The sequence below is a fragment of the Centropristis striata genome, chromosome 5, assembly GCF_030273125.1.
Source record: "Centropristis striata isolate RG_2023a ecotype Rhode Island chromosome 5, C.striata_1.0, whole genome shotgun sequence".
Classification (NCBI taxonomy): domain Eukaryota; kingdom Metazoa; phylum Chordata; class Actinopteri; order Perciformes; family Serranidae; genus Centropristis; species Centropristis striata.
This window is the reverse complement of record NC_081521.1, coordinates 11594597-11852489: the sequence shown is the minus strand read 5'-3', so window position 1 is coordinate 11852489 and position 257893 is coordinate 11594597. Positions and strand designations below refer to the sequence as shown.

Genomic DNA, 257893 nt, shown 5'->3' with positions numbered 1-257893 from the left:
ATACTTTGAAAGGTGTTGCTCTAACTTCACCGTGCACTGTTTACATTGTCCAATGTGCTACAAACAGTGTTGCCAACTTAGCGACTTTTCAGACCCCCCTAGCGACTCTTCTCTCTTCTTAACGAGCCGCGGGGGCTGGCAGTGGCCCCTCCCCTGTCCCAAAGCACTCACAAGCGGCACAGTCCTCCCACAGCAGTCCCTCCCAGCTGCAGTCAGCAGAACATGTTAACCCCTCGGCATCCAGTCTGTAAATGAATCGTGCGAAGTCGCCTCTGGCTGGTTTACAGTCAGTGTCTCTTTTGGGTCACTTTAGTCGGTCCCGAGGCCGGATAAAGGAGGAGGGTTGAAATTGTGACAGAAGACAGAGCACTTGCAGTTCTAAACATATTTAGGGTGTTTTAACTCACTTTTTGTCTTCCCCACAACGTTATTCCTCTCTCCTACAGCGTCCATTACAATTATATGCAGATGGTAAATTATGCAAATTAGGGGATGACGTCATTTAGCGACTTCTAGGACAGCCAATAGCTACTTTCCTTACTGAGGAGTAGGCAACACTGGCTGCAAATATCTCATGTGTAATAAGAGTCCAGTACTGTACACAGCCACATACATGGTCATAGCGCACAGGAAGTAACACGTTTTAAACATTGATGTCCTGCTGATATATCTTGAACCGTTTAATTGGTCATCAACCATTTTCATGGACTCTTTTGGAAGGCATCAACACACTCAGCAGAGAGTTCCCTTATCATAGGTGACCATTTACCCTGCAACTCAATTTCAGAACTTTTTGCTGAATAAAATATCTTTTTTTGTTACGAATTGGACATAAAAAATACTTGAATAAAACACTGAATGAAGTCCTTCTGTTTATTTGGCATGCTGGGTCAGCTGACAGTTTCCTCAGTCTGTGGGCTCAGACTGTTCGAGGAGCCAACATAAAAAAGAGCACCAGCTGTACACAGAGTTTTTGTCACTGCTTCGTGTTTTGTCAAGTTCAAAGCAAAATAATGTTTTCAGTATTTCAGAGCTTTCAGTGCACTGTTCAATTTCTGTTTGTCCCCACGAGTCCACTTACTGCTGTTAAGTGAACCAAGTGAGCATGAACATTAGTTTATTAACCTGCTGTACTTGTACTTCACATTGCAGTTAGCCTCCAGCTTCACTGTTTACGGGCAAACGTGTGCACGGACAGTGACTTCATGGTGCATTCAGACACACGCTGTAAATACAGGAGAACACAGAATGAAACTGTGACCTGGAGCCTGAATTAAGTTATTAAGACATTTTTACAGAAGTTAACAACACCGCTGACTTTATATATCCAATTCTACAGATACAGACTCTATGTGACACAGAAAAAAATTTCCTGTCAAAAACCGTTTCTGTCTCTGACAGACAGACAGGAAGACACAGAGAGAGAGAGACAGTGTGTACCAGCAGAGGAAATGGTGCACGGAGAGAAGCTCATTGTGCCACACAGGAGGAACTTCCTCTGTCACACACACACGCATAAACAGTATCAACAGAAATATCACAGTAATTTATTATAACTTAAAATGATTAACAACAATTAATTATATGTGTGTGTGTGTGTGTGTGTGTGTGTGTGTGTGTGTGTGTGTGTGTGTGTGTGTGTATAAAGTATATAGAGTAGTATTTGAGTGTGTATGGACTGTAAACACTGTTATCTGTGTTCTCTGTGTTGACGATAAAGCTCTGAATGAGCTGAATGAAGCGTTTTGTGTCTTTGTTCGGAGCTTCTGTTTAAATAAAGACTGTTCATTAACACTGTTCACCCCATGCCTTTCAATATAGTTAATTTAAATTCACTCTTTTGTTCACAGAGTTTGTTAGAATAAAGAAACAGAGTCAAAGTCTGGACCATCTTAACACTCAGCAGGCAGTGAACGCACCACAGCAAGCCCTGAACGCCCATCAGCGGGCCCTGAACAGATCACATCCCCGAACACACCCAAACGCCCCCACAGTGGTTACCGAAAGCCACATAGCAGGTCTTGAACTCACCACAGCGGCCTCAAAAACATTAGAGTGAGCACTGAACCCGCAGCAGTGACAGACTAGTCTAACTGGTCTGTAGACTGGTCTAACTGGGTTGTAGATTGGTCTGACTGGTCTGTAGAGTGGTCTAACTGGTTAGTTAGACTGGTCTAACTGGGTTGTAGATTGATCTAACTGGTTAGTTAGACTGGTCTAACTGGGTTGTAGATTGATCTAACTGAGTTGCAGACTGGTCTAACTGGTCTGTAGACTGGTCTAAATGGTCAGTAAACTGGTCTAACTGGTCTGTAGACTGATCTAACTTAGTTGTTGATTGGTCTAGCTGGTCTGTGGACTAGTCTAACGGGTCTGTAGACTGGTCTAACAGGTCTGTAGACTGTCTAACTGGTCTGTAGACTGGTCTTACTGATCTGTAGACTGTCTAACTGGTCTATAGACTAGTCTAACTGGTCTGTACATTGGTCTAACTGGTTTGTAGACTGTCTAACTGGTCTATAGACTAGTCTAACTGGTCTGTACATTGGTCTAACTGGTCTGTAGACTGTCTAACTGGTCTATAGACTAGTCTAACTGGTCTGTACATTGGTCTAACTGGTCTGTACATTGGTCTAACTGGTCTGTAGACTGTCTAACTGGTCTATAGACTAGTTTAACTGGTCTGTACATTGGTCTAACTGGTCTGTAGACTGTAACTGGTCTATAGACTAGTCTAACTGGTCTGTAGACTAGTCTAACGGGTCTGTAGACTGTCTAACTTGTCTATAGACTAGTCTAACTGGTCTGTAAACTGGTCTGTAGACTGGTCTAACTTAGTTGTTGATTGGTCTAACTGGTCTGTAGACCGGTATAACTGTCTAATTCGCAGTATTATTTCTTATTGGTGAGAAAGTTCACGGAGGAACACAAAGCAACATGGGGTCATACGTTTTCTTTTTACCTTTGTTCTGCACTGATCTAGCATGAGCACAAATCCTTTCTCCTCCAGCTGATCTCCTCATTGTTTTTGTAGGCTTTTCTCAGCATCTCCTGTATATTTTCTTTGGCCAAGATGTCAAACAAACATCAGACATCAGCAGAAGTTTAAGTCAATCCTGACCCAGCATGTTGCATCCTTCGTTCTGTGTAGATCTCACAAAATGCCCACAATCCACTGCACTTTGGTACATTTTCTGGAATTGGGTCTGATTATATTCACAGTGCAATCGAAACACTATAGGGTTCGTTGGAAAACAGACCAAGACCCCCCTCACAAGTGGTCTCTGACCAGTTGTTTTAGTACAACTGGAGCATTCACAAGCGACCAAACAAAGATTTAACCGCACCAGATTTAGATTGAAATTGACTAAACTTTGGTTATGAAAGTGCCCTTACTGGTCTCTTACTCGACTAACTGGTCTCTAACTTGTCTAACTGGTCTCTAATTTGTCTAACTGGTCTCTAACTGGTCTAACTGTTCTAACTTGTCTAACTGGTGTGCAGCAGCCGTTCTCGGGGTTTCAGGCGTTTCACTTCACTTTAAACATCAAAGGGAATTTTTCATCTCAGCCAATTATAAACACACACACACAAGCTGGTTTTACTATCATTCTGAGGTTTGTCTCTCCCCGCCGTCAGCCATACGCCTCGTCTCCATGGTTACCCCAACCATTACCATGGAAACCTCGACCATCAGAAGGACACGCCTGACTCCAACACACACACACACACACACACACACACACACACACACACACACACACACACACACACACAAAGAGCAGCCAAACCACCAGGGGGCAAAATCACCCTGCAGCCATGTTGGAGCATTCACCAAAGAAGAAGAAGATGATGTCACACTGACCTGTCAATCACCCTGTAGCCCCGCCCTAACCCCTCGCCTGGTTCATGGTCCGTGTAACTCTAAATGGACCATAGTTAATTAAATGAACATCATGGTGTACTGAAGAAGACTTGAAACATTATGAAAATGTTTACTGAGGTCACAAATAATTTTCTCATAGACTTTGTTACAATCAGACTCCTTTCCACAGGTGGTGTAGTCGCCCCCTGATGGACAGCAGACAGAGTGCATTTTTAAGAGTTATCTTATTTTAGTGTCTCACTGCTCCTGCTGTGTTTGTAAGAATATCTAATGTCACGACACATAATGTGGAATATAAATAAATAAAATAGGTATCAAATATATAATATACAATATCATGTTTGGGTACATAAGATCTTCAGACAGATCTTTCTCTGCTGATCCTGTAAAAGTTCCTGTGAGGAAAACTAGAACAACACACATATCTGAAGACAGAAAGTGATGACTGCACTGCCTGTCTGTCTGCAGGCAGTGAGACAGCTAGTTAGCAGTGTGTGTGTGTGTGTTTGTGTGTGTGTGTGTGTGTTCGTTGACTCCACAGGGAGCGATCGAGAGAAACCAGCTTCTTTATGGATTATTAATATCACCTCCAGCTACACACACAGCCGGTGTGTGTGTGATCTGACACACACACACACGGGGGAGGGGGGAGGTGTGTGTGGGGGATGATGGTTTGGGGGTGTATGTGGAGGGGGGCTCAGCAGTTGGTGTGATCAAGGCCGCTTCATTCACACTTCACTCGACAGCGTGCATGTGTGTGTGTAAGCTGTTCGGAGGCCACGCCCTAATCTGGATCAACAATAGACCCTCCCTCCTCCTTGTCTTTGTGAGTTTCTTGTTTATTTCAGCTCGTCCTCCGGTCGTCCTCTAAGCCCCCCCCCCCCCGCCCGTCAGTTCAGGTTCAGGGCGTCAAAGAAACATCAACAAACATCAAACACACCGTAAAGACAGGAAGAGTGTGTGTGTGTGTGTGTGTGTGTGTGTGTGTGTGTGTGTGTGTGTTATAAAGTGGACTCTCTGATCACTGAACTTAGAAGCATCGTTCCTTTTCTCCTCGTAAAAAAACTCTTCAGAAGTTCTTCATATGATTATACTCGTGCTGACTGAGTTTATGACCTTCTTCATCACATGAACTCAGAATAATGCACATTAAAGATATATTTTTTAGATTTATACAACACTGGAACCATCTGCTAATCACTGACATTTATTCAACTGACAAATTATTTAATGTTCAAACTGATAAACTTTATTGTTTGTTGTCAATATAAACTAATTTTGTTGGGACTTTTCAACTGTGTTCAGGAGCTGCAAGGGTACAGGACTGGGCTGCAGGGGCACAGATTTGGACTGTAGGGGGACAGGTCTGGGCTGTGTAATCATTGTTTAATGTGTTGCTGACTACAGTTTCACTGACCATTTCCAGGAAGGAAACTCAAAGGCATGAAGTCTTTTTTTATTTTCATGATTCATGATGTGAATCTGTTGGTGAATGTTCTCCACTGTTGGACTAAATCATGAGGAAAGTAAAAAAACATGTCAAATTTATCATTTTCTTTTCAGATTTGAGGCTGAAATGTTGCTGCTTAGCAGGACTAAAATGCAAGTCAATCGACAGGAATCTATTTACTATTTTTGTAATCATTATTATGTTAAGTTCTGTGAAAAGTCTCATCTATGTTCTGCTGCACAGTCGCTCATTCTACTGCTCCAGTTTTCCAGTTGGGGCGGCTGTGGCTCAGTTGACGGTTGTTGGCGGTCTCCCACTGATCGGTAGGTGGGTGATTTGATCCATGACCATGACAGCCTACATGTCGAAGTACTGAAGATACTGAACCCCAAATTGCTCCCGATACTTCGTTCATCGTTGTGTGAATGAATTCCCAATGGTGGCAGGTGGCACCGTTTAGGGTAGCCTCTGCCATCAGCATGAATGTGTGTGTGAAAGGGTGAATGAGCGCAGTCTGAGCGGTCGCAAAGCAACTAGAAAAGCGCTATATAAGTGCAGGTCCATTTACCATTTCATCAATGTGAACCAGGGCACCCCAAAGACCCAACCAGAACCATGGTACCCAAAAGACTAAATCATTACTAGGGTACTCGAAAGATCAAATCAGAACCAGGGAATCCAAAAAACAAATTCAGAAACAGGGTACTCCAAAGACCAAATCATCACCAGGGTACCCCTAAGACCAAATCATAACTAGGGTACCCCAAAGACCCAGTTATAACCAGGGCACCCCAAAACCCAGTCATAACCAGGGTACCCCAAAACCCAGTCATAACCAGGATACCCCCAAAGACCCAACTAAAACCAAGGTACTCCAAATGCCAGATCATAACCAGGGTACCCCCCAAAACCCAGTCACAACAAGGGAACTCCAAAGACCCAACCAGAACCAAGGTACTCAAAAGATCCAATCATAACCATGGTACCCCAAAGACCCAGTCATAACCAGTGTACTCCAAAGACCAAATCAGAACCAGGGTACTGGAAAGACCAAATCAGAACCAGGGTACCCCATGGACCCAGTCATAACCAGGGTACTCCAAAGACCAAATCAGAACCAGGGAATCCAAAAAACAAAATCACAACCAGGTTACTCCAAAGACCAAATCATAACCGGGGTACTCAAAAGCTCCAATCATAACCAGGGTACCCCAAAGACCCAAACAGAACCAGGGTACACCAAAGACCCAACCAGAACCAGCGTACTCAAACAACCAAATCATAACTAGGGTACCCCAAAGACCCAGCCACCATCATGGTACCCAAAAGACCCAACCAGAACCACGGTACTCAAACGATCCAATCATAATCAGGGTACCCTAAAGACCCAACCAGAACCAGGGTACTCTAAAGACCAAATCATAACCAGGGTACCAGAAAGACCAAATTAGAATCAGGGTACCCCAAAAACCCAGTCACAACCAGGGAACTCCAAAGACCCAACCAGAATCAGGGTACTCCAAAGACCAAATCAGAACCAGGGAATCCAAAAAACAAAATCAGAACCAGGGTACTCCAAAGACCCAGTTATAACCAGGGTACTCCAAAGACCAAATAAGAACAAGGGTACCCCAAAGACCAAATCAGAACCAGGGTACACCAGAGACCCAATCATAACAGGGTACCCCAAAGACCAAATCAGAACCAGGGTACACCAGAGACCCAATCATAACCTGGTCAGAACCAGGTCTCTTAGAAAGGTCTCTTAGAAATGTCCCGACTACAAAGTCGGGACATTTCTACCAAAAAGTTCAAAGACCAGATTCAGAACTTGTTTATGTTAACACATTTATTTATATTCATCTAACATGAAACAGTTCTGAGAGAAATTATGTAAAACAAGAAAAATCTGATGAAATCTGATGCAGGTGGAGGTATACACACACACACACACACACACACCCTCAGGGAGCGTGGTTCAGATCAGCTGCTGAGTCCCCGAGGAATTAAACCAGCAACCCTTTCATCTGATATGCAGGAACAAATGAACCACACACACCCACAGTAACACATAAACACAATAACACACACAAACACACTTGTGTTTTGAAGGATCAGTTCTTTCGTAGAGAGTTTGTAGGAAACTGTCCTCAGATTATTAAAGGAATTTTAAAATTTGATATATAACCTTTGAAGCTGTTTGAACAGAAGAATCTGGAGTGGCTGACAGCTCTGAAATCAGACGACAGCGCGTCGGGATTCTCCCACAGACAACTGTTTCTTTATGGTTATCACTTTTAAAATGAGTTTGTAAACAAATAGAAAAAATGTTGTCTTACAAATGATTATGATGTTTTATGATATTAAATGATAATAATGTGCATTAACATGCTAACATACATACCCCCAAAGACTCAACCAGAACCAAGGTACTCCAAAGACCACAAAACTCATCAGTTTCCCCAAACTGCTCTGACTTCCTGTTTATAACACAATAAAACTGAATCAGTTTCACTGAAACACAGACTGAATGTCACAGACTGCTGGTTAGAAAACATTCTGCTAATTTTATTAATAAAGAAGTGACAACAAAGTTGACAGCTTTACAACAGATATTGTTTCCATGGTGACATCGACATTGAAATGAGAGAAACAGATAATATATAAAGCCTGGAAACAATCAGCCTGCTGCATAAAAACTACAAATTGCTGTTATGGGATGTCAAGGGTTCAAACTATTTCTTGGTCGAGACTCCAGGAAGTTTCTGGTCCCAAGCAGTGAGCAGCAGCACCTGTGCTGGTATGTTCACATACATAATACATGTGACTACATACTCCCAGGAGCGAGCACGCACGCACACGCGCACACACACACACACACACACAGGGAACACAGAGTGTGTAAAGTTGAGTTAAACAGATGGTTGAGCAGATTGTATCAGAAACTAAGTGCTAATTACACACACACACACACACACACACACGCATATACGCATACACACACAAATACACACACTCTCTTGTCTTGTTCAGGGTTAAAGGAAACTTCCACTGAAACAAAGTCTCCGTCTGTTTCTATTTTTCAGCTGAAAACAAACTGATCACAGAACAGTTTGATGTTTTCTGAACTGTGAGAATCTCTGAATCAGCTGATTCACAGCTGATCGTAAGTTACTGCAGCACTCTGCAACACCACACCAACAGCTTCATCAGGAACTCACTGCATAACTAAAACACAACTCGAAGACCATCACACAGGTGACCAGCATACAGGTTAACAGAGAAAGAATGACGCAGTAACCTTTAGGGTGTGAGTAAACAGAGAAAATGTGACGCAATAACCTTTAGGGTGTCCATAAATAGAGAAAGCGTTACGCAATAACCTTAAGGGTGTCCGTAAGTGGAGAAAACGTGACTCAGTAACCTTTAGGGTGTCCGTCAATAGAGAAAGCATGACGCAGTAATGTACATCAATAGAGAAAGCATGACGCAGTAACCTTTATGGTGTCCGTAAACGGAGAAAGCATGATGCAGTAACCTTTAGGGTGTCCGTAAACGGAGAAAGCGTGACGCAGTAACCTTAAGGGTGTCCGTAAACGGAGAAAAGCATGATGCAGTAAACTTTAGGGTGTCCGTAAACGGAGAAAGCGTGACGAAGTAACCTTTAGGGTGTCCGTAAACGGAGAAAAGCATGATGCAGTAAACTTCAGAGAGTAAGTAAACGGAGAAAGCGTGACGAAGTAACCTTTAGGGTGTCCGTAAACGGAGAAAAGCATGATGCAGTAAACTTCAGAGTGTGAGTAAACGGAAAAAGCGTGACAAAGTAAGCTTTATGGTGCCCATAAATGTAGAAAGCATGAAGCAATTTGCTGGTGTTACTGTGTTACTGGTGCAGGTCCAGTTTATTCTGACTTTGTGAAGACGTTGAACTAAATCTTCAGATTACAGCACATTAACACTGTGTGTGTGTGTGTGTGTTTGTGTGTAGATTAGAGGTGATTAAACAGTAATCTGAATCTGGACTCAGACTAAATCCTTCAGATTAGTCAAATGGACGTTTCAGTTAAATAATCTTCATCACATGGATCATGATGATGACGATGATGATGTCACTGATGCTGCTCACACAGGTCACATGATCTGAGTGTCAGTGTGTGACACACTGGACCAGTTTGCTCTCGTCTCACAGTGGTTAACCAACAAGTCCAACAAACAACCAGAGAGATCCAACAGAATGTACGCCAGTTCGGTTCGTTCTGGGCTGGGTTTGTGTTGACTGTTTTCAAAGCGGTGGCAGAGTCACAAACTTACAGGTAAACAGTCAATAAAATGTATTTCTGAAAACACCTGAGAAGAGAAAAAAGACACACCGTAACAGAAACTGGGTCCATGTTTGATCAGTGCAGTTAGACAGTTTGATCTGAGTTTGGCGAGCCAGCTTTGATACAACGACCTCACTGCGTGGAGCTCAGGTCGAGTTTATGTTGATTCAGACATGGCAATCGTGTCGTGTCCATCATGTGACACCAGGCCAGATCTCCTGATCTTCATAGAAAATGAACAGGACCCCAATAGATCCAGTCTTAATATCGTCACCCTGTTAAAATAATCGCCTAACTCATTTTTTCAAGTTTTGCAGGAAACACAAAAAACAAACAATCATTTTACTCAAAAAGGATGTAACAAAGAATGGCTATTGGCATAGTAATAACACTGTGTGTAAATTATGTAACTTAAGAGAAATAAATGACCTAGGCATTTTTTTGAACATGCCTTTGTTCATGACACATCCCATGTCATGTTTATGACACGCTTATGTCACTCTTATGTAGACAGCTTCAAAATAAAGTGTTACCATATCTTGCTTAAGTCACAAAGGCATGTTTAAAAAATTGCCTAAGTCACATTTTATTTTGACTTAGGCATAGTAAATCTGCTTAAGTCACACATTTGACATAGGCCATTATCTTAAAGGGGTAAAATCACATGATCTGATCAACTGAGGGTGTAGGTGATTTTACCATAGGTGGCCGGCGTCATGACGAGATGATTTAGGCAAAAAAAAAAAACAATTTTGGGGCGTCCCGGTGGCTTACACCGGTAGAGCGCTAACCATGTATGCCGTGTGCTGCGGCGGAGCCGGGTTCGAATCCGGCCTGAGCTCCCTTTGCCGCATGTCTTCCCCTCTATCACCCCCTTTCTATCTCTCACTATCAATAAAGCGCCAAAAAAATAAATAAAAAAAAAAAAAAAACAATTTTGACAAAAAATGACCTCTGCGATTATTCTAACAGTGTGATGATATGCCACAGATGATCTCCGCTAGCTTTTATATTCACAAAACTAAGTTCATCAGCAAAAAGTCAAACTTTTCAGATATTCTAATCTAGCTTTGAGTGTCTCTCCTCGCCTTCTCGAGATGCATTTTAGGAATTTTTCTTCCCCTCCAATGGCGGATGGCATGACCCGCCCTCTGCTGCTCTTATTGGCTGGGAGTGAAAGTTGTTCATCCAATCATAGCGAACATTTGTGTTTCTGTCTTTCTTTGTACAGAAAATAACTGACAGCTGATTAGTAATAAATAAAGATAATAAAGACTTTATAAGATAATATTTTCCTTCAGCACACAGAGGTGATCTTTATTCATTTTTATCAGGTTTGTGAAAGTGTTTCTAATTTTACGTTTTTCACTGATTTGTCAGTTTGTGATGATCGATGGATGAACTGAAGATAAACATTATTATTATTAAATATGTCCCCAGAAGACGGCTGTTCCTGTCCTTTTGTCTCTCATACCGTCTGTCCAGAAGACACAATTTCACAGTTTCACTTTCAGCCAATCAGAGGCAGCGCAGGACAAGGAGACACAAATGGACGGATGGGTTTCAGCCTCTGTCCTGTTTTCACCAGATCACATCAGAAAACAACTGTTAGTTTTATCTGTGTGACCCTGAACACATCGCTGAGAGCAGAGAACAGAAACTTCTGTATTAATAAAAAGATTACAAATTAGAATCATTCAAACTGTACTCCCTCTGAAGTCTCACACACAAAACTCCTTTCACTTTTTAATCAGATTTTCAAATACTCTGAAACCAATTTAATTACACTGAACATCGGCAACCAAACAATCAACCAATCAGCTGCCAGTCCAGAACCCGGAGCTGATCAATAACTGATCGGAATTGCATCAGATCTGAGAGATTATTTATTTAATTGAATTGAATTTATTTAATTAACTAAACAGATGTTTGAAGAAAATAACTACACAATACTCTGTGTGTGTGTGTGTGTGTATGTGTGTGTGTGTGTGTGTATCTTTTGTTTGTGTTCCCAAGAAGTGAAGTCATGTGATGCAGACTTCCTCCAGTAAAGGTGACTCTGAATTCACTTCTTCCATAAAAACTGACTACAGTGTGTGTGTGTGTGTGTGTGTGTGTGTGTGTGCGTGTGTGTGTTGGAATGTCAGCTATTCAGTATGCTGCTGCGGGCTGAGCCGTGCCGTGCCAGGACAGGCTGGAAACACCCGACACACACACTGTGTCACACTCACACACACACTCACATACACAGCGTATTAAACTGGGACATAAAGGACTAAACTGGTTTAAACATTGAGCTCCACTCGGCTCTCTCACCACCAAACACCAGACACCGTTACAGAAAGCTCAACTTTTAAACTCGCCTCGGTGGCGGCTTGTTTAACGGCTGTGTCAACTCAAACCGCAGAACCGCCTCTAAAAAACTGACAGGGAGTCAAACAGTCGGAGCCGAATTAAAGTCCGACTCATTCTGCTCCTGACAACATGTTCAGTTTTTGTCTCCGTGGCCAGGACACAAAGATAAACGCGAATATCTAAAAGCGAAACATTTTTTAAGGGAACCCGGCGCGCCGCTGTCAGACACGCCTGACTCACACGCTCCTTCCTTCCTGCAGCAGCTGCAGCTCGGGACAAGTTGGAGCCGTGAAAAGGGGGACAGCTCGGACCGGGACTCACTCACCTGAGCTTGGCGGGCTGCGCTGCGGTCCGCCGGGGTCCGACCGGCCCGGTTAGACTTCCAGAAACCCGCAGAGTCCAGCAGAGACGTAAACCTGCACGATCCGCACCGAGAGCCGCACAACAGGTCCGACAGAGACCCCGCCCCGCTTTGCTCCTCTCCGTGCGGCGCCGGGAGGCTTTCCCGACGCTCCACAACTGCTGCCTGGCTCCAGGGAAGGGAACCCGCAACCTGCTGCACCACCGGGATTGGGTTCACAGGGTCCGGGACCGGGTTCACAGGGTCCGGGACCTAGTTCACAGGGACCGGGACCGGGTTCACATATTTTTTTAATGTATTCATATTACTTCATATGTAGCCTATATGAATTTACTGCATGAATATTTATATTCATAAATATACATGGATGTATATGATGACTTTATGAATATTTATGGGGAGTGGGGGGTTCGATTTCGATTCTAAATCTAAAATCGATCTAAATGAGCTTTGATCAAAATCAAAATGTGACCAAACTGTGGAACGTTACAAAAAATGATATTTTATTTAACAGCATTATTAAATGTGAACCAACAATCTGTTGTTGTTGATGTTTATGAATAAAGTTGAAATTTTGTTTACCTTTAAGATTTAATTACAATCTTAAGTCTGAAGAAATTGTGATTATTTATACACTTTCATATAGAAACACATTAAAACAGCAATACTCAACTTACAGCCCAGGGGTCAGTCGTGGCCCTCAGACCATTTAAAATTCACAATAAAGTAGAATTGATAATAATAATAATAATAATAATTATTATTATTATTATTATTATTCATAATAATAATAATAATAATGAATGCATCAATTACTATTATTAGCTTTTTGTTTTGAATGTTAATAAAGAAACAGAAATAATTACAAAAAGCATCAAAATAAAGAAACATCCCAATTCACTCACAGATTTTTAACTTTGAATAATATTTAATGCTGATACTTAAGGCTGTTAGATTTCTATTAATAGTGCAGCAATCTATTAAATACTAAATAAGCAGCCTGAGGCCTAGAGGTTAGAGATTCAGGCTTGTAACTGAAGGGTTGCTGGTTTGAATCCAAGTACTGACAGATTGCCCAGCGAGGTATATGTGTACTGAAAACACCTGATAAGGACAAACTTTAAGTATCATCGCATTACAAGCAAGTAACGGAGAGAGAATATGGAACAACTGCAGTGATGAAATGAAATCATGCACAACAATTGTTAATTTCAAAAGGCTGATGAAAGATTATATGCTAAATAAGTAAAGGTTACAAACTGGATGAGGACGTTCTTGTAACTGCCTTCAGTGTTTTGCTTTGTTTTGTTGTTATTTGTTTTCTTTGCAGGAGTAATATAAATTCTCATATCTAAACTGTTTGATATACTATGGTTGCCTGATAAGAAAATAAGTAAATAAGTAAATAAATAAATAAATAAAATATTTTTATTTGACATTAGGTGGTTACATATAGAGAAACTATCTTATTTGAAAGTGTGGAGTACCAGGGGAGAGGCCTAGATAAGTATTTTTTACTTCAGCCGACTCCCTTTTTTCAGCCAAAATGATACAAGGAAATGCATATTGAATACTAGAAAATTTCCTCTGGGGAAATTTTGAAAGGGCCACGGGGGCTACTACTGTGTGTACACTATGATGAGATTCTTCAGAGATTTCAAACTATGCCCTTTAACCTCAAAATGTGTGTGTGTGTGTGTGTGTGTGTAATTAAAATCACATGACGTGTGTGTGTTTGTGTGTTTGAAGCATGTGTATGCATGTGTGAGGAGTGTGCGTGATTATGCGCATGTGTGTGTGTGTGTGTGTGTGTGTGTGTGTGTATCTGTAACTGTAATCACATCAAAGATCAAAGGCAATCAGATTAAAGCAATCAACAGAATTAACTGACACCTGTTAATGAAAGAGTGACAGCAGCCAGAGGTGGACTGGAATTTCTGGCTTTGAACAGAAAGCATTTTTGGCAAAACCATAATACCTATCATTGATCCGACTTCACTTTGAGCGTCCCGAGTTCTTCCTGAACGTCTACATATGGTTTTTTTAAGAAAAATGAAAAAATAGCTTTGTTAGAGCGATCTAAAAAAACTGTTACATCTCCCTTCTTTTAGAAATCTCCCTGAGTTTTTAATATGAGAGCCAATGAGGCTGTTGGTGCATGTTGGTGGTGCATCTGTGCTTCCTACGCCCAAACTATAACTCTGACAGCTTTACCAGAGGATTGTGAGTGAGAAGACAAATTTTCCTACGTTTCTATGTACAATTATTTCTGTAGAGTGGAATTTGCGGCCTGGAGCGCAGTTTTCAAATTTATTTTTTGACTGTTTTTTCTCTCCCTCTACACTCTGGCGATGATGTCACACACTGTGGCACGAACATTCCGTGCAATACACACCCATTATAATCTCAGAATTTCTCCAAAAATGATCATGGTCATTGAACAGGGATTGATAAAAAACTATATGACCTATCGAAACGTGGATTAATACACCGATACACAAGACTTGTGTCTACTGTTTAAAGTTTAAATGGAGTCTCTAGGTGAAATTATGCCGGAGATGTAGACGTTTAACAATCTCCAATTATTGTTCTTTTTCGCTCATTTTTTGTCGCCCGTCCCATTCATTTCAATGCAAAATTTTGGGCAGTTTCTTGCGACTTACATCGCGAAAAATTCGTATTCTGTAGAGAAAAGTAATAGCACACCGATCCCGATCAAACCGCATGTTTTGATATATAATTTGTCCTGCAACTCTTCAAGTTGTAGGACTAGTAGCGGGACGAAATTGCGTCCGGAAGAGGAGGAAGAAGAAATCCACAGTATAACAGCTATTGCTGTATGGGACCAGTGCTCGGTGCGATTGCCCCCGAGGCCCTAATTAAGTCGACTGGTTCTTATATATTAATCTTATTATGTAGACGGGGCAGATGCAGGTATATGTATAAGGCTATATACTGTATGTGTGTAAATGTTTATATGTACATCTGTATAACGGTGTGTATGTGAGTATGTGTATGTATACGTATATGCATCTAGCCAACGTTGTTGTTTATTTTTCGAAAATAATTAATAAACGAAATTAAATAAATTTCGCTGCTCGCTGGTTCTGTGTGTGTATGCAAAAACACCGTAATGTTTTAAATTTCTAATAAAAACTTGCATGAAGTTGTTAGTCAGTAAAATTACATAATATTAAAGCTATTATTCATATTAGTTATTACTGATGAACATGTGAGTTTTCTTTTAATCCTCTGAATCCAAAACATTAATTTTATACATATAGAATTATTGCTCCTTCTTGGTCTGATTTAAAAAATAAAGTATAATATATATATATATATATATATATACACACACACACACACACACACACACATATATACACATATATATGTATATATATATATACATACATATGTATATATACCTACATATATATATATATATATTTATTTATTCTTTTTTTTATGTTACAAATGTCACTTTCACTACCAGTCCACAGATTAATAGTTATAATTGGTGATTCAATACATTTAATGTATGTAACTATAAAATCAATTGCATTGACAAAATGTTTGACACAGTACATTAAATTAACTACATGTATTTAAAGTAGAATCACCTCGAAACTCAACTCAAACAGCTGATTTATTATAAAAACATTTCAAATATTCTCATTAATAATTCAAATAAAAAACATGTGAGACTAAAACCTTTTGTTTTCCGTTCCTCCTTTATTTAAAGAAACAAACAAACAAAGTTTATCATTATTAACTTTTTATTTTAACTGAATAAACTTCATCTTCATTCGACGTTTAAACTGTTCAGCAGCAGATTTATTGATTCATTGATCAGCTGATTATAACAATTATTCATATATAAGAAAACAACCAATAGAAGATTAAAATTGGCATAATGTAAAAAGTGTCAATGTGACCTCTGACCTTCCTGTTTGCACTGTTACCAAGGAAACAGGCAGCGTTTCACTGAATTATGGGATAAAAATCAGTTTTAATACTGTCGACAATAACAAACAGATCAATGAGTCAGAACACATAACTGATTGTTCAGCACTTATTCTGTTTCACTGAAGAGATCTTGTTTCTTTTTTCTAAAAATACAGTACTGTAAAGTCTACAGTAAATATATATTTATTTTAAACATATATTTATTCTAAACACAGTGAAATCATAAATATATATTCATATTTCATTTAAACGCTGTGAATATAGAAATATATTTGTATATTTATTCTAAACACGGTGAATACATAAATATATATTCATATCTAATTTAAAGGCTGTGAATATAGGAATATATTTGTATATTTATTCTAATCATTGCAAATACTTAAATATTTATTTATATTTATTGTAATCACTGTGAATATAGAAATACATTTGTATATTCATTCTAATCATTGCGAATACATAAATATTTATATTTATTGTAATCACTGTGAATATAGAAATATATTTGTATATTTATTCCAATAATTGCAAATACATAAATATTTATTTATATTTATTGTAATCACTGTGAATATAGAAATATATTTGTATATTTATTCTAGTCATTGCGATTATATAAATATATATTTATATTGTTTGTAATCACTGTGAATATATAAATCTATATTTATTATAATCATTGTGAATATATAAATCTATATTTATTCTAAATATTGTAACTATATCTATATTTAGTCCAAATATTGTGAATATATAAATATATATTTAGTCTAAACACTATGAATATATAAATACATATCTATACTTAGTCTAAACGCTGTGAATATGTTAGAAAAATAAACATTTATTTTCATGAGATTAAAATCAGTTATTGATCATGTTGATAGATTTTTTAAAAATTTGAACCTAAAGTCTCCGACATCACACAGGTCAGACTAGTAAACTAGTAAAAACAGCACATTTGCCTCAGGAGAGAGACTCCTCCTCCTCCCTGTCCCCCTGTCTGTCCCCCAGCAGGCCACACAGCTCTGCCAGTCTCTGTTGCATCTTGGGAATCCCCGACAGCTGATTCTCCAGACGCAGCTTCTCCTCCTGAAACAAGAGAGCACGTTAAGAACAAGTTCAACCAAAGACCAAATGGATCAACTCCATCCCCCTGCTCCTTCATGTGAACATCAGACCTTCAAGCTCTCTGCCACCAGCCACCTAGTCACAGCTGTTGTTTTGCTCTCTCCCAAACCTAACCCATCATTTCTCTTTGATTTTCCAACTTCCTGACTCAGCTCTGCTCTCTCTCTCTCCATCCTCCTCCTCGGGGACCTCAACATCCATCTCCACTCCACAGACTGCAGCAACCACTGACTTCATTGAACTACTAAACTGCTTTAACCTCACTCAGCATGTCAACTTCCCCACCCACAATTGTGGACACGTACTAGATCTGGACTGTTCCTCTGGCCCCACAATAGATTAAGATTAATTACTTTATTAATCCCACAATGGGGAAATTCAACCTCTGCATTTAACCCATCCTTGTTTTTACACACAAGTGAACACACCATGCAAGGAGCAGTGAGCAGCACATTACTTGCTCAAGGACACTTCAGTGACTCTCCAGTTACAAGCCCGATTCCTAACCCCAAGGCCACCGACGCCCAATACTCCATGTGACTGGCTCTCACCATCTCCTTTCACAATGACATAACCACCCCCCCCGCCTAAACATAAACACTAATGAACTTCTGCAACCTCCACTCCCACTTCAAGCCCCATACTACATCTGTCCTCACCAACTACTACAACCTCATCCTCTCCACCTGTCTTGACCAGCTTGCACCCACCAAAACCTCTCCTGGACGGCCAACACCATGGTGACTACCAAAAAGGCAAAGCAGCGCCTCCACTTCTTGAGACTGTTGAAGCGCCACAAGCTGGAGAAGGAGCTCCTGGTGGTCTTTAACCGCTCCACAATGGAAAGTCTCTTACCATACTGTGTCACAGTGTGTATGCAGGCTGCTCAGCAGCAGACAAAAAAGGCAACGTAGTGAGTAATGGGCTCTGCAGAGAAGATCATCGGCTGCTCTGTGGACAACATCCAGGCGGCAACCTCCGGGTCTGAGCAGGGAGGCAAACCAGGAAGTGCCTTAAGCTGCATTCTACCGAAAATTCCAGCAGGGGGGCGCTGACAGCAGTTGCAAAAGCATTTCGGTCCATTCATTTCAATACAAAATGAGAATCGTAAGATTTGGGGCGTGGCTACCTTTGATTGACAGCTCACTAACAAGTCGAGTCATCATCAGGAGAGAAACAGAACAATGCGTATCCACGGCAAGTTTTTTTTTTAAAAGCGTTTACCGTTTTCGTCTCATAACTTTGACCCTTTCACTGTATTCTTTGAACATTTGTTAATTAAAAATGTCTTGTTCAGCGTTTGGTTGGACTAACAGACACTCCAAGGAGTCGCTGTTCATTTTTCTGAGGTAAGTAACGAACATTTTGTTTTTGTTTTTTTGCTAAACAAGCCTTTTTCCACCTCAGAATCATTGCCCATCTCCGTCCATCCCTCTTTGTTTTGTTGTCGATGCTGTGAGCATTTTTGAGTGTCTAGAAAAGCGCTATATAAATTAAATGTATTATTATTAATATTTGACCTGAACCCCATCCTAGTCCTTCACCGTGTCTCCTGTCCCTGTCCTCAGCCCCTCTTCATACAGAGACCTGTACAAGGTGCAGGACTCTGGTTTTGCTGAAGGTTATTATGGGAAGTTTAAATAAACTGAGGCTGCAGCGTTACATGACCCAAACTGAGACAGCTGATGGGCTGATGTTCACACACAAACACACACACACACACACTGTGTGCCGGAGGCAAGTTGTTGTGCTGTGGTAGTTACCGTGGTTACCAGCAGTAGGGTTGGAAGGTCAGCTGAGGAGGATTTAATATCAAGAGAGAGACAGAGACAGACGGGGGGACAGAAACAGACCTGCAGAGACAGATGGGGGGCAGAGACAGACCTGTAGGGACAGACAGGGGGGCAGAGACAGACCTGTAGAGACAGACAGGGGGGCAGAGACAGACCTGTAGGGACAGAGACAGACCTGTAGGGACAGACAGGGGGGCAGAGACAGACCTGTAGGGACAGACAGGGGGCAGAGACAGACCTGTAGAGACAGACAGGGGGGCAGAGACAGACCTGTAGGGACAGACGTGTGGATGCGTCCAGAGGTTCGAACCTCCATCCACCCTCTCCGTCAAACTGCAGCAGGTGAGAGTGGTACTTCCTGTTGGATTAGAACCAATCAGGGCACAGCAATTGACATCAGTATATAAGTTTACGAGTGTGTATGTGTGTGTGTGTGTGTGTGTGTGTGTGTGTGTATATGTACCACAGGGAGGGTCTGTGTGTGATTGACAGCAGAGATATCCCAGCATCCTTTGCAGCCTGGAAGATATTTCCCTCCACGTCGATGCTAACGGCACTCGTACACTCGTCCAGCAGGGCGTAACGAGGACTGGGCGAGAGACACCCACAGAGAGAGAGAGAGAGAGAGAGAGAGAGAGAGAGAGAGAGAGAGAGAGAGAGAAAGAGAGAGAAAGAGAAAGAGAGAGAAAGAGAGAGAGAGAAAGAGAGAGAGAGAAAGTGAAAGTGAAAGAGAGAGAGAGAGAAAGAGAAAGAGAGAGAGAGAGACACACACACACACACATAGAGAGAGAGGTCAGAGGTCAGCAGACTAACAGCAGCGTTATAAAACAGTCTGATGATGTCTTACAACAATCAGTGCCAGAAAGTAAAAGTTTAAACAAAAATCAAATTGATCATTAGCCGAAAATCAGAAGTCAGGTCACACAGAATTGATGTCACAGAACGTGTCACGAAGAATAAAATCAGACTGAATCTCTACTCTACTGTGATATACTACAATATCATATTAATATACTACAGTATAATATAGTGTAATAACATACTACAGAAGATTACAGTATAATCATATTTGCAGTATTACTAGTATACAGTATAGAATTGAATGCGTACCAGTGGTAGAACATGCGGGCCATGCCCATCCTCTGCTTCTCTCCTCCTGACAGAACGTCCTTCCAGTCGCTGATGGACTCCCAACCTGACACACAGGAGCACACGCAGTATTACATCAAGTAATCAGCAGGAATGCAGTATTAGTACTCGTACTAGACACTGACCTCCCTCTCTGTCCAGGATGTAGAGCAGGTGGACAGTCCGAAGGATCTGCTCCAGATCTGAATCTGTGGTTCCTCTCTGAACCATCTCCTCCACCGAGTCTGGATAGATCACCTGGTCCCTGAGGGTCCCCTCGGACATGTAGGGCCTGTACACAGAGTACTGCATCAGGACTACACACAGTACAGCATCATGCATCGGTAGGGGGGGCTGATGTCAGAGTGAATTTACCTCTGTGGGATGTAGAACATGTGCTGTGGTTCTGGACGGTACAGGACTCCTCCATAAACAGGCCACAGCCCACTCAGGATCCTGAACAGAGAACTCTTCCCACAGCCGTTTGGACCCGTGATCAGGACGTCCATCTTCTCGTCCACCTGACAGAGACAATCCATCACATGATTAAATATTCAGAGAAATCTCTGAAAACCGAGGTGACTGAATAAAGGACATCACTGCATCAGGAAGACAGGAGACAGAAACACAGTTCAGCTTCTACTACATCTTCTCTGAGATGAACTGACAAGCCCGCATTTCACTGTTTGTAAATTCTGGACGCCTTGTCCTCCGGGCTGAAGAGGCTGAAAAGTTTTCTTTTTTTTTTTTAAAGATTATTTTTTTGGGCATTTTACTGCTTTATTAGATAGTGACAGATAGAAAGGGGGAGGCAGAGGGGAAGACATGCAGAAAAGGGACCTCAGGCCGGATTCGAACCCGGAACCGGCTGAAAAGTTTTCTGTCCACTTTTCAGTTGAATATATGAAGGAAGGATGAACACAGATCGCTCTGTTTCAGACTGACTCTCAGCCAATCAGCTTGCTGTACTAACATTAGCACATGTTGCTAACGGCTTGTCTCCTAAAGGAGCATTCATAAACTTTGATCAGTTCTGTGTATAAACACTAACAAACATGTAACACATGTAAACTGATTCGACTGCAGAACCTGGAATCTTCCTCATAACCAGCCTTAGAGAACGGACCAATCACAGAGCGCCTGTCAGAGCAGAGAGGTCAAAGGTCGACATCAGACAGCAGAGAGGAGTTTCTGTTTCCATCAATGTTCTGCTTCTTCTCCTTGCTCTTCCTCTCCGCTTCAGTCGGAGCCACAAAAATTCACTTTCTATAATCCCTCTATTGTGTGTCTGCACACGCACGCACACACACACACACACACAGAGTAAATGCTAATGAGCTGTGACCCTTGACCTTAGTCAGAGATGTTAAACGGATGGAAAGAATGAGAGAAGAGATTAAAGGGCAGCGGGGGGGCTACAGCACAGAGCATGCTCAGTAACGCTGACATCATCACCACATAGGATCAATAAAATGTTTATTAATCTCATTATTGTTTAATCGTGCTAAATATTAATTTGTAGTTTATCAAAAACAACTGGGGAAGTATTCACATCCTTTACTGCAGTTAAAGTACTGACACCACACTGTACAAATACTCTGTTAAAGTACTGATATCACACAAATAGTTTGTTGTATGCGAGTATACAGTACGAGTGAAATTAAAGTTTGAATGTATAAAACATTGCTGTGACTGATATATTATTATAACTGATCTTATCAGATTAGTATTAACCATGTATTAATGTAAAACCGGGATTTTACTGTTGGAGCCCTTTTATTAACTGATAATTATTTTAATTAAGATTAAACAGTGAAACTCACTGTTTGTTCTGTTCAAACCTAAAAATGATGACTGACACATTCACATTATTCACATTTACACATCAACATTAAAAAAGTACTTATAACAATTAATTTTCTGTCACTGATGGGTTTATTGTTCAGCTGTACTTTTGCAAACTTTTGGGGAACATCAGATTTGATAAACTGAACCTATAGAGTAAATAAAGCTGTCAGATAAATATAGCGTAGATATACAACTCTTAATAGTGGGGCGGATTAGCTGAACAATCGTTCACTTTGTGATAAAAGCATGAAATTTGGTAGATGTGTTGGTGAATATGTTTCAAACAAATCTGGATATTGGGCCACCTCAAAAGCGCCCCCTAGTGGCCGTGGCAGGCATTTGTTATACAAATAAATCAATGATGAATAAAAACTGCCCTTTTAATAATACCAACTGGTGATGAATTGTATATTGTTGGAAAGCCTGATTAGTCACCTTTACAACGAGGTACAGCTTGTAAGGATCGTGCATTCATGGAATGAGCAACGGGGCTAAACGTGTGGGTAGCAACCCCCAAAAATGTGCATCCCCTGTGGGGCGGATTAGCTCAATAAATCACAAGAATTGTTTACTTTGTGATAGAAGCACACAATTTGGTGGATGTGTTGGTGGATATGTTTCAAACAAATCTGTATATTAGGCCATCGTAAAATTCGCCCCCTAGTGGCCATAGCAGTCATTTTCTTCGTTAAAATTACAAAAAATATTTAAATTATTTCTTAAAATATTTAAAAAATTTAAACTAAATATACAAACGTAAATTAAAAAATGTAAATACACATATTAAATTAACAAAAATCCAGTTAGACACTCTTTCAGTTATTTTTCCTGCCCCACCACAATCGGGCTAGCCATCGAGCTAGCTAGCAAATGAGCTAGCTAGTAAATGAGCTAGCTAGCATTTGCTTCCTGGGACAAGCAGTGCAGTGGACTGTCCATCAAGGTATGTCTAAATATTTTATTTCACCTGTTATAATTATGAATAAAATATGTTATGAACATCATAAAGGCTAAAGAGAAAAACAATCATCATGGGCCTTGGCGGAAAAGTAAATTAGCAAGATAGCAAAAATAGGTACTTAAGCTAGCTAGTTAGCTTGGAACATGTATCAGTGGCTGTTGGGTGTGAAAGCTTAATAAGACACTGTTAAATTATGTCCTGTGGAATGTGGACATCCCTCTCTGCACACACACACACACACACACACACACACAGGCACACACACACACTATATGTAATGTCTCCTTTGCCCATGTGGTTCTTTTTTTCTTTTTTTAAATGTATTTTATAACTCCATCACAGTTAATCAGGCGGCTTAGGACCAGATTTGAGAAGAAAGGGACACGCCGGACAAAAGCACCAACATTTTTCCACATGCTCTCTATCACCAAAGGTTTCAACTTTTGGTAGGAGCCACTTCATCAAGATTTCAGATAGGAGATGGCAGCCATATAAGCCATAAGTCTATGAGAACCAATATATCTTCCACACCACTTAGAAGGTCAATCTTGGTGTCAAAATATACATTTTCTGGGTCAAAGAAAAAACTGTAAATAATTTGTTGATCAAGATCTGACATGAGATGAAAGCGTTCCCTCCAATTTTTTGAGCAGTGTACATGGCAGCTAATCCACACTCTCCCGTGAACATTGATTCCAAACAGTTTCAACTCAGGATACCCTGCTGCAGCACTTGAAGCGAGTTGCCCAGTCTGAGTGAAAATGAACATATCTATTTGATCAAATAATCATCTAGTGATATTCTCAATAGCTTTAAATGATTCCTGGACCCAGAAAATGTATATTTTGACACCAAGATTGACCTTCTAAGTGGCTTGGAAGATATAGCATTTCTCATAGACTTTATATGGCTGCCATCACCGCAATCTTGATGAAGTGGCTCCTACTAAAAATTGAAACCTATAATGATAGAGAGTATGTGGAAAAAATGTGTTGCTTTTGTCCGGCGTGTCCCCTTTATTTGGCTAAGCCGCCTGACTAAGTCACACACCTCAGTACAAGGATTTTGCCAGAAAGAGTAACCTGCTACAAGTAACCCTAGTAGAATTTTTAAAATGTATGATTTTTTTCTCTGTCTAAATGTGTTTTATTTTTATTGTTGCAGGTCATACAATATTGAAAATTATTTTTTATTTTTAAGGAGCAACAGAAGAATACAAGCTAAAGAGGAGGCCGTAGCCTGTGAATGGGAATATCAAGACCTAATAAAATGTTATACAAAGTTAATGTTCTTTTCTATTAGACTGTAATAAAGCTTTTGTCACTTTAACATGTCTCTAAATTATATTTGTGGTGCTGAAAACACGAAACAGCAGCTGTAGGGTAGGCAAAGCATTCCACGCCAGTAACCACCGGCGGCCATTTTTAAAAATGGCCGCTTTTAAATGGCCATTTTTAAAAATGGCCGCCACAGCCATCAGAATTTTTTTCGCGATGGCCCAATATCCAGATTCATTAAACATGTATTCAGCAATGAGTGTACCAAATTTGATGCTTTTATCACAAAATGAACGATTGTTCAGCTAATCTGCCCCACTACACAGGGGATGCACATTTTTGGGGGGTGCTACCCACACGTTTAGCCCCGTTGCTCATTCCATGAATGCACGATCATTACAAGCTGTACCTCGTTGTAAAGGTGACTAATCAGGCTTTCCAACAATATACAATTCATCACCAGTTGGTATTATTAAAAGGGCAGTTTTTATTCATCATTGATTTATTTGTATAACAAATGCCTGCCATGGCCACTAGGGGGCGCTTTTGAGGTGGCCCAATATCCAGATTTGTTCGAAACATATTCACCAACACATCTACCAAATTTCATGCTTTTATCACAAAGTGAACGATTGTTGTAAAATATTGAGCTAATCCGCCCCACTATAAGGTATTTTTCCTATACGCAAAAATACCTTACAATTGTCCTCAAGTGCTGTAATAATGCTTCACCGTTATGTAGTGAGTTCCCCTCCAGCACTGGAAATCAGTTCAACACTGACACCATGTGGTCACACACACACACTGCAGCACAGAGAGAGAGAGAGAGAGAGAGAGTGTGTGTGTGTGTGTGTGTGTGTGTGTGTGTGTGTGTGTGTGTGTGTGTGTGTGTGAGAGTGTGTGTGTGTGAGTGTGAGTGTGAGTGTGTGTGTGTGTGTGTGTGTGTTCTTGTACATCCTACATAGTGAGGACCGGAACACGTTTTCAACCAACAGAGTTAGAACATTTTTGCAAAGTGAGGACATTTCGGCCAGTCCTCACTTCTTTAAAGGCTTTTTTGAGATTTCAGACTTTGTTTTAAGGGTTAAAGGTTACAAGATAATGATAATTAACTGAAACTGTATTGTGTGGTTACAAAACTAACTAAAATTACAGTGAAAATGTCCTTGATTTTCGTCTTTGTCAACTTTTTTCATACATAATGAAGATGGATGAGGCAAATGAATAAAGGCAAAATTTACTGTGACCTCTTTTAATCTCCCACCCAACAAATACTTCATTACAAAAAACTAAAACTAATAAAAACTAAATTAAAACTAAAGCATTTCAAAAAATAAATCCTAAACTAAAACTATGGAAGAATTATCCTATCTTTATTCAAGAGCGTAGATTTTCAGTTTGAGAGCATAATTTGTCTTTCTCGTGCTCAGATTTGTTCTCCTCATGCTCACATTTTGCGCTCGCACTCAGATTTCTGCTGCTTTCTTTCAAAATGTATGCGTGCACTTAAAAATCACATGCTTGTGCTCACATTTCTTCTGCTTGGACACAAACATTTCGCTCGCACTCAAATATGTCCTGTGCTCGCTCAAATCTAAAGTCTACGCGCTCAGATCTCAACTCTGCGCTCTCAAAACTTTTGTGCTCGCACCCAGAACACGCACGTCCTCTCAGGTTGAGGTGTCTGCTCAGACTGAACGATGTCCCGCCCTGCGCTTAAAATAGTGTGTTTCACCAGCCAATAGGGAGACAGCTAGATTGTGACCCCATCTTAGGTGCGTTGCCTCGCCTTTTTGAGCGCTCCGTCGGGGCGGGTAGCCTATATGGTCTGTTTGTAAAACTGCTTCTCTCTTAAAATACACCAATTGACCATATTAGCCAGCTATTTGAATCATCACCTATTTAAGACGCAGCATATTTATGTAGAATTAATCTTAAGTAGTCCTAAAAAGAGTTATCGTAGTTTAGATTATATATATATATATATATATATATATATATATATATATATATATATATATATATATTTTTTTTTTTTTTTTTTTATTGTTTTTTATTTTTCACCTGTTTGGTGGTGTCACGATAGTCCAGTGGTGAAGGACGCTACCATCTGTTGCATTTTAAACCATGGGACGCCGGTTCGCATCCCGTCCGCTGCACTCTTGCTACATGTCTTATTATGATTTACATTTTTGATTGATAAATTAATGTAACAGTAATACAATCCGTGTAACCAGCTGCTTCTCTTATTGAAACGTTTAACAAGAGATGATGGGTAAATAGACTTGGCTACGTGATTTAAAAAAGTATAATGAAAAATACGCTATGATGATGATAATGATTTGAGGATAACATTGGTGCGTGTAATGCAGTGTATCACCGTCCTATTTACGCGGTCAAAGCCAGGGAGCGCGTAATTAAGCTAATGTTGGTAATGCTTTCACAAGAAGGAGACTTTGAGCAGGATTCGGAGCGCGGCAGCAAATGAATGGGAGACGAGATGTATGGCCAAAGACCTTAAGTAAGTTCATTGCTAAATGTTGCTACAACTCAAAACACATTGACCATATACAGTAGTTTCAATAACAGTACCGTAATCATTTTGACACTCGTACTTATCAACATATATAGCGGGCCTTCATTGTAACATGTACAACGAAAGTACAATAATTGGCAACGTATGATCGTACCAGAGGCAGGTCGGCACACATAATGATGCGCGAGCTGAAGGGAATCCCCGCTGAAGTCACTTCATTCATAATGAGTTGCTGTCCCTAGTGCCGACAAAGGCCCGCTATATATGTTGATAAGTACGAGTGTTTTGAGTTGTAGCAACATTTAGCAATGAACTTACTTGAGGTCTTTGGCCATCCATCTGGTCTCCCATTCATTTGCTGCCGCGCTCCGAATCCTGCTCAAAGTCTTCTTCTTGTGAAAGTGAAAGTATTACCAACATTAGCCTAATTACGCGCTCCCTGGCTTTGACCCCTTAAATAGGACGGTGATACACTGCATTACACGCACCAATGTTATCCTCAAATCATTATCATCATCATAGCGTATTTTTCATTATACCTTCTTAATCACGTAGCCAAGTCTATTTACCCATCATCTCTTGTTAAACGTTTCAATAAGAGAAGCAGCTGGTTACACGGATTGTATTACTGTTACATTAATTTATCAATTAAAAATGTAAATCATAATAAGACATGTAGCAAGAGTGCAGCGGACGGGATGCGAACCGGCGTCCCATGGTTTAAAATGCAACAGATGGCAGCGTCCTTCACCACTGGACTATCGTGACACTACTGAGCAGGTAAAAAATAAAAAACAATAAGTATATATATATAAATAATAATAAAAAAAAAATATATATATATATATATAATCTAAACTACGATGACTCTTTTAGGACTACTTAAGATTATTTCTACATAAATATGCTGCGTCTTAAATAGGTGACGATTCAAATAGCTGGCTAATATGGTCAATTGGTGCATTTTAAGAGAGAAGCAGTTTTACAAACAGACCATATACCCGCCCCGACGGAGCGCTCAAAAAGGCGAGGCAACGCACCTAAGACGGGGTCACAATCTAGCTGTCTCCCTATTGGCTGGTGAAACACACTATTTTAAGCGCAGGGCGGGACATCGTTCAGTCTGAGCAGACACCTCAACCTGAGAGGACGTGCGTGTTCTGGGTGCGAGCACAAAAGTTTTGAGAGCGCAGAGTTGAGATCTGAGCGCGTAGACTTTAGATTTGAGCGAGCACAGGACATATTTGAGTGCGAGCGAAATGTTTGTGTCCAAGCAGAAGAAATGTGAGCACAAGCATGTGATTTTTAAGTGCACGCATACATTTTGAAAGAAAGCAGCAGAAATCTGAGTGCGAGCGCAAAATGTGAGCATGAGGAGAACAAATCTGAGCATGAGAAAGACAAATTATGCTCTCAAACTGAAAATCTACGCTCTTGAATAAAGATAGGATATTTCTTCCATATAAAACTAGCAAACTCACTCTAAAAACTAACAACAAAAACAACAAAATTAAAACTAAAACTAATGAAAAATCCCAAACTATTATAACCTTGCAAGGGAATTCACTGTTCCAATGAGGGCCCTCACAAAGATAGAAGTACAAGAATGTGTGTGTGTGTGTGTGTGTGTGTGTGTTACCTGGATGTTGAGGCTGGAGACCACCACGTCTCCGTTCGGTGTGATGATTGGCAGGTTCTCACAGCGAATCCCCTTCTCCACACTGATCACCTGACCTGCATAGGTGTATTTTATAAATATATAACTCTACATATACAAATAACTTGGACCATGTTCTGCTGCTGACATAATAAGAGCAATTGTTAACATTCAATTCTTAATATTCAAACATTTGAACTGGAATGTGAAAAATCATGAAAAATACCTTAAATAGATTAAAGATAAATTAACCCACAGCACCAAAACAATGAATAAATACTATATTTCTGCAGAAATTTTGACAGCGTTACCTCTCAGGATTTGATTCCAGAGTAGGATGTCTGTAACCAGCACAAATTTTCTACAATCTGCCCTAAAAAGTATTTATGAAGAGTGAAAGTTGTAGGAACCAGCACAGGTTTTTCAGAAAAATGTCAGAAAATTTCCCAGCCACTATTGCTGTGATGTCATCCACTCTAGCTCTTAACACTCCATCCAATAGGGCGCCACAGAAATGAGTTCTTAAACCTGGAAGTTAGCAATTTAGCGCCCTGGGGTTTATCCTCTCAAACTCAATAAGGACTCTGAATGTGTTGGTGGTTAGATGCCTGAAATTAGGTCTGTGGTTATCACAAGCTGAAGAGATGTTCATGTTTTGACATAAAATACGCTTGTAAATACCCCCACTTGTGAATTTTTAAGATTTAAAGTGTCCGTAAAAGGACGGTTGCTAACAAGTGGCTAAATGAGGCTACAGTGGTTGTCTGGGACATTAAACGTCATTATGCCGGACACTAGTCCACCTCACAGCCTCTAGTCGTGTTTTTCTCGCTCATGCTCTCGTAAACTTGTAGATTAGGTTAATTAACACTTTATACAGCTACGCTACGCTAGCTTGTCAAAACGGCTGGTTAGGCTTGTCGGAGACAGACAAGCATAATGGTAGTGTTACATATTTGGATAATTATAATAAGGCTGATAGCTCATATGGCTAATGTGTTTTGCTAATTTTGCGCACCAGAGTAGCTTTCCACTGCTCTAGTAATTTTCCATTGAACTCATATAACCTCTTGCATAAGCCTGTGTCAGCACAGTTTGTTCTCAAGGACCGAAACAAGATGTCACTGCACACTGTTTCTTTTCCTAGTTAGGTATGTGACTTTTAGATACAAGCGTAGAGACAACTCTCCCACATGCTTCAGAATACATCCTGTGTATGGGACGTGGAGTAGTGGTTGGCCTACCCATGCCAACGATAACTGGCCAATAGAACTTGGTTGTGTGTAAATCCAAGCTCTTTACGGGCCAGGCCCAGCCCGACAAGATATTGGGGGGCCATTTACTGAAATCGGGGCTCTCTCTGACAGAGATCCTGCGAGAGCTCTTTCATTCTATATGTGACCAAGAATAAAAGGCTTGCATTGAGACCTGACTTCTCTTCGTTTTTTATTCTCGGGCTTCCAATCAAACACCTTAACAGTATTGACGTTCAAGTCATGTGACCGTGGAGTGGTTCACTCCATCATAACGTTAGCTTTTTACTTTCTTCAGCTGCATTAATGCTTTAAACATCATAAAAGTGGTGTTCATTGTGAAGATTATCCTGCTCAACAAAACGCTTAACATCAGAAACATGTGTTTGCCACAGAGCTTATTTTCCGCAATGATCCAAAATTCAATGCAAAAATCCCATAGCCTAATCCTCAATAGACCCCATGGTGATGCTACTTCCAGGTTGGCCTACAAAAATACATCATTTCGTATGCTGTCTATACACACCCACTATAAACTCTGAAACGCTCTGAAAAAGCACTAAATGGAAAATGTGAGTTGATGAAAAGCGTGCTAGTGATCAAAATTCCCATTTGGCCCAATAAAGTCCCAAGCCACATGACCCCTTTAAACTTTAAATATTTTTTCTGCATTAAAATATAGCGAATTGGCACAGCTTCAAAGTGAGTTGTTTCTGAGCTCTTTTCACATTGATTTCAATTGAGTTATTTTCAATGGGAAATTTAAACACAATTTTTTTGCAATCCATACAAAAACTGTGAAAAATTAAAAATATATATATAAAAAATCCCAGATCATTCCGCATGTTTTCATGTATCTCTTGGCCATAAGTAGAAGAACGAGTACTGAATTAAACATCCAGCAGAAGATGAAGAATAATAAAAACTATGACGTGGATTAAACAGTTTGCCTTCCACCTATGGTGCACATAGCCACACCAAATTAAACATCAGGAGTACAGAGAGTTTTTTATTCAGCCGAAGTTCACAGTCCTACCTCTGATCTCCAGAGGACCACAGACCCTTTGTCCATGCTGGACCACTGCTCCTGCTCCTGCTCCTGCTCCTGCTCCTGCTCCTGCTTCCTCATCTCTGTCTGCAGAGCGTCGGTATGTCCCTTCATTCACCTCTTCAAACACATCGAGCATCTCAGAGACCCGAGAGGTGTAACCTGCCAGCTCCGTCACCTGCACACACACACACAAACACACGCACAGGTGAGCTGTTATACACCTGCATACACAAACACGCACACACACGCAAACACATGCAAACACACACACACACACACACAAACACAGGTGAGCCGTTATACACCTGCATACACAAACACACACACGCGAACACACACACACACACACACACACACACACACAGACATACACACACACCTGTGTGCCCAACTCTCTTTGAACCGTTCTGTTTCATCAGTAACGTTTTGCAGCAGCTGGGACTCTAAGGCTGCGTTCAGACTGCAGGCGAATCGTATTCAAATCAGATTCCTATTCAAATCCGATTTTTAGGGCTGACTGTCCACACTGTTTTTAGCAAGTGTCCAAATCGGATATGGCTCTGTTCAGACAGATTACCAAATTATCGACTGATCTGACAAGTTGCTGTAGTAAAGGCGTCAGAGTGTCTGATACGCGTGCCGCGTAGAGTGATGTCAGGGACAGTCAAAACCGATCTGGGTGTTTCGAGGTTCAGACTGAGACGCATCTGTCCAAATGCGATCTGAAACTACCTCCAGAAGGTGGTTTCGATCCGGTTTGCAAAAATCGGATTTCATGTGATTTGTGACTGTTCAGACTTCAAAAGAGCCATCCAGTTCCAATCTGGATGATGGGCTAAAAATCGGATTTTGGCTGGCAGTCTGAACAAGACCTAAAACCCTCATTAAAATCACTTGACATGCTGCAAAAAGCCAATATACCCCAGGTACAGTGACATTCAGCCAGGGGCTTGTCAGTGAGGGACGTCCCCCGAGCCGGACTGCAAGCATCGGCAGGAAAATGATTTTGTAATACCTGTTTCATGCAGAGTCTGTGACGATCAGCCGATAATCACGCCGAAATTAAACTTAGAAAGTAACCTGAGACTGAAGCACACAGCACGAGGCATTCAGGGACTGTGAGGAGAGACAGAGAACAGGAGGAGGAGTAACAGGACATACCTCCTTGTACGAGCTCATGATTCGCTCCACAGCGTCCGCTGCGGCGTTCAGCAGGTTTCTGGCCGTCGTGAACGCCTGTGTCCGCTCACTCACAAGCTCCTCCTCCTTCATCACCAGCGCCGCCTGCTTCACCTCCTCAGAGTCTGAGGATCAGAGGTCAGAGCACGGGTAAGGGGTCAAAGGTCACATTGTGGGTCAGAGGTCACAGTAAGTATGTGTGTGTTTACCATATTTGGAGTATCCTGTGGCAGTGATGATCGGCACGGCGACCATGACTAGGCCAGAAGCACTCCATACGTACTTCATGAGGAACTGTTCCAACATGACGTACCAGAGACGCTTCAGCAGGATCTGATGGATCTGAGAGGACAGAGACGTGTAGCTGCGCTGCAGCTGGGCCCTCTCCACCTGTGAATCAAACGCACACACATCATTAACACCAGACACAGGGCCATCTTTGGTATGTTTGATCTGTCCACGGAGGACACTCACCTTGTGACCGCCGTAGAAGGCTATCTCCTCGGAGTTGGCGATGATGCGAGAGTGCATGTACCTCAGGTCTCCTTTCCTCCTCGCCTCCTCCGCCACCAGCTTTCCAAACCGAGGTGAGCATGAGCGCAGGACTTTGGCGGTGATCGCCACCACCAGGCCGGCGATGACAGACGGCCACGTGGTGTTTGCACCTGCAGGGAGGAAGAGGACGGTCATCACACCTTCATCGGGTGTTTAAACATGCAGATGTAACATGCGTAATAGGTAAGTGGTGTAGCAGGTGTGAGAGGTGTAGCATGTGTAGCAGGTATAACAGGTGTAGAAGGTGTAACTGGTGTAGCATGAGTAGCAGATGTAACAGGTGTAGCAGGTGTAAGTTGTGCAGCAGTAGTGAGAGGTGTAGCATGTGTAACTGGTGTAGCAGGTGTGAGAGGTGTAGTATGTGTTGCAGGTTTAACTGGTGTAGCAGGTGTGAGAGATGTATTATGTGTAGTAGGTGTAACAGGTATAACTGGTGTAGCAGGTGTGAGGTGTAGTATGTGTAGTAGGTGTAACAGGTATAACTAGTGTAGCAGTTGTGAGAGGTGTAGTATGTGTAGTAGGTGTAACAGGTATAACTGGTGTAGCAGGTGTGAGAGATGTAGTATGTGTAGTAGGTGTAACAGATGTTGCAGGTGTGAGAGGTCTAGCATGTGTTGCAGGTTTAACTGGTGTAGCAGGTGTGAGAGATGTAGTATGTGTAGTAGGTGTAACAGGTGTTGCAAGTGTGAGAGGTGTAGCATGTGTTGCAGGTATAGCAGATGTGGGAGGTGTAACAGGTGTGAGAGGTGTAGCAGGTGTAGAAGGTGTTAGAGGTGTAGCAGGTGTAGCAGGTGAGCAGGCGTACCTTTGGAGTGGGCGGTGCGCAGCAGGGTGTAGCAGGTCACCACCACGTCCAGGATGGGTTTGGTCAGGTTGGAGTACAGGTGAGCGACAGACGCTGAAAACATGACGATGTCCTCAGTTAGAGACTGATCCGGATTGGAGAGACGTCCATCCATGTTACTGACACGGTAATATGTCTGCAAAGATGGAGGACACCAGAGACGTTCAGGAACTACAGTGAATGTGCACAGTGATGGAGACAGATGGTTAGCTGTCCTTACCTGGTTGGAGAAGTACAGCTGATAGGCGTGGTCAACTAATCGGCTCCTGAAGCTGAGGCTCAGCTGACCTTCCAGGAACCTGATGGCGCTGTTGATGAAAGTCGCAGGAACGGCAACGAGGAGCCACTTAGCGAGCTGCAGCACGAAGGCCTGAGGGTCCTTCTGAACGATGCACTTCACTATCATACCTAAATGATCAATACAGGTGATTAATCACACCTGAACGATCAATATCTAAGGCATAATGCCCTTCGAGGTGAGGTGTCAATTAATTCCTGGTAATGGACACCTCAAAGGGCATTATCCTGCTTATGCCGCCATCATCACTTACACTGTAGTCACATGTACCAGTGTCACTCATACCATGACCAACAGCTGAAACAATCATTACAGTGACATAGGTTCTTATGTAATGGAAACGGTGCTCACGACTCCAGTAACTAGGATGGGCCACAGACATAGCACTGGGAGATAAACTCTGCTCTGATTGAATTAGCTGTTTGAACCCTTCAGTTCAGCTGTTAGCCACAATGCTAATGTTATGCTCGCAAGATTCACAGTTGATAACACTGCTTACGGTGAACAAACAGTAAATGTTGTTTACACAAAGTCTAGCCATTCAGCCATGTCTCTGTTACCAAATCAATAAAAACATGTTCAGGAAGAAAATGACCGATGATTTGTCCTATTGGGCACAGCCTGAAGTCCTGAACAGAGATAATTGCTGTCTCATGGCTAGTAAACTCATCTAAACTCAGGTAGAGAGTAGAGGGAAGGACAGACGGATGGACAGACGGACTGACAGACAGACTGGTAGAGAGACAGACAGACCATCCAGAGAAGCCACGTAGATGGACAGGAAGGTTCTGGACATCAGGGTGAGAGAATGTAGGATGAGCAGGCCAATCTCTGGACACAGTAACCGTGGAAACAAGAGCTTCAACAGACGAGACAGCCTGAGGACAAAGTCCCTGTTCACTGACGGAGACCTGAGGACAGACAGGGGGACAGACCGGGGGACCAGGACTCTGAATCAGCAGGGTTCATAAGACGAACATCAAAGCACTTTACAGACTGAAATCATAACCAACTTAGATTTAACTTGGGTTTAACTCTGATTTATCTCCGGTTATACTATTGGTTCATCTCAGATTTAATTCTGAAATTCAGACTGTACTATCCTCTCAACATAAAGATTCAGTGACCTGTGTGAAGTTATTCACACACACACACACACACACACACACACACACACACACACACACACACACACCTGCTGTCTTTCTTCTTCTTCTTCTTCTCTCTGATGTCGCCTGCAGAATTTGAGGTTGTGCTGACCACGCCCACAGGTAGATTAGCTCCGCCCAGCGGTTTGCCACCTGCACTCCTCTGAAAACAAAGCAAACACACCCAGAGTCACCTGCAGCATTTGTGTGTGTGTGTGTGTGTGTTCGTGTGTGTGTTACTCTGTGTGTGTGTGTTACTCTGTGTGTGTGTGTGTGTGTGTGTGTGTGTCTTTGTGTGTCTCACCTGGATCCTCCTCCAGACATATCGTGTCAGTTTTTTGGCAGCATAGGCCGCTAGCAGCACGGCTGCCAGCTTCTTGAGCCTGGAGCTCCGCCTAAGCTCCTGATAGGTCAGCTGCATGCTGACAGCTGACAGGCGACCAATCAGAGCGCAGGAACAGTCAGGTGGTACAGGAGTTCTGCAGCCTCGTCATCATGGAGACAGCATGATGACCTCACAACGACACTCCACCTGTCATCATTAATCAAGTGATCAATAGTTATTAATCAGTTATTGACTTTCACTTGACAGGAAGTTCATCTGAAACGATTGTTATTGATTTTAAATCAGAAAAACATATTGTCTCATTTCAGATTCAAATGAATCCACGACATACTGAGGTCTACACTCTTGCCGGAGAATACAGACATCCTGAAATTATAATCTAAATTCAGCTTTGCATTTTTTCATTTTCTTTTGTTTTTACTGTATTTTAAAATGATGTACACTGGCTTATTTTTATCTACTGTCCATGCACTTTAATTTGTTTTTATATAGTTTAATTAAACATTGGATGGGCATATTGAGTTTGTTTAAGTTTTGTCAATTTATTCACTTGTTCTTCTTAACCGCTTATCTGCACTCGGGTCGTGGGGGGCTGGAGCCAATCACAGCTCACCGGTTCGACTCCGGCCTGCGGCTTTTCTGTGTGAAATTTGCATGTTCTCCCCATGTCAGCGTGGATTCTCTCTGGGGCCTCTGTCTTCCTCCCACAGTCCAAAAATATTCACTCCTACGGACAATTTAGAGTCACCAATTAAACCTAAGCTGCATGTCTTTTGCTGATCCAAAAAATCATCCGATCTGTGAATCAAAACTGTGACACTGATCCGAACCGTGAGTTTTGTGGTATGTTGCACCCAAATCAAATTATTGTTTTATACAAAAATGGCCCAGAAGAAGAAGAAGAAGACTCTGGCCTGAGGCTCTTCTCTGTGGAGTTTGCATGTTCTCTCCATGTGGGTACTCTCCGGGTTCCTCCCACAGTCCAAAAACATGCTACTTAGGTTTAACTGGTGACTCTAACTTGCCCGTAGGAGTGAATGAGAACATGAATGGTTGTCTGTCTGTATGTCAGCCCTGTGATAGTCTGGAGACCTGTCCCGGGTGTACCCCGCCTCTCGCCCAATGTCATAGTGTCAGCTTGGATCGGCTCCAGCCCCAGAGACCAGAGTTTAGATAAGCAGTTAAGGATAATGGATGGATATCACACCACATATCATTATCTGCAAAATGATGCAAGCTATGGCCTATCAAAGGTCGCTGACATATAAATATAAAACTGTAAAAAGACAAAATATTGAATGTTCACACTGATAAACTTTAGTGCTTATTGTAAATATATGATTTCTGCAACTCGTTTTAAAAAAAAATATTTATTTCTCTGCCGGTACTTTAAACATCTACAGGATCAAAAACTAGCCATTATATCTGAGCTATAAATCTACAATGAGGTCACTGTGTGTGTTGTATAATATATATATCTATATACTGATAAATAATTTATAAGTGATTTCTGCCAGAGGAGTTAATCTTCAATCTGTGTGTGATAACAAAGTGAAACGCTCACAGTGACCCAGGAGACTTTGGATTAAAGTGTATGATTAAAAGGAGAATGATTTTATCATAACAATTTTAAAATGTGAACAAAAACATTGGACACATAAAGTGTTAAGGTTTCAGAGAATCGTGAAGGGAATTTATAAGAACACAAATTATTTATTAAATCAGTTTAATACAAATGGCAGAGAGTTAGAAACATTTAGAGAAGTAGCCTTTAGAGAATCAGAGACTGAATATTAATAAATATGTGTATCTTTATACAGTCTATACTGCCCTACAGTCTAACTGCAGTAACTACATTTTTGGTTGAACTTGAGTTCAAACTAACTGGCCAGTTAAAAAACGTTAAAGCAGTTTTTCTCAGTTTTACTCTTTGTGTAGTTACTGCACTTTGTAGGGCCGAATAGTACAGAAGTATTTACAGCAGAAACTCTACAGAATAAATAAAGGCTTTTATCAAAATATATTTAGTTCAAGAAAAAGTACAAATAGAGATTTTTTGTGTTAGCTCTTGATTCTTTTTTCTCATGTCATGTACATATAAGTTCCTATTGTCTTTCTATTGATTTACTTATCGTCACACTGTTAAAATAATCGCCTACGTAATTTTTTTTCAAAATTGTTTTTTTTGCCTAAATATTCTCCTCATGACGCCGGCCACCTATGGTAAAATCACCTACACCTTCAGTTGATCAGATCATGTGATTTTACCCCTTTAAGATAATGGCCTATGTCAAGTGTGTGACTTAAGTGGATTTCTTATGCCTAAGTCAAAAAAATGTGACTTAGGCAATTTTTTTAACATGCCTTTGTTACTAAAGCAAGACATGATAACACTTTATTTTGAAGGTGTCTACATAAGAGTGACATGAGCGTGTCATAAACATGACATGGGATGTGTCATGAACATTAATGACACTTTGAAGTAACATTAATGCTCAAGATACTTGTCATGTCATGTTTCTGACAGGCTTGTGTCACTCTTATGTAGACACCCTCAAAATAAAAGTGTTACCATATCTTGCTTAAGCCACAAAGGCATGTTCAAAAAATTGCCTAAGTCTGAGGCATTTCTCTTAAGTTACATAATTTACACACAGTGTTATTACTATGCCAATAGCCATCCTTTGTTACATCCTTTTTGAGTGAAATGATCAATAAATGTCATATATTACACTTTTGGTGAAGTTTTTTGTGTTTCCTGCAAAACTTGAAAAATGAGTTAGGCGATTATTTTAACAGGGAGACGAAATGTAACTAACGTGATATAAATGAGTAAGAGTGAACAAACTCACAGAGCTGCGTCCTTAAATGCACTGAATACGACTCTGGTTCAGCCGGGGACCGTGAACACACCGACAGCCCGGTGACACTGAACACACCAGCAGGACAGTCTCCGGTTATCCCCGGTTACCGTCAGCTCCGGTGTGTTAGCTGTTAGCTCCGTTCGCTTCTATGTTCACTATAAACACGGAGTGTAGCAGCCGGCTAATACTGTGCTAACCTACTTTTAATAACTGTTTCTAGATAAAAAAACATATGTTTTAAATACGTGGCTTATATGTCCCGGTACCATTAGTCCTGGTACTGTTAAAGCCGGAGCCGTTAGTCCCGGTAGAGGTGGTCCCAGGTCCGTCTCCTCGGAGCTGAAACCGAACTGAACTAAAAGTTTAACCGGGTCGGTTTCTAACGGGCAGCTAACCGCTTCGAGCTAACTGAAGCTAACTGCTAACAGGAACTTTGTTTCATGTCAACATGAGAAGAGTTCAAAGTTAAACGGTTTAATCCGCCTCATATGATCCCGGATATGTTTGGATTAGATCCTGGTACAGGTATCAACCCGGGTCACATTACCGCTCCACCTATAACTCGGATTATCTCATTAATAAACCGTTTTCAGTGTTAAATGTCGCCGCGGACAAAGTTCTGTTTACCTGAGGACCGGCAGCATCCAAATACTGAGCTCACCCTCCTTCTCTCCTCTCCTACACACTTATCCATCCTCCTTCCTTCCCTCCTTCCGGTGTGTTTTAATGCTCCAAAGCTGTTTAGATTTGATATTTTAATATTACGTATTGAACATGTAGCATATTATAACTTTCTGACAATGAGACACATTCAAACATGCAGAAGTTGAGAAATATAGATAAAGTAAATAATACATTTAAAGGTAATAAAAAGGAAAAAGGCACACTTTGTAATTGTAAACATACTTTACTTATACTGTCCTACAACGTCTAACTGCAGTAACTGTGCAAAAGGTAAAACTGAGGAAAAACTGCTTTAAAGTGTTTTAACTGGCCAGCCAAATGGATTATATGTAGATACGTGATATAACACTTATTTCTACATGTATTTATGATGCAATTTTTATGCATAAAAATCATGATTTATTTGACCTTTGTTTTTTTATAGTTATTTCTCTGAAATAAAGGAAAATTTAAATCTAAAACTTTGTCACAAGATAAAATAGACATCAAGGAGTTTATTTAGGAGTTATAACTCAATTTTGACCAAAAATGTAGTTACTGCAGTTAGGCTTTGTAGGGCAGTATAGTATAATAAGATATTTAATGAGACTTAACAGTTGTCAAATTTTTGGTGTATTTTCCTCAAACTTTTGTCAGAGATAAATTATTTAAACAATAATGGCAATTCTCTTTGACAAGATGTCAATAATAAATGAGGAAACATCTTTATATCATGTTTACTGCATGCTTATAATAACAGAAAACAGTTTATAATAAGAATATTTCTATTGAGATTATTTATATTATGCATATTTATATTTATATTTATATTCTTTATTATTTTTATTAAGAATATTTTTATTCAGATTATTACTGGAGAAAATGCTCTGCAGGTAACATAAAACATTTCATTTTACTCACTGAACAATAGACTCGACTGGAAATATTGTATCATATTGAATAGGTGCTGTTCTTTTCTATTTCTATAATAGAAACATGTTTCATCAAAGTTTTCATCTCCTTATTAGCTGCATGGATTCACACTAAATGTATTTATTTTTAAAATATATAAAATCAGTAAACATCCTCGGTCTTCATTCAAACTAACAGAGTTCACTCACTGTCTGACTGTTTTTCTACACATGTACAGCAGAAACCCTTTTATCAACATGTTAAAGTTTAAAAACTATCATGTGTTTGTCTCAGCCTGTGAGCAGTTGGGACATGGTGTCTTATCAGAGGAACAGAGGTCACAGGGTGAAATACCACAGAGGAGTGACAGTGACCTTTTGCCTGTGTGTGGCTGTTAAACAGTTAATAACAATGCAGAAAGTATTTGTTTAACTCCAGGAAATGTTTGTAAAGCAGTGAAGAGAAATCTTTATTTAAAAACATCGTCTTTACAGCGTGTCCATCACTTATTTACACGAAGCTTTTTGACATCAAACAGCAGAAAGAGTGAAAAAAGTAGAAATGACCGAAAAGTCCAAAAAGATAGAAAATGATTTTTACACAAAGTTTGAAAAGCAAAGAAACAGTGACTGTACAGAGTGCACCTGAACGCATCACGGCCCCCCTGAAGGGGGACACAGAGCTGCATCACCAGGGACAACAGAGTACTACTACACAGTACTCTGAATACTGGCAGAGAACACTGAGGGCATGTAGTACTCTTCTCCAGCACAAATACTTTAAACTGAAACATCAGGAGAGTTACACAAATAAATAGACTTTCTTAAATACTCAGAAATCTGTACAGAGTTTGGTTGGTGGCTGGTGACGTTCTGCTGCAGGATCCTAACATCTGAATACTGTTACTGCACAATACTACCGCAGAGTACCACAGTACTGCAGATCTGAGTATGGCAGTATTAAATAGTAGTACAAGTAGTACTTTAGCCTGACAGTAGTACTTTATGTATGGTATTTACACATTTCTGCTTTGGTGTGAATTAGAAGAGGTGCATGCTGGGACTCTTTCTGCTCCTCTGAAACCGTGGTAACATGACAGCTGGTGCAATCAGACGTCACATGATGTTCATATTTAATGACATAATTTCAGTAATTTAGCATCTAATCCTGCGGTGCGGGTTCAGGGTGAAAAGTTTGTTCTTCATGTATTTGAAAGTGACCCTGTCATGTGACCACAGCTTCAGGTGGAGGTTACTGGAGGTCAGACTGGTTTCTGTGAAGCTGAAGACAATAAAAACCACAGACGTACATCACAACATAGAGACATGTTATTGATCAATAATCAATATTCAATAATAAACATGTTGCTGGATCAATAAACTCTCTACACCATCAGTCGTTTTAAAGAAGTTGCATTTCTTTCATGTTGAGTTTACGGACATCCGTATAAAAGAGTTTCACTGAAGCTTGGTACAAAAACCGTTCAGTCAATCAATAAACCAATCGATCAACACTGTGACATCATCGTCTGATTGTCGCCGCTGGTTTTCATCCTGAACACGACCTGGACTCCCCGTCCCCTTATTGCTCTCAGACTAGGTCAGATCTGATCTGGACCAGAGTTCAGAGACTGAAGACTCTGGCAGGAAGTTCCTCTCAGGAAGGCGAGCGCGCCAAAAACATGCTGAATCAAGTTTCATCTGAGACAAAATTAATCTGTCACAGAAAATAAATTATTCATTTAAAATAACCTGCTAAAATAAAGCTAACCCGTTAACAGACAGCTAGCCTGCTAACATAAAGCTAACCTGTTAACTGAAGGCTAACCCGTTAACAGACAGCTAACTTGCTAAAATAAAGCTAACCCGTTAACAATCAGCTAACCTGTTAACAGACAGCTAGTTCGCTAACATAAAGCTAACCTGTTAACAGACAGCCAAGTTGCTAACATAAAGTTAACCCGTTAACAGACAGCTAGCCTGCTAACATAAAGCTAACCTGTTAACTGAAGGCTAACCCGTTAACAGACAGCTAACCTGTTTACAGACAGCTAGCCTGCTAACATAAAGCTAACCCGTTAACGGACAGCTAACAGAACGCTAACCTGCTGACTGACAGGTAACCTAACAGAGAGCTAACCTGCTAACAGAGAGCTAACATGCTTACAGGAAGCTCATCTGGCAAATCCTTTAGATTTTGTTTTTCTGTGTGATTTGTTGAATAAACATGAAAAACAAATTATCGCTGACATAAATCTGTAAACACAAACAGGTGAACTATGTGATAATTTGACAGGTGCATCAATAATAATAATAATAATAATAAAAACCAGATTAAGTTCATATCAAATTAATTCATTGTCTTAAATATAAATCAGTTTTATAATGTGTTTATGTTTGACAGCAGTTATTCAACCTGGCCCCAGTTCATAAACAGTCTGTTAATAACATTATGAACTAAAAACATTTTATTAAGTAGTAATAACATACATCATGTTTTACACATCACATTATATTTTGGTGTTCAACATTTTCGACAGGAAGTCCAGTTACGGTGGTTGCTGCAGTTATTGGTTTTATCGCAGTTACTGGTTTTACTGCAGTCAATGCAGTTTAACTGCAGTTATTGGCTATACTGTAGTCACTGGTTTTACAGCAGTTACTGGTTTACTGCAGTTACTGGTTTTACTGATGTCCCTGGGTAGACTGCAGACACTGGTTTTACTGCAAATACTGGTTTTACTGCAGTTATTGGCTTTACTGTAGTCACTGGTTTCACTGCAGACACTAGTTCTACTGCAAATACTGGTTTTACTGCAGTTACTGGCTATACTGTAGTCACTGGTTTTACTAGTTACTGGTTTTACTGCAGTCACTGGTTTTACTACAGTTACTGGTTTTACTGCAGTTACTGGCTATACTGTAGTCAATGGTTTTACTACAGTTACTGGTTTTACTGTAGTTTCTGGTTTTACTGCAGGTAATGGTTTTACTGCAGTTACTGGTTTTACTGCAATTACTGGCTATGGTGCAGTCACTGATTTTACTGCAGTTACTGGCTTTACTGCCGTTATTGGTTTTACTGCAGTTATTGGTTTTACTGCAGTTACTGGTTTTTACTGGAGTTACAAGTTTCACTGCAGTTACTGTGGTTACTGGTGGTTCACAGGGTGCAGGACGGAGTGACGGACCCGTCTGTCCTCTTGTTCATGTTTAACGTAGTGCAGAGACGTTAAGTCCAAACTGTAAGAATACCTGAAGAGTCTCACCTGCTGGTTTGAGTCTGGACTCACCTGAGGGATCAAACAGGTCACCTGATCTTTAAAAGCTGCTGGTCTGTTGGACGGAGCTGGTGATTACCTGTCCTCAGGGACAGAGTGCAACAGTTCATATAAAACTCGTCCTGATTGTCTGAGCGGAGTCAGATTACAGATTAAACATGACGGCGTACAAAACATAAAAAACAGTCCCACTGTAAAAAACCTGCAGTTTAGTTTAAATGGTCCACAGGACAGCTGTGTTACCCACAATCCATCTGGGGCAGTCAGTCCATTAGAGCTGCAACACCTGGGACAGGTGAGACTGCAGCCGCCAACAGGACGGTGACATCATCATCGTCCCTGTGACATCACGGTGGGCGCAGAGGAGCAGGTGAAGAGCTGCTGTAACCTGAAGAGACCACACACCGTCCAGGTGCTGATCCCAGGAAGCCAGCCTGGGATGGGTCCGTGCATCTGTCTGTCAGCGTCCTGATAGGTCGGTGAGTCAAACCAGAGTTCCAGGAGATGGCTGGTCGTCCTGTTTCTGAGGTGGGAACGAGTCCTGGTAGAGTGAGCTGTCCATCGACCTGAGAGAGAGTCAGTTGGTCAGGTACAGGTGTTCTCAAAGAGGATCTGAACCTGTACAGGTGTTCTAACAGAGGATCTGTACCTGTAAATGTGTTCTAACAGAGGATCTGTACCTGTACAGGTGTTCTAACAGGGGATCTGTACCTGTACAGGTTTTGTAACAGAAGATCTGTACCTGTAAAGGTGATCTAACAGAGGATCTGTACCTGTAAAGGTGTTCTAACAGAGGATCTGTACCTGTAAATGTGTTCTAACAGAGGATATGTACCTGTAAAGGTGTTCTAACAGAGGATATGTACCTGTACAGGTGTTCCAACAGAGGATCTGTACCTGTAAAGGTGTTCTAACAGAGGATCTGTACCTGTACAGGTGTTCTAACAAAGGATCTGTACCTGTACAGGTGTTCTAACAGAGGATCTGTACCTGTACAGGTGTTCTAACAGAGGATATGTACCTGTACAGGTGTTCTAACAAAGGATCTGTACCTGTACAGGTGTTCTAACAGAGGATCTGAACCTGTACAGGTGTTCTAACAAAGTATCTGTACCTGTACAGGTGTTCTAACAGAGGATCTGAACCTGTACATGTGTTCTAACAAAGTATCTGTACCTGTACAGGTGTTCTAACAGAGGATCTGTACCTGTACAGGTGTTCTAACAAAGGATCTCTACCTGTACATGTGTTCTAACAGAGGATCTGTACCTGTACAGGTGTTCTAACAGAGGATATGTACCTGTACAGGTGTTCTAACAGAGGATCTGTACCTGTACAGGTGTTCTAACAGAGGATCTGAACCTGTACAGGTGTTCTAACAAAGTATCTGTACCTGTACAGGTGTTCTAACAAAGTATCTATACCTGTACAGGTGTTCTAACAGAGGATCTGAACCTGTACAGGTGTTCTAACAGAGGATATGTACCTGTACAGGTGTTCTAACAAAGGATCTGTACCTGTACAGGTGTTCTAACAGAGGATCTGAACCTGTACAGGTGTTCTAACAAAGTATCTGTACCTGTACAGGTGTTCTAACAGAGGATATGTACCTGTACAGGTGTTCTAACAAAGTATCTGTACCTGTACAGGTGTTCTAACAGAGGATCTGTACCTGTACAGGTGTTCTAACAAAGGATCTGTACCTGTACATGTGTTCTAACAGAGGATCTGTACCTGTACAGGCGTTCTAACAGAGGATATGTACCTGTACAGGTGTTCTAACAGAGGATCTGTACCTGTACAGGTGTTCTAACAAAGTATCTGAACCTGTACAGGGGTTCTAACAGAGGATCTGTACCTGTACAGGTGTTCTAACAAAGGATCTGTACCTGTACATGTGTTCTAACAGAGGATCTGTACCTGTACAGGTGTTCTAACAGAGGATATGTACCTGTACAGGTGTTCTAACAAAGGATCTGTACCTGTACAGGTGTTCTAACAGAGGATCTGAACCTGTACAGGTGTTCTAACAAAGTATATGTACCTGTACAGGTGTTCTAACAAAGTATCTGTACCTGTACAGGTGTTCTAACAGAGGATCTGAACCTGTACAGGTGTTCTAACAAAGTATCTGTACCTGTACAGGTGTTCTAACAGAGGATATGTACCTGTACAGGTGTTCTAACAAAGTATCTGTACCTGTACAGGTGTTCTAACAGAGGATCTGTACCTGTACAGGTGTTCTAACAAAGGATCTGTACCTGTACATGTGTTCTAACAGAGGATCTGTACCTGTACAGGCGTTCTAACAGAGGATATGTACCTGTACAGGTGTTCTAACAGAGGATCTGTACCTGTACAGGTGTTCTAACAAAGTATCTGAACCTGTACAGGGGTTCTAACAGAGGATCTGTACCTGTACAGGTGTTCTAACAAAGGATCTGTACCTGTACATGTGTTCTAACAGAGGATCTGTACCTGTACAGGTGTTCTAACAGAGGATATGTACCTGTACAGGTGTTCTAACAAAGGATCTGTACCTGTACAGGTGTTCTAACAGAGGATCTGAACCTGTACAGGTGTTCTAACAAAGTATATGTACCTGTACAGGTGTTCTAACAAAGTATCTGTACCTGTACAGGTGTTCTAACAGAGTATCTGAACCTGTACAGGTGTTCTAACAAAGTATCTGTACCTGTACAGGGGTTCTAACAGAGGATCTGTACCTGTACAGGTGTTCTAACAAAGGATCTATACCTGTACATGTGTTCTAACAGAGGATCTGTACCTGTACAGGTGTTCTAACAGAGGATATGTACCTGTACAGGTGTTCTAACAAAGTATATGTACCTGTACAGGTGTTCTAACAAAGTATCTGTACCTGTACAGGTGTTCTAACAGAGGATCTGAACCTGTACAGGTGTTCTAACAAAGTATCTGTACCTGTACAGGGGTTCTAACAGAGGATCTGTACCTGTACAGGTGTTCTAACAAAGGATCTGTACCTGTACATGTGTTCTAACAGAGGATCTGTACCTGTACAGGTGTTCTAACAGAGGATATGTACCTGTACAGGTGTTCTAACAAAGGATCTGTACCTGTACAGGTGTTCTAACAGAGGATCTGAACCTGTACAAGTGTTCTAACAAAGTATCTGTACCTGTACAGGTGTTCTAACAGAGGATCTGTACCTGTACAGGTGTTCTAACAGAGGATCTGTACCTGTGTGTTAGCTGACTCCTACCTGCCATGCAGCGGGTGTCCATGGAATGTGGCGGAGTGTGGCAGCGTCTTTTTGTGATGCGGCGCTGCAGGATGATGACTCGTCTCCGTCTGATAGGTCGGCTGCTGGATGACACCATGAGTCCTCCGCCTTTCTTGCAGAGCTCCTCCTCCTCTGGCCTGACCTTTGACCCCGCTGTTCACCTTTGCGTTGAGACCTGCATTGACCTTTCCGTTGGCCTGGTTCTGGTGGGTGGAACCGATGGTGTTCCTAAGGTACCAGTCCCTCAGACCTGTCAGTCAGAGACACCAAACAGGAAGTGAGTATTTTCGCCGAACATGGCTTGTTGAGTTCGACAGCTGAATCGGTTTTAACCTCTGTTCCAGCTAGGAGACAAAACACAAATCTCTCTCTAATATTGTTAAATTGATATTAAATTGAATTAATTTGATCAGTTGTGGACGGTGTACAGAAGATGATGCAGCTGCTTTAACTTTCAGTGTCGACTTTGTCATGTTTTGGAAAGTTAAAATGCTGTTACATTTAGATGAGATACTGAGGCACAAAGACTCAGGGACTTCTGATTCATATTCAGCATCTGACTGAGACATTAAAAATTAAACTCTGACAACTTCTGCTGAGAATTAATGTTTAGAACGGCTCTTTGATGTTTGAGTCTGATCAAGGAAAACCTTGTTATTAACTCTGGCATCATGTTGATGAATGAATGTGACATTCTTATATAAAGGTGGACGTGACCTTGATAAACTGATATTGTAATTATTGCGACAACCTGATTAAATAAAGTTACTATAACAACTAAAGGTCTGTCGTTTAGTTTGTGTGATGTTGTCAGTGACATAATTGTGTTATAGATTGGCTCCTGGACAAATGGACTCAATCAGCAGGTGGTATTATAGTACCATTTTAATTTTGTCCGATGAGAAATCTGAAGCTGGTCTACAGGAAATATATAAACAGAGTGAAAACAGCAGAGCTCTTCTGGTGTTCAAAAAGCTCCAAACCATCAGCTTCTAATAAAAAAAAGTGTCCTGGTTTCATCTCCCACAGAAAGACTTCTGTTCTTTGTTGTTCAGCTCCGTGTGATTGTCCCTGACTCCACCAGGTGGCGTCACATCCTCTGACAGCAGCTCAGACTGTTTCTGCTGCAGTGACCCAGATTCATCTCATCATTAAACATTCAGCAGGTTTTATCTTCACATTCTGATTTAAAAACCTGCTGAAGATAAAATCTGTTCACTTACAGAGCCACAAGGGGTCTGCAGGACCAGGTCTGGGACCTGGGGTGGGGTCTGGCGGACCGGATCTGAGACCTGAGGGAGATCTGCAGGAACCAGTCTGAGACCTGAGGGAGATCTGCAGGACCCGGTCTGACAACCTACCACATGTTATTGCGGAGGTTAATATAAACTCAGCCAACATGTTCCATAAGAGTTGGGACTGTAGCAGCTTACAGCATCATGATCAGCAGGGGTTACCACCTGGTCACCAAGAATCAATAGTTGAACAGTTTGAACAGTTTGCGGCCTGCTGATGATAGCGGCCTGCGGTGGTTCTTACCTTCCAGGGCGAGTGCCTTGTGCAGGCTCCTGGTGGCGTCCTCCAGCTGTGCGTCCTGGGTGGGGGGCAGCTGTGGCGGACGGGGTGGCAGCAGGTGGGGATGGGGGTCCGGCTGGATGGCAGGCAGGAGGGGGTTTTGGGTATCGGTCTGCACTGGCAGGAAGGGGCCGCAGGATTTGGTGCGGGTCACTTTGACTCTGCGCTGATCGCCATGGTGACCGCGGTAGGTAGGCGGGGCTCCCGGGGGCTGCTGGGAAGAGAAGCCATTGTAGAGCAGCTGGTGGTGCGACGTGATTGGCTGCCTGCTGTTGGACTGCTGGCGCTGCAGCTGCTGCTGTTTCCCCCAAACGTAGTCCAGCAGGACCTCACTGTATCCGCCTCCTCGCCCCCGCCCTGCCCCTCCCCCCTCTGTCAACCCGTTATTTGTCCTTGCCCTCGTCTGTGTGTCCATCAGCGGCCCGGCTGCATTCGTTCCTCTGGACCCCGGCAGGCCGTTTACCCACAAGCCCCCCTGCTGAGCCCCCCCCTCCTCCTCTGGGGGAGCGATGCGGTCCAGCAGGCCATCAGAGCTGTTACTGTGGCGAGCCATGTTCACCCTGACCCCGCCCTCCACCGCTGGATCAGAGGGGCCGGAGGAGGAGGAGGAGTCCTGAGAGCGGGGGGGGGGAGGGGGAGGATGGAGGTGGAGGGGAGGAGGATGGGAGGGAGGCAGGGGGAGGGGCTTATGGATCTGAAGAGTCTCTGGATGGTCGGTCCTGAAAGACGAGACGGACATACAGTAAGCTAACTGCTAACTGTTGGCTAACTCCAACTGCTAGCTAACTGTTGGCCAACTGCTAACAGGAGAGAGGACAGACTGTGGACAGACAAGCTAACGGCTAACTGTTGGCTAACTGTTGGTAAACCGCTACCTGTTGGCTAACGGATAAGAAGGAGGAGAGGTATTTCGTCAGACCTTCAGTCTCTCAATGTGTGTACCTGTTGTGCAGTGAGTTCCTTCTTGTTTTGTTTTGGTAGAAAATTTCCACAGGAGAACCAGCAGAGACCAGACTGACCAACTGAGACACTCCGTCATCTGACACACACAGGACAGGAGGAGAGACATATTGGTGCTCTGATAAATGATTATTAATATGATGTGATGACATGATGTGATCTGAAGGTTATAATCATCACGTCACATAAAATTTTTAAATATGACATTCACTGTTTGTTTGTTTGTTTTGGTAATGTCACTGTGTATATTACAGATAGGAAGTGAGGGATGAAACTACCAAAATAAGAGCACAAGAAACTGCAGTGTTTGTTATATAATGTATTATACAGTGTGACCAGCAGGGGGAGTTGTGTTGTGTTTGTTACCGTTATCCAGTCCTGTGGAGTCTGATGTGGAGCTGCTCTCTGACCTAACAGTGTCATCTGCACGCACGCACGCACACACACACACACACACACACACACACACACACACACACACACACACACACACACACACACACACACACACACACACACACACACACACACACACACACACACACACACACACACACACACACACACACACACAGACCAAGTCAGAATAAGGGCAGGAACAAACAGGTTTCCTCGTTTTCCTGAAACAATGGCCTTTCATCTGCTGCCAGCTGAGTGTGTGTGCGTGTGTATGTGGGTCTGTGTGTGTGTGTGTGTGTGTGTGTGTGTGTGTGTGTGTGTGTCTGTTGATGAATGAATGGAAAGTTTTCAGGCTGTTTCTGTCTAGAACAGAGAAGACGTGTCCACACACAGTTTTTAGAAACTTTTTTATATCCATCCAAATAAGATTCCATTGTATAAAAAGGGTCAATCCCCACTGAGGAGAGCCCCACCATTGTTTTCGCGTCAAGTCTATTTTTGTCACATTTTGTGCTTTTTGCATAGATAGCTGTTTAAATCACACAAATAACCCGCTGTATATGTGTTTTGAACTTTTTAACTGCATCTACATTCACAGTGCTGCCAGTCTGCTTGTGTTCGTGTTACCTGACATGCTGATTCCCCTGACTTGCAACAGTGGATGGAGAAATAAAAATCAGTCAATCACTGTATACAAACATTTTCTTTTTTAAACTATAAAGTAAATCAGTAAATTTCTGCTGTCAGTCAGCCTGCTGAAGACAGTTTAAGTAAATAAGTTCAAAACACACATACAGCGGAATATTGGTGTGATTTAAACAATTTAAACAAAAAACAGCTACGCAGAAAACGCTTCACTTAGCATATATACGTGCCGCTCACGTCTTGATAAAATCTTGCTCCCTGTGGGGATTCCCAGTCAGTTGAATAAAAACAGAACTGCAGAACTTCATCTCCCACAATGCACTACAACATTTGTGACATGTTACTGTGTGTGTGTGGTACCTGTGTGGCAGCCTCGGTGTACGGTCCTCTTGCCGTGGTGTGTGTGTGTCTGTGTGTTGTGTTCAGAGTCGCTGTGTTTCCTCAGAGCACCGCTGAATAAAGTTTTTTTCGGCTTCAAACGCTGAGAGTCTTCCTCCTGAACACACACAGACACACACATTTTGTAAATAAACCTAAAGATAAAGGGCATATTTTTGCCGCCAGCAGGTTTTGGGGCTCAGAGAATTCTTTTATAAAAAATGTAACATCAGATGAGCGACAGCAGGAAGGTGACATGTCTCACCTCTGCTCGACACTTTCTGTTTCCCTGGTGAGACGACCCTCCACGCCGTCGGACACACGGCGGTTTCTCTCCGGCCTCAAGCGGAAAGTCACTGGGCACCGCGCCCGTCAGCTCCTGACCAATCACAACACAGGATCACACAGCTGTAATGACTCTCAGCTCTGATTGGACGATCACTGCTCCAGTGACATCACTCACCGCCTCCTGCAGACAGATGCGTCTGAGCTCAGCCAATCGTGTGCTCAGCAATGCCTGCAAGCCCCGCCTCCTCTCCTGCAGCTCTGCCATTCGCTCCCTCTGCTTCCTGTCGGGACAGGTGAGGTCTGCACACACACACACACACACACACACACACACACATACATACACACACACACACACACACTGTAACAGCTGTCTTCATGCAGCACAATATTGTTTGTTATTTTATTGCTCTGTTGTTTGTTGTTGTTTTTTGTTTGTTCTCACCAGGTGCTGAGATGAGTTGACCTTTGACCTCCATGGCTCGTGTGTCCCATGTGACCCCGCCCCCTCCGTCCTCGCTGCTCGACTCGTGTTCGCCACCCCACACACACTCGCTCACCTGCAGAGCACATTCAATCAAACTTTATCGTCATCAATCAATCAATCAATCAATTAGTTAATCAATCAATCAGCCAAAGAATCAATCAAATAATTTATCAGTCAGTGACTCACCTTGTACGTGGGTTCATAAGCGCTCCAGTAGTTCACTCCTGTGGCCATCAACAGCCTGAACACCAGCTGTTAGCTGTAAGCTGTTAGGTGTTAGCTGCAGTTCCAAGGCTGGCCTGTAGAGGGAGTTAAACAGTCTTCAGTTCCTCTGACCTGATGACACAACAGAAGAAGAAGAGGACAGGATGAGAACCAATCAGCAGAACAACTGGGTTTGAACTGATCTCATTGGTTCCTGCTGACAAGATATACATTCAGCGGCCAATGCATTGTGTACCTGTTCAACTGCTTGTTAACGCAAATATCTAATCAGCCAATCACATGGCAGCAACTCAATGCATTTAGATATGTAGACAGTAGGCCCTTTCATAGTGCAAAAGTTGCCGTAAAGATCTGTGCCAGATTTGCACCTTAGGGCGTTCATGGTGATCCCGCATGCGCAGGCGGAGGCGTTATTTTTGTGCCCTTTCACAGTGCAGTCCGGCATCGCGGAACAAGGTGGGAGGAGACGATAGTGACGTGCAACAGAGCAGCAGCAGTGCTGCACAGTAGCACAGTGCTAATGGGCTGCACAGTTAGCTCTGTAGCAGTACAGTGTGTCTGTGCTGCAGCAGGATGTGAACAGTTAGCGATGTTGTTTACAGAAAGCGGACACTTTGTGTACAATAAGCGATGCCAGTTTATTTACAATAAGCGACGGACACTCTGTGCACAGTGTTTACAGAAAGCGGACACTTTGTGTACAATAAGCAATGCCGGTTTGTTTACAATAAGCAACGGACACTATGCACAGTTAGCGGCGACGACTGCAGTCATTGTGCATGTTGCTGAACATGATTTGATGACTGTCGGACTCAGTGGGAGGCGCGTTTCTGATTATACGTCAGATATTTTACACCTTGCCGGCTTGGCCAATTCATAGTGATCCCGCCCCCAACAGTCAACAAATTTTACGCCTCTGTTACTACCTCTGAAGCACTTAGTGCAGGCAAGATGTTAAAGCGGTGCAAATATCATGGCATGAAACAGCAGTATGAAAGGGCCCATGGGGACTTTAAGTGATTTTGAAAGTGACATGATTGTTGGTGTCAGACGGGCTGGCCTGAGAATTTCAGAAACTGCTGATCTGACAGCCATCTCTAGGGTTTACAGAGAATGGTCCCAAAAAGAGAAATATCTAGTGAGAGGCAGTTATCTGGGCCAAAATGCCTTGTTGATGCCAGAGGTCAGAGGCTAGACTGGTTCCAGTTGATAGAAAGGCAACAGTAACTCAAATAACCACTTGTTACAACCAAGGTATGCAGAGGACCATCTCTGAACGCACAACACGTTGAACAGCTGCAAAACACATTTAAGACAGCTAAATAAATAAAAAAACCCACATCAGTTTAAGTGTACACTATATTTATAATGTCTTTGTTGTCATACACCTTTCTGGCGGGGAACTGAAGCCGTTTTCTGAACTCTCTTTAAACCTACCAGACTCCACTGACAAAAACACTAATTTACCTCTCAGAACACACGAGTTGCTGGTTTATCTCTGCCTCCGTCAGTTAAATTGTATTTTTTACTTTTTCCAACCTGTTTTAAATCACCAAAGACTCACAGTAACAAAAACACACTAAGTGGTGGATGCAGCAGTAAATCAACCACTTGCATGTCCTGTGAGGTAAAAATACTGTTTCTGACAAAGGAGTCTGGAGGGTTTGAGGTGAGAATCGATGCATATAATGGCTTCAGTTTCCTGTCATTAAGGACTGTCACACCGCAAAACAATGCAGAGGAAATATTCAATATATAGCATACACTTAATCTGATCAATTAGTTGGTCCTTTTCCCCAGACGTTTGCTTCTCCAGCAGGCAACACACTGACTGTGATAATAAAAAACCTCATGCAACCTCAACTATCCCTCAGTTTGTCTGTTTTAATTACCAAAACTGAATGTGAATGACTTTCTCTGTAAGCAGTTAGCCACCATGGTTAGCCACTGGAGCTAACTAAGATTAAGATTAAGATAAAAAATTTGATTAAGATTAAGATTAATTACTTTATTAATCCCACAATGGGGATATTCAACCTCTGCATTTAACCCATCCTTTTTTACACACAAGTGAGCACACCATGCAAGGAGCATTTACAGCAGAGAATCAAAGATAAGGAGGATAAAAAACACAAGTTTACAGTAAAGTTTACAGCTGCTCACTGTCTGGGACTATTTTCAGTGGCGGATAAATCCACATGTGATGCAGCAGTGTGTTGTTGTTTTTTACAACCACAGAAGAAGAGCTTAAGCCACAGACAGACAGGTCAGGTTCTCTCTCAAACACACACTCTGCAGGTTTATAGACAAAACAAAGTGTTATCTGCAGACAGGAAGTGATTTTTCAGACAGTAAACACAGAGGTGAGGTGCAGACAGAGGTGAGATGCTGCGCTGTGATTGGCTCGTTATCGTCTCTGAAACCATGGAAACAATAACTGACCTGAATGACTCTTTGGATTCAGATTTAGATTCTTTTTGCACACACACTGAAAGAGCAAGCAGTGATTCTGTCCTCTATTTAACCAGTGAACACACACCATACTAGCAGCACCTCAGCCCCTGACCTGTCCGTCCTGGGATTCGTACCGGCGATCCTCGGTTTACAATCCTGATTATAATCTTGAGGCGACGACCTGAAGCATTAACTGCTGTTGCAAAGTGTCATCCAGAGTTCATACTCTTGAAATAAAAAGTCTCTGCTCTGCATTATTTCAGGAGGAAAGTCAGAGTTTATATTTTTTGAATGAAACTTTCACATCCTCTCCGGCCTTTCCCAAAAATCCCTTTCTCTCCTCCAACTGGTTCAGAACGCAGCAGCTCTGCTTCTTATCGGTTTTAACAGACGTTGATTTTAAGATTTTACTGATCACTTTTAAAGCTCTTCACTGCAAAAAAGGTGTGTCTAAAAACAAGATAAAAACACTAAATCTGAGGGAAATGATCTTGCTGCATGGACAGATAATTTCACTTTTACATTACATTACATTACATGTCATTTAGCAGACGCTTTTGTCCAAAGCGACTTACAATAAGTGCATTCAACCTGATGGTACTAGACATAGACCACAGGAATCAAGTAAGTACATAACTTTAAGAGCTAACTGTCATTGCTACAGGAGTGCTATATGTTAAAGAAGAAAAGAATAGAAAAGAAGAAGAAGAAGAAGAGCAATTTTTTTTTTTTTTTTTTATATATATATGTGTTAGGTGACCATGGCTTAACCGAGGTATTGTTGGAAGAGATAGGTCTTCAGCCTGCGGCGGAAGATGTACAGGCTGTCTGAGGTCCTGATGTCGGTGGGGAGCTCGTTCCACCATTTGGGAGCCAAGACAGAGAAAAGTCTGGAAGAGGTTTTGAGGCGAGTTGACCCACGGAGGGTGGGAGTCGCCAGCTGTTTGGCTGATGCAGAGCGGAGAGGACGGGCAGGGGTGTAGAGTTTGACAAGGTCCTGGATGTAAGTAGGACCTGAACCATTAGCAGCAGAGTACGCCAGAGCTAGAGTCTTGAAGCGTATCCGAGCAGCCACAGGTAGCCAGTGCAGGGAGCGGAGGAGGGGTGTTGTGTGTGAAAATTTGGGAAGATTGAAGACCAATCGAGCAGCTGCATTCTGGATGAGTTGCAGAGGTCGGATGGCTTTGGCAGGCAGACCTGCCATGAGGGAGTTGCAGTAGTCCAGGCGTGAGATGACCAGTGCCTGGACCAGGACCTGAGCTGCCTTCTGAGTGAGAAGCGGACGGATTCTCCTGATGTTATGCAGCAAGAATCTGCAAGATCTGGTGGTAGCGGTGATGTTTGTGTTGAGGGACAGTTGGTTGTCAAGAGTCACGCCAAGGTTCTTGGCGGTTTCTGTGGAGACAACCACTGTGTTCTGGACAGTGATGTGGAGGTCAGTGGTGGGGGAGCCCTTCCCTGGGAGGTAGAGTAGCTCAGTCTTGCCCAGGTTGAGTTTGAGGTGGTGCGAGGACATCCACTGGGAGATGTCGGCCAGACATGCAGAGAAACGTGCTGCTGCCTGTGTTTCAGACTGGGGAAATAAGAAGATTAGCTGGGTGTCGTCGGCATAGCTATGGTAGGAGAAGCCATGCGAGTGGATGAGGGAGCCAAAGGAGTTGGTGTAAATCGAGAAGAGGAGCGGACCAAGGACCGAGCCTTGAGGGACCCCGGTGGTGAGTAGACAGGGTTCTGAAACAGAACCCCTCCAAGTTACACGGAAGGTGCGGTCCTTGAGGTAGGATTTGAGCAGAGACAGGGCAGAGCCAGATACTCCCAGGTGGTGAAGGGTGGAGATGAGGATCTGGTGATCCACAGTGTCAAAAGCTGCAGAAAGGTCCAGTAGAACCACCACAGATGAGAGAGAGGCTGCCTTCGCCTTGTGAAGCTGTTCAGTCACAGCGAGAAGGGCAGTCTCTGTTGAGTGGCCCTTCTTAAAACCAGACTGGTGAGGGTCAAGGAGGTTGTGCCCATGCAGATAGCAGGATAGTTGGTTGAAGATAGCCCGTTCCAGAGTTTTGGAGAGGAACGGCAGGAGAGAGACGGGTCTGTAGTTGTCCACTAAGGATGGGTGGAGGGTGGATTTCTTTAGGAGAGGATTCACCCTTGCTTCCTTCCCACTTGACAAGATTTCTTAAATTAAGATTATTAAATCCTGAAATAAGCATGTTGTACGCTTAATATAAGAAATTAACTCTTAAAACAAGATAAATTAAAGCTGCAAGCAGCGATGAACTGGCCTGAGCAGAGTGACCTGACTATTATTTGTTTCTTATCAAGATAAAAAAAAACATTAGATTTAGAAGTGTTAGATAATTTATCTTGTTTTAAGAGTTAATGTCTTATTTTAAGCGTTCAACATGCTTATTTCTAGATTTAACAAACTTAATTTAAGAAATATGTCAAGTGAAATTATCTGTCCATGCAGCAAGATCATTTCCCTCAGATTTAGTGTTTTTATCTTGTTTATCTTGCAGTGTTTTAGATCTGGCTCCTAGCTAATTAACAGAATATTAACTCCATATAAGCCGACCCTCGTCCTCAGATCCTCGGGTCTTTCTGATCGTTCCAAAGTCAAAACTAAAAACCATAGGTGAGCAGGCTTTCTCCACCAGAGACCAGGCTCTGGAAGGAGCTGCCTGAGGAGATAAGGAGCTCAGAGTCACTAACTTCTTCTAAATCACTTTTTAAAACCCACTTTTATAGACTTGCTTTTATGTAATGCTTTCTATCTCACCAGTCCTTTTACTTCTTCACTTTTTACTTTTTTACTCCTTTTATTTTATGTGTATGTGAGAATGTCTTGTGATTGTTCCTGCTCTGTGTCTTATTGTTTTTCTTTTAATGTAAGAATTGTTTTTAGCCTTATAGCATCATTCTCCTTGTGATTAACTGCTCTCTGTCCAAGCACTTTGTAAACTGCTGTTTTTAAAAGGTGCTATATCAATAAAGTTATTATTATTATTATTTTGTAGTCCGTCTGCTGGACGCTGTGGTCAGTGAACTCCACCCACCAAGTGTAACTACAGTGAGACTGAATGCCGCGGCATGTCGTCCTGTTGGACTCTCCGAGGACACAACGTCCCTGAGAACAGGAAGTGCAGCCCAACAGGAAAAAGGAAGCAGGAAGTGAACGATAAAAAGAGGAAACCAGGGAGACACACAAACACAAAGACACACACACACACAGCTGCAGGTCAGACAGGTGATCGCATGATAGTTATGTAACAGAGTCACGAAGTGTTGTGATGATGTCACTGATGACCACCAGCTGTGTGTGTGTGTGTGTGTGTGTTCTTGTACTTCCTACAAAGTGAGGACCACAACACGTTTTTAACCAACAGAGTGAGGACATTTTTGCAAAGTGAGGACATTTCACTCACTTCTTTAAAGGCTTTTTGGAGATTTCAGACTTTGTTTTAAGGGTTAAAGGTTACATGATAATGATAACTAACTTAAACTGTATTGTGTGGGTACAAAACTAACTAAAATTATAGTGAAAATGTCCTTCGTTTTCGTCTTTGTCAACTTTTTTCATACATAATAAAGATGGATAAGGCAAAGGAAATAAAGGCAAAATTTACTGTGACCTCTTTTAATCTCCCACTCAACAAATACCACATTACAAAAAACTAAAACTAATAAAAAACTAAACTAAAACTAAAGCATTTAAAAACAAAACAAAATTAAAACTACTGAAAAATCCAAAACCATTATAACCTTGCTAGGGAATTCACTGTTCCAATGAGGGTCCTCACAAAGATAGAAGTACAAGAATGTGTGTGTGTGTGTGTGTGTGTGTGTGTGTGTGTGTGTGTGTGTGTGTAGCTTGGTGCGGTCTGTTATTACTATATATATTGTAGTTATTATAATATATGATTCTGTCAGGTTTTACCCTGAAACAGGAGAAATGAATATAAGATTCTGTTGCTCTTTAATTTGAAAACCTGGTGCTTGTGTCAGTCTGACCTCAGATCAGATCTGACGTCATCAGTTCCTTCACAGCTGGTTTTAAACTTATTAAATATTCTCAAATTAAAAAACAGTGATTTGTCGGTTTCTGTCCTCCGGTTGTTTGTTCTTTTGTTTCTGTCTCAGATGGAGGTGAGTTTGTTTCTGTGACCTTGCTGTCTGAGTGTTGCTGTGAGGGGGGAGGGGTGTTAGCCCCCCGCCCCGGTGGGGTGATGTAGCTCTCTGCCTGAACAGCTGATAAAACAAACACAGTAAGTCAGATACAAACCTGCAGCTTTGTAAAATACAAATAAATACAAATAAATTACATTTATGTTAATATGATTTCAAAATCTTCACATTCTGTTTATTGAGACAGCGTCCCAACTTTTATGGAATCAGGTTATAAAAGCATCACTGAGCTGCGATAAGTGATTGATTACTGATTACTGACTGTATAAAGTGAGAAGTGAAAATATTAAATTTCCCGTTAAACTGTAACTGCAGCTATGTTACATACAGTAACTCTACTGTAACTGTTACTATGTTACATACAGTAACTCTACTGTAACTGCAGCTATGTTACATACAGTAACTCTACTGTAACTGCAGCTATGTTACATACAGTAACTCTACTGTAACTGTTACTATGTTACATACAGTAACTCTACTGTAACTGCAGCTATGTTACATACAGTAACTCTACTGTAACTGTTACTATGTTACATACAGTAACTCTACTGTAACTGCAGCTATGTTACATACAGTAACTCTACTGTAACTGTTACTATGTTACATACAGTAACTCTACTGTAACTGCAGCTATGTTACACACAGTAACTCTACTGTAACTGTTACTATGTTACATACAGTAACTCTACTGTAACTGCAGCTATGTTACATACAGTAACTCTACTGTAACTGTTACTATGTTACATACAGTAACTCTACTGTAACTGCAGCTATGTTACATACAGTAACTCTACTGTAACTGTTACTATGTTACATACAGTAACTCTACTGTAACTGCAGCTATGTTACATACAGTAACTCTACTGTAACTGTTACTATGTTACATACAGTAACTCTACTGTAACTGCAGCTATGTTACACACAGTAACTCTACTGTAACTGCAGCTATGTTACATACAGTAACTCTACTGTAACTGCAGCTATGTTACATACAGTAACTCTACTGTAACTGTTACTATGTTACATACAGTAACTCTACTGTAACTGCAGCTATGTTACATACAGTAACTCTACTGTAACTGTTACTATGTTACATACAGTAACTCTACTGTAACTGCAGCTATGTTACACACAGTAACTCTACTGTAACTGTTACTATGTTACATACAGTAACTCTACTGTAACTGCAGCTATGTTACATACAGTAACTCTACTGTAACTGTTACTATGTTACATACAGTAACTCTACTGTAACTGCAGCTATGTTACATACAGTAACTCTACTGTAACTGTTACTATGTTACATACAGTAACTCTACTGTAACTGCAGCTATGTTACATACAGTAACTCTACTGTAACTGTTACTATGTTACATACAGTAACTCTACTGTAACTGTTACTATGTTACATACAGTAACTCTACTGTAACTGCAGCTATGTTACATACAGTAACTCTACTGTAACTGTTACTATGTTACATACAGTAACTCTACTTTAACTGTAACTAAGTAACTCTACTGTAACTATGTTACATACAGTAACTCTACTGTAACTGTTACTATGTTACATACAGTAACTCTACTGTAACTGTTACTATGTTACACACAGTAACTCTACTGTAACTGTAACTATGTTACATATAGTAACTCTACTGTAACTGTTACTATGTTACACACAGTAACTCTACTGTAAATGCACCAAGGTCTACAGAATCTTCCCAAAAAAAAAGCCATTTTCCAAGGGAGTTGATTGGTTAGTAGGCGTGCTTTTATAGATATTTATCTCTTATCTAGAACATAACCTGGTCTCGATGCGGGTTAGCTTTTCAGCATTAGTTGCCATGGTGATCTAGCCAGATTAAAAGAGAACCATTTTCGCGATACTAAAAACCCAGAGTTAGAGCTGAAGTTACCTCGCTAACCCTCAAATCCAGCTTGGTAGTGCAGGGCTCTGGTTCAGGAGGATGGATGAAGGTTTTGTTCAATCGGATGGCATCCTGCAGGTCACGTGATCATGATGATGTAAACAGGTTGTAAACAAACAAACAAAGAAACAGAAACTGAAACACTTCAAACATTAAAACATGAGACGCTGAACATCAAACACACACACACACACACACACACACACACACACACACGATGAAGAGCAGCTGCAGCTGCAGATAAAAATATGCAAATACACAATTTAAATATTCAACAGTTACTGTGTGCATGTGTGTGCATGTGTGTGCATGTGTGTGCGTGTGTGTGTGTGTGTGTGTGTGTGTGTGTGTGTGTGTGTGTCTCTTCCATCTGTAAAAAAAAAACGTCTGTAAATCAGGATGTCACAACCTGCCAAATGACTTGTTATCTGACTAAAATGAACAGAGCCCGCCTCCAACATTACATCACTCTTCTTTATACACCCATGAGGTTCTGTTTATTGTTATTTTCATAATTATTATCAACAACTTTGGGCTGTTCTTGTCTCCTTCATGTCTCTGATATGTCTCCTACATGTCTCCTTCATGTCTCCTGTCTTTCTCCTTCATGTCTCTGATATGTCTCCTTCATGTCTCTGATATGTCTCCTACATGTCTTCTGTCTTTCTCCTACATGTCTCTGATATGTGTCCTACATGTCTCCTTCATGTCTCTTGTCTCTCTCCTACATGTCTCCTACATGTCTTCTGTCTTTCTCCTACATGTCTCTGATATGTGTCCTACATGTCTCCTTCATGTCTCTTGTCTCTCTCCTACATGTCTCTGATATGTCTCCTGTCTTTCTCCTTCATGTCTCTGATATGTCTCCTACATGTCTCCTGTCTTTCTCCTACATGTCTCTGATAAGTCTCCTACATGTCTCCTGTCTTTCTCCTTCATGTCTCTGATATGTCTCCTTCATGTCTCTGATATGTCTCCTTCATGTCTCCTGTCTTTCTCCTACATGTCTCTGATATGTCTCCTTCATGTCTCCTGTCTTTCTCCTACATGTCTCTGATATGTCTCCTACATGTCTCCTGTCTTTCTCCTTCATGTCTCTGATATGTCTCCTTCATGTCTCCTGTCTTTCTCCTACATGTCTCTGATATGTCTCCTTCATGTCTCCTGTCTTTCTCCTACATGTCTCTGATATGTGTCCTACATGTCTCTGATATGTCTCTGATATGTCTCCTTCATGTCTCCTGTCTTTCTCCTACATGTCTCTGATATGTCTCCTTCATGTCTCCTGTCTCTGTCCTACATGTCTCTGATACGTGTCCTACATGTGTCCTACACGTCTCGTGTCAGTCTGCTGCAGAGGACGTGTCCTCTTCCACGAGACAGAGACACTCTTTCAAAACAAAAATATCTTCTTCACCAACTCCCCCACACTGTTAGTATCTCTGAGTTTATAATTGAATCCTTTTGTCCTCAACACGTCCACATCATGCAGCTCTCGTTCAGCAGCAAAAAAACATTTAACAAGATTTAACATCAGCCACGAGATATTTATTAAGGTCCAATTTAAATGTGATTAAAATGTTTTAATGCAAAAACGATTACTATTTAAACATAACAAACATTATCATCAATATCTAAGTGAGATCAGGAGCTGATATGAGATTAATGTTTTATATCCGTTTATGTTTGAGTTTCTATCTGCAGCTGCGGTTTCTCTCCGGATCAATAAAGTTTGATTTGATCAACAGATCAACAAAGAAAAAATAATATTATATAGCATCAAAAGATACAAATATTTAAATCAAACTTTCCGAGGTTAAACAGAGAGTAAATACCTGCAGCATCCTGTTCTCTGCAGCTCCGAACGGACAAACCCGAAGAAAACCCGAACAGACCCGAACAGAATCGAACGGAACAGAGCCAACGAGGATCAAACCCGGATCAGAGATCGTTAATCTATAAACACTTTAAACTTCTTGTTCTTCGTTTCAGGTAACTGATCAGCTCTCTACTCTCACGCGCTCAGCCTGTAGTCAAGTTACCTGAGCTCACATGTCACTTCCGCTCTGAGATTTCAAAGTAAAAGTGGACAGGAAGCCAAAGCCAAGCCTTGAAGGAACAACAACAAACTTTAAACTGTATTTAAACCAGACTAGACGTTAGCCCTGGGGCCAGTTTCAGAAAGTGGGTTAAGTGAAAATTCCGAGTTTGTTAACCCTGAAATTAGGGAAAATCTGAGTTTCCTGTTCCAGAAAGGGAGGGGTTTTTTTTTTTATTAAATTTTTTTACAATATATACAGTTTTTTGCCAGGGGGTTAAGAAAAATAACACAAACAAAATCAAATAAACAGCTATTCCAAAATAAGGGTAAGAAACAGACAAAACAAAGAATAAATAAATACATAATAAAGAAAGAAAGAAAGAAAGAAAGAAAGAAAGAAAGAACATAATGCATGATTCTTCAATCAATAAAGTATCGGTCCAAAACAAAGTCAGTTTTCAGAGCCTTCTTGCTCTTAAACCAGAAAGGGAGGTAACATCAGCTCTGGCTATGATGCCTCTGTCACTGACTCTGAGAACCTAAAGTGATCACGAGTAGGTTTTCTTCATCAAACATTGAGTTTCTCTCTGTGTCCTCCTCTTTCATTTCCTCATTGATTCAACGCGCCGAAACACATTAATCAGCAGGGGCCGGATTCACAAAAGTGTTCTTAAGATAAAACTTAAGGAAAATTCTTAAAATAGGATGTTCCTAACAATGTTGTTAAATGCTTTTCACCATTTTTTTCTTAAGAATTGTCTTATTTCTTAGGAACTTCTTAGTTTTCTCACTTAGGAACTTCTTAGACGATATTGTCTAATTAAGACGTGATCAGGGAGTGTGAGTGTGATCCATTCTGTCTCTCTACCACCCAAAGAACTTACATCTAAAAGTTATAATAGTATCCTTACTATTATTACTTTTGGTATTAATAACTTGGCCGACTTAAATAATATGTTCATAGTGATTAATGAAGTAGTATCAAATAAAACAACTGCCTTCGTGATTTACTAAGAGTACATTGTAGTGTAATCTAGGAACAGGACTATATGTAACAGACTGGAAGGACATTTCAATTATATGTCAACTGCCAAAATAACACATTTGTTAACAAATTAGTCTAAGGCTAAACTAAATATGAAAGTAATCAAATACATTTCATAAAAATCCATATCAAGACTTATCTTTTCACTGTAGCTGTTTTAAGACTGCTGAGGGCTTCTCTTAAAGTTGTGAAGAAATATAAGAAGAAATATAAGTAATACTAATCTAAACTTTGTTTTCAAGAATCTCATTTGTTCTCAAGTTCTATCTTAGGAAAAAATCTTAGGAAGAAAGTTAAGAAAATAACTAAAGAAAAGATAAGAATTTCTTCATGAATACCAAATCCTCTTAAATTTTGTCTAAAGAGCAATGTTAAGAAAAAAGTGCCACTTAAGAAGCATTTTTTTCTTAAGAAAGGTTTGTGAATCCGGCCCCTGGTTACTGTATGTCAGAATCACAATCCTGTTTGGATATTAGTTTGTTACTATTTGTTTATTTTTTTTTATTTAACCTTTATTTAACCAGGGAATATCCCAGTGAGATTAAGAACCTCTTTTTCAAGGGAGCCATGGCCAAGAGGCAGCAAACACAGAATACAGTTACATATTTACATAACATACAGACCTTAAACACGTCATGAGAAACAAGTGCATGTTGTGGAATTGGCCTCAATAACTCTTAGTTTGGATTTAAAAGTGCTCAAAGAAACAAATTCAGTTAATTTCCATTCTTTCTGGCGCATATTCCAGCATAAGGTGCAGAGTAAACAAATGCCCTTTTACCCAACTCCGTACAAAAAGGGACAGAAAGCAACAATTGATCTTGTGAACGAAGACAATAAGATCCTGCATTTCTCACAGTAATTAAGCTGCAAATGTACTAACCTGTGTAAGGTTTCCATTTTTATGCACGTGTCATGTCTTTCAACCATCCACTCTGACTTGAGTCTTTTTCACACTGCAAATTCTTTAGCCGGTTTTCTATAAAAACCCTCATCTTTCCCGTCTCCTAACTCTAACTGATCCTGAAGCAGCTCGCTACAGTTATGTGGTGTCTCTTTCTCTGGTCCTGTTGATAAGGAGCTGAGGTTACATCACAGCCTTACATCTGGAGAGGATCTGAGACATTACCTTTTTTCCTCACAATCAATTATTTATCTCTTCAACATTCTCCGGCCGGACATCTGCAAAATAACACACCGAGGACGTGCTCTCACGTCACAACAAAACTGAGTTTTCTTTATAATATCGGCGATGCAGAGCAGATCAGAAAACTCTAGTTTGCAGAAATAAAAGGAAAGTGACTCTGGCACTGAAACACCTACCGCACATTGAAATAGCTCCTGAATTATATTAACTTAAATCAGTCAAATTTGAATCAAATGAAATAAGCCATTAGCCTATTACACCTCAGTCCTACCTGTTTGACCTGTGCTCTTATATTTCATTTTCAGCTGTTTCCACAGCAGGATTACAACTAAATGAAATAAAGTTTAGGTTCAATGCCGTTTTAACAGTTTTCACCTGTAATTTTAAAAACCTCCTGAAGACCCAGCTCTTCAGAGAGCATTGTCTTTCATAGCACCACACAATAATTCTACTCCTTAAAGAATTGTCACTAGCACTTATTGATGCATTAATAGCTCTTACTGCACTATACCTTGATAGTTTGCTTTTTTTTTTTTTTTCTTCCTGTGAGTCGCTTTGGATAAAAGCGCCTGCTAAATGACTAAATGTAATATTATGCTTGTGATTGAATCTTATTCTTCTCCCTCCTTTGCAGCTGCAACCGTGTTGCTTTTCCACCTAACAATGTGTTCTAACTCACTGCATCATCACATGAGGATATCCAATTAAATTAATTGTTTCAGCTGTTAAAAAACAGGAACAGGAATAAACATTAAAATAAAATAGATTCATTGCTTTTTTAAAAAAAAATAAATAAAAAAAAAATTAATTATTTTATTGTCTCTTGTCTCTTGTTCTGTTTATGTACAGCACTTTGTTGCGGCTGTGGTTGTTTTAAAGTGCTTTACAAATAAAGTTGAGTTGAGTTGAGCTGTTGTCACGGTGAATCGTAATATTGCAGCTCCTTTGATGCTTTCTTTTTATAGTAATGGTTCACATGCTTAACTCAGAGTGTTTCTCCTCTGAGTTGATTGAACTAACTCAGATCAGCTGTTCTCATCTGAGGCTAAATCTACTCAGAGTTTGTTGAACCTTCTACCTGAAACAGGCCTCTGTACTACCAAGCTGGATTTGAGGGTTAGTGAGGTAACTTCAGGTTTAACTCTGGGTTTTCTGTGTCACGTATGTCTGGCTAGATCACCATGGTAACCCATGCTGCAAAGCTAACCTTATCGGGACCAGGTTTTGTTCTGAGTTTCGACTTGAAATCGTCTAGAACAGTAGTTCTCAACCTTTTTGAGTCGCGACCCCCAATTTAACGTGCATGTTGTCCACGACCCCCGCTCACTGAACAGAATCTCACAAGCACAGTTCAGATCACCCAAAAAAGAAACAAAATGACCAAATAAGACACAAATTGACCACAAAATGACCAGAAAAGACATAAAATGACCAAAAAAGACACAAAATGACCAGAAAAGACACAAAATGACCAAAAAAAGAAACAAAATGACCAAAAAATGACACAAAATGACCAAAAAATTTAAAAAAAGACCAAAAATAGGAAACAAAATGACCAAAAAAGACACTAATTGACCACAAAATTATCAAAAAAGACACAAAATGACCAAAAAAGACACAAATTGTTCACAAAATTATCAAAAAAAGACACAAAATGACCAAAAAAAGACACTAAGACTAAAACACATGAACACTTAACACAGTGGAGACAGAGCTGACCCCCAGAAATCATCTCGCGACCCCAATTAGGGTCCCGACCCCAAGGTTGAGAATAGCTGGTCTAGAAAGCCTCTAACTCATTTAGAAACAGCGTCACACCTGGTGAAAGTACTATTGGTGGCTAGCAGGAAGGTAATCACAAGGGCCTGGTAGAAGGTGGATCCCCTACTAGAGAACAGAGGCTGACAGAGTGTTGTGGAGGAGATTTATGATGTGGAGAAGTTCACACATATCTTGAGAATGAGGGAGGAAGAGTTTGAAGGGAAATGGGAGAAATGGAATTACTACAAAAAGGGTGAGGGTTATACCACTGGTAACTATACACTATAATAAATTATTCCGTCACGCTTTATAGATAGATAGATAGATAGATAGATAGATAGATAGATAGATAGATAGATAGATAGATAGATAGATAGATAGATAGATAGATAGATAGATAGATAGATAGATAGATAGATAGATAGATAGATAGATAGATAGATAGATAGATAGATAGATAGATAGATAGATAGATAGACAGACAGACAGACAGACAGACAGACAGACAGACAGACAGACAGACAGACAGACAGACAGACAGACAGACAGACAGACAGATAGATAGATAGATAGATAGATAGATTACTTTATTCATCCCCGAAGGGAAATTCGGTTGTCACAGCAGTCCGGTATTCAAGTACAATAAAATACAATAGAATAAGATACTGAGGTAGCATAAATAAAAACAACAATAGAAAAAAACACAGAATAGAACAAGGACTTAAAAAAAGCAGATCAGTTGGTAGGATGGCAAGATGATGGTAATGATACTGATGATATGATGGCAACAATGCTATGGTGACTAGACGGTATATAATTGTAATAATAGTACAGTATATAGTATATAATATGTAATAATAAATAAATAGTAACAATATAAAATAAAATAAAATCATTATAAATCATTATAAATAAAGTAATATGATATATAATATATACAGGTCCTTATTATATTAAGGTCCTTGTAATAACCATTAATTAACAAGTAATAAGGCCCTTGTAAGTCCTTACAAGATGCTTATTAACATTACTGTGTGTTTATAAGCCTATATAAGTGTTAATAATGGCATTATAATACAGTTAGTAGCAGGATATAAGAGATTTATAATAAGAACATTAATAAAAGCCTCATGAGTATCTTATAATTCTTCATCATGGCATTACAAACACCCATAACCCACCCATTATGTCTTTGCCATGCCTTTATTAATCTTTTGTTTGCTTATTGATATTAAAATATACTTTATTGCTCATCTATTATAAGTTAACTATGCACTTGTTAACAGTTAACTATGCTTTTTCCAGCTAAAGGGATCTAAAGAGAGAACAATGCCTTATTACTTGTTAATTAATGGTTATTACAAGGACCTTAATACAAAGCATTACCAATGATCCTGTAGTCATTTAATTTTACTTAATATATTTGATAAAATGTATTAAATATAAATGCGTCCTTGATTTTGAGGCAGTTGCTTAAGTAACTTTAATATAAAATGTTTGAGAAAGAATCTACTTATTTTGATCACATTAAATATAATCTTTATGTGTATGTAATTCTAAATCAAGAGACTTTTGAATGAATCCAACACAATAGAATTAGTCCGTTTTTAACTGACAGGAACTTCCTGTTAAGTTGTTATAAACTCAACTTCTAACATAGTTAGATTTAATGAATAATATTGCGTGCATTCGGTTTCCTCAATTTCATTGAGTAGCTATTGTTTATCTTTTTTTACAGTGTAGTAATAATAACTGAACAGGACAGAATTGTTGCATTGTGACTGAATGAAAGGACCTATAAGCTGCTACTGGATGTTTTTTTGTGTTGTTGTTGCTGTTGTTGTTTTTTTTGTGTGTGTATTATTGTATTTAAATGGAAAAAACTAAAATAAAAATTAAAGTTTAAAAAAGGAAAAGAAACAGCGTCACACTAGTCAATAGTCCATCTGTGATCTATACAGATTCTCAGCAGGGAGAACAATATATAAATGTAAACGTATTGAGTCGTAGCGTTACATTAATTTCACTGAATGGAGCCGTGCAGGTACAGTAGAGTTACTGTGTATCTCTGTAGCAGTCAGCTGATGTGTGAGGTTGTTTCTCACTGAACTACTGAGTGCAGTTTGTAGTTCTCTGGATATTTAACCACACAGTCTCTAAAATCACTCTCCATACAATAATACTGCACTATATTATTAATCAGTATGACGTTTACTTGCATATGAAATACTATATAATTCCTTTAACCCATAAGAACCCATGGTGACGCCCGTGTAACAAACACTTTAAGTCTTCTAGAATCTCCCATATTCAGCTTTATGCTTCACCTTAACTAATTAAATCCTAAAGCGACACATACGCAACACCCTGGCGTGGTGGTCATGTGACTTTGACTAGAAGTGACTTCTCCACAATGTGTGTGTGACTGGAAACAGAAATGTGAAAAAGTAGCTAATTTCAAAAGCTTATTTTTTGTTACGAGGCTAAGTGTAAATCCATTTAACAATTCTAATCTGTTAATAGGGAACTGAACGAATTAAAGTCACATTTTTGATATATGCTATGGAGATGCAAACAAAAAAGGAAAATGGTTATTTGTTTTTATTCATTTTTGATTTATTCTTATTTTGTTACAAATCTGAAAAATAATTTATTGTTAAACAGCACTAATAATGTCACAATTTTGAAATATGTTGTGGAGATGCAAAGAAAAAGGCAAATTTGTGTTTCTGTAAGCAGAAATAGTGTCTATTTTTTATTTTAAAATAAGAAATATCATAAACATAAATACAATAAACGCCCAATATATCGTATATGTCGCATCACAGATCTTTGACATTTAGGGGTAGAATTTTTTTTTAAACATCATAAATGTGTTTTATGTGGTCAACTTGGTCAGTGGTATATCCCCCATAATTTTCCTTTAGGATTACTGGGTCTGGGTTCTTATGGGTTAAAACATAACATTATCACATTATGCTTTCTATTGATTTGCTGATGTTCGTTTAAACTGCCAGTATTTCAGCTAATAAAATACTGATTGCAAAATGTCTATTTTTAGCCTGTTTATCCAAGATAACAGGAATTTACTTGTGAGCAAAAATGAAATATATTTGATGTATCCTTCATTATGGGACAGTTTCAGATGTAAATCCATTTCATTAGTAGAATGTTTAAATGTGCTGCATGAGTTTTCAGTGTAGCAGTGTGTGCAGCTGTCAGGTTAGAAATCAACAGTAGTCACTGAGAGAGCATGGAGTGGTTAAATAAATATAGTAATTCATTAATTCTGAACAAATAGATAATAAAGACGGTCAAAAATGTGATCAGATTAGAAAAAATAAACAACAACAAAATCATGACCTATAACAATAAAATACTTTAAAAAATTCCGTCCGTGTTTGTTTATATTTGATATCCTACTTGTTTCTCTGCTCTTATTTTGAAAGAGGACACATCCTGTTAAACTGCTGCAGCTTGATGAAGTTTCTCTACTTAATAGAAATACTAAAAATACTCCTGCTATTACTTTTACTACTAATAAGAAGAAGTATAAAAGTTCTAGAAACACTACTTCTGCTACTTCTAGTACTACTACTAATACGAATACGAATAATAATGATAATAATCCTGTACAGATTTTATTATCTTTTTTCTTCTTCTCTTCTTCTCTCTTCCTCTCATGTTGAGGGGAAGCCTACCACCCACCCCCGGGTAATATTAGCAAAACAAAAGACCCCAACACACACACCCACAAGTCATTCACATTTAAACGTCTCCTGTCTTTTTGTCTGTTTTCACATTCAGCAGCTCAGCAGGAGGATAAAGCAAAGAACTCTGGGAAATAATCCTGCAGAACTTTGTGTGGTTTCATTTCGGTTTCTAATCGTTCGGAACAAACAAACAAACAACCAGACAGATAGATAGAAGCAGATCCTGAGTTCTGTCAGGTTAAATCACTGATATTTTGCAGGTGTGATCCCATGACGAGACACTCAGGTTCAGTGACACATGACATCACGATTTTTGCAAGGAATCATGGGAAATTTACACACAGCACCGAACAGAGTCCTTCTGCCCAAATTCCAAGGATGCATGTGTGTATCCTCCATGCCCCCCCCCCCCCCCCCCCCCCCCCCCCCGACTACCCATAATGCCTTGCACACACCAAACAGCGACGCCGGCGGCACAATATAAGTTTAAATATTTAAGTATTTTCAGTGTACACTGAATGTTATCACATAACTTTCAAAATTTGTGTTCAAAGTCAAGCAAAAACATATTCACAAACAAATGCCAGAATATTTAGCTAAAAGATAATAAACCTCATCTTGATACATTGCCAGTTAAGTTAATTAATGCGTCTCAGTCACTAAAGTTCTAGCTATGCCATTCAGAAAGTTATACATTTGTTTATTGTGTTAAAAGGGACAGACAGTCCGCTATTATCTGTTATTGTTATTTATAAATAACTGTTATTGTACTGTACTGTCATAAAAATAAAAAATAAAAAATCACAGAACACATCTCCATGGTGAGTTATGCGTCGCTGCTTTTATGAAACTAAGTAGCAGCCAAATTCAGCCAGGATCAGTGAAACATTCAGGTTTAATCCAGTTTGTGGTTTTTTACTTGCTAAATCGTTGAGATTCAACCTTAAAGCATCTTCTTCCATTTCCACTAATATGTGTCAGAGTGCTGATGCCAAAGACACATCATGTTGTGAACTGGTTTTGAAATTGCAGCGCTGAATTAAACCAGGACGTCCAATTACACAATGACGCACAGCTGCACACTGAAGGCTCCATTTGTCTGTTATCACAGTGAAGGGAAGACCTCCGACCTCGTCTCTGGAGGACCCGACTCTGGAGGAAGGATCCTACCAAGGAAGGATCCTTGACTTTGGGATACAGCCTAAGATTCCCTTAATAGTCCCACAACAGGGAAGGTTAACCTCTGGATTTAACCCTTTACACACCAGTGAACACACCATGTTCAGGAGCAGTGGGGAACACATTACTTCGAATTCCTCTAAGCCATTGGTTCTCAATCTTTTTGAGTCGCGGCCCCCAATTTAACATGCATGTTTCTGCTGGTTGACCTTTGACCCCTGCTGCTGCTGCTGCTGCTGACCCAGTCTGGAGCTTTTCTTTGCAGCCATCACTCCATTTTTCCAGCATCAGTTATAGCTGCTACACTGTAAAAAAAAACCCTGTATTTTAACGGTAAAAAAACGGAAGCTGTGGTTGCCAGAACTTTACCATAATAAATACGGTAGAACTTTTTTCAATTTTACGGTAAAAAGATATTAGCACTGTTGATTTCACGTTTAAGATTGCCATTTTATTCAATTTTTTACCATATAGATAAATGTTTTTCCATCAAAAGAAACGCTGTTCTGCCATATAATTGACAAGAAAATACTGCATACATTTTTACCATTTTTACCATTAAATATTACAGTATATTTTGTTAGAGATATGGTGTTTAGTACATTTAACAGTTAGAAAAAAGTGTTTTGCAAAAGATAAATGCAAAATTGACAGTCATGCTTATATATATTACAGTATATTTTTGCTACAAACACCTAGTCAGTGTATGAACTGTGAAAAATACTGTTTTGGCTGATATATACATTTACGGTGTTTCATTGTTACTTTAACTGAATTAACCCATTCATCATTTACCGTCATTTACTGTCATGGTTTAGCAGTTTTTCACCATAAAATCTACAGGATTTTTTTACAGTGTAGCAAACTGCTGCTGCGGTAAAGCAACAACGCGTCAGTTTCTTTTCTTTTTGTTTGTTTATTTTTTCCGCTGTGTTCACTGAACAGAATCTCACAGTTCAGATCATGCAAACTCAGTTGATACGACGAATTTTGGACACATAATGAAGCAGACAGCAACTAAAACATCTCCCTGTCTGAAATTATGTAATTTAATATTCATTTTGTGCATTTATATTTTTTCCAAAATGATTTGGCGACCCCCAGAAATCATCTCACGACCCCAGTTGGGGTCGGGACCCCAATGTTGAGAATGGCTGCTCCAGGCCACAGACTGCCCGAGAGAGAGAGACTGTACGTACACACACACACACACACACGTTACTATTTATCATAAATATTGCATCATAATGTTATTCATCATGTTAATGTGATAATTAATAAAAAAATATAATAACTGTACCCTGATTGGCTCTCAGGATGCTCTTTTTGCCAATAAAAAAATTCAAATGAAAAGAATAAAATATAATAACTGGAGGATTACAGGATTAGGGGGAGGAGGAGGAGGGGGGGGGGGGGGGGGGGGGGGGGGGGGCGATTAAATCTGATAAATTTAGAATTTCTTCTTTTCAACATCTGATGTCCAACTGAGCCTGTCCTCAGAGGACAGACACAACCTCGTCATGTCCTCGTGAGACCAGGACTGAGGAGGACAGACATGTCCTCAGAGGGTCACCTGATCGTCAGCTGACGATCAGTTACTGATGATGTTATGTTCAGTCTTTTAACATCTCTGTCTCATGTCCCTGTCTCATGTCATGTCATTTCTATCCTTTTAATCTGGATTTAATTAAAACTTTCTGTAACTGTATAACTATTCATAAACTGATGCTTGAAACACTGATTTTAAAAATAATTAAAACACACATACATACAAACACACACACACACACACAACTGCATGTGTGTGTGTGTGTGTGTGTGTGTGTGTGGAGGATGAATGTAGGTCAGGCAGCAGATTCTCCGCATGGCAACAATGTAGAAAATCCCAACTCTGAACACTTGCTTCTGATTGGCTGATAGCTTCAGCCAGGCAGCCAATAACCTTTCAACCCCCGGGGCGGTTTGTATGTGTGTGTGTGTGTGTGTTACAGTCGACTCTCTCACAGACTGAAACACAACGTGGCGTCCAGGTGACATCACCGTGACATCACAGACACTACAGGAGGCAAACTACGAGTCCCAGAGTGCACTGCTGCACAACCCAGCCAATCAGGGAGCTTCAGACTCAGTTGCCGGGCAGCTGACGGAGAAATTCACTTCAGTTCTGAATATGATGTCACTGTGATGTCACTACTCTGGATGGTGGTGTCTCCATAGCAACAGCTGCTGAGGCCCATGGGTACTGTAGTGTTTGAAAACACATTGAAAACATAAACCTTTACCAAGCATATATTTTAACATGAAGTATGTGTACTTTAACATGAAGTGACTCTACCAGCAATGAAAACAGCCTGAATGAAGAATATCTGGGTACCAACATGTCGTCCAAAAATAATACCCACAGAAGTCGTCTATTCCCGGCCTCTGACCAGACCCACAGTAATTCATTTCTTCACTTCCTCCTGTGCTTTTACGTTGTCCACCTCAACGAGTTACTGTGACCACAAGAGGGCGCTGCCGGCTAAAAACAGCTGCTGTACAAACGATATGACTAATTGTTATTATTAATGTGTTTAAACCTAAATTTCAGACTTTAAATTATTGAGAAATAATCTGTTTTTATCTGAAGCTGCTGAATAAAGAGTTTCTAGATTCCAACATTTTGACAGCTGATGATTTTTAAACACGTTTCTGTTAAAACAACAGATTACTGAATATAACGTGGAATTTATTCCATCAGATTACTCTCAGTAAAGTAATCTGAAGATTTAGGATTTCTCGACTGCCTGATTACTTCCCTTAAAAGCTGCTCTGTTCACACATAATGATAATAATAATAATACAAATAATAATCTGTTTATAAGAAGTGCTTCAGTTTAGTTTTAGAGCAGAGAGTAAAGACCTTCGCCCAGACCAGGACCAGTTCTCATAAACTGAGTAAAAGTAATAATCGATGTGCTCAGATTTAGATTTAGAAACAAATCATTTTGTGATTTATCACCCCTTTTTTCAGCTGCTGATTTATTTCTAGAACGTGAATTTAAATTTCCACACAAATAAAGTGTCGACATGATTTATCTCAAAGTTTTCAGAAACCTGTCAGAATGTGTTCGGGTCACACTGACACACTGAACTGTGTTTATAAAGTTATTTAAAGAATAAAACTTGTAAATAAAGCTGTTTTGTTCCTTCAGACATCAGAGAAGTTTATTATTTTTAAAATATTTTTTTAATAAAATGCAGATCAGAAACTTATTTTGTTCTTTATTTTACAGGATAAAATTAAATAAATTTAGGAAACTTCTAATTCAGAAACTTTTTGGCAGAAAAACATCTGAAACTTCAGGTTCTTCTTCTCTGTTAGGAACATGTTAAGAAGAAATAGTTTTTAAAGAATAATTATATGTCCTGTCAGTTTGTTTTTCTTCCTAAATGAAACTAAATGTTTGATCTTCTTCTCTAACATATAATATTGTTTCATAACGTCTGTAATCTGACAGGAGGGGTTCACCTGGATGCATCAGGGCATCACTCAGAAGTATTTCAAATAAAGTTATTAATATTATTATTATTCCTGTGAAAACAGTCAAACAGTTGATAAATCTGATTGTTTTATAACCAAACAGTGATTGACAGGTCTGAGTACAAATCAGGAATATTAGTCCATGAAACAACAACATCTGATTGGCTGATAATATTTTAACTGACTTCACTAAAAATATTTATATTTATCACTTTATATTTATTCAACTTTTACCTCTAAATATGAATTCACTGTGTTTTTATAATATAAATAAAGCACAAATATTGTTTGAAACTAAATGACATAAACACTGAATTTTAAGAGTAATATATTCTATTTTTAACAAAATATGCAAAATCATTTTACTTTCCAAAAACAAAAATAATAATATTCTGTCCTTTGAGTTCACATTAATTACAAAACCAGTGAACTAATAACGTTTTGAAAGAAAATATATTTGCTCTGATGTTTGTCTCCATCTCTCTCACACTTACACACACACAGACACACACACACAGGCACGTGGCGCTGGGTGGGGACATCCCATAATAACAACACCGCTGACGAACAGAAACATTTTCTTTTCTTCTTCATCCCAAATTAAAGTCAGTGACGTCAGGAACTAAGTTGAGGTGAACTGTTGATCAAATTAAAACAAAGTAAAATCCACCAGACTTCAGTCACATTTCACCTTTTTTCTGCCGACTCGCGCATCGCGATTCACCGCAGAGGAGCGTCACAACAACAACAATTAAACCGGAAATTATTACGACTGATCATTCTGATATTTATAACCTGTGAGCCGAATTAAAGAGCGGCTCGTCTCAGTCCAGAACCCCGTTTATCTGAGTCCTCCTCGGGCTAAACCGCCGCTACCAGCCCATCAACCTTAAAACCACAGCTTTTTAAACGGAGTCTGGTCTGCGGTTCCCTCCATGTGTGCGGGACCAGTGTTTGTCCTACCTGATCACCTGCGGGCCCCCCTCCTCCTGCAGCCCGGTCACATGATCCAGAACCGGATCCAGAGTCCAGAACCCGGTCCAGAGTCCAGAGTCCGGTCCCGCTGCACCGGTCAGCTGATTGTCTCCGCCGCGGCTCGCGCTGCGTCTCACATCAGGTGTGATCGGTTCATTGATTGATTGACGGCGCTGATTGTCGCCTTTTGCAGGATCAGCTGATCAGTTGCGGGCGGATCGATCATCGCGGATCGATGATGTGATCAGATCTTCATCATCGATCAGCAGCTCCTCTTCCTCTGTGCGTGCACACTGACTGAAGCTCCATCACAGCCCGGAGGCGCGCTCACGAGGCCGCGGACACGCGCACTTTCACGCGCGCACAGACACACGAGGAGACAAATGTATTGAAAATATTGATCACCTCGGTTCTTTATTAAGAACAATTTGTTTTTATCTGATCATAATAAATGTATCTACAAACCGTCACCTAGCTCTTTATCAATAAGGGTGTAATAAACTCAGAAAATCGTATTTCATAAATGTTTGTCACTTGAATTAATAAAATTTAAATAAAGTTCTTATGATCTGATGTTTGTGACAATAAAACTAAAGTCAACAAAAAAAGATAAGATATTAAAAATAAAGTCTGAAATATTACAATAATTCAGAAAAAAACAACATTGAATATATTTGAACTTAAAGTTCAGTTTGTTCTATTAAAAACAGTTTGTGTCAAATATGATTTTATTTGAGTTTAGTTATTAACAGAAAGTAAAGTTAAGATTTTAAACTGACAGAAAGATTGAAAGAGTTAAATTGAGAAATAATCTGCTTACACACAGCCACCCACACACACTCATGTTTCTGTTGATTGAATTTAAATGAGATTTAAAGCTGCTCAGTCTGATTTCTGCTCACTGAAGTATAAATACTGCCTGTACTGTGTTTATTACATACTATAGCATGCTCTGTACTGTACAATACACACAGTACATCATCTGGAGAAAACTGGTGCTTATATGAGAATCATGTTCTTTGATTTTTCAGGCGCATTCAACACCATCCAACCCAACATACTTAAAAACAAGCTCACAGAGATGGGAGTGGATCTTTCCTTCATCTCCTGGATCACAGATTACCTGACAGGAAGACCACAGTGTGTCAGGTTGGGGAACTGTGTTTCTGGGACATTAATGAGCAGCACAGGGGCTCCACAAGGCACTGTTCTGGCTCCATTCCTGTTCACACTGTACACAGCAGACTTCAAATACAACTCTGAGTCCTGTCACGTCCAGAAATACTCGGACGACACTGCTATTGTCGCGTGTATCAGGAATGGACAGGAATCTGAATATAGGGATCTGATAAAAGCCTTCAGTGACTGGAGTCACAAGAACTATCTCCTACTGAACACCTCAAAGACTCAGGAAATGATTAGAGATTTCTGCAGGTTCAAGCCCCCTCTTCAGCCAGTGAATACCTGTAGGGTGGACATGGAGGTGGTGCCAAGTTCTAAGTGTCTAGGTGTATACCTGGATAATAAGTTGGACTGGTCCCTAATCACAGACGCTCTCTACAAAAAGGGGCAGAGCCGCCTCTTTTTCTTCTTGAAGCTCAGATCTCTGGACATGTGTAGTAAGATGCTGCAGATGTTTTATCAGTCTGTGGTGGTAGTGTGTTGTTTTATGCTGCAGTCTGCTGGGGAGGCAGCATCACACACAGAGATGAAGGCGGTTGGACAGACTGGTCTAAAGAGCTGGTTCTGTGGTTGGAGCCAGGTTGGACACACTGGAGGAGGTGGTGGAGAGATGACCTGTCAACATGTTCCAGGACATCCTGAAATACCAGATCATCTGCTACACAAAACCTTTATGGACCAAAAGAACAGCAGTGGACGGCTCCTCTCTCTCTGTTACAGGACGGAGAGATACAAAAGATCCTTCTCTCATACAGCCAACAGCCATAATTCTTCAATAATTTACAGAAGAGCTAACAGACTAACTGAATTTCCCCTCGGGGATAAATAGTCATTTTGAATTTGAATTCTTTTGAATTTGTATATAAGCTCACATGGGAAATGAACAGGGACACATTTTCATAGAAACAGTCTAAAAACGTTTCCTCTCATACTCAGAGTGGCTGTCTGCTGTTTATCAAACATTCAGGGCTGAACACAGCTGCCTCCTCTGGAGAGTTACTGGACGTTAGCAGGCTGAGGAGCAGCGCTGTGTCCGACACGTCGTCACCGACGTTCACGGTCGTCATGACGACACTTAACGCTGACCAACATAACATAAAAAATAACCGATGTGATTGAATGAAATCTGCAGAAGTTAAAGAAATGCTCTAAAAATCTTTATTAATCCAGAGAATATTCACAAACACTTCCTGTTTAGACAAACCGAATAGCCGAGCTCCTTCATTGTGGGCAACAAGCACGAAAAGGAAAAAAAACCCAGAAGAAGAAAAAACATTCATAAAAAAGTAAACTAAATATTATTTACAGCTGGTTTAAACCCCGCCCCCGCCCCTCATCATGACGTCACATGGGGCGGGGCCTGATACATTTTAATGAACTCAAACTATTATTTTCACTGGACTGTTGCCCTCGCTGTCTCCATGACAACCAGTAGAAGAAGTGACGACAGATTGGTCTGATAATGTACAAATAATCTACAAGTCTTTTATTTTGTCGGTTTCCACTGGCCACTGCCACGGTCCTGCCTCCTTCTTGTTGACATGGCAACCAGATGCAGGGCGGAGCTTAAGACAACAATAACAAATCACAGTCCTTAGCAGGATGTCGGCTCCTCCTATTGGTCGGTTCTGAACTTCTTTGGCCCGACAGGTTTTCTGAAGACAGGAAGTGAAAATAACTTTAAAAAAACCCTGCTTACTTTTACATTTTTTCAGAAGTGTATTTTTGCCTATTTTTCTGCAGGTTCGAATGCTGAATAAAAAGGAATAAAACTTCAAATTATAAAAACAGTTCTCTGATCGGTTCATTTTAGTTGAAGGAACTGCAGTTTAAGTTGGAACTTTAATATATTTAAATCTAAATCTAATAAAGATGAATTGTGAGGTTTTATTTTATTTCAAACACTGCATTTTTATTAATGAAGTTTTCTTTAGTCCAGATTTCTTTCTTCACATTTAGTTTGAGCTGTGATAAATCTGATACATTTTTGTATACACAAAAATATTTGTGTGTATTTGTACTGTGCAGTATTTCTTCTTCATGCAAGTAAATGTTGGCGTCTCTTACATGTCAGGAGCTGCTGGTCGTTTCACTGCCGCCGTTGGCGTCGCTTTACTGTGTTCTACGCACAAACATCAATCAATAATCAGTGATAAATAATCAGTAATCATTAATCAATAACCTGTGCCGTTGCTCAACTCACCTTGCAGCCAGCGGACCTGTGTGGCGGGCCCGTAGCCCTTCTGGTTGCGGGCAGCAATGCGAAAGATGATGGCAGGCTTGGTGGTGAGGTCGATGTGGGCGTTGGCGATGCTGGCGGCGGGGACGAGGCATGACGCTGTCGTGCCGCAGTAAACCCTCATGAAAGCCAGCTGGGCGGGGCCAGGACCTGGGGTGGCGGCGGCGGTCGAGCTGGACTGGATGGCGAGGTACACGGAGTACTCTGTGATCCTCCCTGATGTTACGGCGGGCGGCTCCCAGGTGAGCTGGGCCCCGCCCACATTCTACAGACACACAGAAACACGTTTCCATGACGATCACAGGAAGTTATTGAGTGTGTGTGTTTGTGTGGTTTCATGGTAGAAAACAGGACTCACCTTGCTGATCTTGATGGCGCACGGCGCTCCGGGGAAACCAGGAAGACATGTTTTAAAGGCGGATACCTCGGAGAACGCCCCCCGGCCACAGATGTTGATCCCCGCCACACGGAACTTGTACGCCGTTCCCGGCTGAAGCTCCACCCTCTTCATCCGACTGTAGTCCGGAACGTCACCTGAATCATCATCCTGCAGTTCAATCAATACCTCGTCAATCACCTGATCGATCGGCTGGTCCTGTCAGTCTAATGTGCTAGCATTATGCTAGCTAACGCCGTATGCTTCAGATCCCTTCGTGACATATTATTCACTTTCACCACAGCTTCTTTCAGAAAAGCACAGCAAGGAAAATGTTATGTTTTACTTTCTACAGTAATGGTTCCCCATAAGCCTAACTATCACTGAGATCCTGGGAAACAACGGCTCGATAGCTACATTAGCGCTAGCTAACACTGTCAGCTTATATATTCCATGATCATGGCAGAATATAGTGAGGCCAACTTTTACCACAGCTCATTAAAACGACCACCAAATGAGATCATGTTAACACTGACAATGGATCATAGATTTGTTTCTGACTGTTGTAGCTAGAACACTAGTAAGCATTCATGCTAGCCTAGTGCTAGCACATGAACTAACGTGATTTTTTCCCCCCATTTGTCTCACTTCGCTGTGTACTTATTGTTCATGGTATTTACCGTTCGTTTTAAAACATTTTGATGAACACCTCAGCTTAACTGGCCAACTTCGATAAAGGCCAAACTTTTTGTTCCCGAGGCACACCTGTACTCATATCCGTGCAAAAAAAAATCCTCTTTAACATGTGTTATCACTCTTATTACTCTGTGAATGTTTATTTTTCTTTATACTAATTCTTTTGATGGTAGCACAGCATTTGCCTCTGTACTGGGAAATGATTAAAAATGAATTTATAAGTTTTAGTGTCAGCCCTGTGATAGTTCCAGCACCCCCACGACCCAAGTGTGGATAATCGGTTAAGAATAATAATAATAATGTTTACTGTATTTATAGTGTATGGTTGTCACAAAATCCCACAACATTTGGGAACCACTCTGTTAGAGACTAAACAAGCCATTCGTGGTATCAAAATGATCAAGAAATGCTACAAAACACTATATACAAAAAACTAATAGTATACTATACTGTTAGTTTGTGGGATCATATATATATATATATATATATATATATATATATATATATATATATATATATATATATATATATATATATATATAAATAGAAAGATATGTACACACATACTCAGAGTACTCGGCGCCCTCTGCTGCCTGTGACTGTAACATCAAGCCAAACTCTGCTCTCAGATCAGTTTAATGTTTCACCTGGTTTCCTACGTCGTCTTCTGGGATGTAGTAATGTGTGACCTCCATGTTGGTAACCTTGACGACGCCGACGTCGAACCACAGACCATCCTTCGTTGATGATGTCACCTTCTACACACACACACACACACACACACACACAAACACAAACACACCATTTTTAGCATGTTGTTAGCATATTAGCAGCATGTGGGTGTAATGTTTTTAACATGTTGGTGTGTTGTTTACATGATACCATGTTACCATGGTGTTAGCTTGATGTTAGCATGTTGTTGGTGTATTGTTAGCATGTTATTAGCAAGTTGCATGTCTGCAAGTCTCTCACCCCTGCAGTTGATGTGACGCCATTAGTCGCCTCAGTGGTGGCAGGTTGAGTCTTGGCCACACCCCCTGATGAGAGAGGAGGGGCGGGGCCAAACGTGCTGGCTAATCGGGCTACGGCGCTAGTTACTGCCGATGATGTCATTGTGTGTCCATTACTCTCGGCTGCGGGATCATTCAGGCTGTCCGCCGGAGCAAGGCCCTCTGGGAAACAACAGGGAACTTAATTGAACTTTACTTTCAGTTGAACCTCTAAAGAAAAATTGAGGTTGTGTCTGACCCAGGACCAGCATCACTGAGGTGTGCGTCAGCGGTCTACCTGTGGGGAGGCTGCTGTGCTGGGGTTCTGGTTCTGGTGGTCCTGGTTTTGGTTGGTTGTGGACGTCCTGCAGCTGCTGCTGGACCAGTGCTGCCAGCTCCTGCTGGGTCAAAACGATGGGGGTCTGGTTGCCTGCCCCCCCTTCTGCGGACAGATCAATGATTCTGATCAGCACTCTGAGCTGGACTCTGATTGGCTGCAGACTGCTGTGATGTCACAATCCCTGCAAGTTCAGGCTCTGCACCCGAACAGCCTCAGACTGGACTGATGTTAATCATTGTATATTTTAATGACATTGCCTACCTGATTGTTAACATGTAGGGAGATATTGTAACGGACAGTAAGGCTTCTTGTATGTTTTACTAGGCATTATATTTTACAGTCTTGTAAATTCTGTGTTGGATTCTGCTAACACTCTAATGTGCTATTATTTTGAAAGCTACCTGCGTTAAGCGACCGGAAGTAATTCATATGGATACGCTTGTCGTTTACAGTGACGTTTGTGAACTTGTCTATGGCGCTCAGGAGAAATAAAGATAAAGTCTTACTCTTTACATCTTTTGCATGAATCCACAACACAACAAATTCAAATTCAATTTAATCCATGCAGATGAACTTTATTTTGATTCTGTAACTCAATTCACTCCCAGTCTCTGTCTGATGAGCTATTTCAGTGGCAGCCGACTGTGGGAACAAGAGGCGATCCGTTTCAAAAAGAAAGATTTCTCACTGAAATATTTGTTGGTTGGTGGGTCCAAATAAAACAAACACTTATAAAACTTTAATTCACCGTCTATCGTGTGTGAGGTGATTCTTGTGGGGTTTTTTTCTTCGGTTAAAAACCTACTACTATTCTACTGCTTCCTGTTGAGGCTGCAGAGTTTTGGGATTGATGCATAACTTTAATTGTTTGCTAATGTTAGCTTGCAGCAACTGAACGATGTATGCAGCAGTGTGTTTTAATCAATTCCAGCCTGTATGGAAAATACATCACTGACACACACACGCTAACACACACACACAGGGGCGGGACTGACACAGACAGACAGAGCCTATCACATTTGTTTTGAAGCAGAGAAAAGGGGTGTAAAATGTACACGCTGTAGTAGCAGCAACTTGTTTAATCAAAAATATTTTATTAGAATTGAAAATAATACAGCAGCCGGCTGCACTTGACTGAGTAGTCGGCTGTTTGGCCGACAGTTGGCCTTTATGGAAAGCTCCGCCCTGTACCCCCAGACACCTGAACCAGGATGAGATTAACCGTAAGCAGTCCAGCCCTCTGTATTGTCTGACAGGTACACAATGACTCACCTGGTGCCTGCAGGACAACCTGTATTGTCGCCTGCTGAAGTGCCTCCTCTGTTGCTGTGGTAACAGCCAGGTGATCTGATGTCAGTCCTGTCACCATCATCGTTGTTGCCCCGGAGACCGACTCACATCCTTCCCCTTCTGATGACATGAGCTCCTGAGGGAGACTGTCAGCCTAAGAGAGGGAGGAGCTGATTGGTTACCTGTGTGTGTGTGTGTGTGTGTGTGTGTGTGTGTGTGTGTGGTGTGTACCTTTACAGCCTCCATATGAACCTGTAACACTGAGACTGCCGTCTCTTCTGGCTCCTCCTTCTTCATGACAACAGCCTCCAAGAACTCCGCCCTGTCCTCTCTAACAAACGAGGAGATCTCCTGCACACACACACACACACAAGAGATCATGTTGGTGTTACTGTGTGTATGAGGGGCATTTTATGCCAGCACACTATACTAAAACACGTGTACAGCGCCTATGCAATGACATCAAACGTCTAACGTGCGCGTGTAAATTCCATTCACTTTCAATGGACAGACAGGCGTCACGTAGGCGTCACGCAGACGCTGTACACGCGTTGTTGCACATACGCCTACGTGACGGCTGCGTGACGGGTGAACTACGCCTCAAATACGTGACATGAAGACCCGCGTGACTGTTAAGTACAATTCTACATAGGCGTACAGACACGCGTATTGCGAGTACACCAGATAACATGGGTGACGGGTGAAAAGTGCCACGAGCGAACGTAGTGGACGCCTGTGTGTGTGTGTGTAACGCGTGTAAGCCTATAACAGTTCAGCTGTTACACAGAGTCTCATCTTCATATTGTATTGTTTATAAGAAAGCACAACTTATAGATGAAGAGAAAGACTATCTCGTACGTACCAGATAAACTTAACGTTTTTCCGGCCAAAACCGGAGGCTTAATTAGCCTGTTTTAGGAGTGAAAGTCAGCAAAATGCAGCTTAAACAAAATGTTTTACCTCATATGTTAACTACGAATGTCTGTAAAACATAATGGGACTGTGCATAAGTGCCGAATTGGGTTAAACAGTGTAGATATAAGGTCCGATGGAATCATATTGTGAACGGACTGCTGTCCACATGGCTACTGAATATTCATTAGATAGGTCCGCATGGCTACTTAATATTCAGGGGTGACAGCGATTACGGCTTCTGCAGGCAGGTAAACCTACCTAATTACAGCTGGTGCGTAATGAACTGTGTGTCCGCGCGCGAAGCTGGGAACTGGCTGTGAGCGTTGCACTTTACTATTAACCTACTATTTTTAAGTAGCTGAAATTATTTTAATTATCCCTTTCACCCTTGCTATCATTAAATATCAATTCGATATCATTCAAACCTAGAGAGAGAGAGAGAGAGAGAGAGAGAGAGAGAGAGAGAGAGAGAGAGAGAGAGAGAGAGAGAGAGAGAGAGAGAGAGAGAGAGAGAGAGAGAGAGAGAGAGAGAGAGAGAGAGAGAGAGAGAGATTTCGTTAACAAGAAAATAAAAACTGGCCTGAAAATAATAGAAATATCCTGACAGCTCTGTGGGGGCTTGGAGTTCATCTGTAAGTTGTGCTTTCTTATAAACAATACCATATGAAGCTGAGACTCTGTGTAACAGCTGAACTGTTACACAGAGTAACACACTGTTAACGTACACGCGTTACACACACACACAGGCGTCCACTACGTTCGCTCGTGGCACTTTTCACCCGTCACCCATGTCATCTGGTGTACTCGCAATACGCTTGTCTGTAAGCACGCCTATTAATCAGACTTTATGCTGGCACAGGCGACGCGTTTAAGGCGTTTAAGTATAGTGTGCTGGCATAAAATACCCCTCATACTGTGTGTGTGTGTGTGTGTGCGTGTGTGTGTGTGTGTGTGTGTGTGTGTGTGTCACTTACAGGTATGGACGGCCCTGGTGTGGGTGTGGCCTGTGTAACGGTGGTAACAGCTCTGCTCTGACTGGCTGTGGTGGAGGGAGCGGGGTCAGAGGAGGAGGAGGAGGAGGAGGAGGAGGAGGAGGAGGAGGAGGCCGGGTCTGTGGAGTCTCCGCTCTGCTGAGCTGCAGACACAAAGCACAGGAAGTGTCATCACCTCCTGCTGACCACAATACTATATGTAAATATTATTAATGATAAATCATAAATAAATGAGTCTCAGGTTACCTGTAGCCGTGGTGGCGGTGTTGGTGGTTCCGGTTTCATGGGTCTCACATGGTGGATTGGAGCAGATGTTCCCTCCGTTCAGACTGACAGGCTGCTGAGCTGGAGGCTGCTGAGCTGGAGGCTGGTCTGAGCTCATCTGAGGAGCAGACAGACAACACCTGTCACCTGTTGAGGGCTGACACACTGTAAACCTGAAGGTCCTGACATTACAATCAGAATGAACTAACACCTGATTGCTTCAGTTGTCTCTGACTCACAGATTTACAGTTTAATGGTTTCTACTGATCGAAGATCTCAGATTCTCTTTGCTGATCAGTGAAACAAGATGAAAACACATGAAAATTAGTTTGTTTCATCTGTAAGTTAAACTGCCTTATTTCGTTTTTGCAGTTTGTTTCGTCACTAAAACACCACAACTGCTACAAAAAATACAAAGTCTACCTCTACCTGGGCAGGTGGGTTTAATAGGGTTCGTACACTTTTTTAGCAATGGTTTTCCATAACCTTTCAATGAATATTCAAGACCAAAAAATGTATGCATTTCAGTCGGATCACTGTAGTCGGTGCCTCTAAATCAAACCACAGACACATTTTGATACACCTTGCCATGTTTTAATTGCAACTTGAATTCTTATTAACATACATTTATATGGATTAAAGTTAAAAAAAAATGACTGACTGAAATTGGATTTGCACTACAGCCACAAGTCACTTGCAGTGTTTGAAACATGTTCCAGGTTACTTGACATCTGCTTAAGAAATATTAATGCATAAGAATTCAGAACTAAATGCAGCCATCACATTTAAATGCTCAACCAAAACTGTTTTACAGGAGGATTTTAAACAGCTGTTCTATTGTATCTGTTGCAATTTTTTTTTGTCTTTTCAATTTTATCTTATTTTTGCAAAGCTTGTCTTTACTCTCTAAAATAATCAAGTATCTACTCAACTTTTCATTACATGTTTTTATTTTCCTTATTATTTCAAGTAAACCTTTTATATATTCTGACTGCTGAGAGGACCTTCAACGGTTTTTCATTACCGTACGAACCCTGGTTTAAAGAGGTTCAGCTTTTTTGGATGTTATCGATAATAATAATAAAAATAAGAAATTTAAAAAAAGTAAAGAATGAGATGTGTAATGAGAGGAAATAAATATAAACACAGCCTCTCACCTGGAGCTCCCGGCTCATGCTGGAGGAGGAGACGGTGGCGGTGTTGGTCGTGCCCGTTTCGTGGGTCTCACACGGCGGGTTGGAGCACACCTGCGTCACTGCAGTATCATCAGAGTGACATCATAAACACACATGAGGGTTTATATCTGATAATTGCATGTGACAAAAAGTACTCCTGCTACTGCTTTCTCTACCTGGAGCTGCAGAGTCTCCAGTTTCTCCTGCTGCAGTAGTAGTACTACCAGGTTCTTCTGAAGTTGGAGAAGCCATGAAGGTGACGGGCAGATCCTGGACCAGAGGCTGAGCCTCAGCGCCGCTCGGAGTCGTAAACAGAGTCACCTGAACACAAAACTGAAGTATTACTACAGTACTGGAGTACAGTACGGTTACAATTTACAGTAAAACTACAGTATAATTACAGTGAAACTGGAATTACAGTCAAACTACAGTAAATGTAAAATTACTGTAAAATTACAGTATAACTACAGCAACACTAAAATTATATAATGAACCTGTTTGGGTCCGATAGCTGAGGTTGCCATGTTAACCTGGTTGGTGGCAGCTCCACCTGCCATTGAGGTGGAGACAGTTCCTGTTACCGTCCCAAGACTGGATACACCTGAGACACAGACACACCTGTCAGACTCCATGCAGGAGAGTCACAGCTGGCTTCTTTTAGATTATTTTTTTTAGGCATTTTTATGCTTTATTGACAGTGACAGAGTGAAAGGGGGTGACAGAGGGGAAGACATGCGGCAAAGGGAGCTCAGGCCGGATTCGAACCCGGCTCCGCTGCAGCAAGGCCTCAGCCTACATGGCAAGCGCTCTACCAGTGTGAGCCACCGGGACGCCCCACAGCTGGCTTCTGACCGGTGGTTACCTGTGGTTCCCTTGACAAGCAGCGTGGTGACAGTGGGTGTGGCTCCTGGTGACATCAGTCTGACTCCGCCCACAGGGACAGTCCTGACCATCGTACCAGGTGACCCTGCCGTTGCCAACACCACCTGGACACAATGAGTGTTACCTCTGTGTGTGTGTGTTACCTGTGTGTGTGTGTGTTACCTGTGTGTGTTGCCTGTGTGTGTGTTACCTGTGTGTTCTTGGGGGCCGTGTTGATGATCTTCCCGGTGGAACCTGGCGTCAGGATTGTGATTGGACTGTTAGCACCTATAGTGGGAGGAGTCTCACTCAGTCATCACATGACGAACAGAGAGCAGCTTAGGTGTGTGTGTGTGTGTGTGTGTGTGTGTGTGTACCTGTGGAGCCCTGCAGTGCTGACACAGGGATGGACCGGATGAAGGTGGTCCTGGGTTTGGTTGTTGTGGATCCGGCCTGCGGTGTGCTGAGGATGGCCGTCTGCTTACCGTCTGCTGAGGTCACAAGCTTCAGGACAGTTCCCGCTGGGAGGCCAGACTTCGCCTGTAGCGTTTATAGGGTACAAGGTTAATGACAGGTGTTTACAGGGGGCGTGGTTAATGACAGGTGTTTACAGGGGGCGTGGTTAATGACAGGTGTTTACAGGGGGCGTGGTTAATGACAGGTGTTTACAGGGGGCGTGGTTAATGACAGGTGTTTACAGGGGGCGTGGTTAATGACAGGTGTTTACAGGGGCGTGGTTAATGACAGGTGTTTACGGGGGCGTGGTTAATGACAGGTGTTTGCGGGGGCGTGGTTAATGACAGGTGTTTACGGGGGCGTGGTTAATGACAGGTGTTTACGGGGGCGTGGTTAATGACAGGTGTTTACGGGGGCATGGTTAATGACAGGTGTTTACGGGGGCGTGGTCAATGACAGGTGTTTACGGGGGCGTGGTCAATGACAGGTGTTTACAGGGGGCGTGATTAATGACAGGTGTTTACAGGGGGCGTGGTTAATGACAGGTGTTTACAGGGGGCGTGGTTAATGACAGGTGTTTACAGGGGGCGTGGTTAATGACAGGTGTTTACAGGGGCGTGGTTAATGACAGGTGTTTACAGGGGGCGTGGTTAATGACAGGTGTTTGCAGGGGGCTTGGTTAATGACAGGTGTTTGCAGGGGGCATGGTAAATGACAGGTGTTTACGGGGGCGTGGTTAATGACAGGTGTTTACAGGGGGCGTGGTTAATGACAGGTGTTTACAGGGGGCAGGGTTAATGGCCTGTACCTGGAGGATCTGGGTCACAGGGCTGCTCCCAGTAACTGCTCCACTCTGAATTGGTTTAGTGACCACTGACATCATCTTCCCCAGGTTACCAAGGTTACCAATCTGAAACAGGAGTGATGTCATCAGGTGTGTCCATATGTCAATCTGCTGCAGTGAACCAACAGGTGACAACACTCACCAGAGATCCGCCCCCTCCCATACTGAGCGGGCTGTTAACGAGAGTGATGGTCTTTGTGACTCCACCCACCACCGTGGTGACCACCTGAGGCTGCTGGGACACCGTCACTGTGCCTGACTTATGCACCGTGATGATTGGTCGGCCAGGGGTCCCTGGGGTGGAGACTACAGAGGCCCCGCCCACCTGAGCCGTCTTCAGCATTCGAGTGGCTGGGTTAGTCATCTGAGACACAGAAAACAGTCGGTACTGATCAATCAATCAATTAATTGTACTCCAATGGTTTTATGTCATTCCATTTACATTTAAAATATTTACCTGACTATTTGCAGAACTAACAATAATACTACACTCGTATCACAGTATTTTTACAGCAGTATTACAGTAAAGCAGTCACTGTGACGTGATTTACCGTGGACTCACCGTCTTTAAGATTGTCGCTCCTGCAGGGATGTTCAGGACCGCCGCTGGAGACGGAGGGATCTTCTGAGTTGCTGCAGCCGCCGCTGCCAACGCTGCCATCCCACTCATCTGAGGACTGCTTCCTATTGGCTGAGAACAGCCAGGAGAAGTTCAGTCACATGACAACGACAACAAGGTGATCCAGCGATATCAGGTGATCTACGAGATAAGAATATTGAAGTTTTTACCGTCCCCTGAGCGGCCTGACCAGGTACGACCATACGAACACCTGCAGGGAGTGTCGTCACACCAACTGGGGGTTTGGGCGTGGCCTGTCTCACTGTGACACCTGGAGCTGCTGCCACCTTCAGGACAGCTGCAGAAATACAGAAACAGGTGAGCTCCACTCGTTCGACCACGGCTATGGATCTACCTCTACAGGTGTGTAAACATACCTGGTGCTTTGGCAGCAGCAGCCAACGGGCTTCCAGGTCCGGAGACAGTGGGGGAAGGGACCAGCGTGATGCCAGACAGAGGGAGAGTTCGACTGGCTGGTGTTGGAACCATGGGGGCGGGGCTGGCTCCAGGTGTAGCAGTGAGGACAGGGTTGGGGGCAGGGCTAGAGGCAGGTGTGGTGGGAATATCGTACTTCTGCACCTGCAGCAGGTAAGTCTCTGCGGTCTGTGACGGACCCCAGCTCACCTCCAGAGACGACGTATTGGCCCGAACAAGCTGCACCCGAGAGGGAGCGCAGGGACGCTCTGAGGACAGATGAGACAGTCAGACAGACAGACAGACAGACAGACAGGACTCAAAGTGCTACAGGTATATAACAGTAGTCCTCACCTGTCTCCAGGTACCAGAGGTCCTTGCAGCACACCTGGTTGTTCCAGGCCTTCCTGTATCCGTCCCTGCCGCTCCAGATGTAGAGTCTGGAGTTGATGGCCACACTGCAGTGACCTGCTCTAGCTCTGGGGTGGTTCTCCTCCACACTGTCCATCAGGACTGTCTCCCAGCACATCGTATCTACACACAGGTGGACAGACAAACAGACGGGAAGGTACAGACACAGACAGGTGGTCTTGTTTCAGTGTCCTCTTCATATTGTCCCTGTGGCTGTCCCACAGCCTGTATATAAAGATGGAAGTTGCGTCTCCACTTCCTCCTGCTATACAACATCAAGACCTAAATATCTGGATAAAGGCACCACCAGCCAGCTCTGGTGACATCACACAGCGCCGGAAAACACCCGCCCGACCAATCAGAAGTCTCAGTTAGAGCCGTCAATCATGATGTCACAGCCCGGTTTTAATCAAATCAAAATCAAACTTATCAAAAAAATAACACTTGAACAAACATCAGATTGACAAGAAGGACTTAAAACATTTATTTGACCTTTACTTTGAGTTTTTAGGCCCATGTCCTGCCCCATCCTCACATACTGCAACCCGCCACCAGGGGGTGCTCCAGATGTTCTGGACTCACGAATGGGGAGCTGTCATGTCCTTGTTCTTCATATACTGTCTGTGCTAGAAACTGTGTGTGTGTGTGTTTACCCAGGTTCAGACAGGCCAGTGTGTTGGTACACTTCCACTCCTTCTCATGAGTGGCCACTTTGACATCATCCATCACCAGAGGAACCCAACCTCCAAACACATACATCCTGCAGGTGGAGATTCAAGATCAAAGATCAGATTTACAACTTGTCTGCAGTAGTATGTATAGTATATGCAGTACTTGTGCGTAGTGTGCGTGCAGTACTTGTTGTTGATGGTGGTGGCAGAGTGCAGGCTGCGGGGCAGGGGGGCAGTTCCATTCAGGGAAGGTTTACTCCACGTCATAGAGTCTGTGACATCATCAGAACAGGAACAAATCAGAATCAACACTATCAACACTGTGCTACTGTGCAGCACTGCTGCTGCTCTGTTGAAAAACACTGTCGTCTCCTCCCACCTCGTTCTGCAACGCCGGACTGCACTTTGAAAGAGTACGAATATCACGCCTTCGCGGGATCACTATGAACGCTCTAAGGCGAAGAGCAGGTGCAGATCTTTCCAGCAATATAGCGGGACATTAGCAGGACCGCACTATGAAAGGGTCTTGTCCCACCTATGTGGGACCTGTATGGAGCCTGTCTCACCTGTGTGGGACCTGTGTGGAGCCTGCCTCACCTGTGTGGAGCCTGTCTCACCTGTGTGGGACCTGTCTCACCTGTGTGGAGGACCCACAGGTCTCCCAGTCTGCAGCCGCTCATCCCTCCATAGATGATGAGTCTGTTGACGGCGCGGCCACTCGTCACCACGGCGGTGTGACTCTCTCTGGGCGGCGGCAGTGGCCCTGATGTCTCCGGGATCTCCCAGCCGACCACACTGGAGCCTGGCTGCAGCTCCAGGCAGTACAGGTCGTTCAGATACCTGAGAGGACAGGTGAGGAGTCAGTGTGCTCTTAAACCTGACCCACAGTTCCCCTCTGGATCCTTTTTTTGATTTCCTGAAGACTGTCTGGTGTTTCTTACCTGGGGATGTTGTTCTTGGGGTCTTCACTGTCATTGGCCAATCCTCCAAACAGGTAGCAGCAGCTGCCAATGAGAGAGAAGCTGTGTCCGAGGCGGGGGCAGGGGGGCGGGCCGTCCTTTGGCGCTTTTGCCTTCAGACGTTTCCACTCCCAACGACTCGCCTGAAAGACACAACACGCTGTAAACTACAGGTTCACACACAGGCAGTTCTTCAGCAGAACCAGGTGTACAGTGACATCACTGACCTGCAGTTCATACAGGTCGCTGCTGTATTTGCCGTACTCCACCATCCCGCCAAAAACCAGCAGCCTCGTCCCATCACACGCAAAGCCGTAGGCAGCGCAGCCGGGGGGGACGTCTCCTCGCACCGCAGGGATGAACCACTGATTGGTAGCTGCAGGGGGCGAGGACAGGAAGTAAGACATGTGAGACAATTCATTTCTTATTCACTTTATTAAATATTTTGTTAAAAGCAGTTATGGAAAGGAACTAAGTACATTTACTCAAGTACAACTTTGTGGTATTTACCATTTTCTGCTACTTTATACTTCTACTATAGGACATCTCAGGCAAGTATTACTAAAGTACTTACTAATAGTACTTTAATAATACTATTTTAATAGCAATAATAGTAATTTTACTGCACTACATTCATGACAGTGTTAGTTACTTCACAGATTCTGATTATTAAAACTAAATTACATCAATAATAAATAATGATGCATTATTACAGAATATATTCAGCCAATAAAGATCCACCTTCACCAGCAACATTAAAGTGATGAACACATTAATGTATAAATTATTATAACACAGTAACAGGGCGCCACAGGAATGAGTTCTTATATATAATTTTTTTATTTGTACTATTATGTACTATAATATTATTTTTTATATGTTTTTACATTTAACATGAATTGTATTATATTTTTCGTCTTTTTACTGATGTTCTTATTCTGTACTATTTATTTTATCAAATTGATTTTATCATATTTTTTATTATTTCCTTTTGATCCTGCAGCTGCAGAGGGGGCGTGTTTGTGTGACGTCGGCAATGTTTTCAGTAAAAACGCGCCATTTCTCTCCGTGTTTGTGCCGGAGCTCCGTTAGCTAAAACCTAATGCTAACAGCTGTTAGCATGCGGCTACATGGTTAGCTTCAGTGAGTAGAAGCTAACCTAGCCTAGCATGCTAAAGCCCCTGTGGACACCTTATAGTTTATACCATACCACAGCTAGTATATTAGCTTCTTAGCTTCCAGTTAACATTAGCAGAAGCTAACGCTTGCAGCTCCCAATTAGCTGAACGACATAATTCTCTTTATATGCTTTATAGATATTTATCACACAGTGTAAAGAGTTAACCCGGCGGGCTGCCCCACCGGTCCCAGTACCGGTACCTGTATTGTAGACGTGCAGGTCGTCTACGATACCCTCGTTCCCGCCGCCGAACACCACCATCAGCTCCTTGATGCTCACGGCTCGGTGTCCGTGCCGGGGCCGCGGCACCGGGCCGCTCCAGCCCAGGACGCGCTTCCACCGGGGCTGCTGCACCGCGGGCTCGGCTGCCATGGCGCTGCTGTCAGGGTGCACCTCCCCCGGTCCTCGGCGAGGAGAGACACGGTCCTGGTGCAGCCAAGAGTTGTTGTGTCGAAGAGTCGAGAGAAGTCTCTGTCTGGCTAACAGGGTTAGCACCTGCTAACTATCGGCTGAGGCTAACTAGCCGCTAATCACACTGAAGCTAAGAACTAGCCTCAGTGAGCTAACGAGCTCACAGACGGAGCCTGGTTCTAGCAGGAACCGGTCTGTAGGTTTACCTATAGTTAGCTGTTCGCTAGCAGACTATCTGCAGCGGACAGTCCGCCATCTTAGGCCCGGGAACACTGGTCAGAGTCGGTACAGAGCCGTCGGACGGTCGCTGTGGAGGCTAATAAGAACAAGCAGAAACATAGATCCAGCTGCGGGACAGAGCGCTGCGCGGCCGCTCCATGCAGCGGTGTGAGCGGGCACAGAGGAGGCGGTGAGCCGCTGTTAAACCTGTGGAGCGGAGGGTCGGAGCACCGGGATGGGAGCCGCCATCTTGCTGCTAACGGCAACCAAACAAAACAGACCGAGGCTAGGTGGCTAATGCTAACCGCTAACTGCTAACAGAGACAGAATACATGTTGGAAAGTAACCAATCTCTAAAAATTCTAACAATTACAAAGGCACAAAAATTATATGATATTATGAAAAAAAAATCCAACTGAAATTAACAGTTAAAACTAATTCCCCTTATTGAAAACGACATTTAGACTGTTTTATATGTATTTTATTTTTGTCTATTTTCATTTTATTTCAACTGCTCTGAATTTACAATACTAATGTTATTATAAGTTTTACTGTTGATTGATGTTCACCTAGCACTTTATACACTTATGAAAGGTATGTACTGTGAAAAATGTGATTGTGATTTTCAATAAAGCATTGAAAAAAAATGTTGGGAAGTAACTAAATACATTTACTGAGGTATGAGTAAATACTTATATTTAGGTACTTCAGCTATACTTGAGTACTGTTGAGTATTTGTCACTTTCTTCATGTACTCAAGCATCTCAATACTTTTGACAGCTTCAGTTACTTCAGTTATTTTATAAATTATTAAAAATTGTTTACACAGGAAACATCTGAAGACTAATGAAATCAGATTTTTGTGATAAATGAACTGTTTACTCAAATCCATCCAAATGTTTAAGTTTTTTAATGTTAATTTAGTGTTATGATTTAACATTAATAAATTAGCTCTAACAGTAATACCCTGCTTTTACGTGAATGCATTAGTAATAATTATAATAATAGAGCTGCAACAATTATTTGTTTAATCGAACAATAATTGAGTATAAAATTAATCGTCAACTATTTTGACAGTCGGATAATTGGTTTGAGCAGTTTTTTAAAGACAATAAGTCCAAATTCTCTGATTTCAGCTTCTTCAATGTGAATATTTCTGGTTTCTTTGTTCCTTTATGACAATAAACTGAATATCTCTTTGGTTTGTGGACAAATCAAGAAATTTGAGGACGTCATCTTGTGGTTTGGGAAACACTGATTGATATTTTTCAACATTTAATTGACCAAACAACTTATCGTTTAAATAATCGACAGATTCATCGATAATGAAAATAACTGTTAGTTGCAGCCCTAAATAATAATAATATTCAATAAAACAGTCACAGTCTGTAGGGCCACTTAATACTTTTAATACTTTATCCTTCAGTAAAAGAATGAAAGAAAAAGCTGCAGAGTGTAGTTAATGTAAGAGAGTATTTGTACACTGTGGTATCTGTACTTGTACTGCAGTTGAGTGAGTACTTCCTCCACAACAGATGATTCACATGAACCGCTCAAACTCAGGACAGACAAGATAATTAAGCTTTTAAACACAACCATAGAACATATTATGGGATGTATGGGATGCCCTTTGAACCCAGTTTAAAACACTCCTTCCTGTCTCCTTCATTAAAATACTGTACATTATTTACACTTTGTAAATCGTTGAAACGTCAGAGCTGATTATAAAGACCAAATATGTACTTTTAACCCTTTAAATTAGGGCCGGGACTCGATTGAAAAAAATTAATCTAATTAATTAGAGGCTTTGTAATTAATGAATCGAAATTAATTGCATTTTAATCGCGTATAAATATTTGACCTGAACAGTGAGAAGTAATTTTTTTCACATGGATTTTTAGTATACCATTGAATAATGACTGAATACATAAGCTTAAGCAACAAAAATATTGTTTATTTAAGTCCAACAGACCAGTGCAATTTTTATGTTAAGTGTAGCAATAGCATATTAAGAAATATAGTACATTTCATAAATTCAGGTAGCCTATAGGTAGGTAGACCTTCTGTAAACTAGAATACTTTGGTTTTTTAACTAAAACACAATCCACGCTAGCTACCACACTAGCCGCTAGCTGCTATATGTTTAGCATTGAGGTGATACTTGAGGCTGGATGTGCTGCGGTGATATGTGAATTCCTTGTTGCCTAGCAACACAACCATGCTCTTATGGACGATTCCATCCGTTGGTTTTTAGTAACTAAATGTCCCATCATCCACGGGGCCAACCAAAGGTCTCATCAGCTTCTTCCTTCATGTTCACTGTGGTTTGTTGTTGTCTCAACTCATCAACGCTAGTTGGTGCTCCAGTATAATCGGTCCTCCTGAAACTCATCCAGTGAGAAACGTTCCGCGGTGCAAAAATAAGTGCAATTAAAATGCGTCAATTTTTTTAACGCGTTAATTTTTGTGTAACTAATTAATCTTAATTAACGCATTAAAGTCCCGGCCCTAATTTTAACCCTTTAAATGTTTGAAGAAAATAACAATATTACATATTTAATGACATGACAGAAGACACTGAGCAGCCTTTTAACAGGTTTAATATAAAAACAACATCAAACAGTCTCTTCTCTGTCCACTCAACGTCTCTTCAGTGTTCACTGTCCTCAAAGCTCCAACTGGGAGACACTTCACTTCCTCTTACGCACAACCGTCCAGCCGTCCTCTCCGTCCCCTCCGTCCCCTCCGTCCTGAGGAGGAGGACGACTATCCGTCCTGCTGACTGATGGACCGGAGGACTCACACTCCATCACCTGAACACACACACACACACAAGGAAAAATAACATAAATACCGATCATCACATCTCTCTGAATCATGACATCACATTTAACTCAATGTGTGTCAACTTAAACTGACCAATCAGAGTTTTGTATGTGTATGTGTGTATGTGTGTGTGTGTGTGTGTGTGTGTGTGTTCTTGTACTTCCTACATAGTGAGGACCAGAGCACGTTTTTAACTAACAGAGTGAGGACATTTTTGCAAAGTGAGGACATTTCGGCCGGTTCTCACTTCTTTAAAGGCTTTTTTGAGATTTCAGACTTTGTTTTAAGGGTTCAGATTACATGATGATAACTAACTGAAACTGTATTGTGTGGTTACAAAACTAACTAAAATTATAGTGAAAATGTCCTTAGTTTTCGTCTTTGTCATCTTTTTTCATACATAATGAAGATGCATCAGACAAAGGAAATAAAGGCAAAATTTACTGTGACGTCTTTTAATCTCCCACCCAACAAATACCCCATTACAAAAATACTAAAAGTAACACTTAAACTAATAAAAACTAAACTAAAACTAACAAACTCACTCCAAAAACTAATTAAAACTAGCTGAATTTGAAAACAAAAATTCACAACTCAATTAAAACTAAAACTAATGAAAAATCCAAAACTATTATAACCTTGAAAGGGAATCCACTATTCCAATGAGTGTCCTCACAAAGATACAAGTACAAGAATGTTTGGGTGTGTGTGTGTGTGTGTGTGTGTGTGTGTGTGTGTGTGTGTGTGTGTGTGTGTGTGTCAAGGTTATAATAGTTTTGGATTTTTCATTAGTTTTAATTCTAATTTCGTTGTGAGTTTTTCAAATTCAGTTAGTTTTAATGAGTTTTTAGAGTGAGTTTGCTAGTTTTAATTTTTTTTTCGTTTTTTGAAAATGCTTCGTTTTAGTCTAGTTCTGATTAGTTTAAGTGTTAGTTTTAGTTTTTTGTAATGAGGTATTTGTTGGGTGCAAGATTTAAATAGGTCACAATAAATGTTGCCTTTATTTCCTTTGCCTTATCCATCTCAGCCCCGATACGTTTAATAAGTCATACAACAGGATAGATTAAATAGATTCCAATCAACAACAAAAAAAGGTTTACGGATGGGAAAAGTTGACAAAGATGAAGGACATTTTCATTATAATTTTAGTTAGTTTTGTAACCACTTTTTAAAAACTCCTGTTTTTTATTTTATTTCAGTGAACGAAAAATGTTTTTTCAATTCTAGTTTTCGTTATTTAGTTCGTTCACTATTATAACCTTGGTGTGTGTGTGTATGTGTGTGTCAGGTGAGACGTACCTGTGTTTCATCATCTTCCTCTTCATCAGACTGTGTGGGCGGAGCCGTGACCGTGGCCCTTTGGTTCTTGTTGTGTGTGAGCTTGTTGATGGTTTGTGTGAGCTGCTGCAGCGCCCCCTGCTGCCACTGAGAGAACAGCTGCACCAGAGAGCTGCACACCTGCACACAGGAGATCATGTGACCTCAGACCTCATCAGAAACACAAAAACAGCAGCCCACACCTTCAGAACCAGGGCCCGGATTCACAAAAGTGTTCCTAAGATAAAACTTAAGAAAATTGTTAAGAAAAAATAAAAGATGTTCCTAAGAATGTTCTTAACCCTTTATCGGGTGATGAACTATATTTGGTAACTTCAGTGGATATCAAAATGGGGGGGGGGGGGGGGGGGGGTAATATTTCTAGAAAAAAGTTGTAAATGAAGTAGATTAAAGTGGTAAATCTGCAAGAAAAAAAGGCGCAGATTTAAGAGATTTAAAGTGGCAAATCTGTGCGAAAAAAGTGAAAAAAAGCAACTTTTTTCTTGCAGATTCACCACTTTAAATCTCATAAATCTGCACATTTTTTTCTTGTAGATTTGCCACTTTAATCTCGTAAATTTATTTCTCAAAATATGACCCCCCTCCTCCAGGTCCGTATGTTTTTTTTACACATTCTGGCTGTATGTAATATCCTCAAATATTCTCTAGGGTTGAAATTTGGAATTTGCAAATATTTCAATGAGTGTCCTATTAAGGGTTAAATGCTATTCACTAGTGTTGGGACAGCGAAGCTTCGTGAAGCATTTGCTTTATTTATGGAGCCCACTAGATGTCGCTCTTTGTTTAACAAAGGGCTGAAAACACACTCGATTATCAATGCTGAAGCCTTTTTTTTAAGCCAAGTCCGCTGTCTAGTGGGGTCAAAAAGTCCCAACACCACTTTTCACCATTTTTTTCTTAAGGAACTTCTTAGTTTTCTCCCTTAGGATAGACACATCTAGGGCTAAACTAAATATTAAAGAACTAAAAAAATATATTATAATAATAATAATAATAAATAAGTCGGCTACTGAGGCTCCTTCAGTCTTGTTGTGATGCTGTTTGTATTTAATTGTCTATAATAACAGTGTTTAAATGTTGCAACTCGTCTCTTTTTATGTTGCTTTCTTGGCCAGGTGTCTCTTGGAAAAGAGATTTTTAAAATCTCAACAAGACTTTTACCTCGTTGAATAAAGGATATACATACAAATGTCATGCAAATTTGTTCAGGTAAATTCATATAATGACTTAGGTAGGTAGATATCTAAGAACTTAATTTTCAAGAATCTCATTTGTTCTCAAGTTCTATCTTAGGAAAAAACTTAAGAAGAAAAGTTAAGAAAACAACTAAAGAAAAGATAATAATTTCTTCATGAATACCAAATCTTCTTAAATTTTGTCTTAAGAGCAAAGTTAAGAAAAAAGTGGCACTTAAGCATCTTCTTCTTAAGAATGCTTTGTGAAAAAACAACTCAATTGCTTTCGCATCTCTGGTAGCCCGCAGACGTATCTTACTTCATTGGAAGGATAACAATCCTCCCTCCTCTAACTCTTGGCTAAAGGATCTAATGTCATTTTTTACACTTCAGAACAAACACAAAATCAAGTACAGTATTAGGGGGTGCTCCGACAACTTTTATAAAACTTGGAATCCCATTCTTTCCCTAATTGAGTCTATTTCATCGTTAGATGATTAACATAGATGGTTCTAATTAAGATAAATTGATATAACTTTTATATGGCCAGTAATTGTTTTTGGTATACTGATTTGGTGGTCAAACTCTAGGCACAACATATACAAATTGTTATAGCTATTTTTTGTTTGTTTTTTTCCAAGCATCCTCTAAATGTCCCTTTTTATTTTATTTATTTATTTATTTAATATTATTATTATTTGTTTGGTTTTATGTGTATGTATATGTATGTATGTACGTATGTCTATATGTATATTTTTATTTTTATTTTTTGTTTTTTATCATCGTTTATTTGGCTACTGTTCACCCCTCCTGTTTTTCTTTGAGGGGGAGAGAGTTGTATTTTCTCATTATACTATTTATTGTTGTATTTATTTTCTCATTATACTATTTATTGTTTTTTGCTTATTTTATGTGAATGTAACTCTCTGGTTCGGGGGGCGGGGGGTTGTGCTAAAAGGGGGAAAAATGGGTGAATTGTACCTTTTCTGATTGAATATGTATTATGTCCTGACAACCCAATACAGATATATATGAAAAAAAAGAATCCGGCCCCTGGTTTCCTTGGAAAAGATGCAAGTGAGGGAAACGTGGATGCATCATGGGAGACATGGGACGCACCTCAGGTTCTGTGTGTGTGTGTGTGTGTGTGTGTGTGTGTGTGTACCTGAGGTAAACTCCCATCATCCACCACTGTGTCGAACTCTTGATCCATCAGATCAGAAATGAAGTCCTCGACCTCATACTGCTGCAGGTCAGCTGATTTCACACACACACACACACACACACACACACACACACACACACACACACACACACACACAAATTAGGATCAATAACTTTATAAATGGACAACACACATCTGCTAAAATGTTACCATGGTGACCTACCGTTGTCATGGAAATACTGCTGGATTACATCCACCATCCAATCCGCCTTCTGCTGCCCGTACACGCCCCCAAACCCGTTATCCACCGCGATCTGAGGACACACAGTGAGGACAGGACTTCATAGAATAATATTATTTATAATAGTTGTTTCATTGATAATATAATACATAATAATATATATTTTATTTTAGCATTATACTCATATCAATATTAGAATTATACGTTTGTTTTATTGTTGAATCTAATTTCAGTTTGGACATAAACTTCACATGGTTTTCACTCCTGTTTCTGAAATATAAATATGTTTTCATTATGATGATAACTTTGCTAAATCACTGGAAGGTGAATTATTATTATTATTGATAATAATATTATTATAAGCTTGAAAAGTCGTGTGAATATGTTGAATAAAATCTCTGTCTGTCTGTTATTAATAAAAATAAATAAATGTCCTGAGATGAATCATTAGATATTATAAACAGTTAAATATAAAGAATACAGTTTATTTAATAATTCAAACAGGAAGAAGCAGATTCAAATTAAACTGATCAACACATCTTGGCATTATTATGTATTAAATCTCTAGTTTCAAACAAACAGCTGATTGAACGGATCGATCAGCTGTTAGTCTGATCTGAAGCTGCTCTGTCCTCCTGCGGTCAGTCTGAGCTCGACCAACCCGAGCCTCCTCTCTCTGTGATCAGTCTGATCGATATGATCGATCAATGTGATCCTCACTCACCTGTAGGACTGGCCAGGTGTGCAGAACCGCTCTCACTCCCTCAGTAAACAGCTCACGTGAAGCAGCGGAGGCCGCCATCTTTAATCTGACAGACCAGAAGAATCGAGCGAAGAAACAGCTGATCTATCACTGAGACAGAAACAGTTGATCTACATCGGATCGATCGCCGGAAACACTTTCACCGAGTTGATTTATTATTGTTATTCATTATTTTTCTTATCTTTTGATTCCTTCAATGTTTTTATCTCGAGATCACTCATCACCTTTTATTAATAATGTATGTTCATTTATAAGTGAAGTTAATATAATATAATATAATATAATATAATATAATATAATATAATATAGTATAGTATAGTATAGTATAATATAATATAATATAATATAGTATAACATAGTATAGTACAATAAAATATAATATAATATAATATAGTATAATATATTATAGTATAGTATATTAAAGTATTATTTAATATAATATGATATAATATAATATAGTATAATACAATATACTATAACATAGTATAATATAATATAGCATAGTATAATATAGTATAGTATAATATAATATAGTATAATATATTATAGTATAGTATAGTAAAGTATTATTTAATATAATATGATATGATATAATATAATATAATATAGTATAATATAATATACTATAACATCGTATAATATAATATAGTATAATATATTATAATATAGTAAAGTATTATTTAATATAATATGATATAATATAATATACTATAACGTAGTATAGTGTAATATAATATAATATAATATAATATAATGTAATATAATATAATATAATATAATATAATATAATATAATATAATATAATATAATATAATACAATATAATATAATGTAATATAATATAATATAATATAATATACTATAATATAATATAATATAATATAATATAATATAATATAATATAATATAATATAATATAATATAGCATAGTATAATATAATAACAGGATCGTCCAGCAGGGGGCAGCAGTTTATCTCAGATGGTTCCTGAGTCCTCAGCTGGTCCTTTGGATCCGGACCCCTCAGATCCTCAGCGCCAGCTTGGGTTCAGAAGTTTTTTTAGGACTTAAATTTTTATTATATTCCAAATTTCAGAAACATAAAACCACAACAGCGTAACTCCAGTACAAAGGAGTAAGCTGAAAAAAAGTAAAACAGACTAATTAAGTTTATTAAAGTAAATAAGCATTAAAGATGAAAATAAATTAATCAGCTCTTAAAATAAACAAAAGAAAGATTTCAATTTCAGACTATGAATAAACCGTCTAACAACAAGAGAAACATGTTTCCCTGAAAACTTTAAAACTCTTTTTATTTCCACCTCTGAGGTTTCTATGAGACAGAAGTGATCCTGAAACAGCTGCAGACGAATAATTCATCAGTTCTTCTCTCTGAAATATTAAAATCTGTCTGAATGAGACTGAAGCAGCTTCAACATGAACACATGAATAAATGAATAAATGAGTGAGTGAGGAGGTGTGAAGGCACTTTAACTCTTTACTCTCTGAGCCTGCTGCTGAACCAGGTTCACACTGATCTGGATTGGTGTGTAAACCTCCTGCTGAACCAGGTTGCAAGACTAATCACTTATTGTCATCTTAAACATTTTGAAATGTATTAATATTTTAATATTTCAATAAGTTTATATAAGGGTTTTTTTAAGCTGCATGTTTTGACCCCAAATAAAAACCGTATCAACATCAGTTTTATAGTTTTTACTCAGTTCATCTCACTTAATTTTATTGAAGATAACTTATTTTTATTATTATAATCAGACAGCAAACATGTGGAAGACTGTACGTATGTTTGAAACACACTCAAATAAAATATCTAAACTCAGAACCATCTGATTTTATTACCAATCAGTGAAGTCTTAAAGCTGCATTCTGTCTGCTGTCCATCAGCGGGCGACTCGACCAGCTGAGAGAAAAAGTCTGATTGTATAGAAGCCTATGAGAAAATGTTTTCTGACCTCAATAAACATTCTCATTAACAGTTTACGTTGTAAGTCTTCTTCAGTACAGCATGATGTTCATTTAGTTAGCTATGGTCCATTTAGAGTGACTCAGACCAGGAAGCAGGGGAGGGGTTAGGGCGGGGCTACAGGGTGATTGATAGGTCACTACCATCGGTACCAATGAGGACTTTATAATTTTGTCGTTTTTAAACAGTTTGTGTCTAAAACAAGATCCAACAGAAACACATTAACATAAATTATTTTAATCTTCAAAACACAAATGTTTTCATGCTTCAACTCTTGTTGATTGATATTATATTGTTGCATTTTCTCTGAAAAAAACTCAATAAAACATGTTTTTATAATCTCACATACAAGCAAACATCCGTGTCATTTTTACATCAAACATCATTGTGACCGATCAGTGTCGTCTTCTGATCCATACATCTCTATCTCTAAGATTTCTTCATGTTTAATATTTACATTACTTGTCCATCACATCAGCAACCGATTAGCTGAAAACAGCAGCTGCTGTTTTGAAAGCGTCCAGCTGGGGGCGCTGTAGGCTCCACTCAGCTGGTTGCTATGATACAAAATATGCACAAGAATTAAAGACGTGGTCACGAGGTTGAGTCCTGTCGCTGCTGCTGCCTGTGTCCTGGATTCACCGTTGTTGTTCAGCACTGCATGTATCAGAAGTTTAAAAAAAAAACAAAAACACGCCACCAGGTGGAGCCAGAGAGCTACGACTCATGGACGAATCCCAAAAAGTTGGGACGATGCGTAAAACGTAGATAAAAACAAAAAGTTAACATTTACAAAAAACAAAAAAGTTCATCAGTTTGAACATTAAACATATTTTCTTTGTACAGTTTTTTTGTTAATTATTTGTCACAAAATATTAAACAATTACATTCTGTTTATTAATGTTTCAGACAACATTCTAACTTTTTTGGAATCTCAGTAAAAAACATTCAGACACAGTTTCATGTTTAAAATGTGTGTGCGTGCGTGTGTGTGTGTGTGTGAGAGAGAGATCTTTATGATGATGATGATGATGATGTCATCAGGCTCTGGACAGGGATTGGTCAGTAGCTACCTTTGAGGAGAAAACACAAACAGCTGTTATTGATGTCCCACGACCCCGCCCCCACCTGTCAGTCAGGATAAGATGAAGCTGATTGGATGGTGAGCACGATGGTTTTGACTCCCTGAGCTGCTGCCTGTAGGCTTTAATCATCTTTAATGAAGTGCAGGAGGATTATTGATCTCTGATTATTAATGAAACCATCACAATCAGGTTTATTAAACATTTACTTCAGAACAATAACTTCTCTGATGAACTTATCACAGCAGGTTAATATTTTTGTTAATTATTGTGTTAATAATATTTATTATAATAATTTCTAATATAATCTATTGGTGCCTTGCTCCTGAGCTCTGAGCAACAGAACCGGCAACATGTTTAATGTTTAACAGACTGAAATATTAAATATTCAGTTGTGTTTCCAGAAATATCTGCAGACGTCAGGAATCATCTGTTCAACACATCTGAGCTCCGCCCAGCAACCTGCGCAGCTGAGGATCATGGGATCTATAGTTCATAAAGCAACCTGATGATGTCACCAAGGGACAGACAGTTTCAGTACCTGTTGTGTGGAGTATTGCTGTAGTATTACTGTAGTATTACTGCGATCTGTCAGGTTCAATCTTCGTCTCTCCATTCTGTTTCTCACTTTGAGACCTTTGAGAAACTCTGGCAGCCTGGGCAACCGCCTGCAACACAGCAACACAGCAACTCAGCAACTATCAGGTAACTCAGCAACTATACGGCAACACAGCAACTCAGCAACTATCACGTAACTCAGCAACTCTCAGGTTTAAGTAACTGGTGATGTTGTATTCTGACCTTGAAGCTTCTTTTTCTCTTCTGGACGTTTTGTTCGGGGTGAAAAATGATGACATAAACCTTCGGCATGTAGAGCATCCCGAGAGACACGAACGCACTGAGAGACATGGACACGGTCAGAGTGGCTGTCTGGATAAACATCTGCAGAGACACAGAGAGACAAAGACAGAGACTAAGAGACAAACGTTCTGTGGAGTTCTTGAAGAACTTCATATCTTTGAGTTTAACTATGTCCAATAGGAGCGCTGCAGTGATGTCAGCTGACCAGGTAAAACAGTAGTGGGTTGGTCAGTTAGCTTGCCTGCTAACTGTTACACTGGTTACAGGAGACGGACCAATCAGGTGTCAGCAGCAGCACTTGCAACACAACAAACCACTGTCAAAGGACTTGTGGCACATCACGCCGCCCGTGTCGCTGTCTATAATATGCACCTCAACACACCGCAAACGACCAAGTTCTGTCTCGGCGGCATGGTGGCATGCTAAGTGTTGCTGCAAAGACATTTCTGTCCATTCATTTCAATGAAAAATGAGAAAACTTATCACTTGATTTATTACCTCAGAATGTTTTTAGGACAACATTATGGTCTCAATCAATAGTAAAAATCTTCTTCAAGACAATTTGATGTTAATAGTTCAAATAATGGCCCCATTTAGAAGAAAATAGAAGATAAAGAATCGTATAATTTGGGGGGTGGCTACCTTTGATTGACAGGTCACTAACAAGGCAAGCTCTCATCAGAAGAGAAGCAGAACAATGCGTATCCACGGCAACGTGTCAATAAAGTTATATATAACGCTATATTCATATAAAAGAGGACATTTAGCGGTTTGGTCTCATAACTTTGACCCTTTCTCTGTATTTTCACTTAATGACAGTTTATTTGAATGCTTTGTTCATTAAAATGTCTTGTTCAATGATTGGTTGGACTAACAGACACTGTTAGACACAGACACATTTAGTTTTTGTTTGTTGCTAGCCAAAATGAACACCCCAGTTAATGCTCCAGTTAATGCTAACATGAATTAGCCGCAGCTTCTCTCAGTCAGGTTGAGGTGTAGAGAGGCTGTAGTCAGTGATCAGATCCCTCTCCTCCTCCACAGTCCAGATATGGTCTGCTCCCCATATCGGAAACAAGATGGCGACACAAGATGGCAACGAGTGTAACGCTGAACTCAATGCTTGTGACATCACGGTCACTACGTCCATTATTTATTCAGTCTATGGTTCTGACCTGTGTGACAGGAAATAAGTCTACACGCCAGCAGGTGGCGTTTATCTGTGAGAAGGACTGCTGTTTATAAACTGTACATGAGACAAAGTGTTGGGCGCCATTTTCACACCACAGCCCGCCACTCAGACAGTTTAGACCAGATACACACCAGCATGATGTGCTGCTGCATGTGTGTGTCTGTTTGGCCAACACATCATCAGGATCATTGGGGGACCACTCTACAGTCACCACAGCCCTGTGTATGTGTGTGTATGTGTGTTTGTGTGTGTGTGCGTGTGTGTGTGTTCATTTGTGCTTTAGAGCGTGACCGCTGAAACAGTCAGAAAATAATGTTTTACAGTCTGTTCTCATTAACGCTGCTCCCTCTCTTCATTCACTGTCTAGCTCACTCGGCCACGGCTACTTTGTCATTGGCTCTGAATGTGTTTAAAAACATTGTGAGCTCCATAATAATGAATCATACTTCATACGCCACTGAGTTTTTATTCAGACTTTTTGTTTGTAAAAGAGGAAACATCTTAACAGTTAAATATTTAAACATTTTAGAACGATAGAAGTGAAATAACTTTTTGAATCAGATTAACCTGAAAAATCTGGAATCACATTGTTTCTTCACTCAGGTACTACACACAAATACACACACACAAACACACACGTGCGCACAGACAAACACACACACACACACACACACACACACACACACACACACACACACACACACACACACACACAACCACACATAGATACACAGATCTGAGATTAACTGTCTTTCAGACGCAGAATAATGACAATAATCTGTCTGACGCTGCTGTTTCCGTTGTGTTATTTTTGGCTTTTATTGTCTGTTTCTCTGTTTGTAACTTTGGTTTGAAGTTGTTCTTTTGTAATTATGTCCTGTGTTGGTTTATAATCTGTATAATCTGGTTTATCTCTGAGCTGCATTAAAGACTCGTCCATCCCTAAACTCACACTGAACCACAGACACTAAAAACAGCTCTTTGTTCTGTTATTTCAACAAACTGTTTGTTTCTTTCCAGGAGATTTCACCTGAATTAAACTGGTTCACTTAGAAACTCTGATGATTCTGTTTCATACATTTTATTTAAACTCTCTTTAAGTGTTTTCAGTTAACTGATCTTTACAATGATGTAATCAATGTGCTGGTTTTGGTCTCACCTTCTCTGTGGACTGGGCGGTACCAAAGAAGATCGGTACGAAGGCGAGCCAGATGATGCAGGTGGTGTACATGGTGAATCCGATCGGCTTCGCTTCGTTAAACGTTTCTGGAACACCGCGACTTTTCACTGCGTACACCGTACACGTTACCTAGCAACAGGAATGATACAGGTTACCTAGTAACAAAGTCCCAGATCAACCGCAAATCAACCACATGTAAATCATAGATTGATCACAGATCAAACCCAGATCAATATGTCACCATGAGGACGATACTGTAGCTGAGGCAGCAGATGATTGACAGGTCAGACATGTCACACTTCAGGATGCCACGGGCGAGGTCGGGGTTCGGGGGGCGTTGCTCCTCGTAGTCGATGATGGTGTGAGGCGGGACAACAGCGAACCACACAAACACACCGAGCACCTGAAACACACACACACACTGGGTCACGTGACCAGCGGCGGGAACAGTAGCAGGCGGCGGTCCAATACCTGCAATCTCACCTGGATAGAGATGAGGATGAAGGTGATGATGAGCTGGGAGGCAGGGCTGATGAATTTGGGCGGGGTCACCGACTTCTTGCCCTGTTCGAAGATCCGATAGATGCGATTGGTTTTAGTCAGCATGGCAGAGTAGGTGATGGCCATGCCGAGGCCCAGCAGGAGGCGCCGGAACGCGCACGCCACCACACCGGGCTCCGCGATCATCAGGAAGGTGATCAGGTAGATCAGAAAGATACCTGCAGAGAGACAGGTGATGTCATCACAACATCATTATCACTGCTGATGACTTAATTATCTCAACTGATGTCATCAGCAGCGGTTATGTGAGACGCAACCTGCATGGATTAAAATGGGAGTAAATCTATGGCTTGTTATAGTAGTAGTAGTGCCTGTCAGTACTCACTGTCAGTAGTACCTGTCTATAGCAACTGTCAGTAGTACCTGTCAATAGCAACCGTCAGTAGTACCTGTCAGTAGTACCTGTTGATAGCAACTGTCAGTAGTACCTGTCAGTAGTACCAATCAGTAGTACCTGTCAGTAGTACCTGTCAATGGCAACCATCAGTAGTACCTGTCAGTAGTACCTGTCAATGGCAACCGTCAGTAGTACCTGTCAGTAGTACCTGTTGATAGCAACCGTCAGTAGTACCTGTCTATAGTAACCGTCAGTAGTACCTGTCAGTAGTACCCGTCGATAGCAACCGTCAGTAGTACCTGTCAGTAGTACCTTTCGATAGCAACTGTCAGTAGTACCTGTCAGTAGTACCTGTCGTTAGCAACTGTCAGTAGTACCTGCCGATGGCAACCGTCAGTATTACCTGTCAGCAGGACGTAGCTCAGCTCCCGCCCTGATGCCCTGACGATGGGCGTGTCATGAAAGCGGATGAAGGTGATCACCGTTGCACTGGTTGCTAGGATACCCAGCATAGCGAGGGAGGCAGGGATGAGGGCAAAGGGCGAGTTCCACTCCAGTTTAATGATCGGAGTTGGACGGCAGGTGGTTCTGTTGGGGGTGGGGCGCATGTCTAACGGACAGAGCTCACAGGTAAACTCATCCAGCTGGTACTGATACCCATCACAAAGCTGCAGACAGGTCAGAGAGAGAGAGACAGAGAGACAGAGACAGGTCAGAGAGAGAGACACTTTCTAACAGCAGTAATCGTCCATGTTTTACTGTCATGCTGTGAACAGGTGGCACCAAAGATAAACTTGGGTCATCCTCAGTAGTCGTTTCTGTAGTTGTCTTCGGTTGTCATCCTTGGTATTTGTTCTAGGTTGTCATCCTCGGTAGTCGCCATTGGTTGTCATCCTCTGTGGTGGTCCTCAGTTGTCATCTTCGGTTGTTGTCCTCGATAGTCGTCCTTGGGCGTCATCCTTGGTTGTTGTCCTTGGTAGTCATCCTCTGTAGTTGTCCTCAGTTGTCATCCTTCGTAGTTGTCCTGGGTTGTCATCTTAAAAGCGCTATATAAGTGCAGTCCATCCTCGGTAGTCGTCCTTGGTTGTCATCCTCTGTGGTGGTCCTCAGTTGTCATCTTCGGTTGTTGTCCTCGATAGTCGTCCTTGGGTGTCATCCTTGGTTGTTGTCCTTGGTAGTCATCCTCTGTAGTTGTCCTCAGTTGTCATCCTTCGTAGTTGTCCTGGGTTGTCATCTTAAAAGCGCTATATAGGTGCAGTCCATCCTCGGTAGTCGTCCTTGGTTGTCATCCTCTGTGGTTGTCCTCAGTTGCCATCTTCGGTTGTTGTCCTCGGTAGTCGTCCTTGGGTGTCATCCTCTGCAGTTGTCCTCAGTTGTCATCCTTCTTAGTTGTCCTCGGTAGTAGTCCATGGCATTTGTCCTAGCAGTCCATCATTGATTGTCATCCTCGGTTGTCGTCCTTGGTAGTCGTCATTGGTTGTCATCCTCTGTAGTTGTCTTCGTTTGTCGTCCTTGGTTGTCATCCTCTGTAGTTGTCCTCAGTTGTCGTCCTCGGTTGTTGTCCATGGTTGTTGTCCATGGTTGTTGTCCTTGGTTGTCTTCCTCTGTATTTGTCCTCAGTTGTCATCCTCAATCATCTTGGAGAACAACATCTGAGTCCAGAAGAGTGTCGTCCGAGAACACCTACGATTCTGCACAGAACACTGAAACTCACAGACCTTTGGTATTTAGGAAGATGTACACCACAAGGATAAAAAGGGCGAGAGGAGGAGTTACATCTGTATATAAATATATACAATTGGAAGAAAAAATATATGAACCCTTTGAAATAACCGTTTTCTGCATGAATTTGTCATAAAATGCCATCTTATTGGCGTCCCAAGTGGAAACAAACACAACATACTTAACCTAATACTACACAAACAATTATAATATTTTATGTCTTTATTGAACAGTGGCGGTGGAAAAAGTAAGGGAACCCTTGAATTTAATAACTGGGTGGACCTCCTTTGGCAGCGATAACCTCAACCAAGCACTTCTGATAGCTGCTGATCAGACCTGAACAACAATCAGGAGGAATTCTGGACCATTCTTCCTGACAGAACTGCTTCAGTTCAGCCATATTCTGAGGGTGTCTGGTGTGAATGGCTCTCTTGATGTCATTCCACAGCATCTCTATTGGATTGAGGTTTGGGCTCTGACTCAGATTTTCTTTTTTTGAAGTCATTCTGTAGTAGATTTACTTTGATGTTCAGAGTCATTGTCCTGCTGCATCACCCATCTTCTACTGAGCTTCAGCTGACAGACAGCCACCCTGACATTAACCTGTAGGACACCTTGATAAACTTTGGAATTAATTTCCCCTTGATGGCTGCAAGCAGTCAAGGCCATGAGGCAGCAAAGCAGCCCCAAATCATGATGCTCCCTCCGTCATACTTCACTGTTGGGATGATGTTCTCATGTTGTTGCATTGTGCTCTTTTTACAACATATTTAACCCGAGTTTCATCAGTCCACAAAACATTATCCCATAAGTGTTGCCGAGTGTCAACTTCAGGCGTGCAGTGATGTATTTTTTTTGTACAGCAGTGGCTTCCTCCATGGTGTCCTGTCATGGACAGCACACCTGTTCAATCTTTTGCTTATGGTAGATTCATGAACAGAGATGTTACTAGTTCCAATGATTCCTTCAGGTCTTTGAAGGAAGCATTAGTTTACAACAAAGGCTAACATTTACTTCTTATGTTTAGTCTTAATAAGAACATAATTGCTGTCCACAGCAATCAAGACGAACAGCACAAATGTGCTGTACCAGTCGTGTATGGTGACAATGTAGGCCTGCAAGGCTTTCTCTCTAGCCTAAGGAAAAGCAAACAACTGTAAACCAGCACCAGAACCAGCCCAGCACTAGAATTAGGTTTGCATTGGTCGAAAAGGGTTTTGTACCCCTTCCAGTCTTATGCAAATCAACAACTCTTGATTGTAGGCATGGTTCACATCAGCAGACGCTTCTTGTGTTTTTCAATAGGTCAATAGCTATAGACCTCACTCAAATCTTGTTTCATTGATTGAACTCAAGAACTTTTGCTAACTCCTGACTCCAATTAGCTCTTAATGGAGTCATTAGCCTAAGGGTTCAGTTACTTTTTCCACCAGACATGATATATGATAACTATTTTTGCTATATTAGGTTGTTTTTCCATACACGGGATTTATGACAAAATAATGCAGAAAACTTGGTAATTTCAAAGGGTTCCCATATTTTTTGCCACTCTATATTTACAATTAAATACAATATTTAAGTTCATGTTCTTGTATTACCTCACAGTGCCAACAGCATGGAACTCCTTTCACCATCTTCTTTCTCTCTCCTGATTTACACGGAAAACTGCAGATGGAGTCTGGAACTGATTTGTCTCCTCCGGACCACTGCATCTCATCCAACTGACGGACAGGTCAGAGAGACAGACAGGTTTAGCGATGGACAGGCTCAGAGAGATCTTATATCTTGACACAAAACAGCTCAACTGTTTCACTTTATACTTTTGTACAGACGTAGCTGTTATTTTTGCGATTGTCTGTGCGCCCATAGGAACATGTTGGTGCCATGCTAACTTGAGGCAGCAGAAAGAGATTTGCACCATTGACCAACAAAGACTGGTCTAAAGTCAACAGTGCAGTATGTTCCTGCTGTTCAAAGGATTATCCAGATCTTACGATGTAATTATAATAATAATATAAAATGTGCAACTTCTTACATTGAGTTTCAGGTTATTGGTCCACTGGCCGATCACATGGTAGCCAGGATGGCTGTGATTGGTCATTTGGAATTGAAAGATGTCGTAACGACCTGGAGCATCTCCGTTCTCATTGAACAAAACAGTCGTACCTGCACTTCCTGTAAAACACAAAAAGAGAACACATCGACTTCAGTCCTTAAGAAGGGTTCAGTTCATACAGACTGAAACCCTTTATATCTTCTCAGTGGCGGACTCAGGAGGCATGCCTCCATGGTTGAAAAAGCTCACTAAAGTGTCCTCAAGAGAGGTGAAAACAAGAGGAAGTGCTTTGTTGGCTGTTCTTTTCACGTGCAAAAAATGATTGGGTGCCCTCTAGAGCAAAAATATGGCAAACTGAAAAAAGTTTGGTAGCCGACGAACAGGGAATGTGAAAGAGGCGTTAGTTTCCTTTTGGCGTCGTTGTGACGAATGTGAGGTGTTTGCTCTCATTTAGCTCTCAAAGTGCGCAAGATTGATGCATTTTACTTAAAAATTTACAAATTTTCTCCCGAGGGGACATGCCCCCAGACATGGTTTGGTTCGATGGTTTTAATTGTCAACACCATATCATGAATTACTTTGATCTGGGTCTCCTTTAACTTAATGCTAATTGTAATCAAGGATGAGGACCATTTCATCATACATGATGCATCATAGCTTTTTGCTCGCTGGTGGGCCCTATGTTGTGCAGAATGTGCTATTTTTTCGCCCCTGCCCTTCAAACAGTCTGAGTTCGCCACTGCATCCCCTTCAGTCCTTCAGCAGGGCATGGTTCACACACAGAATGAAACACTTTATATCTCCTTCAGTCCTTCGGCAGGGCACGGTTCACACAGAGATTGAAACACTTTATATCTCCTTCAGTCCTTCAGCAGGGCACGGTTCACACAGAGATTGAAACACTTTATATCTCATTCAGTCCCCCAGCGGGGCATGGTTCACAGCTGGAGGAAAAACACAAGATCTTCTTCTTCTTGCGACAATTTCAGCAGCTGCTCACTTTAATTATTAACACACACACACACACACACACACACACACACACACACACACACACTGAGTCCTCAGAGGAAACATGTAAAGTGCATTAACTTATTTTTAACTTGTTAAATTATCTCTGAATAAAGAAAAAGCTGCTGAGTCTCTGGATGACTAGCAGGAGGATCAGGACTAAGAGGACCCTGCACAGTTAGAGAATCAGATCAGATTCGATGTTCTGATAATTCTCTATTTGAAGAAGGCTTCCACTCAAACCAACAAGCTGGTCCTTCGTGGTCACCTGAGGTCACCAAAGGTTACCTGAGGTCACCAGGTGTCCCTGCTCAGGACTTCGTCTTGTGTCTTGGGACAAAACGAAGTTCATTAAAAGCTGAACTCCCCAAAAACACCGACATCCTGAAGAACAGACGTCTGATTAAATATTCAGAGGACAGAGAGAGAGACGAGTGGTCAGACAGACAGTCAGGTAATGCTCTCAGTCTTCTCGTCTTTATAAAATTTTGATTTGACATCTCACATAATGAAGCTGAAAACAGTTTCTCCATTCACTCCAACATGAACAACTATCAGCCGTCCTCCAGAAGACACTCAAGACTCAACAAAGACGGATCTGTCCACGTCTCATGGTGAACCTCAGACACGCCTGACACCTTGTCCATGCAGTTGTTCATAAACTGAAACCTCTGCAGGGACAAAAGTTTCCATGAGGACATGTTGGTCAGAAGGTCCATCATCTCACACAGTTCTAGTCATTGGTTCTCCTGAAACCTGCCCCCTTTCCTCTGAGTAATCTAAAGCAGTGGTTCTCAACCTTTTTTCAGTGATGTACCCCCTGTGAAATAGTTTTTCAGGCAAGTACCCCCTAACCAGGGCAAAGCATAAAAACAGAATAAAGACTTAAAAACAGAGCGCTGTGCCATCAGTGTCTGATTTATTAAACTTTGGAACTGATAAACACAAAATTCAAACATTTGAAAAAAAAACTATTTCAAACATATTAAATGTTAATAATCCATGACTAAATTTATTGCAAATATTTCTCATCACTAAAATGTAGTGATTCAAACTAATGTAGTAAAAACCGTGAGCATATAACCATTTAAAACTATAACTGCTACGCTTCAACCACGACTCCATCTTTGAGTTTTCAAGTGGTTGACAGGTGATGCCAGGTGGCATATGACAGGTTGGGTGTCATATGCCACCTGGCAGGTTGAGTGTCCCCCATACCATCCTGGTATGGGGGACACTCTGGGTTTTTAGGATCATGAAATTGAATAGCCTACTGAATATAAAATTAATTTTATGAACTTATACTTATATTTTCCTAAAATATTTATCAAATAATTATTTTTAAAGGATTTTTGCATGGATGCAACTTTTTAAATGTATATTTTAAAATCTCACATACCCCCTGGAGTGCCTTCACGTACCCCCAGGGGTATGCGTACCTCCATTTGAGAACCACTGATCTAATGGATGACGCAGAAGCCAGAGGCCCACAGAATTGGTCCCTGAGCACTCGGACCTACAGGAGCTGCTGATAACATCCTCCTTAGTTTTGAGCCTGAATAATCAAGTTTATTAGTGAACTCCTGAAGCTGTCAACCTCTTTGAACAGGACTGAAGGTTTAAGTCTGAAGACACAAGGAGACACCATGTCTTGCGTCCACAAGAAACAGTCCAAAACTCCTTTTTAAAAAATATTTTTCTGGTCTTCACACATTCACACAATCACACAGTCGTTCCTCTGGAGAGGCTCAAACACAGAACCATCTGAGTGTCCTCTCAACCTCTCAGATGGCGCAGAGGCCAACTGTGTCCACCTGGCTCCGCCTCCTGCAGTGACTCTCTTATCTGTTTCTACTGGCCCCCTAGCCGGGGTATACCCATACTGCCTTGCACGCTCAATTTCATTTCGAACCTGCAAGCCGTCTGGAAACTACGGCCGTTTCTTAGCCCTGTTTTAGGGATCCAATCACAGAACGGGGAGGGACGGCAAGACGATGACGCGTACTACTGGACAGATGGAAGCTTGTAGTTTTGTAGTTTTCTTACGGATCCAACATGGCTGCAGCAGACGTGAAGCTCTCTTTGGATCTAGCTGTAGACGGCGTTTTAAATAGTTTAGAGGAGAAGTTGATTTTAAAAGAAGAACAACATTTTGACTTTAAACGTCTGTTTTACCACCAAAAAGGATGTTTTAGCCTTGCTTCCGACAGGATTTGGCCAAAGCCTAATCTACCAACTAGCCCCGCTACCGCTCACTGCTGTAACACCGGTGATCTGGCTACAAGCCGGGGGACAGCGGAGCCCCCAGAGACCCCCAGCAGCTCGTCTATTGACCATAAATCAGTGGATGTGTGTGGCTGAATGACATGAGGGGGAATAAGGCGTAAAAATAAATACACACACACACACACACACACACACACACACACACACATACACACACACCAACACTGCCGGTAGACTGTGAGCAGCCTTAGTCTGAACATGCTGCAGAAAAAACGTGGAATTGAGCATTTTAGTCTCAAAGTACCCATAGTAAGTAAGTATGGGCTAGTCTGGCTATGTAAACATCTATTTCTGTCGCTCTACATATGTCATCTGGTATAACTGATACAATTGGCTAAGAGCTACCTACAGACGCTTTTGATAGACATTCGTAGCGCCCAATAAACGGCTCTGGAGGATCGTAAACCACGCCTTCTCTATGACAAAATGAATAGGTGGTGTCCTGCCTATCATCATTTGTGATATAGTCTGGCTTCCCTGCAGTGATGTAGATATTGTGTGTGTTTACTTACCGTTGAAGGTGACGGCTCTGATGTAGTCGAGCAGCAGGCGTCCCTCCACAGGGTCCATGTTGCTGCAGACTCCAGCGTTGCCAGGACACAGGTCCAGGTGCATGCTGTGCAGAGCGTACGCCACAGCGTAAACCGCGTCGATCACAAACTGAACCTTCCCCTCCTGCTCATAGGACGAGTCCCGACCGATCCGCTCCTCACCTGCAGACACACACAGTCACATGATACGGTTCCCCCTGGCCTTGCCCCCTCTGGTGGGCCCCACCCCTCAGGTGAACCTCAGGGCCTACCTGTACACTTCTTCTTTTCTGGGTCCAGTTTGATTCCCGGTCTGGTCAGTTTGCACCTGAAGTCGTCCTCCCAGAACTCGTTGAACCAAATGTTCCTGCGGTTATTCTCCAGAGAACGAGACGTGAAGTACTGATCGAAACCTGCACACACACACACACACACACACACACTCAGGTGAACCCATTATCAGGTAACCACACACACCAAGTTTATAATAGTTTTGGATTTTTCATTAGTTTTAGTTTTAATTTCGTAGTGAATTTTTGTTTTCAAATTCAGTTTTAATGAGTTTTTAGAGTTTTTTTTATAATGGGATATGTGTTGGGTGTGAGATTCAAAAGTAATATAATAAATAATACATTTTGCCTTTATTTCCTTTGGTTTATCCATCTCAGCCCCAATAAGGTTATTAACTCTTACAGTTCCAGGTGTTTTGTATTTTGGTTTGAGTGTAGACATCTCAGTAAACATATTAACCATGTGTTCCTGCACAGAATCCTCTTTCTAATATGAAAAAACTTGACAAAGAGGAAAACGAAGGACATTTTCACTATAATTTTAGTTAGTTTTGTAACCACACAATACAGTTTCAGTTAGTTATCGTTTTCTTAAAAACTAATTTTTATTTTTATTTCAGTTAACAAAAATGTTTTTTCAATTCTAGTTTTCGTTATTTTGTTAGTTTTCGTTAAGTATAATAACTATAATTGACACACACTCAGGTTTGTTTACCATCTATCGACGCCCGTTTGGGCAGGATGGTCACGGCGCCCTCGGCGACGTCCTCCAGCTCTGCGATTGGTGAACTCTTTGCTCCCCAGCTGTCCGACCCCACAAACAGGAAGTGTCCTGTCAGGTTAGCACGCCTCGCTGCCTCTAGGACTTGCCTACCAGGAAGAGAGGGGAGCAGTCAGAGGGGGCGGAGCTCTGCCTGTAGTTTGTTGTTATTATTCACTGATTGTTTGTGTTTACTTGATGTCGTCCTCGTTAGCGAAGATGATCACTCCTCTAGCGTTGCTCGTCTCCATCAGACGTCTGATGATCTTATCAAACTCCCCGTCTGTTGGCTCGCGAGGAATCTTCACCGACTGAGCAATACATACACCCCCTGAGACAGACGGGGACCAGGGGACAGACAGAGAGACAGACAGAGAAACAGAGAGACAGACAGAGACACAGAGAGACAGGCAGTGACACAGAGAGACAGAGGGGCAGACAGAGAGACAGACAGACACACAGAGAGACAGACAGGGACACAGAGAGACAGAGGGATAGACAGAGAGACAGACAGAGACACAGAGAGACAGACAGGGACACAGAGAGACAGAGGGGCAGACAGAGAGACAGACAGACACACAGAGAGACAGACAGGGACACAGAGAGACAGACAGGGACACAGAGAGACAGAGGGATAGACAGAGAGACAGACAGAGACACAGAGAGACAGACAGGGACACAGAGAGACAGAGGGGCAGACAGAGAGACAGACAGACACACAGAGAGACAGACAGGGACACAGAGAGACAGACAGGGACACAGAGAGATAGACGGGGACACAGAGAGACAAACAGGGACACAGAGAGATAGACGGGGACACAGAGAGACAGACAGGGACACAGAGAGATAGACGGAGACACAGAGAGATAGACGGGGACACAGAGAGACAGACAGGGACACAGAGAAATAGACGGGGACACAGAGAGATAGACGGGGACACAGAGACAGACAGACAGACAGAGAGACAGACAATAGAAACCTTCACAACAACTAAAAAATTGACTCAAAACTGATCCAAAAGCAAATAAAGCTCTTGAAAAATAAAAATAATGAAAGTAGAAAATAAAAGCTGAAAGCAGGAGGCCAACACACCTTCCTCTCTGGAGATCTGCATGAAGGCGTCGACACCGCTCTCGCCGTAGTTTCCCTCGGAGGCGAGCGTGGACACGTAGTTCCAGCCCATTGCTCGGACAATGTCCAGCATGGCCTGAGCCTGGTACGAGTCCGGAGGAACCACCCGCGAGAAGAAGTCGTACCGGTTGTTATCACTGAGCTCCGGAGCAGTCGACGCATAGCTCACCTGAGGAATCTGAACCACACATCAATAATCAATGTTATTATATACTAATAATAAATAATATATAATATATATCTGATTAGCTACAGAACACATGGACCAATTGTTTCAAACAGAATCAGTTCAGTTTTATAGAAACGTCATATTTAGGAGACACACACACACACACACACACACACACACACAGAGGATTAGTGTTGTGTAACTGCAGCTGAATGTGTGTCAGAGCTTCAATAAACTGAAGAACAATCACATTAACACACAACTCTGAGTGTGTGTGTGAGTGTGTGTCTATGTGTGTCTGTGTATGTGTGAGTGTGAGTGTGCAGATTAATGAAGGATTTCACATTAACGAGTTCCTAAAAGCAGACCTCGTTATGACCGCCATCTTCATCATCATCAGAGAGACGCTTCAGTGACCATTAACATCAGGTCAAACTGTGTCATCACAGTCATCCCAGGTTTGGTTTGGTTTGCTCTGATTGGTTGGGGTCAAGTTTGGTTTGCTCTGATTGGTTGAGGGTCAGCTTTGCTTCTTCTGATTGGTTGTAGGTAAAATTTTGGTTGCTATGATTGGCTGGGGGTCACAGCCAGGTGTCAGCTCAGGGAGCAAGCAATCATTAAAACTTAATTCAAAATTGCATGATGTTTGATGTTGGGGCGGATACCTGCTGACCAGGTGTTTGCATTTGGAAAGGCTGTTGTTTTATTAGGTGGGTCTGTTCTAACATCCTGTTTGTCTTCCTGTCTGTTCATCCTCCTGTCTATCCGTTCTCCCGTCTGTCAGTCTGTCTTCCTGTCTGCCTGTCTGTCTGTCTGTCCTCCTTAGCTGCTCTCAGAGGTTTCTAAAAATGTCCTCTTGCTGAGACTCTTGATGATCGCTGTCCATGAAAATATCTCAGATCAAATCCATTACCACAGGACTGATCGACTATTAGATATTGGTAAATTTCCCCAAAAGTGATGATTCAGTGATTCTGCTGTTTGAGGTTTTAATAATCTAATAATCTGCTGAAACACACACACACACACACACACACACACACACACACACACATTAAAGTCATTAAAGGCTTTCATTAGAGACAGTCAGTCATCCAGACACAAATTGTCTGTTTAAAACATTAATCCAAAAACCAGACTACTTCATCCACTAACTGCCGTCTGTCTGTTCAGTCTGTCTGTCTGTCTGTCTGTCTTTCTGTCTGTTTCTCTCTCTGTCTCCATCTCTGTTTTCACAGTCAGTAGCAGTAATATCTTGAGTATCTAAGAATCTGTTCCCATTGATCGGCTGGAATCAAAAGTTAATCACATTGTCTTGTTGTTGCTGTGAATCTGCTGAACCTTACAGGGTTCAGACTAAAGCAGGCCAGCTGGTGGATCAGGAGGTTCAGATGTGGACCAGAGCATACAGGAAGAAGAGCTCATATTCCACCAGGGGGGCCAGTTTAATGACTCATGAACCTCTCTTTGGTACAGAAGCTGCTTTCAGAAGGTCTGTAAAAACCAGGTCAACCATTCTTCAGCATCACAGCTGTATATTGATAGGTCTCACACTGGTGTGGCTGATTCACTGTTACCGAACCTTTGGCTGAAGGGTCAGAAAATGGTTGGTAGCAGGTGGTTGGTCTTGGCAGCAATGTGTTGTAGATAAAGATGAAATGTTGTCTCTGTTGTACCAGTCAGGATGCACTCCGTGAATGTCAGTGGCCCTTTAGAAGCTGGTGTTTGTTATGCCGCAGGATGTGGACAAACGGGTCCCAGGAACATGAAATTCCAGGAAAGTGAACCTAGGCGGCGTTCAGACTGCAGGCGAATCTGATTCAAATCAGATTCCTACTAAAATCCGATTTTTACCGATCCGATGGATCGGTAAAAATCCAATCCGATGGACGCCCCCGTCGGGCCGCATGAGTCGGGCGTGGCTGCCGGTGGACACCTCGTCTCTGCGCTGCCGCGTAGAGTGACATCACGGACAGTCAAGATAGTGTTCGGAGTGGTTCCAACTGAGACGCATTTGTCCAAATGCGATCTGAAACTACCTCCCGAAGGTGGTTTCGATCCGGTCTGCAAAAATCGGATTTCATGTGATTTGTGACTGTTCAGACTTCAAAAGAGCCATCCAGTTCCAATCTGGATGGGCTAAAATCGGATTTTGGCTGGCAGTCTGAACGAGGCCCTAGACAGGGACAAGAGACTCTGTTCTCCCTCCCTTACAGATATCTTCTTCCTCTGTCTTTTGGGATTCACGTTGACATGTTTGTGAATGATACTCTGCATGTTTTACCTTCAAACTCGCTAGCACAGACAGAAATAGTGACTTTCAATTGTTCACGGCTAGAGGCTTCTCAGGACGGTGGGTTATGAACAAGATGCGTGTAGTGGAATTACTATCTATCTTGAGTGAGAAAATGAATCAAAGATCACGTTGAAGTTCCTTTTAGTTTTCTTTATTATCAGACCTTAAATTACACTGCCTAGGTACAGTGGCGGAGAACACTTGTTAATCTAAAGGCTGCTGAAAAAAGGTGTCCCGAACTCCAATAAAGCCCTGAGTTCTCTCTCCTTTCTCTCTGTGACGTTTAAACATCCCTCCATCAGTGAATCTCCAGAACTGTGATGTCTGTTACTGCACTGCAATTACTTTTATGTGGCAAACTTTATGCCACAGACAAATTTCTCCAAGTGTGAAATAAAGTTTAGAGTCTGCTGCCTTATACTGGACAACGCAACCAACCAACAACTGACCAACAACAAACAACAAACAACCAGCAACTGACCAACAACCAACCAATAACTGACCAACAACTGACCAACAAACAACCAACATCTGACCAACAAACAAACAACAACTGACCAACAACCAACAACAACCATCCAGCAACTGACCAACAACCAACCAACAACTTACCAACAACAACCAACCAGCACCTAACCAACAATCAACCAGCAACTAACCAACAATCAACCAGCAACTGACCAACAACCGACCAGCAATTGAACAACAACCAACCAGCAACTGACCAACCAACCAACCAACCAACCAACCAACCAACCAACCAACCAACCAACCAACCAGCAACTGAGCAACAACCAACCAGCAACTTACCAACAACCAACCAGCAACTAGCCAACAACTTACCAACAACCAACCAGCAACTAACCAATCAACCAGCAACTGACCAACAACCGACCAACAACTTTCCAATTTGTTGTCATTTGTTGTTTTTATGTCAGACTCCCTGGAACAAGTGTATCTCCGGGACCCTGAATAAGAATAAACAAAAATATGGCATTTACCTCGAACAGCCTCAGGATATTGGCCACCATGATGGACACAGAGCTGGCCGAGGCTCCTATCACGCCCACCACCCTCTCCGGTTTGCGGATGATGGGCGGCTCTCCGTTGGAGCAGCGGATGTCAGACGTGTCTTTCTGGATCAGTGCCTGAACGAAAGTGAGAGACTGTTCCAGGGCGTAGGTGTCCCTGGAGCAGGTATCCAGGATCCGGGCCCCCAGCGTGATGTTGGGCAGCAGCTCGGGGTCGCTGTTTATCTGATCCAGAGCGTACAACATGGCCTCCATACGGTGGATCCCCTTTTCCTTCTTCAGCTCGCCGCATGGCAGACCGTGGGGGCCGCGGGCGTGGATGGGGAACAGCCCCCCCAGAGTGATGTCACCAGGTATCTTTATGGAGTGGGGGTGGAAGTGCTGGTGGGAGGCGCTCACCTGGAGCACCTGTCCACCAATCCGGAACCAGAGAAACAGCAGGAGGCGGGGCCACAGGGTAGACAAACAGGGTGTCCGTCCAATCCACAACAAGAGGAGGAGGGGGGGCGGGGCAGGGCCTGATGATGTCATACTGAGGTGACGTTCAGGGAAGACGTTTCATCCTGCCGTGGACATCTGAAGAGACATTAATCAATCAATCAATCAATCAATCAATCAATCAATCAATCAATCAATCAATGCTCCGAAGACATAAATATGACCAGTGGCTGATTCAAGGTTAAGAGGGCACCGCTGACCACAAACATACATAAGTCATAATAAGGTTTTTTTTATTGAAGCTTAACAGGATTTAGAATGATGGGAAACCTAGTTTTTCAATGTATGTTTTTGGTTCAAAAAAATTTAGCAAAAATTATTTGTTTTTTATTATTATTATTATTAAATGATGAAAGAGCAGACTGATTACTGAGAATAAATAATTAATTATTCCAATGATTTGTTTTTATTTTCTCATATATGGTTATCTTCATTTATTTGTTTATTTTCTATTTGCTTTGTTTTTGCATATTTTGACTATATCATTTTGGTGTTTATGTTTATTTTGTACTTGCCGAATCTATGGATGTATTGGATAAAATTATGGTTGCTCTGATAGCTGATATAATTATGCATCCAAGGAAAATCCAATAAAAATAATTTTGAAAGAAAGAGAATAAATAATTACGAATTTGTTTACTTGTTCTGAAAACACTTTTTTTCAGGTAGTGGTGACGAAGATGAAGCATTTATTAGAGAACATTATAAAAATGTTTAATTTCTATGTTTTCTCAAAGAAATTATGTTACTAATTTTAAATGTTTTATTAAAAGAATGATCTTGTTTATTACAATAAAACACGTGATTGGCGATCGTGATTATTTAAATATGCTTTAGAAGCTGTTAGAGTTAACAGAGAATAAAAATAATTAATAAAAATACATATGAGATACACACAGATACAAACATGCAGACTGATTTAATAAATCACATACAAAACGGTCTTTTTTTATTATCGGTTAATGTGCTGAATATTTTACCAATTGATTAAAAAAAATTTGACGTAAAAAGCTTATAATTAAAAATGTCTCCTGGAATATAAAACTCATAGGTTTTAATGACATCTAATAAGCAATAACTGATTAAAACACAAAGATAATTTAACAAAATTAACAAAAAATCGATGAAGTCACTTTAAATCACCATTAAATTGATCTTTGATCATCATCAACTGATTTTAAAGCGCAGCTCTGAAACCAGAACTTACTAGAGCGGAACCGTCCCGGTCTGGTCTCAGTCCTGAACCCGTTAAACCTCCGCTGGTCCCGGTGAATCCGGACGACTTGAGGCTCCGGTTCACCTCCTGCTGCTGCCGAAGACCTGTCTGTCTCTGTACCTGTCTGTCTGTCTGTAATTAAAACATGCACGTGGACTTGTGGCTGTGTGAGTGTGTGTGTGTGTGTGTCCTCCCTGTCACTTTTTTTCAGCAAACAGCGCCCTCTGCTGGTCAGACTCTTCACCTGTTCAGACGTCACACAGGTGTTCACTGTTTACATCCTGATGTTTAAATCTACTTTGATCTTATCTCTCTCTCACGAGCACGCGCGCGCGCACACACACACAACATGTTTGTGTGTACAGAACAACATCTGTTGCCGTGGGAACAGCAGCCTGTAAATATTCACTCACAATGAACATGTTTCCACTGTGGCAAAAACTTCAGCTAAGAACCAGTGTGTGTGTGTGTGTGTGTGTGTGTGTGTGTGTGTGTGTGTGTTTGTGTCAGAGAAAACAATATCTGTCTTTATTAACTCTATGGAGTCTGAAGCTATTTTGTTGGTTTTTTACTCTTTTTCATTCTGGCTGTATAACATAAAAAAATGTTTACTATGCAATGTTCGTATCATTTTTTTCAGCATAACCTCACCTTTATGACCTGATCATTATTTTTTTTCATTTTGACTTACTGGATCAACATTTTGAACACACAACAACACACAAAAACACACACATTTTTTAAAAACAAAAAACATACACAAAACAAACACACAAAAACACACATAAAAAAACCCAAAAACATTTTTTAAACAAAAATCACATTTTAATTTTTTTTTTTTTTTTTTTACAAATTTTACAAAAAAATCCTACATAAACCCCACACAAAAACATGAATAAAAAACACAAAAACCCCACAAAAAAAATACAAAAACACATAAAAAAATATTTATTTATTTATTTTTTTTTTACAAAAAATACATAAAAATACACAAAAATCACAAAATACATTCAACAGCAAATATTGCATTAAAATGCTGAATGCACACTGCAAACTTTGAAAAACCTCAGCAAAAACAGTAAAATCATGTTACACTTGGTCATGGTGGTTTTTACTTTTGCTGAAAAAGAGTTGATGCGCTAAATGGGACATGGAAACTTGTAGAAAAGCCAGAACTTTAGAGAGAAGCTGACAGCAGAGCTCCATGCTGCTTCGTTTTTACGTCTTGATGTCGTGAAGAAGTCGTGCTCTGACGCTTTGGTGGACTCCAGAGGGTTCTTCTTCTTCACATTAAACACAGGTGCTGGAACAGGTGAGTGAGGAAATCAACCCATCAGAAACAGAAGTGAAACCCTTTGGTACAGGGAGACCTTTGATATCCTCATGAAAGATTACAAGCTGCTGTAAAGGGAGAGGACGAGTTGTTCTTCATAGTTTGGACTATTCCTAGGTTATACACCTGCAGATCTGAAAAATCTGCTGTTGATGGGCAGATGGTTCTCTGACTGGAACTCATGAGTACATATTTTTTAATTTATTTTTATAAATCATTATGTCATTATTGTCTATTGTCTTATTGTCATTCTGATTATTTTCACCTTTTTTTTTTTTTTTTACTAACTTTGCATAGCATGTGCTGTCTGATGGGATGGGGTGGGGGGTGGGGGGGTTCTGTTTCTGTGTTTTGTATTGTTTATGTGTTTAAAACAATAAAGTGTGTTTAAAAAAAGAAAAGAAAAAAAGAAATGGAAGTGACAGAGGCTGTATCCCAAAGTCAAAGATCCTTCCTTCAGAGTCAGGTCTTCCTTTCACTGTGATAACGCACTAATGTAACAGCCTTCAGTGTGCAGCTGTGCGTCATTGTGTAATTGGACGTCCTGCTTAAATTCAGCGCCGCAATTTCAAAATCAGTTTAGACATGATGTGTTTTTGGCATCAGCACTCTGACACATATTAGTGGAAATGGAAGAAGATGCTCTAAGGTTGAATCTCCACGATTTAGCAAAAAAAAAGTGGATTAAACCTGAATATTTCACTGATCCTGGCTGAATTTGTCCACTACTTAGTTTCATAAAAGCAGCGACGCATAACTCACCATGGAGACGTTTTGTGTTTTTTTAAAATTTGATTTTACAGGACAGTACAATAACAGTTATTTATAAATAACAATAACAGATAATAGCGGACTGTCGGTCTGTTAACACAATAAACAAATGTAGAACTTTCTGAATGGCATAGCTAAGTATACTTTGCACATAATACATCATCTGACGCATATGAATTAACAATTAATAACTTTAGCTTTAGCAGCAATGTATCAAGATATTTATTATCTTTTAGCTTAATATTCTGGCATTTGTTTGTGCATATGTTTTGCTTGACTTTGAACACAAGTTTTGTAAGTTATGTGATAACAAATATTTAGTGTAAACTGAAAATACAATTTAAATGCATATTGCGCCGCCGGCGTCGCTGTTTCTACGCTCGCCATTTTTAAATATCCCGGTAGACCGGTGTGCGCAAGGCATTATGGGTACTTGAGGCGCACGGAGGACACACACATGCATCCTTGGAATGACATGAACTGATAAAAACACCTGAAGTTCTGTCACATCAATGTAGATTTATTTACATTTTATACATAAAGGTGTGATAAACACCTGTACAGGTAAATCATGATGTCACACTCCGTTAGACTTCTCAGTGGTTTATAATAAAACAGACTCAGAAGAGTTAACAGGCTCGTTAAGGCAGCTACCGAATTTAGATGGCTCCGCCCCCAAGCTGAGACTGGCCTGTGATTGGTCGGTGAAGGTCCTTCTGGTCACAAGCAGTTCATTACATTAAGTATCCATGGAAACAATCTTGTCCAGCAGCCAATCAGCTGTCTCTCTGCTGTCACTCTGATTGCTTGAAAATCTTGGCTAGCAGCGAGACGTTTGATTGGCTCTTCTGCTGGATGAGGCTGGCCTTGTTCAGGTGCTTCTGGGAAACGGAGTCTTTCCTCTTCTTCTTCTTCATCTGGATCTCGTCCTCTGTCCGACGCTGCGTGAAGTCCCACGTCTTCTCCTCCACCTGAGGACAAGCAATAATGTTTTATACAAACACGAGACAAAGTTTCAAACAGACACGAGACAAATAAAGTTTCAAACAAACACGAGACAAATAAAGTTTCAAACAGACACGAGACAAAGTTTCAAACAGACACGAGACAAATGAAGTTTCAAACAAACACGAGACAAATAAAGTTTTAGATAATCACGAGACAAATAAAGTTTCAAACAAACACGAGACAAATAAAGTTTTAGACAAACACGAGACAAAAAATAAAGTTTTAGACAAACACTAGACAGGTGTTTCGAGGACAGGTAGTTTACCTGTTGTCCGTCTCTCTGTCTCTTCTTCCTCAGCTTGTCCATGTGAGCGCTCTTGTCCACGTTGTTCAGGTAGAAGTTCGTCTCTCTCTTGGCCTGAGACACTTCAGTCCTCAGTCTCTGCTGCAGGACCGTCTGCTCGTAGGCCAGACGCTCGCTCAGGTGAGTCCACTGGAACCTATGCAGGTACTGCAGACAGACAGGTAGAGAGACAGACAGGTGAGTCCACGGGAACCTGTTTAGATGATGCAAACAGACAGGTCGATAGTAGGGCTGGGCGATATAAAAAATATATCGATATATTTTTAAATGGGATATGGAATTAGACCATATCGCATATATCGATATAGTTCAATTTCGCACTGTGATCCTTTTATATATACATTTTATATTTTTTATATCGATATATTGCCCAGCCCTAATCTGATCAACTTTATGTTTCACAGCATCCCAACTTTCTTGGCATCAGTGTTGTATACGGCGCCATAGGAGTAAGTTCTTAAACCAGAAAGTAAGTTAGCATGTTAGCGCCCTGCAGTCTATCCTCTCAAACTCAGGCATGGAACTTTGAATGGGTCTGTGGTTAGATGTCTGAAATAAAGTCTGTGGTTAACACAAGCTGTAGAGATGTTTGCATTTTCTTGTATGTCATAAAATACGCACTACTGCCTCTAGTCTAGTGGTCGACTGATATGGGTTTTTTAATGCCGATGCCGATACAGATTATTTTGTATTTATCGGTCTTAACCGATATGTGCTGCCGATTTTTTTGGGCCGATTCTTGAAGCCGATATTGCCTTTTCTCCCTCCATTTACATGATAAAAATTTCACACTGATAACAAATGCTACACAAGTCTCAATTTAAACAAAAAAAGAAACATTTATTAACAAAACAAACAAAACAGACATATCGGCCGATGCCAATACAGTTATAAAACACAAATATCGGCCCGATATTACCGGCACTGCACGATTTCCCTTTTAGTTGATAGGACAGACACCTTCTGGTTGGCTGATGCCGATAAAAGTAAATTACGAAATATCGGCCGATATATCGGTCTATCTCTACTCTAGTCATGGTCTTCAAAGATTAGATCAATGAACAATTTATTAGGCTACAGTTTTGCTAACTTGTCAAAAATGCTGGTTAGCTTGTTGGAGATCATCTGACTTTTATCAGCTGCATTAATGCTGCAAACTTAATAAAAGTGATGTTCATTTGTGAATATTATCCTGCTGAACAAAATGTGTCAGCATCAAAAACTTGTGTTTGACACACAGCGTATTTTCTGCAATGATCCAAAATCAAATGCAAAAATCATATAGCCTAATTGTCAATAGTAGGCTTGTCACCATAACACATTTTGTAGGACGATACATTTTCCCAGAAATTATCACGATAAACAATAGTATCGTATCGATGTTGTGTTTGTTTCATAACGATATTAGACCTTAATAAGTACATCCTTTTCCACAACAATTAATTTTTAAATTTCGAGAATTTTAAACATTGAATTGGGAAAAGAAATATTGAAATATCCTCGATGAATTAAACATAAATAAATAATGTATAACCAAAACAAATAAAATAGACTTTCAGGCTCTTTTAACAAAAAATTGCAATGAGATAATCATTATGTATTATATTATTTTATTATCAAAATAACATTAACAGCTGGAATGGCTGCTTGGGAAATATAGTTTTTTTTCGGCAATTGGTACTGCCTGTCAAACACCTATACGTATATAAATATATACAATATATTGTCCAGAAAAAAACTATTGTGTACATTTTCATATATTGAACGATAAGTCGATATAGTAATTATCGTGACAGGCCTACCCAATGGTGATGCTACTTCCATATGTCATTTTGTCTCCTCTTTATATGTATAGTGTGTGTGATGTCACCTGTTGCCGGGTGGACTGACCTTAATGGACCAGAGGTCCGAGGCGAAGCGTTGGCGTTTCCTGGTTCCCATGGGCGTGTTGTGGAGCGACAGCGCCACTCGCTTCGCCACTTGTTTATCTCTAAACTCCACCCACCCCTCAGTGAAGTCACAGCGCCGAGACCCCGCCCTCTTCTTCTTACGTCTCACCTGTCCACCTGAAGACACACACACACACAGTATGTTTACACAGACTGCATATTTGAACATATACTTGTGTCTGTACACACACTAGGGCTGGGCGATATATCTTTTTAAAAAAATGTGATATGGAATTAGACCATATCACACATATCAATATATTAATTTTATATATATTTTTTTCTTTACATATATATATATATATATATATATAAATAATAATAAATATATTTATTTCAGGAAAGGATTGGCCTATTTAATTTCATAGACTATTTTTCTTGAAGATATTTTTTAAATTTAAATGTACACTTTATGGAGCTTTGATTTTAAAAAAAAGGTACTCCTGTTGTTACACAGTATTCATGTTTACTTAAATAAACAGTTTCAATAAAACTACTTGTGACATGTCATATTTGACTTTGACTGAACATTTGCTCTCACTTTGCGATAAAAATATCGGGATATAAATCTTATATGGATATTCAGCCTAAATATATCAGGATATGACTTTTGGTCCATATCGCCCAGCCCTAACACAGAGTGTGTTTGTACACAGAGTGTGTATTTGTACCTTCTGGTTGCAGGAAGATGCGTCCGATCTCTCCGTAGGCTGACAGCATGTTCCTCAGGTGTTTGGGGCGGAGCCTCGGAGGAATGTGACCCAGGTAGATGATCCCTGGTAAACATGTCCTGTTTGAAGAGGAAGTCACAGCAGCTCTGTGTTTTTCCTTCTTCTCCTCTGCTGGAACTTCATTTTCTTCATCACCTCCTCTCTCTGCAGCAGCAGCTCCCTCCTCCTCCTCCTCTTCTTCTTCTTCTTCTTCTTCTTCTTCCTCCTCTTCTTGTTCTTCTTCTTGTACTTCTTCGCTCTCTTCTTCTTTTTTGTCTTCAGTATTCCTCTCTTCTTCTTCTTCTCTCTCTGTAGTCATCCTCTCCATCTCTCTGTTCAGAAAAACATTTATTTTTATTTCAGAGACAACAGACATAAACATCTGATAAAAGTTTCAGGACTCTGAAAAGAATAAAGATCAAACTTTAGATAACTTTATTCACATAAAAGCATAAAAAATAAACTTAAAGTATTTAAAGTTAAAGAATACCTCGGCAGACTATTATTTCTATTATTGTTTTATAACAATATAAATAATAATAACAATAGACATTGTTACATTATTGTTTTATTATAATAATAATTGTCATCATAATAAATAATATATCTGATATTGTTTTTAAAATATTGAGCACAAATATGTTGATCAGTTTAATGACTTTATATAATCTGTAATAAAACAATTGATTACATTTAGTCTTAATAACCTGAATGTGTAAAGTAACTACAGTATCAGATAAATGTAGAAGTAAATACTCAACAAAAACTCGTACATGTACTTTAACCAAGTGATTCTGAATAAGCTGCTGTTCAAATTAAATTAATTTAATGAATTATAATCTATTTCTGATCAATGCGTATTGATTGATTTACTGGTATTAGTTTTATAAGTTATTTATCGCACAGCAGCGAGACGTAAAACGTAAATAAACACAGAACGAACGGAAACACTTATATTTATTTGACAGAAAACTACAGTTCATCAGATAAAACTTTAAATATTTGATATTTGTTTTGTGTTTGATCATTATTATCAAATATAAATAATGTTTTCTTACCTTCAGTTTAAAATCTGTAACTCAGCTTGCCGTCGCTCTCACGTGTGGAACAGCTGTCGCTTCTTGATGACGAAACTTCCGTTTTTACCTTCAAAATAATAATTTGCGACAGGAGATATTTATATCTTCTGTTTCTAATTTAAATACATATTAAATTATACAGCCAAATAAAGACAAAGTTTTGTGAATTAGTAGCGGGTATTTTTCACGTTCATGGAAAATATACTATTTAAGGTAACAGAAAAATTAAAAGTGTTATGAATTTCAGTCTATATTTTTTATTTTATTATTATTTTTTACAACTTTTTTTCACAAACATAAGAAACATACAATTCATTGCAAAAGCATTTCATATGTATATATACGCCGGGGGGAAGAGCTTACAGTAGTATATTTAATTGTTCACAAATATCAACAGTTTTAATTGTCGTGGTTGCTGGAGAATTGAATAGAAGCGATGTACTGCCTGAGCTCATTGTGAAAGGCAACAAAAGATGGTTTTCTTTGAGCAAATTTACATTTATGAATATGAAATTTCGCCATCAGTATGATGAGGTTTACAATAAATATTTCATTGAGTTTGTCTTTATTTTTGTTAAAGTCAAAGAGCCCAAATAGTACATCCCTCCAAAACAACTTAAAATCTTTAGAATTTCAGTCTATATTTTAAAGCGCCTGACAACAGCTCTTACGTTGAAAAGTCAAACCGGAAGTATAGGAGAAAGGCATGCTGGGAGAGCTGTCATGCCGGGATGTTTGGAAGTGGATCCAACTTTAACTTACTTAGAGAAGTAAGTTACTGGTAGCTTAAAGAAGATGCAGAGGCCTGTGTCCAGTTTGTCGCTGAGTCCCAGCGTGAAAGTCAAACTGGTGAACGCGGGTTTCCAGTTCAGCTCCGACCTGCTGCAGCTGAAGCCGCTGCAGCTCAGCAAAGGTAACCACCTAACTAACACCAGCCTCCAGACTAATCACTCTCAGTTAACGACCACCTGGAGCCACTGCAGCTCAGCAGTCTAACATTGCTTTTGCTAACCAAACGTCCATAATAATAGGATTATTATTATTAGTATTGCACCGCTAACACTGCACATTCAGCCATTGAAACTCTCCAACAAGCCTTCAACAAACTACAACATTCTCTCCTCAATCTAAAATTAGTTCTCAATTCATACAAAACCAAATACATGATATTCTCAAGAGCCAGACATATTGCTGAAGATGGGCTACATATCACCACTTTAACAGGTCACAGCATTGAAAGGGTTTCACAATACAAATATCTGGGCGTCTGGTTAGATCAAAAACTCACATTCAAATTTCATATTGACATACTTACTAGTAAATTAAAACAAAAAATTGGATACTTATACAGAAACAAAACAAACTTCCCCCTGTTCTGTAGGAAACGGATCATTCAGGCTGTCTTTTTATCGGTTCTGGATTATGCTGATGTTATCTATAGACATGCCTCTGCCTCCACTCTCACCTCACTGGACTCTGTTTATCACTCGGCACTCCGATTCATCACTGGTGACAGTTACTCCACCCATCATTGCGGTGGATGGGCACCTTTATCCGTGAGACGAGACATGCACTGGTTCCTCTTCATTTATAAAGTCTTGATAGGCGACATGCCACCATACCTCAGCTCTTTATTAAACTGGTCACACAGTAATTATCCAACACGCTTTCAATTTAAATTTTTCTGCTTCATCTACCCGGAACATCTTACAACATTCACTCAAACTCAACACAATTATAACTCTGAGCCAGTTCAAAACTATGATAATATAATAATAACTCTGCCTTTCACTGTAACTGTTTTTAATGTTTCTGCATGTGTTTTGTCTGTACTGTTTCATGTTTTGTCTGTACTGTTTTGTGTGTTCTCTGTACTCTTGACATCATTGCAAATGAGGGGTTGCCCTCAATGATTCCTCGAGGAAATAAATAAAGGATAAATAAAATGAAAAAATAATACCATGAGGTTTATAACCAGTGTAGAACTGACGGGTTATCAATTGCTGTGAGTCATATCGTTCAGATTCACTCTGTGATTTAAGAAAAACACAAAGGTGAATTTAAATTAACATTAATGCCATTAATCATTTATTTTATCACTTGATAAATTCTACACGTGGACATAAACTAAACCAAACTAGACTGTATCTTTACACTATACACAGACTCTATATATACACTTACATACATACATATGAACATGTATACTGCAGTGCAGTGAATGAACTGAACTGAAGCACCATCTGTGTTTGGAGAGACGACAACCAGGATGTTACAAGATGACTTTGTCACTACTCGGAGATAAAAAGTATCAGAACAACATCAGCAGACTTCAAACATGAGAGTAGTGACCAGTGTGACCAGGGCCATGTGGTTTTTACAGGCTCCTGTTGTTGGAGCCATTGTACTTATAAAAAGGTATACTGTTAGTTAATCTTGTATTTGTCACATTGTGCAACATGGATTATAATTCTGAGGAGCATTGAATTGAAAAATGTATATATGTATATATATTTCAATTCAAATATCCCAGAGGGGAAATTGAGTAAACTGGTAGAATCTCTGTTAGAATGAGACAGCCTGTTGGCTGTAGGAGAGAAGGATCTTTTGAATCTCTCCGTCCTGCAACAGAGAGAGAGGAGCCGTCCACTGCTGTGTTTTGGTCCATAAAGGTTTTGTGTAGCAGATGATCTGGTATTTCAGGATGTCCTGGAACATGTTGACAGGTCATCTCCACCACCTCCTCCAGTGTGTCCAACCTGGCTCCAACCACAGAACCAGCTCTTTAGACCAGTCTGATCATCTCTGTGTGTGATGCTGCCTCCCCAGCAGACTGCAGCATAAAACAACACACTACCACCACAGACTGATAAAACATCTGCAGCATCGCACTACACATGTCCAGAGATCTGAGCTTCAAGAAGAAAAAGAGGCGGCTCTGCCCCTTTTTGTAGAGAGCGTCTGTGATTAGGGACCAGTCCAACTTAGTATCCAGGTATACACCTAGATACTTAGAACTTGGCACCACCTCCATGTCCACCCAACAGATATTCACTGGCTGAAGGGGGGCTTGTACCTGTGGAAATATATGATGTGTGTGTGTGTGTGTGTGTGTATATATATATATATATATATATATATATATATATATATATATATATATATATTATTGGATGAATGATGTTTTGTGTTGCAGAGGCTGGTCTCTCCCAGCAGGAGGCGCTGGAGGTGCTGCAGGCTGTGAGGAGAGACACAGGAGGAGGTGATGAAGCAACAGGAGGAGGAGGAGCCTCTCTGACTGCTCTGGAGCTCCTGCAGAAGGAGGAGGAGACCAGGAGCATCATCACCTTCTCCTCTCAGCTGGACGGCGTGCTCGGAGGAGGAATGCCAATCGGCAAAACCACAGAAATCTGCGGAGCGCCAGGAGTTGGAAAAACACAATTGTGGTCAGATACGCACACACACACACACACAGACACAGAAACCAAAATGTCTTCTACTCTCTTCTCTGTTTTTGTTTATTATTCGATTTTTAGTCGTTTATAATTCTGTTTATAAAACAAATGTGTCGCTCTAAAGACTCAAATAGTACTCTGTGATGTCACGCTGAGGAGACTGATGACATCATAATGGTGTCAGCCTGCAGGTGGCGGTGGACGTTCAGGTGCCGACATGTTTCGGCGGCGTCGGTGGTCAGGTGGTGTACGTGGACACGGAGGGCAGCTTCCTGCTGCAGAGAGTCGTCGACATTGCCACCGCCGCTGTGCAACACTGCTCCTTATTGGTCGAGGATGATGAGCAGCAAGCCGCCATGGCGACCTTCACCTTGGAAACCATCCTGTCCAATTTGTTCCTGGTAATGGCGACAGGTTGTCATGTTAACAGCTGCACAGTGATGTTATTACACTGATTTGTCGTCTGTCTGCCTCTCAGGTGCGTTGCCATGACTACGTGGAGCTGCTGGCCGAGCTGCACCTGCTGCCCGACTTCCTGTCTGACCACCCGAAGGTCCGCCTCCTGGTGATCGACAGTGTGGCGTTTCCGTTCCGGCAGCATGTTGGCGACCTGTCGCAGAGGACACGCCTCCTCAACGGCCTCGCACAGCAGCTCATCACCATGGCAACAGCTCACAACATCGCCGTGGTCATGACGAACCAGATGACCACCCGGGTGCGGGCGGGCCAATCACAGCTGGTCCCCGCCCTTGGGGAGAGCTGGGGCCACGCCCCCACCATCAGGATCCTCCTACACTGGGCGGGGTCAAGGCGGCTAGCGGACATCTTTAAATCTCCACATCACATGGGTGCCACTGTCCAATACCAGATCACCTCTGACGGATTCAGAGACGTCGAACAATCGGAGCAGCCGCCAAGTAAACGGTCCCGGACAGAAATCATCCAATCAGCTGACAGCTAGTGAGACCGCAGCCACTGATTGGTCAGAGAACAAATGACAGTTCAGCTGATGACCACATGAACAACTCAGAGCACAGACAGTTGTTATGTTGTTTATTGTTTTTTATTTTTGTTCTTGTACTTATTTACTTATTTTTTGGTGTTATTAATGTTTTTGTTGTTATTCATGTTTTTGTTGTTTAACAAAATAAATATTATAATAAAATGTATTAATGAAAATGTTTGTTGTGATTTTGTTATACGCTATTCACTGAGGTGTGTATTTATTGTTGTTTGTTATCTCTAGTGTATTTGTGTAAATAAATGATTTGAAACAGAGTACCGGCTGGAGGGGGCGTGGCCGCGCCGAGCAGCGCCGTGCTGTGACGTCACTCCCGGTGCGGACGCACCGGAGCAGCGCAGCAGCAACATGGCTGCAGATTACTGGGAGCCAGAGAGAGCCGAGACTCTGTCAGACTGAATCGAGCCAAACACAACCCGGGACAGACCGGGACAGACCCTCCCGGTGAGTAATAAACCCCGCGGAGCTTCGTCAGCTCCCGGGAAACCGTTTTATGACTGACTGACGGAGAGAAAACTGCTCCGCCTCCGCTGCTATTTATAACACTGAAGACGTTTACTGCAGCACATAGACGGGTCCCGTCCTGCTGAGGCAGCACATAGACGGAACCACAACAGAAACAAACAGCAGCTGCTCGCTGCTCTACTGACATTATTACATCAATTAACTTGTCATTAAATGCACCAGAAATAATATTAAAAATAAATGTAACCATTGATTATTGCTGCGACGTTACATAAACTGATATTTATGTTTTAATTTGTTTATTTAATTACCTCAAATCCTTTCGCATTTTATTTCCTTTTTACTGTTTACTTTTATTTTGAATTTGTTGATTAATTTTTCCATATCATTTTTTATTGTACATTTATTTAAAATAATTCTTTAATGTGTTTTTATTATTATTCACACACACACACACACACACACACACACACACACACCAGCTTATTTCCCGAAACTATTCGTTGAATTATTTCCCTAAGTCGCAGTGACAGGTGTGAATTTAACATTAATGAACGTTTGAAAATTAAATATACATTTCTGCATCAGGTCAACTGTGGTGAACTTTGACCTGCGAAGCTGCAGCTTCAGCCAATAACAGGACCTGTGTGTTTGTTGCTGAGGACACAGTAACTGAACCTCCTGATTCTCACATTTCATTTGAATATTTACAGTTTCATATCACATATATTTCACATTTACAGCCTGTTGTGAAATTCATTGCACCTCTTTAGTCCACCTGTTAATCACACATTTATTGCACCTGTTTATAACATCTGTTTATCACACTTGTATATGAAAATCTGAAGTGCAGCTGCAGAAAGGCTCAACAGGTGGCGCCCAATCACAGAACTGCTTGGTTCTGTCAGGTCGAGCACACGCGATGACCAGCTGGACGGAAACCATCCATTTATTTCCTATTACACTGAACATGAATATGATGTCATGTGACCCAGAGCCTTCTTCTTCTACACTGCCTGGCTGTATCCCAATGTCAAGGAAGGTTCCTCAAACGGCTGAATCTGAAGGATACTATGTCATTGAAATCCACGGAAGGACTCTCCCAATGTCCAGGATCCTCCAGAGGACAGAGTCCTTATTTTGCCCAAATTCCAAGGATGCATGTGTGTATCCTCCGTGCGCCCCGCGTACCCATAATGCCTTGCGCACACCGGTCTACCGGGAGATTTAAAAGCGGCGAGCGAAGAAACAGCAATGCCAGCGGCGCAATATGCATTTCAATACATATAAGTATTTTCAGTTTACACTGAATATTTGTTATCACATAACTTACAAAACTTGTGTTCAAAGTCAAGCAAAACATATGTATAAACAAATGCCAGAATATGTAGCTAAAAGATAATAAACGTCATCTTGATACATTGCCAGTAAAGTTGATTAATGCTGTCTCAGTTACTAGTTATTAATTGTTAATTCATATACGTGTCAGATGATGTACTATGTGTAAAGTATACATAGCTATGCAATTCAGAAAGTTATACAGTTGAAACCAGAAGTTTACATAACATAAAACAGCCAGATAACAGTTTTGTCAGACCACAGGACATGTCTCCGAAAAATAAGGTCTTTGTCCCTGTGTGCATTTACAAACTGTAATCTGGCTGTTTTATGTTTCTTTTGGAGTAATGGCTTTTTCCTGGCAGAGTGGCCTTTCAGCCCATGTTGGTACAGTACTCGTTTCGCTGTGGATAATGACACACTCTTACCAGCTTCAGCCAGCATCTTCAAAAGGTCTTTTGCTTTTGTTCTTGGGTTGATATGCACATTTTGGACCAAAGCACGTTCATCTCTTGGACACAGAACCCGTCTCCTTCCTGAGCGCTATGATGGCTGGACATTCCCATGGTGTTTATACTTGGGTATGATTATTTGAACAGATGAATGTGGCACCTTCAGGAATCTGGAAATTGCACCCAAGGATGAACCAGACTTGTGCAAGTCCACAATTCTCTTCCTGATATCTTGGTTGATTTCTTTTGACTTTCCCATGGTGTTACACAAAGAAGCAGTGTGTTTCAGGTGTGCCTTAAAATACATCCACAGGTGTGTCTCCAATTAACTCAAATGTTGTCATTAAACCAATCAGAAGCTTCCAAAGACATGACAGGCTTTCCCAAATGGTTTCAAGGCATAATAATGTTAGTGTATGTAAACTTCTGACTTTGAAGAAAGTAATAAAAAATTGTCTAAAAAAATCCATCTCTCATTGTTCTGGTATTTAGCAAATAGAAATAATTTTGGTAATCCTAACGGACCTAAAACAGTAAAAGTGATTGTCTGATTTCATGTCAGACAGTGAGAAAAAAAAGCATATGTGTCTTTTTATATCATGTATGTAAACTTCTGGTTTTAACTGTACATTTGTTTATTGTGTTAACAGGGACAGACAGTCCGCTATTACCCGTTATTGTTATCTAAAAATTACTGTTATTGTACTGTACTGTAAAATAAAAAAAGAGAAACGTATCACATCTTCATGGTGAGTTATGCGTTGCTGCTTTTATGGAACTAAGTAGCGGCCAAATTCAGCCAGGATCAGTGAAACATTCAGGTTTAATCCACTTTGTGGCTTTTTTTTGCTAAATCGTTGAGATTCAACCTTAAAGCATCTTCTTCCATTTCCACTAATATGTGTCAGAGTGCTGATGCCAAAGACACATCCATGTGGTGAACTGGTTTTGAAATTGCGGCGCTGAATTTAACCAGGACGTCCAATTACGCAATGACGCACAGCTGCACACTGAAGGCATCAGTGAAAGGAAGAACTCTGGCCTCGTCTCTGGAGGACCCGACTCTGAAGGAAGGATCCTACCAAGGAAGGATCCTTGACTTTGGGATACAGCCGCTGACTGACGAGCGGTACAGGAAGTAACACTGATCGTGTAACCCCCCCACCCACAGGTGTGGTCTCCAGGCTGGCTTCCCCACCCCCTTCAGAGGCACGCCCCCCCCCGGCCCCCCCGACCCCCCCTCATGGAGAGGATGAGGAAGATCAAACGCCAGCTGTCACTCACTCTGGGGAGGGGAGGGGCCGGGGGAGGGGACAGGACGCTGAGTGACACTATCAACCAGGAAGTGACATCACACAGTGACTCAGGTAACACACACACACACACACACACACACACACACACAGAGGTGTTATCAGCAGGCAGGTGAATATGAATGACTCAGATCATAAACCTCCCTGTTAGCACTTGCCTGTTGGCAAGTTGCTAGATGCTAGCAGTGAGCTGTTAGCTGCATCACGGACTACAGCGTTATAATATACCAGACTGCAGGAAAACAGCCTGACTTAGCTTAGCCATGAAGCTAACAGGCTACATCGTCCCCACACCTGCCTCCTGTACCTGCCCCCTGTCCCTCCTCTCGGATTGGCTGTTGGTCTCTGTTTGGGCTGCACGGTTATTTTGATCAATATTGATATCACGATTATTTGTTTATTTAACAAAAACAAACTTTTTAACTTAACTTTTAATTTAAAACGTTATATAATTATAACTGTTTTCACTTCCATAGTGTGCTACAGGTGCATCTCAATAAATTAGAATATCGCAGAAAAGTTTATTTATATGAGTAATTCAATTCAAAAAGTGGATATAACACATTATATAGATCTGTTACACACAGAGTGAAACATTTCATGTCTTGATTGATTTAATTTCTTCTAATTATAATGATTAGGGCTTACATTTAATGGAAATCTAAAATTCAGTGTTTAAAAAAAATTTTAATATTACAAAAGACCCATTTTAAAATTTATGTTAAATATGTAAAGGTTGGCCTCTGAAAAGTATGTCCATCTATGTGACTCAATACTTGGTTGGGGCTGTATGACTTCAACTACTGGAAATGGACTTTTCCATCATATTCTAATGTATCGAGATGCACCTGTATACTCCTGCAAATGTACAAATATGTGCATCAAAATAAAATAAGTCTTATTCACCAAATATCAGTACATCTTAAAGAATAAATACAAATTGCAAGCGTCACTTGCATCAAATAGGATTCCATTGTAATCAGTGTGTCAATCACCACTGGAAGCATGAGAAGCGTCTCAGAGACACCCTTGTGTTTTTACACGTTGGGTCTCCTTTTGAAGTGTTTTTTGCATATACAGCTGTTAAAATCACACAAATATCCCGCTGTATGTGTGTTTTGAACTTATTAACCAAATCAACATTCATTGCTGCCCCTTGCCTGTGTTCCTGTTTCACTACACGCAGAGTCCCCAAGCTCGCAACATTGGGTGGAGAATTAAAATCAATCAATATATACATTGTTGATTTGACAGACAGCAGGAGAGTGAAGCTCACAGACAGACCGGGAGCTTTGATTGATCAATAAACATGCAGTAAAAAAGTTCAAAACACGCATATAGTGGAATATTTGTGGGATTTGAACAGCTGTCTATGCAGAAAATGCCTCACTAAACGTGACTGAAAACGCGTCCAGTGGGGATTGGCAGTTAGACATTTATTTTGTTTTCTTGTTATTATAGTTTGTAGCCTAATAACTGACTGCTATCTGATTCTTTCCCCCATGTTACTCTGTCATCCGCCTGTCTGCATCCAAGAAACTAAGCTGGGCTGTTCAGGGAACGGCTCTGATTGGCTCACTTAGGTGCGTGATCAGACAGTAGTTTACAGAGCTCTAGATCTGCTTTTGCTTTCCGTTCTATGAATGGAATGATACATTTTCAATATTACTCGGTCACGTGAATTTGACCGAAGCCAAAATCATGATTGTGATTAAAATTTGATTAATTGTGCAGCCCTAGTCTCTATATACCTCCTCTCTCATTGTCTCTTCTCTGCTGGATTACAATGGTGACTTTGTTGCCATAGTAACTGGTCTGATAAGGTGATCTGGTTGGGTTACATTCCCAGGTGAGTCAGCAGGTGTGATGATGATGAATCAGATCTGATAAACGTTACCACCAGACTCCTCCCTCTGATCTGATTGGTTGGTTGGATTTCTGATTTTGATTGGTTGTTTGTTGGACTTTTCAATCAATCACTTAATCAATCTGCTTTTCCTTTTTCTTCTTTTTTTCCCCACTAAATCAACCAATCAACATCCTCCATCACCCCTCCACCCCTGCATCCTCCATCTATCACCTCTCCATCCTCCCTTCCTCACCCCTCTATCATCCCTCCATCACCTCTCCACCCCTGCATCCTCCCTCCATCACCCCTCCATCTTCCGCCTTTGTCTCTTCATCCTCCCTCCATGATCCCTCCATCACCACTCCATCAGAGGTGGTGTCTCTTCGTTCTTCTGGAGGTTTGAAGGTTCAGTCTCTCCTTCAGTCGTACAGCAGCTCACTGAGGAAACCTCGAGGCCTCGGACGCAGCCTGAGCTCCTACCTGAACCACACGGCTCGACTGGGTACACATACTGCAAATACACTTACTAGTACTGCAAATACACATACAAATACTTCAAATACATGTACATATACTGCAAATACACTTACTAATACTGCAAATACACGTACAAATACTGCAAATACATGTACTTATACTGCACTACTTGAACCACACGGCTCGACTGGGTACACATACTGCAAATACACGTACAAATACTGCAAATACATGTACTTATACTGCACTACTTGAACCACACGGCTCGACTGGGTACACATACTGCAAATACATGTACAAATACTGCAAATACATGTACTTATACTGCACTACTTGAACCACACGGCTCGACTGGGTACACATACTGCAAACACATGTACAAATACTGCAAATACATGTACTTATACTGCACTACTTGAACCACACGGCTCGACTGGGTACACATACTGCAAACACATATACAAATACTGCAAATACATGTACTTATACTGCACTACTTGAACCACACGACTCGACTAGGTACACATACTGCAAACACATGTACAAATACTGCAAATAACTGTACTTATACTGCACTACCTGAACCACACGGCTCGACTGGGTACACATACTGCAAATACACTTACTAATACTGCAAGTACATGTACTTATACTGCACTACTTGAACCACACGGCTCGTCCGGGTACACATACTGCAAATACACTTACTAATACTGCAAATACACATACAAATACTGCAAATACATGTACATATACTGCAAATACATGTACTTATACTGCACTACTTGAACCAAACGGCTCGACTGGGTACACATACTGCAAACACATGTACAAATACTGCAAATACATGTACTTATACTGCACTACTTGAACCACACGGTTCGACTGGGTACACATACTGCAAACACATGTACAAATACTGCAAATACATGTACTTATACTGCACTACTTGAACCACACGGCTCGACTGGGTACACATACTGCAAATATACGTATAAATACTGCAAATACATGTACTTATGCTGCACTACTTGAACCACACGGCTCGACTGGGTACACATACTGCAAACACATGTACAAATACTGCAAATACATGTACTTATACTGCACTACTTGAACCACACGGCTCGACTGGGTACACATACTGCAAACAGACGTACAAATACTGCAAATACATGTACTTATACTGCAAATACATGTACTTATACTGTACTACATAAACCACACGGCTCGACTGGCTACACATACTGCAAACACATGTACAAAATACTGCAAACCCAAGTACAAACACTGCAAACACGTGCAAATACATGTACAAACACTGCAAACACATGTACAAATACTGCAAACACATGTACAAATACTGCAAATACATGTACTTATACTGCACTACTTGAACCACACGGCTCGACTGGGTACACATACTGCAAACACATATACAAATACTGCAAATACATGTACTTATACTGCACTACTTGAACCACACGACTCGACTGGGTACACATACTGCAAACACATGTACAAATACTGCAAATAACTGTACTTATACTGCACTACCTGAACCACACGGCTCGACTGGGTACACATACTGCAAATACACTTACTAATACTGCAAGTACATGTACTTATACTGCACTACTTGAACCACACGGCTCGTCCGGGTACACATACTGCAAATACACTTACTAATACTGCAAATACACATACAAATACTGCAAATACATGTACATATACTGCAAATACATGTACTTATACTGCACTACTTGAACCAAACGGCTCGACTGGGTACACATACTGCAAACACATGTACAAATACTGCAAATACATGTACTTATACTGCACTACTTGAACCACACGGTTCGACTGGGTACACATACTGCAAACACATGTACAAATACTGCAAATACATGTACTTATACTGCACTACTTGAACCACACGGCTCGACTGGGTACACATACTGCAAATATACGTATAAATACTGCAAATACATGTACTTATGCTGCACTACTTGAACCACACGGCTCGACTGGGTACACATACTGCAAACACATGTACAAATACTGCAAATACATGTACTTATACTGCACTACTTGAACCACACGGCTCGACTGGGTACACATACTGCAAACAGACGTACAAATACTGCAAATACATGTACTTATACTGCAAATACATGTACTTATACTGTACTACATAAACCACACGGCTCGACTGGCTACACATACTGCAAACACATGTACAAAATACTGCAAACCCAAGTACAAACACTGCAAACACGTGCAAATACATGTACAAACACTGCAAACACATGTACAAATACTGCAAACACATGTACAAATACTGCAAATACAGGTACAAAATACTACAAATGCATGTACAAATACTGCAAATACATGTACAAATACTGCAAACACGTACAAATACATGTACAAATACTGCAATATGTACAAATACTGCAAACACATGTACAAATACTGCAGATACATGTACAAACACTGTACAGTAACAGGAGCTGTGGATCAATATTGAAGGTTTAACCCATAATTTACAGTGTGGCGTCATAAATCATGTCACTCGGTGTGTACTGTAGTACTGTACCCTGAAGTATTGTATTATTGTAGTACTGTAATATGGATGTCATATACTGTTTATATGCTTTTCATGTCATTTCAGAGATCGTCCCTGAGGACGTGAAGATGAGCTCAGATGGAGAATCTGATCCTCCTTCTTCTGATGACGTTCACAGTCCAGTTAGAGTCAGACTGAGAGCCAAAAAGGTCTCCACTGAGGTACACACACACACACACACACACACACACACACACACACACACACACACTCACCTGTACACGTACATCTCAAGAAATTTGAATATCAATCATTTCAGAAAGTGAAACTCATACATTATATAGATTCATTACACATAGAGTGAAATATTTTCAAGCCTGTTTTTTTAATCTAGAATATTAATGGTCAGTGTTATCTGGCACTTCACAACACTGATTGGTTGAGAAACACATTGGAACATAAGCAGATGATCAGCTGCAGAACTTTATCAGAATAACGTTTAAAATTCAAACAGTTTGTGAATGAAAGAGTCATTTTTTTGGTCTCTCTGTCGTTTCAGGACATTAACAAACGTCTCTCCTTACCGGCCGACATTCGTCTCCCAGATGGTTACCTGGAGAAGTTTAATCTGATTGGTCCAGCTCTGTTCGAGCAGCCAATCAGCAGGCGGCTGCGCAGAGTGTCTTTGGTACACCCACCTGTTTCTACTCTTCCTGTTTCTACTCTTCCTGTTTCTACTCTTCCTGATTCTACTCTTCCTGTTTCTACTCTTCCCGTTTCTACTCTTCCTGATTCTACTCTTCCTGATTCTACTCTTCCTGTTTCTACTCTTCCTGATTCTACTCTTCCTGTTTCTACTCTTCCTGTTTCTACTCTTCCCGTTTCTACTCTTCCTGATTCTACTCTTCCTGATTCTACTCTTCCCGTTTCTACGCTTCCTGATTCTACTCTTTCTGTTTCTACTCTTCCTGATTCTACTCTTCCTGTTTCTACTCTTCCTGATTCTACTCTTCCTGTTTCTACTCTTCCTGATTCTACTCTTCCTGATTCTACTCTTCCCGTTTCTACTCTTCCCGATTCTACGCTTCCTGATTCTACTCTTTCCGTTTCTACTCTTCCTGATTCTACTCTTCCTGTTTCTACTCTTCCTGATTCTACTCTTCCTGTTTCTACTCTTCCCGTTTCTACTCTTCCTGATTCTACTCTTCCTGTTTCTACTCTTCCTGTTTCTACTCTTCCCGTTTCTACTCTTCCTGATTCTACTCTTCCCGTTTCTACTCTTCCTGATCCTACTCTTCCTGTTTCTACTCTTCCTGATTCTATTCTTCCCGTTTCTACTCTTCCTGATTCTACTGTTTCTATTTTGTTTGATTGTTATGATTAAGGATTTATTAACAGTAGTACTATGTAGTCCTAATATATTTATATTAACCATCAATATCTGTCTGTCTGTCTCTGTCTGCAGTCAGAAATTGGTTTTGGGAAACTTGAGACGTACATCAAACTGGACAAACTGGGAGAGGTGAGAACTCACCTGATGTGAACAGATCAAAATACTTGAATTGCACCATCTCTACCTGTCTGTCTCACCTGTCTCTGTCTCACCTGTCTGTCTGCAGGGGACCTACGCTACAGTGTATAAAGGTCACAGTAAACTGACTGATAACCTCGTGGCTCTGAAGGAAATTCGACTGGAACATGAAGAAGGAGCTCCGTGTACTGCCATCAGAGAAGGTACTGCATGCAGTACTACTACAGTACTACTACAGTACTACTACAGTACTAAGTCAATCAGAGAACGGATCCATCAGTGACTCACAATGTGCTCAAAGGAGAATTCATTTAAACTAAAGACATTTTCTCTATCTGACCTCAAAAAGACAAAACATCTTTGTCATGTTTCCTTTTTGATTTACTAAAAAAATTATATGATTATTTTACACATAATATAATTAAACTAAAAAAAAAGAAAAAACTATAACTGTGTGTGTGCGCTTCATAAGTAGTAACTAACGCACACTGGGTCCCATTATTATGACCTTATAAACACTGCATATTAATGTGTGTGTGTTCTCTCTCAGTGTCTCTGTTGAAGGATCTGAAACACGCCAACATCGTCACACTTCATGACATCATCCACACACAGAAGTCCCTCACACTCGTGTTTGAATATCTGGTAAGACACACACACACACACACACACACACACACATTCTTGTACTTCTATCTTTGTGAGGACCCTCATTGGAACAATGAATTCCTCGCAAGGTTATAATATTTTTTTATTTTTCATTAGTTTTAGTTTTAATTTCGTTGTGAATTTTTTTGGATTGCTTTGGATAAAAGATATACATTTCAGAATTTTAAATAAAGTAATTTTGAACTTTGAATTGAATTTTTAATGTATTATTTAACAAGGTATGCGGTCAGCACTAGGCTCGACCCAGGGAGGAGAACTGCATAGTCCCTCCATTTATACAACCAGGCAATTCTGATGATTGGGCATGGCAATCACACAAGTAGTTTGGACACTGGCCTAGGACTCAACTGTTACCTAGCAACATTTTCTTGCACACTTGTGTTAGCTGACTACTTGAAGCTAAGTGTGCAGGTGTTTTGATTGAGCTGGGTCGGTGGATGAGACGGGTCCAGCACTTGGCGGCGGCTCACATGACAGCAGTCACGTGACCACACGTGGAGGTTTGCACTGAAGTATTTAAGCTGCTTTATGACGATCTTTTGTAATTTAAGTCAAAAGGTCAGACAGAGTTAGATAAAACAACCATTCATGTAAATAATACTTTAGAACAGAGCGGAGTGGTACACATAGTGAACAGTCCTACTGTGGGAACTATCTGTTGTATGATGAGCCTTTAATGCTTGATGTGTTTCAGGACAAAGATCTGAAACAATATCTGGACGACTGTGGAAATGTCATCAACGTTCACAACGTCAAGGTGAGAAAACTTCTAATGTATCTGTCAGTACTTCTGATACTGCTGTTTATTTCTACCGTATTTCCTCAATTTAAAGCCGGGCCCCTATTAATGACCGGCCTCATTTAGTAACCGGGTGTAAAAACAATTTTTAGTAAATAAAAGCCGGCCTCTTTTATCACCCGGGTGTCTTACCGGTGTTATGTCAAAGTCTGTTCCCCGTCGATATGTGTCCCCCTTACCTTAACCTGCACCAACCTGACCCCTGACCCCAACCAGTCCTCCTTTAAGTTGTTAACATGAGCCCAAGTTTACCTTAACCCCAAACAGTTCTCTCTACAAGGCCTAACCTTAAACTTAAATCCTTACTCCAACCGTGGAGGTGATGCTACGGAGAACACCATTCAGGAAACATCATTTGACGGTAACAGATTTCAACACGACACCTGTATTTAGACGTTTCTCCACACAAGTTAGTACTGTAGGTAAATATGGTTGTTTCTCCTTCTGTCCTAGTCATTCTCTGTAAAGTCGAGCCGTTTACGCACATTCTTCTGGGCTTTTTAGTAGTTAAGACATTTTAAATCCTGCTTAAAATGAACATTCAGCGTGCTGTTCATTGTCTGTTTACATCCAAGTACTTCCAATATGGCCGACATCCGGGTAACTGGCTACAAATCGCTGTGTAAAACACTCTAAAAAGTGCCGGTCAGAGCTGCTCTGATTTTCTTTTTTTAATAAAAGACTCCTTCAAATAATAGCCTGCCCCTATTATTAGCCGGGCCCCAAACTGATTTTTTATTAATAGCAGCCCCGGCTACTATTTGAGGAAATACGGTAATCATGTATCTGTCAGTACTATTGATAGACACATGAGAGAAAGACAGAAGTGCACCGAGATGTCGTCTATACAGAAGAGATCAACAGTAAAATACAGCTCATAGAAAGGGGGAGAGACAGAGATGAACAATGACAACAACAATAGCACTAACACTATAATGATAGTAGTTGTGGTGATATAATAGAATCAAATAACAGCGGGACCAGCCCCCTGCGACCCGAGTATGATTAAGCCGTTAAGGTTAATGAATGAGTGAATGTTTATAACGGTTTACCTGGGATTCTTTTGCTCGTTCTGTCTCATCTCTTTTCTAGTTTACCAGCAGCTCCTCTCCAGTTAACGTACTGTTTTGTCCCCTCAGCTCTTCCTTTTCCAGTTGTTGCGAGGTTTGTCGTACTGTCATCGCAGGAAAGTTCTCCACAGAGACCTGAAACCCCAAAACCTGCTGATCAACGAGCGAGGAGAGCTCAAACTGGCAGACTTTGGTAAGTTCACGGCATAAACTCCAACGCAAATTTGTTAACAAGCCTTTAACTATTTGTTTACTGTGATGTGAGTCGTTGTTCTGCCTAGGAGTGTGCCATATCGTATCGTTCACGGTTATACCGGTATCGCTAACGTCACATTTCAAGCTACTGAAAGTATATCTAAACTATTCATAATATAAAGTTATTTGCCGTTGTGTCTCTGATCCACCGTGTCCTTCACTCATCAGTCAGTCAAAACCCCGACCCACCTCTCTGTCCTCCTCCGAGACATGTGCGCGCATTCACACACTTACACACACACTGAATACACCGAGCTGCCGTGTCTACCTGTCTGTATCAGTCCCGTCCCCACATCATCTCTGTGTGTGCGCAAGCCGAACTAAATACTATCAACCTGTCCGGGACGTCAGACGTCCAAACACACTGTTGCATTATGCCGTTCATTAGCCGCGAGCTAACATTGGCTAACAATTAAAGTTGTGTTAATCACAAAAAGCTACTATGACTTCCTGTCGCTAAACACATGCAGCTTTCAAAATAAGAGCACAGTGTGTTAAATCCACCACAGAATTTACAAGAAGACTGTCAAAATAAGATGCCTTAAATAAAACATACAAGAACCTTTATTCTCCTTTACAATATTTCTTTAAAATTGCAATGATAAGACCTGTGTATATGATGGAATAGTGGCATTAGAATGTGTGAGAGGCCACCAGATTTGAACTTTTATGAAAAAAAATTATCCAGGGCCGCATGGCCCCAGACCCCTCTAGCCAGCAGTTTTTTAACTCTGTCTGTCTGTCTGTCTGTATGTCACTCAGGTGTGGTCAGTGATGATGTCACTCAGGTGTTTGTGTGTTTCAGGTTTGGCTCGCGCAAAGTCGATCCCGACGAAGACATACTCTAACGAGGTGGTGACGCTGTGGTACCGACCACCGGACATCCTGCTGGGCAGCACCGACTATTCCACTCACATCGACATGTGGTCAGTACTGTAGTACTACTGTAGTACTACTGTAGTACTACTGTAGTACTACTGTAGTATATCTGTGTACTAACTGTATCCCAAATCGGACACCGTTCGGCTAAGATTCTATCAAAATGTCACATTAACTACTAATACAAATGACCATGTCATGCTTTCAGTTAATTGTTTGAAACTAAAGTCTAACTCTATATCTTTCAAACCGTATATCATTTATTACCGCGTACGTTAGCCTCGGGTTTACCAGAAACGGTAAAAGGACGTAAATGCCGGTGAATTAGCCTCGCTGTAAAACAATGGGGACTCCTGAATTTTTCAGGGGAAATTGGATGTTTCTGGGTAAGCCAAATAAATAACACCGTTATCAACCATTGTTTTCAACACACCCGGACGTACTTCTGTCCTTCACAATAAAATACAGTACAGTAAAAATAAAGATGTACTGTTAAGATCATAGCCTGAGTGTCGCCCGAGCGTTCTTACTGCTTTCTCTCATTAGAGTTACTTTCATATTGTAATTAGACATGTAAATCTCTATGTACATAAATTAAAATTCACACGTAGATTGTTAAATATGTTTAAATCAATTATAACTACACTGGTGGTGGCGATCTTATTCAAAATGACTGAATACACTGGAAAGTGCGACATTGCAGATGTGTCCGATGTGGGATACAGTCTCTGTACTTCAAAATGCTTGTTGCATTAACTCCAAACATTTTTTGTCTTTGCTAAAATATGAAGGGAATCTAATTTTACTGACGGATCTGTTTATCAAAGCTAACTACCTGTCTGTCTGTCTGTCTGCCTGTCTGTCTTCAGGGGTGTAGGCTGTATCTTCTATGAGATGGCGACAGGTCGTCCTCTGTTTCCAGGGTCAACGGTGGAGGAGGAGCTTCACTTCATCTTTAAACTCCTCGGTGAGAACCAGCTCCTGTTGTTTCTAGTTTAGAGCAGCTATTCTCAACCTTGGGGTCCCGACCCCAATTGGGGTTGTGAGATGATTTCTGGGGGTCGCCAAATCATTTTGGAAGTCAGCTCTGTCTCCACTGTGTTAAAGTGTTCATGTGTTAATGTGTTTTAGTCTTTTTGGTCAATTTGTCTTTTTTGGTAATTTTGTGTCGCTTTTTGGTAATTTTGTGGGTTTTTTTGTGATTTTGTGTTTTCTTTTGGTGATTTTGTGTCTTTTTTGGTGATTTTGTGTCTTTTTTGATCATTTGGTTGTCAATTTGTGTCTTTTTTTGGTCATTTTGTGTCTTTTTTGGTCATTTTGTTTTCTTTGGTCATTTTGTGTCTTTTTGTGGTCATTTTTTTTTTTTTTTTTTGGGTGATCTGGACCGTGTGAGATTGTGTTCAGTGAGTGGGGGTCGCTGACAACATGCATGTTAAATTGGGGGTCGCGACTCAAAAAGGTTGAGAACTACTGGTTTACAGTAATGTGTATTTATATGTTTAATGTATATTGTGTGTATTTGTATTGCAGGTACTCCTACAGAGCAAACCTGGCCCGGGATCAGTTCTAATGACGAATTTATTGCATACAACTACCCTCAATACAGACCTGAGAGACTGAGCCAACACACACCCAGGTACACACCTGTACTACACATAGGTACACAACTACACACAGAATCATGCAGCATGGAGAGAAGACCCCAGCATGTTTGTTCTCAGCCGAACTAACAGTTTGTCTTGACTTACATACCATGAGAGAACCCAAAAGGACTAACACCTGCTCCTGTCATTTAAATCCTCAGCTGCTCCTCCACTGTTACAAACATCACATCCACCTTAACACACACAAGTACACACAGGTACACAACTATACTACACACAACAAATGACATACTTTTGACTGTGTGTGTGTCTCTGTATGTTTGTGTGTGTGCAGGCTCAGCAGTGATGGAGTTGATTTGTTGTCAAAGTTCCTGCAGGTAAATAAACAGTGTATAAACGTCTCTTTATGTATTTTTCAGTTTTCTGTGCAGAATTTGAACCATAAGCAATTAAAAAATATAATGCTGTTAATAATAAATTAACATACCTATTTAAATATAGTGGGGCGGATTAGCTGAACAATCGTTCACTTTGTGATAAAAGCATGAAATTTGGTAGATGTGTTGGTGAATATGTTTCAAACAAATCTGGATATTGGGCCACCTCAAAAGCGCCCCCTAGTGGCCGTGGCAGGCATTTGTTATACAAATAAATCAATGATGAATAAAAACTGCCCTTTTAATAATACCAACTGGTGATGAATTGTATATTGTTGGAAAGCCTGATTAGTCACCTTTACAACGAGGTACAGCTTGTAAGGATCGTGCATTCATGGAATGAGCAACGGGGCTAAACGTGTGGGTAGCACCCCCCAAAAATGTGCATCCCCTGTGGGGTGGATTAGCTCAATAAATCACAAGAATTGTTTATTTTGTGATAGAAGCACACAATTTGGTGGATGTGTTGGTGGATATGTTTCAAACAAATCTGTATATTAGGCTATCGCAAATTCGCCCCCTAGTGGCCATAGCAGTCATTTTCTTCATTAAAATTACAAAAAATATTTAAATTATTTCTTAACATATTTAAAAAATTTAAACTAAATATACAAACGTAAATTAAAAAATGTAAATACACATATTAAATTAACAAAAATCCAGTTAGACACTCTTTCAGTTATTTTTCCTGCCCCACCACAATCGGGCTAGCCATCGAGCTAGCTAGCAAATGAGCTAGCTAGCATTTGCTTCCTGGGCCAAGCAGTGCAGTGGACTGTCCATCAAGGTATGTCTAAATATTTTATTTCACCTGTTATAATTATGAATAAAATATGCTATGAACATCATAAAGGCTAAAGAGAAAAACAATCATCATTGGCCTTGGCGGAAAAGTAAATTAGCTCGATGGCTAGCCCGATTGTGGTGGGGCAGGAAAAATAACTGAAAGAGTGTCTAACTGGATTTTTGTTAATTTAATATGTGTATTTACATTTTTTGATTTACGTTTGTATATTTAGTTTAAATTTTTTAAATATGTTAAGAAATAATTTAAATATTTTTTGTAATTTTAATGAAGAAAATGACTGCTATGGCCACTAGGGGGCGAATTTGCGATAGCCTAATATACAGATTTGTTTGAAACATATCCACCAACACATCCACCAAATTGTGTGCTTCTATCACAAAATAAACAATTCTTGTGATTTATTGAGCTAATCCGCCCCACAGGGGATGCACATTTTTGGGGGGTGCTACCCACACGTTTAGCCCCGTTGCTCATTCCATGAATGCACGATCCTTACAAGCTGTACCTCGTTGTAAAGGTGACTAATCAGGCTTTCCAACAATATACAATTCATCACCAGTTGGTATTATTAAAAGGGCAGTTTTTATTCATCATTGATTTATTTGTATAACAAATGCCTGCCACAGCCACTAGGGGGCGCTTTTGAGGTGGCCCAATATCCAGATTTGTTCGAAACATATTCACCAACACATCTACCAAATTTCATGCTTTTATCACAAAGTGAACGATTGTTGTAAAATATTGAGCTAATCCGCCCCACTAATAGAAAAACTATAACATAACAATGTTAATAATAAATTAATATAATAATTATTTAAATTAAAAAAAATCCGATATCAGACATAAAATTACATAATTATATCTGAAATAATTAATTATTATTATTACTATTATTACTAATAATAATGTGTTTTATGATGAAATATGATTTTTTTTTTTTTACTTTAGTTTGAAGGGAAGAAGAGGATCTCAGCAGCCGAGTCAATGAATCATCGTTATTTCAGTAACTTTGGCAACAGAGTGACATCACTTCCTGACAGTAAGTCATGGCCTTTGACCCTTGTTTTTAATATATAATGTCATTGTGACATCACAAAGTCACTCTGAATGTTGTTTCAGCAACGTCCATCTTCAGTCTGCCAGAGATTCACCTGGAGAAGGAAACAATCAGACCAACAGCCACACCTGACCCAGGTAACACACACACACACACAAAATATCTTTTGATATTTGTATGAATCTTGAAACCTAACCATCACAACTAGCCTCGCCCAAATTTGACTCACCTGGACTCCTCTTTGACTCGCCTGGACTCCTTTTTGACTCACCTGGACTCCTCTTTGACTCACCTGGACTCGCCTGGACTCCCCTTTGACTCGCCTGGACTCCCCTTTGACTCGCCTGGACTCCCCTTTGACTCACCTGGACTCGTCTTTGACTCACCTGGACTCGCCTGGACTCCCCTTTGACTCGCCTGGACTCCCCTTTGACTCGCCTGGACTCCCCTTTGACTCGCCTGGACTCCTCTTTGACTCGCCTGGACTCCACTTTGACTCACCTGGACTCCCCTTTGACTCACCTGGACTCCCCTTTAACTCACCTGGACTTGCTTGGACTCCTCTTTGACTCGCCTGGACTCCCCTTTGACTTACCTGGACTCGCCTGGACTCCCCTTTGACTTACCTGGACTCTCCTGGACTCCCCTTTGACTCACCTGGACTCCCCTTTGACTTGCCTGGACTCCATTTGACTCACCTGGACTCCCCTTTGACTCGCCTTGACTCCTCTTTGACTCGCCTGGACTCCCCTTTGACTCGCCTGGACTCCTCTTTGACTCGCCTGGACTCACCTGGACTCCTCTTTGACTCGCCTGGACTCCTCTTTGACTCGCCTTGACTCACCTGGACTCCCCTTTGACTCGCCTGGACTCCTCTTTGACTCGCCTGGACTTCCCTTTGACTCACCTGGACTTGCCTGGACTCCCCTTTGACTCGCCTGGACTCCCCTTTGACTCACCTGGACTTGCCTGGACTCCCCTTTGACTCACCTGGACTTGCCTGGACTCCTCTTTGACTCGCCTGGACTCCCCTTTGACTCGCCTGGACTCCTCTTTGACTCACCTGGACTCCCTTTGACTCACCTGGACTCCCCTTTGACTCACCTGGACTTGCCTGGACTCCCCTTTGACTCGCCTGGACTCCCCTTTGACTCACCTGGACTTGCCTGGACTCCCCTTTGACTCGCCTGGACTCCCCTTTGACTCGCCTGGACTCACCTGGACTCCCCTTTGACTCACCTGGACTTGCCTGGACTCCCCTTTGACTCGCCTGGACTCCTCTTTGACTCGCCTGGACTCACCTGGACTCCCCTTTGACTCGCCTGGACTCCTCTTTGACTCGCCTGGACTCACCTGGACTCCCCTTTGACTCGCCTGGACTCCTCTTTGACTCGCCTGGACTTCCCTTTGACTCACCTGGACTTGCCTGGACTCCCCTTTGACTCGCCTGGACTCCCCTTTGACTCACCTGGACTTGCCTGGACTCCCCTTTGACTCGCCTGGACTCCTCTTTGACTCACCTGGACTCCCTTTGACTCGCCTGGACTCCCCTTTGACTCACCTGGACTTGCCTGGACTCCCCTTTGACTCGCCTGGACTCCCCTTTGACTCACCTGGACTTGCCTGGACTCCCCTTTGACTCGCCTGGACTCCCCTTTGACTCGCCTGGACTCCTCTTTGACTCACCTGGACTCCCCTTTGACTCGCCTGGACTCCCCTTTGACTCACCTGGGCTTGCCTGGACTCCCCTTTGACTCGCCTGGACTCCCCTTTTTGTCTCGTCTGGACTCCCCTTTGACTCACCTGGACTCCTCTTTGACTCACCTGGACTCCCCTTTAACTCGCCTGGACTCCCCTTTGACTCGCCTGGACTCCCCTTTGACTCGCCTGGACTCCCCTTTGACTCGCCTGGACTCCTCTTTGACTCGCCTGGACTCCACTTTGACTCACCTGGACTCCCCTTTGACTCACCTGGACTCCCCTTTAACTAACCTGGACTTGCCTGGACTCCTCTTTGACTCACCTGGACTCCCCTTTGACTCACCTGGACTCCCCTTTAACTCACCTGGACTTGCCTGGACTCCTCTTTGACTCGCCTGGACTCCCCTTTGACTTACCTGGACTCGCCTGGACTCCCCTTTGACTTACCTGGACTCTCCTGGACTCCCCTTTGACTCGCCTGGACTCCCCTTTGACTCACCTGGACTCCCCTTTGACTTGCCTGGACTCCCTTTGACTCACCTGGACTCCCCTTTGACTCGCCTTGACTCCTCTTTGACTCGCCTGGACTCACCTGGACTCCCCTTTGACTCGCCTGGAGTCCTCTTTGACTCGCCTGGACTCACCTGGACTCCCCTTTGACTCGCCTGGACTCCTCTTTGACTCGCCTGGACTCCCCTTTGACTCACCTGGACTTGCCTGGACTCCTCTTTGACTCGCCTGGACTCCCCTTTGACTCACCTGGACTTGCCTGGACTCCCTTTTGACTCGCCTGGACTCCCCTTTGACTCACCTGGACTTGCCTGGACTCCCCTTTGACTCGCCTGGACTCCTCTTTGACTCACCTGGACTCCCCTTTGACTCGCCTGGACTCCCCTTTGACTCACCTGGACTTGCCTGGACTCCCCTTTGACTCGCCTGGACTCCCCTTTGACTCGCCTGGACTCCTCTTTGACTCACCTGGACTCCCCTTTGACTCGCCTGGACTCCCCTTTGACTCGCCTGGACTTGCCTGGACTCCCCTTTGACTCGCCTGGACTCCCCTTTGACTCGCCTGGACTCCCCTTTTTGTCTCGTCTGGACTCCCCTTTGACTCACCTGGACTCCTCTTTGACTCACCTGGACTCCCCTTTAACTCACCTGGACTCCCCTTTGACTCGCCTGGACTCCCCTTTGACTCGCCTGGACTCCTCTTTGACTCGCCTGGACTCCACTTTGACTCACCTGGACTCCCCTTTGACTCACCTGGACTCCCCTTTAACTAACCTGGACTTGCCTGGACTCCTCTTTGACTCACCTGGACTCCCCTTTGACTCACTTGGACTCCCCTTTAACTCACCTGGACTTGCCTGGACTCCTCTTTGACTCACCTGGACTCCCCTTTGACTTACCTGGACTCGCCTGGACTCCCCTTTGACTTACCTGGACTCTCCTGGACTCCCCTTTGACTCGCCTGGACTCCCCTTTGACTCGCCTGGACTCCTCTCTGACTCACCTGGACTCCCCTTTGACTCGCCTGGACTCCCCTTTGACTCGCCTGGACTTGCCTGGACTCCCCTTTGACTTACCTGGACTCTCCTGGACTCCCCTTTGACTCGCCTGGACTCCCCTTTGACTCGCCTGGACTCCTCTCTGACTCACCTGGACTCCCCTTTGACTCGCCTGGACTCCCCTTTGACTCGCCTGGACTTGCCTGGACTCCCCTTTGACTCGCCTGGACTCCCCTTTGACTCGCCTGGACTCCCCTTTTTGTCTCGTCTGGACTCCCCTTTGACTCACCTGGACTCCTCTTTGACTCACCTGGACTCCCCTTTAACTCACCTGGACTCCCCTTTGACTCGCCTGGACTCCCCTTTGACTCGCCTGGACTCCTCTTTGACTCGCCTGGACTCCACTTTGACTCACCTGGACTCCCCTTTGACTCACCTGGACTCCCCTTTAACTAACCTGGACTTGCCTGGACTCCTCTTTGACTCACCTGGACTCCCCTTTGACTCACTTGGACTCCCCTTTAACTCACCTGGACTTGCCTGGACTCCTCTTTGACTCACCTGGACTCCCCTTTGACTTACCTGGACTCGCCTGGACTCCCCTTTGACTTACCTGGACTCTCCTGGACTCCCCTTTGACTCGCCTGGACTCCCCTTTGACTCGCCTGGACTCCTCTCTGACTCACCTGGACTCCCCTTTGACTCGCCTGGACTCCCCTTTGACTCGCCTGGACTTGCCTGGACTCCCCTTTGACTCGCCTGGACTCCCCTTTGACTCGCCTGGACTCCCCTTTTTGTCTCGTCTGGACTCCCCTTTGACTCACCTGGACTCCTCTTTGACTCACCTGGACTCCCCTTTAACTCACCTGGACTCCCCTTTGACTCGCCTGGACTCCCCTTTGACTCGCCTGGACTCCTCTTTGACTCGCCTGGACTCCACTTTGACTCACCTGGACTCCCCTTTGACTCACCTGGACTCCCCTTTAACTAACCTGGACTTGCCTGGACTCCTCTTTGACTCACCTGGACTCCCCTTTGACTCACCTGGACTCCCCTTTAACTCACCTGGACTTGCCTGGACTCCTCTTTGACTCACCTGGACTCCCCTTTGACTTACCTGGACTCGCCTGGACTCCCCTTTGACTTACCTGGACTCTCCTGGACTCCCCTTTGACTCGCCTGGACTCCCCTTTGATTCACCTGGACTCCCCTTTGACTTGCCTGGACTCCCTTTGACTCACCTGGACTCCTCTTTGACTCGCCTGGACTCCCTTTGACTCACCTGGACTCCCCTTTGACTTGCCTGGACTCCCTTTGACTCACCTGGACTCCTCTTTGACTCGCCTGGACTCCCTTTGACTCACCTGGACTCCCCTTTGACTCACCTGGACTCCTCTTTGACTCGCCTGGACTCCCCTTTGACTCGCCTGGACTCCCCTTTGACTCGCCTGGACTCCTCTTTGACTCGCCTGGACTCCCCTTTGACTCACCTGGACTCCCCTTTGACTCACCTGGACTTGCCTGGACTCCTCTTTGACTCGCCTGGACTCCCCTTTTACTCGCCTGGACTCCCCTTTGACTCACCTGGACTCCTCTTTGACTCGCCTGGACTCCTCTTTGACCCTGCCTGGACTTGCCTGGACTCCTCTTTGACTCGCCTGGACTCCCCTTTGACTCGCCTGGACTCCCCTTTGACTCACCTGGACCCCCTTTGACTCACCTGGACCCCCTTTGACTCACCTGGACTCCCCTTTAACTCACCTGGACTTGCCTGGACTCCCCTTTGACAAGCCTGGACTCTCCTTTGGCTCACCTGGATTTCTCTTTGACTCGGCTTCCCTGGAAAATAATGTATTTAATTTTACATTATTATTATTATAGGCATTATTCTGAGTTATAACTGTTAAACTTCAATGTCTGTTTATGAGTTTAATGTTCGTCTGCAGCTCAGTCAGGAAGATAACAGGTCTGTTTATGATCTTCATAGTTTATTTTGACCATCTGATAACAACTCGATCTGATTCTCAGATTTGTTGTTTCTAACATAACCAGTAGAGTTTGAAGGTAAAAGCGAAGTTCTTTTTTATTCAAAATAAAAACTTAAATCTGTTTTCTGTCCAGCAAACAGTCCGGCCAAGAGGCGCAGTCTACTTTTCTGACATCACCATGGAGGCGGAGTCTGCTCCTCTGACATCACCATGGAGGCGGAGTCTGATCTTCTGACATTATTACGGAGGCGGAGTCTACTCTCCTGACATCACCATGGAGGCGGAGTCTGATCTTCTGACATTATTACGGAGGCGGAGTCTCCTTTCCTGAAATCGTAGAGGTGGTCTTCTCTTCTGACATCATAATGTAGGCGGAGTCTACTCTTCTGACATCATCATTGAGGTGGAGTCTACTCTTCTGACATCATCACTGAGGTGGAGTCTGCTCTTCTGAAATCATCATGTGGGGAAGATGGGAAGATAAAAAAAAGGGGAATTTTTTTCGAAGGAGTAAAACAGGAACAGAAAGTAAAAGAAGAACAGGAAAACAAAAAAATGGTGGACAGATGCAATATTGAATCACAGCAGCCACCTGACCAATCAGTTAGCAGCATGTTGTTACTAACGGCAACAGAAAACTTAAAGCTTTCTGAACAGAATTCGTCTTCCACTTTACACACGCTATAAAAGCTTTGTTGTCATGGAAACACCTGAACACAAGTATCACCTGTGTGAACACCTCTGAATCAAAACTGTATTTACATTCAACAGTTCAGACAGAAGTTTTATAATCTCTAGATAAACTGAGACTGAAGTAACAGAGTACTCTTTTTAACAGTACTACACAGTGCTACATTTATACTACAATACTACAATAACAGAACAGTACTACAGTTACATTTCAGTGTTATTTATTATTATTATTATTATTATTATTATTATTTATTCTCAAACAGACTGAAACTATTTGATGTTTGTTCAAACAGAAATTTGCAGAAAAGAAAATTATATTTCTTCTGAAATTGTGAAACGGTTTTCTGCTGTTCTGCATGTGTGTGTCGTACACTCAGACTGTGTACTATAATACTGCTAATATGTGTACTAATACCGTCGTACACTCAGACTGTACTATAATACTGCTAATATGTGTACTTATACTGTAAGAAATACAGTTATACAGTGAGAGGGCAGGAAACAGCTGAGATGTTTATAAGAATTCAACAAGTTGTTTTATAACTGAGACTGTTGGAAACCAGGAGAGGACGCAGTGATGTCATCAGCGCCTCAGTGACATCACAGCCCCTCCCCCCTGAACCACGACATGTCAGGGGACGGCGAAAGCTCCGATTGGCTGATTCAATTTAAATAACAAGCCATCAGCTGTCACTCACTGGCTCCAGGTTTCAGTGGGTGGGGCTTATCTGCGGCTGGGGGTGGAGCTTTTGTTTTTTGAACAAACTGATATTACTGGTGTGAATTTGTATTTTTTAGCTGTGAAGAAATCTTAGCAATAGAGAACTATTGATCAGAAGACAATAATGATTGATCAGAGTATGAATATTTAATGTAAAAATTACACATGTATACGTTTATATGTGAGAGATCAGAAATATACAGCAACATGAAAACATGTTTTATTTATTATTAGTGGATTAATGTCAAACTGAACTCATTGATTCCAGTTTCGAGAAGCATTCAGAAAGCATAATTATTCACAAAGAGTTAAAAAGTTTGAGTTAAAAAACTGTCAGAGCATGAAAATATTTGCAGTCCATAATTTTGTGTTTAATATACTTAAAAAATGTATGTTAATGTGTGAATTTAAAATGAATTCTGTTTGAGATAGAAATCAGAAGAACTGAAGTTTCTGTGAAAGAAATGTGTTGAAGGAAGTGATGTCACAGGGGGCGGAGTCACAGATGATGTAACTGCAGACTGTTGATGTGGTGAATAGTTTACAGTTATTAATTATTGTTTTTGAATGTGTCAGCTGCTGTTTCAGATCAGACGTCACACATTCATCCAGAACATGAACTGATCCACTGATCACAGTTTTGGATTGAAATGTGGATCATGTTGAATCCTGTGGACTAACAGAACTATCATTGTTTCCATTGATGAGAGGAAAGACAAATAAGTAACGTTAATAAGTAACATTATTAATTTATAAATGAGTCAGAAAAACAGTTTGATTTGTTCTCACTAAACAACTTAATATTTCAGGTGTTCTCTGGACATTTAGTGACTCTAAAAGCAACATTTTATAAAATCACAGGTAGCACACATTAATATTTATGTATCTTAATAATCAGTATGACTTTCAAATTAATAGTTCACTATAACACTAATCAGTATGACGTCTACCTACAAATAAAATGCAGTATAATTACTTCAAAACCATAACATTACCACTGTAGGTTATGTTTACACACTGCAGGTAATACAAAATACAGGCTATTAGAAGATTTGTATTTATCACAGGTAATATTCATAAAATAAAATGTATTTCACTTTGATTAGTTCTAAAACTGCAGTGATTTCCACGACTCCATTAATGGACAGTGTCTGTTTAAATCTGCAGCTGTCACATTAGAAATATATGGTAAAATATACGTTAACTCATTCGTTTGGGTTTATCTTGCCTTATTTGCATCAGCAGTTTCTTTTTGCTGTAAAAAAAATTTCATTTCATCCACCATTATAAGGACCTGTTGCTCTGGCTGAGGAAGGCGGCACCTGATTGGTCCATTTTTAGGGGTCCTAAAGTCACATGATACCAAAGGGTCCCTTGTGAATGTGAACGAGGCTGAAGAAACAAAGCAGGATTCACAAAGTGTTCTGAAGATAAAACTTGAGAAAATTCTTAAAAAAAAAAAAAAAGATGTTCCTAAGAATGTTCTTAAATGCTATTCACCATTTCTTTCTCAAGAATTGTCATATGTCTTAGGAACTTCTTAGTTTTCTCACTTAGGAGTGTTCTTAGATTTTTAATTTAGGATAACTCGCATGATTCCTAGTGATTAATTCAAATATAAAATATCAAATACAAAAACTGCCTCTGTGATTTACTAAGAGTACACTGTAGTGTAATCTAGGAATAGGCCGACATGTAACACAGACTGAAAGAACATTTCAATTATATGTCAACTGCCAAAATAAGCTTTATATATATATATATATATATATATATATATATATATATATATAGATAATTGAAATGTCCTTTTAGTCTGTGTGACATGTGACACTGTTCCTAGATTACACTACAGTGTACTCTTAGTAAAACACAGAGGCAGTTGTATTTGATACTACTTCATTAATCATCATGAACATATTATTTAAATAGGCCAAGTTACTGAAACCATGTCCTTATTATTACTTTTGAATGGAAGTTCTTTGGGTGGCAGCTAGGGAGCAAAATCCACCAAGACCTCTGAGAGACAGAATGGATCCTCTTACTCCCTGATCACGTCTTAATTAGACGATAAAGGCTCTTTATAGGCCCGCAATTGTTTTTCTGTCGAGTGATCTTAAGTTAAAAATCTAAGAACTTCCAAAGTGAGAAAACTAACAAGTTCCTAAGACGCATGACAATTCTTAAGAAAAAATGGTGAAAAGCATTTAGGAACGTTCTTAGAAACATCTTTTTTAAAAAAAATTTTTTTTTCTTAAGTTTTAAAATAAGAACATTTTTCTGGTATCTGACCAACTCTAACACACCTGTGTGGTGTTTGACCCTCAGTTCACCTGTTGACACAGACATCATGTTTAGCTCATACAGGCAGCTGTTCAATTGATATTTACACCTTCTATTGTCAGTGGAATAAAACTTCACATATTGGAATTATTTAATTATTATTATTATTATTTAATGATGACTTAGTTATTAATTATTATTATTATTATTAGAACAAGTGGCCTCTGACCTCTCATCATCCCTGAAACATCCGCAGCTGAATGTTGTACATTTACAGTCTGATTTTAAATGTTTGGATGTTGGTGTTGCCGAGTGTTAGCACTGATGAAATATAATCCTTAAATATGCGATCAGAGGAGAATCAGCTCCTGATTATTTTCATCCTCTGTTCCAGTTCAGTCACGATGAAGAAATAAATAATGACAAAGTTTAGATTTGAAACAGAATGTCAGATATTTGTCTTGTTTAGAATAAAGCAAACTTTAATAAGCCTAGGGGGAAATGTGTTTATAGTTTCCATCGATCCAGATGCTGTTTTCTCTGCTTTTCGCAAAAATGAACTGATGCTTTGTTTTGCAATATACTGCACTGCATGATGGGATTCTTCCAGATAACTTCTATGCTGTTTATTCTTTGAATATTCTTCCATCTGCCAAGAAAAGCACTTCGACGTATCTGATGCTATAATCTGCATACTTGAAATATCAATCCAAGTATATAAATGAAGTATATCCTGTTATTGTGTACAATTGTTTACTACATGTGTTCTGGATATATTTATTGTATATAAGTATACATTAAAGCTCTTTATTTATTATCAGCGTTGGTTGGTGATTTTTGTATTTACTTGAACTTACTCATTTTATTTAAGTTTTGCAACAAGACCCATTTGTCATTTACGCTGACTCAGCACATCCCTCACTCCCACTACACACTGACACCTGACACACATCCTACAAAGTTAAGTTTTTATATTTTATCTAATTAAAAATGTTGTTTTAACAACAACCCATTGACGCCTAAAACTGCCTGTAAAACCTCTGAGCAATTTTAAAATAAGCCTCTAAAACCTGAAGTTTTTCTGGAAATTCAACAGAAGTGTCAACGCTTCTACTAAATAATAGATTTTTCAACCTCTGTAGCAGATAGAAATGAAATTCAAAAAGTATTTGAGAGCTTATACAAATACTACAAAACGACGTATCTGCTTTCCAGGCTTCAATGGGTTAAGCAAGGTGTACTGTTGGGACATCCCTTACTTTTGCATGAAGGAGCTGGTTGTAACACAGACTATTATAATAGACACTACAGTGTTTCCTGGCTGTATGGGACGCAGCAACATTTTCTAAGAGCAGCAACAAGACCCAGCATTTGTGATAGTCACACTCTTAAGGCTGTGCAATTGGGCAATTAGTTGAAAGGGGTGTGTTAAAAAAAATAGCAGTGTGGCATTCAATCAGTGAGGTCATCAATTTTGTGAAAAAACAGGTGTGAATCAGGTGGCCCCCGCAAAGTCCCTCTGTTAAAAAAAAGGCATGTGCAGAAGAGGTTACAATCTGCCAAAGAACACATCAACTGGTCTACAGAGAAATGGATTAACATTTTGTGGACTGATGAGAGTAAAATTGTTCTTTTTGGGTCCGAGGGCCGCAGACAGTTTGTGAGACGAGCCCCAAACTGTGAATTCAAGCCACAGTACACAGTGAAGACATTCTCCTACTATAGTGTTGGGCCTATTTATCTCATACCAGGGATCAGTTTGCATATGTCAAAATACTTGAAGAGGTCATGTTGCCTTATGCTGAAGAGGACATGCCCTTGAAATGGGTGTTTCAACAAGACAATGACCCCAAACACACTAGTAAACCAGCAAAACCTTGGTTCCAAACCAACAACATTGATGTTATGGAGTGGACCTTAATCCAATTGAGAACTTGTGGGGTGACATCAAAAATGATGTTTCTGAAGCAAAACCAAGAAATGTAAATGAATTGTGGAATGTTGTTTAAGGATCTTGGAGTGGAATAACAGCTGAAAGGTGCCACAAGTTGGTTGACTCCATCCACACAGATGTGAAGAAGTTATAAAAAACTGTGGTCATACAACTAAATATTAGTTTAGTGATTCACAGGATTGCTAAATCCTAGAAACAAAAAAGTTTGTACAAAATAGCTTTGAGTTTGTAAAGTCAACGGCAGACACTGCTATTTTTTTTAAACACACCCCTTTCAACTAATTGCCCAATTGCACAGCCTTAAGAGCTGCATATCACGAATGCTGGGTCTGAATCTACTGCACCTACTGGTACCTTGTTACAGCATACTGCGTAATGTGCTATCTCACCAGTAGCATGCTAAGCAGAGATTCAAGCCCTTTCTTCCACATCAGTTTGATCCATTGAAAACAGTAGAAACAAAACTTTATTAACTGACGGCTAAGCATAATACGGACTGAAAGATAACGTTTCTGTGTTATTTAAGGTTACACTAGCAAGGCATTAGCATAACCTACAAAATACAATCTTGCACTAAACAAATACATACTTCCTACAGTACTGCACTAGTAATGGTAAATATCAGCCGTAAAGAGGGCAGTGACTTGCGTGCTTTGCCAATTGGGGGAGTCCAACTAGATTCTAGAGTGATTGGAGGTGTATCCAAATCCTCCTTGTGTTGATATTGCGCTGCTAGTTTTTAGTCTTGTGTGGTACTGTTGAATGTCCCATCTACTCTGTTCAATTATATTTTTGTTGCTGCCCTTAGTGGGGATGAAGTTTAGCCCCCTGTTCAGCAAAGTCAACTGTGAGTGAGTCAACTGAATTTTTTTTTGTTGCCAAAATTAAAACATATTTATTAGCTACATATAGAAATACCGTAGTGTCAGTCAAAGCTGTCTTCTCCATTTGGCCACAAGTGGAAAATGGAATGCCTTCATGATTACATCATCTTTATAATAAAATAAAAAAGGTTGAGAAGATAATTATTTTTAAAGTAGTTTGTTGAGGATTTATTCAATAGAGATCTAGTTGGAGGAGATGCTTCTCAGTATCTGTGTGGGAGGATATGCTAACAAAATTTTAAAAAAGCAAACATATATTTTATGTTTATTCTAAGAGTTTTATTGATTTAAAGTCTGACACACAGAGGCACAAGTCTCATACAGGTGATACCCATGATAACACCACCCTCCAGTGCTGACAGAGAGACATGTGATATTGGATAAAACCACTTCAGTACAATAATGTAAAACACACTTGATCACAAATAATAAAGTCTGCTATCTAATAAAGTCAGACGGCAAACACAAATGACATTATTCAAATTAAGAAAACACAAATTCAAAATGATTTATCTGGTCATACACATACTAAACACCTTAACCACAAGCCCAAAAATAATGTTAGACATGATAGAAGGACAGAATGACAAACAAGAATAATACATCATAACTTTGTTATATACAAAATAATAATATGAATATGCCTTTTTTTTTTTAATATTTCATGTTCCTTTAAAAACTGAAAATAAGACACAACTGGTACATGTTATATATATTTTTTCTGTCAAACAAATTATTAACTTTACCTGATAAAAATGTTTTATTGGGTTTTCATTACCTGAAATTGCTTAAATAATGTGAATATTAATACAAAATTTAAAAAATATATTTTTAAGGGAGTGGTTGGTCAATTGTTGCCATGGCAACTGCGAATAGTCAGATACAATCTATATTTTTCAAAATCAAATTCATATTACATAATCCATTCTGACCCAGTTACATCTTGTTCACCATTCAGAATCAGGAGGCCACCTGACTCGGCTAACTGAATGAAAATCTATACAAAAGTGAACCAACATACAACTGGGTGGAATATTACAATTACTTCTGATTTCCAACGGTGTAATTGGTACATTTTAATGTAGATAATACTTACAAAATAGCAGAAACTATTATATATATATAAAATCATAAAAAGTTCCAAACTCTGGAAACCCAGCCAGCCAGTCTCCCTGGTTGTTTCCTGGACCCTTAACCATTAGGATGCCCCAACTAGTTAATTAAAGGACTTGTTTGGAGAATTTTGCTTAAAATATGAAACAATTAGTCGATTCGTGGAGCCCTCTTATTGTGACATTCTCAGTTTCACATGTCCACAGAAAAAGGAAGTGCAGATCATGTATGTGGATTAAGTTTTTGCCATATAAATGTAGAAAGCTCCTTTTTCATAACTAAATACTAAATCATGCATTTTATTTAATGGCCCTAATATTATAATATTTGGAGCTGTAAAGTATCTTTGGTCATATGGCAACACCATTCAATAGAGGGATGCTGATCTTGACTTCAGTACCAGCACACTGTCAGAGGGTTAGCATCTGCTGCTGCTGTGCTAATGTTAACATATGCTGACAGTGACTTGGGCATGACAATGGAGCTCATAGTGTGAATATGTGTCATGTTGTCTGCATTGTAGAAGGAGAGCTTCTTGGCTGAGCAGTTTAGGTAAATCCCAATCTTCCGAGGTTTGACTTCAAATGGAACCTTTGTGGTTGAATTTGGACCACGGATGGCATATTTTTTGCGACCATATTTCAGGAAGTTATCTTTAATTCCTAGTTCCCAATAATCCCTGTGTCCAACCTCTATTTCCCAGTAATGCTGTCCTGAAGTGAATTTAGGATTTGTGTTGATTAATAATCCTTCACTTGAAGAAGGAGGGGTCATGGTTTGGCCAAATCCTCCCCCAGAACCAAAAGAAGCAGAACCAAACTGAGCAGAACCAAAACCACAAAGTGTGTGTTGGCTGGGTGTTGGGGCGGGACGAGAACCAAAGAGGGAACCTGATGTAGCTTGGTTGCTTCTGGAAGTATTAAACACACTCCGGCCATCACCAGACACTGAACCAAAGAGGGAACCTGATGTATCTTGGTTGCTTCTGGGAGTATTAAACACACACCGCCCATCACCAGACACTGAACCAAAGAGGGAACCTGATGTAGCTTGGTTGCTTCTGGGAGTATTAAACACACTCCGCCCATCACCAGACACTGAACCAAAGAGGGAACCTGATGTAGCTTGGTTGCTTCTGGGAGTATTAAACACACTCCGCCCATCACCAGACACTGAACCAAAGAGGGAACCTGATGTAGCTTGTTTGCTTCTGGGAGTATTAAACACACTCCGCCCATCACCAGACACAGTGATGTCTGTACTGTTGCTCTTCAGTGAGACCAGCTCAGCTCGGGGCTGGACCACCTGAAGCATCTCCTTCCACACAAAGAACTGCAGGTGGCTTTCATAAGGCCCCAAAGAGAGAGAGGTCTTCACCACTTGGAGATCATTTGCTTTGGGCCTCAATAACTGTTGTGAAGTCATCAAACTGTTAGCTTCAGTCCAGCTCTTTAAGAACTTCTCTGAGCCTTCAATTTTCAGAACTGATGTCAGTTTCACCTCCAGCTCTCTGCTCTGAGACAAAGCTGTTTCTAGAGCTTTTAAGCTCTCATTCATCTTCTCAACAGCATCTTCCTCTTTGTTTTTCAGCTCATTCTTTATCTCATCTTCTCTCTTTCTCAGAAGCTGGTGCATCTCCTCAAACTGCCTGTGGATTTGGGTCATCAGCTGCTGAGACTTCTCTTTGGTTTTTGTTATTTCTTCCCTCTGTGTGTTGGCTAGGCTCTCTGTAGCCAGGACATCACCAGCACAGCTCTGTACACCCTCCTGTAACTCCTGTCTCAGAGATGCAGCTGCTTCTTTGATTGGTTTAAACTTGTGTCCTTCATGTCTCTCCCCATCTCTGCATATGATACAAGCTAGCAGCTGATCTGTGACACAGAACAGTTTCAGCTTTTCGTCATGCTCTGTGCACAGCTCAGCCGCCTGTAAAAAAAAACCAAGACAATTATAGATAAATAAATACAACCGCTAAAGATAATGATACATTAAAAATGTGTAGGCTTATACAAACAGGAGGAAGTGACTGAAGACATTAGAAACAGACAATTCAATTATTTCTTCTGGGTTTAATAACATTTGTTGCCATCAGAGAGCAACAAGTTACTCTCCAGAGTGAGAGAGCTGCTTATTTATGGTTATTTTCGATAATTAACATCAACTCTTTACAACACCGTGACAGGATCAGGTCAGGATCTAATGGTTATTCACCTACAGTCAAATCATTTGTTTCATAGCCTAAACTACAGTGTCCTGACCTCCATCAGGTCTGTCATGACATTTTATTTTACTCTAAGTAAAACTCCAAAATACTCTGGATAGTCCTGTCAAGTGTGTTTTCACTTTATCTGATTTTTCTTACCCTGTTTAACTCGGCTGCAAGGCGGCAACCTCCAGGTCTGAGCAGGGAGGCAAACTACGAAGGGCCTTAAGCTGCATTTTACCAAAAATTCCAGCAGGGGGCGCTAAGTTTGGCTGCAGAAAAAATCTGTCCATTCATTTCAATGCAAAATGAGAAAACTTGTCACTTCATTAATTACCTTAGAAATTTATTTTAGGACAACACTATGGTCTCAATCACTAGTAAAGAATCTTCTTCAAGACAATTTGATGTTAATAGTTCAAATAATGGCCCCATTTAGAAGAAAATAGAAGATAAAGAATCATATGATTTGGGGCATGGCTAGCTTTGATTGACAGGTCACTAACAAGGCGAGCCGTCACCAGGAGAAAAGCAGAGCAATGCGTATCAACGGCAACGTGTCAATAAATTTATATATAACGTTATATAGATATAAAAAAGGACGTTTAGCGGTTTGGTCTCATAACTTTGACTCTTTCACTGTATTTTCATCGAATCGGAAACAAGATGGCGACAAGTGTAACACTGAACTCGATGCTTTCAACAGGCCACAAACCAATGGGTGACGTCACAGTGACTACTTCCATTATTTATATGCAGTCTATGGTTGAACTACACTTAACTACCATGAGAATGAGATTAGAATGAAGAATGAAGGCATTCAACTGTATCTGACTCATCAGATCGGAGTAGACTCATCAAGTCAACTCCCAAGTTATGGCTGATCACTTGTCCTCCCTGCACTTTCTTCTGAAGAAGTGAAGAAGAGGAGATGACAAGTCTACTCCTTCAACTGCATCACAACTTTAGATTTTTCCTACTTTTGTTGACAAGCAAGTGTGTTGCATGCATTTGGGGTTAGTGGTAGAAACCGCCCCAAAAATAAAAATAAAAAGTTAGTGTTACGTACAGTTGCCCATATAGTGGTAAAGTTAGGTATCTGTTCATTTAGTGTTGGTAATTACATCATGGGACCAACCCAAGAGCTGGTGGTATATTTAACTGATGTCACACAGTTTAAAGCAGGATGCTTCAGCCAGTTGATCAAGTGATGGACTACGACTGTGCAGTGCAATAACTTTCATGAGTGATCTGTGCATGAATAATACAGAGTGAGTATATACAGTGCATTGGTATTGCATGTGAAGCAAACCCGGAAAAGCCTGCAATTTTTCAAAAATCCAACAGGGATCGTCAACAGTGGTTGCAAAAGCACTCCGGTCCTATCCATCTCAATACAAATGACACTACTTCTCACTTGACTTATGACCTCAAAAAATTCTTGTGGCAACATTCTGGTCTCAATCCCTAGTTTTACATTTTCTTCAAGACAATATAATATTAATTGTGTGAATAATGGTCCAATTTAACACATCCTCCAGTCCCCCTTTTTAAAAAATGGGAACCACCACTCCACTGGCACTGTCCCAGACCTTCACGTGACACTGAAGAGGCGTGTAAACCATGACAGCCCAACAGTGTCCAGAGCCTTCAGCATCTCAGGGCGAATCTCATCCAACCCTGGCGCCTTGTTGTCGGGTAGCTTTTTGACTACCTCGGCGACTTCTGCAAGGGATACTGATGAGTCTTCAGACTCTTCCACAGAGGACGTGTTGGCTGGATTAAGGAGTTTTTTTTAAGTGCGTTTTCAACCGTCTGACGACATCCCCAGGTCAGATCACACACAGCTTGAGTGAAACCCTGCTTTCCCTTCCTGAGTCGCCAAACGGTTTTCCAGAACCTCTTTGAGCCGGACCGAAAGTCCTCCTCCATGGCCTTCTGGCCAAACGGTACCTGTCTGCTGCTTCTGGAGACCCTTCAGCCAACCAAGACTGAAAAGCCTCCTTCTTCAGCGGGTTCTTGGGTCGCAGCCACGACAGGCCCCAACGACCTTCAGACCTCAGCTCCTACCAGTCGCGTCAACAATTGAGGTTTTGAACATGGCCCATTCGGACTCCATGTCTCCAGCCTCACTCAGGATGCTGGAGAAATTCTTCAGAATTTCTGCAGACAGGGGCCTCTGCTAGACGTTCCAAGTTCACCCTCACTACATGCTTGGGTTTGCCAGTTTGACCCCCCACACCTGATCCAACTCACGACCAGATGGTGATCAGTTGACAGCTCTGCTCCTCTCTTCACCCGTGTGTCCAGAACAAGCGGCTGCAGATCTGACGATATGATAATAAAATCGATCATTGATCTTTGGCCTAGAGTGCTCTGGTACCAGGTACACTTATGAGCAACTCTATGTTCGAACATGGTGTTTGTTATGGACAAACAATGACTAGCACAGAAGTCCAATAACAAAACACCACTCGGGTTCAGATCGGGCAGGCCGTTCCTCCCGATCACCCCCCTCAAGGTACCATTATTGTTAGTCTCCCAGGAGAACTATAGAGTCCCCAGGTGGTACCCCTTCCACTTCCACAGCACTGCTTAGCCTCCCCAGGAAAGTCTACTCCAGGGTGCTGGAAAGGAGGCTCCTGCCGATTGTCGAACCTCAGATTCAGGAAGAACAATGCGGCTTTCGTCCTGGCCGTGGAACAATGGACCAGCTCTTTTCCAACCAGCTCTTTTTTTTTGGGAGTTTGCTCATCCATTCTACATGTGTTTTGTGGACTTGGAGAAGGCTTACAACCGTGTCCCCCTTGTGGGGGGTACTGCGGGAATATGGGGTACTGGGCTCGTTGCTACGAGCTATCTGGTCCCTATATAACCAAAGTGAGAGCTGTGTCCGCATAATCGGCACAACGTCAAACACGTTCCCAGTGGAAGTTGGCCTCTGCCAGGTTTGCCCCTTGTCTCCGATTCTGTTCATGGTTTTCATGGACAGGATCTCAAGGCGCAGCAGCTTTTGGTTTCATCAGACCGGGACCTCCAGTACTCATTGGGGCGGTTTGCAGTCGAGTGCGAATCGGTAGGGATCAGAATCAGCACCTCCAAGTCTGAGGCCATGGTTCTCTGCTGTAAAACGGTGGATTGCCCCCTCTGGGTGGGGAGAGAGCTACTGCCTCAAGAAAGGGAGTTCAAGTATCTCGGGGTCTTGTTCACGAGTGAGGGTAGAACGGAGCGTGAGATGAACAGGCGGTTTGGTGCGGTGTCAGCAGTGATGCGGGCGTTGTACCGGACCGTCGTGGTGAAAAAGGAGCTGAGCTGGAAGGTAAAGCTCTCGATTTACCGCTCTATCTATGTTCCAGCCCTCACCTATGGTCATGAGCTTTGGGTAGTTACCGAAAGAAGGAGATCGCGGATACAAGCGGCTGACATGAGCTTCCTCCGTAGGGTGGCTGGGCTCAGCCTTAGAGATAGGGTGAGGAGCTCAGACATCCGGAGGGAGCTTGGAGTAGAGCCGCTACTCGTTCGCGTTGAAAGGAGCCAGCTGAGGTGGTTTGGGCATCTGGTAAGGATGCCTCCCGGAGGCCTCCCGTTAGAGATGTTCCGGGCACGTTCAACTGGTAGGAGGCCCCGGGGAAGACACAGAACACGGTGGAGGGATTATATCTCTCGACTGGCCTGGGAACGCCTCGGGGTCCCCCAGGAGGAGCTGGACGTTGTGGCTGGGGAGAGGGACGTCTGGAATGCCCTGCTTAGCCTGCATTATTTATATAAAGTAGTTTATGGCCCTCGGCTCACCGGACTTGGACTCTGTCAGATTGAAACATCGAATATGGAGTTCACAACATGTCTTGTTATTTGAATTTAATTACAAAGTGGCAAATATCAAATATTGCTACCTGTACTCATTCTGAGGCTTTGATAACTAAGTGATAGAACATGGCCATGTGATTAATTTCTCTGTTTAAAATGATTGGAGTTTAAGAATGTAAGTCATATCACTCCTGATTATTGTTCATATTAGCTTTGGTAATATTAGGCACAATGCTGCATATGTGATAATTTATTTAGTTGTGTTTCGTCTTTCTTCCTGTTTAAGGGAAACCACACCCAGACAAGCAGCTGCTATTTTTGTATTAAACCCTTTTCTGCATATGTATACTTTTATAATTTTGCAATGTGTTTGTAGTCAATTGTACATGACATGTTAGAACAACGAATCCTGTATCAATTGCACTTCAATTCACTCTCATTTAATGTTGCATCATCCATTATTGTCACTCACTTCCTCATATGAAGTTGCATCATTCTTTATTTGTTTGTTTTGCAGTCCAGGGATCTGTTCCAAAAAGCAAATAAAACAATTTTATTTTGGTTACACAGCCTCTTTCTCAGCTTCCAGCTGAAGTTGCCATTGTAACTCAGCTTGAACTATGTTGAATTTCCTAAATATAATCGAATGAACTGAAAATGAGTCAAACTACCTATGATAAGCCTGGCTTATTGGGAAACTTGCATATGCAACTGTGATCCATGTAATCAACATGTAAATCAACAACTTCAGCTGCTGACATACAGGCTTAACATCTGATTTTGGACTTTGTGATGTTTTAATCAACATTTTATTAATGATTCATTCCATACCATGCTCTCATGACTTTGGAGTGGAATAATTTGAAAGCTGTCCTTAAAACAAGAACTTTATCATTATGTTGGAAATACTAGACATACTGACTAAAGCACAAAATGTTAAGTCAGTCCATTTACATGATGTATAGGCCTTTTTGCTGACATGAATAAATCATACATACACATATACAGCGCAAAGATATTTTGCGGTTCCGACGCTGCTTGCAGTTTAGTTTAAAAGTTGACCTTAGGCATAACATGTAATATATGACATAGCCAGACTACCAAAGTCCTATTCAGGATTCAGGCCTACATAAAAAAAAGTCTGCATCTGCCATGCGTAAAGCGGCCATAAACACATTATGTTGACTACATTTCCTTATCAATAACACTAACCTCTTTCTCGTGTCCGCGCTCTTTGTTTGTCTTCTCAGCTTCTTTTGCCCTTTCCGCGAGGTTTTTCAATATATAGCTGGTTGGAAGACATGTCCCTTCTGTTGCAACAGCTGTCCGGCACTGTGGACACTGGTGCTGTGAACTGAGAACATCTGTAATACAACCTCTGCAGAACGAGTGTCCGCAGGGAAGAGTCACTGGGTCAGTGAAGATAGTCAGACAGATAGGACAGGTCAGATCTTCAGAGTATAAAGCAGACGCCATGGTTTCTCTCTTTGCTCTGCCTCACTGATGACTTGGCTTTATATCTGAACCGTTAGTTTCACTTTCATGTGAAAGCCACCTCCCACTGAAACTGTCGTGGTTCCAAGTTTTAATAATTTGTCAGAACATGTTCGTCCCTTCATCACAACATTTCACTCTAGTGTTTTAGTTTTAAACCGTTATTTATTTAATTTAAGTATTTTTTCCAACTAAAACAGTAGAATCCTTCTTTTAAGTAATGCATGAGTAATAATAATCTAATATGTTCAGAAACACAACAGTTTAACAGTCACTACACTTTTACTCGTAGCTGTGTATTTTTACTGTGTGGTATTGCTACTTTTACAGAAACACATTGAAATAATGTAAAATGAAAAGAACTATACAACCTTAAAATATCAACAAATGTCAAAGAGATGGACATGTTTTCTGCATTTGTAATGGATGTTCAACACAAATCACTTTAAAAAGAAAAAAGCCAGATATTTTGGGTATGTTTGAGCTAATAAAGTTTTATTTTGTATGTTTTTGCCATATTATATTTTTATTCACTGACAATCTGCTTTTCACCAGCCCCATACAGCGGAGGTCTGGTGACACAAGACAACACCACCCTCCAGTGGTGACAGAGAGACATGTGATATCTCATACAGACAGCAGATAAAATGATCACAGATAATGAAGTCTGCTATCTAATGAAGGCAGAAGGCAAGCATAAACAACATTATTCAAATTGAGAAAACACAAATTCAAAATTATTTATCTGGTCATAAACATGCAATCACCTTAACTACAAGCCCAATAATGTAACATAAACAATGTTATACATGTTAGAAGGACAGACTGATAAACATAAATAATACACTGCAAAAAAGTCATATTTTTCATTACTTTGTTATATACAAAATAATAATATGAATAAAAATAAAAATAGGTTTTCTTGGAAATTGCCTATTTCTTTTTAGATATTTTACGTTCCTTTAAAAACTGAAAATATAACAAAACTGATACATGTTATAATATTATCCTGTTACACAAATTATTGACATAACCTGATAAAAATGTTTTATTAGATTTTCATTACATGAATTGCTTCATTAATCTGGATATTAATACAAATATTTATATTATATACATATTATACACATATTTTTAAGGGAGTTGTTGTTAAATTGTTGCCATTGGCAGCTGTGAAAAGTCATATACAATCTACATTTTCATGTTCTCACATTTTTCACCATTCAGAATCAGGAGGCCACCTGACTCGGCTAACTGAATCAAAATCTATACAAAATTGAACCAACATACAACTGGGGGGAATATCACAATTACTTCTGATTTCCAATGGTGTAATTGGTACATTTTAATCTAGATAATACTTACAAAATAACAGAAACTACTATATATATATATACAAAATCATAAAAAGTTCCAAACTCTGGAAACCCAGCCAGCCAGTCTCCCTGGTTGTTCCCTGGACCCTTAACCATTAGGATGCCCCAACTACTTAATTTAAGGATTTGTTTGGAGAATTTTGCTTGAATATGAAACAATTAGTCGATTCGTGGAGCCCTCTTATTGTGACATTCTCAGTGTCACATGTCCACAGAAAAACAAAGTGCAAACAGGATTTCCTGATCATGTATGTGGATTAAGTTTTTGCCATATAAATGTAGAAAGCTCCCTTTTCATAACTAAATAATAAATCATGTTTTTTATACAACTGCCTCATAGAACATGTAAAACTGTAAAGTATCTTTGGCCATATGGCAACACCATTCAATAGAGGGATGCTGATCTTGACTTCAGTACCAGCACACTGTCAGAGGGTTAGCATCTGCTGCTGCTGCGCTTCTAATCTTAACATATGCTGACAGTGACTTGGCCATGACAATGGAGCTCATAGTGTGAATATGTGTCATGTTGTCTGCATTGTAGAAGGAGAGCTTCTTGGCTGAGCAGTTTAGGTAAATCCCAATCTTCCGCGGTCTGTCTTCAAATGAAAGCTCTGTGTTGAAATTTAGATCACAGGTGGCATATTTTTGGCCATCATATTTCAGGAAGTTATCTTTAATTCCTAGTTCCCAATAATCCCTTTGTCCAACCTCTATTTCCCAGTAATGCTGCCTTGAAGTAAACTCAGGATTTGTGTTGATTAATAATCCTTCAATTGAAGAAGGAGCGGTCATGGTTTGGCTGAATCCTCCAAATCCACCAAAATTAAAACCTGTAGCTAAGGGGGTGACCAATCTTCCCCTAGAACCAAAACGAGAAGCAGCTTGTTTGCTGAATCCTGCTGCAGAAGCAAAAGCAGGAGCTTCGGCTGGGTGTGGGCTGGTTCCTCTGGCAGAAGTAAAACCATAGGAGTCACCTGATGTATCTTGGTTGCTTCTGGGAGTACAAAACACACTCCGCCCATCACCAGACACAGTGATGTCTGTACTGTTGCTCTTCAGTGAGACCAGCTCAGCTCGGGGCTGGACCACCTGAAGCATCTCCTTCCACACAAAGAACTGCAGGTGGCTTTCATAAGGCCCCAAAGAGAGAGAGGTCTTCACCACTTGGAGATCATTTGCTTTGGGCCTCAATAACTGTTGTGAAGTCATCAAGCTGCTAGCTTCAGTCCAGCTCTTTAAGAACTTCTCTGAGTCTTCAATTTTTAGAACTGATGTCAGTTTCACCTCCAGCTCTCTGCTCTGAGACAAAGCTGTTTCTAGAGCTTTTAAGCTCTCATTCATTTTCTCAACAGCATCTTCCTCTTTGTTTTTCAGCTCATTCTTTATCTCATCTTCTCTCTTTCTCAGAAACTGGTGCATCTCCTCAAACTGCCTGTGGATTTGGGTCATCAGCTGCTGAGACTTCTCTTTGGTTTGTCTTATTTCTTCCCTCTGTGTGTTGGCTAGGCTCTCTGTAGCCAGGACATCACCAGCACAGCTCTGTACACCCTCCTGTAACTCCTGTCTCAGAGATGCAGCTGCTTCTTTGATTGGTTTAAACTTGTGTCCTTCATGTCTCTCTCCATCTCTGCATATGATACAAGCTAGCAGCTGATCTGTGACGCAGAACAGTTTCAGCTTTTCGTCATGCTCTGGGCACAGCTCAGCCGCCTGTAAAAAACAAGACAATTATGGATTAATAAATACAACTGCTAAAGATAATGATACATTAAAAATGTGTAGGCTAATACAAAAAGGAGGTATTGACTGAAGACATTAGAAACATTATTATTTTCTATAATTAACATAAACTCTTTACAACACCATGACAGGATCAGGTCAGGATCTAATGGTTATTCACCTACAGTCAAATCATTTGTTTCATCACCTACATTACAGTGTCCTGCCTCCATCAGGTCTGTCGTGACATTTTTATTTTACTCTAAGTAAAACTCCAAAATACTCTGGATAGTCATAAATATATTTTTATGTCCTGTCAAGTGTGTTTTCACTTTATCTGATTTTTCTTACCCTGTTTAACTCAGGCGGCTACCTCCGGGTCTGAGCAGGGAGGCAAACTACGAAGGGCCTTAAGCTGCATTCTACCAAAAATTCCAGCAGGGGGCGCTAAGTTTGGCTGCAGAAAGATTTCTGTCCATTCATTTCAATGCAAAATGAGAAAACTTGTCACTTGATTTATTACCTCAGAAATGTATTTTAGGACAACACTATGGTCTCAATCACTAGTAAAGAATCTTCTTCAAGAGAATTTGATGTTAATAGTTCAAATAATGGCCCCATTTAGAAGAAAATAGAAGATAAAGAATTGTATGATTTGGGGCGTGGCTACCTTTGATTGACAGGTCACTAACAAGGTGAGCCGTCATCAGGAGAGAAGCAGAACAATGCGTATCCACGGCAACGTGTCAATAAATTTATATATAACGTTATATAGATATAAAAAAGGACTTTTAGCGGTTTGGTCTCATAACTTTGTCCCTTTCACTGTATTTTCACTTAATGACTTTGGTAATTAAAAATGTCTTGTTCAGTGTTTGGTTGGACAAACAGACACTCCAATGAGTCGCTGGTCAGTTTTCTAAGGTAAGTAACGTAAACTTTGTTTTTGTTTTTTTGCTAGCCAAAACTAACATCCCAGTTAATGCTCCAGTTAATGCTAACATGAATTAGCAGCAGCTTCTCTCAGTCAGGTTGAGGTGTAGAGAGGCTGTAGTCAGTGATCAGATCCCTCTCCTCCTCCACAGTCCAGATATGGTCTGCTCCCCGTATCGGAAACAAGATGGTGACACAAGATGGCGGCAAGTGTAACACTGAACTCGATGCTTCCAACGGGCCACAAACCAATGGGTGACGTCACGGTGACTACTTCCATTATTTATATGCAGTCTATGGTTGAACTACACTTAACTACCATGAGAATGAGATTAGAATGAAGAATGAAGGCATTAAACTGTATTCACAGACTTTGTCCTTTAGACCGAGCTTTCCCCCAAGCTTGGTGCTGTTTTAGATTGACACAACTGCTGTGTGGAAAGGAGAAGTGCTCTAAACACTAAAGTTGAGAGAGATACTTAATGAGGTAAGGGGGGTTTTCCACAGAAAGCAATGTGGTTTTGTGTCTTTAGTTGCCAGTGACCCAGACCCATGAGTGTTCTTCTTATAGGGTAGCCTGAAGGTTCACTATTTAAATTTCACTTTGAGAACGAGCTCATCAAGTCAACTGCCAAATTATGGCTGATCACTTGTCCTCCCTGCACTTTCTCCTGAAGAAGTGAAGAAGAGGAGATGACAAGTTTACTCCTTCAACTGCATCACAACTTTAGATTTTTCCTACTTTTGTTGATGAACAAGTGTGTTGCATGCATTTGGGGTTAGTGGTAGAAACCGGCCCAAAATTAAAAATTAAAAGTTAGTGTAACGTACAGTTGCCCATATAGTGGTAAAGTTAGGTATCTGTTCATTTAGTGTTGGTAATTACATCGTGGGAGCCAACCCAAGAGCTGGTGGTAAATTTAACTGATGTCACACAGTTTAAAGCAGGATGCTTCAATCGGTTGACCAAGTGATGGACTACGACTGTGCAGTGCAATAACTATCATGAGTGATCTGTGCATGAATGATACAGAGTGAGTATATACACTGCATTGGTATTGCATGTCAAGGTCAAGGTCACGTTTATTTATAGAGCACTTTATATACAACCAAGGTTGACCAAAGTGCTTTACATAACTGAATCACAACAAAAAATCCAATGCAATACAAGATACATAATTGAATAACAATAAACTCACAAAATAAAAATAAAAGACAATTTAATCTAATAATATATGAGATGAGATGTACAATACAGCACACAGAAACAACTTTCTTCTCATGCAGGTTCAAAAGCCTGGGAGAAAAAATGAGTCTTAAGAGAAGATTTAAAATTGTGCAATGTCTTTGACGACCGGATACGCAGCGGTAAACTGTTCCACAGCTTCGGGGCAGCCACTGCAAAAGAGCGATCGCCTTTTGTTTTTAGCCTGCATTTAGGCACATCCAGGTAGGACTCATTTGCAGACCTCAGAGCTCTGGTCGATCTGTGAACCTGTATCAGTTCGGTCAAATATGCTGGAGCCAATCCGTTTAAAATTTTAAAAACAAACATCAGGATTTTAAAACCTATTCTGAAACGGACAAGGAGCCAGTGTAGAGAGGCCAGAACTGGGGTTATGTGTTCCCGTTTCTTTGTGCCTGTTAAAAGACGCGCTGCAGCATTCTGTACGAGTTGTAGGCGTCGCAATGAGCACTGGTCTAGACCTACATACAGCGAGTTGCAAAAATCCAGCTTTGTAGAGATAAAAGCATGAATAACCTTCTCCAGGTCACTAGAAGAGAGGTACGGTATTACCCTGGCCAGAAGTCGCAGCTGGAAAAAGGCACTTTTGACCACATAGCCGATTTGCTTATCTAGTTTAAAATCACTGTCGAAAGTGACACCAAGGCTCTTAATGACAGAGCACTTTTTTGAATCAAATCAAATCAAGTTTATTTGTATAGCCCTTTACAGTAGCCAGAAGGTACCCAAAGTGCTTCACAGGAAATCCATAAAAACAATACATAACACATGCATAACATATAAGTACAAAATAAAAGTGCTGCAGTGCTGCAAGTTAGTACGAGCCATAGACCATAGCCATACATAGAAAGGAACAAACAAAATAAGTAGACCTAAGAAACAGAGTTGGCAGAATCAAATGCCAACCTAAAAAAGTGGGTCTTCAACTTTGATTTAAAAAGGCTGAGATCAGAAGTGAAACGAATGTCAGGGGGCAGTTTGTTCCACAGCCTTGGAGCAGCGACGGCAAAAGACCGATCGCCCCACTGTTTAAGCCGTGTCCTCGGGACCTCTAAGAGAAGTTGACCCGAAGAGCGCAGGGCTCTGCCACAATTGCGAACAGTTAAAATCTCTGACAGATAAGATGGGGCCAGTCCATTAACGGCCTGAAAAACAAATAACAAAAGTTTAAAATCAATTCTAAAACGGACTGGAAGCCAGTGGAGTGATGACAGCACAGGGGTAATGTGTTCCCGTCTCGATGTGCCTGTTAAAAATCGGGCAGCGGCGTTCTGTACTAGTTGAAGACGAGAGATGGAAGACTGGCTGAGGCCAACGTAGAGGGCATTGCAGTAATCGAGTCTCGAACTGATAAAAGCATGGATTGCCTTCTCGAGATCCGGCCGACTGAGGAAAGATTTAACTTTGGCCAAGAGACGGAGCTGAAAGAAGCTTGTGCTGACAACAGAACTAATCTGTTTGTCGAATTTGAGTCCATTGTCAAATATTACACCAAGGTTTTTAACATGTGATTTTAAAAAGGGGGCCAGAGTGCCAGAGTTTGTGGCGGAAACAATTGACGAAGATGGTGAACCAAACAAAATGCATTCTGTTTTGCTGTCGTTTAAATGCAAAAAGTTCTGTGCCAGCCACCGCTTTATGTCAGAAATGCAGTCCAGGAGCTTAGTGAATGCAGTGTTATCGTTAGGACACATGGGCAGATATATCTGCAAATCGTCTGCATAAAAGTGAAAAGACAAATTGTGTCGTTTTATAATTGATCCCAGAGGAAGCATGTACAAAGAAAACAGAATAGGGCCGAGAATTGAACCCTGTGGCACACCACAGGGCAGGGATGCGGCTGAGGAGCAGTGGTCGCCAATGACGACAGAGAAGCTCCTGTCTGCCAGGTATGACTTGAACCATTGAAGAGCAGTGCCACGGATACCAATGTGCTGCTCTAGGCGAGATACAAGGACTGCGTGGTCGACTGTATCGAAGGCCGCCGTGAGGTCCAGCAGCACCAGCACAGCAGGATTACCAGCGTCCACAGACAAAGAAATATCATTGTGCACCTTTAACAGTGCAGTCTCTGTGCTATGTCGGGATCTAAAACCAGACTGAAATTTTTCAAAGGTAGAATTGAGCTCCAAAAATGCCTGTAATTGAATAAAAACAACTTTTTCTAGAACCTTAGAAAGAAAAGGCAGGTGGGAGACGGGTCTAAAATTGGAGAGCACAGAGGGGTCAAGATGCGGCTTTTTTAAAAGGGGCCTAACCATGGCGTGTTTGAAGGCAGCTGGAACAGACCCTAGGCTAAGACAAGTGTTTATAAAAACAAGCAGACTTGACCCAACAGAACTCAAAACCTCCTTCAAAAACTTAGCTGGGATGATATCTAAAGGACAGTTAGTGGGTTTCATGCCACTAACCACCTTAGAAAGAGATGACAGTGAAATGTTCTCAAACTGCTCGAAAACAGCAGTCTGTGCCGGAGGAGCACAGACTTCAACAAGGGACAAGTTCAAGTTATAAATGGTTTGCCTAACAGATGCCACTTTATCAGTGAAAAAAGACATGAACTCCTCACAGGTTGCAGTGGAGGCATCAGACAGGACAGTGGGGCGTGGGTTAATGACAGAGTCAATAGTGCTAAATAGCAATCTGGGATGATGAGAGCTCTGAGCTATGATGGAGGACAGATATTTTGCCTTGGCTTCCTTTAGAGCTCTCTGGTAGGCAGCCAGACTGTCCCTTAAGCAACCCAGGGACACATGCAATTTGTCCTTCTTCCAGCGCCGTTCAGCCTGTCTGCAACGTTGTCTGAGCAGACGGGTGTGGTCGTTGAACCAGGGATCTGGCTTAGTTTTTGAGGATTTTTGCCGAAAAGGTGCAACAGAGTCAAGGATCGCAGAACATGTTGAGTGGAAGGTGGAGAGTAGGTTGTCTGGACAAAGGGGAGGAACCAGCCCACAGTCATCAAGCAGCTGAGAGTCCCTGAAGGCAGCAGCAAACTCCCCGGCTGTTGATGGAGAGAAGATTCGGCGTCTGCGAACTGAGGAGACTGGCTTATTGGCAGATGGGGGGGCAGCAAAGTCAAAAACAACAGGGAGGTGATCCGAGATAGCAGTATCAACTATTTCTCTGAGGGAAACTGAGAGCCCATGAGAAATTACCAGGTCAAGGGTGTGTCCATGCTCATGTGTTGGTGCATTAACAGATTGAGTGAGATTAAAAGAATCTAAAAGGCCTTTGAATCCATTGGCCAGTTGATTTGCTGCACAACATACATGAACCCAAGGAGGGGGGGCTGAGCATCAGCACAGTCGCTGTAATGTTTATGACGCCCAAACACAATGACCTCTGTCTTGCTGTCATTCAGATTTAGGAAGCTGAGGCTCATCCAAGTCTTGATGTCAAGTAAAGATTGTACAGATTCTGTACTATGTCGAGGTCTAAAACCAGACTGGAACTTTTCGCAAATGTCATTGTTTTCCAGAAATGATACCAGCTGGGTAGCCATTACTTTATCTAACACCTTGGACAGAAAGGGGAGTTTAGAGGTAGGCCGAAAATTAGCAAGGATGGATGGGTCAAGGCTAGGTTTTTTGATAAGTGGCTGCACTATGGCATGCTTAAAAGGAGCTGGAAAACAGGCTGAGCTAAAACAAGCATGAAACAGTAATAAAATGAATGAGCCCACAGAATTAAAAACCTTTTTTAGGAGACGAGGGGGAAAGCTATCAGAAGGGGAAGTTGTGGGGCGTAGTTTCTGCACTACATCCAACAGCTGAGACAGCGATAAAGGTTTAAACTGGTCAAAAACAGCAGGGCACATCGGGGAGCTGGAGGGGTCAGAGGCAACAAGAGGCGGTACTGATCGCAGAGCAGAGATTTTGTTGACAAAGAAATCAAGAAAACTGTTACAGAGAGCAGGTGATGACACAATGGGATCAGTGGTGCATGGGTTTACAAGAAAGTCCAGAACATTGAACAAAACCTTTGGCCTGTTGATGTTGTTTGAGACAAGGTTTGAGAGGTAACCTGCTTTGGCAGCTTTAACAGCATTCTGATATTCCAAAAGACAGTCCTGCATTATTCCACGAGATATGTGTAGCTTATCCTTCTTCCACCTCCTTTCAGCACGCCTACATGAGCGCCTGAGAGCTCGGATAGAGTCATTTATCCACGGTTCAGAAAGGGCCTTGACGGATTTTTTCCTCATAGGGGCGATAGATTCAAGGATGCTAGTACATTTTGAGTCAAAAATAGCTAAAAGCTCTTCAGTCCTTTTTCATGTGTTGGGCCAGAAATCCACTGGGTCAGGTTAAAAGAGTCGATCAGAGATAGGAAGTCCTTTACCAGAGGTTTGGTCTCACAACACACATGGATGTTCAGATCACCTTGAATTAAAACATGTTCATAGTCAACCATAACACCAGAGAGGAAACTTTCAAAATCCTGTATGAACTCCTTATTATGTTTCGGAGGACGGTACACCACTGCAAACAACATGGGAGGAGAACAATTAAGTTCAAAAAGCTGCAGCTCAAAACTGGCAAATGTGACGGATGGAATCTGCCGACAGTGGAAACAGGATTTATATACACAAGCTACTCCACCACCCTTCCCAGTGGTCCGCGGAGAGCTAAGAAAAGTACAGCCAGGAGGGAGAATTTCTGAGAAGGCTATGGACTCACATGCATGTGAAGCAAACTCGGAAAAGCCTGTCATTTTTCAAAAATCCAACAGGGATTGCCAACAGTGGTTGTTAAAGCACTCCGGTCCTATCCATCTCAATACAAATGACACTACTTCTCACTTGACTTATGACCTCAAAAAATTCTCTTGGCAACATTCTGGTCTCAATCCCTAGTTTTATGATGGTAATTGTGTAAATAATGGTCCAATTTAAAGAGAAAATAGATGTTAAAGCAGGGTATGAATTGGGGCGTGGCCACCTTTGATTGACAGGTTGCTAATGAGGCAAGCCGTCATCAGGAGAGAAGCAGAAGAATGTATCCACGGCAACGTGTACATCTAAATACCCATGAACCTGTATGTGGTTGTCGTGTGTTTTCAATTCCTGAAAGTTTATTTGAACATTTGGTCATTTAAAATGTCTTGTTCAGAGTCAGCTATTGAATTTTTTATGTACATTTTGTTTTAGTGTTAACAGTTTATTTTTAGATAAAGCAAGATGGCCATAACAGTGAAGTCGATGCCACAATCGGGCAGTCCACAAACCAATGGGTGGCATCACGGTGACCACTTCCATTATTTATATAAAGTCTATGGTTGCCCATGTACTCTAGTTTATGGCCCTCGGCTCACCGGACTTGGACTCTGTCAGATTGAAATATCGAATATCGGGTTCACAACATGTCTTGTTATTTGAATTTAATTACAAAGTGGCAAATATCAAATATTGCTAGCTGTACTCATTCTGAGGCTTTGATAACTAAGTGATAGAACATAGCCATGTGATTAATTTCTCTGTTTAAAATTATTGGAGTTTAAGAATGCAAGTCATATCACTCCTGAGTATTGTTCATATTAGCTTTGGTAATATTAGGCACATTGCTGCATATGTGATAATTCATTTAGTTGTGTTTCGTCTTTCTTCCTGTTTAAGGGAAACCACACCCAGACAAGCAGCTGCTATTTCATAACCACATACACACCTCACTCACTCATAGACTGCCACACTTGTATACTTTTATAATTTTGCAATGTGTTTGTAGTCAATTGTACATGACATGTTAGAGCAACGAATCCTGTATTAATTGCACTTCAATTCACTCTCATTTAATGTTGCATCATCCATTATTGTCACTCACTTCCTCATTTGACAACATTTTATTGATGATTCGTTCCATACCATGCTCTCATGAATTTGGAGTTAATAATTTGAAAGCTGTCCTTAAAACAAGAACTTTATCATTATGTTGGAAATACTAGACATACTGACTAATGCACAAAATGTTAAGTCAGTCCATTTACGTGATGTTTAGGCCTTTTTGCTTACATGAATCATGCATACACTGTTTTTTCTCCAGCGCGAAGATATTTTTTGAGGAGAAATGACTGTTGCCAAACACAGACGCACTTTGGACGGCTGATAATGACGGTTCCGACGCCGCTTGCAGTTTAGTTTAAAAGTTGACCTTAGGAATAACATGTAATATATGACAAAGCCTGACTATAATAATAACAATAATTATAATAATACCCTGACAGATCACAAGGGACTACCAAAGTCCTATTCAGGATTCAGGCCTACATAAAAAAAAAAGTCTGCATCTGCCATGCGTAAAGCGGCCATAAACACATTACGTTGACTACATTTCCTTATCAATAACACTAACCTCTTTCTCGTGTCCGCGCTCTTTCTTTGTCTTCACAGCTTCTTTTGCCTTTTCCGCGAGGTTTTTCAATATATAGCTGGTTGGAAGACATGTCCCTTCTGTTGCAACAGAAGTCCGGCACTGTGGACACTGGTGCTGTGAACTGAGAACATCTGTAATACAACCTCTGCAGAAAGAGTGTCCACAGAGAAGAGTCACTGGGTCAGTGAAGATAGTCAGACAGATAGGACAGGTCAGATCTTCAGAGTATACAGCAGACGCCATGGTTTCTCTCTTTGCTCTGCCTCACTGATGACTTGGCTTTATATCCGAACCGTTAGTTTCACTTTCATGTGAAGCCACCTCCCACTGAAACTGTCGTGGTTCCAAGTTTTCATGATTACTCAGAACAAAATTTCACTCTAGTGGTCAGATGATATTAATTTACGGTCAATTTACTGTCAGAAGGTAGAATCCTTCTTTTAACAAATGCACAAGTAATTATAATATAAGTAGTATTTATTATACCTACCTACTTTTGCATAAGGACTTTTAACTGGGAATTTTTTACTATGTGGACTTGCTTCTTTTACAGGAAGACATTGAAATAATGTAAAATAAAAAGAGCTATATATATATATATATATATATATATATATATATATATATAAACTTGAAATGTCAACAAATTTCAAAGAGAAGGAGATGTTTCTCAGCACTTGTATGAGATGTTCAACAAAATCACTTTTTTAAAATTCAAAATCAATTGACACATCTTTTAAATATGTGTCATCCAATAACATTTTATTGTGTATGTTTGGTAACCATATAATATTTTCATTAACTGAATGTCTGCAGTTCACCAGCCTCATACAGTGGACGTCTGGTGACACATGATAACACCACCCTCCAGTGGTGACAGAGAGACATGGAATATCTCATACAGACAGCAGATTAAACCATTGCAATTACAAGCTAACACGCTAACAAACTACCCAAAGATGCTAACTTAAATTAGCATTCTGATTCATCTGCTAGTTGCAGATTTTGGTGAAAACAGACTCCTCATCTGAGTCTGGAGGCTCTGAGTCTTTGAGACAAAATACACCAGGCTCTGACACTTCTGATGTCATCTTGCACTGCTCTTTCACTGGTCAACCTTGTACGTGAGCAGCAGCAGTGGTGGAGGGGGCCTGAGGAAGATCCAGAAGAGAGGACAAGTAGCCCAGGAGATCCAGAAGAGAGAAGAGTAATCATGCTTCCAATGAAACTGCACATTACAAGTACACTTCCTAAATATTGATTGTGTGATAATCTGAGTATTTCAGGATGGCCTGGAACATCTTGACAGGTCATCTCTCCACCACCTCCTCCAGTCAAGGCCGGATTAAACATATGGGCAACTGGGCAATTGCCCAGAGGCCCACAACCTCTAAAGCAGCGGTTCCGAAACTTTTTCAGCCGTGCACCCCCCTTCTAGGTCAAAAGTTAATAAACATTCAACTTTGACCTGTTGGTGGCGCTAGAGCTCTTGAGCTAGAGTTGATACACAGTATCACCACTTGAACCCAAGTATGGGTGGTCTGCTGTTAAATTATTACAATATTGGGGAATTATTACATGATCAGGACTTGCGAAATGAAGGCTAACCTGATAATGTAATAACCTCCCATTAATGTTTTACTTTATTACATTATCGGTAAAAAAAAAAGTGTATTACATTATTGGGAAATGCACTTTATTACATTATCCGGAAGTTATTACATTATCAGGTTTTATTACATTTTCAATGGACTCAAGTGTAGATTTTTATTACATTATCGGGGTTATTACATTATCAGGAATTTATTACATCATCCGGTTCTACAAATATGGGAAAAATGTTTTAACAACAGATAGTTAGGGAGAATTGTTTTTTCTAAAGTCTGTTAAAACTGGATGAAATATTCCATATTTTAATATTTAGTCATTTGCTCTGTTGCCTGGATCATTGCCCATCTCAATATCCCAGACTATTGCCTATTGCCTTGTGCACCACCACCCCAATATACTGACATACTGGAGATGAGGACAGTTGAAGCACGACTCGTTAAGCTCCACTGTCACTCACTGGGTTCCTCGCTGACATGTTTTATGAAGCCTGCCTGCAACACACACACACACACACACACACACACACACACACACACACACACACAGGCATCATTACCCATCTACACTTGAACTGCAGCTCATTAGAAAATGACACACAAAGTAAATATCTGGCTTGCAAACAGATGAGATATGACAGAGGAACAATAAAAGATTTATCCTCAGGTGTGCACTGATGTATTTACACAGTGGGCTAGTCTGATCATCACAAACTCATTTTATTATTGTATGTTTTTATGAGATAGTAACTCATGACATACAGAAGTAATGAGTATGAGATAAAGGAACTTTTTTTTACCATCCTTATATACTGCCAAAGCATGTGGTTCAAGGTTTAGTTACTAATTACTTTAGAATTATCATTTTTGCACAGATATGAAGCATTTGACCATGAGAGCAATTCTTTTTTTATACTCATTTTATACAAAAACACATCATGGTCCCGTCTTCTCAAATATGAATATTTGCCAATTTTCCTTTTGATTCTTTTAATGATTAATTAATTAATTAATTAATTAATGATACATTTTATACATCAATCACCACCCAATTTATTATTTTTTATTAATGTTGAGCTTCGGATTGTTGATTAGATTAAACCAATCAAATCGGTTAATGGAGAAAATCACCAGGAAATGAATCCACAATGAAAAAAAATCATTAGTTGCAGTAACTGTCACAGGGGACATTTGCACTGACCTACACTAATACTGCATTATGTACTTTTACTGCAGTAACATCGTCAATGCGGACTGTATTTTCACTACAGTAAAGGATTTGCATTCTTCCTCCACCCCTATAAATAAATAAATAAAAACAATAAATCTTTAAAAAGGTAAGCAATCAATTCCCAGATCAACTATAGTATAATAATAGAATGTAATGTTAACAGTGAAAACCATGGGAGAGAAGAGATAAAATAAAAACAAGCTCAGTACAGTTCCATGTGTTGTTTTACCTGATTGGACTCAGGCTCCAACACATTTTCCTGCTTCCATGGCAATGTCAGTATTTTTCCCTCAAGTAAATATTGACTTTTGCTAACAGAGTGTGTTGAATGTGTCTCTTTCTGTTATTACCTCTCACTGACAACCCTCGGACTGTAGGGGGAGCCAAACCACCACTGAATGTGGTGGAAAAGAGACTGAACGTGACTGCATGTCTGTGGACATCTACCTGTCTATAAAATCAAGAAGCGTCTGTGTGTGTGTGTGTGTGTGTGTGTGTGTGTGCATGTCTAGAGCAGGGGTCGGCAACCTTTACTAACTAAAGAGCCATTGTTGGCCAAAAAAAGGGAAAAACAGTCGGAATGGAGCCACAACCCTTATTTTGAGCCTTAGAATGAAGATAAAACAGCCTTTTTTAAATTTAAATTAGCCTATACATTACCAATAGGTCATAATAAGAATTTATTTATATGATTTTGTCAGAATGCAGTGAGGACCCAAGTGCAAATGAGAGGCTGGAGACCGAAGAAATATCCCAGGAAAACTAGGAAAACTCAAAGCTAGACTTGTATTTGGCAAAAATGTAGAGGTTATGGCACCGGCTTGTAGACCTTAATAAGCTATGATTCACATTTGGGTTGAGTAATTTTTTTAAAACAAATTTTACAAGGTTCGATTTCCCAATAATATTCTAATAGTTTCCAGCTAATATCAATGTTCAATGTGTATGTGCTGGATGGCGTGGTACCTTGTGAAAAGTAAGTGTTCTGCATAGCCACAATATATGAAACACAATAGTTATCAATCAATCTACACATTCCACAACACACCTAATAACGAAGCGGTCTGCTAACTCCTCATGTCTCGGAGGAAGCATGTGGCCAGTTCAGGCCTCTCCCCAGTGACAGGGAGGCGCCCAGGATCATGATAGGAAAAACTGGGTGCTAAATAAAATGGCTTACAAAAATCGTGGGATAAAAAAATTAAGAAAAAAAAGAACTGTGAGGTGATCTTCTCTTTATAAATTAATGAAATATATCTGTCAATCAGCATTTACTGGTTGACAGTAAAGTAAGTATGGAAAAAAAGAAATAGGAAACTTTACAACCCTTCCCTGTCACTCTGCCTTAGTTGTGTTTCTCATGCAAATGCATGGAGGGTAGCAGCAGCAGCAGCAACAGGTGGAGTAGTAGCAGGAGCATGCATGCCTTTTTTTCTTCCAACTAAACTGCTGGATGTCCAATTGGACCCTGCTTAATAGGAGAGCTTTACTTTACAAATCCTACACTGTGCTTTCATGTTGTTACAAGGGTCAAAATGCATCAAAATGCTACTTCTTTTTCAACTTTCAGTCATCTTTGCACTACACTCCTCTCACTCATCTCTGCGTGTCTCCTCCTCCTCCTCCTGTCTCAGCCCTGGAACTTGTTGGAAGCTCAGTCTCCACCCAAAGGCCTCAAACCCAAACCCTTACAACCGTATTTGATATCCGTGTGCAGAGCGATAGTGCTTTTTTTATTTGCTTTTGTTAAGACAGCAATATGAATACAAATGGGGAAAACGTGGTTGGTAGCTGATATCACTGCTATGATTGCATTCATCTGTTTCATATGTTTGTTCGTATACCATCATAAAACCTTAGTAATGTAGTGTTTTTGTTTTTAATGGTCTTCTAGCACCAGGAGAATATAAGTCTAAGGTTCTTTCCCAGCCCAAACACGCTGGAGGAAGTTGGCCGAGGATTTGTACAGCAGGTACAGCATGAGGCCTTCAATAAGGCTGTGGGCGCCATAGATGGCCGTCACATTAGAATAAAACCACCTAAACACAACCAATTAGATTTTTTAACTACCATATTTCCTCAGTTTAAAGCCGGGCCCCTATTAATGACCGGCCTCATTTAGTAACCGGGTGTAAAAACAATTTTTAGTAAATAAAAGCAGACCTCTTTTATAAGCCGGGTGTCTTACCGGTGTTATGTCAAAGTCTGTTCCCCCGTCGATATGTGTCCCCCTTACCTTAACCTGCACCAACCTGACCCCTGACCCCAACCAGTCCTCCTTTAAGTTGTTAATATGACCCCAAGTTTACCTTAACCCCAAACAGTTCTCTCTACAAGGCCTAACCTTCAACTTAAATCCTAACTCCAACCGTGGAGGTGATGCTACGGAGAACACCATTCAGGAAACATCATTTGACGGTAACAGATTTCCACACAACACCTGTATTTAGAAGTTTGTCACACGAGTTAGTACTATAGGTAAATATGGTTGTTTCTCCCGCTGTCCTAGTCATTCTCTGTAAAGTCGAGCCGTTTATGCACATTCTTCTGGGCTTTTTAGTAATTTAGACATTTTAAATCCTGCTTAAAATGAACATTCAGCGACCTTTTCATTGTCTGTTTACATCCCAGTACTTCCAATATGGCCGACATCCGGGTAACTGGCTACAATGTGCTGTGTAAAACACTCCTTCAAAAAATAGCCTGCCCCCATTATTAGCCGGGTCCCAAACTGATTTTCTATTAATAGAACCCTTGGCTACTATTTGAGGAAATACGGTATGAACACTTTCACTTCATTCAACTTCAAGGCATCTGTGACTACAGGCCAGAACTCAACTAACTAACTCCAAATCCAAATATAACAATTTGAGTATGCAGCTCCTGCCTATTTCGCTCTCTCTTCCTCCCTTTCATCCATCTCTTCTCTGTAAACTCTTTTAGGTACTCTAAAAACGTTTTCTTTTTTTGCTCTTTTGGAATTGCCAGATATTGGGTTGGGAGTCAGGGATGGCCTGGAGCAGAGGTACTGGGACCTTCATCAGACTCTTCTGCAATATGTGATGAGGGGTCACCAGCTGCATCAGAGAAAGGCCAGTTCACCTCCCTACCCTCCGTCCCTGGTCCAGCTGGTGGAGAGATTCTGTGTAAAGAGTTAATAACAAATCACATCTTTTTGATAAATCACAGATGAGCTATGTTATACTTACATGTAAACTATTTTTTTCTTGGTATGTAAGTTCCTCTTTCCATGTTGACTTGTTCTTCGTTAACCTTTTCTTTTTTTAAATGCTTCTGGGCATCCCCAGCACTATGCTGCCACACAAAGCTTAACTGCAGTAACTACATTTTTGGGCGAAATTATAATCAAAAATGAACTCCTTGATGTCTGTTTTATCTTGTGACAAGTTTTAGATTTCAATTTTGCTTTATTTCGGGGAAATAATCATAAAAAAATTGCAGTAACTACAAAATCCAATTCAAAACCAAAGCAGACAGCAGTAAGCCATGGACTGATTTGGATATATATATACTGCAGTAAGTTCTCTTTGACTGTGATACAGTGCAGCCTTTGAATTGTGTTGAATAGTGAAGACAAGAATAGAAATTCTAAGTTTATGTGATAGAGAAATTATTATCTAGATAGTGATCAAGTAAAAAGTGACATAAAATGACTAAGACTAAAATATAACATACCTTTATAATATTATAAGTCTAAAATATACAAATCTTTGAATAGAATTGTTAAACCCTTTTAAATACACTTCAGAAAATCACAAAATCAGTTTATGTTTCTTCACTGAAAACTAAATATAAAACAACATTACTATTACAACCTTTTACAGTGCAGTAACTACATTTTTGGGGTCAAAGGTCAAATAGATTGTCATGATTTTTGAGCATAAAACTACATTGTCAATACATGTAGAAATAAGTGTCATATCACTCATTTTAGCTGGCCAGTTAAAAAACGTTTTTCTCAGTTTTACCCTTTGCGTAGTTACTGCAGTTAGACTTTGTAGGGCAGTATGAAATGTGGAGAACTAATTCTGCAGAACTAAGGGGCTCAAAATGTCTGTGACTGATCCTTAAAGCACTGTGACAATATGACACTGGCTACAGCCCTCACCAAACTAACCATGAATGGACCTTCAAAGTCCATGAGTCTGTGAGTGTGGACACTGAGATTCAGCCGTGGTCACAGGCCAGTGGAGCGACGACAGAAGGAAGTTTAATTAGCTGAATGGGAAACAGTCACAGAAAAACAGCTGTATATGTTGTTTGCAACACCAGAAGAGGTCGTATGTCAGTACCACAATTACAACACGTATGTAACGACACATTAGGATGCATCGCAACGACACGGTAGTACATACTGCGGCTCGCGTTCCACGTCCCGCGGTACAGCACCGCTTTCATAGCACATACCTCACACACTCGCGGTTGTAAAAAAGGCTGCAGTTTCTGTGGATTTATGTTATAAAACCACTGACATTAGGTTTAGGGCAAAAAAACTTCCTGGTGAGACGTTATAAAAGACAGTTTCAACAGTAAACAAACGTAAGTAAATGCAGGAAGTGAAGTAGTTACAAGGGTCACGTGACTACAGCAAGTTACGTAAAAAAAGTAAGTTACGTTCAAAAACAATTCATCAAACATCAACAATTCGTCTGAACGTATTCGTAACTTCGGTAAACAACATAAACCCTGGTCTCCTGGGTGAAAGTCGGCTGTTTGTTTGACCCATCCACCACCCCAGCCTCCAACCAGCGCAGGACTTCGCCTTCTTAGCTTAGCTGTCAGTCACTACTACGTCAGCAAGATGGTGGCGGAAGCATTACAGCGGACGGTGAAATACGTAAATATCTCTCATTTTTCGCATGACCTATACTGACGGTTTTGAGGGTAGAACAGGCTGGAGCCAGTGTTACCAACTTCAGGCAGGATCGGTCTAGATTTAGCGACTTCTCAAACCCCCCTAGCAACTATCTTTCAAAAATGCGACTAGCGACAAATATAGCGACCTTTTTCTGGTGTTACTTGAGACTTTTGGAGACAAGTTCTTACTCTTCTTAATGAGCCGCCGTCAGCCCCTGTGGCTCATTAAGGAGAGTAAGAACGAGTCTAAGCGGCCCAGTCCTCCTGCAGGGAAACTGGCTGGTTTACAGTCATCTCTTTTGGGCCACTTTTGCCGGTCCAAAGCCCGGATAAAGGAGGTTGGAGTTGTGGCAGGAGACAGTGCACTTGCAGTTCTAAACATATTTAAGGTGTTTTTACTCACTTTTTGTCTTTCCAACAACATTATTCCTCTCTCCTACAGTGTCCATTACAATTACATGCATATGGTAAATTATGCAAATTAGGTGATGACTTCATTTAGCGACTCTAAGGACAACCAATAGCTACTTTCTGTTAGTTTTTTTTTTTTGCAGAAAAGATGAGAGGAGAGTAAAATCCTTTTGACTATTTATTTAAGACAGTAATGAAAGAGTGAACATGTACATGGACCTTCTCTGTTCAGAAAATACAGGCTGCTAAGCAGTTAGCTGTAACCACCTCCCAGAAAAGGATACCTAACTTACTTATACGCAGAGTTTTTAATGTAAAGACTCGGCCCGCCCATTACGTTGGCACACAGGCTAGTCCTAGCCTCTTGGTGCTTCAGCTTCCGTTCACCGCCCTGTGATAGGAAAAAAGATAACAGCACACTTCTGTATCTTGTCTAGTGTTGCTCAGTGCCTGTCTCCACCTGGGCCAATTACCTTAAATTGGAGCACAAAGAGTGCTTCAGTTTTCATCTGCTTGCCCTCAAATATGTGATGATGTGCAGCGTTATCAGTATATCCTTTCTTTTGATACTCCTTATTTCTGTGTGTTGTGCACCTCTAAGCAGCATTTACTAAAGGTCATAATGCAGATCATTGCTAATTTTATTAATCTCTAACATTTCCTTACTGAGGAGTTGGCAACACTGGCTGGAGCTTCAGCCTAGCAAAGTGATCAAGGTCCGCCAACATTGAGGATACAAGAGCTGCATCTCAATTGTCAATTTTGTGCCCTCTTCCTCCTCAGTCCTACAGTTTGTGAACCACCGATCTTAAAGGATGTCCTGAAATACATCCTGGGGATCATGAAGGCTCACCAAAGGAGCTTTTAGCAAGGAAACACCAATATTTTTTACCCCATATAATACCCCTTTGTGACAGTTTTCTCTCTCTCTCTCTCTTTTTTTTTTTTTTTACAACTTTACTGAAACAATTATATGTTGTATATACATGTTAAAATGTTGTGTGTTTTAATTCCTGTGATGATTCACAGTAACATTAAATATTTCAGCTCCTTGTAAAGTCCTCTTAAAAAATGAACACTGAAGGAATCCTAACCGTGAGAAACTGACTGTAATGACAGCAATGTTCTGTTTTTGTTATTGTTCTGATTGAGAGAAAATTACATATTGCACGTTTAATTGCTTTCATACATCACAGTGTAATTGTGTGTCATTGCACTGGTTTAATTGGTTGGCTGATGTGTCACTGCAGTAATGGCAGCTGGTTCATTTCCACCCTCTTGAACACTGATGTCACTAAAACAAAGGAAATGGTAATTGACTTTAGGAGGAAGCCTCCCCCCACCTGTCCTATTTGTATTTTTGGCAAATCAGAAGTTGTCCATCACTATTGGTACCTAGGAACAAATATTGATGATAATGTAACTTTAGATGCTGTCATCAGTAGTGCTGTTTGTGCAAAGGCTCACCGGCACATGTGCTTTTATGTGCTTTATTTAATTTAATTAAACTTTTTAACCTTGTATTTATTTGTTGGTTTGGTTCACTTGCCTTAAAAATCAGGGATATGCTTGAAGGTTTTATCAGAATGTTCAGCAAAATTGCAGACATAAATGTAAAGGACCTCTTTCATGTGTACAAGGTCAGAGTTACAAAAAAACAAACGCCCAGACCATTCTTGCTGGGTGTAAAAACAGGTCACATGTATATTTTAATTAACATTAAAGCTATTAATCTTCCGCATTCCTGCTAGACATAGTGAGGAAAACTCTTCCATTTCCCCAATGTAAAAAATGATTTGTCCCCCAATAATTACAGTTGCATCTCAATAAATTAGAATATCATAGAAAGTTTATTTTTATGTCTGTAATTCAATTCAGAAAGTGGAAATAACAAATTATATAGATCCATTACACACAGAATGAAACATTTCATGTCTTAATTTATTTCTTAAGTATAATGTTTATGGCTTAAATTTAATGAAGACCTAAAATTCAGTGTCTCAAAAAAATGTATATTCCAGAAAAACAAATTTAAAAAGTATGTTTTATATGGAAATGTTAGCCTCTGAAAAGTATGTCATCTATATGACCCAATGCTTGGTTGGGGCTGTTTGACTTGAACTGCTGTGAATGGACTTTTCTATCATGTTCTAATTTATTGAGATGCACCTGTATATGCAAGGTTAAAGGTTTGATTACTCGGCCGACCATGTGTGTCCCTAACCAGTGGTGTAAAAGTATTCAGATCTCTTGCTGAAGTAAAGGTATTAAATACCACACTGTGAAATTACCCCACTACAAGTAAAAGTCCTGCATTCAAAATTCACTTAAGTAAAAGTACAAAAGTATCAGCATCAAAATGTACTTAAAGTATCAAAAGTAAAAGTACTTGTTATGCAGCCTGAACCCACTCAGATTGTTTTATATATTTCAAATATATTATGAGATTATTTGTATTGATGCATTTACGTACGCATCAATTTTTAAATTTCCCTCAAGATATGGCTCATTAAAATACTTAATATACTGTTATGAGGTTTAATAATAAAAAATAAAAAACTTTCTTAACCCATCTTATCATTTTAAATGTATCATGCTTTTCATGTCAAAAGTAACTAAAGCTTTCAGCTAAATTTATTGGACTAAAAAGAAAAGTACAAGTACCTCATAATTTAATTTAAGTACAGTACTTGAGTAAATGTACTTAGTAACATTCCACCACTGTCCCTAACACACATACACACACAGTACTTCATCAATCATATTGCATATATAGTGTTTGACCTTTCAGGAGTCGGCCCGCACACTCTGAATTCAACATGAGCTTGTTTACATTTGGACAAACATGTCGGGGCTGTCTGGCGCCCAGACCACAACACTACAGTCCAATTCCCCGAGCTCATTCTCACACTGTGTGCGATATCGCATGGAGGGACAGCCATATTAAGTGCCATCTTAAACCAATGAGCAGGGAACGGAAGTTGGAAGTGGGTAATAAAGTCCTCCAACAGTATGGAAGAAATGTCCTATCTTTACTCAAGAGCGTAGATTTTCAGTTTGAGAACATGATTTTATTCCTTTTCAGTGAAACAGCTCCTCCACGTGCTCAGATTTATGCTGCTTTCTTTCAAAATGTTTGCTTGAACTCAAAAATCACATGCTTGTGCTCACATTTCTTCTTTTTGGACACAAACATTTTGCTCGCACTCAAATATGTCCTGTGCACGCTCAAAAACCAAGCAGCTCATAAACATTAGAGAGAAAAATTAGAAGATGTTTAGGAGTTTTTATAAATGTATCTCATCATCTCTTTCCCCCAAAATCCACCGGGCCCGTCCGGGGCATGGCACATCATCGTGAGTAATACGCACCAGACGCTCTGCCATGCGTCTGTTCTATTTTTGACGTTCAATGCTGGACACATAGTCTGTATATAAATAATGGACGTAGTCACCGTGACGTCACCCATTGGTTTGTGAGCGTTTGAAGCATCGAGTTCAGCGTTACACTTGTCGCCATCTTGTTTCCGACACGGGGAGCAGACCATATCTGGACTGTGGAGGAGGAGAGGGATCTGATCACTGACTACAGCCTCTCTACACCTCAACCTGACTGAGAGAAGTCGCTGCTAATTCATGTTAGCATTAACTGGAACATTAACTGGGATGTTAGTTTTGGCTAGCAAAAAACATAAACAAAGTGTACGTTACTTGCCAAAGAAAAATGAACGAAATGTTAGTCCAACCAAACGCTGAACAAGATATTTTTACTGAACAAAACATTCAAATAAACTGTCATTCAGTGAAAATACAGTGAAAGGGTCAAAGTTATGTTAGCCTTTTTTCTTTTCATTTTGCCCCTTAACTTTTGCCACGGGGCAATCGCACTGAGTACTGGTCCCAAACAGCAATAGCTGTAGGGACCAAATTTTTTGTTCTTCCTCTTCCGGACGCAATTTTGTCCCGCTAGCGGGACAAATTATATATCAAAACGTGCGGTTTAATCGGGATCGGTTTGATCGGGATCGGTGTGCTATTACTGTTCTCTATGGAATACGAATTTTTCGTGACGTAAGTGAAAAACTACCCGAAATTTTGCATCGAAGTGAATGGGACGGCTGAAAAAAAATGAGCGAAAAAGAACAATAATTGGAGATTTTTAAATGTCTACTACTCCGGCATAATTTCACCTAGAGACTCCATTTAAACTTTAAACAGTAGACACAAGTCTTGTGTATCGGTGTATTAATATAGATAGGTCATATCGTTTTTTATCAATCCCTGTTCAATGACCATGATCATTTTTGGAGAAATTCTGAGATTATAATGGGTGTGTATTGCACGGAATGTTCGTGTCACAGTGTGTGACATCATTGTATGGAGGACTAAAAATGACTTAAGTATAAATAAATAAATGCATAAATAAAGGCTGAAATAAATGAATAAATAAATAAATGCAAAAATAAATGTATAAATGCTTTATATTTATTTCTACATTTCTACATTTATTTATTTCTACATTTCTGTATTTCTGTGTCCATATGTAAATGAGGTAGGAGGTCCTAACCTCAGTCAACAGCATGATTGGTCAAATCGGAGAGCCAGACAAAAGCAAACGATTCCCGATCCCAAGGCTTCCTCCCTGTAATGTTGCAAACCAGCTCCAATTAGCGTAATGGCCTCGACCGGGAGGCCGCTGGCAGACCTGCTGCGGGATTTGGCTGACCAGCTTGAAAATTGTGAGTTTCTTCTGTTTAAGCCTGTAACAAGTATAGCTAGAAACTGAAGTTGTTGAGCTTAATAATTATTGAACTTGGCACCTATATGATTTTCACTACTTCACTACTTTTCACTACTACTATGATTTTCTTTACAGCACCGAGTACTTTTAACAGTTCCTCGGGTTATTTAACTGAAAGTCTGTATTGGGTGCAAATAAATGAATGTTGGTCAAAAACATAAGGCTTTGATTCCTCTACTTTTTTATTACCTGTGGATTATCAGATACATGAATAACCCAAAGCACAAATTAAGTAAAATTATGTTCTTTTTTCAACTTCATTTATGATTGATGATACAAAATCATTTCAGGCAATAAAATACATGTTGACTTTCTATTTTGGTAGCGTTTCCAAGCATCCTTGGGAAACTCCTGCAGTTCTGGATAGGGTGGAATGTGCTGCCCAGACACTTGGATGTTAACGTGGTGGAGAGCAACTTCCCCAGGTCTTCCACCTGCTTAAACTTCCAGGACATTACAATGAGTACTCTAACTTTGAAAGAGACATTCTTGCTGCTATTTGCAGCACTGACACTGGGTTTGGAATGGTCTAAGGACACATCAATATATCACTGTACACCTTAGTGTACATTTGTTGTATTGCATCGCCAGCAACAAAATTTGGATTGCAGCATAAAAGTATTTGAAAGAGTGATATCAACTAGTGCCTAGTTCTGCCAGTGTGTGTAACACTGGTGCAGTAAAAAGGTCTGCATACGTGTGATGTGGTGAAGCATATTTGTTATTTGCTTCATGTCTATACCATTGTCTTTTAGGTTTAATCTCACTGTTCACAATTGTTTTAAAGCTCAGGAGACTGTTACAGAGACAAATTGAGTTGTTGCTGTTCTTTATTTGTGGTATTGTTCTGGAACAGGATGCATGTTGCAGTTTCTCGAGCCTTCTGATTCAGAGACTAAGTCTCCAATCACATGTGAAATGAATACTTCAAAACAAGTTATCTTGATAACTACAGGACAGTTTCTCGTACAAGGCTCTGTTACATAACCATAATGGTTTTCAATTTTTAAACTTAATGGTTGAAAAAAAAGTTCATTAATAGTAATAGACATAAATTGCTTATTGCAAAAAGTGTTTGTTTGCAGTCATATTGTACAATGCAGCAAGTTTTATGACATCTGGTATGAAATAAAAATGCTGTCATTACCATTCTTTTTACTTAAAAGAAATCATTTTGTGACACCTGAAACAAAGATGTGTTTGGCAAATAAGAATGTGATTCAACAGATATCAGAACTGCTAAACCATAATACCAGCTTCTTTATCAGAACTTGAGCAATATGGATCTATTGGAGCATTTCTGATAATAAGCTCACACTTTGTACATAGACATCTAACACATTGGACAGAGGGCCATCGGGATCTGGTAGACTTCCAACTTCCTGGTCAGTCAGTGAGCGCTGCAGCTGAACTTCAGGTACCACAACACCAGGCTGACGGTGACCACACGGTCCAGTCCAGTCAACTCCAAACTCCATGTCAACCTGCAATTGCAAGAGCTAAGGTTAAAGGGTAGGATAAAGGGTCAATCAATATCAAAGTGTTAAAGATTTTTATGGTAAATATGTCTACAGAACTGTTAGCCATATTCATTTATTTTACAGAACCTAGTTTGAATATATGCCTCAAAAACAGCTTTGGCATCAGAAAGAGCTTGACTACAATTTCCAAGAGCCAATACATTCATTTTGAGAGCTAAGATGTGTAATTTTCTCTCTGAATCACTGCTCCTTGTTTGACCACAACATTGTAGCAATACCTTATTGTGTTGAAAGTGCCAATGACAGGCAGTATAAATCCATCGCATTTATTTGCTGAACAATAGGCCACTATTAGTTACATTTTGCAACTGATAGATGCACTTTATAATGAACATAAAGTGGAAATAATGTTGACAATATCCCTTGTAGGAAATTAAAAGTTAAAGTAAAACAGAATTACTGAATAAATTCAAACCTGTATGCGGCCCTGCTGCGCCTCATGCTCATGGCGAGTCCACAGTTGCAGCGGTGACTGGTTGCCCTCAGTGCGTAGTCTGTGGCAGTTCCAGCCACGCTGGAAAAACTGAAGGTGCTTCTGTATGTGGGGCACAAAGCACCAGTGCAGAGCATAGAGATGAATTTCACTGTCAGGATTGAGAAGGCCTTCTCTCTCAAGGTTGGTAAAGATGGTGTAGAAGAGATCAAGCACTCCCACATAAACGTCTCTCCAGAGCCTTTCGATTCTAATGGGTATAAAGGAAAAACTATTTATTCTACCTACAATGAACAAAAACACAACATACAGGGAAAATACCTTTACCTAATATTTTACCTACTGTTGGTGTATGACAACACTCCCAAATACCTTTGGTTATGGACACTCCTGCCAGCAATGTGTGAATTCCTGTTCAGTCCTCTATTAGCCACCATGTACCGTGCAACATCAACGTTTTCCCCGCCTTTATCTGACCTCACACATGATGGCACACCATAGACATTGACAGCTTCCAGAAAGCTTTTTAGGACTGTTGCTGCACGATTGTTGGTGGCGGCACTCAAGTATACAATCAAACGACTAAAGCCGTCAATACCACCATGCACAACAATACGCCATCTGAAATAGATATGTATGAGAACAGATTAAGATCAGTACCACTACCTGCCTCATGCATCTCTGTATGTGCAAATCTAGGCCAGATTTACACAGAACATACTGTATAGGCCTATTTGAACAAAACTTCTCTATCTGAAATCTTTAACACACAAACATAAATAAAAATCCTGATATACTTTCAGTTAAAACATTTCTTTGTATTTAATTCCAGCTCACAAAATTTACACCCACACCAGCACACTGCAAAGTGAATTTATACAAGGTTCTGGTGAGTATTTTGATTGAAAATAGCCTTTGAGGCCAGCTGCATGTTGAGTTTTTAGTCTTTGGTAACTGACATTTTTTGTTCTTAGCACTGTACTCCAGCATATTAGATTTCAAAGAAGACAATGGCTGAGGTTAAAATGTTGAGTGCAACTTTAATTTGGGAATATTGACATCAATACTGGGTGTACAGTGTGAGAGCTGTAGCCATTTTAGCCCCTGTCAGACTGTATATACACAGATTACAATTTCTACATTGTACAGTCTACAATAAAGTACTGTGCCAAAAACAGAAGGTTTATCATAGTTTCTGACCTGTTTGGAACCACTTTAAAAAGCCACCCCACCTAAAAGTTCAAAGAATCAACCAGCATTACCCTTAATTTTGAGGCTGGTAGAAGTCATTAAAACTGATTTGCATGCATAAGAATGTTGAGGGATTAAATAATTTGATCCATCCACCATTGATAAATCCCAGTCTGGCTTGCAGTGACACTGGTAGGTTAATTAAAACTGTAGATGGGCTTTTGTAACTGCTCTGGATATACACTAAACTGGGTAGTAAGTATCTTACAGTAGTAAAATCTACAATGAAGTGGATGCTTGAGATGGTTAATGTTTCTTCGATACCTTATCAGTTTATGATTTCCATCGATGTGCCATAAACTGTTCAGTGCTCTAACAGAGTACTTCCTACGCCTTCTTGGGTTCATCTGAAGAGTGCGCATCAAAACTCCACCAGGATCCACTCTCTGCATGGATTCCTGGACACGCTGTCCTGTAATAGGCAAAACAATGCACAGATATGGTGTACTGAAAAAAGTAAAGCATTCCCCAATCTGGCAGTGAATTGGGTAATGAATACAATTCCTTACTTTGTATGCGTATGCCTTGTGCATTCAGGTGCCCAACCATCATTTTGTATCCAGACATGGGATGCTGCTGCAGAATTTGGGTCACAGTTTAATCCAGACTGTTTTCCTCTATTGGAGTTAATAGATTGTGGACTCTGATCATCAAAAATAACAAGAAAAAAGTCACAAGAGGCAACAAAGAAATGTCACCTATCTCACAGTACAAACAAAACACATTGTATCACAAGGAGTCTGTGGCTCTGTCGTTAGCTGCAGTGTAAGGTTTAGATTATTTTAAATCGGTGTCACCTAAAACAACCTCATTCCTGTTTAGTCTAAACTCAGCTGCTGTGTCCTGCAGAAATAACCTACATGCCTATCAGTTTATTAATTTTATTTACGATTTAAGTTGAAATCTTTCATACTATATGAGTTTATAAATGCAATACTATCATGTGTCAAACTAATGCAATTGTGCTGAAATGTCACATCTGACTCTGTTCACTTTTTACTCCAGAAATAGGGTTACAGATTATCTGACAAACTGAAGATGTTAATTAATGGCACCCATGTACAGTATCAACAAATGCAGCAGCACAAATCCACGACCTGTAAGGAGTACATAAACTAAGTGTAGCTACTAATTGTCCAATTTAAAAGGCCCCTAAGAGGCTAAGTGGGGTCCTGTCTGCGATGCACTCTTATAAATCCATTCTTGATTCAAAGTAACGTTTTTAAAGTGTTTATTGAAACAAAAAAATGATATAAGTATATGGAAACAAAACGATACATTATGGAAAATATCCAACCCCACTCACCCTCTTTGTCTCACCAGAACCGCAGTGCAACTGTTAATTTAATAAACTGTTAATTGCCGGAAATGATAGTAACCAAAGAGCGTGTGCAGGATAAACAATTAATAATACAGGCCAAACCAATTTTGGCTCCGACACTAAGTTTGTCAGTAATATAAGCATGTCATTGAAAACAAAAGCATATAGGCCTATATCATCAAGTATTGTTAGACCTATTCCCAGTGCATGTTAATGTAAGTTACTATCAGTAACGTTAGTTAATTTTTAGTTAACTGAAACTCAGATTACAGAGCAGTGCAAGGAGACATTATTACATATTATTGTAGGGATAAATGTTCTATGATGTCATGAACAATTTATACTAAAAGCTTAGATTAACAAATATTTTATGCTCAAATGTGCACCTAACGTTAGACTATATAGGATAAACACAGTATATTTCCTAGTATTTGGAGATGGTGAGCAATGTTACCATCAATAAACACTAGCTAGTTAAATACACACATATATTGCCACCTTTAAAAGAAGATAAACGGGAAACCAGACAAACAGACAATGTAGCATTAGCGGAGTAAAATTACCTTATTCCGTACTGCACCATCCTCCGACGAATTGTTCTCTCGCACACTCCGAACACCTGTGCTATTTCCTCAGCAGTGTGACCCCACAATAGGTGTGCTTCGATTAAAGTGGGGGGTATATTGTACGACGGACGTCCAAGGGTCCCTTCTTCTGTCTCTGACAGGATGTCAAGCTGGCGGGCGACTTCTTCAAGACCGTCTAGCACTGCTGGCTCAATTTCCACATCCATGTCGGCGTTGAGCTGAGCCAAGTCATCCATCAATCTATCCAGACGAAACTGAACATAATCGGTTGCATGCTTCTCTAAATCGTTCGCTAATGATCGTAATTCATTTGCAATCGCTCGTACAAAAAATGCCATTACCAAAGCTGCATCACTAACAAATGTCAACAACTGCAGCTAACGGTTAGCTGAGCGGGCGAGCTACTAGCCAACAACATTCCTGTACACGAATCAGCTCCGTCAGTAAGGCAGAACTAGTAGACCCGAATACAGAAATAAATAAATGTAGAAATGTAGAAATAAATAAATGTAGAAATGTAGAAATAAATATAAAGCATTTATACATTTATTTTTGCATTTATTTATTTATGCATTTATTTATTTATTCCTGTATTTATTTATACATTTATTCATGCATTTATTTATTTATTCATTTATTTCAGCATTTATTTATTTATTTATGCATTTATTTACGTATTTATTTATTTATTTATGCATTTATTTATACATTTATTTATGCATTTATTTATTTATTTATTTATACTTAAGTCATGTTTAGTCCTCCATATCATCGCGTGTAGAGGGAGAGAAAAAAATGTCAAAAAATAAATTTGAAAACTGCGCTCCAGGCCGCAAACTCCACTCTACAGAAATAATTTATACATAGAAACGTAGGAAAATTTGTCTTCTCACTCACAATCCTCTGGTAAAGCTATCAGAGTTATAGTTTGGGCGTAGGACGCACAGATGCGCCACCAACATGCACCAACAACCTCATTGACAGTAATATTAAAAATGCAGGAAGATTTCTGTAAAAGGGAGATGTAACAGTTTTTTTAAGATCGCTCTAACAAAGCTATTTTTTCATTTTTCTTAAAAAAAAAACATATGTAGAAGTTCAGGAAGAACTCAGGATGCTCAAAGTGAAGTCGGATCAATTATTGGAATTTCTGGCCTCGAACAGAAAGCATTTTTGGCAAAACCACAATACCTGTCTGTCCACCTCTGGCTGCTGTCACTGTTACGGTTCATTGGCAGTTGGTGGCAGTTAATTCTTTTGATTGCTCTGCTCTGATTGCCTTTGATGCTTTGATGTGATTACAGTTACAGAAACACGCACACACACACGCGTAAGCGCACACACTCCTCCAGATACACATGTTTCACAGTACAACCAGTACAAACTTACCAATGGCATGTTTGCTGTAGCTTGGCCACGTATAGTGGGTTTGGCTCCAACCCTAAGAATCAGTTTCGAGCCAAATCCGGCATTGAACTGACCCTAGTTGGTGAAGCAGTCAAGGGAAAAATGGTTAGCACAGACAAACGCGTTAGCATTAGCTACTGCAGGAAACTGGTTGTCATAAATAAAAACGGGCCATTGATTCCTTCGATCCTCCTGTGGTGGGAGAGAAAAATTTGTGCTCGTTGTTGCAGCCAACAACAGAACATTTGGCATGTCTCAGTCTAAGCTTTGACCGGAGTAATTATTCACCGATATTTTTAAACGTCTACTACTCCGGCATAATTTCACCTAGAGACTCCATTCAAACTTTAAACAGTAGACACAAGTCTTGTGTATAGGTGTATTAATCCACGTTTACGTCATATCGTTTTTTATCAATCCCTGTTCAATGACCATGATCATTTTTGGAGAAATTCTGAGATTATAATGGGTGTGTATTGCACGGAATGTTCGTGTCACAGTGTGGAGTGTAGAGGGAGAGAAAAAATTGTCAAAAAATAAATTTGAAAACTGCACCGATTAATGCTAATGCACCCGAATCTACACACCAACGAGTGGCAAATTGTGCCAGGGAATAGCTCTTCCCCCTTACATGCTTTTCCTCCTATCACCACAAGTGGTGACACGCGGTTGTTATGTAACTTTATTTTCATTCCTGCTGATGTACCAACATAATAATACATTTTATTTAGCAGCGCCTTTCAGGTCACTCAAGGACACTTTACAAGTTAAAACAAGAGCAAACAGATAACAAAACAAAACAAAGACAAAAACAATTAAAAGTGCTAGTAAAAACATCATGACATCTTTAGTGAGAATGCTATCCTGAAAAGGTGGGTTTTGAGAGAGGATTTGAACTGAGGGAAGGAGTCAATGTTTCGGATGTCCGGTGGGAGTGAGTTCCAGAGTTTGGGAGCAGAGCGGCTGAAAGCTCTGCTCCCCATGGTGGTAAGCCGGGCAGGGGGGACAGTTAGGTGGATGGAAGAGGAGGATCTGAGGGAGCGGGTGGAGGTGGCAGTGTGAAGGAGGTCAGACAGGTAGGGAGGGGCAAGGTTGTGGATGGCTTTAAAGGTATGAAGAAGAATTTTGAAGTTGATCCGAAAGTTAATTGGAAGCCAGTGGAGTTGCTGTAGGATGGGGGTGATGTGGTGGAAAGAGGGGGTTTGGGAGATGATACGGGCAGCTGAGTTCTGGACCAGTTGGAGCTTATGGAGGGATTTCTGGGGGAGGCCGAAGAGGAGAGAATTACAATAATCGATACGGGAGGTGACAAGGCTGTGTACAAGAATAGAGGTGGTATGGGGGGTGAGGGAGGGACAAAGGCGATTTATGTTACGAAGATGGAAGTAGGCGGTGCGGGTGGTGATGTTGATATGGGATTTGAAGGAGAGTGAGCCATCGAGGATGACACCCAGACTCTTTACCTGGGGGGAGGGGGAAACTATGGAGCTGTCGATTGAGAGGGAGAAACTGTCAACTTTGAGTAGAGTGGATTTAGTACCAACTAAAAGGATTTCTGTTTTATCGCTGTTAAGTTTGAGGAAGTTTGAGGTGAACCAGGTATGAAGTTCAGAGAGGCAATCTGTTAAGGATGAGGGAGGGAGGATGGAGTTGGGTTTGGTGGAGAGGTAGAGCTGGGTGTCATCCGCATAGCAGTGAAAAAGAATATTGAATTTACGGAAAATAAGGCCAAGGGGAAGGAGGTAAGTAATGAAAAGGAGGGGACCCAGGACAGAGCCCTGGGGGACACCAGAGGAGACAGGGGAGGGTTGGGAACGGAAGGATTTAAGTTGGATGAACTGGGTGCGGTCTGAGAGATAGGAGTGGAACCAGTCAAGAGGGATGCCAGTGATGCCGATGGAGGATAATCTATTGAGGAGAATGGTGTGGGAGATTGTGTCAAAGGCCGCACTCAGGTCAAGGAGGATGAGGATAGAGAGCAAACCAGAATCAGCTGCAATAAGAAGGTCGTTGGTGATTTTCAGAAGGGCCGTTTCAGTGCTATGGCGGGGACGGAAACCAGATTGGAACTGTTCGTATAAACTGTTTTGAGATAGATGGGAATGGAGTTGAGAAGCAACGATTTTCTCAAGTATTTTGGAGATGAAAGATAGGTTGGAGATGGGGCGGAGGTTATTAAAGTTGTTGGGATCTGAACCAGGTTTTTTGAGGATTGGGGAGACAGCAGCTGTTTTGAAGGGTGCTGGAACAGAACCAGTAGTGAGAGAAGAGTGGATGATAGCAACAATGAGAGGGAGCAGTGAGGGGAGGCAGGATATGACCAGGGCAGTAGGGAGGGGATCTAACTGGCATGTGGATGGTTTTGATTTACGGATGAGATCAGAGATAGCAGAGGGATCAGGGAGATAGAAAGCAGAAAATGGCAGACTGTAGGGGAGAGGTTCAGAGGAGGGGGGAAGTGAGGGAGTGGGGCTCAAGTGCTGGTGGATTTTTTCTACTTTCTGATTAAAAAACAAAAGGAGGAAGTCACACGTGTCCGAAGAGTACAGGTGGGGGGGTAGGAGATCTGGGGGTTGAAGGATTTTGTTGATAAGTGAAAAGAGTGCCTTGGAGTTGCCATGGTTGGAACAGATGAGACTGGAATAATAGGTGGATTTGGCTGAAGCGATAGAGTCCTTATACTGTAAGATATGAGTTTTGTACATGTCGTGATGGACAGTGAGACCAGTCTTTTTATGGAGACGCTCAAGTTGACGTCCTTTGGACTTGATGGAACGGAGTTCAGGGGTGAACCAAGGGGCAGAATGGGAGAACGAGACAGACCGAGTTTTAACAGGAGCGAGGGAGTTGAGAATGGTAGTGAGCGAGGTATTGTAGTGGAGAACCAGTTCATCAGGGGAGGAAGAGTAGTCCGGGTCCGGTATAGAAGCGATGGTGGAGGAGAGGGTGTGAGGATTTATGGCCTTGATATTACGGAATGAGATGAGACGTGGTGGCTTGGTCATGGAGAGGCGGAGTGTGACATTAAATGAGAGGAGGAAGTGGTCAGTGATGGGGAGTGGATCAGCTGTGCAGTTGGAGGGAGTGAGACCAGAACAACATATTAAGTCCAGTGTGTGTCCTTTGGTGTGGGTAGGGAAGTCAGTGAAGATGCGGTAACCAGAGCTCTCAAGGCAGGATGAGAAGTCACAGGTGAGGGGGAGAGTGGTGTTGTCCAAGTGGATGTTGAAATCTCCCAGCAGAATCACATTAGGGGAAAGAGTGGAGAGATGGGCGAGTAGAGCAGCAATGTCATTTAAAAACTCAGAGTGGGGCCGAGGTGGACGGTAAACAGTGGCCACAATGGTGGGAGTAGGACCAGGTAGTTTACAGGCCATACACTCAAATGAGCTGGATGCAGGGACAGAGACGGGAATCACTTTCAACGTCTCGCGGTGAATTATCGCAAGACCTCCGCCGCGACCTGAGCCACGGGGTAGCGAGATGTAAACAAACCCTGGAGGGGTAGCGTCGTTGAGATGCGCAAAGTCGTTAGGCTGCTGCCACGTCTCTGTCAAACAGAAAAAGTCAAACTTGCGGTCGGTGAGGTAGTCCTGGACGAGATGGCCTTTGCTCGTGAGTGAGCGGATGTTCAGAAGCCCGAAGTTGATGGTGGAGTTGTCGTTCTGGAGAGTAGTGCTAGCCGACCTGGGTAGGCTGGCTAGCAAGCTGTGGTCAACCCGGCAGCACCGCAGGTGGAGGCTCAAACAGGTGGGAACAGAGCCGGAGGAGCTCGGCAGCCGAGTACTGGAGAAGACCAGCCACGGGTCGGTGGAATAACAACAATGTAATCCAGGCGAGTGCCGACCAAAGGAGAAACTTGGCGGACAACATTATAACCGAGAAGCCAGGTGAGCTTACTAAACACAATAAAACAATAAAAACAGCCGGTGAGTAGCGGCAGCAAGACGCGCCAGCGTGCACTCAGATCAGCCAACCAACATGGCTCCAGCATAATCTTTTCCAGAAATTGGCGGTATTTAGGAAGCTGTTAACTAATCGTAACGTTTCCTAAATACATGTTGGTACATCAGCGCAACTTACGGTGGCCGACAAGGGTCAAACGGACGGCAACGGCCCAATACGTCTCAGTTTGAGAAAACAGCTTCAAGTACAGAAACGATGCAAAATCACAAACTCAAACACAAGTCTAAACGAGGTACAAAACGAGGAACGTGGTGCAAATTAAAAAACGTGCTGCAAAAAACAAAGACAAATGCATCATCATCATCAAACGCGCTGCAAATGGAGAAACGATCTGCAAACCGAGAAACGATCTGCAAACGAAAAACCGTACAAAGCTCAGAGCCGGACAATAACTGGAAAATAAGACCAGTTCAATCATTTCTGTACTTGAAGCTGTTTTCTCAAACTGAGACGTATTGGGCCGTTGCCGTCCGTTTGACCCTTGTCGGCCACCGTAGGCAACTCGCCCGGAACGAAAATAAAGTTAAACAACAACCTCGTGTCACCACTTGTGTTGCTTTGTTTTTGGTCCGAAAATTTAATTTAATTTAATACCGCGATTAATCGTGAGAACAGGTAATTGTGACATCCCTAGTGGAGATCTGTCACTCCCTGGGTATAATCATAATCCGGGAGCTCAAATGGGAGCACTATGGAGGCACAGCAGGTGATGTACTTTGTGCGACAACTTTGACAAATTCAACATGCCAAAGCACTTCTACACTGCCAACCTCACCTACATCACCATCTGGTACCCTGCGGAGACTGCCAGGGACGAGCAGACTGTGGCGTAGAAGTATCTGTTGCTGAGAAGGTGATTGGCAGCAACCTGCTGTCCTATTCCAGTTCTGATTTATGTTTCAGGAGGATTAGCCAGCTTTTGTTCCATATTTGTGCATAGAACACATGTTGCCTGCAAATTACATGCTTTTTTCCTTTAGGGTAGATGTTGTTTAGATTGTAACACTTTTGGAAGCAAATTAAATTTTGGCCTGTCCTGAAGAAAATGAACTGTTTTTGTCATTGACTGGGTTCTAAGCAGTGGTTGGACATGTGCAGTTGATGTGGGGTCTTTATACTCACTACATCCATCTGATTTCATCAACACTTGATTTGCAGCGCTACAATTCCGTTTTGAATGAACTGGTTTCAAACAGCCACTTATTTGTGTAAGAAAAACTCCAATAGTCAGAAAAATACACCATTAATCTGAGACCCAATTTGTCCAACAACTTGTTATCCCCTAAAAAACTAACCCCCTAACCCTTAAAAACAGAAGCACATGGCTAAATGCAGATTGACAGTGTTGAGAGAGTCTGTGTCCACAATGATGCATTTCCTCTTTTCTTAACCAGAACCAAACCTGATCCCTAATCCAAACTTGATGTCTTTTACAACGCTTAACTTGACCCCAGCCCAGCCCCACCCCGACCAGTTATCTCTGTATTGCCAAGCCATAACCTAAGGCCGAACCTTAACCACTGTGGGGGCTAGGGATGTGATGATACTTCATCAGACAATTAATCCGTAAACAAAGAAAACATCAGAAAATAAAAGGTGAGAGGATAACACACAAGACTAAATGTCCAGAAATTTCAATTTCTGTCTGAAAATGTAAATTCTAAGATAATAACATAGGCCATGTTTAAAGAGATTTTCTTTATTTGTATTATTCATGTATCTATTTCAGTTGGGATTTGTTTTAAAATTTAGTTTTTTTTTTTGTTATTTAAGACAAAATATTTTTGATTTCACTTTTATAATTAAAGGAAATAATCATTAGGGTATAATCTATGCCAGTGATTCCCAACTGGGGAGGCGCCAAAGATCCACGAGTGGTCGCGAAGCCCTCTTGATTTTAACGGGTGTAATAAATCTAAAGGCAATCTACAAACTCACAACACATGGCAAGGCTTCATGCAAGTTTGAATATCTGCGTTTTTCAAAAGTAAGTAATTTAGCATGTAAGTAAGGGATGGGCAACTTAAATACTGGAGGGACCACAATTTTTCATAGCCAAGAAAAATCTTCTAGTTCCTGGACATGTCTCTATTGTAGAGACACTATATCTGCAAAATCAGAACACTCAACACTAACTGTACGTTATGTGCTGTGTAAAACACTCAGGGCTGCTCTTTTTTTAATAAAAGCCTCCTTCAAATAATAGCCTGCCCCTATTATTAGCCGGGTCCCAAACTGATTTTTTATTAAAAGAAGCCCGGCTACTATTTGAGGAAATACAGTAAATCACTGGTTTACTGCATAACATACATACATATATATTGTTTTGTGGTTTGAATGTATGTTTAATAGCATTCCTGGCTGAATGACGGTCGACTCTTATACTGATAGTTCACAAGATTTACTATAGTTAAGACAACTATAGCCACTAATATATCTGACAGAAGGAATGAACTTTAACAAACCTTGTGTCCCTGTCAGCCACTATAGAAGCTTTTTGATACTTTACATAATTTTTATATAAATTATGATGCACTTGTTATTATTTGTCATTGGAAGTCAAAAGCATCTTGGGATGAATTGTAATCAGTTCAATGTCAGCGTACACCAGAGGCAATGTAGTGTGTGTGTGTGTGTGTGTTTGTGGCACAGGGAATGTTAATAAGTTGTCCATTCATGTGAAAACCAATTGTGTTGTTTAAAGGGGATGATACCAAGGGAAAAGAGCAAGCAGGCAACAGATATTAGACTGAATAATTAACTGTTTGTTAATTATTCTAGTCTATTATTATTACTACAGTGTACTGTCAAAGAGGAAAATATCAGGACAGTTTCTTGCCTTTGTGACCTACAGTTACCACTTCTACTTTTAATCTTCATTTGTTAGTCTTATTTTTTATGATGATACTAAAAACAACTATACTACTACAATACATAGGAGACTCAAGAATAATTCAGGTCTTTTTTAATTTTTTTTAAATAACCCGACAGAGATAAATTAGAGTGATTTGATGTGTACAGCATGTAGCCAAGGTCAAATAAACAATTAAAAAAAACTAAAATATGAAATTATGAGCCAAAGTGACCTGGGCCAACTTCCCTGTGTGTGAGTGTCAATTAAATGTCCCATTTGTGTGACATTGTTTTAAAATTTAACCTCCCCAAGCAGCCTGTCTGGAATATATTCTGTGCAGGGGGTCCTGTCCTGGGAGCTGTATTTGATAAGCAATCTCTATTTTATTTCTTTTTTACGCACTCTGGGGAACCATGTTTACATGCAAAGCAGCCAGGGTTTCCGTATGCCGTGTGTTCGCACAGGAAAAGATAATAATAGAGCAGACCGACTGCATACTAAATATGGTTGACTTTTGAGTGTGCTGTTGATGGAAGCATTTCTCCCACAGTGTAACTGAGAAACAGAGAGACTTTTGTTTTGTGATCAGTCATAAAATTGCAAGGCACACTGCTTTGCGAAACTTCAAAAGCCTTTAATAAATGGACTTAGTGACAGTGTCTTACAATTTTGAGGTACTTGTACTTTACTTGGGTATTTCCACATATTTAATTATATACTTCTACTTCACTACATTTCAGAGGCAAATATTGTACTTTTTACTCAACTACATTTAGCTGGCAGCTTTAGTTACTTTTCAGGTCGAGATTCAACATGAAAAAATACGAACAAACCACTTACAAATATATTAAGTAGTTAAAACAAAAAATAAATTACACCTACATGGACAACATGAAAATGTTGCTTACATAAATTCATCAAAAATAATATATTAGGAATATACATAACAATCTGAGTTGGGCCATCCTGCATACGAGTACTTTTACTTTTGATACTTTAAGTAAATTTTGATGCTGATACTTTTGAACTTTTACATCAGTAAGTTTTGAATGCAGGACTTTTACTTGTAGTGGAGTCATTTCACAGTGTGGTATTACTAAATTTTCTGCAGTAAGGGATCTGAATAATTTTTCCACTTCCAATCCTTTTAGTTTTCTAATAAACGTTTCAGATCTGTAATTACATTTATTCTGTTTTTTTGCAGATGATGTGGTTCTTTTGGCTTCATCAAGCCGGGACCTCCAGCACTCATTGCTGCAGTTTGCAGTCAAGTGCAAATATCTCTCTCCTGGCCTGGGAACGCCCCGGGGCCTCCCAGGAGGAGCTGGATGTTGTGTCTGTGGAGAGGGACGTCTGGAATGCCCTGCTTAGCCTGCTGCCTCCGCGACCCGGCCCCGGATAAGCAGAAGAGAATGGATGGATATTGTCAGATAGATTTTGAACATACATGCATATATATGTTAATTATAACCATATAATTTATACCAACATCAACATTACAATTTCTCAAGAAAGACATTTTTTATTGGGGACCCATTGAATTTCCCAGAGACCCACTCAAATCGCCACCTGTGAGTGGACTCAATACATTGAAAACCTACCAACATCACCGAAAATCTCAACATTTACTCCAGTGATTGGGTTAGGGAATAGTTGTCTCACACCTCGTATGACTGAAACTATGCTGAGTATTAACTCCTTGATCTTCATACTTGTAATTGAGGTAATTAACAAGCATTGGAAAAAGCTCATCATTCCAACAGCACTGCATGTACACAAAGATGTGGCTTTAATTCCTGCTTCGCTACCATCAGAGCAAAGCACCATTTCTTTGCCTCCGTCTCTTGCCTCTCGTTGGACCTCCCCCTGATTGTCTATAATGAGATTTCTGACTTCAACCAAACCTTAGTCACAGCCATTAAACACATACAAATGCCCTGGTGGGAAGTAATGCGTGTTACAGACCCAATAAAATCATTTAAATCTTAAACATGTCTATCCATCTCAATCTCGCTGCTTCTGTCTTTCATTATCCCTGCGCTCTACCACCACAAACACACACACACAGAATACATACACAGCTCTGCTCCAGATGAAATGTTTGCTTAGTCAGACTATACATGGTTCTCGGATTGTTGAAATGTTCATTCCCATTCACACATATCAATTTATGTCGATTGAAGAAAAAAATACAACTATTTTCTTAATCTCACCCTGAAAAACATTGATACATGCATAAATCAGTTTTCTAGACAGCTATGATTATGTTCAGGGTTTCCCATTAATTACCTAGACTGTGGCGGCCCGTCATACTCTAATCTGTCCCGTCATAGTCTAATCTGTCCCGTCATAGTCTAATCTGTCCCGCCATAGTCTAATCTGTCCCCCCATAGTCTAATCTGTCCCGTCATAGTCTAATCTGTCCCCCCATAGTCTAATCTGTCCCGCCATAGTCTAATCTGTCCCGTCATAGTCTAATCTGTCACGTCATAGTCTAATCTGTCCCGCCATAATCTAATCTGTCCCGTCATAGTCTAATCTGTCCCGCCATAGTCTAATCTGTCCTGCCATAGTCTAATCTGTCCTGCCATAGTCTAATCTGTCCCGTCATAGTCTAATCTGTCCAGTCATAGTCTAATCTGTCCCGCCATAGTCTAATCTGTCCCGTCATAGTCTAATCTGTCCCACCATAGTCTCATGCTGCGGGAACGTCACATTTCAACCTACTGAAAGTATATTTACACAACTTGCGTTGTGTTGCCGTTGCTCAGCAGACTGTCTGTCACCCGTCAGTCTAAACCCCGACCACCTCTCCGTCCTCCTCCGAGACATGCGTGTGCAGTCACACACACTGGATTTACAGAGCTGCCCTCCCCACTTTCCGCTTCAAAACAATATCAGCATGATAGAAAAATGTGCCTACCTGTCTGTATCAGTCCCGTCCCCACATCATCTCTCCGTGTGCGGAACTAATTACTATCAACCTGTATGGGCCGGTCAGATCCAAACACACTACTGCATATGCCGTTCGGTAGCTGCGAGCCAACATTAGCTAACAATTAAATTGGTTTTAATCACAAAAAACGAAACTGTGTACACTGTTAGTATTAATTACTAACCATATGAATTACTTCCTGTCGCTTAACTTGTACAGCTTTCAAAATAAGAGCGCAGTGTGTTACCAGAATCCACCACAGAATTTACGAGAAGATTGTGACTTTAGTAAAACATACAAGAACACTTATTCTCCTTTACAATAGTTCATTAAAATATGCAATGCTTGAGATCAGTGTATATGATGGAATTGTGGCATCAGAATGTAGGATAGGCCATCGAATTTGTGCTTGGGCAATTCTCATGAACTGACAGAAACTGTAAATGGTCCACTAACCTAATCTTCCATAATTAGACACTCTTTGGACGTGAGTCATCATTGTGATTAATTGGATTAAATTGAATCATGACACCATCGTGTCACCATTGTTTTTTGCATTTATTGTCATGATGCCACAGAGGCTTATGGTGTTTTCATAAAGCAGATGTGTAAAAACAACAAATAGCTATTTCATGACGTCATGTGCTATTTCTGACTCCAGACCAGTTGTCAAGCAACCACTGGTGTGTACAAAGCTGCTGTAGCTTCATATTTGGCCGACAAACATGAGAGTGGTATCAATCAATCTCTCATATAATCAAGGAAATGACTATGTGTTGGGAAATTTACTGTGAAAAGGGTCTGTTCCAATTTTGTTTCACACCAGACATTTTGACTTTTTAAACACATGTATTGTTAATTACGTTATTAACAGTTGTTTATTTGTTTATTTAAAAGGATCCCCATTAGCTGACGCCAAGATGACAGTTAGTCGCCCTGGGGTCCAGACAGTCATTTTTAAGAGTACCACAGGCATTACAAACTCAAGTCATTATAAAAATATATAAAAATGAAAAGAATAAAAAAAGGAAAAGAAAGCATTATACAGTCTTGTATCACATAGTCCAACCACACTCTAAGAATGTATTTGATGTCAACACCTTAAAGGAATAGTTCGGAATTTTGGACATAGGACCTCATTTCCAACTTAGCCGGTGTGATATAGGTCGGTGGAGACTGTTTTCAGCACATTTTATGCAGTCCTTATAGTTGCACAAGTCACTGTTGCTAAACTGGTGTTGAGCTAGCGCACGTCAATAGTAACATCCAGCCTGTCACTAAAAACAGCTTTACCTGCTCCGCAGAACACCCGAGACAAATGCATTATAACGTCGGACTATCGATGTACATGTCTGTGTTGATAGAATAATTTTAGAAATTAAACCAACCTTGCATAGCATTGGAATAGCTTATACTTTGTTCCCTGTTGTTGCTTAGGCTACGGCAGCGGCGGAGTGATATTATCTCCAGGCTAGTGAGGCTACAGTGGAAGACGGTTTCGGTTTCGCTGACAATCATGCAAGTTTATTTAGGTGCTGTCATAGCGGAGACAAGATAGCAGGATACTATGGCCACTGCCAGCCATGCTGAGATTTCGGAGTTTGAGGACGACGAAGATGAGTTTGTGTTATCAAATCACGACTGGAGGGCTCTTCTGGTTTCGTTTTGACGCACTACTACTCACCCACAAAGTAAAATTCCGCTGCTGCTGAGAAACTAGTCCCTCAAAATGTTTTAACATTGAAAATGCAAGGTTGGTTTAATTTCTAAAATTATTCTATCAACACAGACATGTACATCGATAGTCCGACGTTATAATGCATTTGTCTCGGGTGTTCTGCAGAGCAGGTAAAGCTGTTTTTAGTGACAGGCTGAATTTTACTATTGACGTGCGCTAGCTCAACACCAGTTTAGCAACAGTGACTTGTGCAACTATAAGGACTGCATAAAATGTGCTGAAAACGGTCTCCACCGACCTATATCACACCGGCTAAGTTGGAAATGAGGTCCTATGTCCAAAATTCTGAACTATTCCTTTAATTATATCATCATTTTATTAATCTTTTTTTAAAACCAGCTTTTCCCTTAATTTCATGAACCTCACCTGGAAGACTGTTCCAAAGCATAATTGACCTACAAAATACTTACAACTTCAAAGAGACAGTCTTAGGTAGTGGTAGAGTAATCAGTCCACTATTTGCCCCGTGAGTGTTAAAATAATTAATATTTGAGCGGTAAATTATATTATGATAAAAAGATTTAGGAGTCTGAGTATTAATTATCTTATGCAAGTATATTAGTACATTAGCAGATAGTCTATCCTTGACTCTTAACCAGGTGAGATTTCAATGCATTTCTACAACACTAGCTCTTGGAGAACAACCAAGAACCAGTCTTGCAGCCTTGTTTTGAGCCACTTGTAATTTGTTTATAAGACTGTTGGATGCAGCAGACCATACAACTGAACAGTAATCAAGTAATCAAGTTGTCATTATTGTTGCCATTGCCATTTGCTTTTTCTGCTATGGTAGTTCATAATGCATGTGTGTTCGCGAAGGGTTAACCCTGGGTGCTATGCAAAATAGATAATAATATAGACTCTGGTAGGATGGAACTGACTCGCTGTGTCGGCTCAAGGCCATAGGTCAAGGCTGAACAACCTTTTTCTTTTTTGATTGACTGATTGGCCAATGGAGGAAGGCCCATTGGTTGTCAATCAATTAATGAGTCGCTGACGGAGACTGATGGAGAAAATGGAGAAGAAATTGAAAGGAGGCGCTGAAAAAGTGCGTGAAAGAAAACGACAAGCCTTGCAGGCAGATGCGGCAAAATGCGGCAAACTGAAATGTTTAGCGCGGCAGCTGCTGGACCTTCGACGGCACCCATAGCAGCACTGGCGGCGCCGGCGCCGGTGGTTGACGATGGAGGTGGACTTGAGGTGGATGAGGAGAGAGGGAAGGATCGTGATGATGGCAGCGGCAGCGAGAGAGGAGCGGTAATAAGCGATTAATGGGCTTTCTGTCTGGCTAAAATATCATATAGAAGTTATGTTGATAGCCTTATTTTGCTAACTAACTCCATATGCTTTTAACACAGCATGTGTAGTTTGCCTGCTCCATTATATCATTAACTATTGTGTATAGACGGTTTCTTGTGTACAAATTGTACTGGGTGCATTCGCACCCAGACGGCAAAAACATACAGCCTAGGATTGTAACATTCAGAATCATGTACAAGATGTCGAATTGTTTATAAGTGCTTTTTGAGTCAATTTAGCCAGGTTATATGGGCTATGCTAACTAGCAACACTGGCTTAAGAAGATTAATGTTAACTAAAAAGTAAACTTTTGATAGCTAGCGATGGCATCATATTTGAGTTATACACTGAGCGAATCAAGGACTTTTGACACATTGGGCGCGGAGACCAAGGCTGACCCCAGCCCTCTTATGATTGGTCATTTTCCAGCCCTCCATGTGGGTGCCTTTTCAGTTTGCTGCTGACAGCTTAGTGGTAGCGGCGGCATCATGTAAACAACAACGCTTGTTTCATGACGTTCACGACCACAACTCTCCGCTTCATCACTGGTAATAAAAAGGTTAAAAAAGTGCTGTGTTGTTGTGCATGTTGCTGTTGTTTTTTTACTTGTGCGTGACACGAAATAATTTACGCGTGCATATGTGTTATCGCATGACATATGACTCAAATATGACGCCATACTAGCTCTCTTGTGTTTTCCCTGTGAGGTAAATGCACATTGAGTACATTACATTAGTCCACTGTTTCACCTGAGTTTACTTATATATTAAAGATAAATATGGATTTTCTATATAACTGTATATTGTAATGCAGCTTTTTGACACCTCTTAATCTGGGAATTCTTTAAAACCTCAACCAATTGTATCTCTTGTCTCATGCCAGGTTGATCCATCATCCCCAGAGAAGGAGTGTGTTGCTGAAAGAGAGGAGAGCGAGGAGCAGGAGAACATAGATCACTACACCCGCCCTGAGCCTGCTATGTTACAGGCATTTTTGGATCACCACCCACAACAGTACTACCAATCCAGTATTGCAGAAGATATTCACCTGTAAAGATGGCACCAGCAGGAAGTGGCTCACATATTGCAAAGAATGCCATACATTGTTTTCTTTTTTATGCATTGCATTTGGGAAGAGGACTGACCCCAGCATATTCATTACTGGGATGACAGATTGGAGACATATACATCAGTGTACAGAAGAACATGAGAAGAGCACTGCACACCGAACCCGTGCTGAGGCTTATTTCATGAGATGTTCAAAAACTGATATCGAGAGCATGTTCCACGGCAGTCAGATGTCTGCTCATAGGGAACAAATGAAAAAGAGGCGCCAGGTTTTGGAGCGTGTAATGGATGTGGTGAAAGTGCTCGGGAAGAGGGGGCTGAGCTAGATGCATACATTAGATGACAAAACCACAGACCATGGGATACTTGACTGTAATTATAGTCACATCTACTCGTGCCCTTTATTGGCATTGATATTACAAGATGGAAAAAAATGTTCAGAAGCGTCTAGATGTAGACACCAGGGAATTTCAGTTACCATACAGTGACATTTTGAGCATCAAGTGTTTCTTCAAACTACGATCTACAGATTCTTTCCCTTCTTTTACATGTTCTTCTGTCGAGCGCCTTCTGGATGTGCATGTGCTTGCAGTGATATAATAATATATTAATTTATGCTATTTTAATAGTAGATAGATTGATTGATTGATTGATTTGTTCAAAGATAGTATACATCTCTGTGTTCGCAAATGATCATATGTTGCACACCGACCCTTTTATTTGAACCTGCTAATAACCATATTTGGAAACCCTGGGTTGATATACCGAGTTGACAACCAGCATCATTGGACCACTCAGCATCATTGTGGATTTTAGGTTTGGTGAAACAAGATACCCAGGGTGTGTTGCATTCACTTTGTAGTACAGGGCCTAGGTATGGCACCATTTATTGAAATTACTGTAATGGAAATATGCATCCACATAAGCCCAAATTACACAAAAGAGTTAAGAGTTATCTCATGAACTGAGATGGTGAAATAGTGGCAGAATTTGAGTGTTAATTTGCATCAGTATGTTCAAACATCTCATTTGATTCAAAAGAACGATAAATTGTTGCTTCTTTGCTCTGGTCTGATGTCTTTATAAGCACTATACAAGCTGGGAAACTGAACGTATATAGTGATATTGATAGTGATAATGTATAATTATTAAAGAGTTTGAACACATTTTTAGTTTGCTATTTGTACATATAAAGCCAAGTAAGCAAGAAAACAAGAAAGATTTGTGCATGTTGGACTTAAAAGCATTATTACCACTGCAGACTATCGAACTTTTCCCCCTGTTAAAACCCTTTTAACAGGGGGAAAAGAAGAAGAAACCTCAGGGAGAGACAGAGGAGGGATCCATCTCCCAGGACGGACAGACGTCAATAGATGTCGTTGTACAGGATCAACAGAGTAGAATAGAGGAGGTAGAGGTTGGAGGGGGGAGAGAGGGAGGATAGAGAGAGACAGTAGAGAGAGAGACAGAGAGGAGCAGGAGTTCTGGGAGGAGACAGCAGCAGGTGATGAAGCGCCACCATTGGCCAGTAGTGACTATGGATGAGGTCATCATTGAGTGTGACCCTAACCTGCCGTAATTACTACTTACTAATACTACCAAGCTTAGTGGAAACTATTTGCCTGTGTGTACCATAGTGACCAGCCATGACTCTTCTCAGGTTCAAGTTTATAGTCCATCGAACAAATCAGCAGGAGTGCAGAAGCATGGATTACTACATTCTGAGAATCCACTGAACAGAGCAGCTTGTGACCTTTAAAACATTATCTCTCCACTCTACGTCACTGAACTCCCTCTGGACTAAATATTCCCGGCCACCCTCAGTCCATAACCTCATCCACAGAACAAAGTGTCTCTGAAGGTAAAATTAGATCATATGCAGTCTCCATTTCAGGGTTGTTTTTTTTTTTTTGTGATTGCACTGTAGAAACACTCCAACAAACAGCATGACGGAGTAGAAAAATGGGAAAAAAGAAAAGAGCACAAAGTGAGTTCTGACTGTAGGGGAAATTTCCTCTTAATTGTTAAAAGTGATTAGCTACAACAATTTAATAACTCAGTCAAATACTGTATCAAACTATGTAATCAGGCTATTGCTCTTAATTGATTTAACAATAAACACAGATACAGATGAGAGGGTCACAGTTCAGCTCCACACAATCCTGCTCATTCCTGCAGTTCCCACTCTCCCAGTTATTTTCCTCTCTTTTACCCCACTTCCACCTCATCAGCTCAACTCTACTCACCTGCTTCTGATCACTTATCAAGCCACTATAAAGACTCCTGCCTCTCAAACACTCGCTGCCAGATAGTTCTTTGCTTCTTCATGCCAGACACTCAAAAACCAACTGTCAAAAAATGGGAAATAAATAACTAGAATTAAGCAAATACATGCTTGAAACAAGTAAAATTATCTGCCAGCGCAGTGAGTGAATTTTTCTTTGTAAGAATTCTTTAAGTAAGTAAAAATATCTAGGCACTGGAGAAAAACAATGATGTCATAAAATAAGTCCAAAAATACTTATCTCAAGCAATTGTGGCTTGAAAAGCCCAACTGTAGTCACATTAAAATAAGCCAGCAAGACTTGAAACTAGCACATTTTTTTCTCATTTCAGTATCTGTGGGTAGATACTGGTGGTAGAAAATGCTTTTGTAATAGCATTTAAACTACATGCAACTAAAACTCTCAGTTGGAACCAATATTTTGGGGAAGAACTCACCATATTCAACAGTTGAATGGATTGAAAAGCATGAAAAAGCTCACAATGTCAATCCTAAAAAACAAGTCTTTCCACAAGACTGAAATCCCTGTTAAGAGGGGTTACTCAACATGTGAAGAGGGGTTATTCAGTCATCTCTGTTACAAAAAGACACATGTTCTTAAAATAAGCACATAAAGCCATGATCAGTAGGTAAATTATACTCAAAACAAGATAACTAAGATACTATTGCTAGATATAAGAAGAAAATACTTGGTAAGCTTCGTGTTTTTTGGACTTTTTAGCACTTTACCTCGGGCTGAATGCCTGTTGCCGACCCTGCTTACCTTTGTCCTACCTGACTCTCACCAGCCTTCTGTTCCTGCCATATCAGCTGTTCTGACAGAGACTTTATTTAGAGACTTTGCTATTGCATTCAGCCTGTTCTGGGTGAATATCACTTGTGTTGGCCTGAACCTGCTCAACATGAATTTACCATTAAAAGCAATTACAAACTGTTCCTTGTATCCTGTTTGCTGCAATTGGGTCCTTACACAACCCGTTACAGAGACACATAAAAGAAAAACTGATGCTAAACTTGTCCCCCGAACTGTAATTTCCAAATCAATGCATCTGTACAGGTATGTCCTGTCAGGCTTTGGATTTCTTCACATGAAAGAATGGAGTTTTCATTGGGCTGTAGCTTGGACTGTATATAAAGATGGACGACATGACAGCTGGATTGCCCCCTTGTAGCTGGCTGCAGTATCGGTGATAAACCCTGCTCATCCATGTTAACAACTGGGATGTGGACCCAACTAACAACCCAAAGTGCACTGTAACATTTTCTTTCCCTTGAGATGGTTTCTGTCATTCAGGTAGTTATTATTCTGATGTTCAATCATTCATTCATTATCCTAACTGCTTATCTGATCTTGGGTCATGGGGTGCTGGAGCCGATCCCAGCTGACATTGGGTCAGAGGTGAGGGTCGCCAGGTCGCCAGACTATCACAGGGCTGACACATAGAGACAGACAACCATTCATGCTCTCATACACCTCTATGGACAATTTAGAGTCACCAATCAAACCTAAGCAGCCAGAGAATCCGGTGAAAACGCCCGCTGGGAGACAGAGCTGAAACTGTGACAACCGATGAACGCAGCATTGGGAGCAATTTGGGGCTCAGTATCTTGCTCAAGGATACTTCGACATGTAGGCTGCCATGGTCAGGGATTGAACCATCGACATTCCAATCAATGGCTGACCACTCTACCAACTGATAAACTGATCCACAGTCGCCCTAAGAGTGCAAGATGGCAGCGCCTGCATCTTGGATATTTTAGCACAGTGGGAGGAAGTAGTTTTTATGAACCATCTATGGCTGTATTGCAGGGGTGTCAAACTCAAATACACAGTGGGCCAAAATTTAAAACTTGGACAAAGTCGCAGGCCAACATTGATATTTATTGAAAAAATTGACCTAAACAAGTTCAAATGAAATGGAACAAGCAAAGCTTGATATAACTTAATATTGCAAACATGCAAAATCGAATATCAAATAAAACAAACATTGTTTGGCATTAATTTCTTAAATAAAATGTAAATAAAAATCGTATGTCCCTTTATTTTATATGCGGCCTTCTTTAAATTTAAATTTAACAGTAATCTTTTTCCACAGGCTAAAAATAAATGTAAGAATAAAATAACAATAATAAACCAAATGACTAATAATAATATCCTTCAATGAATGTGCAACCATTCAAGTCCATGCCTTGGACTAGCAAGAAAAAGTGCATAAAGACAACTTTAATTGTTGCTTAGTTTGCTACATACTGATCTACTGTGTTCAAGCCAAAACACGAGCAGAGCATTCTGGGATTTGTAGTATTATTTGCGCTGTATAATACCGGCGGGCCAGCTCTGGTTGTCATTTGGTATTTCCTCGCGGGCCAAATATAATTATACTGCGGGCCAAATTTGGCACACGGGCCAGAGTTTGACACCTCTGCTGTATTGAAATACATGGAAACACTGAAGCTTATTTAGGGCCATTCTAAATTGCCTGGACAGCCTGATATAGACAGGGCAGCAAAGAATACCAGCAGGTTGTGAGAAGTGCCAGTGCTCAAGCAGAAGTCATTATACCCCAAAAATGTAGAAGTGCTGGTACTGTGCTGCTGTGAGTACCAGCCCATTTTGAGCACTGCACCAACCAACCACTGTGAAGCACCACTGTGCAAAAACTCTTTAATGCAATCCCCAATCTTACCGATGTTGATGAGAGAGGATGCTGGAGCAATTAAAATGCACCTGTCCAGAGTCAAACACTACTTAAACAATTTATATTTGTTGGGGATTTTAAAGAGACAGCGCATTTCGAATAAAGGAATACAAAAAATGACATTTCCACTGTATTTATATAGCACCTAGGCCTGAGTTATAATTTTAAAAACTGTAAACATAGACCCTTATTATGAAATGTGCCTTTAAACACACCATCGGGACTTCTGTAAAGTTGTGATGTCTATAGCGTCTCATATAGTGCCTATACTGGGGTAACGTTGCAGTCACTGTGCAGTCCTATGAAGCTCTAGAAGCTCAATTTAAACATCATAATGGAGGATGGAAGAAAAGGAACTGGGGAGAAGAATGGTAGGGGGACAGGTAGATGTGGAGAGGATGAGGAAGATAAGGATGGAAACAAAAAGTAAAAATAGAAAAACCTGTTCTTGCGTCTTGGACTTGAATTGTGAATCAGTAAAAATTACTGTTATTATTTCTCACTAGCAGCAGGTGAAATTACTTAAAGTGGAAGGCCACGGTTCTCTGAGAGGACATTATGAGGCTTACCATGATTTTCAGAGAACCTTGCAGACTTAAGGTTAAAGAGTGTTCACAGCTGTGTGCAGGAAAAAGGGAAATAATTACAACCTCTGTTGCTTGAAGAGTGGAAGTAGAAAATTCAAGATGAACAGAGAGACCATGGGAGGTCATTTTTAATCTTACTAGTGGGAAAAATGAAAATTGTTGTAGAAGAGTGTGCTGCAGATCAGTGATGATTGGTTATAACCTTGTAGGTTGCTCTTTGGGGATGGTGAGGCATCATTAGTGAAATATTATATTTCCCTAACACAGCACCTTCAAGATATGTGTCTTTGTTAACCCATTAAGGCCTAAAACGCCTGGAAAAAATGCCTGGAAAACATCTGGCCGATTTTGAAAGAACCCCCTAAAACCTGAAGTTTTTCTGGAAATTCAACAGAATATTTTTCAGCCTCTGTAGCAGATAGAAATAAAATTCAAAAAGTATTTGAGATTTTTATATCCATGTCTTTCATGAGAAGTTGAGTTTATTTGTCCACACCTTCAATAAAGTGTTTTAAAAAATCAACAAACTCAGCAAATGTTACATTGGACTGAATAAAAAAATCCTATGCATAACACTAATACATGCCCATTAGCAAGATGCAAACATGATGTGACCATTGGAAGAAACAGACATAGTTCTCATTAGCCTACTGTAATAAAAAATAAAAAATATTATCATAATAATAATACATTTTATCTAGTAGTAATATAATAAGAGGTAATATAAGTAATAGTAATATAAGACATAAACAGTCTTGATTTCTTATATCATCATCATCACAATCAATTAGTATTATTATTGTTATTATCTCCAGATGGCCACAAATCTGTCTGTTCTTTGGTGAAAATTTGTCGTCTAAAAACATATTCCTCATCCATAAATTTATGCCATTTTCTTTGCTGCCCCAACTGATGGCTGCAAAGAAAATGGCACTTGCCACAACAGACTGATAGAACATACATAACATTTTGCTACACACATTAAAAAACCTAAGCTTCCTCAAGAAGTGGAGTCTGCTCTGGCCTTTCTTGTAGACAGCCTCAGTGTGTTGCTTCCAGTCCAGTTCATTGTTCATGTGCACGACCAAGTATTTGTAGCTCTCTACCACCTGCACTTCATCCCCCAATTCCGAGGTGAAATAACAAATATGAGGCATCACAGCAACTAATGGCCTGTTTACACCACGTATGTTACTTGTACAAGTTTGTTCATAGTACACATCTGTGCTCATTAATCTTACTTGTGCAGTGTCAATGCAGCAAATAATTTCAGTCATCAAACATGGCTGAAATAACCACTATTTCTGCTTTGTACCTGTTGTACGTAATGTAATTAATTACTGGAATGGAGCGACGCCTTCCAGCTAGTTCAGACAGGCAACTTGCTTGAAGAATGCCTATAAAAACCTAAGCATAAAAATTAAAAAAGCACAGCTATTGATATTTTAATTTTTTAAATTTAAACACACACACCTAACAAAACAAGTAAAGTATTGACAAAATAGAAATTAAATACAGCATTCAAGTAAATGTGCTTTGTTAATGCCATTTACTGACATTTGGACAAAAAAACAATAGAGTTTGGTATAGAGTTATAATAATAATAATAATAATAATAAATAAGCAACATAAAAAAAGAAATATGATACAATGGGCAAAACAGCAGCATCCAACAGTTTTAGGTGTCTATGAATTAATCACCATCATCTTTCTAACTGTAACTTTTTATTCGTTTTTTCAGGGCAGTTTGGCATTGAGGAAGACCAATTATATATTATATTATGTTATATTATATTATATTATTTCTGTCATTGTCACTGTCTCAGCACTGTCAATCCTCACATGATTGGTTCACACAGCATGCACCTGACACCTGTAGTCATTGTCTGCAGCACCCGCAGGTACTTTTCCTTATGAGAAAAAGAAAAGAAAAAAGAACGGCTCACTGGCTGACGTGAGCTGGCTCCCATCATTCCACCTCTTTGAACCGGCTCGTTTGCGACTGATACATCACTACAATACACACCCTCCATCCAATCTGGCCGTCTATTTAAACTGAGAGTAATCCTCAGCTCTGCCTCTGCCTACCAATGCTGCTGCTGCTGCTGTATCTGTATTGCTGCTTGCTTTCTCAGCCCCACCACCACCCAGCATCCACCTGTAGGCTCCGACAGGGGATTTTACTCCATCACTCCTCAATACCTCATGTAACCAACCTGGTCTCACAGGAATCCGTGAAATAGCCACGGATTTGCTTAACTCAAAATCTGTGGAATAGCCACGGAATCACTCAAATTTCCATGAAACTGACACGGATTTCGCTACAATGCAAGTTAATGACAGTCATATCAAAGTCAAAATATTGATTTTTTTCACCAAAAATGAGAGAACTATCCGCCATGTTTTTTGTTCTGACCGCCGGGACCTTGAAAGTCATGTGACTTGGAACAAACTAGCCTTGTAGCGAAATCCGTGTCAGTTTCACGGAAATTTGAGTGATTCCGTAGCCTGGGTATACCCAGACTGCCTTGCGCGCTCGAATTTAATTTCGAACTGCGAAAGGGTCTGGAATCCAGGAAGGATTCCTAGCCCTGTTTTAGGGATCCAATCACAGAGCGGGGAGGGACGGCAAGACGATGACGCGTACTACTCGGCACTTGGAAGCTTGTAGTTTTCCGGATCCAACATGTCTGCAGCAGACGCGAAACTCTCTTTAGCTGTAGATGGTGTTTTAAATAGTTTAGAGCGAAAGTTGAAAGGCGAAAGGTCTCTCGGCGGCTCCGCTGAGATCACCGGCGTTATGGTAGCGGGGCTATTAGCGTCGCTAGCGGCTATTAGCGCCGTTAGCGGCTAATAGCTAATAGCAGCTAATAGCTAATAGCCGCTAACGGCTAATAGCCCCGCTACCGCGGACAGCGGAGCCGCCGAGAGGCCCGCAGCAGCTTGATTATTGCCCATAAAATCAGTGGATGTGTGTGGCTGAATGACATGAGGGGGAATAAAGCGTGAAAATAAATAATCTTGCAGAAAGCGAGAACTGGAGAAGCAAAGCAGCGAGCAACACTCTCTCACAGACACACACACAACAAACATCCATTTCTGTTGCTCTACTACGTCATCTGGTATAACTGATCTGATTGGCTAAGAGCTACCTACAGACGCTTTTGATAGACATTCTAAGCGTCCAATAAACGGCTCTGGAGGATCGTAAACCACACCTCCTCTACGGAAAAATACATTGCTAGTTGCCAGACTAGACCTCATTTGAGAATAGTCTGGTGTTAGCCAGGCTAGTGATTCCGTGGCTATTCCACGGATTCCTGTGAGACCAGGTTCCATGTAACTGCTCAGGAGTGTTGAGGTCGGAGCCTAGACGCCAAATCTAATATATTCTGCTGTTGCAAACATATAATGCATAACGTGAGTTGTCTGACTGAACTGCTATCATCCAGAGGTGCACTGGCTTAAGTGCCACTACATCATTATTACAGACACCACTAATACATTGGTATGTATAGGAATCTGTGGGTACACCATTATCTGTGTCCGTACTTGAAATGAACATGGCTTTGTTACTTACTTTGTATATAAATAATATTGGAATGAATATCCCAAATGCAGCCTTTCATTTTTATGCTGATGACACAGTCATATACTGCTTTGCACCCACACCTGCAGAAGTGTTTTCATATCTGCAGAATGCATTTAATAAAGTGCAAGAACAACTCTGCCAACTGCAACTTGTTCTAAATGCTGATAAAACAAAACTTATGTTCTTCACTAATTCTAAATCAGCAAGACCAAGTCAGTCTGCCATTGTCACCAGCAATGGTCAACAAATTGAACTTGTAACTACTTTCAAATACCTGGGGTTCCTGATTGATGACCACTTGTCTTTTAAGGTGCATATTCAATATACTATAAAGAAGCTGAAGGTTTTACTTGGATTTTATTTTAGGAATAAGTCTTGCTTTTCTTTTAGGGTGAGACAGAGGCTAGTGGAGTCAACCTTTCTTCCAATTATTGATTACGGTGATGTGTTATATATGAATGCCTCTGCACAATGCCTCCACATGCCTGATAGTGTGTATCACGGTGCTTTGAGGTTTATTACAAACTGTGGAGCTCAAACTCATCACTGTATCTTATACAGTAAAGTGAATTGGCCATCTCTATATGTGCGCCGGCTCAGCCATTGGTACCAGTTAATTTATAGGGCTATTCTTCAGATGACTCCATCTTATTTATCTTCCCTTTTAACCGTGAACAATAGGGCCTACAGTCTCCGCTCCCAGGACTTTTATCATCTTAAGGTTCCTAATGTCAGAACAGAGTTAGGGAAGAAAGCTTTTAGATTTTCAGCTCCGAATACTTGGAACTTATTGCAACAAGAGCTCAAACTCCAAAGCCTGATATCACTAAATGTTTTCAAATCCATGTTAAATTCCATCACATCCAGACTTCAAGAGTGTAGATGTTTTATTTGAGTGCAAACTCTTTTAACCATTTTTTTCAATTCAATTGTTTTTGTATGTATTTGTATTGTTGACCAATGTTTGTGACTATGTGTTGAAACGTTCTATGTGCTGCCGTTCTTGGCCAGGTCTCCCTTGAAAAAGAGATCTTGGATCTCAATGGGACAAAACCTGGTTAAATAAAGGTTAAAAAAAAAAAAAAAAAAAAAAAACCTCTGGAGTCAGTACTGACCTAGGAAGATTTTGCAGACTTTCTGTGCATTTATTTTTGCAGCTTTTAAGCTTTTTAACTGTCATCATGTGACATGCATTAGATCATTTCTTTAGCACGAACTCAGCTTTAAGTCTGATTGTTCATTTTGTCAAAGTGTGCAGCTGCCAGGGACCCACATGGCCTAGAAAATTGCCATTATCTTTCCAAATACTATTTAAGACCAGTTCTAGGTTGTAAAACATATTGGATAGATTGGATGTATAATGTAAAAAAACATGTACAGTTTTTGTGCATTTAAAATACTATAAATCTCTAAAACTGAATTATTCACACTAAGCAGCATTTTAAATTGGTTTCCTCAGCTTGTTAATATATAAATAAAGTTATGTTAATGTAGATAAAACATAGCTCCCAGATCAATAGATGGACTCCAGATGATTAAACCAGATGTGGATGGAACATAACTGCAATTTGATATTTTAAGCCTTAACTTGATATGGACTTCATCTGAACTATGAGCTATGTCAAGCTATGTTTTGCTTTCGGCATGCTCAATATGTGAAGATGCATATATCATGTTTAGGGCCGGGACTTGATTAAAAAAATTAATCTAATTAATTAGAGGCTTTGTAATTAATTAATTAATCAAAATTAATCGCATTTTAATCGCATATAAATATTAGACCTGAGAACAGTGAGAAGTAATTTTTTGCACATGGATTTTTAGTATACCATTGAATAATGACTGAATACATAAGCTTAAGCAACAAAAATATTGTTTATTTTTGTTCAAGTCCAACAGACCAGTGCAATTTTTGCCATTAAGTGTAGCAATAGCATATTTAGCAATATAGTACATTTCATAAATTCAGGCAGCCTATAGGTAGGTAGACCTAAGAATTTATAAGTGTACACTTCTTCCTACCCCCTTTTGAACATGTATGATTTAATTTAATCTGTTAAGAGAAATGAACAACTGAGCTGTTGCATGTACAGGTTTGACCTGTTCTCCTTTTCTTTTCTTTTTCCTCTTTTTTTCTCTCATTGTATATTTCTTTTCATTTCACTTTTATTTGATCCTACTTTTAGTGTCCTTGTTGACTTTTACGACATAAAATTCTCTCTCTCGAAAAGAAAATTGAACAGTCAGAATCCCTTGATGCTTAACTCATTTGTGCACCTGAAATGTTTCATTTCCTTTGATGGAAGCGTTCTCTGGGCACAAATTTAAAGAAATCTTCAAAGTGACTCAAACTGTTGGGCTGAAAAGTGAGTTTTTCTTATCATACAATCTAATCTCTTGGCACATGGGACTATTGTTTTTGCAATTATGTTGACCCTTTTCTTCTACTTCAACCAATGAGATACTGTCAAAATATTGACCTTCCTCACAGAGTATTATTATCATCAAGCCTTTGTTTTCCTGACAGACGGCTACCAAATGAATCACATATATGATAATAAGTCTTAAAACCTGAAAGTGCATGCAATAATTTGGTGGTAATCTGACAGCCAGGTCACTGTACTTGAATTACCTAGACAGGAACCTGAACTGGAAAACATTTGTGTGTGATGAGATTAAATGAAAGCATCCAATTTTGAAAGAAACAAAGACAGTCTTGGTGGTAAACAAACATAATGCTGAAAGAATGGGTACAGACACACAGGTCCCCTTTGATAGGTCAACATGGCATAAAGATGCAAGTCCCCTTTTAGCAATACTTGATAAAATATATTATGGGAAGAAAACAGGTGGCAACCTCTGAGCAGGGAGGCAAACCAGGAAGTGCCCTAAGCTGCATTCCACCGAAAATTACAGCAGGGGGCGCTAAGTTTGGCTGCAAAAAAATCTGTCCATTAATTTTAATGCAAAATGAGAAAAGTTCTCACTTGATTTATTACCTCAGAATTTTTTTTAGGACAACACTATAGTCTCAATCGCTTGTAAAAAATCTTCTTCAAGACAATTTGATGTTAATAGTTCTATTTTCTTCTAAATGGGGCCATTATTAGAAGACAAAGAATTGTATGATTTGGGGCGTGGCTACCTTTGATTGACAGGTCACTAACAAGGCGAGCCGTCATCAGGACAGAAGCAGAACAATGCGTATCCATGGCAACGTATCAATAAAGTTATATATAACGTTATTTACTATGGCGTCATATTTGAGCCAAAAGTCGCGCGGGCGATAACACATCTGCACTCGCGCGGAGAGATCTGTGCGCGTGCAGATGTGTTATCGCTCGCGTGACTTTTGGCTAAACTATTTTGTGTCACCTGTGCAGATTTCAACTGCCGCGCACACTTTTTTGATCTTCGCACACACATTCAGCAACCGAGTGAAGCAGATTCAGGCGCGCGCAAGTAAAAAACAACAGCAACACGCACAACAGCACTCCCTCCCCTGTGCTCGCTCGTGGTGGAGCTCTGCTCGAGCAGAGCAAGGACTTTTGACACATTGGGTGCGGAGACCAAGGCTGACCCCGGCCCTCTTATGATTGGTCATTTTCCAGCCCTCCATGTGGGTGCCTTTTCAGTTTGCTGCTGACAGCTTAGTGGTAGCGGCGTCATCATGTAAACAACAACAACGGTTGTTTCAGGATGTTCACGACCACAACTCTCCGCTTCATCACTGGTAATAAAAAGGTTAAAAAGTGCTGGACTTACAGTTGGTTGGACTAACAGACACTCCAAGGAGTCGCTGGTAAGTTCTGTACATTTTGTTTTTGTTTTTTGCCAAAACTAACATCCCAGTTAATGCTCCAGTTAATGCTAACATGAATTAGCAGCAGCTTCTCTCAGTCAGATTGAGGTGTAGAGAGGCTGTAGTCAGTGATCAGATCCCTCTCCTCCTCCACAGTCCAGATATGGTCTGCTCCCCGTATCGGAAACAAGATGGCGACGAGTTGTAGAACCTGATAATGTAATAAATTCCCGTTAATGTAATAACCCCGTTAATGTAATAAAAATCTTGAGTCTTGAGTCCAGTGAAAATGTAATAAAACCTGATAATGTAATAACTTCCCAATAATGTAATTAAGTGCATTTCCCAATAATGTAATACACTTTTAACCAATAATGTAATAAAGTATTACATTAATGGGAGGTTATTACATTATCAGGTTAGCCTTCATTTCGCAAGTCCTGATTATGTATAACTTTCCGATAATGTAAAAAAGTGCAGCAGACCACCCATTAAGTGGTGATACTGTGTAGGCAACTCTAGCTCAAGAGCTCTAGCGCCACCAACAGGTCAAAGTTGAATGTTTATTAACTTTTGACCCGTTCATCCGTTTTTCACAAATTAGGTATCACTGGAACCCTTGGGCCAATCCGAACTCAATGCATCCTCAATGGGGGTTTTCGGCCACATTGGATTTTCCGCCATCTTTGATTTGATCAAAAACCTTTAAAAGGCCTCTCTTATCACAAATTTTGTCTTATCTTCTCTAATCTTGGCCCAGATGATCTTCAGACCATGACACACAAATGCATTCAACATCTTCTCGAAATTCAAAGGCACTTGGCTGTGACAGCCAATCAAACTTGATAGTGAGGTCGCCAAACAGGAAGTAAGCCCAATTCTCAGTAACCCTTTAGCATATCTTAACCAAACTTGGTACATATAACATCATGAGATCATCATATGACTCATGACATCATCCTGGGGACACCAAAAACATCTGGTGACCTTTGACCTCTAGGGGGCCACATATTCTGTCCAACCTTCATGATACTTGGCATATGATCTTCAGACCAAGTTGAACAAATGTGTCAAACAACTTTTTCAAATTCAAAACCATTTAGCTCTCTGACAGCCATGATAATCTTGAGTGCAGTATCTCCAGAATGCATTGGTGCAAGTGCTTCAAATTTGGTATGAGTTTGTAGGGACTTAAAGATTAATTGATTTGATGATGAAGGTCAAAGGTCTCTCCTTATATGTCCTTGATGCACGTGTTTCAAATCAAGCAGCTAGCTCAGTGAGCTCAGCAACATTGCAACATTTTAGCCAGTATATTGCATCCACTCTAGTTGTTTCTAGTTGTTATTGTTATTGCTACTATTATTGGGCCTCATTCACGAACCGTTCTTAAGAACAAATTTGTTCTTAAGTCCTACTTACGAAGATTTTACGAAGATTGTGGAATTCATGAATTTTGTTCTTATCCAGGATTTTTCTTAGGTAAGAACAAATCCTACAAACACTCAGGAGTACTCTTAAGCACATTTCAGTGCTGACATGTTGGCATGGTTGTGTTGTCTTCTTTTGTTAAGTTCAATAAAATAAATTATGGTGAAATTACCGTCATATTTATGTATTATTTATTTATTTTTTATTCATTTCATTTTTATTTTATTTTTAATTTTAATTAAATTAAATGTGCCAACGCTTTAACATGAATCAAGTAAATTGGAAACCACGCCGTCAATTAGTGATACCACCCTATTTATAGGTGGCATTTCTCCATCCACGGCCTACAAAACAATGGCATATATATTGCTGCTACAGGAGATTGCAGATCGTGCCCTAAGGAGGGAACGAATCTTTCAGGATCACGTAGATCTTTTTTCAGAGAGCGATGAGTATCTCTTTGGACGATTTAGGCTCCCACGAGCAGTTCCAGCAGGAGCCAGCACTTCGGAGCCACACACATCGGTCCAACCCTGTCCCCCCGCATGTGCAGGTTCTATCAACCCTCTGGTTTTTGGCCACTGTATCCTTTCAGCGGGAGTTGGGCGACAGGGTGGGCATCTCACAGCCATCCATCAGCCGCGCTCTCCCTGGAGTTGTGGATGCAATTAATCAACTGGCTACACAATACATCAAATTTCTATACACAGCAGAAGATCAAGTAACAGTCAAGAGAGGATTTAATCTCATTGCTGGTCTCCCTAACACCATTGGCGCAATAGACTGCAGCCACGTACGCATCAAGGCACCCTCTCCAGACTCTTTTTCCATACCTCAACCGCAAGCAATATCACTCTATGAATGTTCAACTAATTTCGGACTCAAATAACCACCTGCTGAACGTAGTCTCCTGGTTCCCAGGAGGAGCACACGACTCCTATATTTTTCAGAACAGCTCCGTGGGAACACGCCTTGAACAAGGAGCAGCTGATGATGCATGGCTCATTGGTATGTATCTTTTAATTACAATTTCCCATAAGTGTATTTTTATGATTTTTTATCTTGATTTATTTTTTTTAGGGGATCGAGGATATGCCCTGGCCCCCTGGTTGATGACACCACTGACAAACCCTCAGACTCCTCAGGAGGTGTCATATAATCAAATGCATGCACACACTCACTCCACCATTGAACACACCATCGGCATTTTAAAGGGACGCTAGATGTGTTTGGACACAGCAGGTGGCAAATTGCTGTACAAACCGGAGAAGGTAAGACAACAGATTTGTTTCATTAGCCTATTATAAAGACCCACCTACACTAGGCTCAGGTTTCTTCAAACATGTGCGTCCTGACGCAGTGATGGGACCAGACTGCAGGCGCGCTGTTCATGTTCGAGAGCTTAAGTTTAATCAAACAGTTTACTGTAATTCACTTCAAAAATGAGGACAAACCAGTTTCAGTGCACATGTTTATTTTCTTTTAGAATTCTCATTAATTTCTTTAAGAGTTTGTGAAATTGTTCCCAATGTTGAGGCAATCTTCTCCAGTGTGTCCGCTATCCGTTCCTGATTATGTAGGACTGCGTCTGAGATCAGACGTGGTCGTGGAGAGGCACGGGCCCGAGTTCGTGTGGATGTGCTGCTCCAGGAGGGCTCTGTCAGTTCTGGCCCTGTTGGAAGACGGCTCTGCGGGACTTCATCTGTGATTAAAAATAAAAATCAAGCCAAGGTTGCAATCCCTCAGTCCAATACTAAAGACATATTTTGAGCTTACACTGTGGTAAACTCCTGCCTTACAGGGTACACATTTTAAATCATATATATATTACAGGAAATAAATAGTAGCAGCGGCACAGGGAGGGGGTGACAGCGTTGCATCGGGGCCCAGGTCTGGGTCCAGAGACTCAGTTGATGCTACTCCTAAAAAGGTGGGAAAATGTAATCAATTAAACTAGTTACATTATAGTAATTTGATTTTTCCCATATAGCTTACCTGAGAGTGCCGTCTCCCCGATGATGGCCCCGATGCGCTGGTCCAACTCAGACATGGGTGTCATGTCTGCTGTCCCCCCTCCAGTCCGTTGCATCTCCCGACGGAATTTGGCTATATTTCTTTTTGTTTCGGATTTAAGGTCGAATCATTTTTTTTTACCTCCTCTATTGTGCGTCCCTCTCCCGACACTTCATCCACTGCACGCCTCCTTTTTGTTCGTGTTAGTGCAACCTGCACTCAGGCTGCTAAATATAATTTTTTTTCTGAAACTGATCTCCTGCAGCAGAACTTCTACCTCTGAAGTGCTGAAGTTTTTCTTTCTTCTCACCTGCGCTCCAAGGGATTTAAGTTTTGCTTTCGGCATGATGTTGCTTCTTCTGTGTGGTGTCTACACTCGGCCCTGCAGTCCTTTTTATGGGCCCTTTTATGGGCATTAATGGGCGGTTACCTATGCTAATCCTATGTTAATTAGACTCACCTGGCACGCGCGCTCAACTTACGAGGAGATGGCATTCATCAATTTAAGAACACGGCTGCGAACAATTCAGCGGCTTAAGAACACGTTGATGAATCTGACGTAGGGTCTTCTTAGAAATCTTCTTAAGAAGGACTTAAGAAAGAATCTAAGAAGATTCTTAAGAAGATATTGGTGAATGAGGCCCATTGTCTTTAATCATCTCCAGTAATATATTATGACTACTAATACGAATAATCAAAAATATAGTTTTACATTACAAGTATTGCACATAGTTTTTCTAACTACATGCTGGCACCAAAGGCTCATTGATAGCTGTCCAGTGTATAAAGTCCCTTGTTTTATTATAAATGTAGTTTATATTCTATTTTTACTTCAATTTGTCTATCTACTAAAACATGGAGGGCAAATGTGGCTTTGGTTAGTGAAGTTATTTCATATAATATTCACATTCAATAATGATCATACATTGTCTATTTGCTATTGGTTACTCCATCACCTCCTGCCACTCCATCACCTGCTGTTACTCCATCACCTCCTGTAACACTTCCTGATGAAATGTGGCGACTGATTATCAAGCACACCCTTGAAAAGGATATGAGCATGTTGGGAACAATCAACAGGGTCTCTCATCTATTCAAGTACCTAGCCAGCTCTTTCTTACCATGGATTTATATAGGAGATTGGTTGTCTATCAGTCTGGGATTGAATTCAGCAGAGGAACGCACAGTAAGTATGATGAAGTTATACAAAGTATCTGGTCGCAGCAGTGGCCTGGCTCTAAACCTGAAGAGACTCTTTGCCAAGCATTGCCATTGGATGAGAGCATGGCTTGTGCTCAAGCATCTGAGTTATGGGAAATACGATGTCCGAGATATATACTGGAAGTAGACGAGGCAAGTGAGTTCATAACTATGTTATATACAGAATTTTGTATATGTTTTGTTATTTCAAACTTTTTCAGAACATTCATATCATATTACTTCTTTTCCAAGGAGACCACAAGGAGTGGTGGAGGCCTGGATGCTGCAAGAAAGTTCAAAACCATGTTCAAAATAGCCATGATGAAGACATCAACCATAAAGAAGTTATAAAATGGTGGCTTTTAAATGAGGTTGCTTTTCTGGATAGGTTGCTTTTGTTGTATGTCGAAATTAACTGAACAAATATAAAATTGTTGCATCCATTTGCCAAGTTCAGAGCACTGTTGGTAACACTATATATTACTGGCTTTTCTGGATATAGGTTACTTTTGTTGTGTGTTAAAATTAAATAAATAAACAAATACAAAATTGTTGCATTTGGAGTCCACTACAATTTGCCAGTGATATTTAATGAGCTCAGAACACAGTTGGTAAGACTTTATTTTATAGGTTCCCTGATACAATGTATCCAACCTATGTACTTAGTAAAAAGTAAAGTGTTACTGCCCTGTCTGAGCAGTGCTATGTAGCCTAATCTTGCTGTTGATTATGTGAAAATGTTCTGAAAGCACTAGGCACAAGTAGTTACATATAGTTTGAAATACAAAATAATCCATTCCAAAAAACGTATAAAAGCTGCAAGCAATGATGAAGGGGCCAATATAGTTGATGGCACCAAGGCTGGTTGAGACCAGGTTTTTTTCCTAGGTTCTAAGCCGGTGCAAAATAGCTTTGGAGCTATTTGGAGAGGTCTGGCAATATCACCAGACATTGAAAAATAAGTTTGCAATCCACTTATGTGAAGATATAGGAGTTAAAACACATTTTCGATATTGCACCGCCCCCTAGATGTCAAAGTTCACCAAATTGTTTAGGTGTTCCCAGGATGATGTCATGACTCTATGTACCAAGTTTGGTTAAGATATGTTAAAGGGTTGATGAGAAATAGGCTAACTTCCTGTTTGGCAACTTAGCCATTAAGTTTGATTGGTTGTCACGGCCGAGCACCTTTAGATTTCAAGAAGCTTTTGAATGCATTCGTGTTGTCATGGATACCTCGTTTGTGAAAAACGGATGAACGGGTCAAAAGGTAATAAACATTCAACTTTGACCTGTTGGTGGCGCTAGAGCTCTTGAGCTAGAGTTGCCTACACAGTATCACCACTTGAACCCAAGTAATGGGTGGTCTGCTGCACTTTATTACATTATCGGGAAGTTATTATATTATCAGGACTTGCGAAATGAACCTGATAATGTAACAACCTCCCATTAATGTAATACTTTATTACATTATTGGTTAAAAGTGTATTACATTATTGGGAAATGCACTTTATTACATTATCGGGAAGTTATTACATTATCAGGTTTTATTACATTTTCACTGGACTCAAGTGCAGATTTTTATTACGTTAACGGGGTTATTACATTAACGGGAATTTATTACATTATCAGGTTCTACACGAGTGTAACGATGAACTCAATGCTTCCAACGGGCCACAAACCAATGGGTGACGTCACCATGTCCATTATTTACATACAGTCTATTAGTCAGGCGGCTTAGGACCAGATTTGAGAAGAAAGGGGACACGCTGGACAAAAGCACCAAAATTTTTCCACATGCTCTCTATCACCATAGGTTTCAATTTTTGGTAGGAGCCACTTCATCAAGATTGCGGATCGGAGATGGCAGCCATATAAAGTCTATGAGAAACAATAAATCTTCCAAGCCACTTAGAAGGTCAATCAAGGTGTCAAAATCTACATTTTCTGGGTCAAGGAATCATTTAAGGCTATTGAGAACATCACTAGATGACCCACTGTAAATAATGTGTTGATCAAGATCTGACATGAGATGAAAGCGTTCCCTCGATTTTTTTGAGCAGTGTACATGGCAGCTAATCCTCACTCTCCCGTGAACATTGATTCCAAACATTTTCAACTCAGGATTCCTTGCTGCAGCACTTGAAGACCTACCAGCCTGGGTGAAAATGAACATATCTATTTGATCAAATAATCATCTAGTGATGTTCTCAATAGCTTTAAATGATTTCTTGACCCAGAAAATGTAGATTTTGACACCACGATTGACCTTCTAAGTGGCTTGGAAGATATAGCATTTCTCATAGACTTTATATGGCTGCCATCTCCGATCCGCAATCTTGATGAAGTGGCTCCTACCAAAAATTGAAACCTATGGTGATAGAGAGTATGTGGAAAAATTTTGGTGCTTTTGTCCGGCGTGTCCCCTTTATTTAGCTAAGCCGCCTGACTATATGGAAGAAAACCAGAAACAGGTCTACAACTGGTCAGTGTAAAATGGTAGTCCGATAGAAACCCATCTACATTTCACCCTATTTCTCTTGTCACTTTCACCCCTTTCTTTCATTTCTGTCTATTGTCTTCCACCTTTAGTAAACGGAGTATAGGCCAGCCTTGAGGGCAATCACAGAGTCTTTACCACCTCTGCTACATTTATTGTTGATGCCACACACCATTTCAAACAAATTCTGAACCATGAAATTGGATGATCACGGACAGGTTAAATTTTTCCACCTTACGCAACATTTATCAGTTTGTCAGTCAGCCTGCTCTTTAATTTATTCTGCACTCCGATTGTCATGTAAGCTAGAGACATTTTCAGGCTAAATGTCAGTTTTTCCCCAAGCGCTGGATGCAGCATTGAGGCATCAACAAGAAAAGTGCATTGGAAATAGGGATCTCTCAGGACTATAAAGAAAGGCCTGCAAGCAGACTTGCATGAAAGGAGATTTATGATACTCATTTTCAGGTTCGGACTTGTAGTTTGGGTTTCTACTAGAACATGTTAAGTTGCTTTAATGTTGAAAGAACACAGTGTTTTCCCCATGCTTACCTAGATTCATATAGACTGAAACATCACAATTTGCATCTCTCTCTTTAAAAGGTGTAATTTGTAGCCAGATTTTCATTTCAAACACTGTCAAAATGAACTAACATTATCAATAGTGTGAAGAAGTGACAGTTTTAAAAGTGGTAAATGGACCTGCTCTTATATAGCGCTTTTCTAGTCGCTTTGCGACCACTCAAAGCAACTTACACTACAGACTGCGCTCATTGACCCGTTCACACACACATTCATACTGGTGGCAGAGGCTGACCAAACGGTGCCACCTGCCACCATTGGGAATTCATTCTCACACCGATGAACGCAGCATCGGGAGCAATTTGGGGTTCAGTATCTTGCTCAAGGATACTTCGACATGTAGGCTGCCATGGTCAGGGATCGAACCACCAACCCTCCGATCAGAAGACAACCCGCTCTACCAACTAAGCCACAGCCGCCCATGAAACTGTGAAACTGTGAAACTAAAAGTGAACTGTCTCCTATTTTGTGGAGCATGTAGAAATTCCACCTTTAAGCCTTCCTCTTGAAAAAAAAAATAGACTTTCCTCTTATTGGTCAGTGTTTTTGGAGGCTTAAACATCTGCAGCATTATCACAGCAGGAGAATGACTGTAATGTCACTGAAGCCGCCCTTTCTACCCATGTATAGTATAATTGTGGCATCACAACCTTTCAGAAGCTCTGACAGTTTGTATAAAATCACAGTTTCTGAATATGGGCTGTTTGCATTTCTGCAAGGATAGAGCGTTTTGATACATTCACAGTATTTTTATAGCACCTAGATGTAATTGATATAATCAAAAGGCATACGCATAGACACTCTTGTCATAGATTTAACCATTTATTGCAAAAAATGGAAATATACTGTTGGAGAATGCTCCCAGGTTGACCAAGCACCAATGCTAGGCCAAAACAGGAAGCACAATGCAGAACCCCCCTAGTGGGGCCTTTTACATGACCATTTCAAAGTTACATTTTGAACCATTAGGACTCAGGACTAGAAAGGTGGAGGCTGGGTGGTGGAGGCAAGTTTTTTCAGTTAGCAGCAGCAGCAACAGTGTCTGAGAGAACTTGTTTTATTTGTGAGCTTTAAAAGCCCCTGCTCCTCCATCTGTGAATCCAGTAGACATGCAAATACAACCTTATAATACTGCTCTACAAAGTCTAACTGCAGTAACTATGCAAAGGGTAAAACTGAGAAAAACTGCTCATAATTTTTTTTAACATGTTTTAACAGGCCAGCCAAATGGGTTATAGGTAGATAAGTGATATGACACTTATTTCTACATGTATTGATGATGTAATTTTTATGCTCAAAAATCATGATGATCTATTTGACCTTTGACCCCAAAAATGTAGTTACTGCAACTTTGGTTTTGCACTACTACCTTTACAGAAATGCAAAACCATGTTGCAGTAACTACAATGTTGTTTTAAAAATGTTAAACAGCTCTAATCAAAAGTTTGTGTTTTAGACTTAATATTATAAAGTAATTTTATATTTTAGTCTTAATATAATTTTATCTCTGTTTGTAACTTAATAACTATCTAGATAATAATTTCCCTATCAAATTAACTTTAATGAATTTATATTATCCTCGTCTTCACTATTCAACACAATGAAGAAATACAAGGCTGCACTGCATCACAGTCAAAGTAGTTGAACATTTCAAAATGCATGTGCAACTTGGTTAAATAAAAGTCTGTTGGTCCAGTCAGATATTTTGTCATTGTAGTTTTCTTAAAATCTCGTCTCGTCTCGTTCTCGTGAGCTGAGAGTATCGTCACACCCCTACTCAATACTACTACTTAAATTATTATCTCTACTACTGTAATACTTCTTTCTACGGCTTTCACCTTTTACCTTTGCCTTGCAAAAGCCCTCTACATTTATGTCAACTTGCTACAAATTTGAAGTTCCAGATATTTTTGCTCTGTAGTGACAGCAACACCAGTTCTGTCTGAGTGGATATTTTGGTGTTCTGGCCACAATTCAACAATTCTACGATCAGCAGGGGAGAAGGAGAATTTGATGGTAACATAGTGTGGAGATATTACTACCCAAATGACAAAAAAATATGATGGAAATTGAGGGTTTGGAGCAGGCCAAGGAAAGAACACCTAGAGGTTGAAGAATTATTAGCAGAGAAATGGAAGTGAATGCCAAGTGATTTGTTCGGAGGATGGGGGACATTAAAACGGATGATTGAACTGTTCTGAGTTCTCCTGTAGAAGCTATTAATAAAATATACACATTTATTGGTCCCCTGAGGAGGAATTCAGTTGTTGTAGTAGTACAAGGGCAGAAATAAAATCACACAAGTGGAGAAAATAACAAATACATAAGAAGAGGTACATTAAAAATACAATAACAGAATAAAAGTGGAAACCATACAGTAGCATTTGGAGACAAATGGCAGTGACCGTGCTGATTAAAAGCAGGAGGGTCAGTGGAACTATGTAAACAGTGTGCAACAGACTTATTATGACATGATAAGTAATGTTTCTCAATGTCTGTCAGTTTTAATATGACATAATATATGTATGGTATATAATGACATGACAGAGCATATTAGATATATTAAAAGGTGTTTAGTGATACATACACGATCTTATATAATATAAGCTCTCACAATGATGCTCACATATGAGGAGACATTCTGTATTTATGGTGAGAAAGAGCAGTTTATCAAAACAAGTGAAGTGTGTCCTCTGAGCTCTGAGCTATTAGTGGAAAACTCATTTGTCAAAATGTACAGATGCACTACAATATGTACAAAACTTTAGGAAGACTGGAATGACTGTAATATAGGGACTGTGTGTGTGTGTATGTGTGTGTGTGTGTGTGTGTAAGATGAAAAACAAAGTTATCATATGCTATGTAAATGTGTTTATGTAACCAGGGGCCTGTTCCATTAAGCATATTTGGATCCATGAAACAACATTGTTCAAGCTCAGTTATTAGAGCGACTTATGCTGGGAACTATTTTGATTTTGTTTTATGGAACTCAATCTACCGAGAAGCAGTCAGACAAACCAAAACAAGCCTGGCTTTTTTTTGTTAACTTAGTTTATAGAAGAAGCCCCAGGTGGTAAAAAGCAAAAAAAAATTCAAAACAAAATTAAGTTTTGATTTTTAAAGAAGTAGGTGTAGTTTTACTACAACTTAAAAAAAATGTTCTTACCTCCCACAATCTAATGTGCACATGCAAATTAAGATGAGGTTAAAACTATACACTGCAAAAAAACATGAAGCTTACCAAGTATTTTCATCTTATATCTAGCTATATGTGATGAGTAGGGCTCTCCCCTTCCTCTTGCCAGTGCAGCCACACCCCTTAATCAGCCTAACCGATAACAGGTGAGTGCTAACCACCTCACAGGCCCTTTAAATGTAGCTGCAAGCAGCCTGCAGCAGGCTGGCCTTGCTCTCTCTACCCGACCGTCCTGGTGGAGCAATATTGTCCCAGTGTGTGCACTGTCATGGGTATGAAGAAGTGGGTTTTTAGCAAAGACTTAAGTATTTTTTTTATTCATGTAGATTGTTGCAGGAAGGATCAGAGCTATATGTGGACGCAGTGGCTGCTCTCCTCCCCTCCTTGCGCTGTGTAGCACGTAGTGCATTTGTATTCCAGATCACATGCAGACAGTAACCTGTAACTCTCAGGTAAAATGGTCATTTGTTATATTTTTTTTTTACCATGGTTTTGTTTCAGATACTCCTCCTCCTTTTAACAAATGTTACCTTTTACATTCACATTTGAGTTGTGTGCCATCATGTTTAATGTAACTACTTACCTCTCGTGGCAGGAATATGATGATGATGGTGATTGCTGCATGACCTGATTGCTGTAAGACAATTGCCAAGGTAATGCAATGCCTTCAATAGCAATTTTGTGGCACATTTATTTATTTTGTTAATATGGTTTATTTTTGCCCTATTAGGAGGAGCTCTACCTACTGCTGTTTTTGTCCCTACTTAATTTACTTTGTATATTTTTGGGGGTTATTTTGCTTTATTATACTACCTGTGAGTGATTTTATATAGTTGTTGTTGGTGCCAGTACAGGTGGGCAGCCATATTTCTGTAGGTGGTGGGTCACATGGTGGAGGTCTTCCTTTTGTCTGCTTCTCCCCTGCCTGTGTTTTGCATGTATAATTTACTGCATTTTGCATGATTATTTTGATTTTGTGTGAAACTTATTGCGTGTCTTTTGTGTTGCAGTGCGTTTGACTTCCCTTTATCCCGGCCTGGTGGTGGTGGTTCCCCCTTCCCCTTACTCACTCCCTCCTGCAGACTTCCCTGACACCCCCTCCCTTGTACTGGTAGCCATTTTAGCCTGTCACTGTTGCGCATTTTAAGTATTGTGTGCATTATTGTATATTTAAATAAAATCTCATATTTGTCTATACCTGGAAACGCATGTCTCTGCTCCTCTTTTATTAAGAACCTGGATAGTAAGTGTGTCTTTCCCTGTGTGAAACTCCCAGGGTGGCGTTGTCACATCCAGTGTCAGGGGCTTATAGTTGCCCCGGTCACATATAATATCTTGATTATATTGTTTTGAGTAAAATTTACTTACTGACCATAGCTTTATGTCCTTATGTAATTATGTTATTGTTTAAAGACTTATTTTTTAGGATTGGCATCGTTAGCTTTTCAAACTATTCAACTGTTGAATATGGTGAGCTGTTACCTAAAATATTGGTTCTAATTGAGAGTTTTAGTTGCATGTAGTTTGAATGTTATTTCAAAAGCATTTTCTACCACCAAAACACCACCAGAAAAGGATACCTAACTTACTTATACACAGAGTTTTATAATGTAAATGTGCGACTATCTGATTGGTTAAAACTGTTGGGGCAGCACCATGGTTTAGACTCGGCCCGCCCATTACGTTGGCACACAGGCTAGTCCTAGCCTCTTGGTGCTTCAGCTTCCGGTGTGCTAACAGCACACTACTGTATCTTGTCTAGTGTTGCTCAGTGCCTGTCTCCACCTGGGCCTGTGGCCTTGAACTGTCGCACAAAGAGTGCTTCAGTTTTCATCTGCTTGCCCTCAAATATGTGATGATGTGCAGCGTTATCAGTATATCCTTTCTTTTGATACTCCTTATTTCGGTGTGCTATGCCTGGCACATAAAATGTGTGTTCCATGCTCCGCCAAATGCATTTCTAAGCAGCATTTTTACTAAAGGTCATAATGCAGATTATTGCTATTTTTATAAATCTCTAACACTACTTAGCTTAGCAGCTAGCGATAGCTTCTCTCTCTACTGCTCGGTGTGTAAAATGTCTACCTCCTCCTCGGCCCTTTTACTGATAATGTTAGCCTACATGTAATAATTGTATTGCAGTAGTTTAGTAGTAGCTTACTGACTTGGAAGTTCAGCTCTCCATAACCGGTGCGGGCCGACCTAGTACAGCGGCTGGGTGGCAGTACTCTAGCACATTACGTTGTTAGTTTGTAACGTTTTATCCCCAACATTGGTTACTACACATGCCCAGCTACAATGTTGGAGGTTGAAAGCAGATGGGGCTAGAAATAAAGTGGTGGTTTCCACTCGGGGGCTCTTTGGCTGCACTTAGCCTGACAGAACTCTTGGAATCTTGCCACATGTGAATCTTGTGTTCATTTGTGAACTTGAACTGATGTGGATCAAAATGCAACAGCATTCTCTTCCAACTCTCAAAAAGGCCTCTCCTCTCCATTTTGATCATCTGGAAAGGAACACAGCCAGAGACCCTTCCTCCCAGGATGCCTTGCGTTTATGACACCTATAGATGATACCTATAGATGAGTTGATTGTTCAGGAGACATATGACACCATAGGTGGTCTCCTGTAAAAGGCCCAGCACCCCTCTGATCTCTCTCTCTCTCCGCTGCTTGGGAAGCAGCAGCACCTCAGTCTCCCTCAGGAGGGGACCCAGAGGCCCCCACTTCCTCACCCCCTGCAGAGATCCCCTGCATCTCAGGTTGGAGGCCCTTCTGCAGAAAATCTCCTTTTCAACAAGGAATTCTGAAACAACTCCCAGTCTTTATCAGCGCAAAAGGTTAGACTATTGAACACATGTTCATAGCAACTGCCAGAGAAGACTTCCTCAACAAACAAGGACGAGCAAAACTTAATTTGCAAGACGGCAGATTATTGAAACCAAACCTTCTTCCGACGCCCTTTCCACTGAAAGGACTTCTCCCCCTCCTCCGATGGACTCTTTGGCTAATGTAATGGGCTCAGATAGGAGGAAAAATCAGCAGGGACACAAGGTCATAGACACAAGGCCGACACATAGAGACAGACAGTCACAATCTCATTCACACCTACGGGCGGGAGGAAGCAGGAGTACCCGGAGAGAACCCACGCTGACATGGGGAGAACATAATTAATTATTTATGATAATGGTGATAGCCATCTAACCACACTTTTGGACAGTGAGATCCACACACGTGTTGCTCAGGTTCACCCTTACATATTTGATATCCTTATAGGAGGGATGGCATTTATGACAACGCCCCTGTAAGAGATAAAATCCCTAAATTAAGTGCCCCGTGCAAGGTATAATTTATTTATAAAAGAGGCATCCTAAATTCCCAACAGAACCAAGGTGTTCCATGGTCGTACACCACCTTGAGCTTTTGGGCATGTGCAGGCCAGATTGACTGTATGTGTTATACCCCAATGATGTGACGCCATGTGACCCTGTGACATCTCTTCTTTTTACTCTCCTTGCAGGGAAATGTGAGGACATCACTAATCATCATATGCATTTAAAAAAATGATTTGGCATGGTACATTAACTTGTTGATTCAATGTTGTCTGATATACTTAGAGAAATCTGTATTTTGTGTGAGTACACATTGAGTTAGGAGTGCAGATGGTTGTGTCATGAGGGCATTGCATGTGTGCTGCCACAGCTTGTTTACCGTGTGTAAGGCATTATAACAGTGTTTTGGATTTTTATATTCCTTGTATATTTTACAAATTGGCATAATGTCTTTTCTGTAAAAACAAAAAGCTTCTCAGTTTTATGATTTGTACAATTACTGGAATCAGGTGTCACAGGGCAGTGTGGAGACTGTCTTTCTATTCTGTGGCAAATTTTTAAATGTTTTAAATCATTCATTTGCTCACAGGACAGCCGTCCCAGACACCTGGGCTTTAGTAGAGCAATACGAAGGAGAAAAAGTATAATAACTTTATTAAATTCAATTTTTCCAATCTGTTATTTTCCATTACACACACAAAAATGACAGAGGGCTGCAGCAGTTAGGGATTTAATGCTTTGCTGGGGAGCACTGCAGCAGGTCCAGGAAGTGAACTCTCCAGTACTAGTCCACACTCGACTTGATAGAAGCCAAGTCCCTGTGGACTGAGCTGCTGCTGACCCCTTGATAGAAGTGAGTATATGTGGGCTGATTAGCTGTTTCTTTAAAAAACAAGAGGAAGTAGCAAAAATCATTAGAAAATTAGAATAGATCAGAACTTTAAAAGCGAAAAAACAAGATGTTTTTCAAAATGTCTTCTCACAATGTATTAATAATGTGTGATAAGGCTAATGAACAGACGTTGCCGAACATCAGACAGATAAAAGGACCAGAGGGAAAAGAACAAGCTTTTGGCATCCTCAGATGATCTTCCAGAAAACACAAACAAGCTTCAGGAAACAACACAGCACAGCACTTCACATGCACTCAGCAAGTGAAGCCTCAAACTGAAAGTGAGAACTTCAAAGATCGGAAAAACTTCAAAGCAAGAAAAATGGGGTTTCTTTCAAGCTGCAGAAGTCCAGGCTAAACTGTGCCTACTCATATCTTGTTTTTGGTGGAAGAATTGTAGTTACTGTAGTTGTCTCCTGCTACTGTATGAACCAAATGAAACATTCACTTATCATTTATACTGCCCTACAAAGCCTAACTGCAGTAAGTACAATTTTGGACGACATTGATATAACTAAAAATTAACTCCTTGATGTCTGTTTTATCTTGTGACAAAGTTTGGATTTCATTTTTTCTTTATTTCAGAGAAATAATGATATAAAAAATTGCAGTAACTACAACATCCAACTCAAAACCAAAGCAGACCGTGGTCTGATACAGTGTAGCCTAGTATTTCTTCATTGTATTGAACAGTGAAGACAAGAATAATAGAAATTATAAGTTTATTTGATAAGGAAACTATAATCAAGATAGTGATTAAGATATAATTTTATTAAGACGAAAATATAACATTCTTTATAATATTAAGTGTAAAATACACAAATCTTCGAATAGCGTTCTTAAACACTTTTAAATACACTTATAACAAACCAATTTGAAAATGTTTATTCACTGAAAACAAAATACAAAAGCTGAATGAAGACAACATTGTAGTATTTATCCTTCTCATTTACAGAAATTATTTATCACACAAAATAAATTTATTAGAGACAGTCTACAATATTAATATACTTCAATCATGCATATTTATATATAAATATATTCATCTTTCCCACTGGCTATCCAAATCTTTTCATGATTTTTTTTTTTACAGTTAACTCTCAAGCAGGGCCGGGTCTAGGCAGGGGCAAGAGGGGGCCTGGCCCCCTCAAATAAATGTTGTGCCCCCTCAAACTAAATCCCCCAAAATATATTATATTTCATATATTTTTATCATTTCATGCCTCTCTCCTCCGCTCCACTTCTTAATGTCTTAATGTCTTGCTTGCCCCCTCAAATATAAAATATATCAAGTTGTTTCTTGTGTCATGTTTCTCGCCTCCGCTCCATCTCCCCTTTTCGCTCTGCTCAGTGTATCGGTCTGCTGCCGGCTCGCTGTGAGGGATAGCTGTCTGCCCAACTTCCAATCACCCTTCAGTATGCAAATGAGCCAGTGTCAGGTTTCTAATAGCAGCTTGCAGCAGTAAACTGCGAATGCGAAGCAAAGGATCTCTGTTAAACTCGTTCATAGTGTTTTGTGTAGTGACATACTTAACCCTTGTGTTCTGTTCATATTTTTGTTACTCAGCCAGTGTTTGCGGGTCTGGTGGACCCGCTGCATTTTTTGGTTTTTAATTCAACACAATCAAACAATTTTATGTTAAAATACTCTACAGATGTTTACTTCATCCAAATTACAAGCAATATAAACAGCATACATGATTAATATTTGCCCCTTACCTTTGTTAGATCATATTTTTGTATTAAAGTGCTACTCGTTTTTGTTTGTTTTGAATGAAAAATGTAATTTAAAAAAGAGAGTTGAAAACATTCGACAAATTTACAATTTTATTTTAGTTATATTAGAGATTTAACCCTTTCAGGTCTTGTCAAATGTCCTGCACGAGTAATTGCCATCTGTGTTGGCTGTTTTTGCATTCTTATCACATTGGAAGCCATGCATGGTGGATCATTTCTTGGGCAAAAAGACCATTCCAAAAGCTTTGCTATTGGGCAAAGCTTCTCTGGCCTCCTGTACGGAGAATCTTTTGCCCATTTTGAGCAATTGTATTGTATCAGTTGTCACTGGCAAAGCTCCATTTATTGTGCCCCAGCCCAAATTTGCAGCTAGGATAGAGTAGCCTATGTGGAAAAAAGTAATTTGTATTATAAAGATAAAAAAAATAATAGTAATAATAAAAAAAAAAAAAAAATAGTAATAGTAATTTGTATTATAAAAATAAAAAAATACAAAAAAATACAAAAAAAATACAAAAACATCCTCCTGAGGGATTGCCACCTTATCGTGGTCAGGAGGTTTGAGTGCCTCAGTGACCCTAAGGGCTAACCCAACAGAAGCTAGTCTTCATAGGGACACCCAAGTAGGGCAGGTCTTAGGGTAGAGGCCTGACAAAGTGCAGTCAGTTTAGGTTGAGGGTAGGACATACAACTAACAGCAACCCAAGTTCATATATGGTTAGTGTAACAACAATAACTACAATAAAATAAGTGTGTTAAGCATTTGAGACCACAGTACTTTACAAGGCACTTGTTCAGTGTACCTGTATCCGAGTGAGTGAATTTGTCAGTTAGACATGGTAAAAGGTGCTGGAGCACAATGCCCCCTCAAGATTTGTGGCTGCCCCCTCATACATGCCTGTCTAGACCCGGCCCTGCTCTCAAGTCCATTCTTACAACACAAGACACAATAAATAAATGATAAAATTCATCTACTACTGGTTCCAAAAAAGTTGTGAGGTTGTCTTAAACTTGACAACTGTACAAAGACAATATACTCAACCTCTTAAAACCATAGACTGTATATAAATAATGGACGTAGTCACTGTGACGTCACCCATTGGTTTGTGGCCCGTTGGAAGCATCGAGTTCAGTGTTACACTCGTCTCCATCTTGTTTCCGATACGGGGAGCAGACCATATCTGGACTGTGGAGGAGGAGAGGGATCTGATCACTGACTACAGCCTCTCTACACCTCAACCTGACTGAGAGAAGCTGCTGCTTATTCATGTTAGCATTAACTGGAGCATTAACTGGGATGTTAGTTTTGGCAAAAAACAAAAACAAAATGTTTGTTACTTACCTCAGAAAACTGAACAGCGACTCCTTGGAGTGTCTGTTAGTCCAACCAAACGCTGAACAAGACATTTTTACTGAACAAAACGTTCAAATAAACTGTCATTAAGTGAAAATACAATGTGGAATGGACTAAATGATGAAATAAAGATGTGTAATTCTATGTTAGTTTTCAAGAAGACTTTAAAATCTAAAATTATCAAGGGTTACAATGAAATTTGATTGAATTAGATTTTTCAGTTTAAGGTATCATGTGTTTTGTAACAATGTGAATTACTCAGTTAATGTAATGTATATAATGTAATGTATATGCATGTAGATGGTACAGGAGAGGCAAAAATAAGCCTTGGGGCTTCAGCCTATTCCTTTTTCGGTTGCTGTCTGATGGATTCTTTTGTAAAAACATGATTTTATTTTGTTGTCTTTGACCCTTTGAATGAATGCTTTATTTCGCTTACAAAAAACAAAAAAACAAAGTTATGAGACCAAACCGCTAAACGTTGTTTTTTTATGTCTATATACCGTTATACATAACTTTATTGACACGTTTCCATGGATACGCATTGTTCTGCTTCTCTCCTGATGATGGCTCGCCTTGTTAGTGACCTGTCAATCAAAGGTAGCCACGCCCCAAATCATACAATTCTTTATCTTCTATTTTCTTCTAAATCATTATTTGAACTATTGACATCAAATTGAGTTTGCATGTTCTCCCCGTGTCAGTGTGGGTTCTCACTGGGTACTCCGGCTTCCTCCCACAGTCCAAAAACATGCACTTAGGTTTAATTGGTTACTCCAAAGGCCCCCACACACCGCCCCGATGGGACCCGACGGGACCTGACGGCGGCGAGCTCTTGTCCGACGATTCTGTCGCCTCTCCGCACTTCCCCGACGTCGTCCGACCACTCCCGACTGTCCCAGACGCCCGACCGTCGGGCGTATGTGTTCCTGGCTTAAATTGCCCCTAGGTGTGAATGGGAGCGAATGAGAGTGTGATTGTCTGTCTCTATGTGTCAGCCCTGCGATAATCTGGAGACCTCGCCCAATGTCAGCTGGGATCGGCTCCAGCCCCCCGCGACCCGAGTGTGAATAAGCGGTTAAAGATAATTAATGAATGAATAAACATCAAGTTGTCTTGAAGACGATTTTTTACTAGTGATGAGACCATAGTGTTGTCCTAAAAAAAAATTCTGAGGTGCCCCCTACTGGAATTTTCGGTAGAATGCATCTTAAGGCACTTCCTGGTTTGCCTCCCTGCTCCCTGCTCAGACCCGGAGGTTGCCGCCTGCTTAAAAACCACCTGCCAGCCAGCGGGCAGGGTACAGGACTCCCCTCAATAACAACTATTGGGACTATTTAGGCAGCAAAACATGACTCATAATTACGTTTCAGACTTTCCTCTGCTGCCATCTTGCTGATATAGTAGTAATGATTGACGGCAATGCAGATGGCGGAGTATGGTTAAAATGGCGGAGTATGTTAGTAGCTATAATTAATTTTTAATTGTTAAGTTGTAGGAATGTGAAACATTTCATCAAGACTGAATGATACTGACTGAAGAACAGAAAAATGTCACATATTTTTCAGTGAGTGCGTTATACGGCAGTGTTCTCTAGAACTGTTTGGGAGCTCTGCCTTCATTAAAAGATAATGGAGACAATAATATGGTAGTGTTTGTGTGGGAGATTAAGAGAGAATAAAAAGTACACCCATGCATTAGGCAGATACCCACCAATAATTAACATTCAAAAGGGAACAGAAAAGTTTTAATCACCTTAATTTCAGCTCCCTCGACACCCTTCACTCCAAAGCCTTCCCAACCGAAGAGCTCGGCCCAGAAAAGAGGAGGCTGTGTCCGTTGGTGCTGAGACTAACTGCCACCACTTCTGCTCCACTTCCCCAGCCCAGAGTGTACACCACCCTTATGCTGGACTTTCACCAAAAGATTTCCCCAGTCCCAGCCTAGAAACTGAAAGTCTTTAGTAAATCTAGGAGTTTTACTGGAGTCACGGTGCTCCCGTCATCTCCATGGTTAAGTTTAAGGTAGTAATCTGCTCTGTTTCATATCAGTCTTTTCCTAGTCTTGGTTTGGATCATATCAAACGTGTTTGATATATCTCAAGTCTCAGTGACGTCACACAATCACCAACCAATAGATGAGCGGGGGAAAGGTCCCCGGTTCAGACTGGCCAGTAAAACCACTTCCACAGGAAAAAGGAACATCACAATAATGCTAGTAAGCTCAGTCCTCAATACAAATATAGTGATGTCATATATTTAGATTTTTGGGGGCACTGTTTAGCTTAGTAAAGACAACAGTAAGGAGACCCAGTTAAAAGTATAAACACATGTAGGCCTATACATAAATAAGTAAAAAATAATCAATAATTAATGTATGATTAAGTAAATGAGATTCGAAAGAGCTGATAAATATAATTATTCAATTAAACACATAATTAAATAGGGCATAAATGTATGTCATGTATTCATTTATACGTTTTCCTTTCCTTTATTCTTCCTTATATCTATTTTTTTTTACTATATATAGTTAACTTTTCATGTCAGAAAAACAGAAACCTCTTTTCAGCTTTGTGAGGGGCATTTTGTGGCTTCTATGCTTCTTTTTAATGGTTTTTGTTTTTTTCAACACAAACCACTGCACACACTAGAGCAGCTGGAGCCAAAAGCTGCTTCTCCTCCATTAAGTACGTTTTTACTAAGAGCATGATGGGAAAAAATTGCATGGTAGGAAAAAAATGCTAATAGAATCTAGTTGTAGTCTTGTAGATAGTTACCCTGAGATTTTAGACGGACTGTGAATCTTTCAGTGTGAGACTAAAAACTTGTGTTTTTAGATGTGAGCAGGTGTGAGCTGATAGTTTTCCAGGAGTCTTTTCCAAATCTTTTCAAAGTCTTCTGGTGTAGAAGTAGCATTAGGTTTAACTGGTGACCCTCGCAACCAGAGTTCAGGGAAGCACTCAATAATGAATGAATATACATAAATATACATAAATCAGAACACATACCATTTCTCTGTTCGGTAGCGAGACTAAAACAGGACACCTGGGTGGCAGAAAATTGCAATCAGCTGTGTTTGGGATGATTATTATTTCATTTTAAGATGAAAAATATTCTGTATATTTCAATATTTCCTGCAGAAATGCAACAAATGCCAAATTGCCATCATTCTGTTTATGACAGTTTTTTAAAACAAGCTGTCAGTATGTAAAAAGTGTGCCGCAAATATTGGGCCTCATTCATGAAACGTTAGTAGATTTGTGCGTAGATTTGCACATAAAAGCCTACGCTACTAAAAACCTACTCCGGATTCATGAACGCCGCGGGAAACTCAGATCTGATCGTAAACACGTGTGTATGATCATGAATGCCAATCCATCGTAAGGTGGCAGCGCGCTCCCGGTAATCAGCAATTAGCATGAACCCCGCCCATGAATTGCTAATGACCACCATATAAGGAGGTGTGTAGAGGCATCCTGTCGACCTGTCAGTCATGGCACAAAGAAAAAAAGAACGAGAAAGAAAAAAGAATTTTTCCGAAGCGGAGATTGAAATTATTTTGGGAGAAGTGGAGTCCAAAAAAAAAATGTTATTTTCATCTGTTAGTAGTGGTGTGACAGGGACAGGCAAAGCGAAAGCATGGAGGGAGGTGACGGACGCAGTAAATGTGGTTTCTGTAGTGCAAAGAACTACGTCCGAGGTTAAACGTAAATGGTTTGACATTAAACTTGACGCAAAGAAACGCATTAGCGCACACAAAAAAAGTACATCTGCCACAGGAGGAGGACGCTCAGAGTCCAAATTGTCAGTTGCAGACGAGCGCATCGCTGGGATCATTGGTGAGACGTCTCTGTCAGGAATTATACCTGAAGGAGACAGCGACATGCCTGCACTGGAGTCAACATCAGACGGTAAGGTGATAAGGGTTGTATCATATTACAGCTTAGCGGTCAGTATAGTTTAACCTAGGTCGTACAGTCCCAAACAAGATTCATATTATATAGGCTAATGGGTAAAATCTAAATCAGTGATGGCTGTTGGAATGTAGAGCTACTTAACATTTCTTTCAACAAAGGATACGGATGTCATATAGCCCACAGCAGTTTTGTATGCATAGTCTTCAAATTATTTGAATCTTAATAGTCTAAAGCTCGATTTAAAACAGCTCCAAATACGTCAGTCTGCAGCCAACGTAAATTAAACATTTTTCAAAATCAGATTTATTAAAGGTTTCTTTCAAATGATCAAAGACAAAACCAAAAAAACGAATGTGTTGTCTTAAATCTTCTAGCTGGCGAGTGCTCCTCCCATGATGTGGCCTTTCCTGCCTCTGCTGCCTCTGCTGCTCCTGCTGCCCCCGCTGCCTCTGCTGCCCCCAGGTACCGAGGCCGAAGAGGTGATCCGCCTGCCCTCACAGAAGAAGTCCTGAGGAATCAAGAGGCTTTGCTGTCAGCAGTCAATCAGATAAACACAAACCTACAAGAGATTAACAGCAGCTTGAAGGGAATATGTGAGGCACTTGTGTGCCTTCAAAAATAAAGCCTTGTTAGCCTCTTATCAGTATTGTGTGATGTCTGGTTATCCTGAGAAAACACTAAGTTAATCAAGCTACTCTCCTTTTTCAGATAATTAAATATAGCCTATTTGTATACATTTACAAGAGCATGACATTAAAATGAACCTATGTAGCCTACTGAAATAAGATGTTATATAAATATCAAACAAGAAAAATGAAACTAACTTTTTGCAAAATATGGCAGCCTAAAATGTGCATAGCTTATTCCGTCCCTGTCTTGGCAACACTTACCTTAAAATCGCTCTACAAGTCGCTGGCGTGTCTGGATAGCAGCCGCATTTCGAGGGCCAAGATCTGGTTCCGGAGGCAATTGTTCCTCGAGGTTGTGGACTTCAGGCAGGGGAAGGCCCTGTTGGATTGCCACGTTGTGCAGAACACAACAGGCTAAAATGATGTGACACACCTTCGCAGGTGTATAAAGTAGAGTGCCACCTGTATTATCTAGGCACATCCATCTCGCCTTTTATACTCCGTTGGTGCGCTCTACAACGGCCCGAGTAGCCGTGTGCGCCTCATTGTATGCCAGCTCCTGTGGTGTCTGCGGGCTGGCCAGTGGGGTCATAAGCCACGGCGTCAGTGGGTAACCCCTATCCCCTATGGATATAGAAGGGTAAGTCCATATATAACACACACATGTGATTATGCAGGCTATATTCTTACCAATGAGCCAGCCGTCTCTCACAGCTCCATCCTCCAAACGCGTGCCAACTGCGCAATTACGCAGGATGAATGCGTCCCACCGGGCCACCGTGCCACAACGTTTAACAACACACACTTTGCGTCACAGATCAGTTGCACATTCACGGAATGAAAGTTTTTCCGGTTAATGTAAGCAAATGCATCACCGGATGGAGCCTTGATGCGTACGTGTGTGCAGTCTATGGCACCGATAACACCTGGCATGTTTGCAACTGCACTGAACCCCTGCATTACTTCTGTCTGCCGTTGTGCGCCATATGGAAATTGGATATACTCTGGCATTAATTTAATGATACCTCTGAGAACTGCAGGCAGGATGCGGCTCATGGATGGCTGCGAAATGCCGTACCTGTCACCTATCTCCCGCTTGAACGTCCCTGTGGCTAGGAAGCCAAGCACAGATAGCACTTGTAGGTGTGCAGGGATGGCATGGCTGCGTTTTGTTGGCCTCGTCAGATTAGGCTCCATAATGTTGCATAAATGCAACAGAATTGGTCTCGGTAGTCTGAAACGACTAATCAACCATTCATCATTCTCAGCCAACAGATCTGCCCGATCCCTGAAGTACCGCTCTCTCCAAATAGAGCCTTGCGCCAAATCATGTAGAAGTGCAAGTTCAGCCATGGTTACCATTAACTAGGACTGAGGGCCTTTTATACTGTGGGAGGTTTAATTAGAATTGACACCACCTGAGTGATCCAGATATGGTAATGGTTTACATCCTTTTTGTGATTTTATTATTAGCCTATATTTTTATTATCATCATTCAACATGTAGAAAATAACGCGTAATCTATTGAGTCAATTTACATAGATAATTCACAATTATGAGTTTAATCTGAATCTTAATCCCGCCAATTGCCAACTAATTTAACTAAATATGTTATATTTTTAATCGTTTGTCATGTTTATATCACATGTTTCAAAGGCATCTGCGTATTGTGTACATAACAGAACGCATAATGAATTAAAATTGTAATTTCCAACAGTGACGAGCATTATTTATATTTACACAAGCACTACTAGTGGTCAGCAGCATGTGTAGATTTTGTTAGTAGCTACGAAAAGATCGGAGCTACTAAAATATTGATGAATGCGGAGATGCACGTAAATTTCCGTCTGCGAACGGTTTACACACAAATTCGTTCTGCTCACGTTTCATGAGTGAGGCCCACTGTGTTTTGCAGGGGGCAAAAAATAAATGAGGAAAAATGAACCTATTCCTGCCATGCAAAATGGTTAGCTGGTTAGCTTCTTTATTTTTCTAAGTCAAAGTAATTTTTGTAGTGTTGTTTTCCTCCTTTTGGAGCGTTTTCTATTATTATTCATAGAAAAGAGTAGAATAGTTCATAGCCTGTGTGCTTTTCCTCTTCTGAGTGATTTTGTTTTGTTTTATAAATTTTCATAGAGTATTCCTGATAAGATCAGAGTAGATTTTTCCTCCTTCGGGAGCTCTTTTGGTTCTGTGTTTGTTTTGTGTTCTTGGTGTGTCTTCGGACTTCCTAGATGTTCATAGCCTGTTTATTTATCATTCTGTCTAAGAGAAATCTATTCAGATAAATAAAGCCTGTCATTACTGCTGCCTATCTGCATCTGAATCCTACTTTTTGCCCAAGCCTGACAGTGACATCATAAAGCCTTCAAGGAATTACTGCTGAGGGACACACTACATAACTTTGACAGTCTTTACAGATTTTGTAAAGCTTGTTTGACGACTGAACAACACCTAACAACTGTGCCTGATGAGGGATCAAAGATGACATGATTTGTCAAACTGACTATAACAAACTCTTGTGAGGGCGACAGTTTAAAGGGTAAACTAACATACCAGTTGGTGGCAGTGATGCACCAATTTGTTCACTATTCGCCGTCGTTGCTTCGATATTCCCACTACTTCCAACATTTGCTTGGACTAAGGTCGGGTCTATTCCCCTCACAGGCTAACAGATTGCCATGCAGACTGTCCCCAATAATGCTGGGCTTACACCAAAAGATTTCCCCAGTCCCAGACTAGAAACTGAAAGTCTTTAGTAAATCTAGGAGTTTTACTGGAGTCACGGCGCTCCCGTGATGAAGTGTAAGGTAGTAATCTGCTCTGTTTCATATCAGTCTTTTCCTAGTCTTGGTTTGGATCATATCAAACGTGTTTGATATTATCTCAAGTCTCAGTGATGTAACACAATCACCAACCAATAGATGAGCGGGGTAAAGGTCCCCGGTTCCAGACCGGCCAGTAAAACCACTTCCACAGGAAAAAGGAACATCACAATAATGTTAGTAAGCTCAGTCCTCAATACAAATATAGTGATGTCATATATTTAGATTTTGGGGGCGCTGTTTCTTAGTAAAGAGAACAGTAAGGAGACCCAGTTAAAATGTATAAATACATGTATACATAAGTCATAAATAATCCATGATTAATGTATGATTAACTAAATTAAAGTTGATAGAATTGATACATATAATTATTCAATACACGGTGGTGTAGTGGTTAGCGCTCTCGCCTCACAGCAAGAGGGTCGCCGGTTAGCCTCCCGCCTGCGGCTCTTCTGTGTGGAGTTTGCATGTTCTCCCCGTGTCAGCGTGGGTTCTCACCGGGTTCTCCGGCTTCCTCCCACAGTCCAAAAACATGCACTTAGGTTTAATTGGTGACTCTAAATTGCCCGTAGGTGTGACTGAGAGTGTGATTGTCTGTCTCTATGTGTCAGCCCTGCGATAGTCTGGCGACCTTTGCCCAATGACAGCTGGGATCGGCTCCAGCCCCCCGCGACCCGATTGCGGATAAGCGGTTAATGGTAATGAATGAATGAATGTATATCATGAATTCATTTCTAAATGTTCCTTTCCTTTATTCTTCCTTATATCTATTTTTACTGTAAAACAGTCAACTTTTCATGTCAGAAAAACAGAAACCCCTTTTCAGCCTTGTGAGGGGCATTTTGTGGTGTCTTCTTCTATTTTTGTTGTTGTTGTTGTTTCTTCAACACAAACCACTGCACACATGAGAGCAGTTTTTACCAACAGCATGATGGGGGAAAAATTGCATGGTAGGAAAAAAATGGTAAAATAATCTAGAATCACAGATTCACAGTCTGTCTAAAATCTCAGTGTGGGAGTAAAAACTCTAAACTCTTGTCTTTAGATGTGAGCAGGTGTGAGGTGATAGTTTTCAGGAGTCTTTTCCAAATCTTTTCAAAGTCTTCTAATGTATAGGTAGCATAATGCAGACTGTTGCAGACTCTACCCACTTGGAAATTGTGGGTAAAATCTGGCAAAAAATCTTGTAGTGTGTCCTCAGCTTTAGAGTGGAAATAGGGATTGGACCTGTTCCATTCTGGGTGATTCTGATTGTGATGATTGCGCTCACCTGATACCTTACCTGGCCTCATTTCACTCTGCTCTGGCTGAAGTCACACTGATTGGTGATTGCACTGAGCTGTTTACTTTCCTTCCTCTTTTATGTTTCCCTGCATCTGCGCACACTGATGAGGCCACATGGCTGAAAACATTTTGTGTATTAACAAATAGTAAACTATCTAAACTCACTGAATGATACATATATACTGAGTGTGACCCTGTCTTCTTTATATAAATACATACATCTAGTCAACTGGACAGAGCGCAGTGGAAACCCTATCAATGATACTCACTGGAGAGTAAACTTCCATTACAAAACCTTTCCACTGGGGTGCCTCAAGAATCAGTGCTAGGCCCCTTTCTTTTCTTAATTTACACCACCTCACTTGGCACAATTATCCAAAATCATGGCTTCTCATACCATTGTTACGCCGATGATACCCAGCTGTTCTTTTCCTTCCAACCAAACGACCCCACAGTCTCAGCCCGCATCTCTGCTTGTCTTGTGGACATTTCAATAATGCACATAAAAGTTTTAACGTCCACAATGCACGTGTTGCATTTTGTCTTTTTTTCGAAAAATAATTAATGTGCATGCGAGATGGAAACGCTTTTTCTCAAGAAGTTCTGGCCTAGTGAACATTTAACTCACATGACTGATAGCTGTTTCCGCTCTGCTGGTCAAGACAAGTTGACATGAAAGAATAATTCTAAGTTGCCAGATTGAATCCAATTCCTGAAGACACATTCTTCAACTGTGAAACAACCATGTGACACTGAAGTCACTCACACCACACAGAGGCAACTGGACAAAAAAAACAAGCCAAACTTTATTTTTTGATGACACTTACCAGAGGGCAGCTGCTCTTAAATCAGGGGTGAGGTGGGAATTGATGGGATGGTGGAGACTAAAGAAGAGAGGAAGAGGATTTGAAAAGAAATTGATCACATGCATGGGTGGAATATTGATCCAATTCAATTGGGAAACAGCAACAAGAAATCACATTTACTAAATAAAAGCAACACAAAATTAAACTATTAAGCTATATTTATGTCTGCAAAGACACTTGGGTGTAGTGTTGGGACAACAAAACTTTGTGAAG

At 40.7% G+C, this 257893-nt stretch overlaps 9 protein-coding genes and 1 long non-coding RNA gene across 13 annotated transcripts; 3 read left to right on the top strand and 7 right to left on the bottom strand.

Annotated features, from left to right (window-relative positions):
- Window positions 1-17033: 17033 nt before the first annotated feature.
- Window positions 17034-38882, bottom strand: abcd1 (ATP-binding cassette, sub-family D (ALD), member 1). 2 transcript variants are annotated; one of them, XM_059333952.1, is made up of 17 exons: window positions 38843-38882; window positions 35310-35537; window positions 35053-35168; window positions 34611-34768; window positions 33780-33967; window positions 33521-33695; window positions 32635-32825; window positions 32370-32550; window positions 32143-32285; window positions 30967-31156; window positions 28660-28754; window positions 20774-20919; window positions 20545-20690; window positions 20381-20465; window positions 19734-19859; window positions 19541-19628; window positions 17034-17438 (listed from the first exon to the last, which is right to left on the bottom strand). In XM_059333952.1, exons 2-17 carry the CDS (start codon window positions 35424-35426, stop codon window positions 17313-17315), a joined length of 2271 nt encoding a protein of 756 aa, XP_059189935.1. In that variant the 5' UTR covers window positions 35427-35537; window positions 38843-38882; the 3' UTR covers window positions 17034-17312. The 2 variants fall into 2 exon arrangements, with proteins under 2 accessions (XP_059189935.1, XP_059189934.1); XM_059333951.1 differs by lacking the exon at window positions 38843-38882 and adding an exon at window positions 38204-38835.
- A 1350-nt stretch (window positions 38883-40232) lies between these two features.
- ccdc120a (coiled-coil domain containing 120a) lies at window positions 40233-75490 on the bottom strand. Its single transcript, XM_059332481.1, has 11 exons — window positions 75226-75490; window positions 51254-51403; window positions 51026-51140; window positions 50756-50880; window positions 50558-50671; window positions 50275-50410; window positions 49237-49293; window positions 48853-48949; window positions 47875-48629; window positions 46315-46585; window positions 40233-43636 (listed from the first exon to the last, which is right to left on the bottom strand). The coding sequence occupies exons 2-11, from the start codon at window positions 51299-51301 to the stop codon at window positions 43555-43557; spliced, it is 1800 nt and encodes a 599-aa protein (XP_059188464.1). The 5' UTR covers window positions 51302-51403; window positions 75226-75490; the 3' UTR covers window positions 40233-43554.
- A 2070-nt stretch (window positions 75491-77560) lies between these two features.
- On the bottom strand, window positions 77561-93285 carry LOC131971978 (host cell factor 1-like). 2 transcript variants are annotated; one of them, XM_059333683.1, is made up of 29 exons: window positions 92311-93285; window positions 91158-91306; window positions 90913-91073; window positions 90609-90811; window positions 90159-90243; window positions 89954-90060; window positions 89244-89423; window positions 88853-89158; window positions 88646-88773; window positions 88419-88547; window positions 87999-88220; window positions 87821-87922; window positions 86934-87096; window positions 86768-86844; window positions 86558-86681; window positions 86190-86296; window positions 85872-86016; window positions 85678-85775; window positions 84503-84638; window positions 84239-84399; window positions 82581-82700; window positions 82332-82503; window positions 80979-81161; window positions 80703-80902; window positions 80378-80488; window positions 79017-79205; window positions 78623-78923; window positions 78487-78541; window positions 77561-78074 (listed from the first exon to the last, which is right to left on the bottom strand). In XM_059333683.1, the coding sequence occupies exons 1-29, from the start codon at window positions 92480-92482 to the stop codon at window positions 78035-78037; spliced, it is 4326 nt and encodes a 1441-aa protein (XP_059189666.1). In that variant the 5' UTR covers window positions 92483-93285; the 3' UTR covers window positions 77561-78034. The 2 variants fall into 2 exon arrangements, with proteins under 2 accessions (XP_059189666.1, XP_059189667.1); XM_059333684.1 differs by having other exon boundaries at window positions 81018-81161.
- Window positions 93286-94133: 848 nt separating this feature from the next.
- Window positions 94134-100288, bottom strand: tsr2 (TSR2 ribosome maturation factor). Its single transcript, XM_059333685.1, has 5 exons — window positions 100210-100288; window positions 99468-99558; window positions 99245-99336; window positions 96866-97024; window positions 94134-95553 (listed from the first exon to the last, which is right to left on the bottom strand). The coding sequence occupies exons 1-5, from the start codon at window positions 100285-100287 to the stop codon at window positions 95431-95433; spliced, it is 543 nt and encodes a 180-aa protein (XP_059189668.1). The 5' UTR covers window position 100288; the 3' UTR covers window positions 94134-95430.
- Window positions 100289-102469: 2181 nt separating this feature from the next.
- On the bottom strand, window positions 102470-121255 carry grm6a (glutamate receptor, metabotropic 6a). The gene is made up of 15 exons (XM_059332467.1): window positions 120695-121255; window positions 117190-117406; window positions 116293-116428; window positions 116053-116207; window positions 115320-115460; window positions 115030-115230; window positions 111200-111339; window positions 110763-110885; window positions 107846-108110; window positions 107028-107263; window positions 106786-106947; window positions 106524-106673; window positions 104113-104253; window positions 103853-103979; window positions 102470-103302 (listed from the first exon to the last, which is right to left on the bottom strand). Exons 1-14 carry the CDS (start codon window positions 121253-121255, stop codon window positions 103890-103892), a joined length of 2718 nt encoding a protein of 905 aa, XP_059188450.1. The 3' UTR covers window positions 102470-103302; window positions 103853-103889.
- Window positions 121256-125041: 3786 nt separating this feature from the next.
- abt1 (activator of basal transcription 1) lies at window positions 125042-128856 on the bottom strand. The gene is made up of 4 exons (XM_059332659.1): window positions 128475-128856; window positions 127745-127920; window positions 125816-126001; window positions 125042-125513 (listed from the first exon to the last, which is right to left on the bottom strand). Exons 1-4 carry the CDS (start codon window positions 128839-128841, stop codon window positions 125337-125339), a joined length of 906 nt encoding a protein of 301 aa, XP_059188642.1. The 5' UTR covers window positions 128842-128856; the 3' UTR covers window positions 125042-125336.
- A 1410-nt stretch (window positions 128857-130266) lies between these two features.
- Window positions 130267-134226, top strand: rad51c (RAD51 paralog C). Its single transcript, XM_059332658.1, has 4 exons — window positions 130267-130505; window positions 132789-133038; window positions 133232-133448; window positions 133526-134226. The coding sequence occupies exons 1-4, from the start codon at window positions 130388-130390 to the stop codon at window positions 134006-134008; spliced, it is 1068 nt and encodes a 355-aa protein (XP_059188641.1). The 5' UTR covers window positions 130267-130387; the 3' UTR covers window positions 134009-134226.
- Window positions 134227-134399: 173 nt separating this feature from the next.
- cdk16 (cyclin dependent kinase 16) lies at window positions 134400-158937 on the top strand. Of its 2 annotated transcripts, XM_059332655.1 has the most exons (17): window positions 134400-134512; window positions 137495-137690; window positions 139856-139987; window positions 142637-142752; window positions 143091-143219; window positions 143997-144053; window positions 144151-144265; window positions 144613-144707; window positions 145426-145488; window positions 146670-146793; window positions 147661-147781; window positions 148604-148701; window positions 149265-149370; window positions 149673-149715; window positions 151532-151622; window positions 151703-151777; window positions 156971-158937. In XM_059332655.1, the coding sequence occupies exons 2-17, from the start codon at window positions 137567-137569 to the stop codon at window positions 157006-157008; spliced, it is 1527 nt and encodes a 508-aa protein (XP_059188638.1). In that variant the 5' UTR covers window positions 134400-134512; window positions 137495-137566; the 3' UTR covers window positions 157009-158937. The 2 variants fall into 2 exon arrangements, with proteins under 2 accessions (XP_059188638.1, XP_059188639.1); XM_059332656.1 differs by lacking the exons at window positions 134400-134512; window positions 137495-137690; window positions 139856-139987 and adding an exon at window positions 141508-141541.
- A 4819-nt stretch (window positions 158938-163756) lies between these two features.
- LOC131971150 (uncharacterized) lies at window positions 163757-183936 on the bottom strand. The gene is made up of 6 exons (XM_059332462.1): window positions 183614-183936; window positions 173779-175078; window positions 172528-172561; window positions 171708-171987; window positions 170968-171021; window positions 163757-166411 (listed from the first exon to the last, which is right to left on the bottom strand). Exons 1-6 carry the CDS (start codon window positions 183875-183877, stop codon window positions 164879-164881), a joined length of 3465 nt encoding a protein of 1154 aa, XP_059188445.1. The 5' UTR covers window positions 183878-183936; the 3' UTR covers window positions 163757-164878.
- Window positions 183937-241107: 57171 nt separating this feature from the next.
- LOC131972302 (uncharacterized) lies at window positions 241108-242123 on the top strand. The gene is made up of 3 exons (XR_009394453.1): window positions 241108-241298; window positions 241442-241499; window positions 241577-242123. It is a non-coding gene; the product is annotated as an uncharacterized LOC131972302 (long non-coding RNA).
- Window positions 242124-257893: the final 15770 nt, after the last annotated feature.

Bases quoted from the DNA above. Each gene is read 5' to 3' on its own strand.
- abcd1 (XM_059333952.1), bottom strand. From the start codon at position 35,426: ATGCAGCTGACCTATCAGGAGCTTAGGCGGAGCTCCAGGCTCAAGAAG. The intron at 28,755-30,966 runs GTAGGACTGTGA...ACACCTATGCAG, and splicing joins TGGTCCTCTGGAGATCAGAG to GTCAGGTGATCAGTGTGGAG. The intron at 20,920-28,659 runs GTAACACACACA...TGTCTCTGTCAG, and splicing joins TCTCCAGCCTCAACATCCAG to GTGGACGAGAAGATGGACGT.
- ccdc120a (XM_059332481.1), bottom strand. From the start codon at position 51,301: ATGGCCACAGGAGTGAACTACTGGAGCGCTTATGAACCCACGTACAAG. The intron at 49,294-50,274 runs GTACCACACACA...GCGTGCGTGCAG, and splicing joins ACACCGAGGCTGCCACACAG to ATGACACTGTTAGGTCAGAG. The intron at 48,630-48,852 runs GTACACACATTG...CTCGTCTTTCAG, and splicing joins AGGAACTCACTGCACAACAG to GACCGACCATCCAGAGACTC.
- LOC131971978 (XM_059333683.1), bottom strand. From the start codon at position 92,482: ATGGCAGCCGAGCCCGCGGTGCAGCAGCCCCGGTGGAAGCGCGTCCTG. The intron at 91,074-91,157 runs GTCAGTGATGTC...TGTGTCTTTCAG, and splicing joins GCGACCTGTATGAACTGCAG to GCGAGTCGTTGGGAGTGGAA. The intron at 89,424-89,953 runs GTAAACACACAC...ACCTGTGTGTAG, and splicing joins ACTGGCCTGTCTGAACCTGG to ATACGATGTGCTGGGAGACA.
- tsr2 (XM_059333685.1), bottom strand. From the start codon at position 100,287: ATGGCGGCCTCCGCTGCTTCACGTGAGCTGTTTACTGAGGGAGTGAGA. The intron at 99,559-100,209 runs GTGAGTGAGGAT...GTGTGTCCTCAG, and splicing joins ACACCTGGCCAGTCCTACAG to ATCGCGGTGGATAACGGGTT. The intron at 99,337-99,467 runs GTAGGTCACCAT...GTGTGAAATCAG, and splicing joins GCAGTATTTCCATGACAACG to CTGACCTGCAGCAGTATGAG.
- grm6a (XM_059332467.1), bottom strand. From the start codon at position 121,255: ATGACATCATCAGGCCCTGCCCCGCCCCCCCTCCTCCTCTTGTTGTGG. The intron at 116,429-117,189 runs GTGTGTTGGCCT...CGTCTGTCTCAG, and splicing joins GCAGATCTCCAGAGAGGAAG to GGGGTGTATGTATTGCTCAG. The intron at 115,461-116,052 runs GTAAACAAACCT...GTGTGTGTGCAG, and splicing joins CAAACGGGCGTCGATAGATG to GTTTCGATCAGTACTTCACG.
- abt1 (XM_059332659.1), bottom strand. From the start codon at position 128,841: ATGGAGAGGATGACTACAGAGAGAGAAGAAGAAGAAGAGAGGAATACT. The intron at 126,002-127,744 runs GTCAGTCCACCC...GTCTGTCTGCAG, and splicing joins CGGACCTCTGGTCCATTAAG to TACCTGCATAGGTTCCAGTG. The intron at 125,514-125,815 runs GTAAACTACCTG...GCTTGTCCTCAG, and splicing joins GACAGAGAGACGGACAACAG to GTGGAGGAGAAGACGTGGGA.
- rad51c (XM_059332658.1), top strand. From the start codon at position 130,388: ATGCAGAGGCCTGTGTCCAGTTTGTCGCTGAGTCCCAGCGTGAAAGTC. The intron at 133,039-133,231 runs GTCAGATACGCA...TAATGGTGTCAG, and splicing joins GTTGGAAAAACACAATTGTG to CCTGCAGGTGGCGGTGGACG. The intron at 133,449-133,525 runs GTAATGGCGACA...TCTGCCTCTCAG, and splicing joins TCCTGTCCAATTTGTTCCTG to GTGCGTTGCCATGACTACGT.
- cdk16 (XM_059332655.1), top strand. From the start codon at position 137,567: ATGGAGAGGATGAGGAAGATCAAACGCCAGCTGTCACTCACTCTGGGG. The intron at 144,708-145,425 runs GTAAGACACACA...GATGTGTTTCAG, and splicing joins CACTCGTGTTTGAATATCTG to GACAAAGATCTGAAACAATA. The intron at 149,371-149,672 runs GTACACACCTGT...GTGTGTGTGCAG, and splicing joins CTGAGCCAACACACACCCAG to GCTCAGCAGTGATGGAGTTG.
- LOC131971150 (XM_059332462.1), bottom strand. From the start codon at position 183,877: ATGGCGTCTGCTGTATACTCTGAAGATCTGACCTGTCCTATCTGTCTG. The intron at 171,988-172,527 runs GTCAGTGAATAA...TCAGTGAGGCAG, and splicing joins GGGCTGGTGAAAAGCAGATT to AGCAAAGAGAGAAACCATGG. The intron at 171,022-171,707 runs GTTAGTGTTATT...TTTTTGGAACAG, and splicing joins AGCGCGGACACGAGAAAGAG to ATCCCTGGACTGCAAAACAA.